Raw genomic sequence first — 279,418 nt, forward strand, 5'->3', positions numbered from 1 at the left:
ATCCGCAAATGACTCAAGTTTATCTTGATTTATCTGGTGGTTCTTTTATTTACCACTTCCACTTGTTGCTCTTTCCCACTTCTCTGTCAGTTTTTGTAATCTCACATGCTAATCCAAGCCAAAATGAAAAACAACTATCACCAGAGTACTTCTTTGCAGAGTACGGGACAGTAGAAGATTCTGGAAGTGCTAATAAAATGAAAGCTATATTTAAAACATTGATTCTGCTTAAATTATGGTTTCATTCTAACAAATGATTCACATTGTCAAATTTGGATTTGTATAATACGCAGCAACCAGCTATCCAGTGAAGCCATGAAAGCTTCAAAATTCTTTACCACATGGAGTCTAAGCATCCAGTGTTAAAAGGCAAGCATTTTAAAAGGCATAAAGGTGATTATAAAGAGAAGAAGAAACTATTGAAGGCCAGCAGTTTATTAGATGTTTCTGCACTGAGAGCATCTTTCTTGGAGGCCAGCTACATTGTTAAAGCTAAGATCTTTACTATTGGTGAAGAGTTGGTCTTGCCTGCTGCTCAGGACATTCGTTGCAAACTTTTCAGGGAGGCTGCAGTTCAATTCCCCTTTTGCTAGCACCTCAGCTAGATGAATTCATGAAATAGCAGAGGACATCAAGATACAGTTGTTACAGAGGATTAAGCGGTCACCCCGGGATACAATCTAGAGTCATGAGTCTACCGATGCTGACAGTAAGGCAATGGCGCTTGTGAGTAGTGTGAGTAGCATATTTTTCTTGAAGATGCACATGAGGAAATGTTATCTGCCCTTTTGTTACCATCCAATACGAGAGCTGTGGAACTATTCAAGTCTTTGAAATATCAGAAAAACTGAATTGGTCATTTTATGTCAGTATTTACACAGACAAAGTAGTTACCACAGGTCAAGAGTTTTCTAGTTTCAGGACTCAGGTAAAAAAGTTTGCATGTGCACAGGAATATACACCCTCTCTCATTCATGGATAAACTCTGGCTTGCCAAGAATATGTTCCCTGAACTTAACCATGGGTAATAGATGTGATTAAAACCATCAACCACATTAAATTTCATGCCCTTCATTCACATCGATTTGTGCAAATTATTGAGGAGAGTATGCAGAGCTCACACATCTTGTCCCGTATACAGAATGAGGTATCTTTCTAAACACAGACCTCTAACCAGAGTACTTCAGTTGTGAGAGTTGCTCCAGAGATTTCTTTTTTAAAAAGTCACCACTAGTAGCACATTTTAGTGACACAAAACTTGCTTACTTGTTTTTTTTTTTTTTTTGTTTTGTTTTTTGTCTTTTTCCTTTTTATCGGTACCAGGGATCGAACTCACAACTGCCTGCTTGCAAGGCAGGTACTTATGCCGCTGAGCTAAATCCCCAGCCCCAAAACTTGCTTACTTGTATAACATACTCAGCTTGCTCAACAAGCTCAATCTGTCACCTCAAAGGAGAATGACACCTGATTTCAAGTAAATGGATACAGTGGAAACATTCAAAGCAAACTCGAATTATGGGGTGACAAGTTAAGTATTAGGATTCTTGACTCAAATAATAGCAGGAATTTTGAAAGAGACAGAGCTAGAGCCTTCTTTTTCCAAGCTGGTATATGATTACCTATCTCAGTTTGCAAAAGAGTTATGAGCATTGCTCCCCAATTGCAAAAGATCCCCAAACTTGGAACAAATGGATTCATGGCCCATTTGTAAATAGGCCAGGTGAATAGAATTTGTCTATACCAGAATGAAATCAACAGCTTGAGAGTAAAATGACATCAGCTTTAAGGGTATGCTTGGGGACAATTTCAAATCTCCCTGTTCTGGATTAAGGTCAAGGCAGAATATCTTGAGATTTCCACAGAAGGACTGAAAGCCTGCTTTCCCCCCTCCTACCAATGTAAAGCTGGATTTTCTTCTGTGACCTGAACCAAAATTAGAGTGGACTGAGTAGAGATTACAGAATAGACTGGACATAAGCAACATACTTCATGTGTCCCTGTCTCCCATAAACCCTCAGAGGGGACCATCTAGCTGCATGAAAACAAGCTCAGGCCTCCCGTTGATTCTTCAATATGGTGACTTGTCAAATTTTTATATATTATAATGTAACAGTAAAAATAAAGTACACAATGAATTTATACAGTTGAATCATTCTCAAACTGCTCCATACCCCACCCATACTTCTTTTTCCACACCTGTAATAAAAACCTGTTTTCTGAAACCAGTAGTTGATGCCAAAATGGTCAGGGACCACTGTGGTATGTTTTTTCCTCCTTTTTGATGGAACATGTAATAATCTTACGTTATATTTCACATGGTAAATATTAAAGCTTTTATTGTATAATTGATTTTTGTATGCTTTATCCCCCAGATCAAAATCTTTGTATTTTAGAAGAAAATCAGGTAGTAGCATAATATTTTATATCCTGACTAAAGTTCCTTTAACAGAAATAAAACTGAATTAAAGAGGTAGTGCTAAGAAGGCATTTTTATTATTATACTTGTTGCTATCTGAAAAAATATAATGCTCTTTTAAGAGGAATTTAAATTTGTTGTTTCTGATTTTAAGAAGCTATATAATAAAATGATTTATGTGAATTATTTTGGGACCTCAAATATCTGTAAGTGTGAAAAGTTACTTTTTATTCTAGAAGTGAGTTGTATATACACGACAGTAAAATGCCATTTCTAAATAAAAAATGTTCTTGAGCCATATTTTTATAAACTACGTCAGCCAGATGTGATATATCACATCTGCCTGGTCAAAATCAAGACTACACTGGACTCTCAATGGATTCTAATTTGCATCCACAAAACAAGACCAATGTATGTGGCTGTTCGTTTATATGGCCACTGTGTCAGCATCTGAATACCAGGGAACCAACCACAAGCTGTATTCACTGACAACTTTAAATGTGCCAGGTCCTGTTCTCACAACTTTGTTAATTTACTTAACCATCAAAACACCCCCAGAGATCAGTCTTAGCATTCATCTCATCTTATGGGTGAGAAAACTGCGACCCAGACACTTAAGTGAGGATATGTGACACCTTCACTACTGCTTTTTACTGCTTTTAAACAACTTTCATGAGCAAAAATAAAGGATCCCCCCCCCGCTAGAGTCCCCTACATTTGACACTCTTAATACCTCACCTTCATCACACGGGTAGGGCTGCTGAGTCACTTTACAGGAGGACTGTACCGAGGGAAAAAAACATTGCCTCCTGCATGCATTTGGAGCGGATAGTTCATTGGTAAAAAGCCCCTTGGCCATAAAATGGGATAGGGATACAGAATCAGAGTATCAGATAGTTTGGCATGTGATAATGTGACCATATCTGTGACAATCTTAAATTCTCATTATTTTAACATCTTCTCTGATCTTCCCACCTGAGGCAGATGACTACTTTCTATAACGGCTACCTTTCTGATACAGCAGAACTTCCATAACTTTTCAGTCTCCTAGTAAACAATTCTTTATATTACATTCTTGCTCTAAATACACTGGTGTGCTATTGGTCCCCCCTCTTGGGTTGCCCCTCAGTTTTGAACTGTTTCATTCTCCACCTCCAAAGTTTATCATCATTGATGATCTAACTCAAGTCTCCAATGTCTCTGCCCATTGAAAAACTCAGCTCTCAGCTCTCCTGCATTCCTGCAGACTTTGTAGTCTCTTGCTCAAGCTTGAACTTGGTCATCCATTCCAGGGGATTGGGAAACCATGGCCTAATAATAAAGTCAGCCCTTGGATTGATTTTGCAAATTAAGTTTTATTGGAACATGACCACATCCCCTCAATATGGTTGCTTTCATGCTCCAGTAGAGTGGAGAAGTCATCAGGAGTACAACCTGACCCATAAGCCTACTTATCACCCAATCTTTCCCACGTCTTCTGATCCCCACCCTGCTGTCCTTCCTGGATCTTGCTACACTGGATTTAAGCTTGCAGAGTGCTCAGCTCATAAGCACTCTGTACAAATTCTGCACCAGGAAATATGTCACGTTCTGGAATGCTCACAGCAACATCAGACTGTCTCCAGAATGACCCCAACCTGCCCTTGAGTGCTGGCTGAGAAGCTCCACATGACCAGAAGAATGGCTGTTTGTTTAGCTACCATAGACCTGACACATGGCCCCAGAACTGCCTTTGTTGGAGCACTCAACTAACCAGGGATTCCAACTGTACACAGGTGTCTATCATAGTCAGGAGAATCTCTTAGGGATCAAAGAGTTATCACTTTAAAATAGAACCATAAGGAAGGATGGGGCTTCTGTCTCCCCATCTCCTTATAAGGACAAACATTGCGCTTAAATCACTGCCAATAGGCAATAGATTTAAGCGCCATTGTGTCCATGTTACCCACATCCTGGTATCATGTCACTTATCTGCCTTCTATTGAGTCCTGCTCTTTCCCATCGTACCTTTAAAATGCCTGCACACATCAGAATGAAGCCCAGTCCTCCCCTTTGTTTCCAGCAGTAACTGAGTAAAAATCTCTTCTCAGCACGTTAATATCCAGTTGAATTCATCTCTGACAGAACTCAGCAAATGATCAATGCTGATTTTATTAACTGTTCATGATGCTATATCTCTGTCAATGCACAAGGAAACAAATAAAGATCAAAACTGTGTTCTGATAAAGAATTCTGATACATAATAAATGCACCACTGCCTGGCATACTGCCTGTGGGCCATGTTGTTCCTTACTGGTCTCATTATGGTCAAAGTCCTGTCACTGCACAAAGTGTATTCTGCAGAGTCTCCCAAACCACAGGCACAATGTGGGAAAGATTCTCTTTGTCACTGATTCAGCAGCCCTCAGATGGAACAGTTTCCTCTCTGGGAAGAAAATGACATATCCTCCCCTTCTTTCCAGGTCGCCCCCTGGGACAAAGATGGTCATCTTTGTATTTCATAACTGCACAAAGTCTATGCTGCACACCCGTGGAGCTCACCTTCACATACAACAAGGGATGTTTATTGCTTTGTGATTTATGCTTCTCTCTCTCTCTCTCTCTCTCTCTCTCTCTCTCTCTCTCTCTGTCTCTCTCTCTCTGTCTCTCTCTCTGTCTCTCTGTCTCTGTCTCTCTCTCTCTCTCTCTCTCTCTCTCTCTCTTATATGTGATATCTTCTTGGACATTTACATATTTACTAAAACAAGCCTGAAGCTTTGGCTCAGCACTTCTACTTCTAGAAATCTCTCATTTTGTGAAATTTCACTTAGAATATATAACAAGTGATATACAAGGATACTCACTGAAGGATCATTCAAATTTTCAAACAAACCTAAGAGTGTATTGCTGGAACCAGATGCCTGGATTTGAATCCTGCTTCTGCTACTCCCTGGCTGAATAAGTTACTTAAGCTTCCTGTTCTTCAAATGTATTTATATAAAGTAGGATACAAACATAAATTCTACCTCATTTGAGAGTTTAAGTATTAATGAATCTAATATACCAGAAAAGTTAAGAACATTGCTGATACATGTAAATGCTGTTAATATGTACCTGCCATTTTTATTATCATAAATCATTTTAAATCATACACTTAAATGTTTGAAGCATTGACATTATGCTTCAATTTGAAGTATTCACATTATGAAAACAAAAAAGAGAAATGTCACATTCTTAACTGCTGAATTCAAAGCCACCAGTATGAAAGTAAATGGAATCAGGCATGGTGGTGGTACATGCCTGTAATTCCAACACTCTAGGAGGTTAGGGCAGGATGATATCAAATGCAAGTTCAGATTGGGCAATTTAGCAAGACTCTACCCAAAATTAAAAAAAAATAATGAGGATGGGATGTACCTCAGTGCAAAATTCCTGGGCTCAATTCCTGTGCAAGAAGAAAAGCTTAGCAGCGGGCAGACTCCAAGTAGAACATGACTGACAACGAGACATTACAAGATTGTCGCCTGTTTGGAAGACAATAAGCCTGGACCCCCCTATTCACAGTCTTACACATTACTACTACGTCAGAGCCTTTCCTGTGTCTCCTGAATCCTAGCATGGCCATGGGCTTGGTTCTCACCAATGAGCACATGTTTAGCGTGCTTCAAGCCCTGGGGTCTGTCTGCTGCACCAAAAATAAAAGTAAGATATTGTGTTAATCCTAATGTTGGATTTGCCTATCAACTTCTGGAATGTGAATCTATCTACCCAGAAAAATTACTACTACAGATACAGACAATATCCAGTGATACAGTAGTAGTAATACTGGTGATACAGATAATGTCCCTACTTCATATGGAAAGGTCATTATGTGATCATTCTGCTACCATAGACGGTTTGAAGAGAATACATGAAGATGATGATTTCTGAAAAGCATGTAAGTGATGGCATCATAGAATGTGTGATTCTAAAGGAATACTGCACAGGGTGTGAGTTTCTCATTGGAAAGGGAAAGATACCGAAACAGTACTGATTATAGTAACACAAAATGGTTAAAGCACATATAGCATCTTTTAACATATCTGTTGCTTCCAGATATGTTTCTCTGATTCATTTAGTAAACTTTTAGGGATATACTAGACTTATGCAATACATGCCATTGATGGGTTTTCTCTTTATAGTAACATTTTATATTTATTGTAAGCTAAGAATTTTGTCCTGAAAAATAATTTACAGCTATTAAATCTATTTTTTAGTATTTCCTCAGTCCATTTCTGATGCTATCAGGAATACCCAAAACTGAGTACTACAGTAGGAGGAAAAAAGGTTTACTTTGACTTCTGCTTCCGGGAGTCCCAGGTATAGTATTAGCATCTGTTCAGCTTCCATGAAGGTATAGTATTAGCATCTGTTCAGCTTCTCTGTTTTCATCAGAGTAGCGAAGTGGAAGAAAAGCAAACTGTAAAGAAACCACATGGTGAGAGTGAAAGCAGGGGAGGGCAGACGAGATTGAATTCTGTTTTTTTATTTTAATTTTTATGTTACTGGGTGTTGACCTCAGTCATTTTCTTTCTTTCTTTCTTTCTTTCTTTCTTTCTTTCTTTCTTTCTTTCTTTCTTTCTTTCTTTCTTTCGAGACAGCAACTTGTTAAGTTTTCCAGGCTGTATTTGAACTTGTGATTCTCCTGCCTCAGCTTCCACTATATGTGGCACCAATCTGTCCCACTGAACTCACTTTATAATCATTTCCTTGGTTTTTAATTGAGGTCCTCAAGTGTAAGAATCCTCTAATTCCAGAACCATTAATCTGTCTCTTCTGGTATCAGAATGTGATTATTTTCCAATTTTCCATCTCCCAACACTGCTCTATGGAGGCATTAAAACTAAATATGAGTTTGGGTGGGAAAGAATCATTTCCAAACCTTGACAAATGCACAGTTCCTTGGTTTTTAGCACATTCCCAAATTGTGAAGTGATCGCTCTTATTTGATTTTAGAACATTTTGATCACCTCAAAATGAAACTTCATACTCTTTGGTCCTTTACTTCTTTCTCCCAGCTCCTGAAAACCACCAACCTGCTTTATGTCTCTGTTGACTGACTTATTGTGGATCTTTCCTATGAAGGGAATCTTTTGTGACTGGCTTCTTCCTCTTAGTATAATGCTTTCAAGACTCCTCTGTGTTACAGTACTTTATTTTCAAATAATATTTAACTCATGATACATATTTCATCTTTCTTATCATTATTTCATGGGCATTTTGTACTGTTTTTCATTTTTTGGCTTTTATGAATAGGGTTATTATGAACATCTGTGTTCAAATTTTGGCATATGTATATATGCTTTTCATTTTTCTTGGTTACATACTTAAGAGTAAAATTTCTGGGTTTTGGAAAACTGTTTAAGGTTTTGAGGGACTAATACTTTTCCACAGCTGTATCATTTTACATTCCTATCATCAGTAAACAAGGGCTCAGTTTTTCCATATCCTCACCAACTCTGGTTATAGATGACTTTTATTTTAGCCATTGTATTTGGTGTGAAGCAGTATTTCATTATGGTTTTCATTTGCTGTCCTTAATTACTAATGAATGTTTATTAGCCATTGCTTTATCTTCTTTGAATAAATACCTATTTAAATACTTTGTCCATCTCTTCAACTAGATTTTTTGGGGGGAGGGACACTGGGTGACCTCACATTTGTGAGGCAGATGCTGTGCTGCTGAACTATATCCCTGAACCTATATTTTGGTTTTAAAAGCAGTTTTAGATTAGTTTAGCAGAAACACTGAGGAAATGGGCACAGAATTCTTGTATTGTCAGGCTGTCTTCTCAGCCACCCACATCCTCACCTCATTTCTGTGTTGTCACTATTGAGGGGACTGTATGGATATATCATCATTATCTAAATTCCACAGTTTACGGTAGGGTTCAGTGTCAGTGTTGCAGATTCTATGAGCCTGAAAAAGTGTATAATGACATACATTATATGAAATATGTATTCATGAGTTAAATATTATTTGAAAATAAAGTACTGTAATAAAGTACTGTGTATTCACATTATAGCGTCATACAGACTGCTTTACTGTTCTAAAAGTCCGCTGTGCTCTACATATTCATTCCTCACTTCCCCAAACTCCTGGCAACTGATTTTTTTTCCAGCTGTCTCCAAAGTTTTGCTTTTTCCAAAAAGCTGTGTAGTTGGAATTATATCATATACAGCCTTTTCAAATTGGCTCATTTCATTTAGTAATATGCAAGGAACTTTTCTCCATATCTTCTCATGGTTTGACAGCTTATTTCTTTTTAGTGTTGAGTAACACTGTATTGTGTAAAAGTAGCACAGTTAGTTCACTTATCCACTACATGTTGTACTTCATCTTGTTTGCTCTTAAATTATTGCAAGTATGAATAAAGGTATTATAAATATCCCATTCAGGTTTTATTGTCAGTATGATTTCTTAATCCCATTTGAGCAAATACCAAAAGCATGATTGCTACATTACAAGGTTAAGAATCTTTTTTGTTTTGGAAGAATTGTCAAACTGTCTGTCAAAATGGCTGTGTATTTTGCTTTCCATCAGCAATGAAGAAAAGTTCTTAGTTTGCACACCTTCCCTGATAAGGTCTCACTATGTAGTCCAAGCTGGTCTCAAACTTGAATTCCCTGTCTTGGCCTCTCTGGTGGTGGGATTAAAACTGTGTGCCACCAGAATTATCTAATTTTTGGGGGGGGGGGTACCAGGGATTGAACTCACGACCTTACATTTGCCAAACAGGCACTTATGCTGCTGAGCTAAATCCCTGGCCTGATTATCTAATTTTTAATTTTTGAATTTAAAAGTTTTGTATGCATTGTCTAGACACAAAGTCCTTTATACTTTTGACTGCTGTGTTCCTTCAATTACTTTTTATCTTGAGGTCTCATTGTATTACTCGTGGCCAAATGGGAAGAGAATTATGTTGTTCTAAATGCTAGGGGATGTTGGGGAGCTAGCAAATCAGTGTTATTCCTCCAGCTCCTATACACCTATAGATCTTTCTACTCTTTAGAAATATACCTATAGTTATTTCTAATCTATGGATCTATCTTTTTAGAAACAAAGGTGGGAAAGACTATCTTTCAGCATGCTTTTTATAATTTTTAGTTTTGACTAAGTTATTCTGGTTCTTGATGTTTAATATTTAGGAACTAGTCTTTCAAAAGTCAAACTCTTTTTTCTGCTGCTCAAAAGCAGCAGAAAAAAAACTTTTCAGTTTGACTGAAAAGTCAAAATGCTCTGAGATCAGTTTTAAAATCTACTTTACATTGGGAATGGTGGCATACACCTGTAATTCCAGAGCTTAATCAGGAGGAAAGCAAGTTGAAACCTAGACTGGCAACTCAGTGACTTAGTGACAGGCGAGGGGTGTAGCTCAGTGTAAAGGCTCAGGGTTCAATCCTTAGTACAAAAAAAGAAAAAAGTACTACCCTACTATATCACATAAGGTCTCCTGAGAGCATACTTAAGTCTGGAAAGGGACAGGTTGCAGGGACAGAGGCACCCAGTGACAGGCACATAACTCTGAAGAGTTAACAGCAACTCAGAATCTTTTCACAGTCATGGTTTCTCATTTGTCCAGGGATTGTGTCACAAATGCAAGTGGCAGTAGTTGAAGGAGAGAGGAGAATCCAGTTTAATGACATCAAGATATTAAATAAACCCCAGGACCAAAAGCAGGTAGACCTCAGGAACAAACCTAATCAGAATCTCTAATGTAGTCTCCTTCTTCACCTTTTAAGGTCTATAAAACTGCTGAAAACTTACAGTTTTTGCAGTACCCAGTGGCAAAAGACAGTCTGACCCAGTGGCACATGACTATGATTGTAGCACTCAGAAGGCTGAAGCAGGAGGGTCACAAGTTGAAGCCCAATGAGGTTACATAGTGAGACCCTGTCTCAGAATTACTGTGTGTGGTGATAGCTTGAACTTCCTTTCTAAATCACAGTTCCAAAATTCCCAGAAAATAATATGCAGCTTCCCAACATAAAATCAATGCAATATGGCCAGGGGAAGGGGGGGGGTTTCTACTGTAAAGGCATAAACCTTTCTGTTGTTACCAGGTAGATAATGTGATGGGTAAAGGTAAAATTTCCAAAAGTAAGCAGTATGCTGGGCAGATACACTTGTTAACACTCTTGTCATTCTCGATTAGATGTATAGTTGGTGCCAACACTTCTTACACCAGCGTACACATACGACTTCCTCCACAGTCACAAGTCAATCTCTGCTTCAAACTGTGTCACTCTGTGACTTCCCCTACACTCTGAATCTGGCAGAGCCAGCCTATTTTTTCTTCTAGAATGTTCTATATTTCTCATGTTTTATGAGGCTTTGTTCATACTTACTTTTTCTGAAAGATATTTTTCTTGATAGTTGACCTTGGGATGTCTATAATCTTTTAGGTACAGCTCAGTGTTATATGAGAAGCATTTTTCCTAAAGTGGAACTTTTCCATCACATTTGACTATAGCTATCTAATTTGTTTCCTTCCTCTACCAATTTGTATAGTTTAAAAGTGAACTACAATTTGATGTTTATTTCAATGATGGCTTATCTTTGGCTGGAACATCACAGAAGTTCAAAAATATTCTAAATCTTTTATTGTTTTTCTCCCAGACCTAAATCATCCCAACACCCACCTCCCTAGACTATCAGCAAACTGTGAAAAGTGATTTATTTATTCTCAATCTTCATCTTTTATTTTTAAATTAAAATTAGACTATCTAAATGTAATATCATGTTATTTCTCCCTTACATTAAAATAAAAGTACCTTCCATGCACATCCTAATGAAAGATACAACACACGTCTTCCCATATCCACTCATCTTTAAAACAGAAGTGAATACTAACAAAAGACAAGTTAAAAAAAACCCGCAAATATTGAAGGTTGGGGCCGAGCGTTGGTGTATCAGTAATGGAGATAATATTCTGGTTCTGCTTTTGTAGTTTTAAATTATGTGTTTCTCAATGCCAATCATAAAACAGGCAACTGGCAAATCTCTCTGCCTTTCTGCGCACCCCGTTTCATTTCTTCCCTCCCCCTTTCCTCCTTGCAAAACCAAAGAAGAGTTGAGAGGCTCCCGCGAAGAAGAAAAGCACGGCCAGTCCCCTTCTCGGTCCTCTCTCTCTCTCTGGCTCCTTCTTCACATTGGATTTTAGCCCCGCCCCCTTCCTCCTCACCTGCCCATCCTCATCTGAGGTTTGTCTGTCATACTTTAATTTTACTGCAATTTGTAAACTCGTGGATAGGGAACGTATACTTTTAAATACGCGGGTTTTTTAAAAAAAATTACGGTCATTACAAATATAAACTAGTATTTTAAATTTTCCAGGTTTCTAAGCTAGTTAGAGTAAGATCAGGTAATTTTGACTACATTTTTTGAGGAAAATATATTCATTCTTTTTCGGTGGATTTTTCTGTCAAAATCTGTTTACCTTTTATACGCTTATTGAAGTCCGGAAAAAAAAAAGTCAGTAAAAGTCTATATATGTTTATTAAGCATTCCCAGGCGAGACTGAATTAAGAGGGGATGCGATGACAAGTTTTCTAAAGCTAAAGAAACCAATAACCAGTGTTAATGACTCTTATCACCTGTCACAGGATCTTAGCGATGTAGAACAGGAAAAGATTTTAAAAAGGAGACATTTTAAAATGAAAAATTCAAGAGAAGTGGCATTGTAAATGACTTTGAAAGAGGACACATCCAGGCACACTGTGGAACACTGCAAACCCCTGACGGACCCGCTGGCGGCTACAGCGGATTTCGGGAAGGCTCCGCCTCCAGGAACAATTTCATTGGCGCTCAGTCCACCAGGTGGCCCGGCCCGGGTCCCTCTTCCGCTTGAGCACAGCAAACCTGCTCCGCCTGGTCTTCCCGTCGCCGCCCCGCCCCAGAATTCTCGCCTCTGATTGGTCAATTTTACGGGACCGCCCCGTCGCTCGAACCAATGTGGAGGCCGCTCGCGTGTTCCGCCCATTCTGCTGGCGGTGTAGGATTGATCTTGCTACCCAGGCGGCTCGCGGGGATGGCGGCCGCAGTGGCGAGTGCGGGCCGGCTGCTGAGGCTCCGTGCGGCCCAAGCAGAGAGGCACTGGCGTCGGCTACGCGGTGCGGGTCTGGCTCAGGGCTTTCTGCAGCCTGCCTCCGCTGGCAAGGATGCGGTTCAGACGCGGCACGTGGCTCACTTCACTTTCCAGCCGGACCCGGAGTCCCAGGATCACGGTGAGCCGTGTCTGGCTGTCCAGTCCCGCTGCATCGCGTCCTCCCAGCCCTGCACGCCTCTAGAACCTCCTCTCCCAAAGGGCTGTTAAAATGCTTTCCTCGCTTAAATTTCAATGACCGCTCACACTGTGGGTGCAGCCCTTAGGCAATCTGAGTTGGGTGAGAGAGCATACTGCTTTCTGGAAGGGCCTGAGGGCAGAGAGGTGCTGCTCGGGGACGCCTACGTTACCTTTCTCCGTCCTTCATCCCTACTTTGCCAGCCCAGGCTTTAGGTAGTGTTGTGACCTGCTCAGGCCTACGCCACTAACTTTAGGCAATGGCATATTTTTCCTTTGATAGGTAGGAAAAAACTGAGAGACTAAGTGACAGAATTGTTTGGCCAAGGGTACAGGATATGTTCTTCCTAGAAATGGGGAAAAAAAAAATCCAGGCTTCCTGTTGCAGCCTAGCACTGGGCTTGTGCTAGCCATGCAGCTACTTAGCCTAGGGGGAGAAAGCCTTAGGAAGGGCCTGTAGTGTAGCAAACTGTGTGATAGGACTGTTCCGTGACTTTCACCACTTATGCAAGTTTTATAGTCATCTAAAGATCTAGCATCTGTCTTCAGAATACCAGGAAAGGATGTGAAAACATTCCCATTTCCTTGTCCAATAACTTGTCACTTGCTATGACTGCAGTGTTTTAGAAGTATATCTTTTCTTGTGAAAAAAATAATAAACGTTTATTGAATATTTGCACCAGGAAGACACTGTACTGAGATATCTGCATTCATTATTTCATTGTATGATTAGAACAGCCTTAAAAGGGAGATTATGTTTTCATTCCCATTTTGCAGTTAGCATAACTGAGGTCTCGAGATAGTTTTTCCAAGGTTACAAGGTAAGTTAGCAATTGTTCCAGGTTTGGAATCTTGCCACATTCCAGGGTTTCCATTCTAAAGACAGTCCTGTTGTATAGTAACAATTTACTGAGAGGATGATCCAGTTTTGTGACATAGCAGATACCAAAAGATAAATAGCAGTTTTTTTTTTCACCAAGATAAACCCCGAATTCCATCTTTACAGCAAAGAATGTTTGACCCAGTGCTTGAGAAATAGAATGCAGGTCTTCTTAATCCCCCTTGTGCAATTGTGAAATTACTAAAATCTTAGTGATATCACATTTATATGTTGCTGTAAAAATAGCACAAACATTCCAGATAATTTGCTTCATAGAAAAGTAAAAAAAAATATGATTTCGTCACTCATTACAGTAAATACTGCTAACAATTTGGAGTGTATCTTTCCCATTTAATGTATTTCTGTAACTAGTTTTAATACAAATGTAATTTGCATTATTTAGTCCAGAACATTTTTCCTTTAGGCTGTCTTGTTTTAATAGCCTTCTGTAGGATTTAAAAATTATTCCATAAAGTAGAGAAACTACAGTTCAGTAGATAGATTGTAATTATTGTGAGTCCCACTGGTCTTGTCCCTGTCATCTGTAACTTTAGATTACTAATCACTCATCCACTAGAAACCTCAGTTTCTTTCTAAGTAAGGGATTCATCTTAATACCTACTTCAAAAAGTAGTTAGCAAGTCTACATAGATAATATTTGTAATATACTTCATATATAGTTTGGTAACAAACACTCAGTAAATGAAAATTTTTAATAATTATGTAATTATCAGTTTTATCAGTTTTGCAATGTTACAAATAATGTAGATATAAGTTTATCATATGTATGCCTTTTATGTCTCTGAGATATTTCTTCAGTCTAGAGCCCTAGATGTGAGATTTCTGACTTAAAATATAAATACTTCGGTAGATTGATAATGCATAGTTTTTACCCCATCTGTGTGAGTTTATAATTATGAAATATTACAGAGCTGGCAAACCTAAGGTACCTGTGCTGCAGTGGGCTTTTTGTGTCACTGAAAGCTCCAATAAAAAGATTTGCCATCAATGGATAGGAGTATCTAAGAATGTGGTAGGTGTTGGTGCTGAAATCCTGGATACACACACACACACACACACTCTCTCTCTCTCTCTCTCTCTCTCTCACTCTCTCGGATATTTTGTGCTTAGTTTTAATTTGTATTTGTTTCATTTCTACTGAGGAGTATTCTGCTATGTATTTGTTCTCTAGATTTATTTTTCCATGTGAATTGAGCATTCCATGCTTTTCGTATTTCAAAAATTGTAACCTTAGTATTTTTCTTAGTACTATGAGTCAGATAGTGCTAGTGCTATCTTTCAGTCCTGAGTAACTGTTCTGGTGGACATATGTCCTCATGGTAACCTTGTTACCTAGACAGTTTACTAAGACTTAAGGCATGAAGATGTTAGTGGCTTCTTCACGTCTGGGAATGGCAGGGCCAGAGTTTCAAATCTTAATGTATCTGACTCCAAAGCTGCCCATATGTCTTACATACCCAAATTTGATATAGTAAAGGCATTAATGAATATATAATTGTCTGCTTTTCACCTGTGCTCCAGATACTTTTCATTCTTCTACTTCGTTTTGACATATAAAATGACCTTCTTACATAGGGGTGGTCAGGGTTGGCTCTGAGAAGGTGACATTTAAGTCGCACGGTGAGCTTCAGCAAGAACTCTAAGGAGCACTGTTTCTCTAGAAGAAACAAAATTGAGATAAGAGCAAAGACCCTCAATGAGGTGGCTTGTGTTGTAGTTACTGAGACAATCATTGTGGTGGGGTGTCTTGAATAAAGAAAGGGAGACAGGTAGGACTCTGGGAGATCAGAAGTAGACTGAACCCTTTATTAGTATAGGTGAAAGTCTTCTTTCCAGCATTGGAGATTATAGGGAAGAGGATAACACAAATAAAGATAAGTTAGAAAGTCTGGTGCTTTTGTGAAGAATGGGAAGTAGTGGAGGAGACACAGAAGGAGAAGAACATAAGGGCAAGGATAAATGAAGGCCTTGAAATTCAGAATAAAGATTGGGAGAGATGACAGATGGCGTATCTCCAGTGTACCCTACTCTGTGAATGTAACTCTGTTACATTCAGATCCAAATTTTTTGTTGGGCTGTGTAAGGCCACTGATTATTTGTTGGCTAGAAAGTGACTGATGTGGATATGTGTTATACTAGCAAAGTTTATGGAGTGGATTAATAAATGTAAAGTAAGGAGCAGAAACATTGTCATTATCCAAATAAAAGGATGTAATTTAACCTGGATAGTACCAGTGGCTTGTGTGTTTTGGAGATATTAACCAGATTTGGCACAGGTTTACTTGTGGGAGCATATCAAAAATGACTTTTTAGTTTGGAAGGCTGGATGATGGTAAGATGACAGTATTGCTTGTACCTTGATAGAACCGATACAGGTGAGGTTTCCAGAAGAGAAGCATTTTCTGGAGAAAGAGAAAAATGGAGAGAGAGAGGAAGAGTTACTTACCTTCAGACATGATGATCTGAAAGATTGGAGTATAGCTCTCTCTCTCAGGCTTGCTAGTCTAAATTGTAGTCTGGCACCCAAACAACTTCATGATAAGGTTGTGAATTCCTGGGAGCAGATCATTTTGTCTCTTTTTCCTGTTGTATCTTGAATTGTCCATTTATGTGCCCTTCCTTACAGTGCTGTGACAGAAATCCTGTCCTTATCCATAGTTTACAAATAAAGAAACTGATATACACAGAGAATAACTTCTGTGTTTTAAGTGTTTAAACCTTCCAGATTGCTCTGCTTGTGAGAGCTATTGTTGTGTTTCGTTTTCAAGAAAACTGGTTCAGTCTGGTTCCAAAGTCTTTGCACCTAGCCCCTTTCCTGTGCTATCTGTTACTTCATAGATGTTTAGTTTTTTCACTTAGCACTTTGTCTTCTTAGGCCTGTCTCAAATCTAGCCTTCAGTCATAGCTTCTTTTCGAGCTCATTTGAGCAGAGACTACATCCTTCTCTTTCACTGTTATTTTTTTTTTTTTTATTTAAGGAGAAAAAGAAAAAAAAAATAGAAAAAGGGTACAAGTTATATAGAATTTCAGAAAACATAAACAGTAGGAAATCACTAGTTAATAGATTACATATTGTTATCTTAGAAATAGTTGTTCAAGTTACAAAATTAAAGCATATAAAGTGGACTTTCAAACAGTGAGACTGCAAACAGTTCTGTTCAATGATCCAACAGAACTCAGTAATATGATTATCTATCTTATGCACTTAAATATATATGCAGTTATATTCTTTAGAGCACTTTCTTTTCCTTTCTTTTGTCAATGACAATTACACATTTTGGGCTTTATTTCTCCCACAGTTCTTACTACTTTTTTTTGAAGAGAGTAAAACCAAATGTGCCGTAACAGAACAGAGTCAGTCAAATCAAAAGGATGGACATAATAGATAATGTAAAAACAAAATCCTAGGTGATCAACAATGGTTACCATACTGCCTCTTGCTATCTTAAAAAGAATTGCCTGTATTGCCAGTTATAATAAAATTGAACAAAACAGTAAAGAATAAAACCAAAACATTGGAGACATTACAGGACTTTCACTGTTATTTATGCACCTTCAAGTTTCTTCTGCTTATTTATTGATCATTAGGGAACTTGATCCATACCTTTCCTGTTCATCTCATTTTTTTTTGCTATTATTTTGAAAGATGTTGGCATTCAAGGGACAGATAGTAAGAGCTGTGCTTCTTGAGCTATAGTTTATGCCTGAATTTGATTCTCCTCTTGAGAGCTTACATTGTGACACTGACCAAGTTTATTCATCTACACTAGTTTTATTTTCCTCCTCTATACAGCTTCAGAGGGTTGCTGTGAAAATCCCATGAGATAATCCATGTAATTACTGGTGCCTGGTACCTGAGGTAGTAGAGTCAGTTTCACTAAGAAAGGGGAAGGAAATAAAGAAACAGAAAAAATCTTTGTAAATACTGGGCATTTGAGAATCATTTTGCTGAATTCTCATAGCAGGCTTACACAGTAGATATTATTGACTCTGTTTTTGTATAAGAGGACGCTGAATGTCAGTCATAAAGTAACTTGCTCAGAGTCACAGAGAAAAATGGTATAACACATTCCAGTCAGGGCTGGCTTATGGTGGTATGTTTGCTCCTGTCATTATATTGTGTTGCTCCCCCCCCAAAAGCACATGCTAGCCTCTCCATGTTCTGGGGTCCAAGCATTGGGTGTGTGCATGTGTGCGTGCATGTGTGCGTGCGTGCGTGTGTGTGTGTGTGTGTGTGTGTGAGTGTGTGAGTGTGTGTGTGTTTATTCATTCTGCACTTTTATTTTCTCCTGGATATCAGATTATGCTAGATATTACGAATATGGTTCTGGCCTTTTCTTACTTCAATTTGAAGTCGAATGGGGAGATGAGAAAAAATAGCAAGTGATAGCAGATAGGGGGCCCTCTGATCCATGAATAATGACATTTAAAAGCCAGGCTAAAAAGTAAATCAGAGCTTTAATTGGAAAGTTACAGGAGTTGGGAAAGGAACTTCCACTTCAAGGAAAGAGCTGAAGGCTCTAGGCACCAACAGGAAGGTCAGCCTTGCCTGTTACCCCAGAAAAAGGACCAGCGTTTACTGGTCAGTGAGAAATTAGATCCTTACCTGTCCTCTTCATATGATTTCTGCTTCACTGACTCAATTCTGGTTCTGTGAGGTGGTACCAGAAAGTCCTTACTGCTTGAGAATGCAGTTTCCCATTGGATTATTCTCTTGCGTGGGGCTGGGCTACCTTATCATGCAGTGGTCTGTAGAGGCTTTGTTGAATGCACTGTGATGGCTGCAGGTTTAGGACGGTGACTGGGCATGTTTAGCCACTGTTCCAAGACATCTGGAACAGAATATCTAAAAGTTGACAATGACTGCCCCTCCAAATCTTGAGATACTTACTTTTATCTTAGTGTCCTCAGTCTTTAAGGGGGATGAAATAATAAGGTAAATTTAGGGTTAGTAAATCTTGTATTACCAGTTTTTATATAACCTTTAAATGATGAACATGGCTATGTGAAAAACTGGGTAGGGATCTGACCCAAAGTATTTTTTCTTTTTTGAGACAGAGCCTTACTATGCAGTGCCTGCTAATCCTTGAGCTCAGTGTCCAGGCTTCAGATTCTCAGTAGTCTATCCTCTTGCCTGTCTCCTGAGTGTGGGGGATTGCAGGCATGTGCCATGACATGTGGCTTGTCTCAGAGTTTAAAGGTAATAAACGAGGCAGATATAAAGTGAAGTCAGAGGTGCCAAACTTTATCCTGTTTAGGAGTGAAAAGTCAGTGTCTTTTCACAAAAGCAGCTTTTAAGTCTCTGACCACCTCAGAAGAAATCACAAATCTAGATCTTAGTGAATATCAGGTTAAGAGCTCAGGGTGGTGGTCCTGTGTCCTTCTGTGGTGATCCCCAACTAATTTTATCCTCTCTTCCAGTTTATTTGTGGAGACACTGTGGCAGAGGCATCCTGGCTTTAATCATCTATTAGTTTTTATGGTTAATAAAAATGTTTGGCAAAGCCAGGACCTATAGAAGGAATTACTACTTTTAATGAGTGATAGACCCCGGGTCAAAGGCTCAAGGAGTTCATTGTCTTTGTGCTGGTGGTTTCTATGTCAGGAAATACATAATTAAATCAGTCTATGTTGCGGTAAATGATGTGAAGGAAACATTTTACTGCTAGAAAAGGGAATAATAGAGATCTGGAAAGCTTACTAAGAGGATATAGCTTTTATTCAAGGTCCTAAAATGGGGATCCAAAGGAGTATAAAGGGGGTGCCAAGTTAAGGGATTGATGCATGTGCAAGTTCTAAGGTGGCAAGGTACTTGGATGGTGCGACATGAAAGACTCAATGGTGACAGTGATGTAAGATGGGACTGTTGAGGTGGGGACCAAACAGTCTGTGGACACGGTGGGGACATGGAGAAGATGTCCAGAGATCTTTGTAGGGTTTTGACCAAGGGAGTGACATGGAGTGTTTGCCTTTGAGGACTCTCCTTACAGCAGATCTTTGGGGAATGATTTGAAGGGCTGGAAGGGTAAAAGTGAGAAGGCAGTTTCCTGGTGTAGGACAGATGTGAGGAGACATAGGACGTGGCAGTGCTAGCATTGATGCTGTACGTAGGAAGTGATTTATTTGGAAGTAGGATTGATGGTCTAGTATGAGCGATGAAGAAAAGCATGCTTCCTTTTTTGTGGCGTGGTCACCTAGGTGGAGAGAGTATTGTTTGCTAAGATAGAAAAGACTGAGTTAGGAAGCAGACATAAAGAGTTCCATATTGTTTGCTGAGTTAGAAAAGCCCAAGATACTGAAGAAGAGAATTGATAATTTTTAGATATAAAAGTTAGAAGCGTGGAAGGAGAGATGTTTAACATAACCACTTGGGAGTCATCGGAATGTAGACAGTATAAAAAACTGCTTAGTGATGGAAATGCCATGACCCCATGGCAGAAATAACCTGGTGCTGAGATGGGGTAACCCAGGGACTCCACAACAGTCTCTCCGACTTTAAAGCTTAGATTCTCTCAATTTTGGCATTTAGGTAACCTCTTTCCCCTCAGATACTATCTGCTTTCTTCCTTTTCATAGACCTGCAGTACAGTGGCATCTTAAGAAACAGTTGTGATTAGAGAGACTTCATTTCTGTTTTGTCGTTTATTTTGGTGCTGGGAATGCAACTCAGGGCCTCACCTATGGTAGGCAAGACTTTTACCGTTGAACTGTATCCCCAGCCCTCTTTGTTTATAGTGTTTATTTTGATCTGTTTGCATCTAGGCTATAAATATACCCACTATCAGACTGCCCGCTGTTGACATTGTTTATTTGCCTACAAAGTTCTCCTTGGGTGCTGTTTGCTCCCGTCTCAGATGCCATAACTCTGTGGAAGGCTTTTTTATTCCTGCAGCTCTTGCACTGGAATAGTAACTAAAGTCCTATGCCATCAGAAGTTTGCTGTCTTTACTGTGACATCTAGTAATGTCATTTTAAAACATTTATTGAAGGAGCTGTTTGAATTTTTTGTTTGGTCATTCATTCAACAAATATTTAATGATCATCATGAAAATGCTGAAGATACAGCTCTAATCAAAATATTTTAAGGGTCTTTACCTACTAACATTCTGACTACATGCTATTTTGTTTTTTAACAGCAGTGAGGATGAACTATTTATTCATGATCTTTTTCTTAAAACAATTTTGGGTAAGAAGCTTGAGCGCAACTGTAGATCCCAATTTTACCAGTGGACAATCATTAGCTTACATAGTTGGCTCAGGATAAATGGTACTGCTGTATTCTTTTTGTTTTAACTTTCGTCTTAAAAAGAACAATTGTCAGTCTGATTTTGAAATTTACTATGTATTTTTTTTTTTTCTTTTTTAAAAGGTTTGCTAGCCAACATACTGGGACACACCTGTAATTCCAGGACTCTGGGAGTCTATGGCAAAAGAATTGCAAATTTGAGCCCAACCTGGCCAGCTTAGTGACTTAACAAGACCTGTTTTAAAATAAAAAATAGAAATGGCTGGGATGCAGTTCAGTCCCCAGTACAACACACACACACACACACACACACACACACACACACACACACACACGAAGGTTATCAGTGGTACATCTTTACTTAGCACAACTAACACATGGGTTTATCTTACTTTGAGAGAACAAAGGCATATTTTATGGATCATCCTTGTGTAACCTACAGGTAATAATTCTCCGAAAAACATTTTAAAATATGTTACCTGTGATAGCATAACTTATTCTTAGGCTTTTTACAAGTTTTGTAACTCTGGAAAGAATTCAAAGTAGATGTTGCACTATTAGAAATTGTCATTTACAGTTTGTTAAAAAGCGTTAAGTAGAAGTACAGCTAGTCTAAAAATGTTAACTTTTCTATTTAGCAACAGTATTCAGCAATGAAAGTATAGTTTGTGTATTCACATGGAAAATAGTCCTTTGTACTATTGTGACTTAGATAGGATGAGAAAATTCCTCATTTTGTTTAGCAATACTTTCCAGACTTAGCCTGATTTTTTTTATTTTACGTGATTTTTTTTAAAATAAAAATCTTTGCTTTTTTCCTACTAAAATCTTGCCAAGCAGCAGTGTGATAAGATGTATTTGGATACCTGGGAATGTACCTCAGTGGTAGAGCATTTGTCCAGTGTGAGTGAGTTTCAGGTCTGAGCTCAGGATTTTAAGTCAGTATTAATTCAAATGGTCAGCAAACTTAAAATCAATACCAGCTGAGGCATTTACGCATTTTAATTGCTTCTCAGTTCTTAACTGTGAAAATTCTGTCTCTGCAGTCTTTTTGGTACCAGTTTTTCAGTGGACCAGAGGTGGGGAGTGATTTGGGATGATCAAAGCACATTACATTTATTGTATATATTATTCCTATTATTATTACATTGTAATATATAATGACATAATTAGACAATTCATCATAATGTAGAATCAGGGGGAGCCCTGAATTTTTTTCTTCTAAGCAGATGGTCCCATCTGGGAGTGATGGGAGAGAATGACACCTGAAGTGTGTTGCTTACATCCAGTCACTCAGTAGTTGTGTTTTGGGTGCCTTCAGTTGCAGGTTAGTTGTCACTTGCCACTCACTGGTACGTTTTGATATGAGTCTGCAAGCAGTTGATTTATTATGGTCTCTCTGCAGTCAAAACATCTCCGCTAATGTTAATCTGAATTTCAAGCCATCTCCTAGAACTTGCATCACCTCCTCAGCTTTGCCTCATCTAATGAGGCATTAGATTCTCATAAGAAGTGTGTATCCTACTGTCCTTGCATGTACAGTTCACAGTAGGAAACCGTACACTCACACTCCTATGAGAATTTTATAAAAGTGACCAGTGTCCCATTGTAAGAGGGTTGAAGGTAAGGACTGTGGCTGCCGTGACTGACACTGGAAATTAAACCTTGACTTTTGGGACACACTGAAGAGCATAGACATTAGATAGGAAAATGGCCAGAGTAAGCAGCAGGTTAAAGTGATCTGGGTAGATCAAGCACTAAGCTGAGAATGGGGCTCTGGATCAGAAGATTCAGGTGGGTGCCTGTGTGTGCTTTGCATAGTGATTTTAGAAAGGAGTTGATTTCAGGTCGTAGGATCAGTGTGGACACTGGGTGTTATACAGGCTTCAGTTAAAGCTCTAAAGTCCTGATGTTTCTGAATTGTAGCTCTTGGGATTTTACCAGACAAAATGTTGTGGTAGTATTAAGAATAGTGTTAAGGGGCTGGGGATTTAGCTCAGCGGCATAAGCACCTGCCTTGCAAGCAGGTAGTCGTGAGTTCGATTCCTGGTACCGATAAAAACGAAAAAGACAAAAAAAAAAATAGTGTTAAAATCAGGAGGGAGGATGTGGGCAAAGTTCAGATTCTAACAATGAGTAGATGACATTTATTTAGCACTAATTGTATCAGGCATTGTTCTAAGTGCTTTATGTGTATTGTTCCATTTATTTCTCCCAACATCTACATAGGGAGACAGGAACTGGCTCACAGAGATTCTTCTTCTTCTTTTTTTTCCTTTTATCGGTACCAGGGATTGAACTCATGACTGCCTGCTTGCAAGGCAGGTGCTTATGCTGCTGAGCTAAATCCTCAGCCCACAGAGATTCTTCTTAAGCAATGAGACAGTAGGAAGAAGGAATGAGTCTGACATATTTAGCCATGGGATTATACAACAGCCATTCTGGGTACTAAACTATGGTTTTATGAGACATGACAATTTGCTGTCAGTGGCGTGTTAAACACATGCCACTGGTCATGCATGTTCCTTATGTCTTCAGTTCGTAACATCTGTCTAGGATGTTTTCCCTTACTGTTCTGGCTCTTACTTGAACTTTTCTAACTTTCCGTAGCTCTTATTGTCTACACTCATTTAGTCACTTGCTTATATCTTTCTTCCCGTTTTTCACTTGTTTGTATATTGTTAAATATATGTAAATTTTGTCTCATTACCGTGCTTCTGGAGGTCAATATTGTCTTTATATCTTCTATAGACCCAGCATCTTTATAAATCCAGTAGACTCAGATGATGTATTCTTACTCTGACTTTGCCTTGATTGTTATTAATTTGTAATGAAGTATTAATAAAATGATTTTTTTGCATATTTTGCAAGGTATGAAATGGTACATCTTTTGTTTTCTATAGGGCAAACTCAGAAAATGAATCTTTTTCAGGCAATAACAAGTGCCTTGGACAACTCATTAGCCAGAGATCCTACTGCAGGTAAGTTTCATTCTGCTTAAGAACTGTATTAATTCCAGAATTGAACATTTTCTTGAAGTACAGTATTTGTCTGGAGTTTGATGTTATAGCTAACATTATGTCTATCAGAATTTTTAAAGGACCTAATCAGATAATGAAGGGTAAATGATCAAGCTCCACTATTTACCATTTTTCTTTTCTTTTTTTTTTTTGTCTTTTTCCTTTTTATCAGTACCAGGGATCGAACTCACGACTGCCTGCTTACAAGGCAGGCGCTTATGCCGCTGAACTAAATCTCCAGCCCCTATTTATCATTTTTCAATGTGCCTTGTTACTAGTTACTTCTCATGTGTATCTATAGAAAATTTTCATTTTGCGTGTAGTCCTAATATTAATACCTTCTGGATTGATAACTGATAACTTCTGTGTTCTCCTTTTCTTTGCTATTGTAAAGAAAAGAACTAGAAAATACTACTTGTATAGATACTTATTTATCAAATGAAGTTTAGATTTCCACACATTAATGATTGTTTAGCTATCATCATTCAACTTATAAGATTTATTTGGATGTGATACTTTTAGTATTTATAATAATTTTTATAGGTAATTATATTTTTATTTTATTCTATGATCCTATTGTGTTTTCTAAATTTGGTTGGCTTAATATACGTGTGTGTGTGTGTGTGTGTGTGTGTGTGTGTGTGTATCTCCTTTTAAAAAAATAATGCTGTGGATTTCCACTTCAAAAGCCTTGCTTTAAGTGAAAATCAAGTTGCCTTTTTGGGAGGAAGTGAGAGCTAGAGGATGATTAACCTTTACTTGTTTCAGATGCTATCTGAAAATGATAAACTAGATGAGTGAAGCATGGAGAAGGGACAGTTACCATCTTGAGAGCTACAAAACTGTTGGGTGCATTTGTGGGACTAGAGTTCAGCTCTGTGAATGCTCCCTATTTTATTTTCCTTGCTGTGCTATAAAACTTGTCTTAAACTTCTACTTAGCACGTCTTTCCTTCACTTACCGTATATCTGACTGTAGTTACTTCTTTTCTGTTTCACAGTCTACGATCCTTTGTTATTTGAAACCCTTCCCTTAGCTTGGAATGCTCTTCCGTCAGCTCCTACAGGGATGACACTTACTGTGTACTATGCATAAGGAATCATTAGTCTGGCATCCTTGGGTGTGAGTTGTAGTTCTGTTGCTAGCTTTCTGACCTTGAAAGTCAGTATTCTTTAAAAAGTTTTTTTTGTTGTTGTTTTTATTAGTACACATTTCATTACATTATGATACATTCCTCATGAGTTGGTGCATGGACATAACACATCTCAATTCTTTTTTTCATCCCCTTCTCCTCTCCTCCCTCTCCCTTCCCTTCATCTTTTGGTCCCCTTCCCTTTTGAAGAAGATCCATCTTCCATTTCTTATTATCTATCTTTTATTTTGCTCTTTATTTATATTTTAGGTTTCTCCTATAAGAGAGACCACACAATATCTAAGCTTGTGTGTCTGATTTATTTTACTTAGCAACTGTGCTACTTCTGTGGCCTCATTTTCTTTATAGAAAAACAAATAAGGTTGGATCCATGGTTCTGTCTCACCTGGAGTTATTTTGTTTTTTCTGCCTTCAGCAGTATCTGGAGACACTTGGGGTTGTCACAACTGTGTGTAGGCTGGGACAGTTGTCAGCCAGTAGATAGAGACCAAGTTTGATGCTGTATTTTACAGTGTATAGGACAGGTCCCACAGCAAAAGAATTAAGCAGTCCTTAACATCAACGATGCTGAAATTGGGAAACTTTAATCTAGACTTATGGCCCATTTCTGTTTTATGATTTGAAATGTACATATTTAAATTATTTATTTTTCATGGCTAGTATCATTTAGGGATTACCAAAAAAATGTCTTTAAATGTTGTTTTTCAGTAATATTTGGTGAAGATGTTGCCTTTGGTGGAGTCTTCAGATGCACTGTAGGCTTGCGAGACAAATACGGTAAGTTATTATTCTTATATCATTTCTACTTAAAGATCTTAAAAATGCAAAATGTACCGGTTCAGCTCCCATATATATTTTTTTATTTTAAAGAGAATAAAAAACCAACAAAAATGATACAGAATTTCAAAACAAGAGGAGAGGAAATTAACAATGGTTATTATATTGCATATTGTTGCCTTCAAAATAGTTGCTCAGATTACCAGATATAGGCATACAAAATTGATCAAACAATATAAGCACTGTCCTTTTTAGTGGACTAGTAGAATGAATAGTATAATTATCTTAGCTGTCGTGTGTGTGTGTGTGTGTGTGTGTGTGTGTGTGTATCCCCCCCTTTTTTTAAATTTTATTTTGAAAGTGATAAAATACAACAGAACAAGACAGAATAAAGCTAACTAAGATCATACAGTGAAATTGGTACAGAACTTCACAGCAAGTTACCGGGATAACAGTAATAAGTATCACAGTATATTTCATTATCTTTATGATAGTTGTTCTTTCAATCATGTATATCAAAATGAGATGAAATACAGAATATTATAGAACTTATCTAAACAGAATATTGAATAGAGCAATACCATTAATCAGAATAGAGCAAAACAGTAATAAAAATATTTGCCTTCAAAGAGATGGTAGAAGGAAGTCCCCCTTATTTGCTATGGTCAGCCTCCCAGGAGACATTCAGATTTCTGGTTCCCGTTTGCTAACGGTGGGGGGACAGCAGAAAGGGGGTAGGAGAAGTGGGATGTTTGACTCTAAGTTGTGCCTCAGTAGGTTCACTATTGCTTAGCAGGGAGGCAGGTTGGTTGTTTGGTTTCCCAGTATCCACACTGCCACCACTTACCAGGGAGGGGAGGTGCTTGCTTGGCTTCCCAGCATCCTAAGTTCCAACATGGCGCAGATCTCAGGAGCTGCTGCTGGTTCTCCCCCTGGAAGGGCCGCAGTCTGCCACACCGCCACCCCTTACCAGGGTCCCCCTTCTTATTGAACGGATTTCTTTTCATTTCTATAGCTGCATGCAGAGCTCTACAGCACACATTTCTCCAACTGTTTTAACTCCAGCATCCTCTGTTGAGCCACATATTATAGATTCCAAAATATTCTTCACTAAGTACATTATCATGTCACTTACCTACTCAAGAACAAGAGAGAGATTTATTTTTAAAGGAATTGACTCCCATGACTGGCAGCTGGCACATCTGTAGGGCACTTTGGCAGGCTGGAAACTCAGGTAGCTGCTCTCTGTTCCAGTCTTGAGGCCAAATTCTTTTTTGATTGGGAAACTAGTCTTGTTTCTTAAAACCTTAAATTAATAGCATGAGGCCATGTGAAAGATAATCTCCTTGCTCAATGCTGCTGATTTAAATGTTAGTGACATCTGAAAAATGCATGCCTTTACAGCAACATCTCGATCTGGGCTTCACCAAATCACTGGGCACCGTGGTCTGGCCAAGTTGACCTCAAATTCAGAATCCTTTCTGCTGCATCTCAGCTGTTCTTTCTGTCTTTGTCTGGCATGCTGGCATTCATTTTGTTTGCCTCAGTAAGACTTACAGCCTTCAGAATACATGTTAGGTGATCTTGTAATTCCTATTTCTCTGATTTGCAGTGTAAGGATTGTGTCTTTAGCCTTCACTGTTAAGGATACCTGTGAGGTGGTTTTGTCATTTGACTTTCTCTGTCTTATCAAGAAGTCAGCAAAGCAGGTAATTCTGGAGTTAGGAGCACCTAATGTCTCTTTATCTTGATCTTATTACATTTATCCCTACCCTGTTGTGCTCATGTGTGTGCAAAGGGTCGGGGTGGGGGGGACTTTAAGATGTTTTTTTAAAAACTGTTGTTCCTGTTCCTATTCATTATCTCTGAGGTTATGTTGCATTCCAGTCCAGGATGCCACAGTGTGTTCTATCTTATGTACTAGGAAGTTCCGGTTTGTTCTTTTTGCTACAGCAAGTTGGGTTTCTGGATTTAGTCTCTCTGCTTCTTCCTGTCCTCAGTTGTTTAGTTTGACATAGTTGAGCCAAAGCTTATTTATTCTGTTCATCGAGACCCCCTATCTTAAAAAAAATTAAAAACTTCCTATATTTTATTTCATCAAAAATAATTTATGTTCAGTGTAGACAATTTGGGGGAAAACAGAAAAGCATAAAGGAGAAAATAAAAATTGCTCATTTACTTCCAGAGATAACTTGGAGATACCCGGAACATGTAGAATGATATTTTTACAGCTTAGTCTTTCCTCTGTCTGGAGTAACTGTGCTGCTGAGTAATTTTTAGCCAGCACTTTTCCTCCTGCTGGAGTCATTGTGGTGGCCTGCCATGTGCTTACCTGAGCTGTTGCTGCCTGTCTGCCCAAGTTCCCGTCCAGGACTCCTGTGGTTCTAGCCATTCAGTCTGGGACGTTTCATCCAGGCCTCCTGCTGTTCATAAGCGGGTGACTTCTGAGTTTCCAGACCTCTGTCCTGCTCTAGGTCCGTATATTCACTACTCCAGCGCTCGTCTTCACCTCACCGTTCCACAGGCACTTGAAGTACATCATTTTGAGGGGTAAACTTATTACACCCATTCAGCAGATCCGTACCTCCTGCTGCATTTCCTATGTTGATGAATATGCCCCCATCAGCTTAATTACACAACCCTGAAACCAGGGAGATCCTTGTGTGTTCCTTATTTCTTATTCCTCATATCCAGTCCTATAATTTTATCTCAGATTTTGTTTGGGATCTGGCCTCTCATTTCCATTCTTACTGCCCCAGGAATTCCGATCTTTCATTTCCTCTGCCAGAGAAAGTTTGTTTGTTTTTCTGGTTATCACCATTCCTTTGGGCTTATACTTCTTCAGTCTATTCCCTCTCTAGTTATCAGGGTTAGCATTTTAAAATGCGTATTTCTTAGCATGTCATACCAAAGTCCATGATTTACCTGACTTCATCCACTCTATTTTTCACAAATTTTGGATTATGGATTCTCCTCCTAAGTTCTCAGTTGTTCTGGTCACATTACCTGGATCTCTCACCCATGCTTGCTCATGTGGAAAACTCCTGTTTCTCATTCAGAAGAATTCTCTCTGAAGCTTTTCCTGGCTCTCCAAAACTGACTCAGGCATTCTTTTTATCACTGGTTAGATTTTTACCTTTTACATTTGTAAGTTATATTGTAGCTATCTGTCATATTGCCTAACAGGCAGCTTCCCAAAGGCAGCACATCTGCAAGACATCTGTGCATCCTTAGCCCTTAAGACTGATTCTGGAAGCATTTATCAATATTGCTGAGTGAACTCATCCTTTGTCCTATAACCAGCAGTGACCTACTGGCTAGGAAAGGGATTTTCTTGACTCCCTGGAGTTATTTTGGTTGATCTGACTTTTTTTTTTTCTTTGTTAAAAAATAGGTTAAAATGGAAATTTTCTTGAGAAAAAGTTCAGTACTCTTGGAAGACACCTACAAATTTGTATCTACATGGCAGAAAACTGAACTAATTAATGGCTGATTACCTTTTAGGTTACTGTCAATAGCTGCTATGAAATTTTACAACTTTAGGACTGAAGAATGAAACTTTCGATAAGAACAAGTTAGTAAAGATGGACAAATCACTACTACTCTCTGACAGCAGCAAGCTTTTGTTTTCAAAAGTGAATGACAGTGATGCTTATATATATACATATATATTTTTTCTTACATATTTAGAAAAGAAAAACAAGAAAAAGAATCCTACTTATTTTTATAATCTCTGCTCTTTTGTGAATAGGCCAGGAATTTTGAGCTATGCAGGAGGATCTCTGCTTACCATTCTTTTTTTTTTATGTTAAAGTAATTTGTATTTAGAAGAACTAAAAAAGTATATTGATATAGTTGAATAAATTGCATGAAATGACTTAGCATCAAAACTCCTTATGAGAGATCCCCTCGCTTTCCCAGATGAGTGCTGAGCAGGAAGAGCACCACCATCAGTAGGTGGCAGTCTGCTCTCTGTGATGAGACCTTTGCTGTTCCTGCTGTCGAAACTCTGGGACTGTCACAAACCATTTTATACTCCATTGGAAGGTAGAATTTGAAGAATCTCAGGTTTACTGACATAATGTTCTGAAACTGATTACTATTTAACATAAATGTAGAAGTTGGATAATTAAAGTCGATGCTATAAAAAAGGATGCTATAAAGAGAAACCATTTTGCGTTTGAGATCATCGAGATGTGAGGGAAGTGTCACTGAAGCACTTCCTACCGTTTCCTCTGTCCTTTGATAGAACAAAACAATATGAATGCCTTGAAAATGAAAGGAAATAGAATAGTATACCCTCATTAACTCAGTGTATACCACATGGCAGCTGTAAACTATTCAGGTGATGAGCTCTCTTTATAAGGATCTAGGAGAATTCTAGGGAAGCAAGTGATGAGAGAGAGCATTTCAAGGCAGATGGTTTGTAGAGTATGTGTGACTTTCTGTTGACTGCCCCATGCCTGTACAGTCTGTCATTCCCCTTGTCTGTCTCTTTGTGAGTGTGTCCTATTTCAACAAGATCGATAAAGGGAGGTTCAGTGTGTGTTTTTAACCCTATTTTGTACTGACAGAAATATTGCCTGGCTGTGGCTCTTAGAGTGTATTTGACCCACATGTTGGAGGAAAATAGGTGAGAAAAGGAGCAGTATAGGACTTGCTGAGTGAGTCTGCAGGCCTGAACATCTGCTTTGTCCTGGGCTTGATATCTTTCCATTAATGAGTTCATCCCTTCACACCACAAGTGCAACTGTCAACATTTTGGGGAAACTAATATAACCACTAACTTGTTTTCTTGTGTGTATATCACAAAAGCTGTTTAATCATATACTTTAGTATACTGAGTGGGGAAGGCAAATTCTAAGACAAGCTGCTGAAGGAGGCTAGTTTTCATCTATAGGATGCCATTATTTTAGGAGCTGACTTTGAACCTCTCATGTCTTCATCAGTGAAGTGCAGGGAGAGAACAGCCTATTGTGGATAGTTTTACACAATTCCAGGTACTCTTTGCAGTCTTACCTCCTTTTGAAAAGCACACGCTTTCTTTATGTATAAATTCCTTTTTCATTTAGAAGTTTATGATTGTAGCCATTCTGATACCATCTTGTAAACATGGAGTGCTTTATGTACTTAGTTGTCTCTTAAGTCCCTTTTCCAGCGTTATAAGTTATACATTTGAGGATATAAGCAATTTTTGACCGTTCTCGTGTACTTTTACATGAATCCTGAAACTAACATCTTCAACAGAATAAGAGGCCTTCTAGTATATATTTTGGCTGCAAAAAAAGATTACTGGAATGATAATCATTGTTGAGAGTTGTTGAAGTTGGAAATTAACCACATATGCAAGAACAAAGAGTGCCTGGGGAAAGCCATGTCAAGAAGCTGCTTCAGCCCGGACAACACCTAGCCCCAAGATAATTTGGACAGTGGGTTGCTAGGACAACAGTGTCATTAAGTGGCTAAAATGTGTAAATAAATGCCCCTGAGGTGAGGGGCCAGTTCCTTTCCTCCCTTTAGGAGGGTAAGGGCTCCACCTGACTCAGCTTTTGTCTCTTCTTTATTTTTTCATCCTCCCACCATCTTTCCCCCCTGGAAAACATCTGGAGCTGTGCAGGTCCTGGCAAATCATATTTTGGGTTCAGTTTTTCTGTAAGGTGAGGGCTTGGTTTCTGGGTAACTGAAACTGATTTTACTGAAAAAACTCAATAAAGTTTATAAATATTTTACAAAGAAATGGAATGCATCATTTATTTCTTCTATTGAAGTATATTTCTGACTTAAAAAGCAAATTTAGTACAAGACGTAGACTGTACTATACCAGGAATTTAGTGAGAACGTGTATTAATTTGGTGTAATCTTTTTTTCCCCAATACGATTGGTAAAGTATTGTTAGCTTTAAGTGATTTTATTTCCTCAGTGTTAAGAAATTTAAATTGCTCCTGATATTGAAAAGTTCCTCTGTTTCTAAAAGTACACATGTTCTAGCACTAGATGAACATATTTAATAAGGCTTTTTTTTTTTTTGTGATTCGAACATTTATTTAAAAATTTGTGGTAAAAATTCATAATGCAAAATTACCATTTTTAAGGCTTTCGAAGATTACATATTAATGATCAATGACCACATGGAAAAATATTCAACACTAATTATTAGGGAAATGCAAATCAAAACCACAGTGGAATATGCATTTGTGCTTATTAAGATGTTGTTAACAAAAAGAAAATAACGAAATAAGTGTTGTTGAGGACTAGATCAAATTGACATTTGTGTAGACTGATGATGGAAAATGACACAGCTGCTGTGACAGATAGAATGTCACTTCCTTAAAAAATTGGAATTCTCGTTACCCAACAATATGCTTTTCCCTTTATACTATTTTTTTATTCTCTTGAAGGAGTTACCCTGGAAAATGAGATTCAAATATTACCAGCACATTCTTCATTTACATTAGTTTTCCTTATTTATTGCTTTGATGACCTTCTGTGAATTGTTATTCCAAATAAAATATTTTAGATCTACTAAAATTTAAATTGATGCAAATGATTACTGTATTTTAATTTCTCTAAAAATCAAAGTGAGTGTTCTCAGAGCTAACTTGTTAATCAGTGGCATAATAAATAACATCTAAGAAATAAGATATTTTACATATTTTGTTGTATATCAGACCTGAAGAGGAAGTGGAGATATAGTCTAGTTTAGCTGGTGGTGGTTTTGAAAATGTCTGGAGACATTTTTGATTTTTTTCTTTTTTTGTCACTGATGGATGGCACTAGCATCAGTGGGGACGGATCAGGGCTGCTGCTAACTATTCTGCCATGCACTGGACAGCAACCGGCATTTCCCCAACAGAACAATGGGCCAAAACTGTAACATTGAGGTTGAAAAGCCCTAATTTGTTCAGCCTCCACACAATGTGGAAACTGAACCTCTGAGGTTAATTACCAGCTTGCCTAGTGGCAAGTGGTCGAACAATTTACTTATAAAAATGTGAGAAATCTAAAAAATTTTAATTAAGCAAAGCTTGAGCATGTTGATTATACATGGAGTAATATGAAGCCAGCTGTCAGAAACCCATATTTAAAAGTTGGGGAAAATGTCCTTTGAACAAGATTTTCTGAGTGCCTTCAGTTGTTCTGGGTGACAGCTTCTGCTTTAACTATTTTTTTTTCCATAATTGATTAACCAATAAATGTTAGAGCTGCCAACAAGTGTTCTCTTTGACATTTTTGTCATCACACTAAAGCATTGCTTTTACGCCTTATTTGACAGTGGCATGCTTTTCAGATTTTCAGATGTGGGCACCAGTAAGGGAGGGAGTTGGGAGATAGATTAAAGTGGACCAGGAGAAATGAGATTAGGAGTAATTCTTATCAGACAGTACAAAATTGGTTCATGTCTTTTAAAACATTATACTTTGATTCAAACAATAAATGAAGAACAAAATAAAAGCTAAATAATAGGAAAAAGGGAAGTAGGTCTTTCTTCAAAGGGAAGGGGATCAAGAGAGGGAAGGAGGGAGAGGGAGAGGATGAGGAATAAAGATGTGTTATCTCCACACAAGGAATGCAAAGGTTATGTACTGTACATGTGTACTAACAAAATTTTAAAAAGAATCAGAAAAGTGATGCTGTTTATTTTATTGAAAACAAGTTACAGATTCATAGTGTTGCTTAGGTCAGACCAGTTTCAAAAAAATTCTTTTTTTTTTCCCTTTTAACAGCATTTTATATTCCTTAATTTTAGTTTCTCAGAGATAGTTGGGGATTATCTCTTTAACACTTCTACCAAGTTCCTCAAAATTAAAAAGAAATTAGCCAGTAAAGATTGAATAAATATATCCAGTGTAGACTTACCAATTTATTATTAGAGCTGAGAAAGGGTCAGTATAACAATTCTTATAGAGCCATTCAGATTAGTCAGTAGTATCTGCAAATGCTTGGATTCTTACCTCATATTTTGTTTAGTGTGAAACAAATCATGAAAGCCTGGTAAATTACACTTTCTAGTGTAATACTCTTTCTTCTAGAGCATTCTTTCTAGAGGTTGAAGGTCTGATGGCTGTGGCATTGGGGGACAATTTGACATCGTGTTCAAAGACACTGAGTTGATGTTACTTAACTCTCAGGAAGCTTGAATCTAAACGTGAAGGAAGGTTAACAGAGCTAAGTACTTCTATACTTGTAGCTCTAACTTGGAATCCACTGTGTGGTGCCTTTAATGCAGTTATTAAATCATGTAACAATGATAATGAAATTCACTGGAAAAAATCATTTTCTAATCACATTCAAGACAGCCAGGAAAAACAGCCTTTCATGGAAGATAGGACAAATGTCATTTTTCAGATATTTGTTGAGCAGCGCTGTCTGTGTAAAAGTTGGAGGGTTGGAGCACATCATTTTGTTTGCTGTTCTCATTTAACATACATGAGATTTTTCAGTTGCTTTGATTGGCAGAGTTGATGAAGGATAAGTTAGGTAAAAGTTGGCAAATGTCATGTGCTAAGAAATCACTTGGGAAGCTTTTGGACCAAAAGTTTTAAGTTTCCTAGTAAGCAGCTACACCCAAAGGCAGCATTAGCAATGAAGTGCTTGACCTTCTCTGTGGCATCCTGCCATCCCTCCCTACAGGTCCTCTGGCCACCATCCACAACTGGTGGCATCTAGCCAGTCGTAAATTAGCCAAAGAATTATTTTTCTGTAGTTTGGCTCCTTGAAACTCAAGCATTCTTAGTAATAAGGAATTTCTTCTCAATTTCTGGGCAGACTACTCATTTAACCTATTTTTTCCTATTTTTGTGTCCTTGCCAGTTATGGATTCCAGCAGAAACAAAGAAACTTATTCCTAAGCCAAAAGGGAACACACACAAACTGAATATTACATCATTAATTAAAGAAGATCGTATACATGCTAAATTTGAAATTTACATGTTACATTTTATAAAAAGTGGAAGTTCCTCAAAACTCAAAAGGAAACTTTAAATCACTCTAGGAGCATCTTAATTTTTTAATCAAAGAAAGAAATGGAGCCTATTAAATGGCATAAACCCATTATGTTTATTTAAATGCAACACTGATAGATTGGTCATTAAATGAAAAACTTCCACGGTATTCTCAACAGGTTCTAAGTTCACTTAGGCAGTTTAATCATTTGCCTAAAGGAACTAATCTTTCTTTTTCATACAAAAATTCTGTGGAGTTTCTGCCCAAAGACCATTTAGCTTTAATTATTTTGTCCATATACATCAAAGATTGTTACGACTCTGCTCACAGTGTGTAACTCCTTATATAAAGAGAGAAAGGTCTGAAATCTTGCATACAAGTATCAGAAGGTATGTGGTCTTAGTTGGCCTAATTTACCCCAAGTCTGCTGGAAGTGATTCAGGAGGGGAACCTGTATCTATTGGGAGCCTCCAGACTGTTCAGCCTTTCCTGATTTCTCTGTGATACTGGGAAGCAGACTTAGAGCCACCTATCTCACTGAAGCATTCCTCTCATTCAGTTCCGGCCAGATTACCTTTATTTGCCTCATACTTACACATGGATTTCTTTTCTTAGAACATGGGACAGAAAACTATGGACTACCTAGCTTTAGCTCCTATTGTAAGTGTTATGATTGGATGCATTGTGTCAACTTGAGAAGTTTAGAAGTTCAACTAAGAGACTCTGCAGGGAGCCAGGACCCTTACTTTGTTAATATCACATCCTGTGCCAGAGGAGGGCACCCGAGATTTTGAGTCCTGCACCTGCGCTGGGGGGAGGCATGGCCTGGGTACAATACTATGGAGAAGAGGCTTGTTTTCACCCTTCTGCTCTGGCTGCTGCCTTGAAGTGCTACCCCATTGCCATGTACTCTGCCTTGGAACCAGCTGATCATTGACTGAAACATTCAAAAAACTATGTGATAAATAAACCTTTCCTTCCTTCATTTCGAGTGTCAGGTATTTTTTCCGAGCAACAAGAGAGAGGTAAAAGTAACCAAGACAGTAAGTAAAAGTTTCAGTAAAGTAAAATTTCCATAAAATTTGTTCCCAATTCCTCTAAACTAAGAGATCTGTAGCTCTTCAGTATTCATTTTACTAAGGAACAGTTGTCCCATTACCCCCGCTGTCTTGGTGTTTAGATAGTCTTAAGGGGCTTGCTGCCACGACTTACTTGTGTTCCATTTCCTGTTTTTCCCAGAGAGTTTCCATGTTTCTAGAAGTCTAGGAACAAAAACAAAAACACAAAAGGTATTATTCCTTTTAAGAGTTCTATACATGTCTTTGCTAAGGGGAAAATCTAACAACAGAATTTCTCTGGTCAGCTTTATTTTTGCAGGTCCCTTTCTGATGTTATTTGCATCATTTTGGTCTTTGATTTCTAATCAGCTGCAAAGGGGGTTAGGTCCAATTAACCACCTTTGTTTGATTTTCTCTCTTCCAAACTACATGGGATCTGTTTTTTCCTAGTGAGTCCCTTTTTGGAGTCTTTAGTAACTAACTGGTCAGCGTCATGCCTTCCCTGCCCTCTTCTTGCCACTGCTGTGCACAGGCACAAGTGGATAATGTGTATCCTCTGGGGACCCCGCCATCACCAAAGTGAAGTGTTGTCTGGTGACAGCACAGTGAAATATGTATCTATGTCTTTTCTAATGTGGCCTCGGTAGGAGAGGTTTTCAGTCTTCATCAGTTCTCCCAAGCTACCTCATATACACACCAGATCTGAGTAAAAATAACAGATCCATGATGGACCTGTAAATTAAAGGCAAACGCTTTAGCCCTAGTTTCCAACTACACTGAATCTCCTGAGCTTCTCCTGCATGCATATACTGGAGCTTCTGGTGCTTAGCAATGCTGTCAGTTTTACTTATTTGCAGTTTCTGCAAAATTGAAAAATTGCCCCTCAAAATAGCCCTGATTCCCTTCTTGTATGTAAGATGATTGCCGGCCCAACTGCTCTCCCGGAGTGAAGAAGTAACCAGGCAGCAGGGGACTGAAGTGCTCTCTGTAGACCAAGCCTGGCAGTGACTGTTAGCATTGCCACATGGCCTCGTGAGTGTGAGGAGGTAGTTAATATCACAGTATTCCCCAACAAATTAAAAAAAAATGCCACTGACTTTGTCTAGGGAAATGTACTTTTTAATATGATCTGGGATTACTTGAGTGTTTTCCTAGTTTGAAAGACTGAATTATTATGACCAAGGGATCACTGGAGATACTGTCCTGGGAAAGTAGATACCTTACCACTGTGTGTGTGTATGTGTGGGATAAATGTTCAGAATGTGTCTCCAGGCAGCTATAGTATCACTCACCACTGCTTCCTGGCTTTTTCCATATGCAACAGTAGTGATGCATAGGACTCAACCTAGAAATTTAGAGTTATTGGTATGGGACATAGCTACAGCACTGGAGTTTTAAAAGGTCCCCTGTCTCCCCCAAAAAGATTATAATAAAAATAGTCCCCTGCGTGATTCAAGTATGCAGCCAAAGATTGAGAACTACTTTTCTAGAAGGTATAAAATTTTTAAGATGTTGTTTTTGCGTTTAAGAGACTCACAGTATGCTGGATAGGTCAAAGCACAATAACATAGGAAGTAAAATAGTATAAGAACGATATAACAACATAAAATTATATAAGAAATGTGAAGAGCTTTTTTATTGTTGGCTCATAATCTAAGTAACGATAGGTGAATTAAACGTTCGTTGAGAGTTTTCATAGAGAGCAGTGGCTGAGACTTCTGGAAAAAGATAGCACTGAATATAGTCTTCTGTTCTTGTTTCCATCCCCTGCACCTCCCATTCCACTAGAGATCTTTCTTCGCAAAGGCCTTAATCCATGTAGATGGGAACAGTGTGATCAATGCAATCTGAGCAAAATATTGGAAATTGAAAGGTAAAAGGTTTCATAGCCTTGGAAAAACAGAATCCAGAGTGGGCAGCCAAAACTTGCCTAATTTACATTTTAGAATTATCAAAGTCTTAAAACTTGGCAGTGTCTGGTATCTCTGGAATTAGAGGTAGGGGTGTAGGGCTGTAGAATAAGGAAAATTAAAAGTCTTTTGAGGAAGCTCTCAGATCTCTAGTTTCCTTCCCCTGCTTGGCAGAGTCCAAGGAATTTTCTAAGGGAGCAGTTAAAAAAATCTGTATGCAAGGAGACTGGAACGTGTAATCTTTGTCCTGTGTGGATATGTGCTTAAAGCCAAAACTTGGGTGCTGGTACTGTAGAAGAATGGGAGAATGAACGTTCGGGAAACACTTAGCAGTTGGTGCTATGCTTACATGCCTGGGTGCTTGTTACAATAGAATCTATAATGATGGTGATAGTAACAGTAGAAAATGCTTATAGTACTTTTTACTTTCCCAGTTGTTCTGAGAACTTTACATATATTAGCTCACCTAATTATTGCGATCCTCTGAAGTTATTTCTGTATTATCCACTTTTCAGGTATAGAAATGGGGCATAAGGAGGCTAACTGACTGCCTCGAAGTCTTTCATTGAAACTAAGCCTGAGATCTTACTTTCTGTGATTAAATGTGACACAGTGGTGAAGTATAAGAATAAACTGGTTTCTAATGAATGATTTGCATTGTATTGAGTTAGTATTTTCTTTGCAAATAATTATTTTACTTTATATATACCTGAAAAATAAATAAAGTTAGTTTATAACAAACATTTTTGTCTACAGAAATTCATGTATCATTAGAATATAAATAGTGCAGCATTTGAGGCCTATGATTTCTTTTTTACTATTTAAAAATTTGATATATTTTGAGAACTGTCATAAAAGGTGAGAAGTTAAATGATAAAGCTGACAGTTTAGTACATAACCAGTACAATGGGAGAACTGACTAAAGACGGGGAAACCAGGGCTGTGGTGAAGTTTTCTGAGCAGAGGCTGTGACTACTGTACTGTGTGAGAAACGCTGTGTATCTGCGAACTAATGAGAGTCCAATCTGTAGAGAAAATAAGACAGAATCAGGAAGCAGTGGTAGGACTTGTGATTCATTGTAAGTTGAAACAAATGGAAAAGAAAGGATCTAGAATAGTATGGAGTGAAATAAAATGAAAGATAGACTGAAACATTTCTGTTGAGTATAGCAGTTAAGAGGCATTGATAATTTGTTTATTTAAATAAAAGCAATTTTAATGAAAAAATGGTGTCAGGAATAAATTGGGAGAGTAATGTTTCAAGCAGATACGACTGTATCTTGTAATATACAGAATAAATATGGATTTCTTTAATTTTGTAATGTTGGGTTATATTTGTGCCCCAGTTTATTTTAGTAGGCCATCTGTTTGGACCAAATCAGCGGCCTTATAATACTTTCCTGCTTTCTCCTGACCTTTTGTTTAAAAATGGATCTGACATTTGTTAAAAAAAAAAGAAAGAAAGAAAATGTATATCCACTTTATTTCAAGTGAAACTCATCCTTCTGTATATGTTTTATTACTTGCAGATCAATATAGAAACCTTTCTGCTTGCTTGTTTTATGGATGGTGACTTTCAAGGCCTGCTTACCTCTTGGAGCCTGCGTATGAGTCCTCAGAACAACACAGATTTAATACTCAGTCAATTTCTGTGGGTTTTTCTTGGTGTTTCTCTTTCTGTTCTCCCCACTATCAGTATCATATTTCATACTCTCATTGCTTTTGACCTCAATGACCATAATGTGTGTAAGATCTTCATTTTATATGCTTTTTAGTTTAATTTCATATTAATGTATGTGACATGAGTTTTCCCCAATGGCAGCTACCCCATATTTGCATAGTAGAATCCAGTTTTCCTGGCTTAGTATAAGCTCAGAATGGCTTCAACTTGTGCGTCTAGCTTCAGACCTCTTCTCCCCTTATATCCTTGCCTGCATCTACACTGTCCACTGGGACACCTTGTATTGTTTCCTCTCTGCTTTCTTGCCCTGTGTCTCTCTCTGTTTGAAATCCAGTCTTTGTTTGCAGGCCTTGCATGTCTTCCTCACAGCATTGCTGCCTGGAATCCTCATTCCCAGATCTTTCTGTCTAGCACCTTGTACAGCACCCTTTCCTATGCAGTTGCATTGTCTCCAATGCAGTCTACACTCAAGCACTGTGCAGTTAAGTCATGAAAAACATTGCTAAAAGTCACATTATAGTGTTAAGAGTCTTACAATCCTGTGGGGTTCCATTACCAGCTGTCCAGAGCTGCTTGTGGCTCATGGGTTGTGGATTGGATTTACATGGTGTATTGGGTATCAGTGAGTGACTCCTAGTGGAATTTTCCAAAGCTTCAATGACCTTTAAGGATCTCTCTAAGTGTGTTTTGGTTGATTAGCTTTGTAATTTTTTTGTGGTTATGTAGAAATCTTTCAATTTAACTTAACTCAGTTTGTTTTGACTATGTCTTTGATGTTTCAGTAAGCAGAAATGTTTTTTGGCTTTGTGAGTTGTCACTGTTATGCTACTTTTGACAGGTTTGTTAAGCATTGTCTGTGTGCCATGTGTTATATATGTATTTACTGATGCATGAATTCAAGTTCATCTTATCCAAGATTAATGTGGGCCAATCCAAATGTGTTTTCTACCCAGTAGAACTGGTATCTAAATACATTAGTGGATTCACTAGCTTGATTAATCATCTCACATTTACTTTCTGCTGATAAACTTTGTTGATGCATTTCTGATTTTACTTTTATGTATTCATTGGCACGTATAGCAGAAAAGTGCTGTAAACAGGTAATTATGTGGTGGAAGTGATGTATAGGTTTTGTTAAATAATTTACAGGAAGAAATATGTAGAACTAGCATAGGATATTATAATGATGCATGTTATAAAAATTATAAAACATTTCAGATTTAGAATAGAATAATACAATTTATTTTTCAAAACCAATTTGTATTTCTTTTGTGCAAACATCAATTGTTTGGGGCTTTTATACTGGTCTTTTGGGAACTGTATAAAAGATCATAATCATACAGTGCTTAGCTTTGCCTGTATGTGGGCCTGGATTAGTTCTCATAGAAGTGAAACTGACAGATATTTTAAAAACAATAGACATTTTTAGCGAAATGCTGATTTTCTGTCTAAAACTGATCCTTCATTCTCTTGAGCTTTATTGTATTAATAGCTCTTCAGTTTGTACATAGAATTGGTTTACTGTGAGCCTTCTGTTTGTGAAGGGGAAAGCTCATTTATTTTTAATGTTTCTTTGTCATGTTGTTCCACTTGCTTTAGCAAAGGGCATCAGCCTATTTAGTATAGGGAAGTTGAGGCTATTTATAAGGCGAGGCAGGTTAATGGGCATTGACAGCTTGGTAATGTCCTCCTTGCTGATGACGCACATGGGTGTTAGATGATGTTGGCATACTGTTTTCACTTACAGTCAGGAATCAGCTGGAGGAATTTGTGTGCTTTGAGCTTTGCTATTGACGTAGGTACTGGTACAGATGTGTTTTAGGAAACATCTCATTTCCATATAAATGAAGGAAGATTAAAAAGAAAACTGTAGATGGCTTGCCCTTAAATTCCAGCTGGTATCACAAGGATGATGAAAATATTTCTTTCAACGTTATGGAAAGACAGCTTTGATTATGTTAAACCACCGTGAAGTTGTTATAGGCTTTTGCAGAAATATTTTCCGTATTCATCTTTTTTTGGAATCTGTTTGTTTAGCATCATCTATGTGTACATTTACTGCAAAAATTGTATTTTAGTGTATATTTTTCCAAACTTCAATTTCAGTCTCTTCATAAGCTCTTTTCTTTTTGGTGGGGCTAGATAGTGAACCTAGAACCTGGCACATGTGAGGCAAATGCTGTACTACTGAGACATACCCCCAACCTCTAAATAAGTTTTAGATACTTCTACTTAAGACATTTATAAGCTGGATGTGGTGGCACATTCCTGTAATCACAGCGTTTAGAACTTTGGAAGTTTGAGGGCAGCCTGAGCTATATAGTGAGTTTTAAGTCCAACCTGAACTACATAGTAAGAACTTAAACCAAAAAGAAAAGAAGAGAAATATCTAAAGTCACATCAATAATCTTGTCAGTTTGCTTTTAATAAAAGATAGAGCCAAGGCTGAGGTATTAGCACAAAGAGCGAGAACTCAGTGATTGGATGTTGATTTGCTCAGTAGTAATTTAGTGGTAGAGCACTTGGCCTATTGTGTATGAGGGCCTGATTCAATCCACAGCACCAGGAAAAAAAGCAGAACAGGCAGAAAGGCCAAATAGGTTGTTTCTTGCATGACAAAATCATAGTTCTTTCTCTTTCGCTTATTTTCAAAAATAAATGGTAAATACCTGTTTTTCAAGTTTTACTTAAAAGAGAGTACTTTAAGTTCAAATAGTTCTAATAGTACATATTCCCTAAAACCCTATAGATCATAATTATTTACATTCAGTTTCACTCACAATAAGATGAATTCAAATCATATCGCGCATGCTCTGAAATAAGCTTCAGCTTATATTTTGTGTCAAACTGCCAGCTGTTGATTTATTGCCAGTTACATTATGCTTTCTGTGGGCTCACTGACCCTATCACAGTCAGCTCGGGAATGCTGGGTTGGTTGTGTGCTGTCCCATGCATGCTGTTAACTTTTGTGGATTGTTCAGGTGTTAAGGTGAGCAGCACATAGCTCAAGGACCAGACATTGGTTTGCTCAGGTACCTTTAAGGGGAGCAGTGTAGAGCCAGGGCTTGGTTGCTTGCTTGACTGGACTGTTCGCAACCTGTTAGCATCCCCTGACCCTTATTTCTGTGCAATAGACATCTGGAAGCTCATGTAGATTTATTCCTTAGACTGTATTATCTCCAGGTCTCTGCAGATACACAGCTCAGCAGCAGGATTTGTCCAGGAGTTGGCTTTGCTCTTCATCTTGTTCTCACCAGCTGGGGTGTTTCCTTTGTAGCAGGTTAGCAGTAGCTAAGCCTCTTGCTTTTAGATCCATTCAGTTCAAGGGCTTTGGGACCTTTGGATGAAGGTGCATGAGTCTCCTCCAGGCCTGTTCTTGGTCTTGCCAATGAAACAGTGTGGTACTGAGATTTCTAACCCTGTGCCATGTTACCTGGGGCAATAACTTAAAAGGAGGACATACTTATTTTGACTAATAATTTCAGAAGTTTTAATTTATGGTCAGCAGATCTCTTGTCTTTAGAACTGTGATAGAGCAGTATATTGCGATGGTGGGAGAACATTGTAGTGGAAAGCTGTTCACCTCTGGGTGGCTGGGAAGCGAAGAGAAGGAGAGGAAAGGCCGGAGTCCTGATAGCTCTCTCATGACCTATTTTATTCCTTACTTCCTAGACCCCAACTCCTAACGGCACTGCTACCTTCAAGTAATATCACCAGCTGGTGACGAAGCTTCAGTATATGGACCTTTGAGGGACATGCAAGACTCAAACCAAAACAAACAGATACTGACTCATACTTTAGAACTGCCTGACTCAGCCCTGTCATCATGACTGAACTACATTCCCTGCCTGCCCTTCTCTCCAGGTGGAAGGGGAGTGCTTCTTACTGAGTGTTTCAGGGTGCTAAAGCTATCTGCTAGTTGGAATGGATTGTGTTTGAGGATAGACAGGGTGCAGTGGTATGTGAACTCCTCTAGCTGATGCTTTGGGGGTCTTGAAGGCCATGCAAAGTACCCAGGATCTCTCCCTGCCAGTCATCACGGGAGTTGTGCCACTTTAAACATAGGTGTGCATGTATCACAGTAATATAATGTCTTTAATTCTTTTGGGAAGATACCTAGGAGTGGAAGAGCTGAGTTTTAGAATTTCTGGTTTTAGTTTTTAGAGGAATCTGCATACTGATTTCAATAGTTGTACTAGTTTAAACTTCCACCAACAAGGAAGAAGTGTTTCTTTTTACCCATACCTTTACCTGCAGTTGTTATTATTTGATTTCTTGAAGATAGCCATTCTTTCAGGCATGAGACAGGATCTCATATTGTTTTAATTTGCATTTCTCTAATGAATAATGGTGTTTAATATTTTTTCATGTATTAGTTATTTGTACTTCTTCTGAGAAACGTCTGTTCATTGTACTTGGTAGGCTTGGTTAGGTTAATTCCTAATTATTTAATTTTTCTTGGTACTATTGTGAAAGCTACTGTTTCCCTAATTTGTTTTTTGGTGAGTTTATTACTGGTGTACAGCAAAGCTATTGATTTCCATGTGCTGACTTTTTTTCTAATTATTTAATTGGGTCTTTTAATTTTGGGAGTTTGCTTTTTTGGCATTATTTATGTATTCTAAATATTAGTCCATTGTGTAGGAGTAAATGTCAACAATTTTGTCCCACTCTGTAGGTTGTCTCTTCACACTGTTGATGGTTTCCTTTGCTATGCAGAAGCTTTTAAATTTGATTTGATCTCATTTGTTGATTCTTGGTATTCTTTCTTGTGCAACTGTGAGGGTCTGTATGGAAAGTCCTTGCCTATGCCTGTTATTAAAGAATTTTACCTATGTTGTCTTCTGGTAGATTAAACATTTCTGTTTCAATATGCAGATCTTTGATCTATTTTGATTTACTTTAGTGTATGGTGAGAGATACCGGTCTAGGTTGAACCTTCCACATGTGGATAAGCCTGTTTTCCCAGAACCATTTGTTAAAGAGGTTCTGTCTACTTCAGCAAAGATTTTTGACCCCTTGTCAAAAGTAGGTAGTTGAGTATACCTGGAGTTGTTTCTGCATCCTGTCTTCTGTTCCATTGATCCACAAGTCTCTTTTATTGCCAACACTATGTTATTTTTATCACTGTAGCATGGTAGATTTAAAGTCTTGGATCATGATGCCTTCTGCCTTGCTCTTGTTACTTAGGATTGTTTTTGCTAATTCTAGGTTTCTTCTGCTCCTGTGTGAATTTCAGAGTTGTTTTTTCTAGTTTTGTGATGAGTATCATTGGTATTGTGGTTTGGGTTGTGTTAAATCTGTTTATCAGCTTTGGAAATACAGTGCAGCCATTTTGGCTATGTTGGTTTTGCTTCTCTAGGAACAAAGAATGACTTTCCATTTTCTCTCCATCTCTCAGAGTACTGTAGTTTTCATTGTAGATGTATTTAATTTCCTTGGTTAGGTTAATTCCTAATTCTTCAGTTTTACTTGATACTATTGTGAAAGATACGGTTTCCTTAATTTCTTTCTTGGTGAGTTTATTATTAGTGTACAGCAAAGCTATAAGTATGGTACTGATTTCTAAAAGTCTTTGGTGGAATTTGGGGTCTTCTAGTAGAATATCAGATCATGCGCAAATAATGATAATTCTGCTTCTTCCTTTCCTATATGTGTTCATATCACCTTTATTTCCTTCTCTTGCCTGATTGCTCTGGCTAATGTTTTAAGAATTGTGTTGAATAGGAGTGGTGATACTGAACATCTTGTTTTGTTCTTAATTGATCCTCAACAGGCAGTTCCGGACAGTAAGGACTGTCTAGGTTCAAACATTCAGTCCTTTCCTGGAGAGTGCCTGCCTCTCCAGGACTGTGGTGCTGCCTGTTCTGGAACTCCTTTCTAGCTATTGCCTGTGGAAAGAATGCTACGTGAACAAAGCCCTGAATTCCCTGAAGATCACAGCAACCACTGGACCCTTTCTTTCTGGAGCCCTCTGAGCACCTAGCACTCACTTAAATCAGCAGAGTTGAGCTGGGATGAAGCCCAGACTGATTCTTCCCTTCTCTGCGTTGTGGACCACGTCTTGAATTTATCTGTAGCTTTTAATTTTTCTGCCAGTTCCTCCCCAATTCCTGGAAATCCACTTCTCTTTCTTTTTCTTCCCCAGTTTGTTATTTTCCATTGCCTGCATTGCAGATCTCAGGGAGGCTGAGTTGCTGCCACTCGCCACTCTGTCATCTGTACTAAATTTCTGTGTGCATCAAACTTGCTACCTTTAACTTTCATTACTATTTTTAATCTCCTCAATCTTCTGCCTTTTAAACTTACTTCCCAACTCTGAATTTGTCATTAGTTCCTGGATTGGGTCTCACTATTCCTTCTTGCACCCATGTTGGTCAAAATCTGTCCATTCACTGTGGCCAAATTCCAGAGACTTCTCTGTCGTGAAACTTTATATAATGTCTCAAGTTTAAAATAAGAATCCCTTCTTCATAGATTGCTTGAGTTTTGGACCAGCCTGGGGAACATAGTGAGATACCCAGTCTCTTAAAATTGGATGAATGAGAATTTCTCATTTCTTCTTTCTCTCCTCCAATAGTATTTTTTTTTTTTTTGGTATGACTTTCTTGTATCATTGTTTTTACATTTGACTTATCTATTACATTGCAAGTTGATTAAGGACAGGAACTGTGTTTCATTTATAGTGGTATCTTGGGTTGTGAACTTAATTTTTTTCCATAACTGTGGTCACAAACTGAATTGAATGAGAACCGAATCAAATTCAATAGTTAGGTTCAGTGTTGTGGGGCAGTTTGATTCAGTTTTCATTCAATTCAGATTGCAAATAGGATTGTAGAAAGAATTAAGTTTGTGAACAGAGGTATCACTGTATGCCTGTCTTTTTTGTAGCATCTAATTATAGTGTCTTGCACACACTGAAATATATATTGTGTAAATGTTTATTCTATTGGGAAAAACATTATATCAAGTTATATTTTCTACTGGATCAGAATCAGAGCCTTTGATGGTGGCAAGACGTAACTTGGGAGAGTTTGGTGTTATCCCTAGAAGATCTCTTTAACAAGATGATAAATGTTTGAGAGATCTTCCTGTCTTATCATAACCTCAGCTCGCTCTCTGTCTTGAACTAAAAGTCATGCATTAAAGATACTGTCTAACTTGTGACTGCCTTTTGTCCATCTTAAAATATAGTAATTTCATTCTGGTGTTTCATATTTTTAGCAGTCTTTAATCTGACAATTACTGATAGTAATTGAATTTTTTGGTAATCAAAGGCCCAACTTTTATGTATCCAAGTTACTTTTATTTTGCTCTTTTAAGATTTCTCTTACAATTTACTAAAAAAGAAAAAAAATCTTTTAAAAAATGCCTGCATAACTTTAAAAGCATAAAGTGGGAAATGTTAAATATAATTCAACCCCTTTTGATAGTTATAATGAGAATCACTTGTTGCTTATAAAATTGATTCTGTTAGTGGGAGATTTTAGTTGAATCTGAATGAATTTGAGGACTTTTTCCTTAAATTTCATATATACACACACACACACACACACACACACACACACACATACACACACACATACACACATATGTATGTATATTGGTTTATCATCCTTTTAGCTTTTTTTTGGTATAAAAGTGGATTGTATAAAAATTAGTTGACACTTTACTACTAGTAATATTTTAGCATTGAATACAGGTTTGGAGTTTTCATCCTACCTCGTCAAGGTAGAAATGTGTACGTTTGTAGTCACTGTTATCATTTTTACAGAGTAACAGTGCTGTCTGGCATGTGATTAATTGTTGAATCGAAGTTTGAAGCAAGCCTTTTTAAAAACCTTTTCAATTGAGAGTTTTCTTGACCACTAAAAAAATCACTTTGCTTTTAGAGAGACTATTTCATTGTTGATAACTAGATCACTTTCTGGGAAAATTTTAACTAGTTATCTTATTTGCTTTAGCTTTTTGGAGAAAGATCTGAGGGAATATTAGGACATTACCTAGAAGGACTTTACTTCGTTCAGATTAGATGTTTGAAACTGTTTTGTGTCTGTGGCTGTATTCTGTTTTCTACTGTTAGAGGCAGAAAGATCTTCTGAATTAGCTTTGTATTTTGACTGTAATCAACCCTGAAACAAATGCTTTTCATCTTTATCAAAGGTTATTTTTAGCAAAATTAATAGTATAAAATCACAATATATTACAAAATGTCTGACTGAAATAATTAGAACATATTAATTACTTTTCTGACTGTTAAATTTTATGTCATGGACTTTTATTTCCTTGATTTCTTTGTAGCTTAGTCATAAATATTTATGTCCTTATTTATCTTTCTGTTCAGAACATCCGGGACTTGAAATATTTCCCTATTAGAGTTCATCAGTTTTTGGAAGGATATTCTGATCTATTCACATCTGACTCCTAAGGAAATACAAGTTGATTAAAGATAGGCAGTTTGAAACCAACATTTTCAGAAATTTTTATGGGAAAAAGAAATTTAATCCTACCTCAAATAGATTTAAGAACTTGCTGGGACACCTTTTCACAAGTAAAGCTCTAAAATTAGTTATGGTTTCTGAAAAAATGTCTAGGGACAGAGTGATGAGAAACTCAGTGACCTCTTTAACCTGCTGAGAGGTCACTGGCCACTCCTCTTACCCCGTGGCCCCTTCTCTTCCCTACTTGTTCTTTCTTTTTTCTCTTTCTAGTTTCTGGTCTACCATTATGGCAAATTTTGAGAGGAGAACATGGTGTACTCACTGCTGTACTCAACTTTGCTCATCTCTACTTAAGCAAGAGGAGTTAACTCCTGGTTTAATCTTATGTTTAGTTTTATATAGTGGGCTATCTTTAGCATGACATACATTTCCAGTGCTACAGAATTTCTTAAACTTGTTTTTGTTATAAAAGAAGAGCACTATTAGAAAGCAGAGGTATGACTTTCATGTCTAAATTTTTACAAAAGAGAAATTGACAATTAAATGTCAAAATAGTCAACTGTCTACAATTCTGCAGACATTTTCATTGACTCAGGGACTCCTAGTGTTATAGATATAGCTTGAAATATAGGCAGTAGCAACAAAATATAACAAAAATAACAATTGTATGACCTAGTTTTCTGTTGTAGTAGCTTATACAAATTTTTTAGTCTTGGTGGGCATTGCTGGGGATGAAATCCAGGGCCTCACATGTACTATGAAGGTACTCTACCACTGAGCAGTACCTGCAATCCTGAAATGTTTATTTAAGGTTTGTTTAAAACTCGAAGTTATCTAACAAATTAAATATTTATTGAGATCAGTTTACAACATTTTGATATCCTTCCCTATAACTTTTCTTTAAGCCTCAGAAACTTCAAATGCCATTGAAAGAAATTTTATTTCAACTAATTTTACATTTAAAAAAAAAACTAAATATATATCTATATATAATTAATATAATTAGGTAATATATTATATAATATATAATTATACATGTTACATAATATATAATATGATATATGCTATATGATAGTATGTAGTATGTATAATATATTTATACTGTGTAATATGTAATTATATAATTTGAATGTCTATATATTTATATAATTCAATTTATATAATTATATATTAATATATATTGATATACTTACATATAAAATACATATATATTAAATACATATTATATATATAGGAATTGAACCCAAGACCTCCACACTGAGTTGCATCCCCAACTGTCTCTGCTGCATTTAAATCTTGAAAAATTTGAGACAGTCTCATTCTTACAGTCACGCTCTTACACCTGCAGACCTTCCATAATCTCAGTTTGGGTGTTCCCTAAGCTCATGACCACAGGCTTGAACCTCTCCACTTTTAATACTTTCACTCCAACAATGTGTTGACTCCACTGGTTCTTAAAGCCATGGATTTCATTACTGCTTGTGTTTCCTAATGATCTTTTTTCCTTTTCCTTCATGCTCAACTTAAATTAAACATCAGCATTTATTTATCAAAATACAGTTGAACTGCTGAAGTCCTTCTCTATGTAAGTCTGAATTCTTTTAGCTGACTGTTCCTGCAGCAAAACATGCATCGTGCTCATTGGCATTCTCCGAGTCCAAGACTGGTAACCTCCAGGGACTACTCATGTTCTCTGCCACTTAGGCATATTCCTGACCTTTTCAGTCATCCATTTCCTTCAATGAATGCTTCATACTTGTTTATTCACCTCAAGACTGCCTCCCCTGTCCTCACTAGTCACTAATAATCTAATTTTGAGAACTTGGGCAAGCTCTCACCACTGGCTATATCCATGTGCCTGTATGCTCCTTGTCCTCTTGCATTCTTAGTGAATATAAGGCTGTCCAGCAACCTCTCCACACTAGACCCTTTCTTCTCCCAATACCATCTTAAAGATGTAGTCAATATCCCTGCTCTCCATTTCATTAGCTTTCAGATAATCGATTTCGTTTTGTCTACTGATTAGTCTCAACAACTGCAAATATTATATGTCTTTTCTCCTCCTTAGAAAATTCCCCTTCGCCCTCATGTTCTTCTAGCTAGCAGGTGTTCCTTTTCTGTTTTCTACAGCAAAATTTCTCTATACACTTAAAACTACTCATTATCTTTAATTCCTTTTTTCCCTTTGTCTCTTGAGGTTACTGCAGTTAAAGCTTTTGTTTTCTCCCTCTGTATTACTTTCCTGGGGCTTTCCTGCTAAGTTCGTCATCAGTCGTAGAATTTTCAGACATTATAGAAGCATGTGAGACAAGCTGATCACTCTCATCTTAGCAAAATTCTTCTTTATTGGCTTATAGGACATCATCTCCTAATTTTCTTCCAAACTCATTTTTTTCAACTTTAGTGATTATCCTTCTTCATATTTTGAGTGACTAGGCCACACCTTAAGCTCTTCTAACTCATATACGCAACAGTGTAATCATAGCTCCACCTGAGTGTCTGAAGGTATCACCAAGTGACCATCTCCAAAACTGTCACTTCTGAATCTCATTCCAACGAGTTTTTAATTTTTCTCTGTTACTCTTTCCTTGGGTTATTCAGGTCAAAAGTCTTTTAATCATCTTTAGCATTTCTTTGATTATTTCTTCCCTCTTTTTAGAATAGATCTAGAGCTTCACACCTCTCCACTGACTCTACTATTGTACATCATCATCTTTTACCAGGAATCCTGTAACTAGTCTTGCCCTGTCCTCTCTTGCTATTTACAGGGAATGTACAAAATACCACCCTGAGGGATCCTGTTGAAGTGCAACTGAAAAGAGCGTGACTTCATGTTTCTCTCACTCACCTGTTTCTGACTCATTCTCATAGTGAAAAATCAGTGTGTAGGATGCTGACGCCGCCTGTCTCCATCCAGTCCTCATCCGCCACCCACCGTTTATTCTTCATTTTTCTCTCTTTGCATTTTTTTTTTATTCTTGCTTTTTCTCTGATGAGCTAAAGATGATTTTACCAAGGTTTGTGCTGGGTGGTCCCTCTGCCAAGAAATTTATTCTCTTGGGTATATGTGGTATGCGCATTTTTCTCAGTATCTTTTTCTTAAATGTCTCACTTAGTAGGGCTTTCCTGATCTGTGATCAGCCTACCTCCAATTCCCTGTCACTTGCTTTGCCCTTCTCCATGGCACTTATTGTCATAACTAAAGGATATATTTTCTTTGTTTTGTTTTTCTCGATAATTTCCCTTGACTAGAATGTAAACCTCACTAGGATACAAGTTTGTTTTGTTCTGTTTGTGATTCTGTTCCTTAGCATGCAGAAAAGTACTAATATAATATTAAGTATGTTATAAACCTTTATTAAATAAATGTATAAATTATTTTGTCTTTTCAGCATCATGATTTTTTTACTAAGAAATGGAGTTTTAGGGAATTTAGTATGTAGTGGAGATGACACTTAAGTTCTGGTCTGCCTTGCGTCATAGTACAATCATTCTATTTACCAGTTTGTCTCCCAGGATATATTGTCCGTGAACTTTACATTGAGTTAATTGCATGATGACATCAATATTGTCATCAGTATTGTGTGTTTTGTTAGTGTGCTTATCCTCAATCAATATTTGAGAAAATGAGGAACATATTTTTAATGCATAGTTCATGTTCAAGCACCTTCTGTTTTATCATTAAACATGTCAAAAGAATTTGTTGTCGTAAGATAGTTCTAAGAAAACCAACTTTTTTTGCCTATTAGTGGAAAAAAGAGTGTATTTTCTTTCCAAGATGAAAAAGAATCTGAATCTTGTAAACTTGAAGCATCAAGGAATAAATAATGCTGCATATTTGGTGAAAATAGCTCAGATATTCCAGGGATGTGGATTCCAGTAGAGGCAGCTGAAATTTATGTTTGACCACTGAATTGTTCTTAGTTCAATGGAATCAGATTTTCAAAATAACTATCAGGCTACTTGCAGTCAAGTACAGAACTGATGAGAAATAGAGGTCACACTTTGAGCAGGTGATTATAGATCATGATGAGTGGGAATCATACTTTCAAGTTGTTGCAGGTGTGTTTAAAATTGGAAGCTATAGGATGTGTCTAGTCTATATTTCCTAACACCTCCCTTATTTATAATTCATATTCAAAAGAAGTGATTGAGCTGATAGTGAATTGGATATGTCAAGAAGTACTGTATCCCTGGGTTATAGAAATAAAGCATGATTATCAGCACTGTTCCAAAACATTTGGTTACCTGGCCAACCAATTGGCCTGTTTTTGCATCAGCCCAATCCCTGAAATTAGATTGTGTCATAAAATGCAGATATTAGCTGAGAGGCAATAGACTTTAAAGTGAGAATCAGGTGGTAATGTAAGTAAAGTTATGGTTTGAGTGGAGAGCTTGAGGGCTAAAATCAGACGACTCTAATTAAAAAAAAAACAAACTCCAAACTCATTTCTGTTTCTTGTTTGGTAAGCACACTGATAGCTAACATTTCTCCTCAGCTTGTCCAGATTATTTTCCTGTTGGGTTTTTGGAGTGTCCTACTAGTAAGTTTAATGAGTGTTAGAGCAGTGTCTATATAAGAGTTTGGGGTGTCCCCACATATTGCCCTTCTAAAAAGGCTTTACTATCCAGTCACTGGGATTCTTGGGCAGCTCCCTAAAACTGAGACTGTTGGAGCAAATCATAGCCTTCTCTAACACACATACAGAGACCTCCCTTCAGACAAGCATTATAAATGCCCAGCTTATCCATCCACTGTCCTTTCTATCAAGGGTCAGATCTCCATTCATGCTTTATTTTACCTGATGTCTTTAAACAGTTGTTATAATTTTCCAAGAATTGATAATGTTTAAATGTGCAAGCATAGTCTTGAGAGAAGCAATTCTGCCATTATCTTTAAACTTCAATAAATTGGGATATAGAGGTTTTTCATTATTTGTTTATTTATTTACTTATTGGTACCAGAGATTGAACTCATGACCTCGCACTTGCCAGGTAGGTGCTTGTGGCGCTAAGCTAAATCCCTGACCTCTTATCATTCCATTTAAAAGTCCTTCTAATTCCCATTAATTAATTTTAATTTCTTTGAGTCATGTGTTATTTAGATATGTATTTTTAAAACTGTAGTACAAAGACTTTCTATTTTTTTGTAAATGATTTTTAGCTGCATTGTATCATGGTCAGAGAGTATACTTTGTAAGATATATCTACCAGCAGATGAATGGATAAAGAAAATGTAGTCTTTAAACATAGTGGAGTACTACTCTACCATAAAGAAAGATAAACTTCTTTTATTTGTTATTTGTAGAAAAATGGGTACACTTTGAGACTATACTGTTAAGGGAAATATACAAGTTAAAATATTGCATGGTTTCTCTTATATGAAAGATGCAAATTACAAATAAAAAGCAAAATAAAACATACTAGGAAGTAGAGTGAAAGATCTTGTTCAAATGGTAAAAGGAATCAAGTAATGGGAGGAGTCCGAAGGGAGAGGAAAGAAAGTAGAGAATAGAGAAAAAGCGAATCAAAATATATTGTGAACATGTACCAGTTCCCAGAAAGAATGTAAACGTATTGCTAACACATACTCATAAAAAAAATCTTTTAATTCTTTAAAAGTTGTTGATACTGGATTTATAAACAGTATATGATTTCTTAACGTCAGCGTGTCTACAGTAAAGAGAATTGACTTCTTAGCTAGTGTGCAGTGTCGTGTGTGCGTGAAGTAGGTCATGTTTATTATCGTGTTCTAATCTTTCATATTTTTGCCCTTTGCTTTTTCAGTTGAAGCTAGCGTGTTAGAAGGCTCTCAATATATTATAGATTTGTTCATTGGTCTTTTTGGTTGTGTTAATTTTTCTCATTTATTTGGAGTTCATTGTTAGATGAGTTTAAGTTTAGGATTTTTATGTCCTTGTGAATTAAATACTCTTAAAGTACAAGTTTTGCCTATTTATTGCCCGTAAGGCTTTTTCCCTTAAAGGTCTACTTTGTTTGCTGCTGGAAAAGTTACATGTTTTTGTTTGTTTTTCTTTTTTTCTGTCCTAGTGGTTGAATCCAGTATCTTAGGCATTATGTCTTCTAAGTAGTTAGATTTTGCTTTCTTTAATTCAAAGAAATGAAGACTGTCCAGTTGGATACTCTTTCTTTAACTGGAACATAGAGGTCATTACAGTGAATAGAATTACCAGTTACATTTACAGTCATCAATACAATTTTTTTATTTATTACCTTTGTATATTTCCCCTTTCAACCAATATTAATTTATTAAATTTTTGGATGTTTTGTGCATTACACTACTCTCATTTGCCTTTTTTAAAATTTTCTTTCCTTCTTTTTAAAGGAAAAGACAGAGTTTTTAATACCCCGTTGTGTGAACAAGGAATCGTTGGATTTGGAATTGGAATTGCAGTCACTGGTGCTACTGCCATTGCCGAAATTCAGTTTGCAGATTATATTTTCCCTGCTTTTGATCAAGTAAGTCTATTAAATTTTACTGTGAGTGATCCTTTGAATGGTTAAGTCCGTGGAATACTGAAATATTGCCCCATCCTCCCATCACCCGTCTTACACACATTTGTTATTCTTGAGGTAGTGTTTTACAGTTAACATTTTGTGGTAGGTAACATTTCTAAAGTGTTATTGTGGGAAATGGATTTGGAAGGATGGACTCATTGTGACATGCCCCTTATCTCCCTGCAGATTGTTAATGAAGCTGCCAAGTATCGTTACCGCTCTGGGGATCTTTTTAACTGCGGAAGCCTCACGATCAGAGCTCCTTGGGGCTGTGTTGGTCATGGGGCTCTCTATCATTCTCAGTGTCCTGAAGCTTTTTTTGCCCATTGCCCTGGAATCAAGGTATTCTCATTAACTTACTTTATTTGATCCTTATTTGATACTGTCATTTCGGTTGGTTCTGTTAATTGTAGCTGTGGTAATATGCTTATCTGGAGGAATACAAGCAGGATATTTTGAATTTATGCAAACTTAAAAATACTTAAGAAAGAAAAGTTAGCATTTCTTTTAGGTCAGTGATGACATGTCTGCTTTCATAGAATGGTCTTTGTGCCATAGCACTGACTTGACACTGACAGTAATTGGCTTCGTAACTTTGAAGTGTATGACTGAAAGCATAATTAGCTTATCTTCCACTTCTTTCAAAACTGTTTCTTTCTTATAGGGTTTTTCTCATTTAGCTGATTCTGACTGATACTAATAAGTCTACTGTTTAGACCATATTTACTTCAAAGTCAGAAGGCTAAAGTTTTGCTTTTAGTCCCTTTCTTACTTTTTAAATAGACTATATGAAGGCTGTTGCCTAGATATATTTTTTCCCAGTCTATAGTACGGTAGTACTTGCTCATTAACTGTGAAACCTCTCCTTCTGATATGTGGCCACCACAATAGCTTAGGTCTTTTTTTATTAGTAGTACATGTTAGCAGTATGTCATGTTTATGTTCTTTGTGTGGAATTGGTACCTAGGCATAACGCGTCTGTGGTGGATTAACTAATGATCAGTTTGAGTGGAAATGCCCATCTGAACTTTGTCAGTGAGATTCTGGAAAACCCACCTGAAGAATGTTGCCAAGATACAAAAGGAGGCCAGGAGGGGAAGGCTGCAAGCTGCCAGTTTCCCAGAAGCTTGGTTGGGGCTGGTTTTCCTGATGTGAACTCGCCTGTTCTCTTCACTGGAGGAGTTCACATCCTTCCTGTCGCCTGGGATGCCTGCTGTTCTCCTTAGTGGAGCTCTTTAGTTGAGTGCCTTAAGTGTTGCTTCCTGTCACCAGCGCAAATCCCTCAGCCTGCAGGCACAGATCTTTCACCCCACTGGCACAGACTCTGGATTCCACCACTGGCCATTGGCCATTTCCAGTGCGGATCCTTGATATGGACTTGCATGAAACATTGCTGAGGCTCTAAGTCTCCAGCTGGACTAGTGGAGGACACGGCCATGGGACCCAGGCCCTTGGCTGGATTCTGCATGTCCCTAGTACGAGGACAGATCTTTTGTAATCCTCTGCATTTGACTTTTTGGGTGAATATTAATAAATTGTCCCATAAATGATGTGTCCCATATTAAATCTATTCTCTTGCAAATCCTGATGACAATGACACTGTCATTTCCCTTCTTACCGCCTCTGTTTTGGATCCCCTTCCCATGTGATAAAGATGTCTCCCTATTTCCTATTTTCTATCTATTATTTTGTTCCATGTTTATAATTTGCATTTCTCATACAAGCTTGTGTGTCTGATTTACATCACTTAACATTATGGTTCCAAAGTGTATCTATCTTTCTATAAATGACTCAAGTTCATCTTACTTTGAGGCGCAGGAGCACTCCTTTGTGAGTAATTCCTCTTTATTAGAAAGTGTTCAAAGGAAGCATTATAGAAACTCACAGATATTTCAGTCTGGAGATGCATTTTCTTTTCTGACAATACTAGCAGGTTGTGAACATGTGTTTATCATTCCTACCCTCTTCTTTTCTGTGAGAAGAATGCTGTAGGCCTTTTCCTTAGTTGAGTTGAGGTTGGGACAGAAGCTATATTTGAAGTAATACTGTAATTTTGTGTTTGAGTGAATGCAGATGCAGATTTAATGTTATAAACACACTGTTTTAAAAGCAGATCTTTTCTTTCAGTCCCTTACCTTATCCTTTCCTTCCTTTGTTCCTTCTGTTTTCTCTTTCTTTTTCATCGCAGGTGAGAAAACTATGCATATAAAATAAAAAGGCTAAAAATTAAAAACAAGTAAAATTCATTCAATGAAAATAACATAAAATGACTTTGGGGGCCAAGTGTAATTTGTTTTAAGGAATCTTATTTGAGTATGTGTTATAAATTTGGACTATTTTTTTTTTTTTTTTTATCGGAACCAGGAATGGAACTCACAACCAGGCGCTTGCAAGGCAGGCACTTACGCTGCTGAGCTAAATCCCCAGCCCCAAATTTGGACTTATTTTAAAAATTCTTTTTATGTAATACTTGCCTTCATATAATTATTTTTATAGTCACTAATATAAGGCCCAAGTTTGTGACTTGAGGCAGTGTGATATAGAAGTTAAGTGCTTGGGCTTTAGCATCAGTCAGAAGTGGATGAAAATCTCTGGTCTAGCAAATAGTATGATAGCTTCTTGCTATCTCCTTAAGCTCTGGTCTTTTTTTTTTTTGGTACTGGTGATCAAACTCAAGAACTCACATTTGCCAAGAGGCACTTGCTGCTGAGCGATCCCAGCCTCTATTTCTAAAATGGAAAAAAATGATAGCTAGCTCTTGAGATTACTCTGAACATTAGATGAGTCTACATAGTGTTTGACCAAATAAACATGTGCATTTCCTGCTGTTATTGTCACCTACTTTATCTTTACCCTCATCCTCACAAAGGCTCCAAAGTGGTGGAAGATGCCTGTAATTTTTTTTTTTTTTTGTCTTTTTCATTTTTATTGGTACTGGGGATCGAACTCATGACTGCCTGCTTGCAAGGCAGGTGCTTATGCCGCTGACCTAAATCCCCAGCCCCTAGGTGCCTGTACTTTACAGCAGCCTTAGGCAGGAAGATTGCAAATTCAAGGTCAGTTTTGGCATTTTACAAAAATTTAAAAAAAAAGTGAGGTAGGTTAGAAGGCGTTTGGTTCAATCCTCAGTACAAAAAACAAAAGTGAAACAAAACATAAAAGGTCCTGGAATACTTTCTTGTCACCTAGCAGTGTGAAATACCCACACTTCTTTTTTGTTCTGCCAGATGTAGACTGTATAGTGCACGGGTCACAGAATTCAGTGGATCATAAAATTCAGTGGGAATTAAGTGAAGATTATATTTTTCCTTGGGAAGGAAGGAGATTTTACATGTACAATCAAAGATGAAAATTGTATGCATTTTGTTAGCGTAGTATTAGTAGAAAAATATTTCATTGATAAATTACAGGTATTGGTAATTCTTTTGGCTTAAATATATGCTCTTTGTAAATTTAAAGAAATTTTTATAGATAATTTAGCTCCTTAAGAGAAACATAATGTCTTAGTTATCAGAATATTGAAGGCATCTTCTAAATATTTGTTGAGCAAAAGGGATTTGCGGGGGAGTAATATATAAATTTTATAATAAAGATAATTAGGGTACAATAAGCATTACTATTTTTAGTCATAGTTAATTATTTAAATATCAGCAGTTATAAGAGATTGTAATGGGATGCATTCTTACTAAAATTGTCTTTTAAAAATCTGCTTTTGCAGGTGGTTATACCCAGAAGCCCTTTTCAGGCTAAGGGACTTCTTCTGTCATGCATAGAGGATAAAAATCCTTGTATATTTTTTGAACCTAAAATACTCTACAGGGCAGCAGGTAAACATTTTCTTCATTAAATATTTGTGCTTTATGTGCTTTGTTTTTCATAGTTAAGAACTTTTTAACTTTTTTATAAGTTAATACATACTGTTAGGAAAAATTTCTCATTGATTTCTTTTATATTTAGTTTGTCATCAGGTATGAATTTCATGTTTGGGGCGACCCAGTTAGCTATTTTATATATTGCTGTGAAGACAAACAATGTGAAATGGTAGAGAGTAGAAGGGAACCATGTTTAAATATATTGTAAATGCTTAGTAAATGTGGTTGAAACGAAGTAGCAAAGAGCTCATTATACTAAGTAATATCTAAATTTCTCTTTAGTTTAAGTGACTGTTAGGACTGCTTGTAAATCAGGATACTTAACAGTTGCAGTATCTGTGGTATCAATTCTACATTAGGGTGACTCAGCAAACTGGGATGCTTGGTCACCTTCGTTTTAGCTCAAAAAAATCATGTATCTATAAATACTTATGTGTAATTGGAAATCATGTATCTATAAATACTTATGTGTAACCGGACATTTTAAATATGAATGGACTTGTTTGGTTTAAGGTATATTTCCTTTTGAATTAAAAAACTTATGCTGCCAAATCACTTTTTTTTTTCTTTGAAGAGTTACATTCAAAACCACGTTTCCCCTGTGATGTAATTTATGTGGAACAAAATGAACAGTGTTCAGTTCAATGGGTTTTCGACAGTCTGCGTAATCACTGTCCAAAACAAGATATAGAATGTTTTAGTCACACTTGGAAGCCTGCAATCTCTTCCTGAAAATCTGTTCTCCCTACTCCATATTCAGCCACTTTCTAATTGCTGTTAATTAGTTTTACGTGTTCTTGGGCTTTGACTAAATGGGGTTACAGAGTATATATTCTATTGTGTTTGCCTTCTTTTGTTTAACCTGTTAGGCATTCATGTTGTGGTTTATGTCAGTAGTTTGTTCCCTTTTCAATGCCCAGTGCCAGTCCATTGTGTGAATATACATTATTGTTATTATCATCAACTATGTATGACATTAAAACATTATTAATAAGTAATGAACGTTGCCATTACGTTGCGTGAATGTTTACTGTTGTTGTTACTAGTAAGTAATAATAAATATTCTTTTTCTAAGCTTTATAATTGTTACTAAGCAGAGTAGCTTGCTTCTTCTGTCTTCCCTAAGCTAGTGTTCGCTATACTTCACTATATTGCAGCTATATTCCTGAGGCTGTCAATGAATTAAATGGGAAATGTTTCTTGAGTGTAGGAAAACGATCACCTGAAAATCTGAGGCACATATAGTGTTTTTGAAATTACATTCCATTGTATGAATATCCGTAATTTTTTCATGCCCATGAAAATAGGCTTGTGTTTCACTTTATTTTCAAGCTAATGTTCATCTTTGTTTTCAGTTTTTGAAAATTGTCCTCTGCAGTGTTAAGGTAAAGATTTTTTCCACATCTCAGTTAGCAGCATAATTTCTGAAATAAAGTTTTTTAAAGATTCTAGCCAAATATTTCCATAGGGAACTAACATATTAGGCATCCAAAGAAGTTAACTTGTTGACTCTACAAATTTACCCACAGTAGAATTGGAATCTATGGCTATATGATTTATATTGCAAAGTCTTGTTGTAGAATGTTTCAGTTAGAGGTAACTTTAAGGCTTCAACTTACAATTGCAGTGCATGGCTTTCTGTCATTCATCATCTTGTCTGTCTCTTGGTCTCTTGTTTTCTTTATGGAACATATTCCCATAGCTACCACTTTTAACTCCGTGTGGTCCTGAGGGGGCTGCCGGTCATCATCCCTGACTTCCATGATCTCAGAATGTGGGCCTGCAGTGCAATCCCAGTCACTCTGACTTCTGGGAATTTTTTGTGTGGACACAAAGCTGCACTGTCTGTGGGTGATTGGAGCCCTGAATTACCTTTTCCCTTTAATTTTTTGTTGATCAGTGAGCTTCTCCAAAATCCTTAATCTTACTTGAAATTTAACTTTCTTTGATTTTAAATTCCTGTAGACCTGACTTACACAGTAGACAGTTTTGACTAATGTAATATGTAGTATTGGTTAGAGAAACAATGCATCCCTTTTGAGCTGAAAATGTTGCTAGCTGGCTTACTACAGTAAACGTCAGACTTTCATAATTTAATATGGATGCTACTTTTGTCCAAATAGCTGAAGTAGCAAACTCTGATTTATTCATAATCATACCTGGCGAGGTTGCTGAGAGGATTAGGAGAAGTGATCCACATGTGTATTCATGTAGGTTTTAGTGCTGTATAAGTGTGCAGACATACAGACTGTTTAATTCTCACAACAACCTTATCAGGTAAATTCATTATCACCAAAAATGGATGAAGAAATTGAAAATTAAAGAAGTTAAGTAACTTTGTCCAAAGTCACATGCCAGGATTTGAACCTGGAGTCTGTCTCGAGAGCCCAGTGTCAGTGACACTAATGATTCCAAGTACTTTTGACAAAAGTGCATGAGGTGGTGCTGTCCCTTTGACAGACAAGAAAGCTGAAATTTAGTATGCTTAGGAAACTTACTGTAGCAGACAGAGGTAGTATGTGATGGAGCTGTGTTTTAAACCAACATGTTTTATCAGAGAAGCTCTCCTGTATTAAGTATTACACTATTGCACATAACTACTATTAAGTATTGCACTTTTGCACATAACTACTATTGAATAAAGGATGTAAATGAAATGTAAGTTCTTCCACTGTTGCAGTTTCATGTCAGAGAATAATGCTGTTCTTTGAAACTTTCCTGAAGAATTACAATGATGTGTTCTTTAACCGAATGGAGACGTGCACATACAAGCTATTGCCATCATTAAGACAGGACATCCCTGTATTGTGCAGTCTCAGCTTCAGTATGCACTACATTAGTTTCTCCATTGCATAGGATTAAATCGCTGCTTTGATACAAAAATTACATGTCACAGTCTAGTGTAGTGACAGCTGGGGAGATGGCAGAGGTTGAAGTTCTTCTTTTCACCATGAAGTCATTGAGTGTTCCCAAACAGAGGCAGAGGCACTTGGTAAATGTAAGTCTCCTTGTGCTTGGCTGGGACCTGGTGGGACTCCTTCATGAACAGATGTCATTGTCCCTGTCTCAGCTCTTTTTGACCTCTCTGAAACCTTCATTTTTGGACCTGGTGCCCATGTACTGTTCTTTACTAGAATGTCTGTTCTGAGGGCTCTCTTCTACCGTCCATGTAGAAATTACTTCTTTCAATTCTGCCATTAGCTAAATAAACTATTACAGATGAAACTAAAAATACAAAAGTAATACTATCATCATGCAGCAATTTTCTTGAATTTTTCTACTTATTTTAAATGCATAATGAATAGATATAAAACTTTGTTCTAAATGTAACAGGAAAAAGGAACCTAATAATATGTTCAGGTTTCCAGGTTATTTTAGTTAACATATTTAAATGCAGTTGATCTTTTTTGGAATGGCAGATAATGTTTAGAAATGATAAAAGAACAGCCCAGGAAATGTCAAAAATGTACAAAATGTTTATAATTCAGAAAGAGATGAGTCAAGTTACATTATCAGATAGAAGCACCTGGAGGAAAAGATACTCTCCTATGTCTTGTGAACTAGTGGTTTTATTTAATTGAATCATGATACCAAAGTAAATATGGCTTTTATCTGTGGTTCGCCTAGGGAGAAAGCATGACAGTCTAAAAGGCCAAAAGCTGGTACTCTCTGATTTCTAGGATTTTTGGAAAAATTCAAATATGTTTCATGAAAAAAATAGGTCATAATGATATTAATGATTTTTAAGGGAAATGCACTAATATATGAATTCACACATTGTGAGAACATTATTTTAAGTAGTTTTTGAATGGCAAAAGATATAAATAGTTTTCCTTTGTAGAAAAATTTTGTATTTTACATTAAGTAGATTGTTTTTGTTTTTGTGCAAACTAGGACATTTAACGTTAGGTATAGTTATTGATAGGAATATATTAAATCCATTAGTAAGAAGATTTAATGCATTTGTTCATTTTAACTAGGCTTTAAATTAAATTTTATATAATGTTTTTATATAATACCTTACAAGCAAAAATAACAGTTCCTTACTCAGCCCTTTCCAAATCCATGCTCTGTCCCCATAAGCAACTGCTTTCCATTGTTTTATTGGTTTCTTCTGATAGTCATCATATTAGTAAATAAGGTACTTACACTACTTTTAAAATGTGTAAAGTCTTGTTATTTTAGCATCTGCGTTAGTCAGCTTTCCTTTTGCTGGGGAAAATGCTTGACACTTAAACTGTTAAGGAAGGAGGTTTTTATTTGGCTCACAGTTCCTGAGGTTTCAGCCATGGTTAGCTGGCTACAATCCAGAAATACCAGAAGAGAAGGATTTTGCTGCTTAGCTCAGAGCAGCCTAGAAGAATAGCAGGTTGGAAAGTGCATAGAGAGCTATATCCTCCAAAGCTACTTCCCACAACCCAGTGACCCACCAGCTGTGAGCATTACTCGGTTAATCCACTGATGAATACAGCACCACCACCATCCAGTCACCTCTCCAGGAGCCTCTTAATCCAGTCAAGTTGACAATTAAGATTAACTGACACAAACTGGTGTATGCTTGTAATCTCAGCACTCTGAGACCTAAAATAGGAGTTCAAGCCCAGTCTGGGTGTCTCAGTTATTTAGTGAAGTTCTGTCTCCAAAAAAAAGATAAGGATGTAATTTAGTGTTAAGACCTTGGATTCAGTCCCCAATACCAAAAAGCAAGTGAAAACCTTTCTGCTAAAAGACAGGAGAATTTAAATTGTTTATACCTTCTTTTCCCCAGCACACAGTATATATCCTCCATGTTTGCAGACTTCTTCTGGAATCTTTATGAATTGTAGTTTTTGATCAGATCATAATTTAGTGGTTGTATTGCTGTGACCGTATTGGTGAGATTCATGATTGAATGAGAAATACATTTTATCATTCCTCTTTGGTGTACAATTCTTTTTCTTTTCATTTGCTTTATTCCTTGTATTCTTATTACTTAACTCCTCAATGCAAATTTTGTTGTTGTTGTTTACTTGGACATCTTCAGTGGTCAATCTGAATTTTCTTGCTTCCTCTTGGTGTCCATTGTGTCCTCTTAAGGTAATTGAATATAGTGAGTTTTGGAACCAGTCTGATTTGGGTTTGAAATACTGGTGTTTAGTATGTGAGGGTAGTAATTCTACTTTCTTCTTGAGCTGATTTTATTATTGGTTCCTGACCCGATTAAAAAGAGATACACATGAGATTCCATCTTACCCCAAAAGGTACAGGGAAGAAGGAACCCTTGTTCTACCTTGTTGTTAGGAATGTAAACTAGTGAAAATGCTATAAAAACCAGTATGAGATTTCTCAAAAACTAAAAGTAGAAATTCCATTGGACTTTACTAGTCCCCCTCTAGATATTTTCCAAAATAGTTAAAGACATCATATTGCAGTGATATGTGCATCCATATATGTGTAGCAGAATGATTCATAGTAGTTAGATTTTGGAAGCAACAGATAAATGAATAAATAAAATGAGATACCATATTTACATACAGTGAAGTACTATACTGTCATAAAGAAAGATAAACTCAAGTCACTTGTAGGAAAATAGATGTACCCTGAGACCATAATATTAAGTGAAATAAAGCAGGCACACAAGCTTAAATATCACATGGTTTCTCTTATATTAGAAACTAAATATAAATAGCAAAGTGAAAGACAATGGAAAGATAGGGGATAGATTTTTCTCTTATGGAAAAGAGAGTAAGATTGAGGGAGGGTGTGAGTGGGGAGGAAAACAGGGTGCAAAAGAGATTAAGATTTGTTTTGTAAATGTACCAATTTCACACAAAGAATGTAGACATTTTGTGCTGCAAACATACTAATAAAAATAAATTTTAAAATTACAGACGTAAATTAGGCACCAAATTCTAAAAATAAAATAATTAAAAAATGATACACTCAATCAAGTAATCAGATAATGTTATATTTTGGCATGAACAGTTACAGTTCAGTTAACAATGCTTTGCTTTCTTAAAAAGGCCTACTTTCTCATTATAGAGCTAATGTGTTCTCCATTTATGCTTAATAAGCTTCTCCTGAAGCTTAGTGGTTGTAGGCCGATGGTATGGCTGCACATAGCTGGACATCCAAGTCTTATCTGGCCTTTCTCATGAGTCTGTAGTGAGTCAGAATCAGATGTGGATGAGCTTTGCTGGTTGTAGGAGACCATTTCTGATGTTTCGTCAGTGACTGCAAGGATCTCGTCTCTCTGTCTCTTCTTCCTTGCACAGGTTAGCTCAGGTTTATTCTCATAGTAGAAGCTGAGGTCCCAAGATCCCAAGATAGCCATGACACTTGTCATGTAGTCTTGTAGTTATACACCATCCCTTTTGCTCTTGTGTATTAGCTAGAACAAGTCACAAAGCCAGCCAATTTCACGAGGAGGGCAAATATGTTCCATTTTGTCATGGGAGGATCCTGCAAAGCCACACTGGAGAGTACAGTGAGGGTTGAAGGGTTGTGCTGATTTTTCAGTCTTTCAGAGACAAGATGTAATCAAAAGTGGTAAGAATGATGGGTTAGGTGTTTGAATCAAGGGGGGAATATTTTGAGGGATATTAATGACAATGTGTCTTCTACCATAATTTTAATTCATTAATTTTAATTCATAATTTTAATCCATTTTTAAAATCATATTGCATGTGCTTTTACCGTGAAGTACAACAGAAGATAAAGGAGCTTATTAAATCCAACTTGTAACATCTGCAGACTTGTGTATACTGTTGGCATGTTTTAGGTATACTCTTAAATATATGTTACTGTTAATTATTTTATTTACTTGATTGGACCTTCTTATTTGATATTTATTCTTTTCTGATTGTTCATGCAGATTCCTATTTCTGTGTTAAACTTAAGAGATAGCCTTTGTTGTAAACCTAGAACTCCAGATTCTTAAAACAAGTAGGACATCAGCCATTATGCCATGATTTTATTTAGTGATGATAGGCCTTGACTTAATGTTGAGTAACAAGAAAGATCAAAGCTTTTCAATTGACTGGTTAAATGCAAGGTTACCTTTGATTTTACTGATTGTGGTTGAGCTGATAAACTGAATTGCTCATGAAATAGGATCAGGTGGAATTTTCTGATACCATGACCTTAGTCTTTATACTATCCACTCTGTAGGCTAAGTTTGAGCATTAAACATACATCCTTTTTTATCATTAACCTTAGGATACTTGATATTCTTAAAAAAAAAAACTGATACTGATATTCTTTTCTTTTCTTTCTTGTTTTTTTTTTTTTTTTTTTTTTTGGTGCCGGGGATCAAACTCACGACCTTGTGCTTGCCAGGCAGGCAGTTATGTCCTTGAGCTAAATCCCTGGCAAGATACGGATATTCTTAATGAGTAAGTTTCAACTGAGAGATAGTGACTTATTTTTGTTTTTGAATAAATTTATTATCAGGAGTCACATGTTGAAACATCACTGAGCTATGTAGAATAAAAATAATGAAAGTTTTTAAAGCCTAACTCCCTATTTCCAGCCCCCTTCTTTAGTCCTTTTTCTGTACGTTTATATGTGTATACATATATGAATACATAGAACATGTGCGCTTACATGTAAAGTTAAAAACAATTGTGTTATAATCATTGTTTGCTCTATAACTAGCTGTATAAATCTTTTTCTATGTATTTATAAAAATGTGTGAATATATGAATACCTATACATAAATAATAAAAATCAAAACCGATTATAAACATTCTAAAAGTTGCTTGTCTTACCAAATAATTTGGTTATTTTTTATCTCAATTCACATAACTCTAACTGATTTTTTTTAACTCATTGAGTTTCCTTTTCCCTATTATAGCAAACAGAATTATTTCTGAATTCTGACTATTTTTTAAAAAATGTTGAATCAAACATCCTTGTTTTTATTTATATAAACATGTATATAATATATATATATATATATATATATATATATTGTGTATATACAAGGTACATTGAAAAAGAAAATTGTGTCAGTGTTCTTTGTTATAAAAACTATAAAATTTATATTAATTCATTTCTTGTATTCTTTAAGTTCCATATATGCTTCACTTGAGCTCTAAGTAGTAAATGATTGTTGATACTATATGCTGTGAGTCTCTAAGTGGAAGTTAGTAAAAAACTTCTGTAAGAATAGGGGTTAATAACGAAAGAATTCTGGAAGAATAAGGAAGATTCTGGAAGGATAAACATTATGTACTGAGGGAGAGAGACCTAAATAAGGAATTTTTTGCAACTTGAATGATAAGGTTGAAAGTTGGAAAATTTTGACAGACATCTTGGCAACTTGGCATCCTGAGAGTGAAAATTTTGTGTTTTCTATTCTCTAGAACATTTAAAACATTTAAAAAGATTTTTAAAAATTAGCTTTAGATTCTCAATAAAATTGAGAGGAAGCTTCAAGTATTTCTTATATACTTCCTATCCCCAAACAAGCATTGTGTTCCCCATTATCAGCATACCCCAGTGAGGTGCTGCAGTTTTTAGAATTGATGAACCTATACTGACCATTCATTATTACTCAAAATTCATAATTTATAGTAGGGTTCAGTCGATCATACATATTCTACAGATTAGACAAATGTGTTGTGACATCCACCATTATGGTGTCATAGCAAATATGTTTGCTGTCTCTGTAGTATTTTCTTTTTCCGAATATCATAGAGTTATAATCATGCGTATGAAACTTTCAGAATGGTTTCTTTTATCTTACTAATATGTGTTGAAACTCTCTTCATGTCTTTTTATGACTTGATAGTTCATTTCTTTTTGAGTGCTGAATGATACTCCTTCGACCACCCATACCACAGTTCATCCATTTACTTGCTGAACAGCATCTTGGTTGCTTTCAAGTTTTAAAAATTATATGAAAATATCTATAATAATACTTCATTGTTTAAAGGCATCTACTCAATTTATGGTACTGTAGTTGATTGACTGTCAGATACCTATTTCCTCTTCCTATTTTAGTATCTCTAAAAATGGAATGTAACTTAAAATCCATGGCCTTATGCAGACATCTTATCCAGGAACCAGAAGTTGCTATTATCTGATCACATATAGATATCAAAGTCTATACCAATACCAATGGAATAGGAATCTGTAGCTGTGAATAAAATCTCAGATGCATGAGAACTACTCTTTTGGTAAGGAGGGTGTATCTGACTGTGGTGAGTTGTCAAGCTGGGAAAGTAGGAAACTGCAGTTCCTTAACAGCTGCTGGGAAACAGAAGTCAGAAGCGGGCTGTACATAATTACTGACGTAGCTTGAGAACCTAGTACCAATCTTTTAATTGTCTGTAGATTCATTTAAAAAGTGCTGCATCACTTGTGTGCTTAATGATATACCAAATGATATTCTGTGGAGAAGCATGTGCACTGATGATTATAAGTGCAAAACTAATCAAGAAGAACTAGATTTTAAAAGGGAGGGAGTTTTAGGAATAGCTTAAGCCAATTTGTTTTGCTTGTATTTTGTTTTCATGCATATATCATGATAGTTAATAAGAGATTCCTAACTGCATTTTTTCTTTCATTATGAATAAAATTAAGATTTTAAATGTCATTTTAATTGGTAGATTTTCTTTCTCAGCAGTTCATAGCAGTGCATTTTTTTTTATCATTGACAGTGAAAGTCAATATTCTTTCTCTGTCTCAACATAATTCTTCTTTGTTGAGTGTTTTTTTTTTTTCTTTGAAAACTCTTGTGTGCTAATGTGGAATGACTTTGAAATATTCTGTTAATTTGGTATTAAATTACAAATAATACTTTGGTTCCTGATCACTTTTGTTTGCAAACAATTTGGTTTGCAACCAAAAACATATGACAAACTTTTGCTTATATTTATGAACACCAGATTGGGCGACAAGCACAACCATGGATATCTTCCCCACATAAACACAAATGCAGTGATCTTCCTCAAAATTGTAAAGCAGAATTGTAAGCCAAGGTACTGGTGATTTTTTTTTTTTTTTTTTTCCCTGTCTGGCAGTTTGGGCTGGGTTTAACTTGACTGGCTTTGGGGTCTGCCTCAGGTAATTGTGGAATATACTTTTATATTTGGGTTGGATCATCGTGGCATACCTATGTGTGTATTTTGACCCCTCATTCTTTCTGTTTTGGCCCTCTTTCCCTGCTCTGTGTTCTGGCTGCCATGAACTAAGGAGTTTTGTTTTACCATGTGGTTCCACCACAATGTTTCTGCCACAGAACCAGTCACTCGCCAACTAAAACTGTGAGCAAATTAAACCTTTCCTCCTTTAAGTTGTGGATTTTGAGAATTTTTTCAGCAATAAGTATATTGGCTAATATAGAAAATTGGTACTAGGAGTGTGATCATTTCTGTGTCTATAGTTAACCATGTGATTTAGAAGACTTTGGGATAGGTTTGTTGAAGGAGTTTAGAGGTTTGGAGATTTGGGTAGAGAAGTTCTAGAATGCTGTATCGAAAGCCAGATGAGTAATTTTGGTTAGATCTGAGCAGATCAGCATATATTAGCACACAGGCCATGTGTGTTACGCCCTGGAAGAAAATCTGTCTACATTTGGCCCATGTCCTGTGATTTTTCAGGGGACTGAGATACATGCACTAAGTAATCTGGCAAAGGAAATTTTAAGATTGTCTTAACATGTAAGCTGTGGCATGAATACTACTAACTGCTTTTAATAAGATTGATAGTGAAAATTTGGGTCCAAGCGCAGCGCAGAACAATTTTATAAATTTTAGCCCAGTATGATCCATGTGTGCAGTTGGGGCCATAGGAGTAGACTACTAAAGAGATTAGCATCTTTAAAAAAGAAGCCAATCGCTTTGTAAAGTAGAAGGATACTTTGAAGGCAATTCAGGAATCAGCAAGACTATATCCATTGCTGATTGGAAGATACCAAAGTGTCAACGTTGTATGAATTTATCCTTTGTATGAAATTCCTATGTGGTTCTTTGTTATAGACAATTCATTGGAAAATATTTACTATAGGTTTTCAAATATATTAAACGTGAAAGATGAAGGTTGATATTTTTGCTAAACTATGAAATACAACCTACTAGAGAGTCCATGAAAAATACCTATGAGTATTTGAGATGACTGAACAAATTACATCATGAATGTGATTAAATTTTAGTACATAAATCAAATATGCTGCATGTATTATGGAATATCACTTTCATAAAATCTTGTTTTTGTTGTATGTTGTTAAATGAGACTGGAAACTGTAATAAGATTAATTTGGAAGTTTCATAATAAAGCATACCAAGGTGCTTTATTATATGATTATTTTGTGACATATGTTTTCCAACTGTTATGATCATATCTCATTATTGGATTATACAAAAAATTGGAAATGTGAGATTTTCCAAATATTAAAGGAAAAATATTTCAAATGCATTTTTGTTGAAATCAGATTAGGGGTTTATTATGTCAAGTTGATATTGCTGTTCAATTAAAAATAAGTGAATCTTTTTTACTTTTCAGTGTTACAAACACATGGTATTCTGGAAAGATAACTTGTGAATATATTTAGAATCTTAAATTGATCTTATTTGTTGAAGTAGTCTCCAGATTACATCCAACGTAGTGTTTGCAGTTTCCGACCTGATGTTTTATTTATATATAAATAGTTTAGTTGGTTACTAATTTTTGTTTAGTGGTCAGGAGTTTCTAGCAGAATGGTACGTGACATGCATAGATGTTATATTTACATTTCTGGTCAGGTAGGATATAGTTAAGATTGTCTCTGAAGAGGAGGAGAGTGCACATAATCATCCTGAATGTTGTTGTGCTGCTTTTACAGTTGTGAGACTTACCAGAAGCCTCATTTTCTATGTTTGCTCTAACATTTTCAAAACATGATTTCTTTCATGGAGAAATATGGTTTTACAGCAGCTGTGTCAGTGCTATGTAGGCAGTAATAACAAGGATAAGAATAACTCTTCTTAGTACAAAAAATTTCTTTATTGCCTTAATGACTCTATCATTCAATGATTTTAAATTGTAATGCTCTTTTTCCCTAAGAACACAAAAGATGCCCGTGATGATTAACTTATTATGTCCTTATTCTGTTCCTATGATGTCCTATGATTATAGGTGGGATAATGGGGTAAAAACTAACGTACTTTTTCAGAGATTACCAAATTAATTAGATAACTGGAAGGTCAGAGGTGAGTTTCTGACTGAGAGATTTGCCTCATTTAGCAGTCTCTTCCATTAGACTATAAATTTTAACGAATGAGAAAAACTGTTTTCAGGTATGGAGACTTTGAATATGCTGTGGTAATCAGGCAGCATGAACTAACATTTTGGAAACATACTTCCTTTTTCAGTGGAACATTTATGTGTTATTTTTTTCCCACTATCATGTATAATGCAACATGGAGGAAGTCCTCCCCAAGTTTCACATTTGTGGGGGAAGTGCCATTCCTGGAGATTAGTGCCCGGAAGGAGAAATGACCCTCTTATCTCTGAGGTAGTCATAGTGTGCTTCACGGGGAAACAGGCACCATGGAATGTCAGTGGTGATAATTTTGCGGATGCTTTCCATAGCAGTTGTTAATATATTGAATCAGAAAAAAATGGAAAGTGATTTCTACAGGTAGAAAAATACAATTTATAAGTTTCAGCGTGTATCTTTACCTGAAACATCATGTACATCTGTGTTTTCTTAGGTGTATCTCAAGCATGCACATACTTTCACATGTCTATTTCTTTGCATTATATTTCTTTTCTGGATGGAATCCCCTCTACATTTTCTTTTATCTCAAGTATCTGTTCATTTCTTCAGGCCTCCATTAGCTGTATTCTTTTTTTGGAGGAAATCTTGATCCCTTTAACAGCTTGCTGTCTTTTTGTATTTCTAGAGCACTTTGTTCTTGTCACTGATAGATGTTTTTATTTGTTGGTTAATATAATCTCTTTCCATCTTTATAACTCCCAGTCAAGTCTGTGCTGCACAGTGGCATGGACTGCCCTTTTCAATTTTGGATGATGGGTGAATATTTTGGGTACATACTCCCTATTAAATGAATAAACTGTATTATTATTATTATTATATATAATGATTATATTATTTGTGCACCCTCTTTTGTAAAAGTGTTTAACATTGTTTCTCAAAGGAAAATTGGAAGAGGAAAGGCAGAGAATGGTAAATAAAATGACCAACATAAGCAAATTCATACCCTGAATCTATAATTGAATTTGAAATATGCATATAAGTGCATTTGCATGTACAAGAAAGCAAACATATAGAAATTCTTCATTGTACATTTTAAAATCTATCCTGTCATTATTTTATCTTTTGTATTTTAACCTAGAAAGTATTTCTGATTTCTCCCAAGTTGTACATTTCATCAATATTCTATGTACTTTGTGCTTCAGGATTTTTCTGAAGTGTTCCTTAGTGCAAAGATTTGAGTGTAATCAGCATGTGATGAATAGAATGGACTCAATTCAACCGCTATGAACAGAGAAATGTATAAGCTCACATGGATAGTGCTCTTTAGCTCTTGAAAACTTGTGTTCTGACTCCTGTTTACTATGTCTTTCAAAAAGCACAGAGCTACGGGTTAGGGATTCTAGAATGCTAATGTGAAATAGTAATTTTTTCTTGAAATAATAACTTTTACATTGAAATTAATGTAACTACAAAATACTGTGAATTTTCACAAGCATTCCAGGTGACTTATTTACCAAGTTTAAATAAATGAAAATATTAGAGTTATTTTCTTGCTCTCAAGATTAAACTGATGCAAATCTATGTAAAGATTTTTTGGTTGTTATTAATATAAGACTCCCTCTGACTCCAGTTCTCTACATGGCATTTTTAAATTAGAGAATAAAGCATTGTTTGTTATTTGTTAAAATAATGAGAACTTGTTTTTCTGAGTAATTTATTTATGACAACAAAACAGCCACTTGTTGGCAACATTTCAAAGCAAGGAGGCCAAGAAGAGAACCTGTTTCTTTTGGTGTGGAAGCTCTTAGTCCTGTGTTCCAGGGATTTGCTAATTGTCAACTGCCATCAGATTTATAAGGCAGAAAAGCCTGGACTTGTGTGGTTGCCACTTACTTCATAAGCAAGACTAAATGTGTACTAGATTCAGGACTAAACTACTGACATGTCGATCTTTGCTTCTTTGATCATAGCAAAGAACCTGTGTGCTACGTTTGGTCACATATTAGCATTATTCTTCACCTTCATGCAGATTAACTGCTAAGTAGAGTATGTCTGGTTCCCTGTCTTTCTATTTATCCACCTGTCTGTCTATTTAGCCATTTATGCATCCATCCCATCCATCCATGCATCCATCTACCTAACACTAGGTTTAGATTGGGGTAGAATAATCTCTGAAAGAACATGTTACGTTTATGGCTGGCAGGCAGTAAATATTTTAGGTTTGTCAAGCATTCTTTCTCTGTTCCAACTGTTCAGCTCTGCTACACTGGGCAAAAACAGTGATAGTCAATATATAAATAAATGGCATGCTGTGATTCAAGGTCATGTCGTTTACAAAAGGTTGACTTGTAAATTGTGGTTCAGAAAGTGTAAGAATCTAACTCAACATAGATTGTATGCTACACAAAAACTTTAAAAAATATTTCAATGCTTATAAATATGTTACCACAGCTTATGTCTTAGGGTTGTTAGCTTAATTATCATCTGACTTGGAGTGTTATCTACAAAATATTTTACCATTTTTCTTTTATTTAAACATATTGATCATTTAAACTCATTTTTTTCTGGTACTGATTATGGATTTTATTGGTAGGGTCTATGGCCATGCCTCTGAACACACCTAATCTCATCTAATGTTATTGATTTGGACACACATACATGCACACATACACACACACACACACACACACACACGAATAAAGAATAAAAATGTAGCAACATTAGATTTTATAATTTTTACTTAGAGGTTAAAAAAACTGTATTTTGACATGAAAACATGGCCAAGACATGTTGCTAAGTGAAAAATTGAATTTATAAAGCTTCTAAGTAATGTGTACAATGTGGCTCTATTTGTAGCAAGATAAAGGACAGGCCTATGAATATATTTATCTCCATACATATTGTAAATATCTAAACATATACTGTCAGTCAGAGTTCTTAATTTCCGAACAAATGAAATCAGTTCAGTTCAATATGAGCAGAACATACTTACTGAAGGATAATAAACAACTCAGAGATCTCTGGAGTGCCTGAGAGGCAGGCTTAAAACAGTGCTCAAAGTCACTGTCCTGCAGAGACGCCCAGCAGCTGCCAGTGGGCCCTGCACTGCTGTCTTGGCCATTGTCACCGCTGGGTCTGGATGCTGGATTTCCCTCCTGTTTTTAGTACTCTGGAATGGATTGTGCAGCATTGCTGCTTTTTTCATGTCTTTAGCGTTCAATTCGAAGTCTACTGCAATGTATTTGATGGACAGTTTGTTCTTTTAACCAGGAGGTAAGGGAATCTTAGGAAGCAATATGTGGAACTCACTCTGTGGCAGACAAGGGCCTGCCTTGTGAGGTGGAAGTTTTGCCAAATGTAAGAAGAGGATTCAGAAGCTTGACTGCTTCCGAATGAAACGGTGAAAGGGGTGCACTGTAGACACTCAGGAAACCCTTAGAATTAAATTACTTCTGGACCGTGAAGTTGCAAGGACAAGGGAACAGGATGGGGCTTTTAGTCCATTTTACTCTTCTGTGCTGTTTGAATTAAAAAGAAAGGTGTATATAACAAAAAGTGTATGTAATAAAAATACTGTTGGAAAAATTTAAAAAAGGGAGAGAGCGTTTTACTCAGCTCTTGTGCTATTCTGTTTCTCTCAAGAAACTCAAAAGTTTCCCAAACCAGGCAGCTTCATCAGCTTTCTACTCAGTTTTGTTTCAAAATTCTCTTTATAGTTTCCTTTGATTCATGCAACCTTATATTGAATGTACTTGGGTGGAGAGCAAGACATAAAATGGTTTTCTTTGGGAGACCGCTGGCTTGTTTTTTCTGGCTTGGTAGAGCTGATTCAGTTCATCTTTTTGAGGTCTACTATAGGTGCTTTGCATGAAGGGTTTCAGCTGCTACAGTTAGTGAAATGTTCATAGACGAAGGTGCAAAAGTAAAAAACAACTAAAATGTGGTCCTAGTATGTTTTTTTCCCTTGTTTTTCAAACCACTGTGTAATTAGTGCTTCATGGAAATTCATCCCAAATTAAGTTTTAGCAGATATATTAATGTTTGGAACTTTTAAAAAAATGGTTCTAGGTTTACAAAATACCAAAGATATTTTAAGGAATTCCCATATATGACACATAATTTCCCCTATTATTAATATCTTACATTAGTGTGTACAATTAATAAGCCAATACTTCATTATTATTGACTAAAGTCCATACATTATTAATAAATGTCCTTAGTTTTAAATTAAAGGCTTTTTTTTTCTGTTGTAGGATAGCCAATATATTTTATACATATCTATCCTGTTTGTTTACCTGCATAGTAGTGTCCTACAGCCATAGAAGGCTATTGCTAATTTAAACAAATTACAGACTTTGGGAAAAGAAGAAGTAAAGATTAAGATTTGTCACAAGAAGGTTCTTATATTCTTTTAGGCACAATGTCACATACAAAATTAAATGTTTATTTTTCTCCTTTATTCTATATTTAGTGGAACAGGTTCCTGTAGAACCCTACAGTATTCCACTGTCACAAGCTGAAGTCCTACAGGAAGGAAGTGATATTACTCTAGTTGCCTGGGGCACTCAGGTTAGTATGGTGATCCCAACTCTTAAAGCCCACATTGTGCCTGGAAGCCTTATTTTAAATTCTCATGTGGGGAGAATTGAAAATGATGCTTGTGTTATATTTAGATTAAGAGTATTTGGTGCTATTGATGCTGATTGCTTCTTTTTTTTTTTTTTTAAATGTGACAGGGTCTTGCAGTGCAGTTCAGGTTGGCCTTGAGCTCACTTTGTAGCCCATGCTGGTCTTGAACTCGCAACGATTCTCCTGCCTCAGCCTCCTGAGTGCTGGCTAATTGCTTTTTTTTGTCTTATTCTATTGAGGTATAATTGCAGAAATATATATATATGTATATAGTGTGGAAGTATATATATGTTCAAGATACTCAAAGTGAAAATTTGATATATGTATACATTGTGAACTGATTGCAATAGTCGAGTCAATGACACATTCAGTACTGCAGAGTTACCATTTGTATGTGTATGTACGTGCATGTGTGTGATGAGGACACTTAAAATGTCAAATTGGGGCCAGGGATTTAGCTCAGCATCGTAAGTGCCTGTCTGGCAAGCATGAGGTCGCAAATTCAATCCCCAGTACCAAATAAATAAGTAAATAAACAAATAAAAGAATAAAAGATGTCAGATAGTAAATTTCAAGCACACAGTATATTAGCCGTAGTCATTATTCACAGAATTTACTTATAACCTAAAGTTTGTGGTGCTGATTTGACTGATGGGCCTATTCTGTTATACTAAAATATATAAGCATATGATAAATAAGCTGAAAGTTTGCAAAAATGCATTGATTTAAAACACTTTTGATGCATACTATCAATCCACATTCCTGTTTCTGCACTTGATTTAGGCTCTTTTTGCTCCCATTTCTTATCCTCTGTCTTCTAAGTACTTTGCTGGCCACATGGCCTCACCCAGTGCTTCAGCCTCAGCAGTCCATATTTTCCTCTTCTCTGGGGACCTTCTTCACTGACCCACCTCAGCTTTTCCTGTGTCTTCTTGTCACGTTTCTCTACCTCCAAACTTTAAGCTCAACTTTTTCTCTTGTCATAGACTCTGTATCTGAGTCTCTCTGTTCATCCCTCCCTCACCCACCTTTCCTCACTTCCCCTTTTAAATAAATGGTTGCTTTTTCTGTATTAAAAAAAAAAAAAATTTGTTTTAGTTAACCAAGGGCAGTGTCGTATGTGCTTATTTTATAAAAGTAAAGACAGCACTAAATATAAAGACATTCATAAAGCTTTTTACAGTGCCCCAAGCTCCTGCTGTCTGATCGTTGGAGAGCTGCAGTCCTTTGAGTTCTCACCTAGAGTAGGGTCACCCTGTGCTTGCTGAGTCACATCCCACTGAGGAACCATTTTGTCCTCCACACATCCTGTCACCTTGTCTCTCTTCTTTGCTGGAAAGTGAGTGCACATTAAGTCCTGACTCACATACCTTGCCCTTGTGTCACACCCTCCACTTCTGTGTTAATCTTTGCCTCTTTTAGTCTTTGAAGAAAATGTGTGTTAGCCTTTTGTAGCTGCGCTGCAAGTCTGTGTCAAATTGCATTCCATTCTCTAGGACCATGATAAACAGCTGATGCCTCACTCTTTTGGCTGTTGAGATTTCCTCTCTATGTTTCTTTTATTAAAAAGGTTTGTGTCTGTATATCTGAAGAATGCCTTTCCCTTTAAATAACTTTTATCACTAAACTGTTTAATTTGTGTGTGTGTGTGTGTGTGTGTGTGTGTGTGTTACTTGGAGTCAAGCTCAAAACTGTATTTCAGGCAAACACTGTGCCACTGAGCTGTAACCCAAGTTTCCCTTCCTCTTCCCATTTTTCATTTTATTACATTTTACTCTATTTTAGTACATTTTAAAAAGTGCCTATTTTTCAATGTGGTAACTTTGTACCTGCATCTAATATATTCAGATGATGTTCATTCACCTGTTACCCTCTTTTGCATACACTATTTCCTTCTTGTTGAATATTCATGTCCTTTCTAATTTTCATGCCATGTTTTTTTAAACTTTCTGCAGTCTTGGGAAAACATGTGATACTTGTCTTTCTGAGTATGGCTTATTTCAGTTATCCTAGTAATCCTAGTAATCTCCAATTCTATCTCCAATTCTATCTATCTATCTTTTCCTACAGATAACAGTTTGGATTTTTATGGCTATCTATCTATCTATCTATCTATCTATCTATCTATCTATTATCTATCTATCTATATCCACATACTCTTTATCCATTCTTTGTTTTTGGGCCTAGGCTGGTTCTGTAGCTTGGCTCTTACCAATTTTGTCACAATAAACAGTAGTATGCAAGTATCCCTGTAGTATGCTGATTTTAGTCTGCAAAAGCTGTATAACTGAGTCATATGGTATATTTGTTTATAGTTTTTTGAGGAACTTCTGTATTGATTTGCATATTCCAAGCACTTTTTAAAAATTTTTTGAAAGAGGGTCTAAGTTGCCACTAAATTGCACAGGCTGCTCAGTTTGTGAATTTTTTGCCTCAAACTTTAGAGTAGCTGAGATTATAGGCATATGCTACCATGCCTGGCTCTTATAATTAAACTTGGAGGTTATATTATAGTATCTGTATTTAATTGCTTAATTTCTTTGTATTCCTATGTCTTACAACCTTTGTATCCATTAATTTACTAAATCTACTTTCAGTAATCTATTATTGTAAATGCTAAATCTAAACCGTATCCTACACTTTTATTTTATGTGACATTGGCTGCTATCTTTCTGAAATAGATTTTTTCTTTAATTTCTGGGATATTGTGTCTCCTGTTTTTGATTTTTAAATTTTTTTCTTACCTTTAGCTATTTTTTTTTTTTTTGTGAGCTACTGTTACTGCTGTTTTTCTCTGATATGTTGGTGAGCTATGGATTCCATGATGTTTGCTCTATGTTTCTTCTTCTCTGTGCTTTCCTTACAAAAAAACTACTTATGACTTTACCTACTATGTGTTATTTTTGTAATTAGAATCTTTAGCACCTACTTCATTCCTTTTTTTTTTTTTAAGAATCTTTGTTTTTTAGACATTTATATTTGATTCCTTTGGCAGAATATACATTTAACATGTCTAAAAAATACGAATTCTTTATATAGATCTATTCCATTGACTATAAACAATATCTCTATAAATATTGATGTCAGCATTTAACTAGTGTTTTTCAGACATGAGTCTTTCTAGTCGATCTCTGAATATTTTTCTTTTCTTCTCAGGTTCATGTGATCAGGGAAGTAGCTTCTATGGCAAGAGAAAAGCTTGGAGTGTCTTGTGAAATAATTGATCTAAGGACTATTATACCTTGGGATGTGGATACAGTTTGCAAGGTATAAACAATATTAATACACTATCATTTCCTCAGGACCTTGGTCCAAATTTGTTGGATATTTGTGAAGAATTGTTTGAAAATTTGAGCTGCGTATTTCTGATTGATCTGAAATTTTGAAATTTGCATTGTGAAAGAAGTGGGTGTTGTATAATTATCTTAATACTTAAGGAGTCTAATCACTTTAGAGTTTCTTTTTCCTCCCATAGTTTTCTGTGTCTAAAACAGAACTCCTTTCATGCTGCCAGCACATTGGGCTCTGTGTAATGAGATAGTATAAATAAGGGAGCATATCAGGGATGTTGAAGACATGTTGTGTTTTTAACTTATTGGTTATGGTTAGGTGGGCTGGGCTTAATTTAGTTAGATGAATGCTTTGGCTGAATTTTCATTCATCTTCTTTCCATAAGTGAGAAAAGACTAGTCTTTAAATTAAAGCCCTGTTTTTATAGCCGTAATAGTATAGATCACAGTATTATGTTGTGGGATTCTGGCTGCTCTAATAAATAGTTTCTAAGTTGTCTCTTGATCTTTGGCCTAATTAGATAGATTTTGTTCTTAGTATTAATAGAATTCTTCTAATGCTTTCCCAAGAATATAGTTTGGTTCTTATATATTTATCTATAACATATATTTCATATTAATGAGTAGATAATTTAAAGAGCATCTGTTCTCTTGTTAGTTCATAAGACAGATTAAATTCTTTTTCTGTGATGGTCTTGTCTACTAAAACACAGGTAATGTTTGCATCTTCTGTATTTTTGTTATGGATTTACTATTGTAGCAAATCATTCCTGGAGTATTGTACATTTTTTATTTTGTAGAGCTTTAACATTCTCATAGCTTTTGTAGCTATTTATTAGGATGGCTATATGAAAATAATCTATAGATACTATTGCTGTAAAAGTGTAGCACAGGATATTTTTATGTGAAGATTGTTTTATGATTTAGTAGAAGATTGTTACAGTGAATTTTTTTGTATTCAGTTGACATTATCTGAACAATTGATATGGTTGCCAGTGTTTTCAACACTATCCTAAACCCTTATATTTGAAGTTACTGTAATTAAGAGCAGTAATCCATATTGAATTATTTAGAACTATGTGAGAAATAATTTAATGCCTGTGTAGGAATTTTAAAAACAAACTAGACATTTGAGTTTTTTCTTAACCAAATAATCCAGTATTGCAAATTACAATTCACCTGAAGCTGACATCTCGATTGCAGCCTGGATTTTCCATGTGGGTTTGTATTTTTAGTATGGTGCTTCTGCATGGGCATGTCTTGGTACTTCCTTCTTGTTGCTGAAACAAAATATCCAATGCCCGAAGTTAAGGAAGGAAATGTTTATTTAGCTCACAGTTTGTGCAAAGTTTTAGTGCATAATCTCTTGAGTCCAAGACAGGGTGATTTATGGCAGAGGACAACAGTTCGTGGTGGTGGAAAACAGCAAAAGCAATATGAGCTAAAGAGGGAGGAGTCTCCTTCCCTTACATTGTATGCAGGCTACACACCTTAGCATGAGTGTAGCATTCACATGCATAAACCCAACATCAGACCATGAATCAATCACTGACGCTAGAAGCCCACCCCTGTGACTGCATGAGGGAGACATCTAGACACAAACCATAATAGGTCTTATCATGTTTTTGCATGGCATTGTGGGTGGTCTGATATCTAGCTAGGCTAAGCACTTTTAGAACTTTATTAACACACTTGTGTACTTCTACATTCAAACAAGATTTCTAGCAGCTTGCCAAAAAAAAAAAAACCACAAATGTAAGCCGGGCATGATGGCTCATGCCTATAATACCAGCACTCGGAAGGCTGAGGCAGGAGGATCCTTGCGAGTTCTTGAGACCAGCCTGGGCTACAAAGTGAGTTCAAGGCCAGCCTGAACTGCGTAGAGACCCTGTCTCAAAAAGACAAAACAAAACAAAACAAAAAACCACAAATGTAGTAGCATGTCAAGTTGTTAACTCTGAAAGCAGAGAGGAGCAAGAAAGAGAGAGAGAGAGAGAGAGAGAGAGAGAGAGAGAGAGAGAGAGAGAGGAATTCTTTATATTAATTTCTATGTCAGTTTGTTTTGTCCTCCTTTATCAACTCTGCAGCTTCTTTGTATGGTCCTGAAATGTAGATCCCACATCCTCTGGGCTCTGTGCTATAAGGAAAGGCAAAAGAGGAGTATATAGCCTTCTGTTGAATGGGATTAGCTCACTGATGTGTTAGTATCCAATTTTTAGTTTTGTGTTGAGATGCTTTCATCATGTTGTTTTTCTAGTTTGATGACCTTTCAGTTGTGACAGTGTAAGCCAACCTTTCAGCCTGTTATTTCATGATTACTTTGGGTCTCTTTGTAACTTTCCTCATTGCTGATTGGGGACCATCTTCTGTTATGTTTCATGTATCAAAGGAGAAAAAATTTAGTACTTAGCTTTTTCCATAGAAATTAGAGGTGATTTGAGGGAAAAGGGCCTTGTAGCCAAATATTCACATTAAAAGTGAAAGCTTTTTTGGGGGATGGAGTAGGTAACTAGCTTTTCTTCTTTATGAATTTTATAGTCAAAATTTATATTTATAATCCCTTTCAGCTAGCTGTGTTTTATTAGTTGCTTTTGTTTTAGGACAAAATTAGTTGTCCTAAAAATTAGTTTTGCTTATTATGTGTCAGCTCACCACCAACATGCATCTTTTGGAATGCCTAATCAAAATAAAGAAACTATTACAGTTAAAAATGATTTATTAGATACATATATTAGTGAACTTTACACAGTAAAATTACTGGGGTTGAAGGGTTTATACGTTTTGCTTAGCTTTGGTGCATTTAGATACAGGGAAAATAATTATGTTTTGTTACACAGCTGTCAACTTCAAATGCAGATCTAAGTATGAAAAAGAAAACAAATCTCTTGGAAGAAGGCATAGGTGAATGTCTTTATGATCTTGCCCACTAACAAAACAGTAACATTAACAAAAGACTGATTGCATTTTATTTTAAAAATTAAGAAAATTCAAACAGGTACCAGTAACAGTAGATAACCTATGGATTTGGAAAAACTGAGGGAAACTTATGTCCAGAAATATCAAGTACTTTTATATCAAAAAGAAAAGACAGACATCTCTTGACAAGGTACTTCACAAAGGAAGATAGCCAGATGGCTAATGACCATATGAAAAGCTGCTTAATTTCTTTAGTCAGCCGGAAATGTAAAACCCTACAGTCACAACATTCTGATTAAAATTAAAAATACCCCAAATATTAAGTGTTGGCAAGGGAGTAAAACATCTCACCTCTCGTATGTTATGGTACAACCAATTTGGAAAGTTATCAGTATACATTTGAGCCCTGTAATCCATCTATATAAAGTTTATGCACATGTTCCAAAATCAAAAAACAATTCTGAAATCTGAAACACTTCTTGATCCAAGCATATTGGATGAGGAATGTTGTCTGCGTATTGTGCCATTTATTAACTCTGGAGAGCCTTGACGTGTTTTATCTGGGGAGAGTTCCTTTTGTCATGCAGTTCTGTTCACAACCCTTTGTTCCGATTCTCTTTGTAAGCGTCTCTGCTGTCTTACTGATAGGAAACAGGTGCTTAGAAGTAGAGCTGTTCTTTCCCAGATCTTCCCTGGAGTGAGAACAGCGGTTAAGGCCCTGGCTTTACTGAACTTTCCTGCTGAGATGCTGACCACAATCCATGTGAGCTGGAAAGTGAACTGCAGTCTCACAAAGCAGTGTCGTGAGCCTTTCAGGCGCTGTCAAGCTTGAAAGCAAGACGTAAGTGGGTAGAGATGCAAGGAAGCCTAGGAAAAGACAACTTGATTTTAGGAGGAGAATGGTATGCTTTGGAAAAAACTCCGTAGTTTACGAATCATATTGTTATATAATTTAGAATGAACTATTGAGGAAAAGAATAGGAAAAGACAGTATACAAAGCATAACTTTTATCAAGAAGGTAAAATCAATACATAGTTCGGATGTATTTAAATTTTCACTGAATGTTATATTATGCTAATTCTTAAAATAAGGATTTGCCCTCACATCTTGACTTTTTTTCTCTCTTTTTCTCATGTTCTGTCATTTCACATTTAATCCCGAAAAAGATCCTGCTGGTTTTAACAACATAATATGTGCACAATCTGGCCATCATTTCTCCTGCTGTTTATTTTCCTCGACCTTGGTCCAGCCACTAGCATGTCTCACCTGGGTTTTGGTCATGGCCCTTAACTATTGTTTCTCTCTTCTGACTTTCCCATGTCATAGGCAGAGTCTTATATGAGTCTTATTGTATCCCTCTAGTCTCAGAAGGCCTCAGTGGTTTCTCGTTAAACTTGATAAAAAGCTAACTCCCTTACCACAGCCTATGAAGATTTACTTGGTCTCAGCATATTCCACAACCCACTCCTCATTCACTCCTTTCCCAGATACCTCCTGGTTCACTCCCATGAGTTACTTGGGTGGAGTTTCTCATACAAGGCTTTGCAGACCAGATTATATAATATTGAATCTCCTTATGAAGATTCTCTTCTCATGTTTCTTTTTTTTTGCTGCAGTGATTAGCAAGATATTAACATAACATATTGAGTAAATTGACTAGCATAATTCAGATTATAACATTTATTTATGTGTCTTATGTTTTAGTTTGACCTACTTTTTTAAGGGTGACTCATTTTTCATAATGATACATAAAATTTTCCATCTGAATTTTGATTGTTATAGCACCAAAATTGGACACATTCTTTAGTGAAAGGCAAAGTTAAAGGTGAAACTGACTGGAATGAATGGCAACTATCTTCAGTTCCTAAGAAATGAGTTGCTTGCATAATTACATTTTCTGCACAGATGAGAATTACTGTTTTGTGCAGCAGTTTTTAAGAATTTTTAATCCTTGAATGTCTGTTTTTCTAAAATATTTTCACTTATGTTTTCTCAAGGGAAAGATAATGCATATAATTTCATTTAAAAAATACTTCAGTCCTAGTGAAAATGGATTGCTATACATTAAGATACTTTACATTTATTGAGGTATGTGGCTGCTTTATTGATAATGTCTGTGCCTAACTTTTGTGGTTTAAAATTTAAATTTAAATTTAAATCCTTTTAAAATTTAAATTATATTTTATCTCATTTTGTACTTTCCCACATTATCACCCAGCTGTACTTGGGCCAGGTGACTAAACTCTATAACTGTGACATTTACATTGGCCAGTTAAGCTCTATAACGTTTTCTTATGACTCTAGAACACAGTTTCACTGTTTAAACCTCATTATATCAATTTGTGTTTTTCAATCCCTTTCTCTTCCTATTTGCTTGTCTGGAATTCAGGTAGGTCACTGTCATGAAGTTTTAGCTGAAAGAAATCACCATGGGCAGGTCCCTTGGTGCGCCTGACTAGTAACCACTTCCACTACTGAATCTTTCCAATCAGGAAATTTTTCTATCCATACCATGTGAAACAAGACAGTATTTGTCAGCCTTCACTCCTAAATTCCTGAAGCAAGGGCTTACATTTTGATATTCTTGTCAAGTAGTTTTTTTTTTTTTAAATTTTTAAACAGAATTAGGAAATTATATAGGGGCTAGGGATTTAGCTCAGCAGCATAAGCGCCTGCCTTGCAAGTGTGCGGTTGTGAGTTCGATCCCTGGTACTGATAAAAAAAAATAAATCTATTCTGTTTATTCTCTCCTGCTCTTTCTCTTACCCATTTGTTTTCTTTCTCTTTTGAATTTAAAGTATGCAACAGAAGATGAAGGTATGCCCGGAGATGGGGATGGTTATTCTTTGGGTAGATAAGGAGGCATACCTCTTCTCAAGAGTGATTAGTGTTAGACTGACATAGGAGCAGGGCAGGGCCTCAGAGATACCACCTCGTGGAGCTTGGATTCATTCAGCTGAGGTGGGAGAAACTGGCCATAGTTGGGAGGGTGCCCTTAGTGTCCTTAGGTGTAAGATGATTTCTTCCTGTCCTTTTACCCCAGCTCCTTTCATTCTTGCTATAAAAGACTTCACTGGGGGCATTGGTAAGGCAGGTATTAAGGATGGTGAGCAGGATGAGGCCAGGGAGGTTCTGGGACCAGAGAGGTCTCAGCAGAAAGGAAACGGGCATGTGGAAGAACTGGGAAGTAGCTAAATCTTGGCACTTCCATACTGTCCTTCATGTATAGGAAGGTATTGCTAAACCTTTGCGTTTTTGCCTGGGTGTTAATCGGAATATTTTTTAATAGTAGTGGAAAATATCTTTAAAAGAATAATAAAGATATATCAATTATATTTCATTTCATAGGATTGATTTAAGTGCCATACATTTTGTCTTTAAATTTAAGATTTCTGACATTATATAAGTAATATTTGGGATCTGTACTTCGTACTATATTGTTTTAAGTAGGTTTCATGAGAAGGTGAAAAATTTGCCTGTAGAGAAACCCAAAATGGTTAAGCACTACCAGTAATATAAATTTTTAAAATTGGAGTTTTTTTTGGACTTGAGTAATGCAGTGATTGAGGACTAGCTGTTTTGCTAGAGGCTGTGGTGTGTGTGTGTGTGTGTGTGTGTGTGTGTGTGTGTGTGATAAGGAGGGAGGAAGAGAGAGAAACAGATAACAGAAAGAAAGAGAAAAAAAAGAAAGAAGGAAAGAAAGAAAGAAAGAAAGAAAGAAAGAAAGAAAGAAAGAAAGAAAAAAAGAAAGAGAGAAAGAGAGAAAGAAAGAGAGCTTGCAAGCCAGCCAGCCCGCCCGCCAGAGGATTGGGGTTGAGGTGGAAGGGGACTTAGTAACCACCAATAACCACTAGAGGCCTCTCTTACGCCAGGTTTTCAGAGTAGGGCCTAACTCTGTCATTGTAAATTAAACTTCGTTTGTGTTGTACTTTTCAATAAATAATGTGCCAGTATTTTGATTTTAGGGTGTGTACTATTATGTGATCTGAAAGTTTAATTTATAACAGCTGATAATCTATTGGACTCAAAACAAAATTTGTGCTTTCTTATCTAAGTAAACCTCTAGTGAAAACATGTAATTAAAGGCTATTTATTAGCAGATAAATTATGTGCTTCTTTGAAAGCGCAAGCATATTTGGGTTCCAATTATTATTGATTTAATGTAGTCTTTTAAACTTTTGAAAGTAGTTTATATTATGATAGTAGACTTTAAGTAAAGGCATTTTAAGTTACATGTTAAAATTCGTGTGGTAGTTCCTCCATGGTTAAAGTAAGATTCTAATATCAAACCCTTTTGAGAAATGATTGAGGCATCTCTTAAGCTTACTACATGGGGTAAAATTGTTTTTCTTTAGGACTAAGGAAAATAGGTATCATTTTAGTTTGGAATTGTTTTTGATGTAGTTTGACATTGTAAAGGAATCAGGTAGGATAATGTCCTCCTGACTGATCAGATTAATTTGCTATTCTTTTCCAGAGTGAGAATGCTGACAGTTTGATTATCCTACCTATATGATTTTCTTTGTCATGATTACAGTTAATTAATCGTTGTACCAATGGGAACCAGTTTTAGGTTCTTGGACCTATACATGTTGGGTTGTAACTGTGACATTTAGGCCCTGTCTGGTGGCCTTTGGCTAATTCCTCAAATTCCATGAGGACAAAGAGCTTTGTGTACAATATTTTGTTTATTGCCAGACCTCAGGCAGTTGTAAAGAATGCATAGAACATAGCAGACGCCTAATATGCATTTGTTGAATGAGCTTGCTTAATTTTAAAAATAACCAGTGGTATTTGCTTTTTAAATGAAAAAAAAAAGGAGGAATTGATAATTTTTGTAGGAAAAAGAACACTGAGAAAAATATCATCCTTGATATCTGATCTAATTTTGGTATAACTTGTGTTTTAAAGAAAATTAAAATAATAACTATAGGTTCTGAACTAGTTTTGTGTATTTTATAAATTGGATTTATCATTCCTGATAAATTGAAAAGTTATCTAATGTATATCGTCTTACGAACATTTTATGAGTATCTTCTTTCTGTTCTCAGCTGTTCTTTTAACTACATATTAGTGTAACCTACATTTTAGGCTAGAAAACTAAGTTTTAGAAAAGTGGAATAATGTATAGCTAGTGAAGGCCAGCACTGGCTTTAAACCCAGATTTTAGGACTATAATAGCTTATAATATTTTATTGCAGCAGGCAACTTTTCAAGCAAATATTGAGCGAAATTTATAAATACTTTTTGGATATGATGTGTAACTGATTTGTGATATGATTTGAATGTAACTTGAAAGCATAAAAGATATTGGCAATAGAAATATATTTATGGGGAGGGGTAGTATTTTTATTTCGTATCTATTTTGTGCCAGACTTTTTGTCAGAACCGTGTATGTTCTGATTTAATTTCTTTCAGTTATGCTGTATGCTAAGAATTATTATTCCTGTTTTAACAAAGAAAAGGAAATTAAATCTCAGAAAGATTAGAACCCTTAAATCATTCAACTGATCAATAGCAGCACTGAAGTACAGTCTCAGGTCATAAATTCTCACACCCTGATATTATCATAATTCAGAAGTGCCTCTTTGAGAATATTTGCTTTACAGTTAAATTATTTTATGCTTTAAAAATTATCACTTGAGGGTTTTTACTGATGAAATGATTCTAAAATTTCAGCTTGAAACAAATTTTCCAGTATATTCAGGGTTTTCTTTCATTTGTGTTATAAATTCAAAATATATATACATATGTGACATTTCTAAATACTCTGCAAATTATACTAACATATTTTCTTTCATTTGTCATTATTTTTTTCTACCTAGATCTGAATAAAGCAAAATTGAATTATAGAATTATATTTTTCTGTGGCTGATCCTGTTTGATGTTTTTGAAGTGCTTCTTAATATGCTGAAATTATTTGAGTTTGACTCAAGATTTTTATTTTGTTTGAACTATTTGCTTTTGATGTTCTAAATAGCAGTGAAATGAAACCCATTACCTCATTTCATAGTGAAAAATTGTCATATGCATTGTGTTCCTAGTTTAACATTTTAAGTATAATGTAAGAAATTGAAATTTGTTACTTTTTGTTCTTTTATTTGATGGCCATTTAGCTTACTCTGCCTCACTAGAGTTGTATTAACACACAATTTTAATATTTATGCCATAATCAGTAACATTTTTCTTATCTTTTCTTATTATAATAATAACTTGGTTTTACAGTATGATAGTTTAACAAATATTTATCAAAACTGTTCTACAGAGATTTTTCAAAACTGAAATTATTTCTTTCATTTGTTGTTATTGTGAGTACTCTTAACCATCACTTGTGATCAATCATTCCTAATATTCACTCCTTGACATATATTTTTATTGCTTTTTCTTCCTAGTATGTGATTGTCTCTTTAATTGTGTATACTTTCTTTTGTATCTTTGTCATACAGTTTTTTAACTGTCATACATCTTAAGTGTATTTTCTTTATTTTTGTTTTATTTTGTTTCTTTTTGTGACAAGGTCTTGCTGTGCAGTCCACATTGACGTCACCTTGTAAACCCAGGCTGGCCTTTATGTCACCATCCTAAATGCATTGTAAATTTTTTAGTATTGTCATATATTTTGATGATCTTGAGATAAGATTATTATTTCGGCTTTTCCTTTGACTTTTTTTTTCTTATTTGAATGTGACGACAGATAAAAAGTTATATGTTAACGCAGCAATAAAATATAGAGTGCAGTGAGCTTATAGTCCAAAGCTGTGTTTTCCCTCTGTGCCTCTACTTCCTACACAACCACTGGTGACTACTCCTATCGTTGTTCTTCTCACAACTGCCTCTCATAAGTTATACTTTGTAAAGTTCTGAACTCATCACAGAATGCTCACTGAAAATCACAGGGTTTTGGGTGGGTGGGTGGGGAATTGGATGGGAAAACTATTTAAAACCTATGCAACTTTGTAATGAGAGCAAGCAAGGGTTTGTAACCAGAGTCGGGAAGGAGGGAGCCTGTTGAGTTATGGAGTTCAGGGCAAAATGCATCAAAGTTGGGGGAAACCATGTAATAAACACTTCTAAAGCAGAGCAGATGGGCTAGCCTGAGCCAAGACACAGAGTGTATGGCATAATGTTTCACTGAGGCTTGAGTCAGCAGTGTGGTTATGCTTTGCCTCTGTGTCTCTTAGTGGCATAAAATGTAAATGTGCCGGGGCAAGTTGCGTGGATGCCAACATGACTAGGTTAGTTGCTGCCACCTCTGACTAAAAATGCATTTCGCATCCATGCCAGGGAAATGGACTCCCCTAGTCCAGTCTTCCTCCTAGGGTTCACTGCTAACTTAGGCGTCACTGGTCAAACCTGGGTTACATCTTTATCTTGGCTGCCATGGAGCCTGGAAAATGTAGGAGTTTTCATTCACATTGTACCTTGAGAAAGTAGAATTACTAATCAGTGGAAAATTTTAAAATGTAGAGAATATGTTTAAAGGTTGTAGATCACCCAAGAATAAGAGAGGTCCACCACACATGCGCTTGTGTGCGTGCATGTGTGTGTATCAGTGTCCATCTGTATCTTCCAGTTAACCAATTTTAGACATCATTTATTCACCACTCTAACAATATTTTTTCTTTTTGGCAGGACTGATGACCAAGCCTAGGGCTTTCTCACTAAGCTACATGTTCATCCCTTTATTCTTTATTATTTTGAGACAGGCTCTCTGTAAGTTGGTAAGTTGCCCTGATTGGGCTTGAACTTGTGATCCTCTTGCCTCACGCCTTCTGAGTGCTGGGCTTGCAGGGTGTGCCACCAGACACATGTCAACTTAATGTGTTTGTGTTACTTCGTCTTGACATCATCATTTCATCAGTGTATTTCTCCTTCTGATTGCCCTTTGATTTAAAATCATTTATTTTAAATTCTGTATCTTGTTCCATGAAATTTTGCCACTATCTCTTGACTTTTTGTATGTCAGAAGTTGATGTTAATATCCTCTTTTCTATGTATAATATCTTCCTCCCATTCCATTTCCTGTTTTCTATCAGCTGTTTATTTTTACATTGTCTAAACTGATAACGTTATGTTCTGTTCTGTAATCACAATTTAATAACTGCATTTGTGTGTGTGTGTGTGTGTGTGTATGTGTGTTACTGAGGATTATACCCTGGGCCTTCACACTGAGCTACTATATATATATATATATATATATATATATATATATATATATTTATTTATTTTTTGTGGAGAGAAGGTCTCATAAGATATAAGACTTCCTTGAACCTGAAATCCTCTTGCTTCAAGCCTCCTTTCCCTGAGTGATAGAGATGTAGGCATGCACCACTACACACAGCTCACATCTTCCAGTCTTTCTAGTGGTTTTAAAAATTGGAAACCAGAAAATACTGTTGTCATTATTATGCAAATGATCATCTTCACCACTGAAATGATGGTAAGAGGGTTAAGACTTTTTATTTGTTTGTGTATTTGTTTTCAGGTTCAGTGAGTCTGCCCTTGAGGCTATAAAAGCAGATAGATGATGTTCTTGGCGTCTTGATCGAATGGTTTGCCTTTTCTTACACAGCACTAATTGCTCAAAGTTGCACTATATTTTAGATGCTTCATACTTGGACCATGCTGTTTTAGATCTTTTTACATTTTCAGTGTTTCTAATAACCTTTTATTTCCTACTTGCAAAACATAACAAGTCTTTAAAATATCTTAAAGATGACTCACACCGTCTCTCTCAGGATCCGCTTTTATTTCTGCTTCCTTGGAGCTCTTTGGTTTGGTTTATTAGGCTTGAGCACCCTTCTCTAAATTTTAAGATTGCACAGACTGCCTCTGATTTCTTCAGCCAAAGGAGTGTTTATGTCCGGAGGATTTCTGCCACTTGCATTTGGATTCATGTCTTTATTTAGTACTCAGACTTCATCGATATCTGGCTGGATAGAGAATTCTTGGTTCAAGAAACTTTTCATTTTGTATTTTGAAGATAGTGTTTCACTATGTCATATTTGGGTAGAAAATTTTGATACCAGCTTGATTCTTACTCTTTTGTACGTGATCTGTGTGTTTGTTTTTCTGGCAACTGCGGTTCTATGGTTTTGTTTTGCTTTTTTGTGGGGTTTTATACTACAGTGCCACAGGTGTGACCCTGTGAGTCTGTAGCACTCATCTGGTTTTCATGCTCGAAAGTTTCTCATGTTTAAAAGTGGTGGATAATTCACGAATAAGAATGACTTTCCTGGGCCGGGGATTTAGCTCAGTGGTTCAGGCACTTGCCTAGTAAGCATGAGGTTGTGAGTTTGATCCCTGGTACCAAAAAAAAAAGAACGATGACTTTTCTCTGAGCCTCCACATTGATTTAAAATAATTACATTTTTTTCTCTTTTATATATTTTTCTTTTCAAAAACTCTTATTAGTTGTTTGATAGGCTTTCTAGATTGGATTCTCTATTGGTATTAGCCTCTTTATCTTAGCTTTGTGTCATTTTTCTGCAATATTTTTAGTGTTTTCTCTATTTTTTTAATTTTTATTTGAACATTTTAATTTTAGGTGTTTTTTCTCTTGTACTTAATTCTTTTTTTGCATTATGCTGGTTTTTTGTTGTTGTTGTTACATCTTTTTCAATTTCTGATGAAACAAGTTCAGGTTTTAAAATTGTGTTCTATATATTATTTTCTTTGAGTTGTAATTGGTGATTTTTCGGATGCCTGACTATACAGAAGCAAAGAAATATAGTAAAGAAATATTGATCTGTTCACATAGGTGAGATTTGTTCACATAGATGAGCTTTTGGGATGACTGAAAGGGAACTATCTCTGCAAGCAAGATGGATTCATCCTCTCCAGATGGACATACTCCTGTATCCTCTTAAATCTTGGATATGGACATTAACAACTTGTGAATATCTTTGCAGGCAATTTGAATACTTTTATGGAGGCTAGCTTTGCCTGGATTGTTTCTGAGGTGAAGCCTGAAAAGATACATTTTATTTAGAAGAAAGGGAAGAGTTTTGTGCAGTTGTTCTCTTTAATTTTGCAGTATTCATTCTCAATTTTTTAAAATTAAGTTTACCTTTAACAGTTACATAAAAACATAAAGATTGTACACAGTAAGGGGATGGCATTATCTTAGTGCCTAAATCCACTTAATTCACCTCTCTCTCTGGGCAGCTGAGCTTTCTCTCCCTCTATAGCCTTTGTTTAACTGGGCTTCAGCTTTCTGTGCTTTTTGTTTATATTTTCATCTCACAGTCATAAGAGAATTATTCCAATTCCGTCTCTGTCTGATAATCACAATCCTTCCTCAGTTTTGTTGTTTTTCCTGTTACAGGTTTTTCTGTTTTGCATTCATTTCCTGTCTTGGGAGAGAAGGGAGACAAAGCATGTATTTAGTCTGTCATCTTGAACTGGAAGACTTCTTTAGTGCTTTCTTATTTTTTAACGTAATTATTTGTGCATGTTGGTCAATGCAGTGCTTATTCTTCACAACCTTATTCATTCCAATAGCTTTTTCCTGATTTTCTTAGTCTGTAATCATAATGTACAAGTAAGACCAATTGTGTGCTTTCTAACCTATATATTTATTTGTTTTTCTTATTTGAAAAACAAATATCTGAAACCACTGTACGACAGTGAGTGACGGTGTGATGGTGTTGACAACAGACACGAACTTGGTATTAAGAAACCGAATCTTGGGCTGGGGATTTAGCTCAGTGGCATAAGCACCTGCCTTGCAAGCAGGCGGTCGTGAGTTCGATCCTTGGTACCGATAAAAATGAAAAAGACAAAAAAAAAAAAGAAACCGAATCTTGAGCTGATTGAATTATTAAATAGAAAATAGACAGTATTAACTTCCTTATATAAGTTTTTGGCTTGTTGAGAAATGTATCAAAAATTCCTTGCATACCCAGTGCTTGAGAGTAAGAGAATTTGACCAGTGCAACCAAATACTGACTGTCTTTTATTCTTTTACTAAAAGTAACAATTCAGAATTGAAGATGATAAAAAAGGAAAGTTAACTGTCTAAAAACTAAAAATTTTTGACAATGTTCATCAAATTTTAAATGTCAAAAGTGATTAATAATTATTGGGCAGCAACTTTAAAATTATTTCTTGACAGCAAGTCAGTTTTAAAAAAGTCATTCAACTCTAGGGTATAGAATTTGAAATATTTAATATAAATTTCAGGATAGCAATTTTATGTCAAGGTAAAAAAAATATCTTTGTAAAGGGACTTTAAAAGGATATAGATTGCCTTTTATGGTGTGCCTCCTCTGTCCCAATTAACAGCAAGCCTTGGTGATCCTCTGGCAGAATGTTAATAGAAAAATTAAAGAGGATGACCTTAACATTCTCTTCTAAAGCAGAGGAAAATTATCTCTTTGCTTTTTGGAATATAAAGAGGCTTGTATTTCATTATTATATAAAGTAATGAGAATACAGAAGCCATAGGAAGTTACCCATTTACTTTTCATGTTTTACACAGGGTCTCTCTTTCATATTTCTAGTCAGATATTTCACACCCTTAAATCTTTCTTTTGCTTACTTTAAATTCTAACCGTAGGCAAATGGTATGTAGTACCATTTTGTATGTAGAGCAAACATTCTATAGGTAAGTTTATGGTGACTTGTTGGTAATATTTCTGACATCTGCCCTTATAAGTTTTCACCTATCCTCTCTCCAGCCTTGGGAGCTCCCACCACAACTTAAATCTATTTTTTCTTCTTTTCTTTTTTTTTTTTTTTTTGCCTCTTTCAAGCTTTCCTGATTTTGCCTAAGGATGTAGTGTCCTCTTGCCTCTTTGAAGCCCTTCTTCCTTGCTTTGGGGGTAACGAATAAATAATTGCCTCAATAGTCATGTGTTGAGATTCTCACACACATGGGCTGGGACCAGGTGATGGAGCAGGTAATTAGTTCTCAAGGGTAGAGCTCTCATGGATGAGATTAGTGCCCTTATGAAAGAAGTGCCAGAGAGTTCTGTTGCCCTCTTTCTGCCAGTATATCTGTGATACATGAGGCAAAGTTGGCATTCCATAACCTGAACAGGGCATTTCCCTGACCCTGAAGATGCTGGCGCTTTGATCTTGGACTTTCTCTCTCCAGACTGAGAAATAAATTTCGATGGATGAGCCACTCAATCTATGATACTTCTCTATGGAACCTCACACTAACCAAGACACCAGGGTAATTTTTCTTAGCTGAGTAAGTGATTTTATTATTCCTGTAGTTCACGTCTATCAGTGGTTTCAAAATATAAAATCTAAAAACAAAATGCAAAATCTCATGAAAGAATTGTTCTTCCCTTATCTGATCTGATCTGTCTTATATTTTTTATCTTTTCATGCAACTGTGCCAAATTGTCTGCATTTCCTGAAAACATCCTGTTCTTTGCTACTGCAGTAGTTTTGCCTTTGCTGTTTCCTCAGCCCCTTCTTTTTTTGGATGGACCTGAGGTCTGATTAGTCTTTCAGCCTTCAGCTTACAGGTTTTTCCTGCCAGGGAGGTTTTCTTGCTTTCCCATTTTTTTTTTTTTTTTTTTTTTTAAGTCTGCATTGGAATTGTCTTCCTGCTGTCTGTTTTTATGCTAATTTTTAGTATCTTCATCTATTTCTCTCATTCTGCCTTTTATTTTCACTTGAATCCACTATTAGTAAGAGTAGAAGCATATAATAGGCATAAAATGAAAGTGTAATTCTTGCCCCACTATCTGAAACTACTTATCAGGCGATTAGATTTCCTAGAATATTGTTTTCCAAGATGTGGATAAAAATCTTGAAGTAGGTAGAAAAAGACTTCTGAGCAGCTGTGATTGTCACAAAATATGCGCATATATATATATATATATATATATATATATATATATATATATACTAATTTTATAGGAAAAGCTCTTAGGCCCTTGATATCCTATCAACTTTCGTTTTACATAGAATCTTCACGAACTGACTTACTTGGTGTCATAGCTGCCTTAGAAACAAAGCATCAGATGTCAGAGTAAAGTTGTTTTTGGCAAAGGTGGGGATATTGGAAAGACCTAAAGCTGATATACTAATAACTTGAAAGTAAGAGAATCTGTAAGAAAAAGAAGCAAAAATATTAAAACTGGGATGAGATTTTTTTTAAATTATGGCAGTTTGTATTCATTTAATGTAGAAGCAAGGTAGACATGTACTTTTATAGTGTGGCATTATTTACTGTATAACTGATTTTCTGAATTCTATCCATCATACCAAGGTATGTATTTCTGTTCCATATAGCATGTTTGAAATCCAGTATAATTGTTTAAAGGTATGACTAGGATGAACTCTTAAATATGTTGCATAACTCAGCCCCCTGCAGCATTAAATAAATGAAGTTTTGCTGTTTTTTTCCTAAAAGCTGCAGGATACTGGTGCTTTGTTTCTGATCATTAATTTTCCTATGGTTGTGTTCATGTTACTAATAATGTGATTAACTTACCTTCTGTTAGGGCATTTAAGTATTCATTTCTAATTTCTTATATCAGATTTTAGAAAATAATATAAAAAATCCCTTTCTCCTGCTCCTTATCATTTTTTAATTTAGTCGTTTGAAGTGTGGAACTGCTTCTGAGTTGTAGGTGGTTGAAGTCTTCGTATATTGCTAATTCTCATACTATTTTACTTCTGCGTCTTCTAACATTTTCCACATATTTCTTTAACTGGATTTGTGGGGAGGAAAAAATAGAGAGATTAATCTTCATTTTTGTAGATTGAGGTATTGAAGTATGACAGATCTCATGTGCAGTTGGCCTAGAAGTCCCTGTGCTGGGGATTGGAACTATGAACCTTGGTGTGAATCGCTGGAGACATGTTTCTTAGGTCTCTCGGTGCAGTTAAACTCTTCCAGGAGAGATGGGGCTCTCCGTGCCAAAGGTTGGAAGGTTGACTAATCTGTTCAACAGCCTTTTATCCGTAAGTCTAGTTTCTCATTAGTATTTCTGACCAAAAGTGTAGATGGCTGGAAATGTGAACTTTTGTTTTTAATTAATCTCTCTAGGGATGAGAGGCTTATGCTGAAGAACAGAATTTTAAGGAAGTTTGACAACCTCTGTTTTCATATGATTGAACAATTTTGGCAGCTGAAAAAAGATTTACAACTATGAGCTCAAGCCAGCCTTTCCAGTGGTTGTGCTGCTCTTTGGGAGTGATATACACGGGTAATGGTGCTTTTGTTCCCATGTCTTGGTGGTTTACTTTAGGGTGCTTTTCCTAGAACTGCTGTGTTGTTTTCTATCTAATGGCTCAAAGGACTGTCATGGGATTTGCCTTTCTATCCTGTGCATTGTAAGGATTGTCGCCATTCTATCCCACACTTAGTCATTTTAGTTAGGACAGTCGATGTCTACAACAGACACAGGACTGCGTAAGGCTTCAGTATCTATGTAACAAAATATGCTTTCTTCCACTTTTATACCAACAAAAAATTATAATGCTGCTGTACTACCACTGAGAGTCAGCGGTTGTTCTGCTCATGGTCCTATAGGAAAATAATGAAGCTGTTGAAAGTGAGCAGAAATTGGAAGCACTCAGCTCATCTGCCTGTGCCCTGCAGTATGTCATCCTGGCACGTGCTCAGTAAGCTCCTTCTGGACTCGTTTCATAAAGTGAAGTAACCACCAGTTCACTTGGTATACGATTCTGTTATTAGAAAGTTTTTCTTTGTTGAACTGAAATTTACTTTTCCCTAACTTTTTTACCTATTGAGCCTTATTCTCTCCTTTACAATCATATTTCTACCTATTTCTGCACGGTCTTTCTGTGCATACTTAAAGATAGCTTCCAGGCATCCTGATAGTCTTCTCATCTCTAGGCTATTTATGATAGGCCTGTCTTACTGTGGTTTTGTTTTCTTTCTCTGTTGTTTTAGGTACTCATGGTCAATTGTGATCCAGAAATATTAGGTGGAAATTTCCAGAAATAATTCATAAATTTGTAGTTGTGTACTGTTCTGAGTAATGCCATGGAATCTCACACCATTTCTCTCTGTCCTACAGTGGATGTGAATAATCATTTCTTCTGCATATTTATACTATATTTGCTACCTGCTCATTAGTCACTTAGTAGCCATCTTAATCATTGGTTTTGTTATAGTGCTTGTGCTTAAATAACCCTTATTGTGTCTATAACCATCCTGAACCCAAAGAAGATAATAATGGTGCAAATGGAACTCCAGGGCGTCAAGCATAGAAGGACAGATGAAATCAGGTACTGTATAATAATCTGCAAGATATACAGGGAAAGCGATTGTTTATCTACAAATATGATTCAGTCCTATCTACGATTTAAGGCACCCACAGAGGATCTTAGAATGAGTCCCCAATGCTTAAGGCAGGACTACTCTATTCTGTCACCCCTTTCAACAGTTATATAAATTTTCTGGTTACCAGATTCCTCATAACTATTTGTACCAATCTTCAATATAGTCACAGTTCACAGTGATCTTTTTAATTTAAAATGTCTTCCAATTATGCTTTAGGTGTGATCTTTCTAGCTGAATGTCTACTAAGACTATTTTTCTTGAGACTGATTTTTACCTTGAAACGGATCTGTGCTTTTTATATCACTGTTTTAGAATACTTGGAGAGGCAGTAAATTCCTTGTTATTGAATATATCACACAGGTGCACATACGTGTGATGAATGAAAAATATATTCAATATTTAAAGTAACAAAAGAATCATAATATGTCTTTAAAAGACATATTGCCAAGACAATGGGGTAAGTGTGTTCAAAGCAAAGGGTGACATTTTGAGGAGAGCTATTAGCAATGTGTCTTTAAATTAAATTTTTTAGTTAAAATGTGCTCACCTCTCACTGAGTAACTTTTTAAGGCAATTTCTGTCCAATGAAAACATTACAGTGTGTCCTTATCTCCCATATTCACCACATCTGGTTCTTCCATGAGCAAAAATTGCCATGAGAGGTAAATGTTTTGAATTGATTAAGGATTAAAAATTGGTCTTGAATTGATTGAGGATTGAGAGGTAAACATTTTGAGTTGATTGAATGAGGCAGCCATGCCAGCACAGATAAAGGTTCAAAACGTAGTTCTGGAATTGCTTTACAAAGTACCAAGAACGGTAGGTTAAGCGTGTTCAAAGTGAGGGACATATTTGAAGGTGATGAAGGCTACTATGTCTTTTATTGTAATAAATTTCTAAAATTTAAAACTTTATTGTATTTTTTGATCATACTGCACAAGTCAGGGACACTATAGATAAAAACAAGTATAAAATGAACTGAATTTATGCTTATAGAAAAAGTTAAAATGGCTATTAGTTTTTAATAGTTCTTTTACTCAGCATCAATTATAAAATGTAGGACACAGTGCAGTGTGTCATTCTGGAAATATACCTGAGTGAATAATTTGTACTTAAAAGAGCATTTTTGTGCTTTTAGTTTTATGACCAATCAGTGCGTCATCTAGGTATAGTATTTCACATCTACAAAAGACTTCTATTTCATGAAAGTTTCATCAATACTTCCTTTTTCTGTCAACATGATAAGTGCTTTTAATTTTTTCTATATTGGCCCTCTGTGGCCACTTAATATAGACAGCATTTGGGCAATACAACTAGATTGTTAACAAGCTTACAAGAACTCCTTACTCACTATTGCTGTTGACCTTGCTTTGTACATTACCATCTACTCATTCATTTCCTTTTCTAGTATAAGATAAATTGGTGGTCTGTTCAATAGTCAAGACATTTTTGTAAATGAAATATTTCTTATTCTTAATTTTAAAATGAAGGTTTGGGAAGTACATTGATCTTGCTTTAAGTCTGAGGCTGTATAGCTGAGTTTTCCAAATTATGGCAATGAGAGTTTCTATTTTGCTGTTGCTGTTTTTTGGGCTAAGCAGTTCTTTAGTGACTGTTCACAGCATTCCACTGTAGTATATAGTCTTACTCGTTTTTCCTATGAGGCAATTTTTTGGATGTCTGGGTGTAGTAATATATTTATTTCCACAGTATGTTGCATATAAAGATATTTGATTAAATGATTCTTGTGTTACAAGGAAAGGATGTTTCAAAAAATGAGACTCAAGTAAATCATAGATAGTGTAAAAGCTCCACTCATGGTGGGAAGGAGGCTCATTGAAACTTCCATGGTTATTAATCTTGACAGAGAACACACATAGTCTCCTTGGACTAAAGCCTCTGGCCACCTTGCCAAAGCAGGGCTATGTAGGTAGGATCAGTTGGTATTCCTTTTGAGCTCACTAATAAAAATGAAAATAGGAGAATTGAATCAATAGGAAATTCAGAATGTGAGTCGTGGATATTTCCCATTTCTTGATTTTACCAGTGATCGCCCTAAAGTTCCTCACCAGAAATCTACAGTAAAGAAGCTGAATTTACTTGGACCATGTAACTTGTTTTGGAGAATGGGCGAGGAAGGATCCCAGCGGGAGCTGTCACTCCTGTTTTCCGCAGCAGGCGCCTGCCAAGCCATTTCTGAGGACAACCCGATATCTGCCTTCCTTGTTCTGTTACCATTAAGCATATTATCCTGGTTTTGTCGGCTTCCAGGCTGTAAGGCAGAGTGTGTGCTCTGGTTAGTGCACAAAGCTCTAGGGCATAGAGATGGATCTCTGCCCTGGCTTTTCCACTGGTTGCTGGATGACCTTGGGCTGGTGACTCAACCTCTTCTCCATTTTTTTCCCCACTTTATGAAATTTAGGTTTTCATTTTTCTTCCTAGTATTTTAAAAATAACTTTACTATTTGAGAAAGGGTAAATAAGAGTTTCTTAGGTGAGTTAATACCCATCTGTATACCAAAAAAAAAAAAAAAAAAAAATGATAGACTGCTAATCCATGGAGATACACTCCAGGGCCCCCAGTAGATGTTGGATACCAACAGTAGTACTGAACTATGTAAATATACAACGTAGCAATAGTAAAGTTGAATTTAAAATCAGGTGTACAGATTAACTACATTAGCTAATAATAGAATAATTATAATTTATTAAAGTGAAAGTTCTGTGAATGTGTTTTTTCTCTTAAAATGTCTTATTGTATTGTACTCTGCCTCCTTAAGATTATGTAAGATGATCCAGTGCCGACCTGATGACATTAAATGAACTGAATGATGCAGACATTGTATCACAGCACTAGGCTGCTAGTGACATAGGATGTCAGGAGGATCATCATGTCGTAGGAATGCCATTAGACTGTGGGTAAATCAAACTACAGAAAGCAAAATCATAGAGAAAAAGAGGGAGTAGGTTGAGGGTTACCATGTAGAAAGAATGACTAAAGGATTACTGAAGTAAGTTAAACAAAATGCTCTGAATGCATTCAATGTCTATTCCAGATGGTCTATGTTAAATAAAATATGTAAGTCCTGTTGAATTTATATAAATCCTTTCAATCTCTTTTGTGGAACAGCAATATAGGTATTATGTTGTCCATGTAAATTGTATTACATAGCTTTGGGGAACTTTAGAGGACATTGAAGGATAGTTTAGCCACTTAAGCCCTTAAACTCCCTTTGGGAGGTCTAGTTGATTCATGTAGACTTCAAAATGGTCTATTTAACTATATTTCAAAATTACATCAGGATTATTTCATCTCCTTAGAACTCTTTTTCAATTAATTTTACTGTGTGTTTTTAAGAAGTAATATATAAAAGCTATGTTCACCCAGGAAACTGTTTCCTTTTCATCTTACGTAAATTTAATTTCATTTTTTGTGTCTCAGAAGTCTAAGATATAATTAGCTAAATAACTGTAATTCTCATATATGGACTGTATACACCTGAGGGTTTGGAAACTCTCTGAGGGAGTGTTCTTAGGTGTGTGGTTGTAAAACTCTTGAAAGAAAATCCTGTTTGTAGGTAGAAAAGGCTTTTGTGTTTGAGGTTATGGGGCTAAGTTTGATGTGAGAGTGTTTTTTTTTTTTTAATTTTATTTAAGGAGAAAAAAAAAAACCAGAAAGGGTACAAGTTATACAGATTTACAGAAAAAAATAAACAGTAGGAAATCACTAGTTAATGGATTACATATTGTCATCTTAGAAATGATTGTTCAAGTCACAAAATTAAAGCTTGTAAAGTGGACATTCCAACAATGATACTGCAAACAGTTCTGTTCAATGATCCAATAAAACTCAGTGATATCATTTTCTATCTTATACACTTAAATATACATGCAGTTATATCATTTAGAGCACTTTCTTTTCCTCTCTTTTGTACAATGACTATTACACATTTTGGGTTTTATTGCTCCCACGGTTCTTATTACTTTTTTGGAAGAGAGTAAAACCAAATGTGACATAACAGAACAGAGTCGGTCAAATCAAAAGGGTGGACATAATAGATAATGTAAAAACATAATACAAGGTGATCAACAATGGTTACCATAATGCCTCCCGCTATCTCTAATAGAATTGCCTATATCATCAGTTATAATAAAATTGAACAGGGTACTCTACCAATGGTAGAACTGTTAGGGTAAGTTCTGGGACTCACTGTAATTCTTTTACTTTTTATTCATGTGAGCCATTGGACATGGTGGTGGGGTGTTGGTGGTGGTAAAATACTCTTAGAACTGTGGAATAAAAGAGAGGTTTTTTCCAACGACCATATGTAGTGATTAGGCTCTTTGGAATGACATCGGAGTGCTCTCTGAGCAACCAGCAATAGCTTTTAAATATTTTATAATAAATAAAATATGTAAGATATTTCCTTTAACCAGATGTAATGTTCAATAGCAGAGGAGAAAATTTAAAGTAACCTCCCCCAGGAACACTGTAGATGGGCCAAGAAGGCAGTCAAGCATTCTCATTTCCTGCTTCCAGGTGAGAGTGTAATGGTGGATTGTTTAAAGTTTGTTGGGATTTCTTGGGAATTCATAGATTCATGAAATTCATAAATTCAAAATCTATCTGAGCTGTCCCTGAATTTTTATTTCCAATATTCAAAGACATTTAAGGAGATAGAGCACAAGTGGGTGTGGCCATTTTCTCTGTTTAGTAGCTGAACTGATTTTTCTCTAACTGATCTAATCTTTTTAAATTAAATTGTAGTTTACATCGGTAGAAATCCAAGTCTTATGGTGACTCCTAGCTCTCCTCCTGTAGGGAGGACAATAAAGTTCTAAAGCCTTCAGCGATCGGGGAGCTCAACACTAATAATGGAGACATCTCATATGAGGGTCTGTACCTCAAAGCTGCCACAGGGGGCTGGGACACTGAACACTCTTCAGAGAAACCTGATAACTTGGCAAAGTTCTGCACCAAAAATTGGTCACTAAAACACATAGATGACTTCCTGCTAGGGTAGCATCCTCTGAACACATATTTTCATTAAAATGGTTTGCTAACTGCCTAATTCTTTTAACAGATACTCAGTGAGTATACTGTGTAAGCAGGTATTATAGAAAAGGAGTACACCATAATAGAACAGAAAATAGTCTGGCCCCTTGGTACTTAGATTTTCTGTAGGGAGACAAACAAATAACAAATAAATGAACATACCCAGGTCAGGTCATGATAAATGTTATGAAGTAAAATGAAGCAACTTCAAAAGAAAACAGAGTGAGGGGCAGTGCTGTTTTACATGGCTGACCAGTGATTACTGTTCTCGGTGGTGTCTTGACAGGATCATTGTCTTAGCTAGATATCTGTGGAGAAGAGCTGATGACACTGATAGTATGTGTGGAGGATGTGAGTTAGGAATATGCTTGGCCTGTGGGAAGAACAACAGTAAAGTTAGTGTCTTCATAGTAGACCATGTTGTGGAAGTAACAAGTGGTCTGATGAGGAGCACACATGTGATCTTTGCTGTCACTATTAAGTGACATTAGTAGTGACAGAAGGTTTCTAGGCAGTTATGTAAAGCCAGAGACGTAAAGAATTGGAATAAATAGGGAAAATAAAAAAGAAAAGTATTTGTATTTTAGGAAACATGACTATACACTTGGGTTGTTTTGCTACCTGTAATCAGACTCGGGACCTTGCACTTGCCAGGGAGGTGCATGTGCCGCTGAGCTATACCCTGCTGCACACTTGTTTTTGTCCAGGAGACTCTGACCAAAGAGACATTTAAGCTGGGATGGTGTCATCAACCTATATCCTCTATTTGGGAGCCTAAGATGAGAAGATCAGTTGAATTCAAAGTTTGAGCAGTTTTGGGGCTACTTGGGGATCCCTTTACTTCAAACAACAACAAAGGAATTTGTTATATCACTAATATTTGTAGAATGTAAACGTTTTCGTATATTATTGATACATAGCCAGAAGTGGAAAATGACAAAGATTCAATTCATAGTAGAAAGAAGCTATAAAATACTTAAGAATAAATATGTAAGGAAGATAGTAGATAAATGAAGAAAATAATAAAATCGTATGGAAGCTTATAAAACCAAATTCAGATATAGTGTGTTCTTGGATGGCAAAGCAATATCACATAAACACTATTTAATACAACTCCAATTTGAATCCCAAAAGGGTGTTTAATTTTATAACTGCCTAAAAATATTTGAAACTACATATAAAAGAATAAATGCTCAAAAATAGCCAACAAAGAAGAGTTTCTATTAGATGAAATTAAAACAGTGGAGTGCTTTTTGTAAGTTAGTGGTTAAAAAATACAGATAGAGTTGAGCAAACTTTTTCTCTAAAGATAGTAAAAAGTTCAGCCTTCTGATCCATATGGTTCCTCTCTTAACTACTCAACTCTGCCTTCCTAGTACAAAAGCCATCACAGACAACATATAAATCAGTGGGTTTTGCTGGATTTATTCATCAACTGAGCTTTGCCAATTGGTGACGTAGATGTTAAAACAAAATAGTGTTCGGAAATAGTTAATGTAATACATAAGAAGTGTAATATTTGAAATCTCTTGGAGAAGACAGCTTAATAAATGGTGCTGACAAATTTATATTATTCTACAAACAAAACTGGTTAATGTCGTAGTTAATTATAATAAAAATATTTCCAATTTCTACAAAGATTACTAAACTAAGCTTATTGAAGAAAAGTTAAGAAACGTTGTGTATTGTATTGCTGAAGGAAAATATTTAAATAAGATTGAAAATATAAAAACTATGAAAAACTATATGACTATATGAAAATGTTTATGGGGATGTTACTGTAAAAATGGCAATGTGTAGAAAAAATGAGATGTAGAAAAAAATGAATAATATCCACAATATTCTGAATGCCTTTAGTTAACCTGGTAAAAAGCAAAGAACTCAGTTCAGAAAAGATCACCAAAAGGTCAATGACTGCAGGAAAAGATGTTCAGTATGGAACAGAGGATTGTAACCATACCCATCTGCTGGGGTAGTTGGAGGAATTAAATCAGATAATTCACATAAAGCAGAAGGAAGTTCTTGATACACCTTATGCACTCAACAAGTGTCAGTGTATTAGCCTGTCAAAATAAAAGCATGAAGATAAAGATTGCCTTGAAAGATTATTTATTGTAGTTTTGTTTATAGTTATGAATGACTGGAAACAAACCAAATGACCCATCAATGGAGGAGGTAGTTGACTAACTTACTCTATATTGTTAGTAGAAAAATTTTTGCTGTTATTAAAATAATGAGTTGAAGTCATTGTTTTTTTCTGATGCTGAAAATCAAACTGAGAGCCCCTTGGGCGGCTGAGGGCTGTGCCACTTAGCTACGTCTCCGGCCATAATGAGTAAGTTATGTCTGTAGGTTCAGACAGTGGCCTAAGGAAAAGTGAATGAAGGAGGTGAGCTTTATATAACGTGTCCCAAACCCTTGCATGCATTTGTGTATGATGCTGACATGTTTAATTTTTTGAAACAAAAACTCACATTGATGCAGACTAATAAAAAACCCTGCTGTATAGTTCACTGACTTCTTCTAATACCTCCTTCTGCCTCTCCTCCCTTTCTCCTCTCGCTTCCCCCCTCTCCCCTCTCTCCTCTCCCATCTGCCCGCTGTTCCCCTCATCTCATTTCTCCCCCGTCCCCATTTTAAACCCATTGTCATTGCAACATAAATTTTTGGCCTGGATTAAAATGGCAGAATTATTTCTGAGAATTGAAGCTTACAGATTTTTCCCCAGGCGCCCTGGCATTTGGATATTTACTACTACCTGCTTTTTATAGTGGCTCTGCTTATGCTATCAGGCTGTCATCCATCACTTCCCTGTGCTACGGGGATAAACTATATCTCTTTCAAAACATCCACCACACTTTTTAAATCTTTGCAACTATTTGGGAGACCAGAGAGCTGGAGCTGTTATTATATACCAGTTGAAATCCTATAAGTTTGAAGGGAGAGAAGTCTGTGAAATAAAAACATTACAGAGATTTCTGTATAGAAAATAGGCATTTTTTTTCTTTTAAAATTATTTGCGTCCTGTAAAACAGGATTCTGAAGAGGAAGGTGATAGTATATGTGAACAATTCTTGCTTTTTACCAACTGTATAATCTTTTAAGTTTGTCCAGTTAGCATATATTATATGACTGATTCACTCATTTACTCAACAAACACAGACTTCTTATGTCCAGCCAGTCACTGTATTAGCCAATAAGGGAATGTTACTAAAACATAGCTAATATAATTCCCCCCTTGTAGAGATAACAGACTCATAGGAGAAAGGTGTCAAAACAATCACAAAATCACAGAAAAGTAAATTTATGATGATGATAAAACTTTAGACCTATTTCAAGTTCACTTAAGGAATCCTTCAGACTAAAGTATGCATATTAGTTCAATTAAGATTTTTTTAAAGAGAAAAAATTTGAAAAATGATACGGAATTTCAAAACCAGGTTTTAGGGGATTAAAAATTATTAATATATTGTGTATTATTATCTTCAAGGTAGTTGCTCAGGTTATACAATAGAGGCATGAAAAACTGATCAAACAGTATAAGTGCATACCGTTCTTTTCAATGAGCTAATAGAAATTAGTAGTATAATTATTTTAGCTATTTTTGTGTGTGTGTATATATATATATATATATATATATATATATATATATATATTTCTTTTCCTTTTTCTCCTTACCCAGTTGTTCTTTCCTTTTCAACAGTTTCTTCCTCTTTCACAATGTCTATTGTACATTTTTGGATCTGATTTACTTTTTCCGTTTCTAACAGTAGGGAGACAATGTGATGTTTACACATGTGAGTCTGATTTATTTCACTTATGAGTATTGTCTCAAGTTGCATCCATTTACCTATAAAAGCCTCAAAGTTTATCCTCTTTTATAACTGAGTAGTACTCCATTGTACAAAAATGCCGCATCTTTTTTATCCATTCCTCGGTTCATGACCATTTGGCTTGTTTCCAAGATTTAGTTACTATAAATTATACTGCTATAAACTTGGGTGCACATATACTGCTGTGGTACGATGTTTTTAATTCTGGAAAAATACCCATAAGGGGAATAGCTGAGTCTGATGGAACCTCTAATCTTAATTTTTTGAGGAATCTCCACACTGATTTCCACAGTGGCTATACCAATGGAGTTCCCTTTTCCCTGAAGTTCCATCAGCATTTGTTATTGTCTGATTTCTCGATGACAGCCAGTCTTTCTGTGGTAAGATGGAATCTCAGTGAGTTTTAGTTTGTATTTCTCACATGACCAATGATGTTGAACATTTTTTCATATATTTACATTCCGTCTGTATTTCTTCATCTGAGAAATGTCTATTCATATCAGATGCCCATTTTTGGATGGTCTTTGAATTTGGGAAGCCTAATTTTTTTCAGTTCTTTATATGTTGTAGATGAAAGTCCTTTGTCTGAGGGACAGTTGACTAAAAATTTTCCTCATTCTGTAGGTTTTCTTTTCATTTTGTTGGTGATTGGTTTTGAAGTGAAAAAGCTTGTTAATAAGATGATTTCTTAGTTGTTGCTTATTTGAATTACCGTGAAGCTTGGGTTTTCTTCATGAACTCTCTGTCTACCTCTGTCTCTCTGTGTCAAGATTTGTATCTATGTTATCTGCCAGTAGATTCAGTGTTTCTGTTTTAATATTTAGATCTTTGATCCATTTTGACTTTAGTGTAGTGTGTGGTTATAGACATGGGTCTAGTTTTAGCTTTTGGCATTCAATTAAGATTTTGAGTTAATTGTAAATCAAGAATAATTTTGTGGGTTCTGGGTTTAAAGACAAAGATGTAATAATAAACTTTAGTACATGGGACACGGCTTATCCATAATATGCACTTAATATGGTGACACTTAACAAATTAATTAATTTAACTGGAATATCATAACTATTACTGCATTTCAAAAGCATATTTTCCCATGTATAGTCACTATTATACATAAAGGTGGTTTGTATCTTTGCATCAATTATCGCTCATATTATAATGGTGACTGAATTGTGTTATTGAATTTTCAACAGAGAGACAATCATTATTTACTACTAATAAACTGACTGATTCTGTAATAGATCTGTCTTACTGGTTCAAAGAGTTATCAGTAATTTCCTATAGACTTATTTGTTCATTGAAGAATTTACTAAAAACTTATTTAAATGATAGTAACAATGTCCACTTTTTACTGTATGAACATGTATTTGTATTCTCTTTGTAGTTTACTTGATATTTGTGTGTGTATGTATGTTAGTCACTGTGACAAATACTCGAGATGAACAGAGAAGGAAAGGTGTGTTTTGTTTCATGTTTCAGAGGTTTCAGTCTTAGTTGTTTGGCCCTGTTGCTCTGGGCATGTAGTGGTGACATAGTGCATCATGGCAAGAGTATGTGATGGTAGAGCTGCTTTACTTACACCAGCCAGAAAATGAGGAGAGAAAGGAAAGATCTGGGGTCCCATGGTCAACCTCAGGGACATGGCCCCAGGCACCTAGTTTTTATCTTATAGGCCCTTACTTTGTAAACATTCTACTACTTCCAAATAGCAAACAGACTGGGAACTAAACCTTCAACACACGGGCCTTTGGGGATACTCCAGATCCAAACTATGGACATATGAATAGATATATATATATATATATATATATATATATATGATATATTAATTTCTACCTATGATATAATTATTACTGTACAAGTTACACATAAATTATGCATTTTATAGTGTAAAGTAGTATATATATATATATATATATATATATATATATGTTTTTGCTTGCTTTATCACATTTAAAAACAAGGACAAAGAAGTGCCCACGAGTCCATCCCATAATAAATCATTGTCTTCACTTGTACATTTACCATGTAAATGTGTAATTTGAACAGTAATAGTGTATGTAGCAAAGTTATAGTTAGAATTTAGTATTTCATGTTTTTATTTAATGATTTTCTACTCATTTGTCTTAAAAGTTTTTTCTTTTACCTCATAACCATCTTCTCTCCTCATCTAACATATCCAATAATAATAGCTTATGATGTATATATTTGTAATTTCTAGTACCAAGGGGTTAATGAAATTAATCATTGTTTCCATTTGAGCACTGTTTTTGTATTTATCTCATTAGCATAGCAAGTCTAATATGTCCCAATTCAAGGAACATGGTAAAATTCCATTCCATTTTGTATTGAAAAATCACATTTCTACCGTAATCCATTTCTTAAGATGGCTTATAATTTTAATAACCTATTTTCTTCTGGTTAGTGGCCTTTCTGAAATCATTTTCACATTAAATTTTATAAAATGAAATTCTGTAATTATACAGTGAAACCTCCTACAGATCATTTCCCAACTAGGAATCAAAATTAGTGACCTTTTTCTAAACATTCAAATTCTTTTCTTTCTAGGGAAGGCCATCTTACTCATCTTTCTTGCCTCTGAATTTATTTCTCTTGGTCATTAGTTTTCTGCTGCTTTTCAGAATGAAGTTCTTATTATTGTGAATCCCATTCACCTTAATTATACCTCCCTGGGTCTGAGGATTCTTTAGAATAACTTAAGGTAAAAGCCATGACTGTTGGACATTCTTAATTTTCACTGCTTTTGTTCTTTGCTGAGAGATGTCAAGTGAAATGAAGTATTACTGTTGAGTCTCAGTTTGTTTGACCTCCTTCTCTTCTTCCATGATGCACTAAACATCCATCAAGTGATAACGAATCTGGACCAGCACTGTCCAGCACAACTTCCTGCAGTGATGAATGCTCTCAGCACTGTCTGGTACTATACCCCCAGCTGCATGTGTCTACTGAGTACCTCAGAAGAGGCTAGTATGACTGATAAACTGAATTTTAATTTATTTAAATTTAAAATTAATTAGCCATATCTACCTGATGTAATTTTTAAGAGTTGGCCCAGGTACTCAATGAGGTGAAGTAGTGAATACTTAACAATGGGAAGATTATATTTAAAAATCAACATGTTTCTTTTAGTATTTCCTTTTTCTCTCCTTTAAAAGTATGAAGTAAAATGTAAACATTCAAAAACATGGGTTACACTCTGAATACTACATCGCTAACACTTCATGAATGATAACAAATTGACTTGTTTACTTTATGTCTTCTTCTTTTTTTTTTTTTTTTTTTTTGTCTTTTTCATTTTCATTTTTATCGGTACCAGGGATCAAACTCACGACCGCCTGCTTGCAAGGCAGGTGCTTATGCCACTGAGCTAAATCCTCAGCCCCCACTTTATGTCTTCTTAAAGAAATGGATCATTACCTCTGAAACTCCACTACATATTGTTCAAATTTTTAGGATCCTTCAGTAAACAAAATAAAAATTCCTTGTTGACATTACTATTCTAGCAAAGGAAGATAGATAATATGTAATAAGTGTTTAAAAACTAAATTAGGTAAAGAGACAAGAGGGGAAAAAGAAAGTAAATAAGGTAAAAGAGTAGGTGGGTTGGAGATGGCTAAGGATTGGATTTCAAATAGACTGGTCAGAATAAGCCTCTGATTTGTTAGCAGGTTGGGGAATTAGCTGTGCAGTTTTCTCATTGGAAGAATGTTCCAGGCTAAGAGGACACTCAGTGCAGGGGCCCTTTAGGTAGAGGTGTGCCTCATGTTTTTAGGAAACACCAGTGAGCAGCTTGTGCCTGGAGCACTGCTAGTGATCTCCAGTACGTCAGAGAGAAGGGGAGAGAGGCTGGAGAGGACGTGTTAGTGCCTTGATTTCTCTGTGTGGAAATGAGCTGTTGTGGAATGAAGTAGAGATAAAGGAGAATCATAGCTGTGACTAATACAGAAGATACATATAATGGCATTTGATAGTGTGAGAAATGATATTTGTATGTTATGGCTTGTACCTAATGTCTTCCCAAAGCTTCCAGCAATTGTAGATGAGTTACCACAGTGGATGGATCAGAGTGCATAATGCTGGCACTAGGGGTGTGATGCTGGGATTAAGAGTGCCCCACCTGGGGGCTGGGGATTTAGCTCAGCAGCATAAGCGCCTGCCTTGCAAGCAGGCAGTTGTGAGTTCGATCCCTGGTACCGAAATAGACAAAAAAAAAAAAAAGTGCCCCACCCTGCATTTGTGTGGCATCACCCAAAAGACAGGTACTTTGGATAGAATCCGAAGGGACAGGAAGAAGCTGTTTTGCTACTTTGATGTTTTGCTGCCTCTGCCTGTTTTCCTTTGCCTGAACTGTTCCCCCTCTGCAGTGCCACCTTGCTGGAGAGACAGCTGCGTATGGACTGAAATCTGAAACAACATTTTCCTCCTTTAACTTTGGGTGTTGGGTATTTTGTCACAGCAATTAGAAGAGAACATAAGGTTCACTGTGATGTTGTGATCACTGAGTAGATACAGGGAGAATAGTTGGAAGGCAGTGACAGTCATTTTGAGGAGAAGGAACAGTGGCGCCCAGCTAGGTAACAATAGAGGCAGTGGGAGAAGTGGTCAGGTTCTGAGTGTTTTCTGAAGATGGAGCCACTTGATTTACTGGTAAGATGTGAAGACTGTAATACAAGATGACCCAGATTTTTTTAATCAGAGCTATTGGAATAATCAAGTTGCTACCCATGGAAATCAGAAGACTGCAAGGATATGCTTCAGGGAGAGAAGGTCAGGAGTTGAGTTTCATTTGTATTATGTTTCACATGTCTCATGACTGTGAAGCTTGGAAAACAAGTCTGAGGTACGAATATACTTTTGAGAGTGTGATGGTGTAATTCATGAATCTGCAAGAAACCCAAGAGAGTGAGTGTAGACGGAGAGTAGGTCCACAGAAGCAACCTGGCAACTCTCCAGGCTTGGAGATCCAGCAGGAGACGGGATAGCCATGAAGGCAGGACACGCAAGGCAGTATGATCTGGAAGTCATGGAGAGAGGGTCAGGGAGGAGGGTATGGTGAGCTCTGCCACCTGACGTTCATAGGATCTCTGCAGCAAGAACTGAGAACTAAGCAACATCAAAGTCATGGCAGAATTATGAGAAAATTTTCAGTGGATTGTTGAACATCAAAGCCTGAAGTATATATAAGAGAAAATAAAAAGACTGAAAATGCTAACATAAAACGTTATGTGGCAAAGGGATGTTAAGGAGTGGTGGAAGTACTGGCAAGAGAAATGTTCTTTTCTTTACATTAAATAGGTGAGATAGCGCTGGGGATTTAGCTCAGCAGTGTAAGTGCCTGCCTTGCAAGTGCAAGGTCGTGAGTTTGATCCCCGGTACCAAAAAAAAAAAAAAAAGTGAGATAAATTGTAGCATGATCAGAATGACCAAGTAAGAGCACAGTTAGATCAACTGATTCATATATTTTTCCTAATGTGTTATAATTGCTACTCAACTGATAGATGCTTGTTTTTCAGTTTGCTAAATTCCATCCCATGCTTCAAGGAATATTTTTGTCATGTTTCTTTTGTACATGTTTCTGAAAATTTCTTTGTCATGTTATCCATATTTTGAGCTTGGTTAGATATTCTCAGATTGCTGCACAGCACAATCATGATGTGTACATGAGCACCTGGAAGCATATGAGAGGTCCTGTTGTGTTCAATCTGATTGAGTGAAGTGCTATCAAAATAGCTTTGAATCTTGGTATAATTGCCAGTGAGGGTGACCATCTTTCCACAAGCATACCAATCACTTAAGATTCCTTTTCTGTAAATTTCCCATTTTTCTTTTGCAAGGAAATTGAAGTTCCTTACTAATTTGTGGGTTTTTATATTATCTGTATAACAAAGTTTTATGACATACATATTGAAACTATCCTTTCTCGGTCTGTGGCTTGTGTTTCATTCGTATTAGTGATGTCTTTTGATGTACAGTTTAAAATTGTATTGTGGTCAAATTTGTATATATGGCTTATGCTTCTTTTGATTCTCTATAATCCTTCCTTTAAACTTTTGCTTTTCAAATTTTGGTAAAGGTCACTTGTAATTCTTTTATTTTCTGTAGGAATTTGAGGACTAGCTTGTTAAGTCACACACAGACACATGCATACATACATATAAAAACTTACTGAGATTTTGAAGGATATTTCATTTCCTTTATATTTTGGGGAATATTGCATTGGTAGTATTGATTCTTCCTTTCAAAAATATTACACCTGTATATTTACTCAAGCTTTGTTGTGTTCTTTGATTTTTTTTTTTTAGTATATGTGCTGCCAAAGCGAGTTGATAATATTTTTTACTTCCTCACAAACTTCTTGTTCATGTTTAGCTATACTTATTTGTAAATACCTTAAAGAGTTAATATATACTATATATATATATTGATCATAACAATTATATAAACAGTTATATATAAAACTATATATAACTATATATGCATAAATATATATATATATGCATATATATATATATATATATATATCCAATTATACTTTGTCTTCCTATTACTGGTCTAGAATACATTACTTATCATTAAATACTGAGCTGTCTGGAGTGAGAATGGCAGAGTCCAGTTTAGCCAAGGAAGAGACTCTGTACTGCAGAAACCATAGTGAAGGACGGAACCAAGCATCTGCAGTTAGAATGAAAATGAGAGTCTGACTTCCTATTCATCTAGGACATCCTTCAAAACTTGGTGACTAAGTGATCTGAGAAGAAGAAAGAGGAAAATGGTAAGTGAAGTAAAGTCTTGTTGAGTAAGATTGATGTAAGAGGAAGTGTTGAAGGAGGAGTGATCGAAAGTTTTGTGGGGACCACTGGCTAGTCAGCGTGGTCTTAAAATCCATGTGAAGTAGCTCAGGAAAAATGCAGACAGCCTATTTAGACAAATGAATAAAATTAGAGGACTTGTACAGCAGAAACTATCAGCACAGACAGATCTCAGGGCTCTTCATCAGATTGATTTTGATATTTCATGGTGTTTGTTCCAGCTTTTTGATCATCCTGACTTCTTCAGCTCTACTCCACTCTTTAAGTTGTAGCACCTGCTACCACTTGGCAATTTTCCTTTATTGTGAATTTTAAGCTATAAAGACAGTTGGCTAATCTTTAGTTTTTAGTGGTACCAGGGAGTAAAAGCAGGGCCCCACGCATACTATATTTGTAACTCTGCCATTGAGCTATACCTTGTCCTTCATATCATCTTTTAAATCATTTTCATAGCACAGAAGTTGCTAACTAGTAAATAACTGGGTCTTTTTTGCTTTGTTTTATTTGCAGGTAGGTGCTCACCATTGGTTTAGTTGTAAGTAGGATTAGCGTACATCCCAAGTTGCCCCGCATAATTGTTATCTCAAAACAGTTATTGTTTTTTTTTGTTTGTTTCAAGACAGGGTTTGGTATGTATTTCTGGCTGGCCTCAAACTTACAGGGATTCTTCTGCCTCAGTTTCTTGAGTGCTGGGTTTACAGACATGTGGCACCATGCCTGGCTTTAAAAACGATTACTAATAATACCTTCTTTCCTCCCCACAGTGTCTCAGTTTGGACAATATATTGTTTGATCACACTACTGGTAGTTATCAATGACTAGAAAGCTTGATTATTTTTTCCATTAGCAAGCATTATGGGAGTGGAGCATTACCAGGCTTGGGGTTACCAAGTAATATCTCTGATATATCTAGATTATAGCAAAGGTAAACGTGAACTTGTATAGTGTATAAAGATAATTCACTGAGAGAGGAACATCAGACTAAATGGGTAAAGTATGTCATTTAAGCAATTTTCTAAAAGCCTAAATCAAGAGTAAAATAGATTTGTGGTAAATATTCAGATTGGAATCAGAATAGAGAATGGTTTGGCAGGAAGTGAAAGTTGTTATCTCCTGATCAGTCAAAGGATTCTATTAATTAGGGATTAAGGAAAGATTCAGATATGGAGCATCAGGACTATAGAGCCATATCCCAGCCACAACTCATCAGATAGAATTTAGTTTCCAAAAGTCTGGACAACTGGATAAAATACAAAGTAAGTTACAAATAGACAAAGCAAAAGGGAGTAAAACCCAGCACTGAGACTCAAGTAGAATTGCAGGGGTAGCAGGAGGATGGTACTGAGCCAACTCATTCCCCAGAAAAGCTTTTTATGTTTTCTTCTTCTGGACCACCATGGAGTCTGCACTGTCTGTAAATATAAGCCCAAAAGAAGTGATATTCCAGTCAGGGCAAAGGGTAAGTGGGGGCCCTGTGTTCCTAAGAAACTTTTCTCCTTCATGAAGTAATAGAAAATTAGATCAAAATAAAACTGATACAAGATTTGTGGTAGGTAGAACATTTTATTCTCATGTCTGGATAATACTAGGTTAAATTAAGTATTGTTTGACAAGAGTTTAGAATTAATTAGAGATGTTCTCAAGTATCTGTGTTTTTAAAAATCATTAAATATGTTTTGATATTAAGGATGAGGAATTAAAATTATGATAGCTATGCTTATGTTTGGCTGTTTCAAGTCATAATTTATGAAAATGTAAATGAACGGCTTATTTATCTTTTTGTTTCAATAAATTTTGACAGTAAGAATCTACAAACTCTAAATTAAAGCAGAGTATTCAAGAATAAGCCCTATTTCCTGATCTACAGTTCTGAGTCTGTGAAATTTTGACAGCATAAATAGCTGTTAGAAAACTGTGATCTGAGAAACCTATGTTTAGTATTAGTTTATGGGTGTTTAGGATTAATATGTGTTTGATGACACACTGAGATGAAGGGTTGGAGTGGTGAGGAAAGGAAGGGTGCAGATGAGATTGTGTGTGTGTGTGTGTGTGTGTGTGTGTGTGTGTGTGTGTATTACTCATCCATAAGGCAGCAGGACTGGAAGTGTGTGTCGTAGTAGAAATAATAACTAGGCAATGAATGGTTTCAAAAACATTCATTACAAAATGAAATTTCCTTTTGAGGTAATATCCCACAGAGAGTTTAAAAGGGGTTGCTCATAAATCAAATCTTGAAGGGTGCCAACATAATTTTATGAAAAAGCAGCTCAGTTAAAACCATTGCTGAAAGAATTAGGCATGTTTTTTAAATTTTCATTTTGTTGTTATTTAAATCAAGAACAGAATTGTCTTTTTCTGAGAGAAAAATGGCTATCAGGCATTTTGTTTTGTGTGGTTTGTGTTTTGTGTGTGTATGTGTGTGTCTCTTTATAACAGTAACAAACAATGTCTTTAACTGTTCATGGAAAAAATTAGTTTCTTCTCTACCAAAAAGCCTTATGGAAGCTGACAAAAGTCATTACATTATAATGATTTTTGGCTCAAGAAAATAGTGATATCTTGGAAAAAGTGAAGGAATATGGCAGCAGAAGAAAGATGCCCATAATACAACAGACAAACTATTTAAACAAAGGATATAGTGTTCCTTTAATTGGATTCTCATGGAATATTGGTTTGAATGTACTGATCAAAGGCAGTGTCTGTAAGAAAGAAATTTTTCATTTTTGAGTCATATGTTTTACAGCTTGGGTACAAGTCAGTTCTACAAATTTTTATTGAGTATTTATTTTGGAGCTGGATGTCCCAAGTTTAAGTCTCCATGCTACTATTCTAATATGCGTATCAAGTACTCCAGGCAGTGTTTGCCATGTGGAAACAGAAAAATTTGTATTAGAGAGTGGGAACTGAAAGCTGCTCATACTGCTTTAGTGCATAAAGTACATACGTTTTAGGGTATATAGAAATGTGAGTTTCTCAGTGTAAGGGAAGCATCAGAAGGAGGAGGTATCTGCCCAGTCCATGATCCTATGGTCCTGCCTAGTTGCTGTTTGTGTCTCATCCAGGTTGAGCTTTGACCTTTGTTATCCCTGTTGCTGTACAGCTGGGCATCTTATGAAATAACAAAACCATGGTGAGCCCTTGCTGTTCCGTTGGCCGGCCCCATAGCCCTCCATCTGCAGTATCCCCACCACCTGACTTCTAATGCTGCAACAGAAGCCTTGCAGGCCCCCTTTGAAATAGGAACAGCTATGGATGTGTCTCTGTCAACAGAGAAGACAGAGAAATGCAGAGTTCTGAGTTCCGTGCTGCAGTAATTTTTACCTTGCTGTTCGGTGCTCTCTACCTCATGCTAGTCTACAGGACACATCAAAATGGTCCTCGGGAGAATTCCTGAAGCAAGGCAAAGTCTCTAACGTTTGCGGATACCTCTACTAGAGAGTGAATTTTCTGCCACCTTATTACCTACCTTCTATCCATCTCCTCTACTGACATGCACTGTGCATGTATGTATATCCCTCTGCTCACATGCTCTCCTATACGGGCAGCTTCAGTGATCTGTACAAGATCTGAAATGTGGACACTTTTATTCTTACCTGTTTATACCAGCCAACCAAACTGTATCTCTTTTCTTTGAGTCAAGGAAATTTCTCTAATATACTGTGCAATTTCTGTATTCTGTAACTATCATAGAAGCTCTCAGGTCTCTGTACTCTCAGCCAAGTGCTTTTGTACCATCAAAGCAGAAGCATTTCTTTCTCAGACTCATGCAATATAGATAATAGGTTCTTAAGACAATTGCTTCTGCTGATCTCATTTTTAAAATTCTACTTGGAAAGTTAGAATTGCACAATAATATCTCCACCCTAGGGTAGTGTATCTTCCTGTGCCCCAAAGCTAAAGCTGCTTCAGCTTTGCTAGTTAGAACAAGATTCTTAAGAATGAAAAACAAGTCAGGTAAATATTTCTCAGTACTAGCTTGTTCAATCTTATAGTCTAGATTTGATTTGTTATATTGTGCAAGAGAAGTATTTGTGTTAGTTACATTCCTAACAGTGTGATAAGGCATAAGGGTGATTTCCATAATTGTCAGCTTTTTTAAAGATGTGCAACAGGTGAGTTAATGATATAGAAGGGAAACTGTTGGTCAGAATTTGAAATTTTGAATCATCTGAAACACTTAGATCTTTTTCCAATTGATTTAAACCTTCTGGAATTTTATCTCTAAAATGGGCATAATGACTCACTATGGCAATGAAGTCTATACTATTTGCACTGTTGTAGACTCTGTAGAATATCAGCATTGGCCAAATTGTATTATCAGACACCTAAAATGAATAGAAATGACTCTTGAAGTGACCCTCCATTTAGTTCCCAAATAGAACATTCTGTGGTAATCACCACCGTGAATTACTACTGACACCTGCATTAGTGAAAATCTTTGAGGTGATGAGAACCACTTTAAAACACAGGGTGGTTTTGATGCTTTCAGCTATTTAGCATTCAGAATAATGTGTCAGGACTGTTTTGATGCTTCATCTACTTTACATTCAGAATGATCCATAGCTATTGTTAAATTGCTATGAAAATGCCCTTCAATGTCTTGTTAATGAGAGCTTCAAGTTGTACCTGCTTTCCTGAGCTTTTCAAAAAATGAAACAATACATGAGTCCTGCAAATGTTAACTCTATGCAAATATCAAGTAATTGTGATTAATAATTTTTACTAATTCTTCTTCTATACTCTTTCCCCTTCATGTTTTCTTTTCAATGCTTTGGGCTACTTATGTATATAAAGCTTGATTTTTAAATGAAATAATTTTTTCTCAGAGTCAGAATTCCAACTCTTCAGTGATATCTCTTATCTGTGTGCCCTTGTCATGGTGTAAGCTATATTCTGGGGCATCTAAGTTCTTTTTTATCTATAACTGTTTCTGCATGATTTTATTTTCTCTAGTCATTTTAGGGCTTAGAATTTGTTCTTAGTATTTATGAATTGGCTTGAAAAAATATTAATTTATTCAGTGTTCAGCATGTAATTTAAATGTCAGTTATTCACAGAATACAGCAGTACTTCTGGGGAGGGCACCCGATACAGGATGCATAGACTGCAGCTACAATGTGGAATCAGGAGTGATTCCTGTCCAGACCAAAAGCGATGGGAGGAGACAGTGGGCGCAACCAGGGGTCCTGTGGTCGGGGCCATGAGGTTGCTGTTAGCTGTGAATATGCTGAGGCTTTCTTTCCAAGTGGCAGATCTGAGTGTCCTTAGCATAAAGACAGTGATTGGAGCCAAGCGAGTAAATGAGAGGGCAGACGAATTCCCTGATGAATAATCATCAGACTTGCCATAATTTTTCTCCTGTAAACAGATACATTGGTGGGTGGCAGGGCTGTGTGTCTCAGAATAGCTATAGTGATGTTGAGGTGCTTCTGTGTTCAGTGTCATTGTATTCTGGGTGGAAATTACAGTTTTGAAAATTAATTACAATAATAGGCTAAGCTTCCTCACCTGGACGTTATTTGTATTTTGAACCCAGTAATTCTTTACCGTGGGGCAGGCACAGTGTACAAGGGGATAATTGGCAGTATCCCAAGCCTCCATCCACTCATGTTAATAGGACCTCTGTCCCTGCACAAATATTATTCTCAATTGTGGCAAGCAAAATGTCTGAGAACATCACTAAATATCCTCTGGACTAGACAATGACACCTGAATATGTTTTTCTCTGGGTTTGTATAAAGCACCGAAAAGTTGCATTAGTTTATCTGTTCCAGAAAAATGCCTTCAGGTTTGTAATTATCTTAACTACCATTTAGGAAACAGCTTGCTCATTCTGGAAGATCAATTGAGTACTTTTGTAATAGTTCAAGAAAGTCATACGCTGCTCAGAAAAGCACTGATAGCTGTGAATTTTAAATGAAATCATGTTTTTCTGTGTGTATCATACATAAATGTCAGGGGGTGATTGGCAGATGTTGTAGTCCAAACCGTGGAATAGTTTGTGGTTATGACTCAGTCATTTCAGAGGAATTGATGTCAGTTCTTTACATGTGAAGCATTTTAAGGCAGACCATTCAAAAGTTACTTGATAGTACTCCTGGGGTAAAGGGAAGAAAGTGGCTTTCAAATGAGACCAGCATGGGCTTTGTAATAGTAATTTGAATGAAAAATGTTTCAAGAGTGAGGGTTAGTACTTACTATTTTTTAAACTCGCACTTTTGTTTATAATTCGTAAAGGAAGAAAAGAATGTATCACCTGCATGAAAGCCAAATTTTACTGTAGCTTTAAATACTCTACTTAGGATTACTCTAGCTTTGAAGAATTATATGTAAAATGTTGAAGCACCTTGTAAATGTATTGTTCTGAAATGAGAGCATTTTTCTGTGTTGAGTGATGCAGCGTGTGCTGGGTAACAGTTTCCAAGACTCTGGAATCTGCCTTTCGTCTGACTGAGGTGCCCTCTGCCTCTTCCCTGCTCCCCACTAGTATTCTTGACACTCTCCTTAAGAACTGAAGCCTGGGAGTTTAGGCCGTGATAGAATCACTCTGACTGATGAATTTTTACATTTGGCATTTACTCTCAGCTCTCATAAAACTGTGGTATTAGGCATTTTGTGCATGTCATAGAATTGTGGCACTGTTCCAGCCCTAATCTCAACTTTAATCTATCAATTGGAAGAAAGAAAAGAAATGAATTGTACCTTTTATAAGAGTTCAGTCCACACCAAGAGGCCCATGACTGCCTTCTTAAATCCTGATCATAGTCCCTGATTAACACAAGTGGGATGGAAGAAGGAGAAGGGAGAGAATACCAGACATGTTTTTCCTTTTGCTTTTGCATTTTTAATCCTAAAGACAAGAAAAGTGGTATCCAGACAACCTGGGAAGGTAGGGAACTTTTCTAAATACTATTTTAGTTGTCCCGTGAGTGGACACTTGAAAACCTGCTATGGAACGAGAGTCAGCATTTTCTCATTTAAGGCAGAACCGGGCTTGGGGTCATCTGAGCTTAACTAAAGAGTCAGAGGTTGAATCCATGCTGTCCAATTCCAAAGCCTTTGCTGAAGCTGCATTTTGAAATAATCAAAAATTTCTTCATATTACACTGAAGTTTATTTTTGCCCATGACAAATGATGCGGCACTAACGAGGAGTTGGAGCAGAGATGATGTGGTACACATGATTCCCACTTCACAGGAATTGGCTTGGTGCAGTTGTTAGAGCATGCATAGCTCGACTAACTGGCCTGCCCTTTTTGATCCATCATTGAATGAGTGAGATGATAGATAATTTTTGGCCCTGACTCTTTATTGTAAGGCCCGCTCTGGGTCGTGAGGATTCAGTGTGATAACCAACTGTAGTGGCTGTATGCAGATCATTTTGCTCTGAAATTATTTGATAGTAATTTAAGAATACTTCGTCTGATTTCTGGGAGATTAGGATTTTTGTTTGCTTTTCTTAGTAAGTAGGCACTGTTTGGTTAAATCATTTAACTTTGAAGATCTTGAATTTCTCAGATTCAAAATTTTTGAATTCTGTTTCATTTTGTAAGCTTGGATGTTGTTTTTGTTTATTTTACAATATAGGTAGCTTTTTGTTTGAAAATATTAGGAAATTTGAGTTCTGACTTATTTTTTAGGAATAATCTTGTTTTTCTGAAATGAACTTGCAGGTATAAAAGCTTTTTTTTTTTTTTTTTTTCATTTTTGAGATAGGATCTCTCACTGTATAAAATGAGCTTGCCTTGAATTTGCTTATGCAGTACAGGCTGCCCTCTACCTCAAGGCAATCCTCCTGCCTTTGCCTCCCAAGTGCTGGGATTAAAGACATGCACCACTGCACCTGGCTTGATTTAATTTCTTAAGAAATCTGGTAAAGTTTGGAAGATACAATAAAATTATTTACATGACTCCCAAACACAGTCTGTCACAGGGATATGTGAAAAGGTAAAATTCCATTAAGATGATATTTTTAACTAATGACCTTCATTGCTAAGCAATCTGTTTGTAGAGAGGGTGTGAATCATGTGTTCCTTCTGTGCTTAGAATTTTCTCCTTCTGTTGTAAGTTTGTCATCTAAATCCAAGGAGATTATATATAGTTAAAAGACAATAATTATTAGTCTGTGTCAACATTTTCAAATATCATTCATGGTTTCTAGTTTCTTGGAAAGCTCGGGTGTCTGAAAGACTATATTTTCCTTTACATATTTGTTTGTAGTGTTTTCAGTAACTCATGTCATCTGGTGGGTGGTTTTTCATATTTTTTAAGGTAATTATGATAAGGAAGGAACAAGTCTCTAACACACAGATGGTACTTTAACGTAAGCTGTTTACAGAAATTTGAGTCACTAACATACTGACTCTGCTGCTGCAAAGTAAAAGTCAGTGGAGATTTTGTCATGTAAATATTTTAAAAGTACCGTAAACAAATAGAGAACATGTAATAACAGAACAAAATCTCAATTTTATACCAAAATAGCAGCTAACATTATGTAGAATGCTTAGTATTGACATTATTTTAAGAGCTTTATGTACAGTACCTCCTTTCAACATCCCCCCCATCCTTTGACGAAGAAATTGGGATTCAATCAGGTTAGGTTCTGAGCTCTGTGCACATTACTGGTAAGTGTAAGAGTCAGAGGTTGAATCCATGCTGTCCAATTCCAAAGCCTGTGCTGAAGCTGCATTTTGAAATAATCAAAAATTTCTTCATTATTACACTGGGGTTTATTTTTCCCCATGACAAGTGATGTGGCAAACTGAGTGGTTTCTGAGAAATTCAAACCCATGCAGTGCTGTTGCTGGAGGTCTTTAGCATTTGATGTTGAACTGTCATGAGCCAAAGATGATTAGAGGAAAGTACCTTATGTTTTCACTGTTAGACATCTCATTTGTAAAACTGTGTTTTAACAAGATTATTGTTGGCAACTTATTTTAACAAAATTTCTGAACCACATTTTCTGAAGTTAGTCAAAACCTGGAAAAACTTTGAATTAATTTAAAAACATTGAATGATCTAAAACTGACAAGAAACTAGTACTTTGCAATATAAAGCCAGCATCTAAGAACTATTATTGACAAGATAATGTTTAAACAATAGTTAAAATAATCTATATGTTGTTTCTTGGCATGGAATCTTATAAAGTATTATGTATAGATCTAAGAGATACAAAGGGAATAATAGATAAATATTGGTGACCATATTTCAAGTGAAATAAATTGGACACACTTGTGTAAATATCACATTGTCTCCTTAATATAAGAAACTGAAAGAGTAAATAAGGACCAAAATGTACATTAAGTTTAAAAGGAAAGAGGAACTAGAGAGGTAGGAGGGGAAAAGAAAAATGATAAAAGGATAAAATGAAAACAAAGCTTGGTTAATGAGGAGAAGATGGATTGAAGGAGAAGGGGACTGGCAGAAAAGGGACAAATTCCTTATGATGAATAAGATCATGTATGTGTAAATTATACCAATAAACTTCATAAAAAATACACTTGACAAAAAAAATACACTCGACTATTAAATCCTCTCACATGTTCTAAGGAAATCTGTTAAGTAGAACAATTTGTGGAGTTCGTTATAGTTCAATTTTGCTTTTCTTCTGTTTCCTTCTTTTGTTATTATTTCTTCCTATTAACATCAAAATAGTCACAAGCACCATCAGCATTGTTTATTTTTGTGGCAGAATTTATTTTTCTTTATAATTTTATCTCAGTCCATTCTTTTAATGTACCTATTCTTTTCTTACACGTCATGGCTTTTAAATCAGATGCTTTTTGTGAAGTTAAATATTTTCCTTTCAAATTGCAAAGTGTGATTATGAGTGATTTAAAAAAAATTGTTCATTAACTAATTTGTAAAAATAATTCCAAAAGAAAAGTTCCAAAAATACGTTAAACCAAAGTTTCATTGTTAGGATAATTATTGCATTGGGAATTTTGAAAAGGAATGCTCCCTGTTTGTTATAAAGTTAGCCTCAATATGCTATTATTATACATTATATCCTTTAAAAATACTTTCAGTAGTCTGGATTGAATGCATTTTGAAGTCAGAACCCAACTCTTACTTGTACTGATTCTGTACCATATTGACTTTTGCTGCATTTTAATTCTGTAAACTGCAGTATGAATCATTTGTGAGGACTATCACATAGTGCTTCCATTTGTTTTTCTCAAAATTAATTAAAAATAACTCCTTCTGTAGGAGTTTCAAAATGAATCTCCTATGAAAGACTTTTCATTTTATTCATTTGTCTCTGAGTAGTGGGTTATCTTTTTCTGTTATTATAAAACTTTTTGGGTATTCTCAAATAGTTTTATGTGTAAAAAAAGGACAAAACTTCTGATTCACATTTCATTACTAAGCATCTGCCATTATCACACAGTGTGTAGTGGGAAAAAACTAGCCATGAGAATACAATTAGTTTTCTAAGGTATCATGTACAAAAATAGAAGAATTTTATCACTTTTTTACAGCATACAAGCATGTAAACCATGAGTTTGTCTCTATGTGACTAGATAATATGGAAATTTGATTTCTCCATTGGACTGTTCTGTGATTTTCTACAGAATAGATTTTAGCCTTCTAAAGGATATGCTCAATACACTGTTCTTAATTATTTCTTAATCTTTTTGTAGAAAATATGAAGGGTATAAAAATGTCAAATATATTTTCCGGGTCACTACAGTTGTTGATAGACATCTGATAAGACAATAAATCCGTGGCAGAAATTTGTCTCCCAGTTTCTGATAACATGACCCTGGCATCAGGGAAGTGATTTGTACTACGATGCTGTTTGCCTTCATTTTACCCTAAAGACTGGAAATCCTACTATGTGCATATCTTCGAATTGGGAAACTGTTCTTTTCCCTTTGGATCATCATAGTCACAGCAAATAAGAAACAGAAGTGAATAAAATTCAAAGTTAATAAAAATGTTTCATATTATTTAACTATTTCCTTTAATGTCTCTATGTGTACTACTAAAGTTATATGGAAACCTTGGTTTAAATTTACAAAGTCACTGATTTTGTCAAGCTTTTTATATATTAACCTTATTTGGAAGGAAAATATTTCCTTGATAACTTGTTGGTTCAATCGATTAGCACTTCTCTCAGTGTTAATGAAATTTGGTGACTGCTTATTCAATGCTGCAGTCTTGTTTCCTAAGTAGATAGACTATGAAACGGTTTGTTGGCCTAACTTTTCAGAAAGGAGGTGTGATTGCCAATAATGTTTAGCCATAATGAATGTAATTTTCTCATAGCACATAATATAAAAAAAAATAGCAAATTGGTTTAAAACAGAGGTTTCCTATTAGAGAATTAGTGAATAACAGGAAAGAATGCTTTCAGATTTGCATATTAATGGTGGATAACTTTAAGATCCAGTAGTTTTCTGATGTGATTTTATAGTTTCTATAATTGTTTGCAAATGTGAAGGCACATATGCTACTAAGAAGACGTCTTCCTATTGGAGTTATAGTTTCTTTAGCGTTATTTATATAAGAATGCTACTTTAAAAAGGGGGCAAAGGGGTTCATGATGTGGCTCAGTGATAAAGCTCATATACCTAGCCTGTACCAAGTCCTAGGTTCAAGTCCCAGTAAGGAAATAACAAACAAACAGGTTCCTAGTGGGTAGTATTTGGTGGCAGATCTTAGTCAAGTGGCTGTTTATGTTCCATGAAAAACACGAAGGAGTGGGAACTGGTAAGGAAAATAGTTTTTTCTGGTTTTTGTATTAGGATCCACAAGTGTTTGTATTTTTTTTATTGTAAATACTGTCTTTTGTGGTCTTTGGCAGTTGGTTGCACTTTCTGTATTACCTTTTGAAGAACCTGAGTTTTACAAGAGTTTTAAGCAAATTTAAAATAAATTCTTTTGACACTGCCTCCTGCCCCCCCCCCAAAAAAAAACACTTTATTAAAATATTTGGGAAGGGGAGGGGAAATTTTAGTGCCTATTTAGTTATATGCATTAATGCATTTTATTATATGCATATTTAGTTATACAAATACAACATTGTACAGTTTAACCCTTGAGTGGTTGCTGTGTACTGAGGCTCTCATGCACAGCTGGAGAAACAGCAGCCCCTCCTGTTACAGGGCTTTTACTCTTGCATTAGGCTGATGTACTACTTTTGGTTTAAAAATGTCAGTTTCTCTTGTCTTTACTGTCTCTTTCTCTCTCTACACTTACACAAAGAAACACACATATATACAAACATATGTACAAATACACAATACTACATATATATGTATAGAACTCTGTGTGTATATATAGAGTCTGATTATTATATGTATATCTATATTACTGTGCATATGTGTGTATATGTATACATATATATCCATGTAATATATATCTCTATCTATTTATATGGATGGATATGTGTGGGGCAACATATGGTGCTTTTTTTTGTTACGGTTTTTATGGTTAATCCTGTGAATCAGGAGTTAGTTCATTATTTATAAAAGTACTGCATACGTTAAGAATTTCATGCTGCCTTTATATATTCTCTATTCTGTATCCTGTTTTTCACATATGATTCTGTGTGTCTGTCTTCCATATTAATTTTTTTCATATATTTGTTTTTCCTTTTTTGTGTGTGTTGGAAATGAAACAAAATAAAATGCTTAACCGGTGAGGCCTGAAACATCCAGAGGCTAATGACAGTTTTATTTTCACCAGCCTGCAGCTTTTCATAGAGCAGAGGCCTCAGGAGAATGGCCATAAAACTAAACTACAGACTTACATTTTATAGAGATGAAGGGACCTTAGCTCTTATTCAGTCCAAACCACAGGAAGCCATAGAACATTGATTACAAATACTATATAAGATATGGCAGTGGGTTAAGATACTTCTTTCCTGTGCAGAAGATGCCAGAGAAATCTTCAACAGAATTTTATCTTCCCCTTGAAAAGGGTTAATTTGTAAGCATCTGCTCATCACTTGCCTTTAGTTCTGCCAAACAAAATATTTTGAAGCAGCACATAGTGAGTTTAATGCATTGAGGTTAAAGCTAAGGGTCCGAGGAGTAGGGCCAGGGGCCGGCTGCCTTGGTAGGTCTGAGCCTCACCAGCTACAGTGACAATGATGGTCAGTCTTCTTCCAGTCTTTACTTATGGTTTGGCATTTATCACCTAAGTAGTGATTCTAATGAGGGTAGTAGACAGAGAGAGAGGTAGTGTGAACATGTATCCTATTATATATTATTTGATCAAAGTTAATGTAAAAAGCTGCACATTAGTAACAGCCATACATTCCTGTGGCTGAGTTCAAGCTAACACATGAATGCCTAAATCTTGTTTTTCACTGTACCTCTCTTTGTCATAATTCTCTCCTAATTGCCTTCTCAGTTCTTTCTCCACGAAGTAGTCGGGGAACTGCATCTGCCTGCAGTTTGCTTTCTGTGTTTTTTCTCAATATAAGACGATTGCTTTAATGACATGGGATGGGGCTGTGCACTCATGTTGCCAGGGCAACTGAAAATGAAGAATCTCTAGTGCTGTATGGTTGAGATCTCTCTCTCTCTCTCTCTCTCTCTCTCTCTCTCTCTCTCTCTCTCTCTCTCTCTCTCTCTCTCTCTGTCTCTCTCTCTCTCTCTTTCTGGGATACCTGGGATTGGATGGGATTGGATACAGTTGAAATCTTTAAGATCTGAATGGTCATTTACTTTCCATAGTATTATCGATTTTTTCTTTTTTAGCACTGAACACAGAGAATGTGCTTAATACACGAGCATATGAAAACCCAATAATTAACAGAGTAAACATGATTCTGTCTCATTCTTCTTTAAAGAGGAGAATTAGGGAGTGTCACAAATTAGAATTGTCATGGATTTTATTGATTTTGTTCTTTCTTTGGTACGTGATCGTTCATGAGCTTTATGCATAAGGTGTTTATACTTTGTATACATTTAAATATTACAGGCATAATTTAAATTTGTTAATAAGTTTTGAGAATTTTTCCTCTACAAGGAGTGTGGACACTTAATGGCTATAGCTCATTGAGACCTTGAAGATATTTGCCTTAATTGTCTTTCTCTTGCTACCTGTTGTTCCCTGCTGCCTCATTCAGTGAGCAGGATAACTCACTGCTTCTCCAGGCCAGCTACAGTATTAGGGTTTCAGTGTCAGTCTTGCAGAGCTGGGCAGATTCTGATTTAGAATTGTGGTTGTTTGTCCTGGTGTAAAGTGATACACTCCAGTGTCGTGAAGCTACAGGACCCAGAAGCAGTGACCATGAAAGTTACATTAATATTCCATCCTTATGGAGGTTTCTTGGATACATTTGAAGGTATGGGTTAAAACATAGGAACTTCAAGTGTGGTAGATTTTTTTAAGTGTTAAAAAAGGTATAAAACATACAGCCATATGTTTTACAGGACATGTCATTTTAATAGTAAATAGATGTGAAATGATCGTTTTTTTCAGGATAGAATTATTTATTACAAGTTATTTAGGAATCTGTTTAGTCAAAGAATAAAACTTTGGTATATTTCTTTTAATTTATTGGAAGTAATCATGATACTGATCACCATCAGAACTAAAGGCGTTGTATAAAGTTAAGAATATCAATTTATAGGTTTATTAAAAGCAAATTGATGATAAGCAAAGTCCAAAGCCCAAATCTGAGCTTTATTTTTGAATATAATTAAGGTATAACCAGTTAGCAATTGTGGACCTCTGGGGAGAGGCCACTGTCATGGAAAAACAGTAGATGTCCACCACCCAACCGATACCAGAATTCTAGGAGGAGACCTTATTAGTGGTATCTTATTATTTGGATCTTTGTGGTTTCCAGCCTCTTTTCCAGGTAGGTCTTGAAATAAAATCTGAGCATTTTCATGATACCAGTTCACCCTCACTGACAGTGACCTGGCCTCACTGTCAGTACCGATGTCCAAAATCACCAATTTGTTAACAACTGGTGGTAGAAGTGTTAGTAATAAATGTGATAATAAATATTTATATTGCTCCCCTTTTATATATTTTTAGAAAATTATGTTTTTAAAATTTATTTTACTTTATTTAGTTTACTTTGTGGTATTGAACTAAAGGTCTAATGCATGCTAAGCAAGAACTGTACTGCTGATTCAAAACCTTCATTCTTCATTCACGAATTCATTTCAATGAATTCTTCATTCAAAAACCTAAAAATAATAAATTTAGCAGGGTAACTAAGTCTATTTTTAGTCAGTAAAAATGCATGACATCTATTGTAGGTATTCTTGGCATACTGTTTTCTCTGTGAGGGCCCCACATAATTGGGTGGGCATCTTCAAACTGGGAATACTTTTTGATTTTTCATTAGGGTATAACATGCACTGGAGATTTCCTGGTAAGAATAGGACAGTATATTAAAATGAATTTTTTGTTTGTTTCTGTTGACATAAGTGGTTTGTAGCTTTAGAATACTTCTCTTGCTTATTTAAAATCCAAACTGTCCTAATTGTACTCTTCTGATGTCACTTTGTAGAATACAGCAGTGCTGCTGAACACTTAAAGTTGTACATTGTTTTTCTGAATTTTAGAAATAAGCTGAAGTAATAACTCAGATGTCTCTCTTTGGAAACACTGATTCTTTTCTTCTAACTTAGATCTGCAACAAAACAATATTTTTACTGGTAAATATGGCAGAATGTTGAGTAAGACCAGAATGGGCCAGAGTGGAAGTCTGCCTAATTTAGTGTATAATTTTGTGGGTAAAGATAACATGGTAGAAAGTCATCATTACATTTGGAAAAGAAAATTCATTTTTCTTGAAGATGTTTCCTTAAAGTTTATGTTGCAAACCTTTGGATGGGGTTCAGCCTAGAGACATGTTTTGCTTGGCTTTCACAGTATTTTTAAGAAAGAAAATGAGTTTGACTCCTTAAGTCAGAGACTGTTTTCTGGTTGTCCAAACTGCCGGTCATTTGTCATTGCTTCACTTCTGCACACTGCATGGCCGTGTGCATGCATGGTGCTCTGTTTTGTGACCCTTGCTAAGTGAAAGTTTTCTGCTAGTAGTGTCACATTTGCACACTGCATCCCTTAAATTGCTGCCAGACTGGGAAGCACACCCTCCTTTTTTCTTCTTCCTCCTTTTCTTCCTAGGTGCTCCACTTGGCTCTGGTCCCAGTTTGGGTAATTCAGACCCCAGGTAAACTTCAAAAAAGGGAATTTAAAAAGAGGAGGAAAGATCCTGGCAGTTCTCCTCCAGCAATGTTTCTGGTCTCTCAGAAGGGATGGAGCAAACCAGAGAAAACCTCCAGTACCAAACTATGTCCAAAGAAGGAGAAAACAAGGACACCAATAACAACAAAACTTTTTCTTACTCACCTTGCTGTTCTCTGGGTTTGCTTCATGCCCTTGAAGGTTTTGTTTTGTTTTTAACATTTATGGTGGAGGCCAGTTTTCCACTGCTCATTCATTCAGCAAGCATGTTAGAAGTCCACGGACTGCAGAGCACCGTAGCAGTAGGAGAATTTGCTGCAATAACGAGACACTAATCTGACACCACTGTGGCTTTTAGTTTTACTAGCGTGGTTTTAGCTCCCATGTGAGACTTTTAAGTCTATATCCTTTCTCCTCTGGTCTTCCTGTTTCCTTAGAGTTTCTAATCTTTCTTAGGGATTAGATCTTGTACTCTATCGAGAGTATACAATGCTCGTGTTATTGGAGTTCTGAATCATGCTATTTTCAAGGATCTTTTCTTGGCTCTTATAGTCCTGAACAAAGAATAAAACAGAAAACATAAAAGATATGTTTTACATTTATTAAAGAAATTAGAGGTAGGAAAAGGAGTATGCCATACAGAGTTGAGCAGAAGGCAATTAAAGGTAAAAGGGTACCGAGATGGCAAATGAAAAGGCTCACAGTGCCCATAAAATTAGTGGCTACTGTCTTTTATATTTGTCATTCTGACATAGCTTGACCATTCTAGCAACAGCCTTACTTGATCTTGCACCAGAAGACCTGGAGACAGCATTTCTAATTGGTCTTCGGTGTGGGGCTTGAGTGCATGTGTCCTGAACCTCTGTGACTGACAGATAGGGTCACTTGTTTAACCAGCTGGCCTTGTTCTAATCTCCTGCCTCAGTTGCTTAACCCTTTCTCCTGGATCTTGAGTAGATTTTCTTACAATCTTGCTTTTTCTTTGGATGAACAGAATCATATTCAGCATTGCCTTTTAAACAGACAGTATGTGCTTAACTCTGTGTTTTACTTCCTTTATTCATCTTTGAGCAGGATCAGGTTATTTTGTCCAGATTGCTTTGTCAGTGAGCAGGTGTACAAGCTCAATTTTGATTCACTCTGATTTCTAGCAGAAAGGTAGACTGTGTAGCTCCTAACCTGGTTCTCAGCATAAGAGCTCTGCTATACATGTAAGATTGTCATAGCCAGTTTTCTCCTTGTGTCTTGCTGCTCTGAACTAGTGGCCTGCAAAGATTAGGTAGCTCAAACAAAATTACTGAAGCAGTGTGCAACCTGTTGTAGCTGCAGAAGATATTTAAACTAATGTTTTTAAAATGCTTTACCCTTTTAAATGGAATTATTCATGGTTAAATAATAGGATGCAGATTTATTTATTTATTTATTTTATTTCTGTAGTTAGAGATTGAAATCTGGGCTCTTACCCTGAACTACATCTCCAGCCCTTTTTATTTCTTATGTTTTATTTTGAGACAAGGATTGCTTTGTTGCCTAGGCTGGGCTCAAAGTTGTGAGCTTCCTCTTAAGCCTTCCAGAGTGCTAGGATTACAGGTGTGCACCATCACACCTGCCTGAATTTGGTCTTTAGTATATGGCCCTGGATCTAAATCTATAAATCAGAGTGTCTTGAAATTTTTGGAACTTTTTTTTTTAAGACCCAGATGACACACAGAAACACAAACACATGACTCTTTTAAGCCAAGAATCTGGTATTTTATATCTTTTGGATTCTGTGTCAGAACTGGGATTACTTTTTCCATGGATCTAAATATTTCATAGCTTTTTATAAATATGTTCCCATAAAATTTCTTAGAGGACTTTTGCCAATTTATTTTGCCTGTAACAATTTAAGATTTTACCATATCCTTGCTAGAATCTATATTCAAGTTAGTTTGTGACATTGATGGGTAAAGTGCCACTTTATTGTCACCTACATAATTATTGTAATAATGATAAAGTATAAATAATTAAATAATATAAAATTATTAGAGTCAGAACATTTTTATTAGTGGTGTCATATAGCAAGATGACAAAATAGTGATAATGATAAAGTAAATCAATAAGTACAAAATCATTTTGGCCACTTCGCAAAATAAATGACCTTATCACTCATGGTATTAGTTGTTATAGGCATGTCTTTTTTGTGTGTGTGGTATAACAGTCCAAGTCATTTACTTTATGAATATTAGTCCATAAAAATATTGTATAATGGAAATTACAAATCAAATAGCAATGGATTGTTGATATTTTTGTGGTTTATAAGGAATTAAACCCGAGAATTTTTCTTTAAAAATCAAATACAGATATAAATTAATTTTTAAATTTTGAATCATTTTGTGACAACTGTTATTATTATATTTTCTTACTGATATTCCAGCAGCAGTGATTTTTGATAATGTAATTCTTGAGATTTCTGTGCCTCTGTGATCTTCACTTTCGTTATCAAATAATCAGTGAATGTTTTGTGGACAATTATTATTTTTCCACTACAGAGATTCTTTCTGAACTCAGTTGCCATCTGAATAATTTCCTTCCATGATCTTGGTTTTAATAAATGTATGAAATTTATATACTTTCTTTCTGAGCCATCTTAGTTATATATACTCAAGGTGTAATTTTTGCTGAAACATTCTTTGAGTTTTACTACAGCACTTTTTTGAGTCACATCCAAAAAAGACCCAAAAGATTTTTAACTTTGCCCATGTATTATGAACTACACATGATTTTTGTTTCGTAATGGAGTAAAAATCCATTTATTTCAATAGAATTGGACCAGTTTTAGGAAATAAAATCATTTATCCATGGTGATACAGAAGTGTAGCAGTGTTTATACTTTTGATCATTCCTTAGAGAAGTATTACCTTGGTAGACAACCAGCTGGCTTCAGGGAAAATTGCACCCTTGATACCTGCTTAAAACAGCAGTGTAAAATGTAACTGGCTGACAAGCTTGGTTTTGGTTAGGGTCACTTTCTTGTTACTCATGTTAAGCTGGGAGTTCAAGTGGATGATGTCAGTTTCTACTCGGTAACACTCTTACAATGGCCAGACATAGTATTTCCCCTTGTTGTCAACACTTCAGAAAAAGTTGCCAAATGGGGACTTGTGAATTAAAAAGAAGGTATTACCAACTATTGTTTGAAAGGAGAAAAATTAAATGTAAATTTTAAATTCTAAAACAACTGCTTTTAACAAAGAGAGTTTCATTTTTTATTACCAACAGTTGCCTTCCTTTGTTTATTATGTTAAAATAATTTTGAAGTGATTTCTCTGGGTTTTGGATCTATTTTGCCCTACGGCATTGTGGCAACTAAAATTATAACCCATTAGGGACCTGAATTAACTCATCTCTTTTTCCCCATTATTAGCTCATATAAGTGACTCAAAATACTACTTTTGATATGAACTGATGACCTTTGAAATTTATGCAGTGTTCAAAATTTATTGAAAAGTGTGCATATGTATTTAAATAAGATGATGAAAGTGATTTGTTTGCTTTATACAAAGATTTCGAACTTTCTTTGTTGGGGTTCTTCACCTCCTGGTTACTGGCGCAGTGTGGAATGAAGGTCCCAGGCAGGGTAGGCTCAGAAGGCCGGCTGCTGTGTAAGTAGACAGCACGGTTTCTATGAGCCCAGGCCTGCAGATGCCTTTACTGTTCAGATTTTATTTACAGAATAGCCAGTGGTCTAGCATACAGAGCAATTAGGAAATGAGCTATAAAGGTAAAATTTACCTGAAATATTTTTAAAGTAGCTTTTAGAAGGAATGTTCACCTTTAATTTTATAAAGGCAGAGTTCTTAGTTTCTTCACTATTTCAGCTATGATTTTGACAAAGAAACAAGTGACTTTGGGAAAATACTGGAAATTCCCCGAAGCGTTTCCTTGGCGGGGTCTGAACTATCTGCCTGCTCTTCTGCCTCCATCCGTTTGATCATCAGTTCACGGTGTGCTCTGCTGCTCCTTTATCTACTTTTTCCACATGGGTGATAAAGCCTTGAGGATTTAGTTTTTCTCAGTTTACACCGCTTCCTTACAATATTAAAATACTTGTAACACCCTCACCATCATCCTTGCCAAAATGGACTTTTCAAACTTTCGCTGGAACTCATGACTGTTTTTGTTTTTCAGCCCTGGTATTTCTCCAGTGGAGTGTCAGCCCGTGGGCCAGCCGTAGGTGCATGGCTCTTGATTAATATTGATTAACAGCCATCCATTAATATGTTTGTAGCCTCTGATTAGCTGTGAGAGTTTTCTGGCTACCTATCAGTTGAATTTGGCCACTAAACATTAAAACACTTTTTTCTTTTTTGGTACTGGGAATCAAATTCAGAATCTTGCACTTGCTAGGTAAGTGCTGTGCCAGTAAGCTACGTCCCCACCAAACATTTAAAGATTCATCTACTTCATTTGCATTGATACTTTAAGCTCATTATTTTGTGTCCGTAATGATGTGAGTTTGTATAGTTATTAATATGTTCTTGATTAGTGAAACCTATATGCTTGCCATTAGTTTGTCATTAGTTTTGCTTAATTGTGTGTTTTACATATATGAGAAACTATTAAAAGGTCAATTTTAATGCTTCATTTGCTTTTCATTAGCTTCGTATTCATATAAAAAAATTTAAATGAGCCATGGACTGCCGACCAAAAGTGTTATTTTCTTACTTATCATTATGTTGTCAGAATAGGCTGCTGAACTTGGAGTTGGTGAGACAAAAAAACTTGCTGGTGAATTTGAGCAACACATAATAAGTGTATTGCTTTTTAGATGACAGTCTTGCACATTTAGGCATATGCAAGTTTCATAGTCTGCCTGTCTATATCATTTTCTCCTGGATTGACAACTTAATAGTTTTCCTGGTTGGATTGTATTAAAATCTTTAAAGGCTGCATTCACTAAAACATATGTCCAATGTTTGGGCAGCCAATATCTGGGTAATCGTTTTAGTGGAGTATAACTTAGCCCTTCTGAATTACCATAGGTACTGTATTGTTAAAAGTACATTGTATATGTGTTTTGATTCTATTGTTTTCTTGACAAAATCCATTTTCAAGGTAGTATAATAGTATACTTTCACATTTCCAAAAGTATATTTAACTATGAAATAAGATTATAAATTGAGCACAGCACAAACTTGAAAACACAGTATATAAAATATACATATAAAATAGTTAAACAACTTGTAATAGGGTTTTTTCCCCAATTAATCATTTTGGAATACTTACCATATTCAGAGCATTGTGCTAGATTCCCTACGTAGACAACTTTAATTTGTCACCATTCATCAATGTGTATAAAGGATAGATGAGGGGAAGCATTAACAAATGGCAAACAAAAAATAAATGATCTTCAAGGCTCCCCCAGAAAGAATGCTGGGATATGTGTTGTCGGCATTGCCTGGAGCTCAGGGTTGGGATTTTGTTTGCTTTATTATGATGGGATGCTTCTTTTGCTCTGGGAGAAAAAAGACTATGTGAGAGGTGAAAACACTCCTAGACTTCAGGAGTGTTTGTAAACTGTTCTTGAAAGATTTTCAAAAGGCCTTGTAGAGGAGAAAGTCTTTCTGTTTTGAAGTACAAGAGAAAGAGAAGTTATTCCCCATCCGAATCTTTAATTGGCTTGGCTTTTTGCTGCCATGTTTCACCTCTAACTTATTGGTAATCCGTGTGTGATAGGCCAGGGTTGAGGGGCAGTTCTCGCGGGTGAGAAACAGACAGAGAAAATCTTGTCTTATGTGATTTTACCTTTCTTTTATTGGTGCAGTTTTCACACTGAAAAGTTATTTACATAGTTAAAAAAATTTTTCAGGTAGACAAATAAAGGTATTTCAGAGGGAAACTAAAATATTAAAAAAAAATCCTTCCAAAGAAAAGGAACTTCCAAGCATTATTAGTTTTTATATCTGTCATTTTTTTAATTAATGGCAGTTCACATTGAAAAATACCATTTTGTTACTGTCTAAACACATTAAATGCTAAATTATGTTAGATCTTTTGGCAGTTGTGTATTATTTTGCCTAGATGTGCAAATATTAAAAGGCTGCTGAGAAAAAAATCTCATTTGATAAGAATAGCAGAATATCTAGTCACACAGAACTGCAAGTGTAACATTCTCTTGAGTAAATTTGTAATAGTCTCATTATGACAATGTTAATAAAGTGTTAATTTTACAGATGTCAGGAATTTTAGTGAATTAAAATTATGAATGATAAAATCATGTATCAAGTAGGATTCCTGTTATACTTGAAAAAAAGGCTGAACTGTATTGACACCTCAATGTGTTAATTATTTGAGAGTATGACGGAAATGTATCAGTGTTACTTCTGCAATTGGGCTTTTCGGAATTTTGACTCTTGTTTTGTTTTGTCTTTTGAGACAGGGTCTGGCCACGTAGCCCACGCTGGCCTCACAGTCACTGTGATCCTCCTGCCTCAGCCGTGCCACCATGCCCAGCTGACCTAATTTTATGTTACGCAGTTAAAAGCTTTTCAGATACCAGAGATTATTTTTTAAGAAAAAAAAAAATGAAATTTAAGTTCCTTCCAAATTAAATGAAGCCTTGAATATAAAATAGGCAGCACAGAGCAAGCTACACGACAATCCCTGTGATAGTCAGTTGTGATTAGGATTGTTACTTCTGACTTTCCGAGTCACATCCTTTCATTACTTATTTGTAAACATGGACAATTTCCATAGTTTCAAACTGTGATCATTTGTCTTTGGTCTATCTTCTTGTTCCTGTTGTGTGAGAGGTGTTTAGAATTACTCTATTCAACAGAGAGAACAAATGCTTTGTTTGTTTTGCAGTACTAGGGACTTCTGATCTTTATCCCCAGCCATTTGTATTTGTTTTTCAGACAGGCTCACAAAGTTACATGTACTTTGTGTGTGTGTGTGTGTGTGTGTGTGTGTGTGTGTGTGTGTGTGTGTCTAGTATACATAGGAAGATGCCGAACAACTTGGCTGTCTCTGATTCCAAAATTTTTTTTTTTTTTGTCTTTTTCATTTTTATCGGTACCGGGGATCGAACTCACGACCGCCTGCTTGCAAGGCAGGTGCTTATGCCGCTGAGCTAAACCCCCAGCCCCCAAAATTTTATTTTTTATTTCATTTAGCTACTGTTTGCTTGAGGTTTAAATGAGGAGCTGGATGTGACCCTGAATAACATGGTGCAGGTCACACAGGCAGTGGAAGGCAAAGACTGACTCTCTAGGCTTTCAGTGTACCTGTTTTATTATTGCCATCCTGTTCTTTTTGAAGTTAGTTCTGTGGTATCGCTTTTAAAAAGTCAGTCTGATTCTTGAGGAGATTAAAATGATAACATAACCTTCACTACCTAATTGAAGAGTCTTCTTTTTTTCATTTATTGTAGCCTTAATGAGAATACTTTCAATAATCTAGAAGTACATAAGTTAAAAAATAAAAGTTCCTCTGTGTACTTCCTTCAGTATCATTCCCTATGAGAAAAGAGTTTTGGTATTGAAATGAATCTTTGTGAATATTTACACATTGGCTCAATATATGTACATGTTGAAAACACATGTTTTTTTTTTTTAGTATTCCCATTTTATGATTTTTTTTTTCACAAAAATGAGACTATATTTTCTGGCAGCTGACTTGTTTTGTTAGTTGACATCAAAAATACCGTTCCATGGCCATAGCCTTTTTCATGGCTGCGTAACACTCTATAATGTATTAATGTGCTTTGGTCTTTTTAACCATTTCTCGATTGAAGTACACTTAGAAGGTCTGTACATTCCATCCACTTTTATATCATGTTGCACAAAGGTCCTAAATTAGAAGCTCACTTTGATTCTGTGCTAAGTCTCCCTACAGACTGCAGTAAGCATTATCCTTTCTGCTTGATTACTTGCTAATTGTTGGGGATTATTTTAAAAAGTTATTATTTCATCATGGATAGGCCTGAGCTTGGATTTTAAAGGACCAATTTCTTGAGTAGGATTTTAGGGTAACAGCAGCATTTGGGTTATAAAGGACTAATTTCTTGGCTAGGGTTTTAGGGTAAAAGCAGCATTTTTATAGAAGTACTTTCTACTTGCTGGATGTTTAAAACGTGCCATCTAGCTTGGAGGTATGTTGGCTGTGTCATTGTTGAACGTTGGCAGAGTTCTGAGTTTCTGAGGTTTAAGGTTAAGAACAGCATTTTTATAGCATTTTCCCCCATTCTACCTGTTAGAAATTTAAGATGTACCATCTAGCTTGGATGGATGTTGGCTGCTTCACCTTTCAAAATTGGCAGAGTTCTGAGTTTCAGAGCTTTACAGAAGTCTTGATTATCAAAGTTGCTTTTTAATAGATTAACTTCAAAAAGAATCAACTTTTAGAGAATATTTTGAAAACATTTTTCTTTATCGTGGAGTATTTTTGTTGTTTTATAATTTATTTAGGTAACTGAAATGTGATTTGTGACTTTTACAAAGGCCTCAATTAATCATAGTCACAAAAAGCTAAATACCAATATTCTAAAGTTAACATGTCATTGGAAGTGGGTGGTATTCATTAAGGTGTTCATAAAATTTTATGTTCTTTGGTACTATTTACATAGTAGATACAATAATTCATTTTTGTCATGGCTATTAGCGATATCTTGGGGTTTAACATCTGACAGTGACTGTGGAATGCTTTTTAATTTCTAAACCATAATTGCATAGGAGAGTAAAATATTTTATTGTAGATACATATTTTTGCATGAGAGATTTCATTTTATTTTCATAAAATACTAACATTTAAGAAAGGTAATAAATTGTTAGAGAACTGGGAAAGAAACTGCCACCTCTCTGTCATAATATGATAATTTTTCAATGTATTTTAAGAAGTAACTTTCGGTTGATTTTAATACTTTCCCTCTCAGCACAGCTGGTATCCTGCTATGATACCACGGCTATACTTTTTGATTTATTGTTGTACACAGTGTATCGTGCACAGTGTGCATAACCACCTTAAATAACAGTGAAAGACTTTGCTATTATGATGCTTTCTGTGTTACAGGGTACCTATGCTCATTAATCATTTTAGTGCCTATTTACTAAGTTGATCATAATCCTACTTTTCTAATAGTTTATTATTGTAAGGTTTCCTCAAATAACTAATAACCTAACTTTATCTGTTACAAGTTTTTCATGGTATTTTTGTTTTCCTTTTCCACATAACTTATATTTCCTAAGACTACTGTTTTTTATATGGCAAATACCCCAAAATGCAAAAGTACTTTCACTCTTACATATGAAGAAAAAAATTGATACTGAAGTATGAGCATATGAAATCACTTTATGACACAGAAATATCTAAATAATGCAAAAATTAGATTGTCCAATTGGGAAGGAATTGTAACTTCTGAGGTATAAAACTGACTTGCTGATTTTGTATTATTTATTCAGTTTAAACATTTTTGTTTATTGCAACTATCATCATGTACTGGAATATATATTCTTTTCAACATCAGATTTTCTTTTGCTCTCTCAGTCTGTGATCAAAACGGGTCGACTTTTAATCAGTCACGAGGCTCCCTTGACAGGTGGTTTTGCATCCGAGATCAGCTCCACAGTTCAGGTAAGATGACTTGTTGACTCTAGGTTAACATTTGTGCAGTTGTACATGTGCATTCTGGGAAGAAAAGAATTATGATTAGAGCATTTAAAAGTAAGCACTTTTTTGGAATTATACATTTTCTATTCTATATTACCTTTTAAGTAATGGTACAATTGAGTCTAATAAAGAATATTTGAATGAATAAAAGTAAAAAAAAAAAAAAAAAAAAAAAAAAAAACTTTTGTGGGATGTCCTAAGTTGGAAATGAGTAATAAACTTTACTTTGCCTGTGTTTGTTAGATGACCAGGAATACTCTTAACTTTCAGTCTATTGGTTTTCTTAATAAATTCTAAAGGTAATATGAAATGAATTCATTATGCAATTGATTTTAGATTTTCAAAGCTTTACTCTTCCAAATCTGGAACTAGCAAAGTCCATAGTGTATATTCAATAAATACTTTTAAAAATAATTTATTAATTTAATCAATAATCAAATCTTGTTATTGGTAATGGTTTAGAAATAGTTTGAAAACATTTTTTTTTAAGGTTGTTTGCTTCAGATTCTACATACTAGGAAAAATCTATACACTTCTTTCTGCAGGATTTTTACTTAAAACTTTTTCACATTTATATCATAGGTATGCGTAATTTAAAGGACTTCTGTTTTCCTAAATTTTAAAATTAAACATGAATTATTTTAAGTATAAATTACATGCCTTTTAAAACCAGAGTATCTTTGCAGTTTGCATTTTACTTAAGATGCTTAAAGTATTAGACATGTCAGTAGAGAATTTCTTTAAGAATGGCTTGATAATTTGATATAAAATTTGAAATGATGAGCAGTGCGAAGTTATTTTTAACGTTTAACCAGTAAAAAATAACTTTTAGTAATAACATACTTCAATTGTTAAGAAAGTTTAAAATATTATAAATTAGGTGAAGTAAAATGTAAGCATAACTCAAAAACTAGCTCAAAATAGTGTTATTTTTTATATTATCTATATTCACTGGCAAAATTAAGAAAAGCAAGCATGTTCTTATTTAATTGGTATCATTTAACTACCAAGAATTCCAGATATTCAGTGTGTATTTTATTGAGTAGCATAATGTACTAATTTTTTTTTAAAATGAGAATTACAAGAATGAATCATTATTATACCAAAATGTTAATTTCAAGCCAGAGGCAAAACTGGAAAAAGAAACTAGATTTTCTGACGCCTAGTTAATGTGATGTACTGAACCATTTAAAATTATAATGACTGTTGCTAATAGAAACTTTGACAGCCTGCTTCATTTTGGCCACTGACTGCGTATTGTCACACCAAAAGTTCATTTGCATATTATTATAAAAGGAAAAACAGTAGAATATAGTTATAAATCCTTTTGTGAACTTTGCTTCTAAGTATGCTTTTAAAATTTGATCTCTAAAAATTGTTGGTAGGCTGCAACTGTTTTTAGATGAAAACAATATAGAAAGATGATCTAGTCTATGGTAGTGTCTCTTGATTTTGAATAATACTATATGAACTCATATTTATAGAAAAATGTCTCTGAGGTCCCAGGAATACATTAGTGAATCTTTGTTTGAGAAACACTTTAGTAAGACTTAAATGCAGACACTAAAAATAGATGACTTGAAAATCGTAAATATAATATCAAAAATTAGATTCTAAATAACATGGTAATAATGAGCGGTAAAAGCTGTCAGTGGAGTTACACAGAGTATAGTCATATTTAAATCGTAATTTGAAGACACCAAAGCAAGGCATTTAGTAATACTGTCACACTCCCAAGAATATGTTCACAGATCCTCAAATGTACACAGTGTGTGATTTGAGAAATACTGATCTATGCCACCGGTGTTCCGCTTACTGTGTGTTTGTCATCCAAAATGCCTGTTTCTTACCCACTTTATAAAGATACGGATTTGGAATTTGCACAGGTGGCTTGAGTAAACGTTAAGTGTGTACATCTGAATTCCCTATTCAAAGTTCACTGTCCCCCCAAAGGGAAAATAAAAATTTGTATTCTTTATGAAGTTCTGTTTTCCATGATAAAATCATTAAACCAATGAACTACAAAGCAATTAAGTAATTTTGTTATAGAGGTCTGCATTTAACATTTTGGGTAGTTAGAATTTTGATTTATTAGTGTGAAGGTGAACTTGCAAATGTGCACAGTTGTTTTTACTTAATTCAGATTTTATTTGCACAAATGGTATAGAAAATGAGAGTTAATAAAATTTAATGAACTTGATATTCCCAAAATTTGTCTTTTGTGCCTTTTATTTACTGATAAGGGATATTTTGAAAATCTTTTGCATAGTATGGTTTGCATATACTTTTTTGAGTGATCTGAATAAGATCTACGGTTCAGTAACTGTTTTATGCACATATTCAATGTGATGCAGTGCACTGTATGTGGCATTGTCTCCATTGCCGGCCTGTCCCATATTGTAAGTAAAATCTGTATCAGATTACTAGTGTGTTACGTTATATAAGCCCAAGTCTTTTAGTGTGAGGTGCAGTTACTTTCACCCCTTGTAGGGTTAAAAAAAGATAGAATTAACATGTTAAATATCAACTTTCTGGGAGAACAGGAAAAATGTACACAGAGAGATTTTATTGTCATTTTGGAAAAGGAGAATGAATAACCTGAAAATCTGAATTGTGTTAATTAAAATATATAGTTATTCTCTTTGTATCAGCAACTCTAGACTTCACATAAAGGTAAAATACTTTGCTTTACAGGCATTATTTTGTAAAAGATATCTGGTAGTTTTTTAAAAAGCTTATATTTAAATTCTATGAAATTGTTTTTAGAATAATCTTGTAAGAAAATGGTTAGTCATTTGTTTTATTAACTTCAAATCTAAGAACACTAAAAACTGAAATATTCTATTTTATTCAAATTTAAAATCATTACACATATTAAAAAATATTGAAGAGCACTGTAGAGGATGTCCTTTTGACTTTATATTTGTTATTTTTAGAAAGCAATGTTATAACGCTACCTAAAATTAAATATCAAATTAAGGAACATTTTTACTTTGTTATATTATTGTTAGCATTACTACCACAAGATTCCTTTTAGTTATACAGATAAAATAGGAGAAGAAAACATAGTCATAATTTATTTATATAACTCTAATTTACAGCAGATGGCTCTTGTATAAGACAAAGAGTTCAGCATCCAAATCTTAAGTTTTATCATGTCTGTTGGTTCTTCTCCATGTACCCACTTAAAAAATGTATTGCTAATAGTCTTGGTCTCAGGTAATACTGAAACCAAATAATTAGACTACTTTATCGTGATTAGACTTTATACATGTATTATATATATGCTAACAAATTTTAAAAACAGAACGTTTAATCTAACAACTGCTTTGTATTTCTATTGAATTTAATTTGGAAGTTAACTAAGAATCAGGACAAGCTAAGGTCTGGTATATTTGTCCCGCTCTGGGAAAGATTTCTTGGTTGGTCATCCAAAACTTCACTGTCTCTTCCCATTTAATTTTACATTACCATCTGTTCTCACTTTGGGATAAGGAAACTTTCCTTTTTTTTTTTTTTTTTTTTTCTTTTTTTCCTTTCATTTGACACTTCAAATGGTGCTTGAAACCATGTATTATGCGCACTGATTTGTAGAACGTGCAAAGACAACAGAGTTTAAGTAATTCAAGGACTTTTCTATTGTATAGGAATTTCATTCATTTAGAAAATGTCATAAATTTATTTTATGGTATGCTTGTGTTCCTCACCTTTATATAACCACTGTTTTTTAAAAGTTTTTCTTGTATGGAAAAGTGTAATCTTCATCTATTTAAGAATTCACTCAAATTCATTTGTGTATTTTAGCATGCAGTGTTTAATACAAGTATTACGTGTTTATTAAATGTTACAACCAAATAATTTGGGGTGTTTTAACAACTTTAACATATTTTTTAATTGCTTTAGCGATCAATTTTTATTATTGTAACTTTAATATATATGGTAAAATAAACTTGTTTGTGATATAATTGTGTGATTAAACAAAGTTTATTTATTTATTTTTTCTGGATCTAGTGCTTAATAAGAGTGCCAAAGATTTTAGGGATTGTGGTTGGCTTAAAGGTTTGAGGTTTTTCTTTTCTTTTTTTTTTTTTTTTTTAACACATGGAAGCAATAAGTTTGCAATAGAATCCAATTGGAGAGAATGGTAAGTTTCCATACCATTGTTTTATCCCTTCTGTGCGGTCCCTTTTCTGACAATAAGAACTCAGAACAGTGTGCATTCCTACATATATTTTTAAGGTAATCGGGTTCTGATAGTTTAAAAGGATTTTTATAGGGCCCATGCGAATCGTTGTGTGGAAAGTTTCACAACTTTCATTGAAAAAATTTGACTCTTCTTATTGTTTCATGTTAGAAAGGTTTATTCAGAGGAATTCTTTTCTTTCGCACTTATTACTACCAAATATATAAACACTGTGTTTAAATATATCAATCTGAAAAAGAGAAGAAAGCATCCTAAATGGTCTTGATTTTTACTACTCAGTAAAGCTTTTAACTAAGATGAGCAAGTTGATCTATAAGAGAAATCCAGAAAAACTGTCAGAGTAGTCATATGAATACTTCATCACAATTTTGTAATCTCAATTTAAAAAAAATCACTTATGATGGAAAACATTTGCCAACAACCACAGTAAATTAATCAGGAGAAGTATGCTTTAGTGCTAGAAGATGGAGCCAGAGCATCAAAAAAGCAGTTCAGCTTAGAGTGTTCAGATACAGGATGAGCTCTTTAAAATGCAGTTCTGTCCAGAAGCCTGTTAAGTATTCTGTAAACAACTTCTGTGGCAGCTGGGAGGTACCAGAGTCTGAGTCTGCTCAGGGATGAATGGTGCATGAGTTTGCTTCAGGATTGTACCTGGTGAAACCTGCAGGAAACGCTCTTGGTTCTTTCTCCTGCCCTGCTCTCCTTCAGGTCTTCTGCTTGTTTGTTAGTGTGAGTATGACTAGCTTTTCACCATCAGCCCTCTCTTTCTGTTTTCCTTTCTTTTCTGGAGAGTCTCAAACATTTTACATGGCTTCTGTGGAAAAAACTTCAGATTCAAGACCTTCAGACTTGACACACTGTGCAACTTTTCATTCAAAACTTCAGCTTCTGACTTAGCTAGGTGGTGATAAAAGTTCAGATTTTAAGTCATTTTTATGGAAGGGTTGAAACAAATACCAAGAATAGGTACAAATGAGCATGTCGGTAGTTTTCAGTTCATAGAAATCATCTTATCTCAAAATAATTTTAGTTTTCTTTAGCTTTTTCTGGCTCTTTCTAATTGTGTCTTTATGTCTTTTCTCTCCAGTCTCTTGCTTGTCATCACATTATCATCCATTATTAAAAGAAACAAACAAACAAAAAAACCCCTCAAAACTAATATTGTTCATCCTCTGTTTGAAAAACCAATGGATCTTCTTTCCCCATAGCAGTAAGATCTTTGTTTCAAGATTCAAGATCCTGATCTATCCAAACTAGCGTTTCCAATGTTCTCTGTCACATTCTTTGTTGACTCTAATATGCTGTTGTGTTGACTGCCAGGCCATTTCCCGAATATAATGCATTCTTATAACTTAATTGAGTAGATTGAGCACAGCCTTAATATGAATATTTGATCTAAAGAATGGAGTTGTTTAGACTGTTCGAATTTAGTAGAAACAATATATGATAAAAAGATAATTGTACTCTGGAACATGCCAGAATACAATACTCAAAGGGCCATAACATTTAAAACATTTGATCAGGTAATCCAAGTGTGGCAGTTAAGCTTCACTCTTGGATGACTGATCCTGGAAGTGAAAGCAGGTGAGCATTCTAAGTAGAATAAACAATATGAGTAAGAGGACTTGTAAAGTATTTGCTCTTTTAGGGATTAAAGTGGTTTTGGTGTTGGTACAAAATAACTTGCAAAGTTGTAGCATGAAATATGAGAATTGACAGATAGGAATTAGAGACTGAAGAATCTCAGATGTAATTTTTATTTATTTTTTTGTACTAGAGATTGAATTCACAACCTTGCCCTTGCCAGGCAGGCTCTTGTCTCAGATGTAAATTTAAGGAATTTGATTTTATGTGAATGACATAGATATGACAGAGTAAAGCCTGCTCACATGGACATAAATGCCTATTTCCATGTATATTTAAAATATATCTTACAGAGATCTTGACAAATAGGAAATTGTAGGAGCTCAAAAAACAATGGCCATGGATATTATCATTACTTAAAGAAAGAGGATTTTAAACAGAATATTAGTAAAGACAGACTTGCAAGTCAGAAAAGCCCTTTGGCAATTGTGTTGAGCATACATTGGGAAACAGACAGCAAGTAACAGAGATGCATTTTTAAAATCTGTGTAATCTAGGCAAGAGATTTGTAAGTCTTCTAAACCAAGGAACGAGCGAAAGGGCTGATGAGAAAGGTGAATTTTAGCAAGTAGAAGAGGGAATCTGAAAGCCTGTCCTGTTGACTGGTTAGATGGATGTGTGGCCCTGACTAGCAGATGAGGGGCAGACAGGTGAATAAGGGATGACGGGTTTTGGATAGTTTTTTAACAAACATGTGGTTTCCTTGAGATAGGCAATAGCAAGGGATGTTTAAGTCCATCATTTTGTGGATGATGGTGATTTTTAGATAAGGATGAAAATGTGTTTTGAGTACTCGGAGTAACTAAGGCATAGGAAAAGATTAAGGATTGAATGTTTTCTGGTGATGGTAACTGTCATGAATACAGATATGATCTCACAGGAAAAGGATTTAAAGGTTTTTTTGTTTTTTTTTAAGATGCCACCTGGTATTCCAGCATTTAGAGTGGATAAAGATAAGGAAAAGAGTAAGCTATCTGTGGAAAATAGTAGGGTATTTACAGTGGCCAGAGATATTAAAGGCTTCTAGAATTTGTCACCAGAAGATTATACCTTGAATATAGCAACTCAAAAACATTGGTGACTTTGATGAGAGCAGAGGAGTAGCTAAATTGGGAGAGAGATTATATTTAAGGTGTGAATAAAGATTTAAAAAGATAAATATAGATGCTATTTCAAGAAACTTAACTCTTAAGCAATGGAGAAGAATATAGGACAGTAGCTCCCTTTTACTTACTTAGATTTTCACTTTCCACAGTATCAGTCAACCAGGGTTAACTGTGGTCTGAAGTGTGAAAGAGAAAATTCCAGAAATAAACCATTGATCCCTTTTGAATCACAGATCACTCTTAGTAGCTTGGAAAAACGTCTCCTGGGATAGACCTCATTCTTCGGTGTGTGTCTATGCTATGGGCACTACTCCCCGTTTATTCCATTGTCATGGTGTCCCAGTGCTTGTGTTTTAAACAGCCAATGGTCAAGACTAGGGATGCTGGCAATTTTATTACAGAATGTTATTATAACTGTTTTCTATCAGTTGTTGCCAGTCTCTTCCTGTGCATAATTTATAAATTAAGCTTTATCATGGATGTGTACGTGTAGGAAGAAACATAGTGTATTTTGGTTTGGTATACTTAGAATGTATGGGCGAATGACTGTCTTTAGAAATGGTCTCAATCTCTTAACGCTATTAACGGACCAAATAATGCTTTTTTTTTCCTCAATTTTAAGTACTCTGTGGCAGTCTCTTTAACTTCCTGTCCTCTCTGCCTCCTCCTCTTCCCCTCTCGCACATCTTGTCAGATTTGTAATGTTTCTCAAATGTGCCCTCTTCCTTCCATGCCCTGAACAAACTTTAAGGGAATTTTTGAAAAGAAAAGTAAACCATAAACCGAAAGGAAAAAAAAAAAAATAGAAAAGAACAGATTAGAATTTTTTTTAACAAAAAGTGAAAAGCGGAACAGGTCCAATCATACCACCACAAACTGACAAGCTAATATATTTATACAAAATAAAAAAATGTGACAAAGGCATTAATAATTCAAAAAAAGTGACAGTTGGGAACATGTTAGAACACATGATAAAACAGTAACATATGTATTGTATTAAACATCCTTAAATGCCTATGAGGAAATTATTGACCTTTTATTTTTAAATTTATGGGTAAAATGTTGTTTATTAAAAATGGTATATATTTAGTGTGCTATACTATATTCGGAGCTGAGAGGTACAGGGTAAATGTAGAAATTGATTTATTTTCCCCAGTAATCAGTTTGGAAGTATATTTTAGGACTTTTCAATGTTTATATTTTCTGACTTAGGAATTCTAGAAATGCTCTCTTACATGCCACACACATAAATATGTTTTCTTCTTGTGCTGTTTATTTTCTAGGGAAATATTAGGAATAATATGTAAGAATAATACAGGAATATGTATGGAAATTGTGGTTTATTTATATTATGAGTGCTGTGGGTTTATTAAATCATTAAAAGAATAATTAACATGATAACATTTATATAATGCTCAGTGAAAACATACACAATCTTTCACTATTTTACTTGTTCAGTTTTATGAAAAGAAAAAAACCCCATATATATGTATACCTAGACATACAGAAACTTATAAATTAAAATTTTCAGAGATTGGTATTTTGATTCTGGTCATTTCTTCATATATATAGTGATTTTATAAAAATTAAAAGCTTTATTATAATTAAATGTAGAATAAGGTTTAGCCTTGTAATTCCTCCTAGTTTTCAATAAAAATGCCATTTTGCTCATAAAGTTGATCTTTAAAAAATTTGTATTATTGGTACACAGTTAATCAAGTTCATTTAAGTTTTTGGGATTACCATTCATAGTGATGATAGTTACTTACTCAGAATTATGATGTGAGACAGTTTTAACACCAGTGAAGCCCCAGTGCGTAGATTCAGTTATTCTGCACATTAGTATCTTTCATGGCAGGTACTTGATTCATTGCTCTCATTATAAAAGTGAACATCGCATTACATTGGAGTATTCATATTATTTAATTTTCCCATGTTACTACATCTGTGGTATTGAGACTAGCATTTTAGAGTGTAACTGATACCAACATTGGATTTACTGCGTATTTTCTTCCGTCTTTTGGTTTTTCTGCTTTATGATGAATTGCCATGATTCTTTCTGTAACCTTGCTGGATATAAGCCAGTCAGAAAGAACTATCATCCACATTTCATCCTGCTGGGTAACGGTAAGAGTCCCAGTCTCTCTCATGTAACCCCTCACGTTTTTCCAGTCAGAATCAGGCCTCCTTGAGCACGCAGGTGCATTCACACCACAGTCCCCTTCCCTGTTTTGTGCCTCTTGGTAGCGTTTTGTTATGTCCTTTTGGTCATCTCCCAACACCACTCCTGTCTGTCCCATTTAAGACTGACGGATCTGCCAATTGGACGGGGAAAATGAGCACTGCTGGAACACTTTTGTGGAAATGTGATTAACGGAAAGACAATAAAAGTGTAGCACTCGATCAGGGAATGAAAACATGAGGTAGAATTATGTAAAAGACTGTGAGCCCCAAAGTAACCTCAGTTTTGAAATACCACCTCCTTAGAAAGGCTCACCGAGATGATCTGTGTGAAAGTATCTCCTTAGGGCCGGTCTTCTCCATCACGTTACTCGGTCTTACTCTCCTCGATCCTTGAAATGTCTTTTAGCAGGTGTCTTTTTATTACTTAGTATCCTTCTTCCCACAGTAGAAGGCAAACTTCCTGGGTTAGAGGTCTGGGTCTGGATTGCCCACTCCTCCAAGCCTTATGCCTGGAACCATTCTTAACGTTAGCAATCAATCAATAAATGAATAGTTTGCCTGCCAGCATCACTGTTGACAATTCAAGGCAAGCTATATTTTTCCTGATTTGTGTTGTACATAAATTCCTAGTGGCAAATAGTGCTAGATTTGAATGTTTTCTTTATGTTGCATCCCTCTAAAAGTTATTTCAGTTTTGGTTTGGTAAGTGCACTGCAGGGTGTGCACCAATGACATATGCTGGGGCCCCTCACATGTCTATGTTGGGTTCCACAAAGTACGGTTTCTTTTGAATAAACTGGAGGAGCTTTTTTTCTTCTTGATTCTCTAGTGAGCCTAACAGAGACGTTTGTATTTACATATTTACCAATGAAGAAGCATCAGACTTTTAAGTACTACAATAGATTCTCTGAAGAAAAACATTCTTCTTCTTTATTTAAAAATTGCGGGGATCTTTTTAATTTGGTACCTTTAAATAGTTTTTAATACCTGAAATGCTATGGTTTCCATTAATTGCACTTCTCCTTGAAAATCTAATTGTATTCTCAAAAGATTACCATTGACTTAAAATATTTCAGTGCCTTATTTATATTAAATAATTTCATATGTATTTTATGTGCAGTGTGTAAAACCTTGTTTTTCAATTTGCAATAAGGTTATTTAAAATTTGATTAGTAATGAATAGCAAAGAATGAATCTAGGATCTGTTCAATGCTCTTGCCTCCTTGTACATTTTAGGACAAAATGAAGAATATTAAATTAGCCAGGAAAGGTTAGGCATATTTTGTATCAGTGTTGTACTCATAGTAAATAAAGGGCTAGTTGTGACCTTTGAAGACAGAACTGAGTATGCTTGTTATACTTGTAGTAGGCAGTAATGTTTATGATGTTGAAAGCTCATTTTATTTTGATAAGTTATTATAATTTTTATAAGTCAAATTAGTTTCTGTTTTGTTGTAATGACCATCATTTCTTTTTCGTGAATAAATTCTCACCAAAACATGGTTAAATTTAAAATAGACATTAAAATAAAGATTAACTGCTAATGAATTTTCTGCTCAATTTGAATTTAAACATTCATGAAAATTAAGAGAAGTTATAATCAGTACTTACTGCAAAAATAAGCATTGAAAAAGAATGGTAAACCATCTACTATATAATTATTTTGTTTTTTCAGATCTATCAGTATTAATGTGAGGACTCAAGATGTCATTTTAATTTGTAGAAATGTCTGAAAATTTGCATATAATTGGGGAATGTTGAATGGTTGTTTTAGTTTCAGTTAAATTAAAGAAGGGATTTATTTTTACTTCCTGATCCATTTGCATTCATACTTTTTCTGATTTTATCCTTAGAGGATTAGATAATGATATTTCCTCTTTAAGATAATTGTGTATGCCAGGTGACCCAAAGAATCTGTTTTTATTCATCAAAATTAGTAACTAAAAGTCATAATAACTACATTTTAAGGGGGTTAATTATTATTTATCTTTTAAAGAGTTCTTTTGAGTGATTAACACTTCACAGTCTACATTTATTATTGTCTGGATTGTTTCTTTTGATAGTAGTATCAACCTGTCTTCTTAATAGGTATATTTCTGTGTATCTTTTCTGAATGTTTTAAATTCCTAGCTTCCAATATTGATTTATGTGCTGCATGTCTATATTACTGAATTTTTAAAACCCAGTTACATGATAATCTTTTCCCTGAGATGGCTTGTACTTTAGATTTCTTAATACAATTTTTCTATTTTGTTCTGCAAGTCCTTTTATTTATTTATTTATTTATTGGTACTGGGGATTGAACTTATGGCCTCGTGCACTTGGCAGGCAGGTGTATATGTTGCTGAGCTAAATCCCCAGCCCATATCCTTATTTTTTACTTGCTTTTTTTTTTTATCGGTACCAGGAATCGAACTCATGACTCCCTTCTTGCTTGCAAGGCAGGCACTTATGCTGCTGAGCTAAATCCCTAGCCCAGTATGTCCTTATTTTTAATACCAGTCGCTAAGTCCACATTAGCAGTTAGAGAAATTAACAATTAGTCTTACCTTTTTAGATCACTACGACAGGTTCTCTTGCCTCAGTTGTGGTCACTTGTGACACTCAGTTTATGGTCTAATTTCTAACTGCATACTTATCAGGGTATAGGTTTCTGCCTACGTGTCCATAGTGGACCATCTTGAGTGTATTTTATGAACAATATGCTAACATTACATGATTCTATACATTTTATTAAAACCAGCTTTCACATGGCAGTTCCAAAAACAGCTCAAGTACATTAAAATAATGAAGTCCAGTACAAATGTTGATATAGTAGTCTTCTAATATGATGAAATGTTGAATTATATAGGCAGCTAATAACTTACTTAATAAATTAGTGCACTATTCATTTAATAGGACCCACATATTTTAAAAACATAGAACTTACATTTATATTGAATCTTGGAAGCATGAGTAAAGAAAAGTGAACACACCACTTGGATACCTTTTCAGCCATTTGAAGATCCACAGCCTTTTCTCACTCCTTGCTTTCTACCTACCTCATTTTTTTTTTTTTTGAATTTTAAGGAGAAAAAGAACTCCAGAAAACTTATTAAGAAGCAAACAAAAACAACAACAAAAGCAAAGTGACGACAACAACAATTAAAAAAAAAAAAAACTATGGCAGACCAGGGACATAGTAGCACAATGCCTGCCTGTGAGGCATAAGGTCATTAGTTTGATCTGCAAGACACACACACACACACACACACACACACACGCACACACACACGCACACACAGTGGCAATGTAGGATTTCAAAAGATAATAGGAATTTAACAATGGTTGTTGCATTGAATATTGTCATCCTCAAAGTCATTGCAGAGACTACCAGATGCAGGCACACAAGGCTGATCAAACAGGGTAATTTCCCTTTAAGCAGTTTCTTTCCCTTTTATGACATTTATTGTAACTTTTAGGTCTTACTTAGTCTTTCAGTTTTTTTTATACTAAGATAACACAGTGTTTATGCGTATAAGTCTGATTTATTTCACTTATGAGTATGGTTTCTAGTTGCATCCATTTACATATAAAAGCCTCGAGTTTGTCATTCTTTATGGCTAAGTAGTATTCCGTTCTATAAAAATACCACAACTTTTTATCCATTTATCAGTTGATGGGCATTTGGATTGTTTCCAAGATTTAGCTATTACATATTGTGCTGCTGTGCACATGGGTGTACACATATTGCTGTGGAATGATGTTTTCAGTTATTTTGTGAAAATAGCCAGAAGCGAAATAGCTGGGTCAAATAGAGTCTCACATCCTTCACAATAACATTTTAAAAAAAAAACTTAAGAATCAGTCTAACAAAGGAAGTAAAAGATTAGACACTGAAAATTACGGTTGTCTGAAAAAAAAATTGAAGAGGAATTCAGAAAATGGAAAGATATCCCTTGTTTATGGATAGGAAAAACCAACATTGTGAAAATGGTCATACTTCCAAAACTGTCCTACAGATTCAGTGCAATCCCTAGCAAAATACCATTAGCATACCTCACAGTTCTAGAGAGAACATTCCTAAAATTCATGTGGAAGCATAAGAGACCTAGAATCACAGACAGTCCTGGGCAACAAAGGGAGGAGGCAACATGATCCCAGACTTAAAATTTTACTACAAAGCTGCTATAATAAAATCAGCATGGTACTGGCAAGCCACAACAAAAAAATCAGACCCGAGGATCAGTGGCACAGAACAGAAGATACAGATATCCCTACAGACACATTCAGCCACCTTATCGTTGACGAAAGGGCCAAACATGTTAACCTCAATATTAAGTGGTGTTGGAAAAGTGGTTCTCTACATGCCAAAGACTACAACTATAAGCCCATGTCTATCACCATACACTAAACTAAAGTCAAAATGGATCAAAGATCAAATACTAAAATAGAAACACTAAATCTACCAGAAGACATTGTAGGTAGAAATCTTGTAGACATAAGGTTAGGCTGAAAGTTCATGAACAAAACTAAATTACATGGAAAGGACCTCAAAGATCCAACAAGGGATTTATAAGGAATCTCCTCTTACTCAAAAGTTTTTGCACATTGAAAGAAATCACCAACAGCACAAAAAGAAAATGTACAGATTGGGAAAAGATTTTAGCCAAAGGGTTTTATCTAGAACATACAAAGAATCAAAAAAAATCAGGCCCCCAAATTTAAAGACTCAATTCAAAAATGGGCATCTGAGATGAATACACACTTCTCAGATGATGAAATGATGATGAAATACAAACAGCAAATAAATATATGAGAAAATGTTGTACGTCATTGGTCATTTGAGAAATGCAAATTAAAAAAAGCACTAAGATATCAAGCTCACCCCAGACAGAATGGCTGCCTTCAAGAAATTAACCAATAATGAATGCTGGAGGGACTGTGGGAAAAGCAAATGCTTCTCCATCGTTGGTGGGAGTGCAGATGGGTAAAATCACTCTGGGAATCAGTATGGGGATTCCCTAGAGCTTCCGCCTACCTTGTTATCTCTGTGTTTCTCTTTGACTGTCTTAATGGGTTCTCCATCCTATCCACAGCAAACATATGAATCATTGTGCACGCGCACACACACAATTTTTATCTCATTTTGGATAGACAAGCGTTATTTTGAATAGTTTGGAGCTTGTGAGAGCTTTCTCCATCTTAGTAGGCAAGAAACGAAGTATTCTGGTACTGAGAATCATATTGGCCCTAAGGAAACACTCACCTATATAGTTGATTGAAGAGGATACTCCTTTGCCACACATTATAGAGTGTTAAATATATAATTCCATTTTTAAAAGTTTTAAAGTCAGTCAGCTATCAGTGGTGTGTACATGTACAAATCTGTGTGTGTGTGTGTATATAGTAAGGGAGGTTGATTCTTCCTGCATTGCCTTTCACCCTGAGTAATGTGTGAATTAAAATTTGTCCTGACCATTCGTAAATAGTATGTTTGAATATGAATGAGATGTACAATTAACTTACGACAAGGATGTCAGAATTAAAACTAAGTGAATTAGTATGAAAAAAATTAAGAAAGACATTCTACTCTAAATCTGACAGGAAAAGAAAAGCTGATGGACACCAGTAGATTAATCAAATAATGAATGTAGCTCTCCCGTGATCAGGCACCCTCTCTAACAGTGTCTTCATCCAGTCAGGTTCAGACAAAGTTTAACTGGCACAATGTGCAGTTTGTTTTGTACAACTTTTGCCTTTTTATTCAAAGTATAAGCAGAACATTTGTTTTCGTTGGTGAAGAAATACTTAGTTAATAATCTGAACCAATAGTATTTCTAAGCTCATCTTTTGTGTTAATATTAAAATTTTTTAAACAAAACTTGACACACTACTATCAGCTAAAGCATTTATTTTTTCCTCACAGACAAACTCTTATCTGTAATATTTTTGACAAGATAGAATCCCATATTATATTCATGGACGCTTCCCTTAGTTGAGTTTGTTGGGTGAATAGTAGTTTGTTGAAAGATTTTTGCGTACAATTGTGAAACCATCAATCTGTCTCTCAATCTGTGGCATTTCAAAACTTGCTAAGCATTTCACAGATAAATTCCAAAATTCCTTGGTGTAATTTTTCATTAGTTAAAGTAAATTTTTGCTGCCATAGAAGTAGAGTATGATAAGCTGATACATTTATTTTTTCATAATGTATGAACATGATGTATTTTTTAAGTGTGATTTTATAATATTTGCTTTAGTTTTCCTGAGCCTTTGGCCATCTGTATGTCAGAGTTGAAATTATCTGAAATAGAAATGTTCTGAAATATTTAACGTTTCAGCTTCAGGGTCAGACTAAGGAGAGAGGAACTGGTCACTGCAGAACAGGGAAATTGGACCCACTTCTGTGGTTTATTAAAAATATTATTCTCATTTTCACAACCCTGAAGTTTTTATTCAGTTACCTGAATAGGAAGCTGGTTATGCAGACAAGCAAGACCAGAACTGTTAGTGAAATAAAGGTGACTGTTTACCTTCCACATAAAATTGTGGTTATTCCGGTACACCAACATGTATAGTTACCAGTTATAGTACTTTATGGATTTGTGTTAACCACCATATTAATGAATTACATGAGCTGGATGTGGTGGTCCATCCCTGTGATCCCAGCACTTGGGATGCTCAGGCAGGAGGATGGCAGCTAGTTTGAGACCACCCTGGGCTACAAAGGAGTTCAAGGCCAGCCTGAATCACATAGTGAAATCTTGCCTCAAAAAAGAAAAAAAAGAGGAATTATATGTCAAAGGACAATACAGTTGAGACTACATAACAATTTTTGTAAGTTAAATTTAAGTCTCTTAATGTCCATGAACTTAAATAAAGATCATAAATACTATTCCTTTCTCAGTGATTATGTCTTTTAAATATAATGTCAAAGAATTTTAGATGAATTATCCTTGCCAATGGCTGCTGTTTCTTATTTATATACATTTGTAGTTTATTTTCACTGACAAACTGCTTTGGATTCATTAAATGACTTTTGTTGTGCTGAAAATTACATAATCTTTAATAGTTTCAGAAGAAGTTCTATATATACCTAAAATATATTTTTTCTTTCAAATTGGGTATTCAGTGGTTTGTATTATGCACAAAGATAAAATTATGATAGTATAACTTACTATGTTTTTTACCTTTTAGCTGCTTTATAAATCAGTGAATGTAAAAAACAACTCTATTAGTAGCAACTTCCATGTTTTACAAGTTTGGTTTTTTCAAATAATTTCTAAGGGGCAAACTATATTGTTCTCCAGTGGAAAATAAGAAACCGGGGAGAATTGTTAATCATTTCAATGTGTTTATTCTGTCAGTAAACTGTATTTTAGTTACATTAAATCATATTACTAAGAAACTGAGGTTATTCTATAAAAGTTTATTTTGTGCCATACTAAGCCTGGAGTTTGTGTATTTGAAACATGCCTTGATAAGGAAAAGCTCAGTTGGCAAGATCAAGATCTCTTGGGAAATAGTGATTTAGGAGCAAATAAATGTGACATTAAGGGTACTTTATATATATGTATTTTTAAGAAGGTAAAGACATTACTACAACCAAGTAGAGTAATGGATGTTTGCATTCCGCTAGGCAGCTCTCCCTAGGTGCTCTTGATTTCATAAAATATTGTTGCAGCTCCACAGTTGCCCAGGGCACCATCTCCTACAAATACCGAACTGTGCGGTACAGACTCTGCTTTATCTTAAGGTTTTGTAAACCAACTTTTATTGTATCACAAGGTATTTCTATGTTTCTCTTTACATACTTGTGAAACTGCCCAAACTTTTTACAAAATGTCCTGGGACTTAAGGATATGAGTTTCATTTCCTGATTCTTTATTTGTGGAATGACTGGAGTACCACATAGGATTGCTATGCTTAGGGACAGGACTAGACATCAAGGGAGCATTAGTAGTCAAGTGTCCTCCCTTCTTAGCGGTCAGAACAGATCTGTGTCTGTATAAATAGATCTTACATTTTAAAATTCTAATGAATAACATAAAGCTATTCTTATTCTCCCAATGAGTGAAATTGCATCTTCTGTTATTATTGTTTGGTTTTATGTTGTGTAGTTCTGAGGATTCAAGTCTAGGGCTTTGTACATGGTAGGGAAGTCTTACACCAATGAGCTCCCCCCCCCCCCAGCCCATGACTGGTATAAACACAGTTAAATATGAGGCTGAAAGAAGCCCATAGCTTTTAGCATACCTTACTGAGCAGGTAAAATGTAGAAAAATCGATCCAGCTAGGACAAAAGTGTTCTAGATGGCTGGTTTAAGTTTTTATTGTGTGCTGTTATGTTTTGTTTTTTGTAATACCATATTTTGAAAAGCTCTATATCTTTTGATATAAATATAACTAATGCTGATTTAAAAACTTATGAACGTTAGCTATGAAAAATTAAGTTTTGGTTTTATAAATAAATGTTATATTCTTTTTGTATTTTCTTCACTTTTTCCTGTATTTTTAAGCATTAGCTCAGCATACTTTTAACCAAAGTCTGAGGTAGAATTCACTTGCTATAAAGGTGTAAGTGTCCCCCCTCTAGGTTGGCATGAACTGTGCCTCTGTAATTAAATGCTTAATCTTAGCAGGGAAAACTTATACTCTGAAAAACAGATTTTACTTTCCGTTCTTATGGGGCACAGAAATTTTTATTCTTCATTAAAAATGACACTTATATGTAACTTTTTTTTTTCCTGATGTGTTATAGAAGACCACCCCACCACCACCAAGGCCAGTTCTTATTTTCATGTAGTAGAATACAAGAAAATATATTTCACTTTTTAGAAGACAAAGAATCTTCAAGCATACGTAAACATAATACAAAGTAAAATGAGATACATTTTGTAGGTGTTCTTTTGCTGCTTATTACGTAAATATTTACATTAATTAGCAGATCATAAGTGCTTCAGTGACGTGACTCAGGAACATATTTGTAAAAGTTATGTTGACAACTCAAGATGAGAAGTATCTCTGCATGTATTTAAAAATATTTTACATTAATTGCCTTGTTAAAACGATAATACCAAATTCTTTTTTAAAAAAAAATGTAATTTTTCTTATAAAGGTTTTGTAAATGATCTCATTACATACCTTTTCTCATTTTACAAAATGTTTAGTTCTATAATCAACTTGGGACAGGTTGGAGGACCGGATGTTTAAAATGCCGATTTTCTTGGCTAAATCAATGTTGTGAAATAGATAATAGAAATGTTTTCTAATAAAACTACTGCATCCATTTGTTACACATTAGTACAACACAAAGGATCTTGAGTTTTCTGGCTGGTCTACCTTGAAAACAACCACAGTTCTCTCTCATTAACTGTGCTTTTACATGCTTTTAACTTTAAATTATGTATTTGATTTGTTGTTTTATTTAGTTGCATTGTTAAAGGAAAAAAGGGAAAATATTACATGGTGTTTTGCTGAAACAAAATCCTGGAACATAAGTATGAGCTATGCTATGAAACAGTCAGTGCAGTCTGATCATAGGGAACAATGCAGCATTTGTTGGGAAATTTGGGTCTGCGGGGTGGCAGCCTTACTTGTGTTTGCGATTCACAAATGTGATCATTAGTCTGAATGGGATAATGGTGCTTTAAAGAAGAAATAGCAGAGTTTCTGGTTTGCACATGGAGAAACGTAAATAGATTTGTTTTTTTAATTAAAACCAAGTTGTAGAATAGACAAAGGTTTTCACATGATATTACCTGAATCCCAGGGGTAATTTTACTATATCAAATGGCTTTAGGTAGTTGAATTTGTATAATCTTACAGAAACATTCACTAGAGTTGAGGTAATGCCACTGTAATAAGAAATGTATACTGAGAGTATTTTCTAAACTGGTTCAATCTATTTTTACTTTGTAGTCTGAGAAAAATACAAAAGTAACTAAAATTAAGGCAGAACATTGTAATTAAAAAATACAAGAAAAGAACATTAGTCAGCGTCCAACTCTACCACCCGTTCCTCTGAGGGCCCTCATCTCTCCTGGTCCCCTCTGCAGTTCTTCTGGCATCTGTGAGCCTGGCCGAGCAGCAGCTTCCATGCTGGTGAGGGTGGGGACAGGGCTCTGCATCCTTTCTTGGGAAAGTTACTCTTTTGTTCTGTCAATTTGTCTATATTGCATACAATTTTCCCTTAACAGTTGATATTAGTTGGCTTTCATTTTAATAGCTTTTTCAATTCAGGCACCCCAATGTCTAAACCAGTTTGGTTTTGTTTAAGAAATTGTACCAATTCAAAAGATAGACTGGTTTTTCATTACTATGTGGAAATTTTAGCTCTTTAGAGCTTTGTGTCTATTTTTTATTGCTTTTTATGACATGATCAAAAGGTCCACTTAGATGCATCTTCAAGAAAGTATTATGTAGGAACAATCTGCCCAAGAAAGCACAATAGTGTTTATGTTTTTCAGAATTTTTTTTTGTCTTTTACACTTTAAATATTCTAAGAGTAAATTATCAAGTCACACAATTACAGATGAAATTGTAGCACTGGGGCATTGAAGCTCAAATCACATGGCAAATTTGAAAAAGGTGCTCCTTTTTTTTCCTAAATATTTTTGTTTTGTGTGTTTTTGTTTTAACCATTTGCTATTAACTTCTGTTTAAAGAAAATGGAGACCATAAAAATTTAAAATGCAACACAGGATATATAGCCAAAATTTATTAAGTCTTTATCCTGATACAATTCTAAGCCTTTTACCTGTATTATTTTATTTGTATATTGTTAACTCTATAAATAATTATGATAATGCAAATAGGGACTAGTATCATCTATTTATAGATGAAGCAGCGAGCACAAATTGGGTAAGAACTTGACCGAAATCAAACAGGTAGTAAGTAGGTAGTTGATTTGAACATCTGTGATTCCATATTGTTTAATTTTTCTAAAAACCTGTCTCTGTTAGGAAAAAATGATATGGCATTTCTAGTAAAAGTTAAACAGTTCTTTTTTTTTTTTTTTTTTTTTTTTTTAAAACGGTACCAGGGATTGAACTCACAACTGCCTGCAAGGCAGGCACTTATGCTGCTGAGCTAAATCCCCAGCCCCCCAAAAATATTTCTATTAAATATTTGTGAGCATTTTTGTGATTAGGACACTGGAATTATTATTTCAGTGCCTCATCAGTCTTTTAGTATAAGACCATACAAATTTTAGTTATAGAAAAGCAAATATTTTATAGAATCTTTTTCTGACTAAGCCTTTTATTGTTTAGGCAGTAAATTTGTAAACATCAAATGAGGCTGATTGTTGTAAGTTTTGGCCATTTTTTTAAATGCAGGTGTGCTTACATATGACATATTTTGATGTTTTGGAAAATACACATTTTCAAATGCCAGTGAGCTTGTGTTTACTGATAGAAGTTTGGAAGCAAACTCTGATTTAGTGCAGGTCTCTTCATAGGCATGTGGCTAACTGATTGTTGGGTGTGTTTTGTATACGTTGTGAGTCAAGTATGAAGGCTTTGATCTTGAATTTACTATTCACTTTATATTTTCAAACATTAAAATGATTAAGTTCTTGGCTAAAATATGTACATAAATCAAGAATTCTTTTCAATGTTTCAATATCATTTCAAGCTTTTATTTTGCTATGTTCTGAAAGTATGGAAAAATAATTTAAAAAAACTAACATTAAATATAAAAGTGGGATATATGTGATAAGTAATTTTATACTGCCCCTTAAAATTTGTTTTCTCATTTTTGAGAAATATGAATGAAAGTCTTCTAGACAAAATTCATTGTGATATGGACACTTTGGGAGTGAATCTGTGCTTTTTGTTTTCTTCACTGAATTGTGTGACTTGAACATACTCAGTTAAAAATAGTACCATCACAGCAGTATAACTGACAGTTTGTGCCAAGTCATTCCTTTTCACTAGCTGATCTCTCTGGACTCTGCCTGGCTTTTCATCTTACTGGTGATTGTTGTATTTGAATTCATCATGAATACACCTGAAATATCCTTTAGGGAATTTGTATTTACTTTATTGGGGTCACTGAGGTGTTTTGGGTGGTTGACTTGCAGGCCTACAGACTTGCTGTTGACTGGTTGACAGCTTGTTATTGTTTAAAGCTTGAGCCACTCAGAGAAGAGGACATTATTATTCTAAGCGGTGTGTGTCACAGGAGACCTGGAAAGAGGCAGGGGGTCTCTGCTAGCCTTCCTCTCAGCTGTACTTTAACTTTCTGCTGTTCCGACTTTCTTCTTCTTGTATTATCTTTCTATTCTTTTATAAATTGTGCTTATTTTAGTGAGAATAAAATATAGAAATAATGGTTTAGAGGTTTGGTTGTTTGTCTGGGTTGGTATCAAGGAAATCTCCTCATGTTAGTTTGCACGTAACCCACGAGGATGAAGGTTGCAGGTGCCTCTAAAATGGCACCGAGAAAACTGGGCATTTCTTTAATAGCTCAGGAAAAGTTGAAAGCTGTTTAGCAGCACCTGTGAATGCCTTTGAGGCTCAGAGTCTTTCTTTACTATTCTTCATTCCTCCCAATTAAAGAGTGATGTCTCCTCCCTCTACCCATCTTTTAAAATCTTATTTCTCTTCCTTAAGGGCTTCTAAAGTGTTACTCATTGTCCTCCGTGCTTTTAAAAATAATTATATTATAGATCATTTAACCATGATCCTGGAAACTTAGTAGTTGCCTTTAAAATCCCCTGTCGTTCTAGGGTTGCTCGTTAAATTGCTTGGTTGAACTTTGGCAGTACATTGTGATCACTGCGTGAATTTATTATGGTCTTAAAGATGAACAGATGTCATTGCTCTGAAAGATAGCTCCCCCCCCCCCAAATGTTAGCTATTTGTTAGGAGTCTTTTACAGAATTCAGTTTTTATATTGCACATTCCTGTGGTGTTTTAGAAAATGTACCAAGTAGCAATTTTATTTTCCAGTATTCTAAATGACTCCTTAAGGTGACAGAACACTTTTCTAGTGAGAAACTTGAATGGAGAGGAAGTTAATTAGGGGCATAGTGAAGTGATCAGATACAAATCTGTAACTCAAGTTTCTTAGGTCTACTCTATCTCTATGTCACCTCTATTTTCAGAAATTCAAAGGAAAAAATGATGAGTTACCAAAGCAGATCTGTCTCTCTCTCTGCCTCTGCCTCTGCCTCTGTCTCTGTCTCTGTTTCTCTCTTTCTGTCTCTGTCTCTGTCTCTGTTTCTCTCTTTCTGTCTCTGTCTCTGTCTCTGCCTCTCTCTCTCTCTCTCTCTCTCTCTCTCTCTCTCTCACACACACACACACACACACACACACACACACACACACACACAGGTTTATACAATCTGATTCATGCAAATACTGCCTTCTGAGTTTTAGTTAAGAATGAGACATGAACTTAGTTCACTAGCTTTAGTCAATTTGACATACGCTTTCAAATTGGAGTAATAATGAAAGAAGAAATAGAACTAAAATTTATTTTATATGAATACAAAAGAGTATTAAAAAGAAATTTGAAATTATTTAAGAAATAGTCTCTAACTTGCCAAAAATAAGGAAGACAATAGTATTAATAAAGGGACTAATTCAAAAATAATTGCCATAAAAATTAAACTGCTGTATGATTCAACTATGCAGCCTCTCAGTATGTATAATACTTGAAAGCATCAAAGTAAGCATACTGTAGTTATCTACATAATCAAGTTGATTATAGCACTATTTCCAATGGCCAACTTTTAAAATCGGCCTCAGTACCCATCAACCAATGAATAGATAAAGCAAAACACATAGAGGAGATTTATCCAACCATGAAAAAAAGAGCAAAGTCATGGCATTGGCAGGTAAATGGGCGGAACTGGAGGGAATCATGTTAAGTAGCATAAGCCAGACATAGAAAGGCAAGTATCACATGTTTTCTGTCAAGTAGAATGTAAAGGTGGGGAGAACTGCGTGAAAGCAGAAAGCAGACTGTGGAAAAGAGAAAGGGGTCAGCAATAGTGAGGGAGAGTGAGCTAAGGGAAGAGGGAGAAGAGTTGACCAGAGTACGCTGTATGCATATATGAAAATTAGTCCTGGTTATTAATATATGTTCATAAAAAACAAAAATAGTTTCCACACTAATAAGAGGGAAATGCTTTATATGTTTGAAATGTTGACAGAGTATAACAATACTTTGGTATTTTCATAGATTCTTCAATAATAAAATTATTTACTTATAGGAGGCTTTTAAGAGATACAGGTTGTTGTTACCCTGAGCAGAATTGTGGTGAAATTGGCTCTTGTCTTTTACTATTGCTGCATTTTTTATTTTGAATTTCTAAGCCTGGTTTTTTATTGATGTTGTTTTATAATGTCCCTAAACTTTTGAATTTCATTTCATAAATGTTAATTAATTATGTAGTTTGACATTTTTAGAAAAGTAAGTTACCAAAGTTGACTCAAAAAGAAAAATATTTCAGTTCTTCTAAGAACGTGAAAGATACTGACCCAAGAGCTAGTAGTTGGTCCAACTGAAATTTTTGAAGCTTTCTACCAGACCTCAAAGTTTTATACATAAGGGCTTCTAGAAAACTGAAGAGAGAACCGGGCCCATTTCATTTAATGAAGTTAGTTTAACTTCAAAACCAAACAAGGATCGGAAAGTGTAGGTGAATCTTGCTCATCAGCGTAAGTTTATGGTTATTACAACAAGTTGAATATCGGGTTGTTCAAGACCAAATTGATTTTATTCCAGGAATAACAGATTGATTTAATATTAGATAAGCCTGTAAATATAATTTATGACCTTAGCTAACTAGAAGAAAAAAGCCACATAATCATCTCAGTGCATGAAGAAAGACATTTCAAAATTTTACGTATCTATTATTCAAAGAAAAAAATTATTAGCAGCTTCTTTTACCTAATAAAAGTTATTGTCCTAGTTACTTTCTTATCTCTGGGACACAACACTGGATACTCAGAATTTAAAGGAAAAAATTCATTTCTGGCTCACATATTTAGTCCATAATTGACAGGCCCAAAGGCAGGAAGGTGTCATAGAAGGGACTGGTGAGGGAAGATGGCTCACATCATGGTGACCGGGAAGCAGAGAGAGAGGAAAAGAGCCAGATAGGGAGATACACTCCCCACCAGGCAGTGTAGCCGGTGCTCCACTTCTTCTGACCGGGCCCCACCTTCTAGCACCACATTCAGTTATAGCAACCCCGTATTCAGTCACTTTTCAAAAGTTTGCCCATGTGTGCATGGAGCTTTGTGGGAGTGGTGGTGGTGGTGGTATCTAGACATAAACTATAACATTTATTTACTGAACCATAGAACAAAAATTATATTTAATGCTAAAATATTGGAAGAATTAGCTTTAAAATCAGAAGCCAGAAAACCCATTGTGACCTAGATAGCACAGTAGCACAAGGAGAAGAATTGAAAATTTACAAGGATACAAGAAAATGATGAAAAAACATTACTTGTTAATAGAAACTTATTTTCTACATGGAAAATTCAATTTCATCCATACACTGCTTGTTAGTATTAACTGGAGGGGGCAATAATATTGCTGTAAACAGCAGATATAAACTGAAAATACAATTTTTAAAACATCAACAGCTACTATAGGTATCTGAGAATAGTAGTTTTAAAGTGACTTTTTAAACAGGCTTTATAGACAGGGAGATTTGTTACAATCATAAGTTACCCAAATAATCTTTTGATTCAGTCCCATTGCAGACAGCAGGTCTTTCTGAAATTTAACAGTGAGAAACCCAAATTAGAAATAGTGAGCAGAGGAGAGGCTGTGGGGAAAAAGGAACTCTCCTATACTGTTGGTGGGAGTGTAGACTGGTACAGACTTTGTGGAGGTCAGTCTGGAGATTTCTCAAAAAGCTGGGATTGGAAGTCCCATTTGTTCCAGCTATTCCACTTCTAGGCATATTCCCAGAAGAATTGAAAGCATCATACCACAGTGATATATGTGCACCTATGTTTATAGCAGCACAATTTGTAATAGCCAGATCTTGGAAACAACCCAAGTGTCCATCAACTGAGGAATGGATAAAAAAGCTGTGGTATTTCTATACAATGGAGTATTACTCAGCTATAAAGAAGGATCACATTGAGATATTTATCAATAAATGGGCGCAGCTCGAGACCATACTCATAAGTGAAATAAATCAATCTCACATGTGTGAATACCTAATAGTTTCCCTAATGTAAGTAATGCTTCAAATATATAAAAATATGTGGTAATCATGATTTCCCATTATGTAGCCTTGAAGCCTTATAAAGTTTTCACTTATTAATTGGAAAGGCTTTATTCTGGGCTTCTTGATATGGAAATATTTGAAGCTATAGTATATGAAGTTTTATTCAAATATTTCAAGGAAAAAGACAGACACTATTGTAACTACTATTAAGTCGGGTTATTTGGTGGTGAAGCACTAGGTTGCTGAAACAGTCATGCTTTGACCTGTATTGTTATATTGTTATGTCCTCTTTTATCTCAGTCTCTCCCTTATTCATTAAAAAATTATTTAGTTATTTTTTATGGTTTTTTTTTAATTAAGGAGAAAATTTTAAAAATTAGCAGGATATATAATAGTAACTTTTGTTGATTTCCTATTAACTTGTTTAGAAGTCCTGTAATACTCCCACGATCTTGTTTTGACTGATTAGACTCTGTTCTATTCTGTATGATAGTATCAAGTCTGAGGGTATAGGCAACTACTTTGAAGGCAATAAGATTCACTAAGATGCCCATTCTGGTTTGACTATTGTCTCCTTTGGAAGTCCTGTAATGTTTACAATGCTTAAGTTTTATTGGTCTTGTTCTCTACTGTTTTGTTCAACTTTATAATACCTAATGAGATAGACAATTCTTTTTAAGGAAACAAGAGACATTACGGTAACCATTGTTGATGACCTTGTATTCTGTTTTTACATCATGTGCTATGTCTATCCTTGATTTTGACTGACAGCTTTGTTTTGCCATATTTGACTTTATTCTCTCTCTCAAAAAAAGTAATAAGAACTAAGGAGTAATAAAACCCAAAATGTGTAAATTTTGTTGTAAAAATGAGAGGGGAAAAAAGTGCTTCTAAAGGATACAACAGCAAGTGTGTTTAGGGATGTTAAATAGCTGACCATATTAATGTTTTTGGTTGGATCATTGAACACAACTGTTTGCAGTCTCACTGTTTGAGTGTCCATTTTGCATGCTTTGATACTGTGACTTGAGCAACTATCTCTAAGATGATAATGTGTAATCTATTAACCAGTGATTTCTTACTGGTTTTTTTTTTTTTTTTTTGTAATTCTGTATTACTTGTACCCTTACACTGCTTTGTTTTGTTTTGTTTTTTCTCTTTTTCCTTTTAAATAAAATTAAAAAAAAATAGTGTGCAGAATAAAAGGTAATAGGAAGTAGGGAGACAGATGGAAGAAAAGGGGATAAAAGAAATAATCAAGACATGTGAGGTACAAGTACCAACTCCACACAGGAGTGTCAGTAAACACTGAATACTGCAACCATGTACAAGAAGGAAGGAAGGAAGAAAAGAGAAAGGAGAACAAAAAGAAAGGAGAGAACAAAAGAGGAAAAGGAAGAAGTTGATACTAGCCCCGTATGGCACTATAGATACCTATAGTAGCTAACTGTTGATGTTTTAAAAATTGTATTTTCAGTTTATATCTGCTGTTTACAGCAATATTATTGCCCCCTCCAGTTAATACTAATAAGCAGAGTATGGATGAAATTGAACTTTCCATGTAGAAAATAAATTTCTATTAACACATTGCTGATGGTACCGTCCATGGTATGGTACCCAGTCAAGGCAGTTCGTGTGACTTATCATCACTGTCTTCCTGAACTGCTTTTAAGTCTTAAGTGAAAATATATAATCACATATATAGAGAGGACTTGGATGGACTGTCATTGCCTAGATTTAACGTTTATCTGCTATGTAACATTCCTTTTCTTTCGGTTCCCTCATCTGGAAAATAGTAAAAATAATAGTACTTCATACATAACGTTATTGTGAAGATTAAGTGAATTAATGTATGTAAAATTCATAAAGGTTTAGCTGGCTTACAGCACTTAGTATTACTTTAGATTCTTTGTGCTATTTTAACAAAATCGTTCCGTCTTTTTTTTTTAAATTTTTTACTTTTATAAGTACATGTTTGCAATATATGATTACATTCACTATAAGAAATTGCTGTAGTTTGGGGTTTGCAACAATTACATACAGGACATATAATTTATAGTATTATTTATAATGGTCACCCAAGCAGTGAAATACAAAAAAAGTACAGGAAATCTGTCCTCACTAAAGACCTAGAGAATCAAGCTGAGAGCCTGAAGTCCAGGGCAATTACCTGCATAAGTTCAGCTCCAGAGTTAGAGTCTATAACAATGCCCCGTCTTCACAAGTCCAACCAGAGGACTAAAGCTCATAACAATGACTCACCATGCAAGTCTGTTTCATGGACTTGTGTTGGAAGGCCCCAAGGTCAGTGACGGAGACTAGAAAGTCTGTGCCAGCAGAATGACGGATCTCTACCAGTAGGCTGAGGAATCTGCACTGGACCCAGGAAATGATGCTCAAAGTAAGAATCAGCGCTCCACTGAAAAGGACCACAGCCATCCTTAGCAACAGTCCTCTGAAGATGAGAACAGCCTAGTTAATATCAGAAAGCCAGCATGAGAAGCTTCTTCTAGATACTGAACAGCATACATCTTTCCCTCTGAAACCAGGAAGTGGTAAAGACCAGAGCTCCCCCAAAATGTACCATAACCATTCTCAGTGACAAGGTCTTGAGCTCCTCTGATGTTAAGAATAGCTAAGTTAATATCAAGACAGAAGCTCAACAGGCTCCTGCAGGAGAACTAACAGCAATAGGAGACCCAGCAACACTATGAAGAACCAACAGCACTGAACTCTTCCTCTCCAGTTCTCCTTTTTATCTTTGCAACAATTCTCAGCCACCTATGCTTGGCACCATGCTCATTCAGTGCAGTTGGTATTACAAATTGACCACTAGTTATCAATCCACAGGAGTCGCACATGTACATAAGACAATTCAATTCTTTTTCCTTCCTTCCTTCCATTCTCATTTTACTTTACCATCGTTGAATTCCTTTATTTATAAGACATTATAAAGTTAATTATCATATGTAGAGATATATAGATTAAAACCAGATTAACAGGCAAATACACACACACAATACACTTACATGCAATATGATAAGTCAAGATAAACTTTTAGATACATTGAGTTACTTTTTGAGGCTGCTTTGCCTTAGGTCTAATTCCATGTTAAACTGCATGTATTCAAACCATGTGTGCCTTAAGTTTTATTTGAAAAATGAATACAAGTTTATTTAACCAGTAAAGACTGAAACCTGATATAGGCTGAGTTTAAAGAAATATAAGGTCAAAGAAGTATTAGTTTAATGGGGAGAGACCTTTGTCAAAGAGCAAGATGATTACTGAGATATCAGTACGATGGAGACAGGTGAAGTACAGTGAAATAGAGACACAGTGCCAAAATAAACCCAAGAGGTCAGCCCGGAAGAGTTCATTAAAAATATAGAATTTTCTCTGAGATTTGTTGGCTGAACAAAAGTGTCCTAGGCATGTTAGCATATGAATCACCATGTAAGTAAAAATTCCAGCCATTCATAGGAAACAAGTATTTAAAAATGTTTGTAACATTGTAAAAACAAGATGAGTGTTGACAGAAGACACTGTCAAACCCAGGTAAAGAATTTAGTTTTGTTAGTGCCAAATAACACAGAAATATGTGAAAGCAAATGGATCAGGCAATACACAGCATGCTCTCACATGGAGATATAGCTTCATACTTTCTCATGGAATCTTGCAGTGGTAGATTTGTGTCAGCCAGGGTGTTCCCTGTTTCCCTTCATCCTGACCTCAACTTCTGACCCTGGGAATTTGCTTGATGCTCACTTGATTGCCCTAGCACCATCCATGAACTCACTGGTAATCAAGAGGCAGTGACTGGCGCCCCTCCTGAGTGAGAATAAGACTAATTTTGTCATCAGAGACCCACATTTATTACTTAGAATATTTCTATTGATGAAGAGTTTCATTATATTAAACAATGAGTACCTAAGAGAAAAAATTACAAAAATGAAATATAGAGATTTTAAATATTTATTGTTTATTTTTAAAGGCATCAAATTTTTCAGCATCAACTGGTTTTTGTTGCACAAAGTCTACAGAACAACATCAGAAATAAATTATATATGAACTGCAATGAAAATACCAGTATCACTCTAGAGAAAAAACCTTTATTTCAGTTATTACATGTAAAGCAGGCTGTACACTTGCAAATAGCCTGTTGCTTATAAACGCATCACTTACACTGACAGCATGTCTTTTGCATTCCTAGACTTCTTGCAGGACATACTTGATATGTCACTGGTCTTGTTGTTTTGTCAGGAGGTTCTTATTATACAAATAACAGAAACATAAAATACTAATAAAGTAAATTATTAAATTTTTAATATATAGTGTGTTTAGAATAGACATCAGCATTTTTGCATCAGCTGCATACTTGCTTACAAACCTTAAAGACAGCATCAGAAATAAATTCCTATATGAAGTACAATGAAAACAGCAAAAGAACTCCACCACAGAAATAATTTTGCTTCAGCTGTCATACCTAACACAGTCTTCACACATGAGTTGACATCATTTTTGGTTTTCTGTTGTCCTAGTAGGTCTCTGTGATTTTGTACCTGCCTATTCATCTGTCAGCTCACCAGTATGCTCCACAATTTTTTTGGCATAGTTACCTGAGCAGAAACATTTTGTTTTTCTCCTTTGTAAATGATCTCTCATGAGCTCCAGTCCCAATCGTCTAAGCAAATTTCTTTGTGATATTTTGCACTTGTTATCTTCTTTGTAAACTATGAAACTACTTATGTCATACATTTAGGATAGAGTTAAACATTCCTTCAATCACCATGAAAAACCTATGCTAAGGACAGCAGACCCATGAATTGTTCAGCTAATGAGTTGTCATAATAAACACATTTTTTTGGTACCAGAAATCAAACTCAGAACATTGTGCTTATTGAATATGGCTATTGGTCCATGCAAAACATTTTACTTGGCATTTCGGTCTTGTGCATTTCATAGCATCTTATAGCATTTTTTCTGTTACATTTTTCAACACTGAGTTGCAGTGCTGCCATTCTAATACATTTCACCCCTGGCAAGACCCTCACTATATTTTCAGACCTAGTTCTAACATTGGATTGTTTCATTTGGTTGCATGGCCATTTTGCAACTGTTTGGCCATATGTACTCACACTGCTCTTTCCTTTGTCATCTGAATCAAGAAGATCTGCATTTCCTCTGTATCTACTGATTCTTGCCCCATTTCACTGTCACAGGAACTTTCACTGACATAACCAACGTCAAACTCATCATCCACATCCACCCATACCACGGTTCTGTTGTGAATGCATGTGTGGTACCCTAATGGATCACCTTCATCATCCATGCATTAGTAATCTGATGATTTACTTTTGATCTTCTCCAAAACATATAAATCTCATTTTTCATGTGCCACTGTACTGAATTGGGCTACTTCTACAAGAAAAATCAAAATTTCTTTTTAACAAATCCTGGAGAAATGTAGATCTGTTGGACCCTCTGTGATGCTTGGATAAACATATACAAAACCAATTAGAGGAAATCTAAAGGTGGATCCAAATCCCATTTTGACACTTCTACGTATGTGTATGCCCCTTGCCTCAGGGGAAGATAAGAAGATGCATGGTCAGCTACTTGCAAAGTATAAATTTACAGTAGAAAAGTAAGGAATGGATCCGCCAAACCCCATGTTACGTTCTAAGGGCTAAAGGTCAGTTTCCAGAGAATCATCTGGCTGTGCAAGCTCCACTCTATCCGGATCTGCTCCCGAGACCTCTTTGTAATGCTAGATGGAAAATTGTGTCTTGACTATCTCTAGTCACTTGAATTACATAACTGCAGCCTAGTCTGAGACTTGCTCCATTGTCTTTCAGTGAGTCCTATCTACAGTTTTTCTTTCCCAAGAGACATAATGGCATTGGAGAAAACAGCTTTGTTGGAAGATACAGTAGCTGTGACTTCTGGTGAATTATTTTTATTTATAGATTTCCCTATCTCTTAAGTGGAGGTGACCATATCTAACATAAAACAATTCTGTAACATAATATATGCAAAGTGTCCAGCTCATTGCCCGATAGTAAGAATGTAATGTTGTTTATATTATTTTCTTTTTTATTCTAAAGTTGGAATTATCCAATATTAAATCTCTGCTTGCTCTCTGTAAGTGTTGTTCTCTGATGCTTTTCTACTTAATTTTTTCTACTCCTATCATCTATGAAAAAGTCTGCCTTATATTTTCAGGAAAATGAAGTCTTTCAAAATTTTAGGGTTTGTCTGTTAGTAGCTATCAATTTTTCCAGTGAAAATATTAACATTTTTATGAAGATATGGAATCTAAAATATATATCTAGACATCTTAGAAAATATATAAATCATTTGTATTCACATCAGACATTTTTCTTTTATACAATGTAATGTAAATGTCCAGACTGATTTATTAGACATCTCATTATCTCATTCTTTTTAAACAGAATATGAAATGGAGTAGAATTTTTGTTAGGATGTAAAATACTTAAAGAGAAATTATTGGTGCTTTAGAAAATTCATTAAGGTGAATTTGCATCTGAATGTGTTTGGACTACTTAGCATGATGAATGTGATTTCAAAAATATGGAGGCACAATTAAAAAACAAAAACACTATTCCCAAAGTGGAATTACACACTGCGCTAGTAACTTTATTCATTATCACACGTTACGCACTTTAATCCCACAAAAATTGTAAATGCCAAATACTGAAAAAGACCCTGCGGTTGTGACGGAGTGGTTACTGACCTGAAAGAACTGATATTCTAGTAACAAATAAAGACAAATGTATGAATTAATTATAAAGTAGGATGAGAAAAATTAAAAAAACAGAAGTGCCTGCACTAAACTGTAAGTTTCACAAAGCAGTGCCATTTTTGTTTTTCCCTATGTATTTGTGTAATTTGTCCACTCCATCCGGGCTGTGTTCCTCAGACCTCTTCGTAATGCTAGATGCAGAATTGTGTTTTGAAATATCTCTTGTCTCTTGTCCCCACTACATAATTTTTGTAATTTTGAAATTATGCATTTTATGCATATGTATGTTTTGTTTCCTGCTGTTTAAAATTTGCCATTATTTCAGGACATTGTCCCGTACCATTTAATTTAGTTCAAAAATTTCAGTTTAATGGCTATAAAATATCCTATTGTATGAGATTAGCTTAAACGTTCTTCCCATTAGATTGCTTACTTACTTCTTCAAACCTCAGCAGAATGGGAGTGTAAAATATCACTAACCATCAATTTTAACACAAAGCACATTCAAACATGTTTTCTAATATGTACATCAGACAGAAATAGGACCAGATCATTATATTGGACTGTTTCATCTTTTACATATAATTGTTAACAATACTATTCAAATTAAATGGAAAAAATATCTATAATTGCATTTTCCTGTTTGTTAATTTTGCATAATTTTCAAGTTATCCAAAATTAATTATCCAAATTAATATATTGTAGACTTCTCATTATTTATTTAAAACATTTATAGGACAGTAGTTTCTTTCTGCTCTTAAAAGTATAGATTACTGCCAGTAAATTTGAGTATGGCAGGCCACTCAGTGTGTTTTATCTACTGTTTTTACCTCATTTCTTTCAGCATTATCTTTAAAATATTTCTATCTGAAATATTTACCTGTGTAATGGTAACTTTTAGTAGCTTACTATGTAAGTAGTGGTATTCTGTATTTTAACCGTTTATTTCACCTATAGAATGAAACTCATAGTTCATTGGAATACTATAGAGACAGCATTATCCAGCCAGATGTGGTGGTGCATGCCCATAATCCTAGCACTCACAAGTTTTATGCAGAGCCTTAGCAAGTTAGTGACTTCGTGAGACCTTGTCTCATAAAAACAGGGATGATGGTTGGGGATGTAGTTCTGTGAACGTGTAAGAGTTGCGTTCAGTTCCTTGTAGCAGGAAAGAAAAAAAAATTAAAAAGGAAACTGCTATAATATTTTGTCTACTGTTGAAGCACAGAATAAATACCACATATTTTATCTTCCTGTTTTCAATGTTATAGTGTGTAGAAAATTATATGGAGTAATGTGACTGAGCTGCTCATATAGAGGAAATAGAAGACAGATACTGAGCAGTCCCCTCAGGTGTACATGTTCCGGGGAGGTCTCCAGCCATGCTTCCATGCTGCTTGCAAGCCTCCTCTCATCTGTCCATGCTCTCCCTAAGGGGCCAGGGCTGTGGCTTGCGTAGACAAGCAGGTCAGAAAAGGCAATGGCACAGCATCCCCGTGATTCTTCTCCTCAAATTCCAAAGGCTGGGCAGGAGCCCTTGAGCTCAGCTGGAATCGCCTTACTACTGCCAGCAACATTTCATGGCAGAAACTCCATGGCATCTGAGAGAAGAGACAAAGCCTTGACCTCGCCTGGCTTTCACATCCATGCCAACTGCAGAGTTCTCAGCATAGGCACTTAAACCTCAAGCAGGAGAAGTTTTCAATGGACAGGTTGATTTGGGGCATTCACAGCCGAAGTGTGGGTTGTGTATACTGTTATTGTTAATACATTGTATCAACTTGGAAAGTTTAGAAGTTTAAATGAAAGACTCAGCAGGGAGCCAGGATCCTTACTTTGTAAATGTTCTCATCCTCTGCAAGAGGAGGATGCAGAGATGTTGTGAGTGCTACATCCACCATGGGGGTGGGGGGCTGTGTATAATATAAGGGAGGATAAGAGGCTTGCGCTTCCCTCTTTTTGCTCTGGCTGCTGTCTTGAAGTGTTGCCCCAGTGCTATGCCACCCCACCTTGGAGCAATTATGACTGAAACCTCCAAAAACTGTAAGCTAAATAAACCTTTCCTTCTTTAAAAAAAAAAAAGAAAGAAAAAAAAAGAAAAGAAAAGAAAAGAAAATTCTATTTAAAAATGTTCTTGTATTAATTAGTACCATTTAAAAATATCTATCAGGGATGTTGCTCCTAATAGGCAAGTGTTGCATTAGGGTGGTGTCCAGGGATTCGGTTATGTGCTGTGATTTTAAGATTCTGAAATAAAAAAAAAAAAACTAACGTGGGCTTCTGTAGGTAGCCCTTTCTCAAATTAGGATAATTTTGTTTGACAGTTAAATCATAAAACAGATGTTAAAACATTTACAAATTTCAATGAGTTATTTTTTAGTTTGCAGTCAAATTAGCTTAAGAAGTAAACCATACCTACAATTACAAATTATCTTATATTTTCCTTAAGTTATACTAACTTAATTTTTATATAAAAATAATTCTAAGTCTACATTTTTATGACCCAAATTTTACAATTTTGCATTTCTCCCACTTTTTCATAGATTTAACTCCAATTCTTTACAAGAATTAAAAAAAAAAAAAAAAAACTTGTGTTTTTCACTAGACATTTTCTTCCTAGAAACAAAGTTTTTAGCATGTGACTAGTTGATGAGGAACAGTATAGGCTAATGTGTTTATGATGTTCACTCTTTATTTAACTTTATATTCATTAATGGAGAAAATTATGAAGTCAAGGTAGTTGCCACAAAGAATTCTTAGAGTACTTCGTACCACTCTATGTTTTGTCTTGTGCTTTTCTACTTTACATAAAAATCCTAGATGAAATGAGAAGACACTGTTTTCCATTTGATTCCTCTGTCAGTGGCTGGCTGGGGTTTTCTTGCTGCCTGGCTTGAGTTTGATTGCAGGGTTTGTAGAAGGCCTCCTCATCTCACAAGCAGATGCTACCATCTTTGTTTATAGAGGAGGAGAGGAATCATGGAGGACAATGTGACTTTTACCTAATTGACTTTAGACATTAAAGTTGGCTGTGTTAGGTTTCTAAGAAAGAATCTTGGAGTGGGATTCAGAATTAGAAAAGCACTTTTCCAAAAATGAAAAACTGACTGTATCACCTTGTCTGTTAGAGTTGGTTTTTACTAGTACATCTTATAGTACATGTTTGCAGTACATGATTACATTCCATGTGTAGAGTTGGTACATGGCCATAACACATCTGAATTCCCTACGTCCTTCCTCTGTCTGTGGATCCCCTTGATGTTTGAGAAAAATCAATCTCTCTGGTTTCTATTATCTTTAATTTTGCTCTTTAATTTGAGTTACTCATTGTCTTAGTTACTTTTGTCTCATTGCTGAGACAAAATACCCAACACTCAAAGTTAAGGAAAGAAAGGTTTATTTAGCTCACAGTTTGTGGAGGTTCCAGTTCATAAGCAGCTGGCTCACAGCACGATAGGACGTGGCAGAGGGGCAGTGGTTCAAGGTCAAGAAGACAGCAAAAGCATCAAGAGCGAAACAGGGAGACCTAGCCTCTTGTCCTCCCTTACATTGTAAGCAGGTTACCTGCCCTCGGGTGGGTGCAGCACTGACACCCTCCTTGTTCCCTCCTCTTGCGCAGGCTCAGGATATTTACAAAGCGAAGACCCTACCCCCCTACGGAGTCACTTAAACTTCTAAACTTCTCAAGTTGACACGATGAACAACATCTTGAAACAGTAAGGACATGTCCTCTACACCTTAGGTTGTAGAACTACTCAGTTATTTAGTTAAGCTTCTAGACTTCTCATATTGATGCAATGTGTCAACCATTACAGGCTTATAAAGGAAATCAAAAGATGTTTAAACATGTGATTTATTTCACTTATCATTAATCCAGGTATATCAATTTTCTACCAATAACTCAAGTTTATCTTTCTTTATAGCAGAGTAGTATTCCATTGTGTAAACATCCTATTTTCTTTATTCATCTATTGATGGATATATGTTACTTGAAAGATTTAGCTAATTGTGAATTATCCTGCTGTAAATAAAAGTATGCCTACATTCACAGTTTCAAAGGAATACGCGATGGACATTTTCAGAGCAGTTATTCTGCCTATTTTAATCCCTTTCTCTTTTTCCTAGTGGGCCACTCTTGTCTAGGGATTTGAAGGAGGTGACCCTTTCCTCTCCTTCCCATGGTAGACCCAAGATATAGTCATGTAAAGCATAAAATCTCACATATTCACGTCCAGACCAGGGCTTCCCAGCTAAGTCCCTCCTTTCATACAATAGGCTGGATTTTGACTGACTCCCCCAGCACCCCTCGGTCTTTTTGTGAGACGATGTCCCACTGGGTTCCTCCATCTGGTAGGGTTCTTCCTATAACCTTCCTTACTCTTTGAAGCAAGCTGCACACTGTCCACAGGCTGTGAAAATGGCAGTGGAAGCCCAACATTTGTGAGTGCTGGGGCAGTAATTCACAACCTCATTATTTACAACTTACTTCCCATTGCAGCATTTCTCTGTGGAAATCAATTTGGAGCTGATAAAATCAGATTAAAATTTTATTCATTCAGTTAATCATTCAAATGTTAAGATGTAAGGAAAATAATATGGCCTCTGTCTTCAGCAAGCTAAAAGACTAACTGGGAGACATCCATACAGTATAAATAGATGTGTGTGTATGTCTGTATGCATATAAATGTGTTAATTGTGTATTGTGTAGTAATGTGTACATCTGTAGTATGATAGAAGCACACAGAAAGATGAGCTTCCAGGAGCCGCTGGGTGGCTTTTGGGAAAGATGTCCAGAAGCATCTGCACTCAGAAACGGCATAGACTTTCACACAGCTCATGGAAATAAGTGTGCTTGTGAATTTTCTGATGGAAAAAGAATACATGCAACAACTTGCATTTTTCTTCTTCTTGGTTTTAGAGCAAACCAATAAGAATCAGGATATAGGTGGACCTTTATGTGTATCACCTGTAGTAAGGTCTCACACAGCTTTCTTAGCTTTGTAATCCTTGGCTTTGTCAGTGGCAACACCTGAATCATTGGAGTGTAGTGAATCTTGAATGAGTTAACAATGCTGTTTTAGAATAGCAATATCACATAGAAAACATTCAGCAAAATTGCTGTACCATGTCATCATCACCATTCATCATCAGGGTCTTTCTTGATTTTCTCCTTTTTTCTGATCTCAGTATATGAAACAAATTTCTTGATAGAGACCAACTTTTTTCTATTGTTTATATTTAAGGAGTTACGTCTAAAGAACTTTATAGCACACTGGTGGTATGTGAATGTGTATTGAAGCATGTGGATAGAGCTTCCACATGTGGGAATGTGTGTACTAAGTGTTAGAGATTACCAGTTTCCTATCGAGACAAGTTATAATCTTTAATTTTCATTTGGAAGATCTCACATTATTATCTTACTGAAATTATATATTTATTGTTTGTAATTTTAATGAGATAATTTGAAGGAGGATAATTTAAGAAAAACTTAACTTCCCCTCAGATTAAAAGTGATTAAAGGTAATTTAGAATATTAATAGAGAAATATAAAATCAGTTTTTACATCTGCTTATACTTCTTCAATAAAATATTAAATGCTTAAACATTACTAGTTGTAAGTACTGCTAAATTTAAAATGTATGTATGTTTTCAATTCATTCTCAAATGAGCAAGAGGAAGTTTGGGTTATGTAAAAGTTAACACTTTAAATAGAAAAAAATTTGAATTCAAATGAATTCAAAATCATTATGAATAACAGTCCTTTTTTCTCCCAAGTTTGGTAGGATACTTATATTCTAAATTTTTTGTTTCATTAGTGAGTAGCAAAGTTGTCCTCAGATAGTTTTCTTCCAGCTTTATAATGTACATAAAATATTTCTGTAACATTTATTCGCATGCAGCTACACTTGTGAAATGTAACATCTTTTCAAAAAGATTTCACATTGGGAATCCATGTAGGAGACAAATAGAGCAAATAGAGGAGACTGCAGTAGAGCATGATGAGAGTAGAATTAATGTTGGAATGAATGAGAGGAAGAAACTGAAGCAGGAAATGTAAACTATCATTTTGGTCAGTTTGAGTGGCAAAAAAGGTACAAGAAAAACGATCGTCCCAGGATTGTAGCATATTCATATCTGTGAAAGCATGCGAGCATGAACTGTTATGGTATGTAGCAACTGGCCTCTGTCACTCATTTGAGCCAGGGTATCAATAATTTATGGATTAGGGATGGAGATTTTGCAGAAGCTTCTAGGTGAATTTTGATATACCTTTTATCTTTCCACTTGCCCTCCCTTCTCTCCTCTTTCCACACTTTTTCTTTTCTTTTCTGCCAATCTCCCCCTTCCCATGGTAACCTTGTCCTTTTCTTTCTTAAACCAACAAGGAGAGAGATTAGTGTCAGATACCTGATGGTGGAGCTGATGTATCCTCCTGGTGGCCATCTGGCTCCAGCAGTTCTAAGCAAGAGCTCTGGATTCCTCCTGCTGAAACATGTCGTGTCTCCTCCTCTAGTGAGTGAGGCCAGAGTTTGGAGTATGCTGGCTTATTAAGTCAGCACAAGCCCACGCAAGCTGCGGGAAGGCTTAGCACTCCTCGGCCTATACAGGAAGATAGGAAAGAATGCTAGGTGGCAGCCAGGACTGGTCACTACGTACACAGAAATCAGTGATTTAACATAATGAATAATTTTACATATGCAAATTTGTGAGGGTAGTATTGAAAAGCATACAAGAGGTACTGTGTAGTGCTGTTTTTCTCTGAGTAACAAATGTTTCAGACAAAAATCATCTTTCTCTGATATTTTAGAATATAACATATATCAGATTATAGTTTAGCATTAGTATTTTATATGTGATTTATTCACTTAATCACTGTAATATATAACAACCTGTAGCATGTCGTATTGATCTTTAATGTAAACACACATTGCTTCATGAAGTTGCAGTTGTGGCAGAATTTGGCACTTCTGTTACTGCATTTGTGAGGCTCTTAGGCAGATAATGTTACTTTTTTCTGATTACGATTTTATGGGAAAAACTATTGTTTATCCTTTTTGGAATGTATGGTAGAGTGGATCTACTTGATTATGGTCATGTTCTTTAAAATTTGTTTGATATCCTGCAGTAATTTTCTCCAAATGATGGAAAACCACTTGTTATTTTCTGGAAATTTACGTTGTCAGATTTCAGTTACTTCTGTTCAATTTAAAATCAGAGTTTCAGGTTGAAAATACTTCAGCAAAAGCTCCAAAACCCCAGTCCAGTCACAAGAAGCACGGGACATGTAGAAACATCCCAGAATACATGAGCGATTCTCCTCAAAATTGTCTAGGTCATCAAAAACAAGGAAAGTCTCGAGAAATTGTGATTGCTCAGGAGGTCTCAGTATAGAAGTAGACTGCATTGTCTGATGTAGATTCTGAATAGAATTCTGGAGTCTAAACAAGACATTAAGGGTGGAAAAAAAAAAAACCCTGAGGAAAACTGAGTAATGATTGGACTTTAGTCAATAATAAAGCAGTGTTGATTCATTAATTGTGACAAGTATACTGTACTAATGTAAAATATTAAAAATAATGGAAACTTGCTATGGAGTTTATGAGAACTCTGCAGATGATTATGACAATTTTCCTGTAAACTTAAAGCTATCATAAAATAAAAGACTGTTTTTGAGAAGGAGTTTCTGCTGTAATGCTGCTGCAGTAGGAACTTAATGTTACTGCTTGACTAATGCAAAAAGTCCCTCATTCTTTGGGATTACTTCCGTGGGCCTTAGGACTAACGCATCCCTGAGATCTGCTGTTTTGAAACTTAGGATTGTGATCTGTCTACATGTCTATCTGTCTGTGTTTTGTCTGTGTTACTGTAGTTTAAGATAAGTTAAAAAAACAAGTAAACTAATATTTTTCAGCACCCACTGCATAGCAAACATGTCACTAAAATAAAAACATCCAGTTTTAGGAGGTGTGGTAAGCCTCCTATTCCTACACATGAGAGAAACAGAGACTTACAAGACTGAGTAACCAGGCACCCAGATGTTTACTGACAGAATTCATGAGAGCCGTGCATAGTTTTTCATCCTATTTCTCACTGTTCTACCTGCATTTATATAAACTACCTTTGTTATGGAAAGGTACAGAGCAACAAGACATTCAACTTGCATCTGTTCTTCAAAAAAATCTTTAAAACATTTTTGAAATAATTGTAGATCCTGGAAATTGCAAGCATGGCATTTATCAACCTGTCTTCCTTCTCCCAACTTCCCTGCAAGGTGACACCTCACATTGGACAGTATCACAATTGGAAAATGCCACCTAATATTGGTACAGTTTACTCAGTTTTCACTGTGTGTATGTGTCCCTGTTGTAGTCAGGGGTTGTACACAGAGAACAATTCAGATCAGGACATGGAGTTATAATATTTTTATAATGGTCACCGCGAGTTAACACAGGAAAATGCAGGAAATCTATCCGCAATGCCAAAGACATAGATTATTTAGTCAAGAGCCTAAACCCCACCGCAATGTCCCACATGAGTCCAGATAAAAATCCAGAGCTCAGGACAATGCCTCCCACGAGTCCAGCTGGAGGTCCAGAGCCCACAAGAAAGACTCATGCCAGTCTCTTTTACGGATCCGTGCCCGGAAGACCCAAGGGTCAGTGGTGGAAGCCAGAAAGTCTATGCCAGTGGGGTGAAGGAGCTGTGCTAGTGGGATGAGGGTTCCATGCTGGAGCCGAGAAGTCACACTCACAACAAAGACCAGGGCTGTCCTGAAAGGCACCACAGCCATCCTCAACAACATGGAGGCCCCGAGCTCCGACAATGACAAGCACAATCGGGTACATGCCAGGAAGCAGCGTGATGAGCTCATCCTGGAGACCAGGCAGCACATGTCTTCCCCTCTGGAGCTAGGAAGTGGTGCTTGATGCGAGGACCAGAGCTTCTCCAGGAGAACCAACAGCTCAGAGAGCAACTCGTAGGAGAACCCACAATGCCTCCTTAACGCCTCAGCCCTCTACAGCTCCCTTCTCCACCTATTTATCCTGGCAACTTTCCTCAGGTGGAGCATCTTCGCTCAATGCATGGTGATGTAATCCAGCTGGCGTTAAGTTGACCACCAATTCTTAACCCATTACAGTCCCTGTGCCGTTTATCCCACATATAGCTAAGAGTAGCTGCCACCATGAGGAAGAGCTGCGCCGTCTCAGGAACCCTCTCACTCTGCACTTCTACGTTTGTACCCCACTCACGCAATCACTCATCTGCTGGGCAACCAGTTATCTTTTCCGCAGATGTTTAGTTTTGTGCGTTCAAGAATATTTATGTACATGAAATCATAGAGTGTGCTACTTTTTTGAGAGTTTTTTTTGCTAAGCATAGTCTTTGAACTTCACTCAGGTTGTATAATCAGTAGTCCATTTCTTATTGTTCCCACAGTACCATTATTTTTTAATGGTATAAATGCACCGTAGTTTTTTAACCATTCACCCACTGAAGGTCATTTGAATTGTTTTCACTTTTTTCTTTTACAAAAACAAACAGCAACAACAACAAAAACTCTTGTGAATATTTGAGTATATTAATGATGTTGAATATCTTATGTGTTTATTTGCCATCTGTGTCTGTCTTTTGGTGAAATGTCTGTTCTGTCTTTCTCCCTTTTTATAATTAGATCGTTTTGTTTCTCACAGTTGAAGTTTGAGAGTTGTTGACCTGTTTTATTATGTAGGACGTTTTTAGATTTGCAGTTTGCCCATGCTGTATTTTTTGCTTGTAGTCTTGTCTGTCCTACTTGTTTTGTTTATTTTTTTTTTTTTTTGTTTTTAGACTAAACCTGCAACATTTTACCATCTCCTAGAGATTTAAATCTCCCTTTGAAGAGATGGAACCTGCTTTTTATTTTTAATCCTACATTTTAACCTCTGGAGATTATATTTTCTTTGTGGAAGATTTTGTCAAACTTACTGGGTTTTTCTTAGAAATAGTATTTTCTGTATGGTTTTTGCACTTACAAACTTCTGACATTTTCCTTTGGGGACACGGTTTTCCTGCTCACTTTGTTTATGGTGGTAAGGTTATTTTCACCAGTATGACCAGGTTTTATGTGTTCTGTGATCTTATTTGTAGATGTTTTAGCTCTCTGGCCATCCATATTTTATTTTCATTTCTTGCCATCTTAGTTTTAAGATGGATATCTGACAGTCTTTTAAATTTAAGCTTTGTTAAGAATTCCAGACTAAAGTTTTTTTTGTGAAAAGTATGTTGACTTCTTTTATCAGTTTGGAAAGACCAAAAATTCTTTTGTTTTTTTATCGCTACCAGGGATCGAACTCACGACCAAGTGCCTGCAAGGCAAGCACTTATGCCGCTGAGCTAAATCCCCAGCCCCAAGACCAGAGATTCTTAAGCACTTGTGATTCCCCCAGCCTGAGAGCTGTGACGGTATGAGAAAGCTGGACTTTTTCAGGTGAACATTGTTTGTATAATGCCTGTTGTGTGCCAGATTGTATGCTCTCCTGACTTCTGTTAAAGGAAGTTTGACTTTCTTATCATCAGGCTGATCAGTGTTTGCTGGGAGTGTGGATGACATGGTTGAAAGAGGAGAGCTGTGGTTCTGGTCACCTTTCTACCTCATAACAGATTTGGCACAAGGATTCAGTCATCTTCTTCCTAGTGCAGGTCCAAAGAAGTTGAGATATTTTGTCATTCTTTTTTTCACAACATAAAAATAGCTAATTATAATTTATTTAAATTTTCTAAGAAATTAATGTATACCTAGAGAAAATTAGAATTCTCAAACAATGCAAAATTCAATTAATACAAATAAAACTAAATGTTAAGGAAAAGCAAATATTTTGAACTTTGTACAGTTGGGAACATAAAAATCTTTCTAATTACATTTTGCCTTTATGTGTAGACCATCTCAGAATTCTCTTGAGTTTCTAGAGACCACAGCTGTTACGGTCCTAGCTCAGAATTTGCTATACTGTAATCATTCTTGCTGAAATCACAGAAAGAATGAGGATCTTACAATGCCCCTAAAGCATATGAAAATCTGCTTCTATCCATAGAAGATCCCTCCTCCTCACCAAAGGGACAAGAGATAGCATTTATGAAATGTGATCTTTGTACATGTTTCTAGGTTACTCAATTTTGAGTCTTTTCTTGGCAATATATAATAGTTACTTAAAAAAAAAAAAAAAACAGTACTGAGAAGATGAGAAAGAGGAGGAACAGACCAGTAGTAAGGGAAATTGATATTGTCATTAATACACTGAGTATGGCAATAAATACATTAGATTACTAGAAGGAAAAGATAATTGAATTCTAGCCAGAAAAGGATTCTGGTTATTAGCCCAAAACTGTATTGTAGCAAGGTGTTTTCAATTTTAAAATCCTCTGAGATGGGGCTATAGCTCAGTGGCACTGTGCCTGCTTGGCAAGTGAGAGATTGTGAGTTTGATTTTTGGAATCCCTTCCCAAATTCCTCTATTTGTAGTTTCATAATTTTCTCAAAATTCATTACTTTAGTGTCAATCTTTAAATTATTCTTTCTTTTTTTTAATTTTTTTTTACCTTTCCTTTGTGTAATTTGACTTACTTTCTTATTGCTGTATTGTGACTTATTCAAACTATAGCACCTCCGTTATTCATCTCTAATGGTATTTCTGGATTTCCTATAAAGACCCTGAGAATTCTGTAAAGCTCCATAGCCACTCGTATATATTCTGTAATATGTTGATACATAAAATATCAAAACCACCTGTCACTGTGGTATTGCCAGGCCCGGCTGTTTGCTGTGGGGCTGTGAGACCGTCCCTGTCCCCCCTTCCTCACTCTCCCACTTCTGTGGCACTCGCCCTCCTCCCCACACCACAGTCCCAAAGGCCTGCTCACTCCTTCCCTGGATCTCACTAGTGACTCTTCTGCCTCTGTGCCTTCGTACTTGTGTGACCTGGCAGGCATACTTCTCCAGGGGTCTTTGCGTGGGGGCTCCTCTCCTTCCTCATAGGACTCCTCGTTAGTGTCCTGAGCACACTGTGCAGCTCAGCGTTCCCTGTGCCTGCATGCTTTCCAAGATGTGTTTCTCCAAGGATAACATAAACCTGCAAGGACAGAGACATAGTGGACATTCATAAATGATTAACCGTGACTGGTTAATCACATGCATCTAAAAACAACGACAAATAACCCAACAACACAGGTTCCTGAAAATTTCCTAGAAAAGGCCATTTGAGCCTAATTTGAAGGTAAACCATGTGAACACAGCAGCGTATAGGAAAAAGAGAATTGGAGAAGAGAAGCAGGCTGTGTTTAAAAGAAAAAAAAAAAAAACTGTTGGAATGTCTATAATGGATTTTGGGGGAAAAAGGGAGATGTAAAGAATAAGCTTTGAAGGGCCAGGAAAATCTCATAACTCAAGGAGAGACAGAATTCTAGCAGCAACACTGTGGCATCTGGTGAATGAGTAAGACGGTGTTTAGGAATTGCTAAGGAGTAAAAAAAAAAACCTCTGTTCCTCATTTCTTGTCTTTCTGAGTTGTTTTGTTTTGTTGGATTTTTGGCCTCATTCGTGACCTATACTCATGAATGTCCCACGGTGGAACAGACTGAAATTTTTTAACCTGTAGAGTCATTCATGCATTCAGCAGATTTACTGGTGACTCTTCTAGGTTATGCATTGCACTTTTATGCAGTGGGCTTTGTAAATCCATGTATTTGATAATGGTGATGTTGGTTTCACCTAAAAGAACACACTGCTTAGAGTTTTAGCTGTTGATACTTGAGCCGAGAAAGACAGAAAACAAAAAAAGAAGTGAATGTTTAATTTGGAAGTAGTCATCAATTTAGAATGTTTCAACTTATTTATTACCCTGCAAAGAATCTGGAAATAAGTATAAATAAGAATTATAACTATTGAAATATGTGTTTCTTTTAAGAAACTCCAAGAACTGTAGAAGCATGTGTTGTTTTTCTATTGCCAGTTGTGTTTCTGATAAGTCATTTGTTCTCTAAAGACTCGTATTTCTTCCATTGGATCCACATACATAACCCACTCCAGCTGTGATATCTATGGATTACTTATGTCACAAATTCTGCCTTGTATTGAAACTGAAGTACAATGGCTGGTTTCACTATTTCGGCATTTATTTACAAAGCTGAATTGTACAATAATTTAGACAGCAGATATATTATTTGTTTTGCACAAAAGGAGGTATATTTCAGTTTTGTAACTAGGACATATTGTTATCATTGCAGAAAAGAAAATGATTTTTCAGAATACTAGTGTTTGTAGCTCTTGTGTATTGATAAGGGAGAGGTAGTTGCCATAGTAATCTGACAGCCTCTGGAGGAAATGTGGTCATGACCTTAAGCTCCAGCAACCCATCCAGTTTAGAGAGCCCCTCTGTCAAGGACTTCTTTCCATGGAAATTGAGTTACTGAAAATTTCAAAAAAAGTTAATTTCTTCAACTCTGCCATAGATTTGTTTTGTACTTACATTCTATAATTAAAAGAAAACATTCTTAATAATGGCCATATGTGATTTTCTTCAGAAATGATGTTAAATATATTGCAGCTCAATTATTTCATAAATATTCTCAAACACCTGTGATTCATGTGAATGAGAATAAAGACAAAATAGCCTTTATTTTCTTTCATATGAACCATATAGCTTGAAAACAAATCAATCCAACAAGATCTTGATCCAATCTATTTATCACTGTTTGAGGTTTTTAGTTTCTGTGTATGTTCTTAGTTGAAGGAAATTTTCATGGCATATAGAAATCTGCTCAAACTGTGCTGGGTGAAAGAAATGACTTAATACTCATATATTTAATACTCACGTAACAGTAATGTAAACTTGCAATCGGTAGTTCTGAATCTGAAATTGCTCAGAGCACAGATTGATGTATGAACACTATATTTACCAAACCAAGACCGCACATTTGCTCTGCAGCTGTGTTTAATGGTTATCAGTTTGGCGTGCAGCATGATTGTTTTGGAGGAAGAATAGACACTTCAGATCCCTTTTGGCAGTTCTGAAGTAACTGAAGTACCTACTCCTGAAGAGAATCATATGAACTTAATTAGATTTGCTACATAATTAGCATTTGAGGAAACCTAAGGAAAATCCTTGTGGGTTGGTGATTTGTTATGTCAAATGTAAGCATGCTTATTTTGGGGGACTGGGAATTAAAAATGATGAAATTCCAATGCATCTTAAATCCTAACTTATAATTTTTAAAGAACCTTCAAAAGTGATACTTTCTCAGAGATGAGTAAAATGTCTGTCCTAGGCGACTGGGACCTATTTGTTTCCATTCACAGGAATCGATCCATTTACATATGGCATGTCCACTTGATGGTACTTATACATGTGCAACTAGCTTTCCACCTCTAATGAGATCCAACAGCTCGTTAGTAAATACCCCAGTGCCAGTGGTGAGGACTATGCCAAGACCCAGTAAAGAAGGGAACCAGTGAGGTCTGAGGCAGAGAGACTCCCTTGCTGCATTTATATTTACATTTTAATTTAAGATATTTAATTGCAATGACTGATTTTATTTTATTTGAAAAGGACACATTTACATACTTCAGAAATTTTGTTCTGTAGTATCAGAGTTCTATAAAATGAGTAGGTCATGAAGAATAGCTATAAAATACTTATGAGAAGAGGATTAAATTTCATGTTCCAGTTTGTTAAGGCTAGGAAAAAGACGTGTGAAGTATGTTTATGTAAAATATTTTTCAGCTTATCAAAAAGCCAGCCCCTTTTAATTAAAATGCTTAGTTATATAAACTCCTTTAGATTGTATTATTGATAAAAAAAACTTAAGGATGCAGACTTAAATAATAAAGCTCTTCAGTGAATTTTTAAAAACTTACACAAGTAAAATTCAAACACATCCTACCTTCACTGAATATCCCAATTTCCTCGAGAATTCAAGATCAACTTTAAAACTCAACTTACTCAAATTGCCAGGCACGTACTAGAAACACGTTCCCCTAATGCATGTCCCTTCTCAGATGCGTGCACATCTTCCCAGCGCATATCTGAAAACCCCAAACCTGTAAATCCAAGCTTAATCTGCTGTCACTCTGATTAAAGAGAACCATCTGTTCCCCTCACCTTCCCTTCTTCCCCTCAAAAGGCAATGGACTGCTATGTTTCTGATAAAAATCTTGATTGGATTTGACATAACTAAATTCATAATTCTACCAGTTTCTCTTTCACAGGTGTAGAGGTAGTATTAAGTAGAGATTTTACCTTGAATTCAGCAAGATTTTTGGAATACTTTTAAGTTTTAAGTTTGCTGCAGTGCACCTGAAATTAACCAGAAGTGCTGGTGCAGATACCAAGGATTTTGTCACTTCACCTCTCCCCGGTTCATTTTCTTGTCACCACCACATAGAGTTGTTGAAATGATTAAATGAAACTGTATAAATAGTTCTATGGTTAATTATTAAACAGCATCTGTTTAGTTACTCTTTAGCTTGGGTTCCTAAAAGTTTCAATTTTTCATTCTCTGAAAACATGTCTGAATTCCTTTTTGTTTAAACCCATAGGCTCATAGCCAGTACATTTCTTTTTTTGTGGTCACTGTTTAGCTTCTCTGGACATGTTCCAGAATGTGTTGATTATACTCAGGCTTGTTTATGTGTGTCCAGGTGTACTTTACATACATCATTATCTTTGGTATGTGACAAATTCTGGAGAAATCAGCTATGTATCTTAACCTCTGATTCTTCACTGAGGGACCTGATTGAATTTATGTGGTTCAACCTCAAGTAAGTAGTTAAAAAAACATTAAATAAACTCAGTGGTTCATTTAAGTAAAATATGGAAAAATAATATGAACTACAAAGTTAACTAATCTAAATTTATAATTAATGGTGCCTTTGGACATTTCTTATTTTATTTATTTCTATTTTATTTGTTCTAATTGATTTGATTTTGTTTTATTTAGTATTTAGTATTTTCATACTTAACTATAAAAGTACCTGAACCCAGACTCTACTTACTAACTACTCCATTTATTAGTAGGTCTAAGGTTTTATATTTATTAGAAATTTTTCTGCGCTGAGCAAGCAATACAAACTTCTTGAGAGCATGTGCAAAGACTGGACTCATCAGTGTATCAAATGCTAAGTTTATGGAAGTAAATACTGAGGCATGTGTATTCTGTTCCTAAGTCTGAAATAGGTCTTTATTTTTGAAATTCTGATGTGAGAATACTCATATGCAAATTCAGAGACAATCAAGCTGAAAAACTTCTTTGTAAGAAACAGCAATCAGTTTTAGAGGCAAAAATACAGTTATACAAATATAGTAGAAAGGAAAATATATTTTGGATCTGCCTTTTATTTTAATTAGATACAATAATAATTACTATGGCTACATCTGTTTTAATGAGTATGTTAAACTTCTCGTGGTAACAGAAGTCATCTGTACACAAATAATGAAAGCCTTTACTAAGGTCAGACGTTCCTGCCATTTGCTTTGTGTTCAATTATTAAACTTTAAGCATGCAAAGATAAATTTATTGGTGGTTCAATAAAAAACAGGAGCTGACTTTTGACAAAGCTTCCTAATTATTGATAACATTTAACATTTATTTCTGCTATGCTTTAGTGACAGTAAATTAGTTATATTTAGTAATGCTATTTTTGTAATATAGTGGCAGAATTAAACTGCTGAAAAATAACTAGGTCTTGTTTAGTCATTCAATAAAATCAAGCTTTAAAGGCCGTATGTACTGCTGCAGCAAGGATTTTTAGTAACATCTTTAATTTTAGTAAAAACATTGGCGTATCTCTGCTGGCACCGGGTAAAGAAAGTGAACCTTTTTCAGTGTTCCCTTATTCTTTTTTTTAGGCTTACTAAGTTGTTTTGATGTTCTATTAAACATAAATGTCAATATAGAAATTCAGCACATTTAAAGAGAAAAGTTTCAAAACAACTTTAATGTTTTATCAAAATAGTATATTTTGTAAAATAGCAACCATTTTATCAATCTTTGTAAAAAATCTGGTTTCTAACGTTTTACAAAGATGTGGCCAGTTAGAGAGGCATCCCCTTTTTTCTGGTAGTTTCGGTTTATAATGAATCTTGAAACCTAAAAACAGGTCGCAAAATTGGGACAGGGAGAGATCAAGGTAGAAGCCTTACCCGTGTCATTTCAATCCTCCAGATTCTAAAACACTATGTTTTCTCTGTCATGAGACAAAGCAATTGTCAGATTTCTTTAAGCAGGATTAATTTCTGCCTTCTGAACACCATTTAGTGGTCTAGAATGCTGCACAAAGAATTTTGTGGAAAAACAAGCAAAACACTGAATGCTTTGTAGGATCATCAAAAGTTGCTTTTCAGGATTATTTTAAATGCACTGGTGCCATGCACACCAGAAAGCCTACCTTACCGGGAGCGGTTTGTTCATGAGGTGAGCAGGGCTGAGAGTCGCTTATGGTTAGCATTATGATCCACGTGCAAGTATCGCTGCCGTTGTTGCTGTGGATGCTTTCGTCTCTAGGAAGAATTTGAACTATAAAATTTGAGAAGCGCCAGCGTCTGTGGAAACTTGAGAGCATTGCCTTCTCTCCCCTTTCGTGAATATATGAAGTATTTTAACAAAACATTGTAACCCCGTATATCTTAAATATCAAACTGGCACATAGTGTGTTTCAGAAGAATTAAAACTCTAGATTTTGAAATTCTAAAGTTTCAGTTGCTTCAGAGCAGCAAATAAACAAATGCATTGCGGGAAGATTTAATAGAGAAACTAATTTGTGGCCATTATTGTGAAGATGGATGAGGTGACTTGGGTTGCAGTTCACAGCTGTGTCCGGAGAGAATTAGAAAACAGAACCAGTTTTACAGGTTTTACAGGAGGTGCCACTTTGTGATTGCTAATTTACATTTCATGAAAATTGCATTAAAATAATATTTTCAATTATTTTAGTCCCTAGACTATAATAAACAATGTTTTTAAAAAAGTGACGAGGTAAGATAAATGATAGAAATAAATGATAGAAATAATCATTTTCTTGATTTCATTTATTTCTTACATTAAACTAGGGAAATTTACAAACTATAAACAGTACTAGAAACAGTAGCAGTTTCTATTATGTAACTGTTATATAATCTCTAATATGCAAAGTATTGCTTTAAAGTTAATTTTCATTTTAAAATTTGTACTACTACAGCATCAACAGGTAATGTATCAGAATTCTTAGGCAGTCTTATATTAATATATGTTTACAGTCTGACATGAGTATTTGAATCATGAAGCATTTTCATGCATACTTTAATAGCATTCTGCAACTTTAAGTAGCTAGACTGTATCCAGGGAAACCCATTTTCAATCAGAAGTACATTTCTTTCTTACTTCGGAAAATAAGCTTCCATTTTAAAAATGGAATCTAAATTTAAATAAAAATCCTACTTTAGCATTCAGTGTCCTTGTTTAACTAGCTGAATGAATCTTAGGGGGGAAAAATCATACCAAATCACCACTAATTTGTTTTAAAGGGGAAAAAGTAGACAAGTCAGCAGACACTGAAGATATTTCTGTAAAGTGAGTAATAAAGATCTCAGATTTAACTTAGTCAAGATTATGATTTTATACATAGAAGATTGGCTATAATGGTGTCTTGACAATGATTTAGGTTTCATACAAATATTGATAATATATTAGTCATATTCTGTCTTATATTGGTTCAACTGTGTTTTAAAAGAGAGAGACTTTGTCAACAAGTATTTGTTGTATGCTTCTCAAGTGCACAGTGTTAGAAAAATGAAATACACATACCTTGAACATTTAAGGATACATCTTTAGTTTTTGGGGTAGGTTGGAGACTAAAGAGTTGATTTTACAGATCCATGCATATGAAAAAAATGGTATAGATATGTATATATACCAATTTATCTTTTAAACGCATGATATATATTGTTTAAAGCATTATATGTAAAATAAAAATAACATCTTACATTGGTAAGGTTGCATTTATTTAATTCAGCAGTGAAATCAGTTTGGAGTTGCTGGCACACTGCCTTAGCAGGTTTCTGTGACTCATTTGCTGAGAAAGTGTGATTCAAGACACTGGAATTTTTTTCTCATTTGCTAAAACTCATGTTTTGACTAAGAGCAAATTTTCATGGTGCATTTAAAACAAATATTCTGTGATAATATTTGGAAGCTAGGTGATGTCTAACATAAGTAGTATTAATGTATATCTATAAATTCATGGACTTTAAAGCTATTAAACTTACATCATTTTGAATACTTGTTTAATTTTTCTCCCCCCCCCCTTCTTGTTTTTTCTTTTTGAGACAGGGGCTCACTGTGTAATTCAGGCTGGCTGTGAACTCATTAGGGAGCCCAGGCTGGTCTTGAACATGCAGTGGTCCTCCTGCCTCAGCCTCCCCAGTGCTGGAATTGCAGGCCTGTGCCACCACACTCATCCAGTTTTTATTATATTTTTTGAGTTGGACTGTCACACTGATAATTCTGACCTCAAATATTTAATTGCATTTAGAAGAAAAAATTCCTGCTTTATTAATTTAATAATTAACAAAACCTAAACGATACCAAGATTTATACTAAAAACTAAGCACAAATCAGTTAAAACTATATCTTAATATTTAAAACTATATCTTAATATTTTGTCCTATATTAATTCTGTGATTTGTGTATCTTATTCTGTGTCCCTTATAGCTTAACCGTATTCATTACATGTAGAGATTAACCAGTTTATTCCCCTGAAATAAAATATTTTCTCATAGTTTAAATAGTTACAGTGATGTTTACTCCATAAAAGCTGGGCCTTTTTCTTGGCAAAGTAATTTAAAAATCAATTTTCTGGGTCTTTACTTTCAAATTAAAATATGAAGTTTTTCCAGGGAAAAATGCACAATTATAACCCTTCAAATAATTCTGCAGGGAACACATGTGCATTTTGACTTGTGATGGATGTGTTTCTCATTAGTGTGCTGCCTTTTAGACTTCGTATTAAATCTTAAAAGGTAAGTAGTTCTTTTTAGGAAGAGAAAAAGAGTGCTTATCAGTTTATACCATCTATAACAAAGTAGAAATACGTAGAAAAAACGTAATTTTCTAATACCACTTTGAACTTTTCCTTGTAGTTTTCCAGCTCAAAATGGTATACAGCCTTGTACAAAGAACTGTGTCCAACTTTCTGTCATTAGAAGAAATGAGTAAAAATTATCCCAAAATTGTTCGTAGAAAGAAATACGAGTCTAGAAATATGAGCCTGGAACTAAAAAGCAAACAAAAAAGCAAATCATAGATTTGAAAACATACCTTGTGATTTGTGTGGCCTTTAGTCTTGACTTTTTGATTCAAAATGTGCATGCCTTGATTATATCCTCTTATCTCATTGATCATTTTACTTTTTAATCTTTTGTAAGCTGACTGACATCACTTTTCTGTAGTTACCACTGCATGGAAAATATATTGGGTGTATTTTAACGGTTTCCGTGACTCTTGACGTCTCTAGCCATATTCCAGGCCCCCACACGGGGGCAGCACTGGACCCTGCTTTGCTGTGTGGTCTCCTGCAGGCAGGCTGTCCTCTCACTGGGTAGTCTGAGCCTCCACCTTCCCTCCTCGTGGCTCGGTCAGATTTTCTTGTTGTGTTTGTAATATCTTACACATGTAAGGCTTGGGATACGTTCAGTAATTTATGGCAGTTCAGACATCCTGTGACTACCTCTGCTTCTCAGTGCACTTGGAGCTTATCTTCAGGAAAGATTTGGTCTTCCATTCCTAATACTTTGCATTTATGATAAAGGAGGGATGCCTTTAACTTGGAAACTCTTAAAAGTGAAAAGAATAACGTAGCCATCATTGAGCACTGTGATATGTCAAGCATACAATTATGCGTTTTTCATGTGCTGCCACACAATCTAACGAGACAAATAGACAAGATAATAGCTTTACCAAATAAAAAAAGTATTCTAAGTCATGCAGAAATGTTAAATACTTCTTTTTTACTGTTCTAAACAAGCTTGGAGACGTTAAATCACAGTACAACAAACATTCCCTTCAAACAGAATTCCAGATTTCATGCTGTGTCAGCTACATTATGCAGCCTTTCTATAAAAACAACCAAAAGATTTGGCAGTGACTGAAGCCTCAGTGTGGAATGCCTCAGACAGTGAGTTCAGTGAAGTAACCACTCTGACATTGTAACAGGCGGATTAGTGTTGCTGTACTTGACAGTGTAATGGGGGAAATGCTGTTAAATATTGAGAGATATTGAAGGATCCCAGGTAAACTAGTATGTGTGTGTGTGAGTGAGTGTGTGTGTGTGTGTGTGTGTGTGTGTGTACACTGTGTTAGTCCACTTTCTGTTGCTGTAACAAAATACCTGAGACTAGTTAATAAAGAATAGAGTTAATTTGCCTCTTGCTTCTGGTCTCTGGGAAGTCCAACATCTTTCTTTTGGCATCTGGTGAAGGAGCCTTGCTACATCCTGACATAGTGGGAAGCGTCACATGGTGACACTGAGCAAGTGTGCTAGCTCAGGTCCCCATTCCTCTTATAAAGCCATGGTTGCTTCCATCTTCATGGACTCATCGAATCCTAATTACCTCCTAAATTACCTCCCTAATTACCTTGTGAACTTGGACTACATCTCTAACATACGAATTTCAGGGGCATGCTCATAGCAATTACATTTAGCAAAACAGAAATAAATGCCATTTTCTTAATTTGTAAACACTTTACTAATATTTTATTTATCAGATGATTATTTATCCATTTCTAATTATTTGAACTTCCCCTCTGACCTACTGAAAGATTTAATCTCTGACCTCCTTGATTTCAGCAAGATGTTTTGTTTTCCAAAAGCAAAACTAATACAAAAAGATAAATTTTTATAAAAATGGGCAAATGAAGATAATTTATTTTGCCAGTGTGTATAATTTTAATGATTTGGTGTTATCTTAGATTGCTTCCTTTTCTGATTATAATATGCATAGCAAAAAAAAATATGCATAGCGATCCAGATGGCTAGCACACAAATAATTTGACGTGTTTACTTGAGTCATTTAGTATCCCTTGGAGGTTGCCAGTACCCCTGACCATCTGTTTATTGCGTTTTGTGCTACCTTCATGCATAATTTAATCCTTTCAGTTTCTTTACATGTTGTTGCCGCTATCTTTGTTATAGATATAGAAGAAGCTTTTTTTCTTAACTCCCCACCATTATTGTTAGTTCCAAAAGTAATTCCTCAAAATTTACTAAAAACCAGATTGGGCACATTCAGGGTGGTGTGGCCATAGATGAGGCTTACAAAAAAAAAAACAAAAAAAAAAAAAAACAGTAAGAACATAGATCTTGTGATTGGCTTTATATGTATATAGCTATTCAACTTTGGACAGTTTCCTCCATTTGGATTTCCTTACCTGTGAAACTAATTATAAATGAAAAAAAAAATGTAACTCATTTAAGTACCATGCTTAATACACCCTAAATACTGGTCACTATTCTTATTAGCATATTTTAGAAAAAAATCTTATATTGCAAAGAAAAAGGATATTAAGAAACAAATACAAATATTGTCTGTAGAACTTTATAGGAGTCTTTTGGAAGGAATATGTATTTTACTTTGAGCACCAGATTAGTTACTTGAAAGCACAATACCACAGCAGAAGATACATGGTTGTTACTGTATGATGGTTTTGGGGTTCACCTTCATTCTTTTCACTGGATCCTGGGTAAAATTTTGAACCACAAATAACTAAAGAAAAGTCTCTCTTGATACCTACCTGAGTTGTTTCCTGTGAACCCCTTTGTGTGTTGTTCAGGCCTTCACAGCCACATCTGTCATCGTTCCGCACAGATTTAACCTATCCACACACAGTTCTTCTGTGTTCTAGACACTACATAAAATCCTCCCAACAGCTCTGTGGTTTAGGCCGTTACTTAAGTCCTAATTGTATGCAGCTTACTGTTTCTGAATCAAAAATTATCATAGTTTTAAAAATATGAGTGTACTTAGGCAGCCAATGGAACAGACGAATATGATTAATCTGAATTGCCTTGAAAATTCAGAGCACATGGTTGCTATAGTTACAATGTCAGGTGGTTATAATGGGGAGACAGTTACTTTGTGAAGCATTAATCTGATATGTTAATCTACATATCCGCCAATGGAATTCAGATATTTTTCTCACTATGTGCTTGTGCACTTGCATGCTTTTATGTATGTGTTCATATGTATGTGTGGCTTCTGTATGAAAAAACTAAAGCTGAACAAGGTGCCTTGTTTTGATGTAGCTCAAAGAAGCATCTATTCACAAATAAATCATTTATATATGAATAAATTCAGTGAGGAGTAATAATAAAAACTGCTTGATTGATGCAAACGTTTTATTTCCATTGCTTTGAAAGAAGTCAGAACTCCATAGAAGAAATAATTTGAGACTCTTCACTATACTTTGGTTAGTGGAGTTACAATTTCTATTTCAATTGGTCAGGATATAATGTTTTATAAACGTGAAATTTTAAGGTCATGTTTCTTTTCATTACCTGGTGTGTAGAATTACAAATTTATGGAACATTAAGATAGAAACTTTTATTCACACTAGAAAGAGAATTTTCACTTTATTTTTCTTTATTTCAGTGTCATTAGGTTACAGAATTTGTATTGTCTCATAAAACTTCAAGTAGTACATACAAACCAGTCTTTTCTTCCTTCCTCAAAGGATAACTACCATTTACAGTTCAAGTGTCACCTGGCAACAGTTGTTTTCTGTGCCTGTGCAAACATACAGATGTCTTTCTGGAAAGACTGATACTCACATTCTTGAAGAGTTGGGACCATTGCTGTGTGGGGAAAAAAAAATGTGTTTTAATTTGATGATGTGAGCCATTATGCTAAAGGAGGTGATTTTACAAACACTGATCACGCAGTTTATGATAGGCCAGCATTCCGGGTGACTAGTTTGAATCAATAGTATTTTATAATGGGTATAAAGTGAAAGGCATTTAGTGAAATATTTTTCCCTTGATACTCTTGTTTTGCAGTGTCTGTTTATAATTCATTTACAAAAAGTGCAGTAGTCAGGAAAGATGAAAGACACAGCCTGTGTCAGCTCAAGAAACAAAACTGAGCTATTTCTAAATTGACAACTTAAAGGCTTTTAAAATTACTTGTTGCAATCAAGAAATAATCCAGACAGTTCTCAGCTTGTTTCAGCTTATGAGTAGTAGAATTTCTTAGGTGATTCTTTATATGTATTAAAAATCCTAAAGTTGTTCATGGCACATCCTGTTGCTAGGAGGTGTGGCACCTATTTGGTGTTTGATTCTGTCACAGTAGTTGCCACCACCACGGGGATGTCTGTAAATGACAGTGCATTCTTCGTAGCGCTGGTTTGTCCTGTTTGCATGTCTTTTCTGCCCCAGCACACTTGTCAGGGGGAAAAAAATTGCACAGTGCATACAGATTGAGCATAAAGTGTTGAGATTTCTTCATGTAAAACAGTCTGCTCAAGTTAAAATTTAAAAATAGTGTAACATGTAAAAACATTTAGATCTTCTCAAGTCCTTGGTAAAACAAGACAGTATATATATAGGTAAATTAAAACCAAATATTTTATTTCAGGTAATGCCTCTGAATGGTAAAATTAATATTATCTCATTGCAGTAGTTTAGTTTAATCACGTATCTTTTCTAGTTCAGATCGTTAAAATTTTTATTTTTAAAAAGTTGACTTTTTAGTGGTATAATATTATTTTCTCCTTAAAAATAAATGTCCTATATAACTGCATATATATTTAAGTGTGTAGGATACAAAACCATATTACTGAGTTTTTGTTGGGTCATTGAACAGAACTATCTGCAATCTCACTGTATGAATGTCCACTTTGCATGCTTTAATTTTGTAATTTGGACAACTGTTTCTAAGATGACAATATGTAATCTATTAACTAGTGATTTCTTACTGTATATTTTTTCTTGAAATTCTGTATGACTTGTACCCTTTTACTGCTTTGTGGTTTTTTTTCTCTTTAAATAAATAAATGTCCTATATTGTTTGATTTTACATATTTGAAGTGTGTCTCTAGTCTCACAAAGTATGTCTCAGGGTCTCACCAGAGGAGCTACATGGTATGTCCACTACCTTGAATGCTGTCAAGGTCTAATCTGGGGGAGCTCAGGGCAGAAGCCTCTGATTCATGTATTCATCTGGGGAGTTTCTGTCTGAGAAAGCTTCCCCAGTGGAGGTGATGCCCGAGCAGTAGATAACTCTTCAGTCAGGTAGAGAGCAGTCAGCTTAGGGAAGCTGCAAAATCCTGGCCATGCAAGGGATGAGGCAACAGTCAAATGTCTGTTGGAAGTTTATTCTGGATGGACTATGGAAGAATTAGACATTTATTATGAGAGCAATGCAATTCATGTAATAAAACTCGAAAAATACAGGAAATGAGAAAACATAGTCGTGATCTTTGAGCTGCAGATTCTATGAATGTGGACATTTTGCTAATGTTTTTGTCATACTTACATTTTTATTCATAAGAAGTATGGTTAGTGTAATTTTCATGTGCCTTAGGTAATAGACATGTATACAGACATAAAATGAATTCATATATATTAAATCATATTGTAGGTAAAGTTTGGATAATTTTAACATGCTATTACCTTTATTCACATAAAAATATATTTAAATACTTTTAGTATCCTTACATATAACTGTTTTAAGTGAGTAAGTTATCTTAAATGGAAATGTCTTATTTTTTATATATATGGAAAAGTGCTTTTAAAGTTGACGATCTTGATTTCGTCTTGCAGGAAGAATGTTTCTTGAACCTAGAAGCTCCTATATCCAGAGTATGTGGCTATGACACACCATTTCCTCACATTTTTGAACCCTTTTATATCCCAGATAAATGGAAATGCTATGATGCCCTTCGAAAAATGATCAACTATTGACTGAGTAGGTAGGTGTGCCCTACATTTCAAGAAATCTAACATGTACCCCTGATGTCATGTGCTATTACCCAAGGATCAGTAGTTTTCAGTGTGTTTTATTTGGTAAACAACAGGTTTCAGAATAAAATATGTACTTAAGAAAAAACTTCAAATCATTACTAGTATAGTTGCCATTAGTCAAATGTGTTGAGCATTTGTATTACATGATTTATAGAAAATATCATTCAATGCATTAACATTGAATGTGCAAATATATCTTACACTTGATTGTTCCACATTTTATCTTCATTTTTGCATCTTCTTTGAACTATTTACTTTTCATGAAGAGGTAATTTCTGTACTTGAAAATTATCCCTCAAGCGCCATTAACTTAAACTATAGTTATTTCTGTGATGATTCTTCATATTCACAAACTTACCTTTCCATTATCTGAAAAGCAGATATTTGTTGAATAAAAAACCCTCTTTATTATGTGAAAGGAAAATTTTAACTGACAATCAAATACTAAAACAAAAACCCAAGCACTATTACCTTTTCTGGTTGGCTAAGTGAGTGTTTCTAAAATATCATGAAATAAATGGCATTTTTTATAGTGATTTTGTAACTCATTTTTATGGACTCTTCAACAATGTTATTCTCACCAAACTAAATACCCTTATGGGCTATTAAGTTAGTTTTTGAGAGTTTCAATGTAGAACTTGCTCTCACTGACAACGTGATTTTGAAATATTTTAAAATGAGTAGATAGGGTTAAGATGCTTCATATTTCAATATCTAAATTGTCCAAAAATAATAATGCAGTTTGAAAAAAACATGATTTTTAAGAGAAAAGGGAAAGTGCACTTTGCATAATAACACACTGTATACTTTTTAAAGATAAAAATATGCTATACTACTTGTATTCTGAATATGGGCTACAAAGTTAGCTCACCCAAAATCAGACAGAGATGCATTTATATTTGTACAGATAAAAAACAATACACACACCCATCCGCCACTTTCCATAATCGTTTCATTTTCTGTATTTATATTTGAGAACGTTGCTGCGGGTATAAGTTACCATCAACCACATGCACCTAGTATTGTTTTAGACACATAGGAACGGGAGCTTAATTTTAGTGTCTACTTAATGCCTGTGGAAGCAACTGTTTTCTACAATAAGTTATACTTAAGACGGGTTAGACAGCTTCCTCTATTTGCTGTCCATGATGCTGCCTTAATGTGCCACACTCTGGAAAGTCTAAGTCACAGTGGTGGCCACGACTTATTATTAAAGTAGTATTTAGATGCTGGCTTTAAATTTGGATCATGCATTTGTTTTTAAATGTAAGAAAAGTATTTAAATCTGTCCTGAAAATTATAGAACAATGTTTCTGTCCTAAAATTAAATACATTAAAGAAAGTAGACCTGCATGCAACTGAGAATGTTTCTAATTTTTATTGATTTCTCTTACAGAAAAATAGGAAGATTATGAATAGATATGCGAATATTTTTTTTCTGAATTTTTTATATTTTCTCAGACTTAGTTCTTCTCAAGAAATAGAATTTTTATGAAATGGACTATCATGGATATTGGCTGAAAAGTTATAAATTAATTGTCATATTAAGAGAAATGAGTTAATTCTCATTAAGAGTGTTTCAGATTACTGTTTAAAAATATTCTACATGGTAATCCTATAAATTCTGTTTAATCATGTCTGTTAATATTGATTGTGTGTTTTATATTCAATAAAGCAAAGTCCGATTGTCTTCAGGTTGTGTATATTCTGTTTTTACTCTAGTTAAAAGGATTGTCATTGTAGAGTAGCAGATTGGTAACTCATTGATTGGATCTGAAGTGAAATATTTATGCTACAAATCCTGCTTTTCAACTTTATTGTATCTGGTTTAGTTCTTTATACTAAAACAGTGGTATGTTGGTAAAACTTCAGGAATATTTGTCTTTCTTTATCCGTCTTGCCTCCGGAAGGATCCTGATGAGCAGCCTTACTCTCCAGAGTAATGTAGGATCGGATTAGCCTGCTGTCTCCCTGTTTATCTCAGGAGCTGTTTATGCTCTGGACCCCACGGAGCATGATCCTGTCTGCTGTAAAATTGCTCAGCTGCAATCATGGGTTGTTGTTTTTTCTTGCCAAGATGATATAAAGAAAATACTTCTCCTATTATAATAGAAGCATTTTCTATTGTAATATAATAGAAAAGAAAAAGTAGTGTTTTACATTAACAGCATTTATATTATTATGTACATAAGAAAAACGGTGCTAATAAAGGGCTCTGGCGGGAACCTGCTCCTCTGAGACACTGCCAAGCCTCACCTTGTATCCTCCACCTCGCACTGTCGTTCTGGAAGGCAGAGACAACCTAAGTAGTTGCTTTGCAGAGCCCCTCATCTTTGCCCCTGCCTTGCAGATGAAGTTGATACACACATCTTTCCCCACTTAACCTTGGAAGTGTTTACTTCCATGATGTCCTCTCATGTCCCCAGCAGAAATGTCTACCCTAAAAGCGGAGCCACAGACCTGTCATGTAGAGAACGAACATCACAGATCTGTTTTGTCCGTGAACACTGAATAAAGTGGCCATCTTTTTAAGCTTACAGGTTGTTTTAAAACTGTAATCTAAAAAGCTTTATCCTGTTTGTTCTAACCCATAATTGGAGGAGGCGACAGAAAGTAACATTGATAGGCTGCCAGAAATTTGGAGACAAAGATATTTTATCACAGATTCTCAAGTGGAATGGACTGAAATAATAAGCAAAATGGTTTGTTAGGGGTGAAAACGAAGCCCTATCTTTGGATTAAAAATAGAAAAACCTGTAAAGTATAGGATAGGAAAAGGTGTAGTCTGCCAGCCAAAAGTTTGGAAAAGATTTAGGGAATCCAGTTGGCTTACTGCGTAGGACATTCTGAGTTTAGGATGCCAAAATTCAGTAAGGACCTTGGCTTTGGTCTTTGTTCTCCCCAAAGAGACTCCAGGCCTCATGCAGGGAACTGGGCCCTCATGTGCTCAGACTAGCAGAACAGGGAATACGTGGCAGGCAACCAGAGTTTGGCCTGTGATGGGTCCTAGTTTAATGTAATGGTTTGATTTGAACAAATATTTTCGGTCAATGCCTATTATTTTAGTTGATTTTTTTTTAGTATATTGCCATTGTGTCATTTTTAATATAATTTTTCTATTTGTTTGGCATTTAAAAATTTTTTTCTTAGCTATTTGAATTTTCTTTTTTTTTTTAACTCTGTTTTTCAAATATCGGGTCCTCTAGGGGTGATCTATATACTAAGCATTGGAGTGTGAGAGCATTATGCTGCCTTCATTTAGCCCTGTAGTTCCCACTTTCCATTCCAAAGTAAACAACTCACAGTTAATACTAAACTTAATCTGCAACTCAACATACACAACATACACCATCTTCACAGTGGAGAACTATAAATTTTTTACATGAAACAAATGTCCCATATTGTACGGGGGAAGGAAAAAAAAAAAAAAACAGTGGCAAGAGATGTTATGTGAATGCCACGTCCAAATTCCCCCAGTGTTTCCTGCTGGTGAATAAATCTGCTCCTTGACAAAGGTAAGCTACTTTCATTTTCTACAGTTCAACTTGTTTAATTGCTTTAGAAAAATGTAACGTGTGTGTTGTATACAACTGATGGACTTTATCCCAGCTAAGTAAACAGGCCTGTGTACATTAGAAAAGTAAATGAAGAATGAGATCCAGGAGGTAACCTCAATTCGGTCTACTAGGCTTAAATCATATCCTCTAGAAACACTTGGTGAGACTCTTTAGCAGAAGGCACACAGAAGATAAATATTTAGCTTAAAGGAATCCCGTCCTCTGTAGCTTGCCTGTAGTGGACACATGTGGACATGTGGTTTCAGGCTGCCCAGCATCCAGCCCCAACCATCTGGCATCAGCACTGCAGTTTGTTTCAAGAGCTCCATCCTCCCACACAAGTGCTTCTAGAGGGCTTGGCAATCCCCGCGCTGTTCACTATGGGCTACAGAGATGGCCCTGACCCCGACCCAGCCAGGTACTGCAAACAGAAATCAGGTTATCCTTGAAGAAACAAAACTTGTTAGCCTCAGCCTTGTCAGTGACACCACCTTCTAAAAAACTGGTTCTCAGACTTTTACCTGCTCCAGACACACTTGGAGTTACAACTTACTGATGTTAACCAGCCAGACATGCAGACTGTGTTACCCTGAATAAAGAAGTCCTTGGCTGGGGCTGGGGATTTAGCTCAGTGACATAAGCACCTGCCTTGCAAGTGTGTGGTCGTGAGTTTGATCCCCAGTACCGATAAAAAAGAAAAAGACAAAAATAAATAAATAAACAAATAAACCAAGTCCTTGGCTGAAAAGTGAGGAGCATGGCTCCTAAGGACTCATTGTAGGAATTTGCAAGTATGTGTCAGGTTTGGCTCTCCAGGTATAGTTCCCTGGGCCATGAAGTTTGGAAGGCAGTGAAAGATGTCCACATATGGGCAAAGATTTAGAAACCTTGGTATGTACCTGAATGACACCTCCCTAAATATACTTAAGATACTTACTAGAAAAATGAGATATAAAACAAGGTAAGTGTGAAAGTGAAAATGGAAACTATATATAGCTCTGTCTCTATGTATATATATATATATATAGATAGATAGATACACACATATATACACAAACAGTTACACACACACACACACACATATATATATATAACTCATATACATATATATATATATAACTCATATACATATATATATATATATATATATATATATATAGTTTCCATTTTCGGTTCCATATATATAGAGAGAGAGGGAGAGAAAGAGAGACAGCACTAAAACAATGGAAAAGAAAAAAAAGTATTACTGAGTTTTTTTCAACATATGGTGTTACCCTTGTATGAGGGCCCTAGAAGATGTCGAATATCACAGAAAACCCACTACACTGCCAACCCATTGGAAAGAAGTTGAAAATGCGTGTGTGACAATCTCAGTGATCAAGATTACCCAAGCATCAGGTCTCTGTACTAATAAGTGTCTTCAAGCTAATGGCCACCACTTTGAGCCCCTCTTGTAATTGTGGAGGCCAAAGGTAACTTGTATTAATCTCATGATGTCTCAACAAATTTAATTTTAAAATGTCTGTGCAAGTTTTTTTTTTCCTGAAGTATGTATATATGTTCTGCTTCTCTTTGTGTGTGTGTATGTGTGTGTGTGTGTGTGTGTGTGTGTGTGTGTGTGTGTGTAATACTCCATATTATAAAAAGAAAATGATGGGGATCATAAATATGACATACATTAATAAAGACTGGAGTATTATATACAAATAAAGTAAAAAACTCTATCTTCAGTAATATGAATTATTCTATTGTTAACCTTGAAAAATGTTTTCTAAAGGCTTTGAAAAATTAACTACAAAAGGAATTAAAAGAAGTGTGTGTATTTTGCATGTCATTTTACCATTTATATTTAGTTTATTCATTTCACACACATTTAGTACCCTTTCAGGGCCAGGCACTAGATTATATTCTTAGATTGAAAGTTAGCTGAGAGATAGTCCTTGCAACCAAATAAAGTAAAACAAAATAACCAGAAAACCAAAACCAATCAATTCAATGCAAACCAAAAACCGTAAAAAACAAACCAAAAGCCAAAATAGCAAGTGAAGAAAAATAGGATTAAGCATGGATAAAACAATTATGATAATAAATGTAGTAAGAGAAACTCCTGAATTAATAGGAAATAATTTAGATGGAATAAAGTTCAATTAAATGGAAAAAAAAAGTCTTTAAGTTGATCTAGAAAGATTAAGATTTGAAAATGGAAAAAAGGCAAAAATTAAGAAAACAAATGTGGCAGGATTCTTATAAAATAGTAGACCAGGGGAAATATGCATTTGATATTAACAAAGGAACGCACTGCAGTAAAGTTCTGACAGTTCAATCCTTTATGTTCAATCATAATATTAAAATACGTATAAGCAAAAATGTATACAGAAGAGATAGCTTGAAGAGTTGTATAGTTGACTTTGTGCCTTGCTTTGAATTCAACAGACAAGTAAATCATAATAAAATACTATAGACTATTTTACTATGTAACTAATGTCAAGTCAATAGAAATATGGATTTTAATTTTTTTTCTCTCTCTCTAAAGAAAATAGCTAGACTTTTAAACTAGAAACATGAAGTTAAAGCTATTGATCATGTCCCATGGCATTTTTTTCTTTCCCAAAGAAAAAAATAGTAAAAAAAACCATGTTTTCTGACAGCATTCCAAATTTAGTAACAAATATTTTGGAAATAAAAAGCACTCAGCTTAGTAACTATAAAAGCAAAAAAGGAATTGTAAAAGCAATCACAAAATATTTAGCATATGAATCATTAATGTGCTTCAGCCAAGATTCTATTCAGAGGTAAATTCATAGACTGAGTTTTCTAAAGAACAAAATTGAAAATACTAAGAATATAAGAATAAAGAAGGAAAACAAAAACATGAACAATGAAAACCAAATAGCATCAAGTGAGAAACAAATTAAAAAGTTTTTTTCATAACTGTTTCATTTTACTTTATATTGTTGCATCCTGTGACATAGACTGTTTTTATGTAATCAGCTATATTTAAAGAAAATAGAGCTGTGTCTGTCTTGGCCAATTCTATGAAAGTTCTTTCTTTAAAAGAAAGGAAATAATTTTGCAAAACCTACTACTTTGCCTGAGTGTTGATAAGCAATTTTTGTTGTTGTTGCTGTTGAAATTTAGGATACTTTATTTCACCATTTTAGTAAAATAATTACTTGGTTTGCTAAAAAAATTTTTTTTTTCAGTTTCTTGATAACATCTTGTTGGCTACCGTATTTTATTTACTGTGAACTCTTACAAGATTCCGGGGCTATAAAGAAACTAATTACTGGGGCTGGGGATTTAGCTATGTGACATAAGCACCTGCCTTGCAAGCAGGCAGTCATGAGTTCGGTCCCTGGTACCGATAAAAAGGAAAAAGAAAAAAAGAAAAGAGACTAATTACTTTTGAAATTGTTTTGATCATTTGGAACATCTACCTACACTGAAGATACGATCAAAATATACAGTGAATGTTTAAATTAAATGTTTAAATTAGGGTAAAACATCCATTGCCTTTAATTTTCTTAAAAATGTACACCCTTTCTTGGAACATATGTATGCCCTCATTCTTGGCATTTTCTGTGGCAGTTTTAAAAGCCCTGTTGTCTGTGTTTGTATGTGTGTGTGTATCTGTGTGTGTGAGTTTGTATGTGTCTGTGTGTCTGTCTTAATGAGATGCAATATAAATGTGGTGAGTGATGTAGCCTAGTGCTGATCAAGTATAATGCCATGTCATCATCTGCCTAATCTGACACTGTGTGACTTCTGGCTCATCCCAAAGTCAAAATAACTATGAGAGAGAAATATTTTTAATCAATTAAGGATATTGAGGCAACCATGAGTACAAACTAGCATAAAAGACTTGCAGAACTGCTTCAGAAAGTGACCAGAATGATGGGATAAATGTGTTCAAAGGTAAGGCAAATATTTTGATGGAGATTAATGACTGTTAATGTGTATTTTACTCTCATACCATTTTTTAAAAACTTAAACATCTGTCTTTTTAGTAGCACCTCACCTTCCTGAGTATCTTATTGGTCCAGAGGACAGGGATTATCCTTGATTAAAAATTATTATACAGTATTTTACTTATTTATTTATTTTTGGGTGATTGGAAATGTCAGAAGCAGTTAAGGGACCGGCACATGGGCCCTTTAGGGACGGGAAGGCATTCTGCTAGATGGTTTTTTAAAATGTTTCCTTTAGAGTCAACTCCCTCCTTAACCACAGCTTTTGACTGAAAAGTCTCTCTTTAGGGTATAGAAACTAACATGATAATTTTATTTCATTATGAATGCATACTGCTCTAATCCTTCACTAAATTGATGACACATTTACACAACATCCTGTAAGGGCATTTTTTCTGCAGTGTGAACATCATAACTTTTATTCTTTGACTTACAATCATTTTGGCTATTTCACTATTGCTCAATAAATGAAACTTGGAGCCTCATTACTGAGGTTACAAATTTTAGTAGCTAACTGTTGGAGCCTAAAAGTATATTTTATGCATGTGCAAGAATGTCAGACATCCTTTTTTTTTTTTTTTTTTCATTTAACATATGAAATCCTTTCAAGTCATGATGTGATCATCATTATAACTGAACATAGCCTTTGGTCAGAGGTCATCTAGGAATGTACAAAGGTGTCTTCAACCCCTGAGCTACAAGCACTGGCAATGGTATAACAGCACAGAGGCACTGTCATGCTAAATCTTCATGCTAAAACTTTCCGTCCCCTTGCATATGTTCACTGCTGCTGGCATGCTCTTCCAAAAGGTAACTTACATTTTCTCCTCATTGGTCAGAACCACCCTGGTCACATGACTAATGAATTTACAAATGGGGGGAACACATGACATAATCTTTAAATTTGGTGAGAATTTCAATGGGGCAGGAGCAGAACAATTGTTCAGGAGTAGCAAAATCCTGCAGTCGCCATCCAGGAAAGTTTCCCTGCAGTGAACACAAGCCACTGGTTCAAAATGGTTATGAAATGAGAGAGAAGGTGGCCCTCATGATCCATAAATTTTTTGTATAATAATGGACCAGTAAGACATTCACTCATTTAAAACAAAGTAAATGCTTTCTCCTTCTGTAGCAAGTTTACATTTATGTGTGCCTGGTACATTAGCACATCCCAGCATTAATTATTCCGTCCATGGCATACTTCTTTTGTAGAGGTTATCTCCTTACTGGTAGTGTAATTACTATGTTTCATCTTCATAGATTTATTCTGCTGTTTGATTTTCATCAGCAGTGACCCTGGCAAAGTTGCCAGTGAATTTCTTCACTGATTTGTGATCAGCTGATGCTTTGTTTCTATAATTCTTTTAAAATTCAATGCTGTATCTTTTCTTAAATTTATAGCCCATTCATAGTTCTTTTCAGTGTTCAGATCATTGCAGTGATGAATCTTGGCCGGTTTCATGATCAGCATACCACTCAGCTTTATGTGTTCACTGTGAAACTCAGATCCATTCTTTCAACACATGATTGACATAATTTTTAGCTTTATTCAATGTTGTTCTATTTCTCATTAGCTTCCATTCATCACTTTCAGAGTAGACATAGGATGGTCACTCCCACACCAGACTCCTATAGAGTCTTTCGCACTTCCATTGCTCCCACAGTTTGCTTGACTTCCTATGCTATAGATAAGCATAAATATTCACATAACTAGTATCTGCAGGCCTTTTTTGGTATTTTCAATAATATCTTTACAACACCAAGCAAAAAATAAGCAACAACCATAAAACATACACACAGTGAGAAATGCATGTTAATTTTGGCCCCAGGTACAACACTATGGAGAACCTGCTGTTAAGTGTTCAGCTTGCACACGTCGTCACCTTGTTAAGGGGGAATCAGGATGTATCCAGAAAAGATTCAGCATCGCTGTCAGGATCTGGGGTGGTGGATTTTTATTTTTTCCTTTGAGGATGTTAAATGAATTGTGTGCTGTGCACCTGCGTTTTGAGTGGGACCCATCACATGAGATCAGACATGCAATGTTTACTGCTATCATGTCATTGCTTGGAAAGTTTCTGGTGCTCAAGCATTTCAGATTTCAATTTTCATATTAGGAATGCTCAGCCTGCACTTTATTTCTCAAAAACTTTCAAGAAGAGAAACAGTCTTACATGGAGGGATAAACCCCAGGGGGTCCCAGGAGAAGGGCATTGTTTCTGCATTTTTAAACTCTGTCTTCAAATTGATTTGTAAAACATTTGTCTAGCCATTTTATGACAACTCTGTATGATAAAATTTAGATTATATATGGACAAACTAGAAAACAATGTTCATTCAAAACTATTAATTTAGCAGTGATGAGGGGCTGAGGATTTAATTCAGTGGCGTAAGCACCTTCTACAAGTACAAGGTCATAAGTTTGATCCCCGGTACCAAAAAAAAAAAAAAATTAGCAGTGATGATATTTCAGGGAATTTTTTGTTTCCATAATCTTTTTGTACTCATGGTCACTGACGAAGGATTGGTTCAGGGAGTTACCCTGCCAGTGGTCCTGCTATCCTCCTCCTGACAGTAGAATCTGCAGACTGGAGACTGGGGCTTGCTGGTTACAAAGACAGTGATCAGTGAATAGAAGGTGACCAAACTGGACCCAAGTCATTTTTCAGAAATGTTTTGAATGAGTATATGTGAGTAAATTCTCTGAAGGGAAGCCGTCTTTATCTAAGACACTGGAACTGCTGTGAACGGAGACTGCAGTATAAGGAAGCTGACCCTGGCCAGGCTCCCCCCTGGAGTCACTGGCCTGCCAGATCAGCTCCTTCTGCCAGGTACACCCGCAAGTGTTTCACTCTTTTTTCTACAAGGAATTACCCTAAGGCCTAATAAATCGCTATTTTTTGTGCACATTGGGTTTCTGTTGCTTGCAACTAAATGCATCCTAATTCAACCACTTTAATGCTTTCGAATATGATAAATTTACTTTCAGTGAAGTACACTTGGAAAACCCCTGCATCTTTGGAATTACTTTATGTATTATGTCTCATTTCTTTTTCTTATCTATAACTCCTAAATTAGCTGCACATATTATGTTCATGCGCAGTAAAATAAGTGAATTCAGAACTTTACCTTGAAATTAAATGCTGGCAGCCTTTCCATAGGAAAATGAATGTTTCTACAGCATCTGTCTTTCAAAAGCCTTGCTTTTTCTTATGAAGTATTTTACTACAGTCATGAGACCTGAGAACCACCGCTAACCCTAACTATATAGCTTAAAAGCAACCTTTAAAAGTTTTTACAAAGAAGTTTAATATGCACGTGTCTGTCTCAGGAAATTTTTCTTTGAAAAATACTTAAATTTCTTGTATTTACTCTCTATTTGGAACACACATTTACTCTCACCATTATATCATCGTTTTTTAGATAAAGATTGCACAGAAATTAATGAGGAGTACAGTGAGTATACTATTCACAAAAGTATGAAGTACAATTCATCTTTCCTAGCCTTCCTTAACCCAGAGTGAAAGTAATGCTTTACTAGTAATAACACAATAATTTAAAATATTCTGTCCTAACAGAATATTTTAGCAGCCTCATAAGGGCTTACAAACTATTTTTAGAAATTACTCTGGGTTGCTTTCAAATACAGTCACTTCGCACGTAGTTCACATTTCTCTCTGGCTCTGACTCCAGCTCCCTGAGGAAGAGTCTGCAGCCAGCATCTTTGGGGGGCTCTCAGGGTCACTAATGCCATCAGTGGCTGATACTCATTGCTCAAAAACTCCCTTTAAAGCAGCTTCCAGATGTGGGTGCTACCAATATTACTGTTCTTCGAGCTCCTGAATCAGTGGCATCATTCTGTGTCCTGGGAGAAGAACCCTTCCTTTTCCATTGGGATTCAAGTGCCCCCAAATTGTGTAGAGGTTCCGCTAACCCTCACTGGTGTGTGTCATACAGTTGTTTGTCTGAACAGTTAATACGATACTTAGAACCTCTCTGCCTCTATGGGGCTCAAGCATTGTTGCTAGACTAGCCGGGCTCCTCTGTCTGAGAAAGGGCTTCATCATAAGTGTGTACCTTTTCTCAGTAGACTTAAATATTGGTCAACTTGCCTCTCTGTCCCACAGGTCGTCTACATCCTAGAACTAGCTCAGTTCCAAAAGAACCCTTGTAAGAGAGGCTGATAATTCAGTTTCTAGAAATCAACCTTTCTGGACACAGTATGAGACAGGAAAGGCTAGAAATGGATTTGGAGGCACAAATGAAGACTAACCAGCTCATGGCTCACATGTCTTCCCGAAGTCATGGTACACAATGAACAGTATCAGTTTAAACACACAACGAGTGTTTTAAAGCTGCTGAAAATGCTTTTCAATTTTGTCACCAATTCCTGGGTATCTGTCCCTGGAATATTGATGCTTATGTCCTGCTGTAGAAACCTCTAGAATTTGTACCATTTTTGTAATGACCTTCTGAGAACTGAGTCTTCCTGCAAAGACTTGAATTGGTTGTCCTCTTGAGGTAGGAAAGCAGAAATAAATAGTAGGTTGAAAAAGAGAAGGAAATTGAGATTTTATAATTGTACTTCACTGTAGCTTCAAGACACAAAAGATATTTAAGCCTTTTTCCCTTCCAGGAAACTCACTAATAATTAGATAAAATAAATAAAATTGTAATAAATTTTAAATATTGATAATATTTATGTAAATTCTAAATATTTTAATAAATAAAATTCTAATGTTCTTTTTTTTTTTCCTTTGGTCTTTTTCCTTTTTTATCAGTACCGGGGATCAAACTCACGACTGCCTGCTTGCAAGGCAGGCGCTTATGCCACTGAGCTAAATCCCCAGCCCCAATTCTAATGTTCTTAAGAGAACACCCCTGCAAACCTAGGTGCTGGACCTGACCTTTTCACATGTGCTCTATGCAACTCCAAGGAAGCAGCAATATTGGCAGGCAGCATATCTCAACTTCAAATACTTATGGACGGCTTCCATTATAACCTGACAGACAGCAAGAATACATATTCTAGATGACCACCTTGAAGACAGCCCCTGCAATATTCTCAACTCTGGGTCATACTGCATCTCATTTCTCTGAACTTATACCTTCCATTCCTCTGTGCCTCTTAAAATCTCTGTCTAATAAGCCCTTCTCTTGCTTCTTACTGATGCATCCTGAAAGTAGTCAGTGAACCTGACACAAAAAGAGTAGGTAGGTCATTATTCTGAGCTTCAGGGACCCTCAGACCCAGCCCAGTGACATCTTTAGCCCATAGCACAGCACCCCTTATGGAGCCCTGCTGTGTCGTTCACTAGCTTACTCTACTGTTTACTGTGCCAATGCTTTTCCTTCCTCTCATTTTGCTGGAGCACATAACTAGGTTACTTAGAAACTATTTGAGGGAAGCTAATTTTCTATGATATATCAGACAAAGTCCTTTACCCCTTGACAAACAGTTTGACTGAGTTCAGAATTTTAGGCTAAGAAACATTTTTATCTCAATAGTTGAAGCATTATCTAATTTTCTTCTCACACATTTCTAAACCTCTTATTCTTAGTGTTTTTGTCTTGTCACACTTCCTGGTATATTTCTTTGCCTTTTAACTACATTATTGTTATTATTATTTCCAACTATTTAAAACTTATCTTTCTCACTGAATTCTGTTTTATGGAGATACATAGCTATGTATATAGACATATATTTACCCACATATAGCTGTGTGCATGTATGTTTTAGTTACTCAGTGTACATACTAGAATTGTGATATTTTAAAAAGTTTTATTGTGTTCTCTAGATTATATTGCTTTGTGTAGTTTCCTTTTTTCTCTCTTGTGTCTTATGTATGGTGATTTTCGATTGTTTTTATTCAAAACTAGATAATGCAAAGATGACCTGAATTGTGATATACAATATAATGGAGCAGTATTCAATTAAAAAATGAATGACATACTGATGCATGTTATTTTAGTTACTTTTTTCTCATCGCAGAGGCAAAATGTCTGACATCCAAAGTTAAACAGGGCTAGGTTTATTTAGCTCACAGTTTTTAGGATTTAGCTTGCTCCAAGGCAGATTAGCAGAGGAGAACAGATCATTACAAATAGAAGGTAACAAAACAAGCAAAGCCTTTAACAGCATCTTTCTGCAGCTTGAGTTTGCCAACCTCTTAGAGTGGGTAGTACTCACACCCTTAATCCCGGTGGCCTTGATCCTAGCACTGCACTGTGAATTAATCCCAGATTACACACTCTAGACCCAGCCAGCTCTGAAGAAATCACACTTGTGACTGCATGAGGATTTGGGGGGACATCTAGACAAGGGCCATAATACATACTGTAACACAATACACCGCTAAAACATTCTAGGGGAGAGAAGTCTGACTCAAAAGATCACACAGTATATGATTCCATTATTATGCAACATCTAGAATAAAAATGAAATATAATGAAGATGGATGGTTTTCAGTAAGGGGGAGAAAAGAGAATAAGGGAAACTGCTTACGGAGAACAGAGTTTTACTTCTTAACTGGGTAGAGGTCAAAGTAGCATTATAAAAGTACCGAATGCCACTAACTAGTTTAAAATGTAAATTTCATGTTATATAATTTTTCACTTGAATAAGTTATTTTTTTCAAAAAGCAACCTAGAAGGTTTGTAGATGTATGTGGCATAGCAAGCATCGGGGTTTGATTCTGGGTGATTAAACAGTACGCTCATCACTCTGAGAGCACTCCAGCATGAAAGAATTTCCTCTGGTTCTTTTCACAAAAAATGGCCTATTCTCCTACCTAGAGCAGTGGCCCCTTCATTAAGTTCTGGTTAGGTCTGGCATCTGGATGTTCCTTGGAATCCACATGTTCCAGGTGTGCAGTTATGGCTTGTGTCTTGATGTCCCCTCAAAGACTCAGGCAGTTATTGGTGGGATTTCTTCAGAGTTGGCTGGGTCTAGAGTGTGCAAAGCTAGAACTGAATCATGATGCAATGCTAGACTCAAGGGCACTAATGTTGCAGGCAGCTGAGTTAGTTAGAAATGCTGCAGGCAGTGAGACAGAACTAGGTCCTCAATGGAGCCAGTGCAGAGACTTGCAACTGCAGTGGGGTGCGGGGTGGGGAAGAGACTTATGCCTCCTGCTGTGGGCTAGGCCTCAAGACAAAAGACCAAACAAACGGGGCTGGGGATTTAGCTCAGCAGCATAAGCACCTGCTTGGCAAGCAGGCAGTCATGAGTTCGATCGCTGGTACTGATAAAAAGGAAAAAGACAAAAAAAAAAAAAAAAAAAAAGACCAAACAAACGCACCCATATCCTGAGGATGGATACCCTAAATAGCTCCCATCCCCCTAGGGAAGAGTCACTGCTCCTTAGGAATGCCTGCTTTCTAGTGACTGGCTTCCCTGTTTGTCCCTAATGTAACCAATTTTACCTGAACCATTGATCTTATTGGCTAACCCTAGTTATGTCCCATCTTAGGCCCTTCTGCATTGTGAGTTCCCAGTCTTTCCCCACTTTGAACCCATGGTTTTACTCTATAAAAGTCCCTGGAAAAGACAGAGTCCTTGGCAATCCCGCTCAGCTCAGAATCCCTTCTGTCTCTCTTCAGACAGAGCTTTCTTTCTCTCAATAGATATTTTCTACTTTTTTTTACCTCCATTGTTCCTAAAATTCATTCTTCGGTTTTAGAGAACACGAACTTGTACCGGACATAGTAGGTGGAGAGTTTCATTCCGCTGTATCACTAGGATTAAGGGTGTGAGTGCTACCTGCCCTACATAGCATAGTAAGATAAAAACTACAAAAAGACATTGTTAAAGTCCCTTGCTTATTTTGCAACCTTCTGCCTGCGATGAGCTATTTCTCCTCTGTAACAAACGTCTGCTGTGCCCCTGTGCCTTGGAGCCAGCCAGCTGTGCACTGAAATCTCTACAAACCATAAGCCAAAGTCAAGTTTCCTCTCTTTTACCTGGAGGATCGGGTATTTTGTCACAGAAATGAGAAAAGTAACCAGGACACACATCTGATAGAACTGTGGAGGACCAGCGGCGGCTGAAAAGATAAGAAGTATGAAATATATATAAATGACCTTTATTTTGGGAATGCGGGGAGAGACACCCCTGACCCCCTGGGGGGTGGCATCTCCACCCCAGGGCCTGCAATCTCTCCGTGGAACACGTGGAATGGAGTGAGGCACATAAGTAGCCTCGGCTTGGGGTGGAACCTAAGGGAGCATTAGCGATGCACAGGTAGCCCATTGGTCTTTGGCACCAGAGGTAGATTCCTAAGGGAGGGGGAGATAGGAGCTCCTTGGCTTTACCAGCTACAGTGTCCGGCCTGGGCCAAAACCCTTTCATATGTATTCCATTTTTTATCTGGATTTGGCTTCCCTGGCCCCAAAGTCTCCCACTCTTGACTTCAGAGATTCAACCTGTGACCTCCAATAGGGCAAGTTAAAACAGCTTGTCCCCTCTCAGTTTTCCTCCTTTTTGAACTGCTCTGTATTTCACCAAAACCCTAAAAGCTTTGACACTGCCAATCAACTCTTCCTGTTGGACTAACAAGGTTTTCTTCATTATCTTTGTGCTATCTCAGGAGGGGAAGAAAAAACCCTACATGTAGTTCAACAGGTTTTCTAAACTAGAAAAGTTGTTTATCTGTTTTTAGAATCTTGTCAGGAGAAACTTCACATTAAGATTAAAAACAGGGGTGCCCAATTCTCAGCTATGAATGAAGCTGTGTTCTGAAGCAAGTCAGCAGATTGCATGACCTTTTCTTGTCCCTGATTTTTGGTGATGTAAAGTATTAAAGGATCAGGGGACACTGTGAGTAGGACTCACATTTATGTGTATTGTACAGATTATGTGCCAGTCTCCTCAGGCATGTCACTGGTCATTTTTGCAGCACTAGGACAGAATACCTGGCACTGCAATTTAAAGGAAAAGTTATTTCTTTGTGATGGTCAACTCAGTCTTGTTTTTGTGTTCTCTTTGGTTAGTTCTTTTTATGCCTTCCATGGGTACAATGGTACAAATATAAATCACATTTTGGTTCAGTGACACACAAACCACACTCTCTGGTTCAATGTCCTGTTTCCAGGAGAGTAGTATTTGTTTTTTAGAAAGTTTGTTGTTTATAGAAAGCATAGTGAAGCCTCAGGAGCTAGGGAAGGTGATGCATATTGAGTCACTCAGCATAATCAGAAGTTGGTATCTTTGAGTTTTTTAATTTCCTAACCAGCTTGGCAGCAAGTCATTTGCCCTCTTCTGGTTAGAACCAGTGTGGGTTACTGCTGTCACTTCTCTGGGACAACCCAGAGATATGGGCCCCTAAGGAGTGGCATAGAACCTTCCAAACCATGTACAGAGAACACTTTCTGTTAGAATGCTTCCTAGAAAAGCATGCTTTGAATAGGTACTAGAACCTAAGATGGGTATTTATTCTGTGGGAGAGGGCATAAAAACTTCATAGGTGAGGGCATATACAAGATTTAATGCTAGAAAATGAGACCAATTTAGTCTCACAGTTTTATAAATGATGATTTCCTCAAAAAAACTGAACCCAAAACTTTCAAAAATTGCAAATACTGAAACCACTTGGGTTGTAAGCTTAACAAATCTTCTGTGAACATTCTTGAAATGTAAGTTGCATTAACCAAAGACTTGCCTTTAAATGTAAGTTTAAATAAAGCTCCTCTAAAGAAGACTAAAATTCTATGTAATTTTACATAATGAAATGTAGCTATTTTGTCATACTACAATTTTCCACTTTGTTTCTTATGTCTACAATTTTGATGTTCTCCATGGATTTGCATGGTTTATTTCAGTGCAAGCTTATTCACATATGCAAGGTGATCATTGTAGTTACTCTCTACTGAAAACAAGACAAGATACCCCAAGTTCTCAATCTGATGAATGTTTAGAAAAAAATATAGTTAATATTCTCAAAGCTGAACAAAAACAACAATGGCAAAATAGTTTTCAAAATATTACTTCTATTTCTTCTGCACATTAGCCTTTTCAAGTCTGCCTTTTCATTGGTAAGAATTTGACTGAGCATATTGACATAAGCTCTTCTAAAAAGACTGTGGTTACCACATAATTCCAAGTGCTAATATGGTTTTGATGAAAAGAAACACTTTTTTCAAGACCCTATCTTTAGTAAACACTTATTTTCTTGACTCTTCAAAACAGAAGATCTTACAGAATGTCAATATCTGAAATCTTATGACTCTTGTATGTAATGTTTTCACTGCCTTTCCATCATACGTAAAAATTATGAATTTTCTAGGTTTTTGTGAGGAAAAATTACTCGTGTAAACTTCTCACAGCTAGGAAAGCTGACCTCATTCTATGAGCATTGTCATATGTATTTTATTTTAAGCATAGAATAGAGAAGTCTGCCAAATTGATTAAACCAGAAATATAGGCTCAGAATCATGTTCCCCAGAACATAAAGCACACTGAAGTGGGAGGAGTACAACAATATTTTAAATTTTTCTTTTAAAGCAGACCTGATTCTCTGAGAGTATAAAGGGATCCACAATAACATTAAGAGATTATGAATGCCAGATACATTAATATGGAAAAAATGTATAAGTAAGGGACTGGCATTTGTGCATCCCTATGCTTAGGCTTACAGCTTTGCAGTGACCACTGAGCTAACTCTAAAGATAATTTAATTGTTCTTCCATAGGCCATTCATATGTAGATATTTGAGGATGTTACAAATACTTGGAAAAAAGTTAAAAATACTTGGAACAAGTTTATAACAATTACTTTCTTTTTATAAATTTTGGGAAGACTAAAGCCCTACAGTGATGCTCTAGATCTAAACCTTAACATGGGGTATAAGTCAATTCTGACTTTTTAATTTTTCTTCATTTTTTTTTTCTCCCTCTTCCCTTCCTTCCTTCCTTTCCCTTCCTTTTCCTCCCTCCCTTCTTTGCAGTGAATCTTTTTATATAAATCATATGCAGTAAGATGTAGGGAATGTTTATCACTTGTATATTTATGTACTTACTATGAACTCAAACATACAATTACCCCAAGTTTGAGTTGAATGGACCAACTGAGCAATGGAATAGCAACTAGCTAGCATCTTGAGACACACCACAATGACTGGAACTCGGATGCAGACTGTTGGCAGCAAAAGGGCCTGCACAGATACTCAGATAACTGAATCAGGCATTGCTATGGACTTGAAGAGGTGACTGATGAGTAGGGAGGAGGAGATCTAGTTTATTTCTGTCTTATTGTACAGTGGAGAGATCATAAGCCAGGAAGTTCTGGTGAGAAGGTTGCCCTGGTCTCTGATTTTTCAAAGTAACTTTGAGGCAAATATTATTCTATAAATAAAATGTGGTTATTGACCTGTTTGAAAGGCAAGTGAGTCTTATAGTTAATCATTTAATACCAAAGCGAATGAGCCTCATTATTTAGGAGCCTCAAACTCTGTGGCTCTCAACTGAGATAAAATCCCTGACTTGTTCACTCTGTAAAAACCAATGCATGATAAAAAGAAAAACTGTTGACAATTCATAAACGTAGATTTGCTCTCACTTTGGTCTGCCAGTAAAGTAGTAGTCAGTAATTAACTCTGAGCAGGAGGATACATGATGACATTTTTGGAAATATTTAAAAAGGTAATGATCTCAGTGAAGCTAGTATTATTCTTTCAGCTATAATTACTCAAAGATGTATTATGATATATAGAGTTTGTGTTTTTTCAACATAAGATGTATTTCAATTTTCTACCCCCCAATTTTACTTTCTAAACCAGTGATGGAATTCCTTTGAGAGCTTTAAATAACACAAACAGCTCACTGTGGCACAGACGCAAGTGCCCTGGATTCTAAATCACTGCCTTCACCTTTAACCTAGAATAATAAAACTGCGAATTTCCTTGTTATTTGGCACTGAGCTCTCCTCATTAGCTGCTAATGAAGTGTCAGTTGTGGAGCAGAGTACCATGTGAGCCAGTTGGCTTCATCTTGATAGAAACATCTTTCAGAGACACAGATTGAATTCCCATCTCTAGGCAACATCAGGTAGATGCCTACCATGGGACACAGTTTAATCTTAAGAAAAGCATATGGATATTGAGTATAGTGTAGCCCATAAGGGAAATGGAAAAAAAATCCCCAAAGGTGAACTATTGTCTAGAACAACCATCACCGTCATTCTCATAAACATAGTCATCAATATTTCCCTTCAAGAGTGAGAGAAAAATCTAAAAGGAAAAAGAAAGCATGAAATGACAAAATTAAAAAGTCAGAATTGACTTATACCCCATGTTAAGGTTTAGATCTAGATGTCCTCAAAGACTCATTTGCTCCTAAGTGGGATTTTGGAAGGTGACTGGATAGCGGGGCTTATAGTTGACTTGCTGTTAGGAGGTAGGATCTACTTGGCAGAAGTGAGTCACTGGGGATGTGGCCTAAAAGTGTTTGACTCTTCCCAGCTCCTTCCTTCATTCGTACTGTGCTTCTCCACCTCTGTTCCATAAACTGCTCCTCCTCAACCTCGTCTCTTTGCATGCTGACCTGCCTTGGAGCTGAACAACTAGAACACTCTTACAAACCATGAGCCAAAATAAATCTCTCCTCCACTAAGTTAATGGGTGTTGGGCATTGTGTCTCCGTGATAAGAAAGTGTCTAAGACATCCCAAGTATAGTTTTGAGTCTAATAGTGATATTTAATTTTTTATACCACATTTTCAGTGTTGTAATTGGTTTGAAAATGTCTAATAAGTCTCTTATTTCATAATATAGTGCCTAGTGTACAGTCTATAAAAAAAAGTAGAAGGCAAGGTACATGTCAATTTCTCCACCCATCCACCTGCTCATCATAACAACACACTTTCTGAAGGTGTAATTTTCCTTGCTGCTTCATGTTCTGTTTGGTCACTTCTTAGTCCTTTGAAATTTGACTTCCATTCTAGTGACTCTCGACACATTGTTTTCCTGAAAGTTATTAAGGACCACTTAACCTCAGTGTTCTCTATCTATTCTTAATCCTCAGTTTTTGGACAGAGGAAAAGAAAGAAAGATTTGAGAGATGAGATATGTTCCTGAGGCCCGAAAGTCTTGTTCTCCAACCCTCAGCCTAGCAACAGGACTCTATTTGAACGCATAACCAAAAACTAAAGGTATTCTCAGAGCACACACCATAATTTGTGCATATAAAGCAATTTAAACCCCAGCGCCTTGGTTAAACACAAAAAAATCCCGTTAAAGGCACTCAAATATAAAGTTTTTTCCTTTTCCTTTGTAGTTTTTCTTGATATCTTTTAATTTGCTATTTAATGTAATTCTAAGCAAAGAAGATTAAAAATTGTAAGTTATTATGAATTTTACTATATTTTTTGCATCATACCAAGCTAATTTTTTGAACACATTTAGACCATATCTAGAATTAGCAAAATCATTATTCTGTTGTTCATACTTGCATCTGTAGTTTGACCAAAACAGTGGAATTACTGTACAAAATAAACTGCTGATTTTTTATTCAACATCTGTACACATTCTGTGGTCAGCACACTGATGAGTAAGAACAGAGTAGAAGAAAAACAAATTGGAGATTGCCTTTGCCTTTTTTCTATGTCATAATCATCAGTATTAATGACTGGCTAGTCTAGGTAAGAAACATAGAAAACAGGGTAAGTTTTCTTTCTTACTCATATTTCATTGATTTATTTCAAACCAACAGGTTCTAATCTGGAGAAGGGGTGTTGTTGTTCGGATTGGACCCCTTGCGTGAGGGCGCTGGAACTGTGCTCATGAACCACGGCGAATGTGCCACGTGAATACAGTGGCAGGAATGACAGGGATTCATACCGAACAAGATCCTTTCCTTATATACATGCTTCATTGTTCTCACAAGTTTCAGAGATGAATTATTAAGAATTCCAAGGCAGACAACAAAGCCATTACAGTAAGTTTGGCACCTTTATTCGTTAGTATTCCATAACTGCCATCAAATATTTGAGATAATGAACTTATAAAGAGAAAAGGTTTGTTTTGGCTCATGGTTCTAAAAGTTCCAGAGCATGATCCAGAAACTTCATTGTTTTTGGCCTCTTGCAAGCCATCACATCATGGAGGAAGTATGTGGTAAGAAAAAACTGCTCACCTCACCAAGCAAGAATCAAAAAGCAAAACATGATGTTAAGATGCCACAGTCTTTTTGAGGGCACACCCCTAATGATGTAAGGATTTCCTACAAAGTCCTACCTCCTACAAGGTCCGAACTTCCCTGGGAAGGTCCTTCTTCCCAGGAGAAGCATGCTGGGGACTAAGCCTTGGTGTGTGTGTGTGTGGTAGAGGGGCACTCAATAATGCTTCGTTCCTGGTCCTAAAAGATTCATGTCTCCCTCACATTGTGAAACACATTCCATTCATCTCCCAGAGTCCCTGAAGTCTGTCTTCTATTATTGCTCCAAGGTCTAAATCCAAAATCTCCTCTGAGACTCAAGGCAAGCTCAACTGTGAGCTCCTATAAAAATCAAAAAGAAAAGTATGTATTTCTAAGATACAATGGCAAGACAAACAGAGCAAACATTCTTAAAGTCAGGAACAGGAATATAATAATGAGAGATCTGCCCAAAACTAGACTAAAACACAACAGGACAAATTGAATTCAGAAGCTCCGTGCCCAGCATCTGGATACACTGAAAGATATGGGTTCCCAGAGCTTGACAGCTCTGCCCTGTGGCTTTATTGTTTGTAGCCCACAGAGACTCTGTCTCAGACTGGTTTTGCCTGCTTTCTGTAGTTTTCCTTAATGAGTGTTACATATTTCTGGCACCTTTACCTTCTGAAGGTCTCCACTGCAGCTTTAAATTCACCCTCACAACATTATCACACATTGTCCCATTTGTAGCTACTTGCAGAGACTCCAATATCACAGCACACTGCTCAGCCTCCCAGACTTTCATTTGAGATTACAGTCAAATATGTCAAGACTCTGCATTCTGTATGCCTGCAAAATCAGCATGACATAGATATTACCAGGATCTATCATCAGTGTTAACTCTACCAGGGCCAGTTTAACTAAGGCTGCCCTGAATCTCAATGCCTTGCCTGTTCAACTTGGGAAAGGCATCTTGGAAAATCAAGCCCTTTCACAGTCTTGTCTTGACCGATGCAGGGAACCCTGGGGCTCTTTGCTGAAGCAATTCTGCCCTGGAATGTCTTTGCAACAAATTTGCACTTCCACACCTGTGATGCATAGTGTAGCTTTGCAGATTTTTGGATGGCCTCGGAGTATGTTTCCTCTTCCTCTGATTAAAGAGCTTGTCTTCTATTTATTGGAATCAGCAAGTGCATCCCTCTTGGCTACATGTATAAGGATACTCCTTGCTGGCCAACTTACAAAGTTGCGAAATCTTTTTCCTTTCCTCTTTTGCTGTGATTCTTTCAGAAAATTTGGCAAGAGTGGCTAGTAATACTCATTTCACAACTTGAATACTTTGATACCTTCAAATTTCTCACAAGATAATTTAGTCCATGAGCTTTAAACTTAGCATACGTAGCTTAGCCTCTTAGGGCATGGACAATAGGCAGGCAAAACTTTTCATGGTATAACTAGAGAGCACTTTTCTAATTCCCCACAGAATACTCACTTCCATCTGAAACTGCAATAGCATAGCCTTTATCTACATTCCAATGAGTATTTTTTTTTTTTTTTTTTTTTTTTTTTTGGTATAGGATCTTGCTTTGTAGTACAGGTTGACCTTGAACTCAGTTTATATCCCAGGCTGTCCTTGAATTCCCTCTGGTCCTCCTGCCTCAGCCTCCTGAGTGAGAGCCTGGATTACAGGCATGCTTATCATGCCCAGCAGCATTCTGATTTTGTGATAACCTACCAGAAGCATCTTATAGGCTCTTCTATAGCAGTCTAGGCTTCTCTAGCTCACTTCTCCAAATTCTTTTTAACCATTTTCCAAGGCTCTGCACAGCATCCGATATAATTACAGCAGTGATGCCACTATTCAGTATCAACTTTCTGTGTCAGTCAGCTTCCTCTTAAAAATAACTGAGATAATTAATTTATAAAGAGGAAAGCTTATTTGGGTCATGATTCTGAAAGCTCCAGTCTGTCATTGTGTGCCCTCACTGCTTTTGGTCACGGGGGAGGCAGCACACCATGACAGGGAGGGTATGGTGGAGAAGAACTGCTCACATTACTAACCTGGAGGTAAGAAGTGAGAAAGAAAGGAGCCAGATTCACGCAATCCCCTTTACATGCACGCCCTTGGTGACTGACGGCCCTCTCAGAAGTCCTCACCTCTCAAAGGTTCTGCCATGTAAAGATGTAAAACTCGACCACAAGGACTGTGTCTTTGACATACGGATCTCGGAGGGACATGGAACATCCGTCCACACTGTAGCAGAAACACTGCTGAGTGGAGTTCTGTGATGGTCCATAGCTTACATGCCTGGGAAGCTGGCCTAGACTTGCCCTGGTTTCTCAGTCTACCTGACAATAAATGTCTGTGGGCCTTCTTTTTTCTAGATTGCACTCACCATTATAGGATCAATTAGGATAACCTTTACCATCTTGCTCCCAGCATCTGCCCTGGCTTTGAAAACCAACTGCCTGATGAACATACACCATGTCTGGAATAAAATTTACCATTTTCTCCTAACTTTTTCTTCCTTGTTCAATGTCTGTAATGTAGTCGTGGTTTATAAAGGAATAGATTTAATATAGGACATAGAATTTATAAGATCATTTCATAATATTCACTCAAAAAGTTAAATGCACAAGAGTAAAGATCTGTCCATGAAGTGAAGACCCAAAGAATTCATCTGAGGTCGTGGATCTCACTGCAATATCCTGCATAAGTTGAGGTAAGACCTAGAGTTCAAGGCAGTGTCCTCCACAAATCCATCTGGAGGCCTAGAACCCACACTATGTCTCACACAGGTTCATATGAAGGATCTGCACTGAGAAGGCCTGAATGTTAGTGGCAGAAGCTAGAAAATCTGTGCCAGCAGAATAAAGGACCTGTTCCAGCCTGCTGATGGATCTGCACTGGAGCCAGTAAGCAATATTTAAGGTAAGGGCCAGAGCTCCCCCAAATAGTAACACAGCCATCCTCAACAACAGCGAGCACCCAAGCTCCTCCAATGATGAGAACAGCTGAGTTCATATCAGCAAAATCAGTGTGACAAGCTTCTCAAAGAGTATCAATAGCGTATCATTTTTTCCTCCAATTCTCTTTTTATGCTGTTAGCAACAATCCTCAGGTGGGCCTTCCACACCCAGAATCATGCTAACTCAACTCATCTTGGTGCTACAAGATGAACATTAATTAATTTACCATTGTGCAGAACCAGAATTATCATTCACTTGGTCAACAGTAAGTATAATTATTGTAACATGATAGTTGTTCAATATACACTGATTTGTTGGCCATATTGAAAATCTACTTAGTTATAATTTTGAAGATTTAACATCAGTCAAAAATTGATTGCTCTAGTTATACATTTTCCAGATTCTTATTTCTTTTCACTTAACTTTAAACTATTATTTTTATAATATATCTTCAACACACTTGACAGAGATAGGTAATCAAGATACATTTAACTATTTATACTAACCAAATACTTTTATGCATTTTTTTTGTCTTTTTCATTTTTATCGGTACCAGGGATCAAACTCACGACTGCCTGCTTGCAAGGCAGGCGCTTATGCCGCTGAGCTAAATCCCCAGCCCCTTTTATGCATTTTTTTATTTTAAAGAGACTAAAACAAAACAAAGCAGAACAAAGCAGATCAGAACAAATGCAAGCAACACAGGATTTCAAAACAAGATAACAGAAAATCAACAGTGACTACCACAATGTCTCCTGTTTTCCCTGAAATAGTTTCCATTTCTTCACACACAATGAATTCCAACAAAACAAAACAGTATAAAACCTATCAAACCAAAAGAATGAAAGCAATATCAGCCACTAAAACCAGACAATAAAATAATCAACAATGGCTACCATAATGTCTTGTTATCTTCAAAATAGTTGTCCATATCGTCACAATACTGAAATCAAATAATAGAAAACAGGCTAAAACCAATCAAAACAAAGAATAAAAGCATTACTGGACTTCTAAACAAGATGACAGACTGTCAACAATGGCTACCATAATGTCTCATTTTCTTAAAAGTAGCTGTTCAGAGCATGGAGTGAAGTATTTCAGATTCTAAAGGAAAACAACTTCCAACCCACACTGATGTACCTTGCAAAACTGTCCTTTAAAGTGGATGGAGAAATAAGATACTTCCATGAAAAAGAACATCTGAAGAATTTCATGATCATCAAACCAACCCTGCAAAGAATACTGAAACATATTCTAGATAGACATAGGGAAAAACCACTAAGCAAGACAGATAATTAAATAGAATGGAAAGGTAAAGATGCAATAGCAGAAAGATAACATGTTTAAAAAAACCAATACATAACAGTTATAACCATTAATGTAAATGGCCACAATTCACCAATTAAAAGAAACAGACTGGCAGAATGGATCAAGAAACAACATCCAACCATATGCTGTCTACAAGAAACCCACCTAACCCAAAAGGAAACTCATAGACTGAAAGTCAAAGGATGGAAAACAATTATTCATGCAACAGAACACCACCAAAAAAACAGGGGTAGCTATTCTGTTTGTAGACAATGTGAACTTCAAACCAAGAATGATCCAAAGATATAAAGAAGGTCACTACATTCTAGTCAGGGGAAAATTTCAGGAGGAAGAGATAACAATCTTAAACATATATGCACCAAATTCTAGAGCACCAAACTATACAAAACAAATATTAACAGAAATCAAAAATCAAATAAGCAATAACCCACTTATAACAGGTGACCTTAACACACCATGGACCCAAAGGGACAGATCAAAGAGACAGAAAATCAGCAATGAAATAACAGAACTGAATCACACCTGTGAACAAATGGACTTGATAGACATATACAGAGTGTTCCATGTCACAATATCAGAATATACATGCTTCTCAGCAGTACATGGAACGGTCTCTAACATAGACCATATACTAGCCCATGGAACATAGTTAAGTAAAGGCCAAATAACTGAAATTATCCCATGCATGTTATTGGATCATAGCGCCATGCAACTAGAAACTAGTGATAAAAGACACGGCCAAAAACCCACAAACACATGACAATTGAGTAACAAACTTGAGCAATCAGTGGGTCACAGAGGAAATTAAAGAAGAAATTAAACAATATCTACAAGCAAATAAAAGTACAAATGCAAATTAGCAGAATCTGTGGGATGCAATGAAAGCAGTCTTCAGAGGAAAATTTATCGTACTTAATTCCCACATCAGGAAAACAGAATGAACACAAATAAAGAACCTGATGCTACACCTCAAACATTAAGAAAAAGAAGAGCAAGTCAAGCCCAAAGCCAAAAGAAGGTTGGAAATTATAAATATCAGAGCAGAAATCAATGCATTAGAGACTAAGAATGCAATACAAAAAATGAATGAATCAAAGAGTTAGTTCTTTGAAAGAACAATAAACTTTGTAAGCCCCTAGGCAACTTTACTTAAAAAAGGGAAGAAAAAACTCAAATTCATGCAATAAAGAATGAAAAGGGTGAAATCACTGCACACCCTCTGGGAATACAGAAGATCATCAATACCTATTTAAAAAACCTCTCCTCTCGTAGGTTCGATAACACAGAAGAAATGGACAGATTCCTGGAAATACATGAGCTATCAAAGCTGGGTCAAGAAGATGTAAAGTGGCTAAATAATCCAATTTCAATCAATGAAACTGAAAATGTAATTAAGTCCTTACCAACAAAGAAGAGCCCAGGCCAAGATGGAATCACTGCGGAATTCTACAAGAAATACCAAGAAAACTTAATGCTGACACTCCTCAAACTCTTCAATGAAATCAAAAGGGAAGCAATTCTTCCTAAGTCATTCCTGGAAGCAAATATTACTCTAATACCAAAACCTGAGAAAGACTCAACTAAAAAAGAGAACTACCGGCCAATCTTTCTAATGAACATAGATGCATAAATTCTCAATAAAACATTGGCAAACAGGATGCAGCAAATCATCAAGAAGATTATACTCCATGACCAAGTGGGATTCATCCCAGTCATGCAAGGATGGTTCAACATACATAAATCAAGTAACTAACCATATCAATAGAGCCAAAAATAAGAATCACATGATCATTTCTATAGATGCAGAAAAAGCTTTTGATAAGGTCCAACACTCAATCATGATAAGAACCTTACAGATAATTGGAATAGATGGTCTTTACCTCCATATGATAAAGGCTATTTATGGCAAACTAACAGCAAGCCTCATATTAAATGGCCAAAAACTGAAAGCCCCTCCCTTAAAATCAGGCCCAAGACAAGGATGTCCTTTATCACTGCTTCTATTCAACATAGTACTGGAAATACTAGCCAGAGCAATTAGACAAGAGAGAGAAATAAAAGAAGTAAGGATGGAAAAAGAGAAAGTTAAATTATCATTATTTGCAGATGACACGATACTCTACATAGAAGACCCCCAAAACTCCATTGAAAGACTCCTATATATACTAAATAAAATCAGTAAATGTAGCTGGATGCAAAGTTAATGCTCAAAAATCAATAGCATTCCTAGACACTAACAACAAAATCACTCAGAGAAAAGTAAGAGAAGCCACATCCTTCACAATAGCATCCAAAAAATGAAATACTCAGGAATTAATCTAAGGAAAGAAGTAAAAGATCTATTCAGGGAAAATTATAACACCTTGCAAAATGAAATAGAAGAAGACCTCAGAAAATAGAGATACATACCTTGTTCAAGGATAGGAAGAATAAATACCATGAAAATGGCCATTCTCCCAAAATTGTTATATAGATTTAATACAATCCCAATCAAAATACCACTAGCATACCTCATAGATCTAGAGAAGTCACTCCTAAAATTTATCTGGAGCCAGAAGAGACCTAGAATAGCAAAAGAAATTCTAAGTAGCAAAGGCAAGGCAGGAGGCATCACAATCACTGACTTGAAATTATACTACAAAGCTACTGTAATAAAATCAACATGGTACTGGAATAAAAACAGACATGGAGATCAATGGAATGGATTAGAAGATATAATTACAACCACAAACACACCACTCATGCACCTTATCTTTGATAAAGGAGCCAAACACATTCACTGGAAAAAACAGTAGTCTCTTTAATAAATGATGCTGGAAAAATTGGCTCTCCATATGCCAAAAATTAAAACTAGACCCATGCCTATCACCATGTACTAAACTAAAGTCTAAATGGATCAAAGATCCTAATGTTAAAACAGAAACACTATATCTATTGGAAGACAAAGTAGGTAAAAATCTTGATGACATAGGGGTAGCTAGAGAATTCATGAGCAAGAATCAAAGCACACATGAAATACTTCCTAGAATCAATAACTGGGATCACGTCTTATTAAAAAGTTTCTGCACATCAAAAGAAATCTCCAGAATAATGAAAAGAAAACCCACAAACTGGGAAAAAATATTAGTGAACTCTCCCTCAGACAAAAGACTTCTGTCTAAAACATATAAAGAATTAAAAAAATCAGACCCCCAAAATTCAAAGATCCAATCCAAAAATGGGCATCTGAGATGAATACACAGTTCTCAGATGAAGAAATACAAATGGCAAATAGATACATGAAAAAATGTTCATCATCATTACGCAAATTAAAATCACATTGAGACTCCGTCTCACTCCTGAAAGAATGGCCAAGATCAAGAAAACTACCAATAACAAATGCTGGAGAGGCTGTGGGAAAAAGGAACTCTCCTGCACTGTTGGTGGGAATGTAGACTAGTGCAACCACTGTGGAGGTCAGTCCGGAGATTTCTCAGAAAGCTGGGACTGGAAGCCCCATTTGACCCAGGTATACCACTTCTAGGCATATTCCCAGAAGAACTGAAAGCATCATACCACAGTGATATATGTGCACCCATGTTTATAGCAGCACAATTTGTAATAGCCAGATCTTGGAAACAGCATCAACTTAGGAATGGATAAAAAAGTTGTGGTATTTTTATACAATGGAGTACTACTCAGCTATAAAGAATGATTGCATTGAGATATTTATAAATAAATGGATGCAACATGAGACCATACTCATAAGCTAAGTAAACCAAACTCACATGTATAAATACTGTATCATCTCCCTAGTGTAAGAAATGGTAAGAGTACATAAGATTTTAAGGTAATCATGGTTCCCTATTATATTGCTTTGAAGCCTTATAATGTTTTCATTCATTTGTTGGAATGGTTTTATTCTGTTTTGTTTGATTTTATTATGTTTGATAGTATGAACAGCTACTTTGAAGAAAACAAGACATTTTGATAGCCATTGCTGATTTAATATCATCTTGCTTTGAAGTCCTACCACGTGTTTGTTCTTCTTTTTCCACTGGTTCTATTATGTGGTGTCTTGTTGGATTTTAATATGTGTGATAGTACAAATTTTTTATGGAAAATGAAATGTTATAGAAGCCATTGTTCATTTTCTGTTATTTGGTTTTGAATGTCTGTAATACTTTCATTCCCATGAATGGTGCTATACTATTCTATTTTGTTTGATATTATTGGGTGTGAAGATATGCTCAACTACTTCAAAGAGACATTATGGTAGTTACTGTTCATATCTGGTTGTCTCGTGAAGTGCTGTGTTGTTTACATTGTTCAATTCTGATTTGTTTTGTTCTGTCCTCTTTTGTGTTATTCTCTTTAAAATAAATAAATAAAGAAAATACAACTTATTTTTTATTCATTCCTCAGTTGATAGGCATTTAGATTGTTTCCAAGATTTGGTTATTACAAATTGTGCTACTATAAACATGGGTGCACATGTATCACTCTGGTATGATGTTTTCAGTTCTTCTGGGAATACACCCAGAAGTGCAATAGCTGGTTCAAATAAGACTTCCAATCCCAGTTTTTTGAGGAATCTCCAGACAGATTGCCACAGTGGTTGCACCAGTCTGCACTGCCACCAACAATGCAGAATTCCTTTTTTCCCTGCAGCCTCTCCAGCATTTTTATTGGTAGCTTTCTTGATCTTGTTATTGGTGGTTTTCTTTTCTTTTGGAGTGAAATGGAATCTCAACATTGTTTTAATTTGCATTTCTCTAGTGATGAATGATGCTGAACATTTTTTCATGTATTTACTTGCCATCTGTATTTCTTCATATGAGAACTGTGTATTCATCTCAGATGCCTATTTTGGATTGAAGGATTTTATTTTTCAAAACTCTTTATATGTTGCAGATAAAAGTCCTTTATCTGAGTATTGTTGACTAAGTTTTGTTTCCAATTCATTGGTTTTCTTTTCACTCTGTTGGAGATTTTTTTGACATGCAAAAACTTTTCAATAACATGAGATCTCAGTTGTTGATTCTGAGAAGAATTTCCCATGCAGTTTAATTTTTGTTCATGAATTTTCTGCCTACCCCTACTTTGTCTTCCACCAGATGTAGTGTTTCTTTTTTTTTTTTTCTTTTATTTTAAAGGGGTAAAATTGAACACAACAAAACAGAACAAACTAGGACATAAGAAAGTAGTGTAAGAGATATAAATTTCAAAGCTAGATGACCTGAGATCTTCACTATCTATCATATTGTCTCTTTTTTCTTCCAAATACTTGTCCATGTCTTCGCATACAGAGAATTCATACAAAATGACATAGTATAAAAACTGATCCAAACAGAATGAGGAAGGCATTTTAGGTCTTCAAAACCAGACAACAAGGAAGTCACTAATGGCTGTCGTAGAGTCTCTTGTTGCCTTCAAAATAGCTGTCTATACTTTCACGTATATTGAAGTTTAGCAAAACAAAACAGGCAGGGGGGAGGAGTTGCTTGGTTTTCTGGTGCTCCACGTCCCAGCATGGTGCAGGTCCCAATAAATGCAAGTGGCTCCCATCCTGGGCTGCTGGATCCTGCCACAGTCACAGCTGCTCACTGAGGGGCAGGGGTTGCTTGGTTTCCAAGCGCCGGGTCCTAGAATGGTGCGGGTCCCAGTAATTGCTGGTGGTTCCTATCCTTGGCTGCCGCAGCCTGCCATGCTCACAGCTGCTCATAGGGTGGGGGTGGCTTCAAGCTGTTTCTTTCTAATGAATTCACCACTTCACTGCCCAAATTCTGAAATGGCCAAAAGACCATACAAAGACATCTTCCTTAGGCTCCCGCTTGAAACCAACAGCGTCAGAAAGCTGCGGGCCTTGATTCAGGGCCAGAGATTTAGTGTTTTTATTTACAATTTAGATTTTTTCCCCATTTTGACTTTAGTTTAGTGCATGGAGATAGACATGGTTGTAGTCCTGTTTTTCAGTAAATGGATGATCATTTTTTCCAGCACTAATTACTAAACATGTTCACTGGAAGAGGCTTTCTTTCAGTGAACATGTTTGGCCCCTTTGTCAAAGATAATGCGGCTGAGTATCTTTGTAGTTGTGGTTGTATCTTCTAATCTATTCCATTGTTTTTATTCTAGTAGTATGATGATTTTCTCACAGTAGTTTTGTAGTATAACTTCAAGTTAGGAATTGTGATGCCTCCTGCCCTGCCTTTGTTACCTAGAATTGGTTTTGCTATTCTAGGTCTCTTCTTGTTCCAGATGAATTTTAGGAACCATTTCTCTAAATCTCTAAATCTTAATGATATTTTAATTGGAATTGCATTAAATGTTATAATAATTTTGGGAGAATGGCCAATTTCTTTCTTTTTTTGATTTTTTTTTAATTTAAAAAATTAAAAGAAAGAAGGAGATTAAGATAAAAGAGGACATAACAACATAATAACACAGGTCAGAACAGAACAATTTAAGCAACATAGTGTTTTACCACAAAATAACCTGACATAACAGTAGCTACCATAGTGTCTCTTTCCTTGAAATATTTGAGTATAACTTCATATATTATAACATCAAACACAACATGACAGTGTAAAACCATTCAAGAGAATGAAAGTATTACAGGGTATTTAGAACCAACTAACAGAAAATGAACAATGGTTTCTATATTATACCTTGTCTATACAAAATTTTGTTTATACTATCACATATAATAAAATCCAGTAAGATACAACATGATAAACCAATGGAGATAGAAGAACAAAAGCTTCATGGGACTTCAAAACAAGATGATATTAAATCAGCACTAGCTTTTCTTCAAAATAACTGTTCATACCATCACAGACAATAAAATCAAACAACCCAGAATAAAACCATTCCAATTAATGGATGAAAACATTATAAAGTTTCAAAGCAATATAATGGGGAATCATGATTACCACATACTTTTATGTATTCTTACCATTTCTTACACTAGGGAAACTATTCGGTATTTATACATGTGAGTTTGATCTGAGAATGGCCATTTTCATAATGTTTGTTTTTACCTATCCATGAACAAGGAATGTCTTTCCATATTCTGAGATCCTCTCCAGTTTTTTTTCAGAGTGTTGTAGTTTTTCCTGAATAGATCTTTTATTTCCTTTATTAGATTAATTGCTAAGTATTTCATTCTTTTTGCATGCTATTGTGAAGGGTGCAGGTTCACGTATTTATCTCTCAGTGTGTTTGTTGTTTGTGTATAGGAATGCTACTGATTTTTGAATGCTGATTTTGTATCCAGCTACATTACTGAATTTGGTTATTACATGTAGAAGTCTTTCAATGGAATTTTGGGGATCTTCTATGTGGAATATATCATGTCATCTGCAAATATTAATAATTTAACTTCTTCCTTTCCTATACTTATTTTTTTGATTTATCTTTTTTGTCTAATTGCTCAGGCTAATGTTTCCAGCACTGTATTGAATAAGAGGTGATAATGCACATTTTTGTCTTGTTCCTGATTTTAGAATGGTTTTCAGTTTTTGAGCATTTAAAATGATGCTGCCTGTTGGTTTGTCATAGATGACTTTTATTAGATTTAGTTAAAGACTATCTATTCTAATTTTCCATAGAAATCTTATCATGAATGAGTGTTGGACTTTATCAAAAGCTTTTTCTACATCTGTTGAAAAGATCACATGAGTTTTAACTTTGGCTCTATTGATACTCTTATATTACATTTATTGATTTGCATATGTTGAACCAACACAGCATTCCTAGGATGAATCCCACTTGATCATGGTGTATAATCTTTTTGATTTGCTGCATTCTGTTTGCTAGTATTTTATTGAGGATTTGTGCATTAGGGAGATTGGTCTGTTGTTCTCTTTTTGTTTGGGTCTTTCTCTGTTTTTTTTTTTAATTAGGGTAATATTTGCTTCCAGGAATGAGTTAGAGAGAATTGCTTTCCTTTAAATTTCATTGAAGATTTTGAGAGGTATTCGAATTAAGTCTTCCTTGAGTTTGTAGAATTCCACAGTCAGTCTATCAGGATCTGGGATTTTCTTTATTGGTAAAGGTCTAATTATATTTTCAATTTCATTAATTGAAATTGGTTTATTAAGCAGTTTCACATCTTCTTGACCCAGCTTTGGTAATTCATATGTGTTTAGAAATCTTTCCATTTCTTCCATGTTATCAAACATATGAGAGTAAAATTTTTTGAAGTAGGCACTGATAATCTATATTTCCATGTCATGATTTTGCTCTTTCCATTCCTTACTGCATGAATTTGAGTTTTTTCTTTCCTGTTTTTAGTAAGGCTGGCTAGTGGCTTATCAATTTTATTTATTTTTTCAAAGAGCCAACTCTTTGATTCATTAATTCTTTGTATTGCTTTCTTAGTCTCTATTGCATTGATTTCAGTTCTGATCTTTATAATTTCCTCCCTTCTGTGGACTTTGGGTTAACTTGTCCTTTTTCTAGATGTTTGAAGTATAGCACTCATTGTTTATTTGTGTTCATTCTCTTTTTCCTGATGTGGGAATTCACCGCAATTAATTTCCCTCTGAAAATTGCTTTCAGTGCGTCCCACAGGTTCTGGGAAGTTGTATTTGTATTTTTGTTTGCTTGTTGATATTGTTTAATTTCTTCTCTAATTTCCTCAGTGATCCAGTGATTATTCAGGAGCATATTATTTAATTTCTATGTTTTTATGGAGTTTTTGCAGTTTGTCATTAATTTCTACTTTCATATCTCCATGATCAGATAATATGTTTGGGATAATTTTGATTCTTTTGAATTTATTTAAGTATGTTCTATGGACTGGTATATGGTCTATTTTAGAAAATGTCCCATGTGCACCTGAGAAGAATGTATATTCTGATGTTGGGTGGAACACTCTGTACACGTCTAAGTCTGTTTGTTCACATGTTTGAATCAGTTCAGTTACTTATTTGCTGATTTTTTTGTCTAGTTGACCTGTTTCTTTGTGGCAATGGGTGTTAAGGTCTCCTGTTACTGTGCTATTGTTTATTTGAGTTTTTGTTTCTATTAATATTTGTTTTATTTTTTTTTTTTTTGTCTTTTTCCTTTTTATTGGTACTGGGGATTGAACTCACGACTGCCTGCTTGCAAGGCAGGCACTTATGCCTGCTGAGCTAAATCCCCAGCCCCTTTAATATTTGTTTTATATAGTTTGGTGCTCCCATATTTGGTGCATGCATATTTAGGATTGTTAATTCTTCCTTTTGAAGTTTTCCTCTAACTAGTGTCTCTTTTGATCAATTGTGGCTTGAATTTCACATTTTCTGTAAACAGAATAGTTAAACTTGCTTTTTTGGGGATTCCACCTTTATGAAGCATTGTTTTCCATTCTGTGACTTTCAGTCTATGAGTTTCCTTTTGGGTAGGTGGGTTTCTTGTAGACAGCGTATGGCTGAACGTTGTTTCTTGATTCATATTGCCAATCTGTTTCTTTTAATTGGTGAATTAAGGCCATTTACATTAATAGATATAACCAATATATATTGACTTATTTTTGTCATGTTATCTTTCTGATGTTGGTTCTTTACCTTCCTCTTTGTTTAATTGTTTGCCTTATTTAGTTTTTTTTTTTTTTTTTTTTTTTTCTGTTGGTGGTCTTGAAGTCATAGTTACTTTTATGTCTATCTAGAATATATTCCAGCATTCTTTGCAGGTTTGGTTTGGTAGTCATGAAGGTTTTTTTAGCTGTTCTTTGTTGTGGAAATATTTGTCCATCAATTTTGAAAGGCAGTTTTTCAGGATACATCAGTCTGGGTTGGAAGTTGTTTTCCTTTAGGGCTTGAAATACTTCTTTTCACACTCCTCTTTACTACATTGTTTGTGCTGAGAAGTCTGCTGTGATTCTGATGGGTTTTCCTTTATAAATATTTTGTCTCTTTTCTCTAACAGCTTTTAATATATTCTTCTTACGCTGAATTTCTGGGATGTTGATTATTATATGTCTGGGTATAGGTTTGTTTTGGTTATGGTTAATTGGAGTTCTATACATTTCATTTATCTGTATGTCGGTTTCCTTTCCCATGTTTGGGAAATTTTTGGCTATTACTTCTATAAACAGTCTTTTGATATCATTTGTGTTATCACATTCTTTTTCATTTACACATATCAATATTATATTTTCTTTGCATCCTCTTGCAGTTGTTATTTCCTGATTCCTTGTTATTTTTAAATAGATCTTTCCTTGCTTGTTCCGTAGCTGCAATGTTCTTTTCTAGGTCTGAAAATCTATTGTCATATTCATTCAGGTAGTTTTGCCAGCTTTTGATGGAATTTTTGATTTTCTGGATATTTCTTTGAATCTGTTTCATGCCTTTTATTTTATTTTCTTGTATTGTTCATTTGAACTTTCTTTTTTCAGTGCTTCTCAATTTTTTTAACTACATCTTCTTTAGATGCCTTTAGCATTTCTTTTTTACATTTATCATTTCTTCTATTACCTGGAAGATTATTTCTGATCTGAGTCCCTTTACAGCTTCAGGGATTCAGTAGCTAACATTTCAGAAGTTTTAGGTGTATTATGGCTTACCCTTTTTTCCTTGTCCATGTCTCCTAGGCTTGTTTGGAATGGGCTGGCGGTTTGAGATTGCATTTTGTTCTTTTATCTTGTCATTTTGCTATATTCCACTGGGGAAGCTGAATGTGAGGTCTCAGAAGATTCCTGGGTTCAGGATGTCTGTCTGTACTGCAGGGAGTTCTCCCAGTTGAGTAGGGTCACTAGGCTGGCCTTACCAGGTCCTTAGTGGCACTTGCACACTCCTCAAATGTGGGTAGCATGCTGGGTGGGCCTTCAGGACAGCCATGTGCTCTCCAAAGCTCACTTGCTGCTTGAGGTCACTGTGTAGGACCCTAACAGGTTCCAAACAAGATACTGAGGTTGCATGGCTAGGTGGAGTTCATTGTGCAGGTTTTCTGCTCATGCCACTCAGTGTAGGAGTTTCTGCTGCCACTCAGGTTTACTGGGCAGGGCCCAACCTGACCTACTGATGTTCCCCAGCTGTTTGAGGATGCTCTAACCAAATACTTTTAAAAGGAAAGGGATTTATGTTAATAGTTACTACAGACACGAGGCTTTGGAGTAGTTTTCATTTATATATGTTTACAACTTTGCTTTTCAATCACTACCAACTAAATATTTCATTTCTCCTTTAAACCACACACACACACTCCTACACACACACATGTGCTCCCATTCCCACACTCACTTTTTTAAAAAACTAACAATGAGCCTCAAATGTCAAAATCCACACTAACTATTACCTTGCTTACTTGTATGCTTTTTTTCCTAAAGGAATTGTAATTTGTTGGATTTTAATTATGGTATCTTGAAATATGTACTGCTTCTGGTTAGGCCATCAATATAATAACAATATTCGTGTTGTTTTTCTGACATTTCTTATTAGACTAGAACCCAGAAAAAGCTACAAGGTGTTAAAAACAACAACAAAAGATAAGCAGAACTAATAAAAAAGGAATGCATGTTTAGGTAATTTCAAGCTCTGTGATGATCTTTGGTTTATATGTGAGTTCTTGTTTTTGTGGAGACCTCCAGATCCATTTCTACTGCATTTGTTTTAGGCTTGGCATTGTAGAAAGACTGAAATTACCTTTTTGACTGACTGGAGTTCATGAAGGCAAAATTGCCTACAATACTGAAGGAAAATTTATTTACTTCAGATGGCCCAGTCACTGGAAAAAATGTGCTGCTTGCATTATAACCCCAAAGTGTGCCAATATAGCATGTGGCTCCCAGAGTGGTCCAAAGAGCTAATATGTCCAAGAAATGGAAAGCCAACTTACAACCCAACACCAAACTCTCCATCGAAACATGTATTCTGATAGAAATAAAACAACTACTTATTGTGAAACTTGAAAATAGTATTTTAAAGAATACTAAGTTTAAAATGTTTTAAAATATATTTTCTATATGGTACAGTGTAAGAATTCTCTAACCCACAGGTACTTTCTTTTATACTGCTATGTTAAACAGCATTAACAGTGTTATGACTTTGAACTAGGCAACATCAAAGCCAATAAAATAGATACTGATTGATAAAAATTAATTTAATTTAAAAAAATCATTGAATTGATGATCATCCAGCAGTTCATGGTATAAAACAGAAGTAAAATGAACAACTCCTACAGTAATGTGACTAATTAGAAGCCAATGTGACTAATTAGAAGCCAATATATTTGCAGTATAATATAAAGTCCTGTTTAAAAGAGGTTAAAACAAGAAAAAATCAAATCCCTGTGAGGAGGAGGGAATGAAACTTAAATGTCTCTCTCTTTGAGAAGTTGAGTAAAATCAGGCAGAAATTATTTTTTGCAAAAATTTGTGGAAAATAAAATACCTAAAAAAGTTTTAGACATTAGTAAATGCTACATGCTATTTTATATTTCTTTAGCTATAAAATGTATATGCTATTTCCAAAGAGTGATCTGTGTGGGATAATGAAGAGTTGGAATATGAACCAATTATGGAGAAAGTTATGAGCTTGAACGTGTAAGTAATTATTTCTTTAAGGGGACCTGGTGCTAGAGGAACATGAGAAATATTTGTTTAGGTTTTTTGAAAAATTTTAAAGAATTTTTTGTCTACACTGGAGATGGAACACCAGGGGCTTATGCATCCTAAGCAAGCACTATACAATTGAGTTACATCCTCAGCCCAGATTCATTATGTATTTTTAATAATGCTATTTTTCAACATTTAGCTACAGTGCTTCTACACATGTTCTAAACACAAACTTTTTTAGTGGCTATACAATTTCAAAATATATTCTTTCATTCTGTGCATTGTTTTTTTATTTTTATAGTGTTCTCTAAGGCATAACCATTTTGAATTTATTTAAATATATTAACTCATATTTCTAAGAATTCTTTGCCAAACCAAGGTTATAAAGGTTTACTGCTGTGTCATCTCCTAACAGATTTAGTTTGAGCCTGTACACCTAAGCCTTCAATTTATTTTTGTATATAGTGTGAGGTTGTAAAGCTTAATTTATTCTTTTGTATATGCTTTCCAGTTGATCCACCACCATTTCTGTTTTCATTGTATATTTTTGGAACCTTTGTCAAAAGCCAGTTCATTACAGATGTATGTGTTTATTTTTGGATTCCCAATTATGTTCTGTTGGTATATATAGCTAATCCTTATTCTAGTATCACACATTTTGATTGCTGCTGATTTATACTCAGTTTCGAAGTCAACAAGGGTGTTTCCTTCTTCTTTGTTCTCTATCTGAATTGTTTTAGTTATTTCGAGCCTCTTGCACATTTTATAATTGTTTTGTAAATTTATACAAAGCAATTGCTTATGATTCTGATTCATTGATTGTGGACTAGTTGGGGCAGTATTGTAATCATACCAATGTTAAGTCATTAGATTTGTGACCATTAGTCATGAAATGAATAATTCCATTCTTCTTTATGATTGCATACATTTTTCCATTTGTGTGAGTCTTTTTCATGGTTTTTATTTTTCACAGAATATTTTGCTCTTTTTTGGTAAATTTATTCCTCAGGATTTTATTATTTTAATGTATTGTGAGTGAAAATGCTTATGTATTTCATTTTATGTTTAAAATTTAAATTGAATTTTAAACAATAGTACGTAAAACTGTACATATTAATGGTGCCATATGGTATTTTATTTTATTTAATTTTATTTTATTTTATTTATCTTCTTATCGGTACTGGGGATCGAACTCACGACCGTCTGCTTACAAGGCAGGTGCTTATGCTGCTGAGCTAAATCCCCAGCCCCCCATGTGGTATTTTAAAACATGTTTTCTTCTTTTAAATATATATAATTCATCATTATTATATAAAATACTGAATTCAAGGTAAAATTTTAATACATGCCTGTAACATATTTTTGTTATGCCCTTTCTTGCACTACATTATATGCTCTTATATACCCTTTGTTCTATTCTTGTTTAATAATAACTCTTCTAATTTTCTGTCAGGTTTTTTTTCTTTTTGAATTCCATATATTTGGAGAAGCAAGTAAATTATCTTCCTGAGCCTGGCTTATTTTGCTTAACATAATGATCTCCAGTTGCATCCATTTTTGTTCATCTGTTGATAGGTACTTTGACTAGCTCCACATCTTAGCTACTTTGAATTGGGCTGCAATAAATATGGTTATGCAGATATTTCTACAGTATGCATACATATCTATATATCCATATCTATCTATCTGTCTATCTATATGTATATATATGACATAGCTGGTTTTAATTTTTTGAGGAACCACCATAATAATTTTCATAATGACTATACTAATTTACATCCCCACCAGAATGGCAGTAGAATGTCTTTTTATCACATGTATTTATTATATTTTTATATACTTGATGATAGCCATCCTGACTGAATTGAGATGAAATTTCAACGTAAGTTTAGCTTGCATTTCTTTAATAGCTAAAAGTATTGAACATTTTTTTTCATTTAATTATCAACTATGTTCTTGTTTTAAAAATATCTGTAAAAAAGGAGGGGAGTAGGGATTTAGCTCAGTGGCATAAGTGCCTGCCTGGCAAGTGCTAGGTCATGAGTTCAATCCCTGGTAGCAAAAAAGAAAAGTTCAATTTATTTCTGACTTCCTCATTTGGCTATTTGATTTTTTGATGCTAACTTTTTTTTTTTTTTAGTTCTTTATATATTTTAGATAGTAATTCTGTATTGGGAGCTAGCCGTCATTTTTTCCCTATTTTGTTGATTGTTCCTTCACTCTTTATTTTTGCCTTAGCTGTGCAAAAGCTTTTTAATTTGATTTAGTACTGTTTTTTGATTCTTGTATCCCCTTCGGTTCTTTGTATTTGATCTTATTCAGAAAGTCTGTGCCTAGCATTTCAAGTGTTGTTCTTATCATTTTTTTCTAGTAGTTTCAAAACTTTAGGATTGATCCATTTTGAATTGATTCTTGCAGAGAGGGAGAGCTGTGATTTATTTCCAATACTCAGTTTTTCCCTGTGTAATTTATTAAAGAGTCTATCTTTTCTCCAATGTACGTTTTTAGTTCCTTTGCAGTTGTGCTGAGTTTGGTTTTGTGTCTTCTATTCTGTTCCTTTAGTCTAGGTGTCTATTTTTGTATGAGAACTGTGTTGTTTTTACTACTTTGGCTTTTTAGTATAAATTTGAAGTCAGGTATTATTATACCTTTTCTCCTCTTTTTACTAAAGATTCCTTTGGCTATTTTGAGTTGTATTTCTATATGAATTTTAGAAGTTTATTTTCTAAGTTTTTGAAAAATATCTTTGGAATTGTGATGTGGCTTGCAATTAGCCAGTAGATTATTTTTGGTAATATGGCCATTTTAAAAATGCTGTCAATCCATAAATATGAGAGTTTTTTCATCTTCTAATATCTTATTCAATTTCTGTCTCATGCTATGTAATTTTCATTGTTCAGTTCTGTAACCACCTTTGATAGCCTATAGTAGGCATTTTATTTGTTTTTGGAGGCATTTGAATAGAATTATTTTCCTTTCTTCACTCTCAGCTAGTTTTTTGTTAGCATAAAGCCATCAATTTTTTTTTTTTTTTTTTTTTTTTTTTAGTACTCAGGACTGAACCCAGGGCCTTTACACAAAACTTAAACTTTTATTTAGAGACTGGATCTTGCTAAATCACAAGAGTTGCCCAGATTAGATTAGAACTTGAGATCTTTGGCTCTTAGACTTGAAGAACAGTGCGGGGATTATAAATGTGTCTCCTCATTCATTTCCTTTCCTTCTTACCTCCCTTCCTCCTTTCCTTCATTCCATACTTCTTTCCTTCCTTTTTTCATTCTTGTTCTTTCATTTTCTCCTTTCTTCCTATATCTCTCTTCCTCTTCTCTCTCTCTCTTCCTTTCCTCACTCACTTCCTCCCTCTCTGCTACCCTCTTTATCTCTCTCTCTCTCTCTCTCTCTCTCTCTCTCTCTCTCTCTCTCTCAAAAATAGCTTCTAGTTATACCACTCTGAGCTATGTTGTGAGCCCTGGATTTCTTCTCTACAGCTAGCCTGCCATGCAAAAGGAATCATTTTCAGAGTAAAAATTCACACTGGATTTACAGCTTTGTGTTATTTTTCTCTCATTTCTGAGACAAAATACTGTAGTCCAAAACTAAGGAAGGAAAGGGTTTAATTAGCTCATAGTTTGTGGAGGTTTCAACCCAAATCTGCTGGGTCCAAGGCAGAGTGCCCTGGCAAGGGTGTTTACAAAGTGAAGACACTGTCCTCCTGCTGAGTCACTTAGTTAAACTTGTAAGCTTCTCAAATTCATACAATATATCAATGATTAAAACACACCCCTTGTCAACTTGCCAACCAGACACACGTATTTAAACTGGTTTCCAGATATAAAGACATGCTTATTCTTACTATTTCACAATTTAGAAATTCTAATATAGATTTAACAAACCATCTTGTGAATTGGTGACATGTGTGGGCCAATAGGAGGAGATCCAGATGACAGCCTTTTCCCATGAGTTCGCACCATTTATGGACAGCAGGGGAGGAGAACAAGAAGCCAAGCTGACTCTGCAAGTTGGCATCATGCACAGGTCACTGTAAGGAGAACCAGACAACATCCCCTCCCGGCATGTGGGTTGAGAGGCCAAAAGAGCCAAGCCCCAACCCCCTCTTCCTCATAAGCAACTGACTTATCCCAAGAAACACAAGCTGCAGTAATAGCTATTCAGGTAAATTACAACTTAATGCTTATAATGTTTAGCACTGACTTTGCAGGCCTAAAGCTGGTAGTCTGATCATCTGTTCCGAGCATAACCATATGCAGGTGTAGCATTTATGGGGGATTTCCTTCTGAGGGTGGTGGCCATTGTTGTTTTTAAATCCTGTATCATTTTTATTGTTTTGTTTGTCTGGATTTTATCCTGTTTTATCTAGTTTGATTTTATCATATCTAATGGCATCGGCAGATATTTCAAAGATAACAAGATATATTATGGTAGCCATTTTAGATTTACTATTATTTTGTTTTGAAGTCCTTTATTACATTCATTGTTTTGTTTTTATTAGCTCTATTTTGTTCTGTTTTGTTTGACTTTTATGATGTCTGAAGTTATGGATAGTTATTTTGAAGACAACAAGAGGCATTATGGTAACCATTGTTGATTTCCTACTGTCTTGCTTTGAAGTGCTGTGTTGCTTAAACTGTTTTGTTTTGATTGGTTTTATTGTTTTATTTTACTCTGTTTTATTCTCTTTAAAGTAAAACTTACAAAAAAAAATCCTTGAAAATCAATATTAAGCCTATCACCATTATATTGTGTTAGAGCCATAACATTTCACCCCAAAGACTCATGACAACCCTTGATGCAAAAGACATTTAGTGTATCCCTAAGAGTTTCCAAAGTCCTATCAGTTTCAAGCATTGTTAAAATGTCTAACTAATGATATAGGCAATTCTATTAGAGATAGTGGGAGGCATTATGGTAACCATTGTTGATCACCTTGTATTATGTTTTTACATTATCTATTATGTCCACCCTTTTGACTTGACCGATTCTGTTCTGTTATGTCACATTTGGTTTTACTGTCTTCCAAAAAAGTAATAAGAACCGTGGGAGCAATGAAACCCAAAATGTGTAATATTCATTGTACAAAAGAGAGGAAAAGAAAGTGCTCTAAACTATATAACTGCATGTATATTTAAGTGTATAAGATAGAAAATGATATCACAGAGTTTTATTGGATCATTGAACAGAACTGTTTGCAGTATCATTGTTGGAATGTCCACTTTACAAGCTTTAATTTTGTGACTTGAACAATTATTTCTAAGATGACAATATGTAATCCATTAACTAGTGATTTACTACTGTTTATTTTTTTTCTGTAAATCTGTATAACTTGTACCCTTTCTCTGCTTTTTTTTTCCTTTTCTCCTTAAATAAAATTTAAAAAAAATGTCTAAGTCCTAAGTCTCTTCTGAGATTTAAGGCAAACTTTCAGCTGCAAGCCCCCGTACAAATAAAAAGAAAGTTAAGCCCTTCCAACATCCAATGGCAAAGGCAAACATTTTCATTCCCAAAGTTCTAAATGGTAATACAAAGGAATGGGACCAAAGCAAGTCCATGTCCAGCAGGGCAAACATATAAGGCATTCTGTGGCAAGTTATGTGCTTTAAAATGCTTGACTGGCTCCATCTCTACAGCCCTTCCAGTGATTGTAGCTCCCGTGATTTTTCTCTTACTCTGGTTTTGCTCCCTCCTTGCAGCTTTCCACAGACAATCCATGTTCCTGACTTCTCCAAAACTCTAGGATCTCCACTGTGCCTTTGGTTTCACTATACACTGTCCTCTCAGGGACACACAGTGCTCAGCCTCCCAGGCCTTCTCAAATCTGGGTGGGAGTCTTCTTAACCCCACAGTTCTTCAACTTTGCATGAACCTAAACCAGCACCACGTGGATGATGCCAAGGACTTCTGCCAGATGGAGCACTAGCCAGATTTTCTTCCTGTTTAACTGTAGGGTTACGTGCCTGGCCCTGGGCACTCTGAATCCAATCTGAGGAACAAATTCTCTATGCTGTCATCTCTTGGTTACTTTTCTCTCATTGCTGAGACAAAATACCTGATGCTGAAATTAGTGAAGGAAAGGTTTATTTAACTTACAGTTTGTGAAGGTTTCAATGTGTACTCAGCTGACTCCAAGGCAGGGTGGTGTGGTTAAGGGACAATTGCTCATGATAGCCAAAGTGACAAGAGTGAAAAGGGAAAAAGGGCAAAAAGAGAAGCACAAGTCCTTCCTTCCCTTATATCGTATTCCAGCTATGCCCTGCTGTGCAGGTGCAGCACTCACACTGCCAATCCCAGGACTAGACAGTGACTCCATTACTAATGCCCAATTCAGCCATCTTTGAAAGGCCTTCCCCCATGACCACATGATGCTTTGGGGGACATTTAAACACAAGCCATAACATTTCACCACTGGCCCCCAAAGACTCATCCTTTATGCAAAAGACATTTGGCCCATCTTCAAGAGTTGCCAAAGTCCTAACAGTTTCAGCATTGCTGAAAAGTCCAATCCAAGTCTACAAAAGACAGTTCATCTCCAGGAACTGCCTAACAGTTTCAGCATTGTTGAAAAGTGCAATCCCAGTCTACTTTGAGATTTATTGCAAATTCTTAGCTGGAAGGTCCCATATAAATGAAAACAAAGTTAAACACTTCCAGGATACCATGGCACAACATAATATTACCACTCTCAATGGTACAAATATGGGGATAGAAAGGAATGGGACCAAAGAAAATCCAAAACCCAGCAGGGTAAGCATTTAGTACCATAGCTCCATGTCCATGATCTGGAGCAATCAGTGGCAAGATGTAAACTCTAAAGGACTTGGGTGGCTCCAACCCTGTGATACTTCTGGTAGTTGTGTCTCCCATGGCTTTACCCTAAACCTGTAATTATTATCTTTTTTGATGGCAAAGGAAAGTAAATTCAGTGCCTTCACACTTAGCTACATCATCAGCTCATTTTTTATTTGTAGACAAGCCTCTGTCTTGAGATCCTCCTGGCTTAGTCTCCCAGAGTGTTAGATTATAAACTTGTGCAACTAGGCCTAGCTAAATTATTACTGTATATGGAAAAATACATGATTCAAGCCAAGGAGGTTGAAAGAACAAAATAATCCTAGATTTTTCCAGTGAATTTCTAGTGCAGTCATGTATAAGAGAGAGGCAAAGAAAAGTTTTATACAGATTAGAAAAGGGGAAAGCAGTGGAAAGAGCCATACAGGGGACTGATGCAGCTATAAAACACACAAAAAAAACCACAGGATTGTTGGATGTTACCAGAAACCAGAAAAGGCAGGGAGTAGAATTTTCCTTATATGCTCTAAGCAGTTTAACTGACACCTTGATTTTGAACTTCTGCCATCCATTTCTATGAGAAAATCAATTTTTATGTCATCAATGTTATGCTATTACCAGATTTTTGGGTGCTAGAGTCCTCTTCTGGAAGTGATGAACAAAAATAAAAATAAAAGAAATAGTAAAACATCAAAGTATACCCCTAGAGAGAATATGGCGCATAATAATGTGGAGTGGCATATTCGTGAGTTCTGCATGGCATCTTGTTTATTTATTCATTCTGTACATCACGAGTTCTCGTGAGAAGTTCACATAAGGGCTCCTAAGAATTATTTTTTCCTTGTATCACACATCCCTTCCCAGTCAACCTAAGCCACATCCCATCTTCCTATCTCAGTGCTAATTTGTTTCAACCACAATAGGAAATTATATAGGTGATGTTTTATGAACTTAGGAGAAAAAAATAAGAATATTTTCTCTGATTTAACATATAAACTTTAGTTTGGCAAGGGATAATTGTTGGATTTAAATTTCCTTATTTTTTATGTTTTCTGGATATTGTTTCATTGATTGTCATTCTCAACCATCCTCTTTTAAAGGGAACACAAGTTTTATTTCTATCATAAAATCCTGTTGTTTAAACTTTTTAAAGGATATGCTCCTTTCTACGTATTGCTTTCTGTAATGAGGTGAGTCTTATATGTGCATACAGAACTTTTTTTTCAATTCAGAATATTTTATTTTACCAGGACTTTGAATATTACTTTTATTTATTTTGAAATTTTCTTTAGTAACACTTATATGAAGATCTCCTCTCTGACCATAAACTTTTGAAACTTTAACTTTCCATTTTCATCCATTGTTCCTTTGTTTATTTTTTTTTAATTTTATTTAAGGAGAAAAGAAAAAAAAAGCAGAGAAAGGGTACAAGTTATACAGATTTGCAGAAAAAAAATGAACAGTAGGAAATCACTAGTTAATGGATTACATATTGTCATCTTGGAAATAATTGTTCAAGTCACAAAATTAAAGCTTGTAAAGTGGACATTCCATCAATGATACTGCAAACAGTTCTGTTCAATGATCCAATAAAACTCTGTGATATCATTTTCTATCTTATACACTTAAATATACATGCAGTTATATAGTTTAGAGCACTTTCTTTTCCTCTCTTTTGTACAATGACTATTACACATTTTGGGTTTCATTGCTCCCACGGTTCTTATTACTTTTTTGGAAGAGAGTAAAACCAAATGTGACATAACAGAACAGAAGCGGTCAAGTCAAAAGGGTGGACATAATAGATAATGTGAAAACATTATACAAGGTGATCAACAATGGTTACCATAATGCTTCCCGCTATCTCTAATAGAATTGCCTATATCGTTAGTTATAATACAATTGAACAAAACAGTAAAGAATAAAACCGACAAAACCAAAACATTGGAGACATTGTAGGTCTTCAAAAGTAGATAAAAGTCAACGAGAATGGGCATTATAATGAATCTCATTATCTTCACAGCTGATGCCTAAATTTTCGAACCTGATACTATCCAGCAAAACAGAATAGGGGAACATCAGTTAAAAACCAGATGGTGAGAGTAATACAGGGCTTTAAATCGAGGTAATGGAAAGTCAAAGTGGGTTACTATAATATATCCTGCTATTTTTTTTCCTTTAATTAAAAGGATAAAAATTAAAAAGTAAATAATGGAGTGGAGATTGAGATAAAAGAGGGCATAACAACGAAACAGCACAGATCAAAACATAACCATTTAAGCAGAATAGTGTTTCACCACCAGATAATCCTGACCTAAAAGTAGTTACCATATTCTCTTTCCTTGAAATCCTTGAGTACAACTTCGTATACTGTAGCATTAAGTATATCAAAACAATGTAAAACCATTCAAGAGAATGACAGCATTACAGAGTATTTAGAATCGACTAACAGAAAATGAACAATGGTTTCTGTATAATCTCCTTGTCTTTAAAAGGTTTTTGCTTATACTATCGTATATAATAAAATCCAGTAAGATACAACCTATTTAGACCATTGGAGACAGAAGAACAAAAGCTAGATGAGACTTCAAAACAAGATGATACTAAATCAGTATTACCTATTAAGATGTCATTTTCTCCAAAATAGCTGTTCCTATCATCCAATCTTCTCTGCCTCATTTCTGTTGAGCTCTTATTCTGTCAGTAGCTGTCAGTTTGTCTTCTTCATTTTGTTCTCTGCTCCATTCCTTGTGGCCTCCACTATTTCTGGATTCTTTGTATTTTTCTTTTTTTAGAATATCCTGCAATACTCTCTGTAGAGTTGAATTGGTGGTTGCAAGTTCCCCCAGTTCCTCTTTATCCTGGAAGCACCTTGTTTTTCCATCAATTTCCAGGGACAGTTGTGCAGGATATCTCAATCTTGGCTGGAGATTATCATCTTTCAAAGCTTGAATTATTTCCCCCCATGCTCTTCGTGATTTGATGGTTTGTGCAGAGAAATCTGCTGTAATTCTGATGGGTGCTCCCTTGTAAGTAATCTGTTTCTTGTCTCTGACAGCTTTTAATATTCTGTTCTTGTATTGAATTTCTGGAATTTTTATTATTATATGCCTGGGTGTTGCTCTGTTTGGGTTGTAGGTAGCTGGGGTCCTGTATGCCTCATACATCTGAGTATCTTTGCCTTTTGCTAAATTAGGAAAATTCTCCTGGATTATTTCTGTGAGTAGCTTTTGTAGTTCATTTGTTTGTGTCCCTACTTCTTCTTTTATGTTCTTAATTCTTAAGTTATGTATGCTCTTATCACCTTCTTGTCTTTGTATTATTGCTGTTTGTTTCTTTGTTATTTTTAAGAAGTTTTTCATTTCATTCTCCCATATTACAATTCTGCCCTCCAGTTCAGATAGTCTGTCCTTAGTTTCTTTCAAGCTGTTATGCCAGTCTTCGATAGACTTCTTAGTTTCTTGGTAGTCCCTTTGAACCTGCTTCACGTATTCTATGCTTTCCCTGTTTTCTCCATCAAACAATTCTCCCCTCTTTTTCTGTTCTTCCATTCCACCATCTGTTTTTTCTTGGGTGGTGGTTAGCATTTCTCTAACTATTTTGCATACTTCTAGCTTCAGGTCATTGATAACTTCATTCCTGAATTGGTCTATGAGGCTCTCTATATGGCGCTTTATGTCTATTGGTGCGGTGTCCGCCATTGCCTGTTTCTCAGAATTGGGGGCCGAGAAGCCTTTCTTGTTGCTGCCTCTTCCCATAATCTCTGTTCCTTATATATGCAAGCTTATATGAGAGGCCCAGCTTCTCTCCCTGTCAGCCACAGCCTGATCGAATTGCGCCGGTTAGGTGTTCCCACTCACCGCTGCGCACCAGGCAGCCTACTCGGGGCCCCCCCTCCTGGCCTCCGTCAGGCTCTGGGATCTGGGTTGGGCCAGCCAAGGGGTCCGCCAGCAGCGTCACGCAGGCCAGGCACTTTTCACCAATCCCGCCCGAGAGGGGAATGTGTGGCTGGAGTTGCCACCGCGCCCTGCTTCCGCAGGACTGCTCGGGCCCAGAAAGTCCACCAGAGTCAAACTGTGGTGGAGTGTCAGTTTCTCTCACTCACCTCACCACAAGTCAGTACATGCCTCCCTGCCCGTCCTGTTTTCGACTCCGTTCGCAGACTCCCGTTCTCAGAGTTTCCGCGCGTCTCTCCTTGCCGAGCCGTTGTAGAGGCAGCCAGCCACCGCGCGGCGGGTAACCCCAATTGCGGCTTCCAATGGCGCGGGGTCCAGCCTCAGCAGCGAGGCTTTTCTGTTCCTATTTTAGTGCCAGGACTGCATTCCAAGTTGGTTTCTCTCAGCCGAGTTCGTTCCTGAGTCAGCAGAGCATAACTCCACCTGCTTATGTCTCTTTAGTCCGCACCATACCTGGCTTCTGAGCCTAGTTTTTCAGAGAGCCTCCGGTAGTTGCTGTTATCTGTCCGCCATGTTCTCCCAGAAGTCCATATTCCTAATAAGAATGCCTTGAGGGGCTTTTTTTCCAGAAGCAAAATAAGTTGATTATCATAAAAAAGTATGCGAAGTCAAGAAAAGCACACTAAATCCAGATCCATTTTGAAGAAATCCCTCCAGGGCTCAAAGGTATGCATTATGCAACAGTCTCCATTCCAGATGTTAATCCCTGCCTGTGATGCAGTGATAAAATCTCCTGTTCCTTTGTTTCTTGTATAGCTGTTTAAAGTTTGTCTTCAATAATATTGCTTCCATTTTTTCAATAGTTCATAGATTTATTACCATTTGAAGTGTCGACATTTATTTAACTATGGTATTATATCTATTTTTACTTATTGTAATTTTATGATTTCTTTTCTAACATGTCTCTTAATTCTATTCATTTATTTTTTAAAAATATTTTAATTGACATAATAGTTCTACGTACTTATGTGATACAGTAAAATTTGATACAAGTTGTGGGTATTAATCCTGATATATCAACTGCATTCATCAAACATAGTTCAGGAGAACAAGCTCCTGTATGTGTCTGGGTAGTCATAAATTTGTGGCCTTGGAGACTGTATGAGCCCTCCTTATTACTTTCTGGGGATGTTTTGGTGCTCTGCTTTCAACTTGCAACAAACCAAGTAGCCCTGATCTTCTACATTCCTTGGTCATGTTGTCTCTACCTTCAAGCCATTTGAATTCCCTTAAATATGAGTCAAATTGAACCTTTCTTTCTTTAAATCATGGGTGTTAGGTATTGTCTCAGCAGTGGGAAAATGGATTAATCTACATGCATACAATGTTTAATGATCAAGCCATAGTCAATTAGCATTTTCATGTTAAACATTCATCATTTATAAACACTGAAAAACTTCGGAATTTTATAGCTATTTTGAGATATATCAAAAAATTTTTTTAAGAATATTCTATTCTGAAATTTTTTAATAATAGCTATTCTACTCTGCTATGTTGTCCTACAAAACAATAGAGCTAATTCTTCCTAACTATATTTGGCTAATTATTATTTTTGTTATATTTTCACATTTTTGATAATTTTTAGGATATAGAAGAGAACAGTATTATTCTAGAAATTTAATTTGATATTTTTATCCATTGAATTTCTCTCTTTTTAGAATTTTTATAAGGTACATGTTTTCAGTACATAATGATTACATTAATCATAGGGAACATGTACATATTCATAAAGTATCATAATTATTTTTCATCCCTTTTCTCCTCCCTTCCCTTCTCATTCTATCTCTTGTTCGCCTTGCCAAATGCAAAAGTCCTAAATCCCTGTTCCCTATTGTCTATATTTTATTTTGCTTTTTATTTATACTTTGGGTTTTGCATATAAGAGAAACCATATAATGTTAAATCTCGTATATCAATTTATTTCATTTGGCAATGTAGTCTCACGATGGACCTAATTTCCTACAAACAACTCAAATTTATCCTTCTCGATAACAGAACTCCACTACCTACAAATATTATATTTTCTTTATCTTTCATCTGTTGATTGATATATAGGCTCCTTTCAAGATTTATCTTTTATGGTTTTGTACTATAAACTTGAGTATGCTTGTATCACAGAAATATGATGTCTTTAACTAGTGTGGAAAAATACCTAGAGGAAATAGCCAGTTTGAATAAAATTTCTAGGTTTAATATTTTGAGAAATCTCTACTCTGATATTCATAGTGATTGTATTAATTGTTTTCCCCCCAACAATATAGAAGGGTTCTTCATCATCATTTGTTAATGTGTTGATGATAGCCATTCTTTCTGGAATAAGATGGAATCCCAAGGTTGTTTTAATTTGCATTTCTGTAATGCCCAGCTATTTTGAACAACTTTTGATGTTTTATTGGTCATTTGCTCTTCTTTTGAAAAGTGTCTATTCCTTTTAGCAGCCCAATTATTGAGTCTTTTATTTTAAGGGGGCCTAATTTTTTAATGGCTTATACTATAAATTTCAGATATTAATCTTCTGGGTAGTTGGAAAATTTTTTTCCCATTCTGTGGGTTGGGTCTTCACTATGTTAGTGTTTTCTTTTGCTATGCAGAAACTTTTTAACTTAATATACTCCAATTTGTTATTTATTGTTTAGTTGGATTCTGATAAAAAAGATCTTGCCTTTGCTTACATTTTCAAGAGTTTTGCCTATTTTGTCTTCCAGCAAATTAAACGTTCCCGTTTTACTATTTAGATCCTTAATCTATTTTAGCATTAATTTAGTACACAGCAAAATACACAGGCTTAGATTAAATCTTAGCCAATTTTTCTGGCACCAGTTGTTAAAGAGTTATCTTTTCTCTAGTGAATATTTTTAGACCCTCTATCAAAGATCAGATAACTGACTATGTCTGGGATTCCTTTGCTGTCCTCTACTCTGTTCCACCGATTCACGTATCTGTTTTTATGCCAGTACAAGGCTGCTCTTATTACTATTACTATGAACTCACCATATAATTTGGAGGTCAGAATTATGTTGTTTCCTGCTTTACTCTTTTTGCCCAAGACTGCTTTGCTATTCTGGGTTTTTAGGATTATTTTCTCTAGTTCTGTGAGGAATGCTGTTGGTATTTTGATGGGGAGGAATTAAGTCTGTGTATCAGTTTTGGAATGATGGCCATTTTGATAACACTGGCTCTGCCTAGCAAGAAATGGGGAGTCTCTTTCTGATGGATTTTAAACCTCTTTTTCAGAGTGGTGCACTTTATAGAGGTCTTTCAGCATTTAAGGTATTTTCTATGTTTTTAATTTTCTTGATTACACATTATTTTTTCTCCTTTCTTTCTTGGTGTGCTCATTATTACTATACAAAAAGATAGCTTTTTGTATCCTGCTACATTGCTACATTTGTTTACTAGTTATTAGAGTCTTTTGATGAAAATTTTGAATCTCCTATGTAAAGGTATAATTAGCTTGATTTCTTTTTTTTCTGTATGTATCCTGTTAATTCTTTTTCTTGCCTGGCTGAATGTTCCGGTTAAATTTCAGATACTATATTGATGAAGACTGATGATAGTGGGCATCCGTATATTTTTCCTGAATTTGTAGGAAAACCTTTCCTTTCTTTCCCATATAACCTGGTGTTGGCAGTAGTTTTATTATAAATTACTTTTAACAAATTGAGATAAGTTCCTTCTTTATCTGTTTTCTTTAGATTTTGTTTTTAACTTTAAATCAGGTATGGATGTTGTATTTTGTCAAAGGCTTTTTCTGTGTGTGTTGAGATGATTGTATGATTTTCTACTTGCATTTATTTATGTGATTATCAGATTTGTTGATTTACATATGTTATATTATCATTGCATATGGAATGAAGTCTACTGGGTCACAATATATGATCTTTTTAATAATTTGTTGTATTCTACTTACCAGTGTCTGGAGGATCTTATCTTAGAGTCTATTACACAGATTGGCTTGCATATTTTCTTCACTGAGTCATTGTGTAGTTTTGGAATAAAGGTAAAGCTAACTTCCACTAATGACATTGGTAGTGTTCTTTTCCTTTCAATTTAATTAAAGTTGCATAAAATCTTCCATGGAGTTCTTATAGAATTTAGTGGTAAATCCATCTGCTCCTGGGCTTTCACTAGTTGGTAGGTTTTATTTTTTTTTTTAATACTACCTAATTGTCAACCCTTTATTGAGTTGTTCAGCATTTTCCCACCTTCTTTGTTTAATTTTGTTAATTCATATGTATCTATAAATCTGTCATTTCTTCTGAAAATTTCAGTATATTAAAATATAATCTTTCAAGATAGTTACTAAGGGCTTTCTGAATTTTTGTGGTATCCATAGTGATTTCACCTTTTCATTTACAATTGCATTGATATGGGTCTTTTCTTTCCTTTTGCTAAGGGCTAGTCTATTTTATTCATTCTATCAATGAACCAGCTTTCAATTCGTTGATTTCTTGTATTCATACTTTTTGATTAGTAAATGTTTGCAGTACATAGTGTTTACAGTCCTTGTGTGAATGGTGCTTTGGGAGAGTTTTGACTTTTGGAGGTAATTTATTGCCTTGTTTTCTCACATTTTTGTTTTATTTTTTTTTTGTGCTGAGAGTTGTGGGTCAATTAGAGTGGAAAGGCTTTGTTGTTAGCCTGGCACTCTCTTTAGTTAGCGTGATGTGCTCTGGGTGTGGCTCATTATGGGCCTTTTTTTCTGTCCCAAGAGCTCACTCCCTCCATTAATTTAGGGAGAAGTATAACATGTAACTGATCCAGCATCTAATTTTCCAGAAATTAACTGCAGTATTACCCAAGGACAGTATTACCGTTGGAGGCCAAGGATAAATCTGATACTGGACACAGTAAAAAGCAATTAATAGCAAAACTTAATGCTACCCTAGCAAGAGCAACAAAATTTGCAAAAGCAATGGAATCAAAAACTAATGATATAGACCCAAATTAAAACTGATAAAAGCTACCACTGTATGTCCATTAACAATAGAAAAGAGCTTTTATTATAATACATGTAAAAAATCAGATACTGATATGCAGTGAATATATACTAAATAAAACAACAATATCAACTTTAGCAATAAAAAAGAACTCAACAATATTGAGAGCTTTCAGTTAGATAGGGGCTCCATCAAAATATTATACTCTCTGATGTGGCCAAAATTGGGGTTTTTATTGGGGATGAAATTTGGAGCTTCTTACCTCACCTACTTGCTGGCATCTCATGTGGCTTTCTTTTTAGTTTTTCCCATCCCCCATTGTGTGACTTGGGGAACAGGCTGCGTTACAATATCATCATTTTTATTTCCATCACTGTAAAAATTTATACTTTTAGGGCAAATGAATCTCTTAAAACTCCTAAACTAGTCACTAGTTTTAATATAGGTTGCTTTTATAGAGTATTGCTTTGCTTTATTCCAAGCACAACTTATTTTCTTTCTCACATTAAAATAGTTCATCTGAACTATCGCAGTGTGAAAAATTATATTATAGTGATATATGGCACCTCCTGTTTTACCTTTACATGCATCTTATGGATTCCTTTTGCCTCAGAATATGTGCTGTACCTAGGTTACTTTGTGCTTGGTTGTCTGCCAGGAGTTTGAAATATCTGGAGGTGGAGAGGAATATTCTGCAGTAGAAAGCATCTCATGGTTAAAAATATTTGCAGTGCTGTGGAGGACATCAGTCCTGGGATTTTGAGGTATACATGAATAGTGACGGGGGTATAAATTTTATTTCTATTCTTGCTTAGGAATTTTGTTGCATGACGGAATTTTCGTGTGTCAAAAACTCCAGTTCTATGAACTGCTTTTCACCAAGTGCTAATTCTTCCCAGATCATGAATGTCTTTTGGATTTTATTTTTTATGTTGAGAATTTTCTTCTTTTATTTTCTTTCTTTCTTTTTTCATTGCAGTAGGTATTTATGAAGAATTCATTAGCAGATGATTAGGAACTCCTATCTGGATTTATTCTTGAGCCCAGATTCTTATCTCAGCTGTGGTTTGCTCTAAACTTTAATCAAAGTTCATGGAGAGTAGAAGACAAAGGAGAAAAAAAGGTATTGGTCTTTGGGAACACTGTTATAGTTAAGAAGAATGAGATCTGGTGTCCTGTGTCACAGAAGGTGAACATAGTTAATAATAATGTATTGTATATTTCAAAATAATTAGAAAAAATTTTGTATATATGTACAAGATACCAGATATAGTAATTTCCCTAGTTTTCTTATCATGTAATATATACATGTGTCAAAGCAGGACCTCGTAACATTTTACAAACAGTGCCAATTGAAAATATAATTAATTTTAAAAGCATAGTCTTAAGCTGTAGCTGTCTATGTTGTTTCTTATGTTAAAACTGAAAGTGTTTATTTTGTCCCCAGTACAAGTGTTATTTTTACAATCATTTCCTAATTTCTGGTACAATAACTTAATTAATGTAACTACAATATTTTATATAATAGGTTTTGCATTAATTTTTTTTGTTGTTGTTGCTGGGGATTGAACTCATGACCTTGTGTTTGCCAGGCAGGCAGTTATGCCAGTGAGCTAAATCCTAGGCCTCCCATTAATAATTACTTCAAACATTTGCAATCCAGTTTTATACACATTCAATATCCTGTCTTTTTAACATTGCTCATTCTGTCTGGGTCTGTTATCATTATTTTCCACTTGATTATTCCTCATTTTATCTAATTATTTATTCTGTTATTTCATATGTTTTTGATTTTCATAGGTATGCTTGTTATTTCAGTATGCTGTAGACTGACTAGCTATTATCTAAAATCTATTTTATCTTTCTTCTGAAGACACAGACGTTTCTCATCTCCTTTTGAATTTGGATATATTTATGTAATCAAATAATACCAATGCAATATATGAAGAACTGAACCAAAACTGTTCTGGGCCTGACCCATGAGAATTTCTCACATGAGGTTTTCCCTGGCACTTTCCATTCTGTGTTAAAATTAAGAGCTATGTTCTGAAGATGGTGGAACCATAGAGTAGGATTATGATGCTCTGAACCACTGATTGAAAAACTGTCCGGTAATCAAGAATATGTTTTGGATTTTATAGAAATAAACATTTTCTTAATCCACTGAAATGTGTGTGCTATTTTCATCATAAAATTAATTTAATTAATAATAACATTACCACATTTGTTCACTATGATTTTTTTGTCTCTGTTTTGTAAAAGCATTCTTGCATTCTTTTGAGGAGGTGTTGACTCACTTAGGGTCCAAGGGAGATTTTACAGGTGAGATTCCAAGGTTAAAGAACACATGCATGGGAGACATCAGCAGCAACAGCAGGCAGCATGGAGCAGAGCAGAGCAGAGGGCCAGACAGAGAAAGTGCAAGCGAGCTGCCAAATCTTTGTTGTATAATTCTTACACAGGTTGTATCTCATGTTTACATTCTTACATAGTGCTGTGACCAGTACATGGGTGTTTACCTGTGCTAAATCATGGTTACATGACTGTATCTCACTGTGCACCTGGATTAGATAAGCAGGATCACATCCTCGGGTTCCTTAGAGGTCCCTGAACTTTGAAGCAGTCTGAGTGGTTCCCCGCAGGAGGTAAGACCTTTCTTTCTTTGCTTTTGTTGGCACAGGTTCTTGGTATGTAGCTCAGGTTGGCACTGAACTTGTAGTTACCCTCCTGTCTTAGCCTCCCAAGTGCCTGGATTGTATGCATGCACCATCATGCCCAGATCTATTTTTTTTGAATATTATCTGAGTCTTTATGATGATGCTTTCTTTTCTTTGTGTTGTTATATTAAGTTGTATATTAATTTTTGTTTCTTTACTCATCCTTTAAATATAACAATTTTAAAATTTTATTAATACATGTTTCTGGTACATATTGATTATATTCATTGTGAAGAATTGGTAGATGCACACAACACTTTTTATTTCAAAATATAACAATTTCAGAACATAAGAACTGTGGATGCATAGGCTTCATGATATTTACTTAGCTTTATTAACTCTATACTTATCTCTTTCAATATCTCTTCGACATGTTGAAACAACAGCAACAACATCAACCACAAAATTTGCAACAAAATTCACAATGTTCCAACACGCACTGATGCGAAGGTTTTCTCATTTTTACTCTCGCTCCAATACCTCAGAAGGCGTCACCCCCATTCCCTTTATGAATAGACTTTCTTCATAACTTTTCATTATTAACATAATAATTCCAAGTGGCCAAGTGTATACTGATGTGGCGTGGAGACTGGTAATTAGATCATAGCACAGACTGTGTCTTTTAAAGATAAGGACAGCTACACGATTGCTTATTAGTAAGAACTTGTGCCATTGGTTTTCTTAACATGCAGATTCCTGACTCAACTATGTGAGTTCTGACTTAGTAATTCTAAGGTTGAGCCAAGGGCTCTATATTTTTTAAAACTTCTAAGAAATTTCATCACGTAGCTAAGAATTTAAATTGTAAGTAAATTAACATTGTAGTACCAGATACCTAAACAAATAAATTTTCTTATAACCCAAGTTTCCATGAGGGGTCAAGTAATAGACTGTGGTATATAAATAAAATGCATATTTAAAGAAAAGGAATTGTGGACACATACTACAGCATAGACAATACTTTAAGCCAGCCAAAAAAAGACAAATTCTGTATTATATCATCTATATTATATACTTACAGCAGTGAAATTATTTATAGAAAAAAGAAGGAGAAAGATGATTTTCTGGTTTTAGGGGTTATTGTTTAATGAATGCATTATTTCAGGACTGGAAGATGAAAGAAATTCTGGAGATTGTAAAAGTACTTAATGAAAGAAATTCTGCCTGAGATTGTAAAAGTACTTATTGACACTGAAAGGTATATTTAAAACTGGTTAGTGGTAAGTTTTATGTTGTATAATTACTGCAATAAAAAAAAAAAAACCAAACTTTATCCTAATTATACTACTTGAATTTTTATGTCACTTGAGTGATGGACTTTGAGAAAGATCTTAGAGTTGTGAGGCCCTAAGAGACAGACTAACATTGGACCAAGAAGTGAGTTAACAGAGACAGAAAACAATCAGTCATATGTCTTGGTTCACACACATTTAATGGAGCACGTATTTAAAATACCAAATATCTCTTTTTATCTGATTGCTAGCATGAAAGGTTTTCTTTGGGAACTACCCTGTGACTTTTACCAGCTTGATTCTCAGAACGGAGAAGTACAGTTATATTTGCTGAAAAGCAGTATAGCTAACACCGTCTCTAGTAAGTTCAGTAAAAAATTCTGGGCTTTGGGAGTAATTAGGATTCTCACCAAATAAAACATTTCTTAGCCAAACAGAAGGACTTTTCAGTTTGGGATTTAGCGATGTCATGGATGGGTATGTCAAATGGAGAGTCGTGGGATCTGGAGTGGCGATTGGAAAGGTTGTCAGTCTTCCTGGCTTTGAAACTGCTGAAGGAGTATAAATGTACCCCACTTAGGCTTTATGACTAATTAAACTTTATTCATGCAACGTGAATGGCCAATATTACAGATGACTATCTGGGAAAGACTTTTTCCCATATTGGAAAAATGGGACAACTCACTGATAGAGAATTTAATGAAGTACAGCTTGGAAGAAACAAAGAAAAAAAAAAAGATGAGTTTACACTAATTTGCCACACATGAGACATTCTCCAAATATATGGGAGATAATAACTAAGGCCTGAGCAAGGAATTCAAGTGGGTTGTATGTATGCCACATAGTTGGAAAAAATGCAGCTAACATTCTTTAAGGCCACACTGGAATTCAAGATCAAAATATTTAACTCATTGAATGGTTAAGTATAAATTGTGAAACCACTAAGCCGTGAAAGTTTCCTCTGGTTATGACTTGTTACAGATGCAACTGCCACATGTCACTGAGATAGCATAGCAACTTGGTCCTGTCAACTGCAGAAATATAACGCAAAGAATTTGCTCTTCCTAGCATTTTTCAGAGTAAACCGCTATGTGGTCAATGGAGGGATTACATCTGGAGTATCTAAAAATACAAATCAGATCGCAAGCAGTATTAAATGAAGGGTCTTAAAATAGCATGTATGAGGGTAGGTTATTTTGTTCTCAAGGAATCGCCAACAACTTGAGCCACTTAGTCACTGCAGCAGCTGTTGATAATGAAACTTAAGAAGACCGATCATTTAAACATGAGCTTTTGTAAGGCTCTTAGCGCTCCACCTCACTGTTCTCAACGGAGCATGTATTTTCCTTTTCTTAAACGTCTGCAACACAATATATTGTCGGTAGATACAGGGTAGTTTTCAAAGCAAGAGATTTTCTCTGTGCAATTAGGAGCTGAAAGGAAATCTTTCCTGTAACTCTGTGTCTAAGAAGAACAAATCCACTTCCCTGTTCCATTTCAGATTTTACTGATGAAGATGTTGCTTGTGTGAGTCTTGTACAAGGTGATATGATTCTCCCAAGTCACGCTCGGTATGTGGCGCTCTAAACACAACACCTGTTTGCTCCACGTTGCAGTCAGACTCAGTGGATATACGTTACTCACATTTGTGATAGATTTTCAGACATAAAAAAACATTACTAACATTGCTTGCCTAAGACTGAAGATTTTGTAATGAATAATAATATTGTATGAAAATGATTTGATATTACACATATACACTGTTGAATTTATTTCGCCTTCATAGGCTGAGCACAAATCATTTCCAAACCTAAGCTTACCTCCATGTACTTCTCTATTTCTTTTTGCTTTTGTCTTTACTATTTTCTTCATTCTATTTAATTTGGCGTTACTTTGCTTTTTTCTGTCAATCTTTTTAAGATGAAAGCTTAAATCACTGATTCAAGAACTTCTTTTAAAATATAATCATATAATTCTAGACACTCTCCTCATCAGCATTGCTGGTTCCACCCCACAAATGTTAATATATTTTATTTTAATTAATTTAAAAATATTATAAATTTCTAATATAATTTCATCCTTATTCCATAAGTTATTTAGAAGTATGATTTTTAAATTTCCAAAAATTTCAAGAACTTTTCAAAATATTTTAAATTAATATTCAGTTTAATCGTCTTGTGGTCATTGGATGTACTTTATGTAAATTCAATGTTTTATAATTTTATTGGTACTTTGTTTTGGCCCCAGACATAGTCTATTTTGTAAAGTGCTTTATGTGCACCTGAAAAAAAGGATTATTCTGCTGTTGTGTGAAATATATGCTACAAATGTCAATTATGTCATATTCGTTGGTAGTATTATCCATGTTTTTAATGTATCCTATGATTTTCTAATTGTGTTATCTATCAATTACTGAAAGGTTGACATATTCCAATTATACTTTCCAGTCAATATTTGCTCTTTTTATTTTAAAGTTGAAGTGAATTTTTTATATATTAGAAGCATACACATTTAGGATTGTGTTTTCTAGGTTAATTGATTCCTTTGTATTTATAAAATGACCTTCTTTATTCAGGACAACATTTCTTGATCTAAAACTTGCTTTATCTAAAGTTGATACAGTCTTTCCATCTTTCTTATGCTTATATTTTCTGGCATATTTTGTCTATTCTTTTATTTTTATTATTTATGTCTTCATACTTGAAATGGTTTTCTTGTAGTCAGCACAAATTTGTTTTTTTTTTCAAATTCACTGTGATTTTAAGTGGTATCATTAGTCACTTACATAGAGTTTACAATACCATTTTATTTGTTTTTTTCTTTGTCTACTCTGTTCTCTTTTTTTTTTTTTTTTTTAAAACGGTACCGGGGATCAAACTCATGACCACCTGTTTGCAAGGCAGGTGCTTATGCCGCTGAGCTAAATCCCCAGCCCTCTACTCTGTTCTTTTATACTGTCTTACTTTTTCTATCTTCATTTAAATGAAGTACTTCTGTCATTCCACCTTATTTTCTTCGTCTGTTATTGTTACTAGCTTTATCTTTTCATTTTATTTTTCTTGGTGATTTTTCAGGATATACATCTTTAACTTTTTTTAAACAGAAAGAAAAACCAAATGCTACAGAATTTCAAAACAAGACAATGGGAAGTTAACAACGGTTAATATAGTGTGCACTGTTATCGTCAAAGTAGTTGCTTAGATTACATAACACAGGCATACACAATTGATCCTACAATATAAGCACAAACTTTTTTAATGAAATAAGACAAATCAAGAGAATATTATCTATCTTTTATATTAATATATGTATCTTTTATAAGTATATGTGTCTTTTCTTTTCTCCTTGCACCCATCCTAATTTCCAATAATATTACATTACTTCCGAAGACTATTACATTACTGCACTTTCTTCTTCTCCTTTGCAGCATTCTGGTATTATTTTCCTATATGTTATACACTCCAAATACAATGTTATTATTTTTCTTAAGTAATTATCATTTAATACTATTAATACTGGAAAAATAACTTAAACCATCTTACAAGGTATTTACCAGTATACTATTTCCAGTATTTTTTAATCTTTTCAGTAAAATTTAATTTCATGTGTTACAATTTCTTCTACTTGTGCATTCCCTTCAAAATTTCTCTTTGTGTATGTCTGATGATAATGGATCACCTCACCCTTTTCTGTATTTCTTTTCTTTTGGTTTGAAAAATTACTACTAGAGCTTGATTTTTCATACTATACTATTAATTACTGCAGATTCGGTGTTTGTAATTATTTCCCAATTCTGCAAAGATGCTGTGTCATGCTTTGTCCAACTTACCTGCTGTTGACAAGATTGCTATCACTTGTAACTTTGTTCCTTTTTACATAAAATATTTCCCTTTCTTTTGGCTGACACAGATTTTCAATATTTGACTGACACAGAATTTCAATATTTGACTGATTTTAAGTTTTTCAAAATTTGTCACTGGTTTTCAGTTATTTGAGTATGACATATATGTAGTTTTCTTTTTTCTTTTAATGTTGGATTCATTAAGCTTCTGGAATAGTTGCATTTACAGATTTATTAAATTTGGAAAAGTTCCCTGTTATTTTAAAAGTTATGCTCTTCCTCTTTCCTCTTTTCTCCTCTGGGGCTTCAAATGCTGGATTACTTCATATTGTTCAATCGTGCTTTGTTCTTCTCGAGGAGTCTTTTTAGTTTTTAACCTGTCTGAATTTCACTTTGAATAGTTTTGTATACTAATGTTTTAGATTCATAGATTTTTCACTGTGATTATAATCTGCTGTTAACCACATTCAATTATTTTTATATTTTTAAATAATAGTTTTCATTTCATTACATTTTATATCTTGTTCCTCTATTCATCACTTTAGTGTGCTCTACAGTTAAATATATGCAACAAATTTATAATGCTCCTGATAGCTGTTTCATTGTTCTCACTCTCAAATTTCATAATCTCTATCAAAAGCTTTGTTTCTTTCGATTGATTTTTTGTTGCTTATCAAGTAAATATTTTCTTGACTTGCATGCTAATAATTGTTCATAAGATGTTTGATATTGTGAATCTTTTACTTGTTGAATGTTAGTTTTAAAAATTTTCCTCAATGAATGTTGAGTTTTGTTCTGATGTGTAGTCAGTGTTTTCTTTTTCAGCTTCCTTAGGGCTTTACTAGATGTAGAGAAGTCTCTTGAACTAATTTTTTCTCATTGTTAAGATGATGCGTATCTTCCTAAGGACTTAATTCAGTTTTGGAAAACAAAAAAGTCTCTCTACTCTGGCTGGTAGGAATATGGAATCTTCTCAGCTTTATTTAAAGTTTATTTTAATTCACCCTACTACTTATTCAGTGATTTTTCACCCCCAGACTTGGGTAATTTCTTCTTATGCATTCACAGATCTTCACTTAGCCAGAGATACAAATGTGTTTTCCTATAAATCCGCAGTTTTCTCTTTCTATAACATTTTCACTTCAGAATTCTCCCCTGCAGATTCTATCTTGGCTTTCTTGAAGTGTAATCTCAAGCATAGAAAGATTGCCAGCCCCTTTTGGATTCCCCCACTTAGCACTGACTGGAAACTATTCGCAGGCAGTAAGCTGGAGCAATTGTGTAATTCATTTTCCTCTCCTTTGGGGATCCCAGTCTGCACTGTCTATTATCCATTGTCTTAAAATCATTGCTTCATGTGTAATTCTGTCATGGCCAGCATCAGGAATTTTCAGCTAGGCATAATAGGATTCTATTAAAGTGTCAAATGCTAGTCCTCAAAGTTTTATTTGTTGTTTTAATTTACACTTGAGATCCAATATAAAAAATGAGAATCAATCCAGAGAGACAGACAATTCAAGCCCAAAGCATACTTCCACTTATGTATACATTATTAATATATATACATACATAAAACTAATTGATTTATATTTATATTATTTATTGAATGCCTACATTGCAAAGGGTACTGTGCATAGTCCAGTCTTAATTTGACATTTATGAAACAGGAAGAAATGACAATTACCTCATTGTGGCAGTTTTTGAAAATGAGCACAATTCTTTCATTTTCTTCATTATCTTGAAATGTGACCTTGAAAGGTCTCCCACTGAAATGCAGAGTCCTCTCCCTTCCCCAGGTTAGCTGTGGCTTGGTCTATATAGTGTTGTGGAAATGATGTATTTGAATTTTTATCCTGGGTTTTAAGAGGCTTTTCAAGTCTCTCTTCTCTTGAAACTCTTTCTGTCTGTCACACAAAAAAGGCCTAAAGCTTGCACCACAGAGATTGACACCCTGGGGTGCATGTTAAAGAGTTTAACTTTTAAATTAGGCACAGGAAGCAATTAAAAATGATAATTATAAAATTGTATTGAAATAAATACTACTTACAACTTACTAATTATTTATTTCTGGAATTTTCTATTAATATTTCCACAGTTGATGGTAGATAAAGAATTTCAAGAGAATAGAAACTTAAAACATGTCTTAAGACCCAGGATAAAAATTCGATCACATCATTTCCACAACACTATATAGACCAAAGTAAAATTGCAGGTAAGGAAAAGACTACTGTATAATATAGTCACATGTGAAGAAAAATTTTTCACAAGTTTTGAGAATTAAAATACACTATGCATTAAGACTATATTAGACAAGTATTATTTCACTTCTATGATCCAAGACTCTCTAGATCGTATAAGTGAAAGCACTTTTCTTATCCAGGATTATTATGGTAAATACTGTGTGTCACTGGATAGTATAACTGTGAATATATTGTCCAGTTGATGTTTTTGATTGGCTGAATGAAAGATAAATTAGCTACATAGTTATGCATACATAACTTTATTCTGAGTAAATAAAGTTTTAATACTCAGCTCACAGTAATTTTGTCAGAGAAACTTCCTGGTATCTTCAACTAAATTATGTTTTCCACTAATGCATTCTATTTATTCTTTGTATTATTAGTTATAATGGCAATCAAATAATTTTTCTTAACATTTAACATTAAAATCCTGTACTTACTGTAAACTCCAAGGGTGTGTATCTTTTTGCAGTTATTCTTGGAAATTAAATTTTTGTCTGACTCTTAGAAGATATTTGCTAAGTATTGTTTGGCTCAGTAAGTAAGAGTTCAAGTATGTTAAAGGCAGAGAAATGTCACTTGAATTTAATAACAAAGAAGCTACTGATAAGCATGATGAGGACAATTTCCACGACTTGGGGGAAAAAGACACAAGACCACCCTTGAGTAGATACCACAGAGAGCACTGAGAAAACAGAAAAGAAACCCAGGATGAAGTTATTAATTTTATTTCAAAATGACGATTCCTTTTATTTTCTTATTTTTTTTTTTAATTTAAAAAAGTTTAAATCTAAAACGCCAGGTAAGAAATTGGAAAATTACCATTACGAATTCTACCACTGCCATGTTTTTGACAGTATATGGAGCACTTTTGTAAGTGACAGGTTCTCTTGTGATGTTGACTTGTATCAGTTTTGCTTGCATGCTTGTTTTGCATTCTCCAGAGTATGAAAGCAAAGAGGACCTACACATGATAGAATAAGGCAATATTTCCCTTTTTGCTTTTGTGGATAAATTGACGATCCGTAGAAACTTTCACTTAGATATTAGAAAAAAGACCCACAGCCATTTAAAATTGAATAAATATTTATCTTTTAGATCCTATCTGCACATTTTTCTTTGCTTCTCTTATGATAGAAAGGACAGGTATACTTGTATGTTTATCTTGTGCCTTAAAATATGATTTCATTATTTTAAGTGTCTGTTTTAATCATCATGTGATGTTCAAAACAAGAACATCATGAATTTTACTTTAAGTTTCATAAATATTTCAAAGGACATAGACCTTTGAATTGGGGATAGGCTGTGTCAGATGAGCAGGCGTCACTGTAGGCTAATGACTTGCCTTTCACCACCATCCACCTGCTCTGTAATTTGAATTGCGTCACATGTGTGGATGAAGGCTGCCGTCTCAATCCTGACGCTCTTGGAACTGTCTTTCTATTAGAAGCCATCAAGCAACAGACTACTCTGGACCCACCATCAGTCTCCTACAAAAAGACTGGAGTTGAAATTGCAAGAAAATTAAAGCCAGGCCCTTTGGCAGGCGGTTGGCCTGGGGAGAGTTTTCTTTCTATATTTTGCTTCTCATTAAGCATCTAATGAGTCCTTGGTGAAGAGTGAATGACATTCAATTGAAAGGAGAACAATTACCTGAGTGAACGAAGTCCTAAAGACACGCGTTCAGAAAGGAAAACCTACCAAACTAAAAACAGAAGTTTCTGTAACAGATATGGGTGTGTGGCATGTTATGAGCATAGAAGAGACCAATCAGTGTAATCCAACAAAGGCACAAGGACTGACTGTGATCTTCTCCAGAAAAATGAGGAAAATTTCTTTAAAACATCAAAACTCTTGTAAAAGTACACAGTAAAGAAGCTGTCCATTCATTCTCTTCTTTTGATTTTCTTTCCATATGATATTCACGTATTATTCATGACTGTGCCTAAAAGAGCCATCTGGTAAAGTTAATGGTAAACTACCTGAACCTTTCTTTTCTATGTTGAATTTTAACCATTGTATCACCTTTTATACAGTTCTTGGCTTATGCATACATTCCACAGACTACCTTGTTTTTTATGAGTTTCAAATTAGGTAGGCTGTAGACCGGAGCCCTGGAGCTACCTTTATTAATTAACTGTGAGCTCCTTTCTTAGCTAACAGTATGCTGCCAGGTTTGGTAGAGAGTGACAGCACATCAGAAGCCATAGTAACATCTCCAGCAGTAAATTTATGCATCTTATATTTCTGTCATTACTATATTTCCAAACTGCCCTTTTCACATGGCCATTTATTGCTCTCTTTGAACTGCCAAAGTTCTCTGGCTCCCTCTCTCAGTGCCAAAAAAGGCATTAAACTATTCAGCTGTTCTTATCATCTTCCAGAAAACAATAAAGACCCTTTTGTATGCCTTTCACAAAATGTGTTCAGTGTGCCAGCAAGACAAGAGTTAGGCATGTCTTAGTATAGTCCAAGTAGAAAGGATTACAGTTTCTTCTGTTCTCTATCCCAGACTCAGCTTTGGGACTGAGTTTCCTCTGTTGCAAAGCATACTTTTGGTGCATTTTATTAATAATACCGGATATTTGGCTTATTTATGTTTGCTTTCAAACTGTTAAGTAATTATATTTTCCTTTGAGACACAGCCTCTCCAGCTAGTCCAGGGCAGTTTCATACTCACTATGCAGTCCAGGCTGGCCTCACGCTCAAGAGTGATTTCTTCCTGACTCAGCTTCCCAAATGCCGGGATTACAAGTTTTATCACCTGTCTTACTCAGCAATTACAAATTTGTTTTTGTTTAATCTCAAAAAGTGGGACTAGAGTTGAATAGTCTTCAGATAAAACTGCCACAAATTGAAGAAAGAAGTGTAACCCTTTAGGATGTCTTTGGCAAATTTGTTTCAAATCATTGCAATATTTAAAAGATGTCACACTTTAAGATAACTGACTGTGTGGTTTAGGATGAATAAAATATACATATTTTTCAAAAATAATATTGAAAGAAAATTCTAGGTAATTTAGATCATATATGTGTGTGTGTGTGTGTGTGTGTGTGTGTGTGTGTATCCCTTTAAAGGTAGCAATTCAATCTTCTGGGTTTTACTTTAGAATATGTTACTTCTTTAATTTTGTCTATCTGAATGACTACAGTGGTTGTGGTGGTTGTGAGGTTTAGTAAGTAACCCTGATAGTTCCACCCAAATCTCCTTTTCCCTTTTATCCTGGAAATAGAGTTGTGGTTGAGTCCATAAATCTGAAGTGAAATATACATGCCAGAATTCTTTGCAGCTGGATGCTGAGTTCTTGTTAATATAAGCAGAAGTGATGTGTCTGGCTCTGAGAATTAACATTAGGTAAAAGTTGTCAAGATTTTTTCTGGTTGTGGCAGCAATCTGAATCACTCATGCTTCAGATAAAGGAAGAGCAGTGAATCTGTAGGATATCAATGTCTGAATTACTGTAGATAGCAGATCTATACCATCCATCTGGGCTGTACATTTTAATCCTGTTACATGAGAAAAAATTTTCAAGATTTATGAAGCTGCTATATTTTGGATTCCCTTTGCTAGAAGGCCTTATCTTTCTATGAAACAAACATGCTGTATAATACAAAGATTTCTCTTTTATTTTACAGTGTTGCTTAAGGTGTAAAGAATCCTGGGTTTTTTTATGTGAAACATGAAGTCTTTTTGGAAAACATTTGTGACATTTATTAAAAAATAAAGGCATGCATATATTTTGGGTTCCACTTTTTGAAATCTGCTTTGCAAAAATATTTGCACACACATATGTTTGAAAACCATTACCCTGCTAGGAAAAATTTAAATATATAATCTTATCAGTATGTGTATTTTATATGCATGTTAAAACATGAGGTCATTTGTTTGTGTTCAGAGAAAAGATAGACTACAAATTGAAATGATAGAAGTCAGGATTCCTAAGATTTTCGTTATGAGTTGAGACAGTCAATTATCTATACTTTCAAAATTATAATGAAGGTCATAAGGAAATGTTAATTTGACATTAAAGCTGGATGTTTTGCTATTTTAAGCCAGTAAGTATTTATTGACTAAAAAAAATTGAGAGAAACCCCCTCCCAAAATTTCAGACTTATTTTGTAAAGGTAAATCGATAGACTATAAGTATCTATAAGTACAGGAATGGTACTCAACTTATAGAAAATTTCCCACTATGAGATTCTTCTTAAGAAAGCCAAGCACTGTTCTGACATGAGAAGATAAAGAGTGTATAATAAAAATAGAAAATATGTTTCAGAAAAATGTGCATATTATCACACTATTGAAGTGCGCGTATAACTGTATTTCTGAGTATGGATCAGAGGAAGAAACCAAAAGCTGAGATAAGAGTGCATTTTGTCTTTAACCTCCCTCATGTTTTTCAATTTCCAACATATAATAGAAGCCAGATGTTGACCCATATAATGCTTTACTCTTTCTATCATTCAGAGCATACTAAGCAGCATCTGTGTGAATAGAGGCATTTGTAAGGTATGCAGAACAAGCAGAGACAGTTCAACCCGTTTACTTCAGGCAGGGCAAGTGTGCTATGTGGCCAGGGATTAGAAAGTGAAGGGAGACTCACTTCTTAATTCTGTGCGCTTCTTCCTTCTTCTTCTTCTTCTTCTTTTTTTTTTTTTTTTGGCTCCTTAAATATGTTCCAGGACTCATCAAATCAATGTAATATAACATGAGGAACCACAAAATATTTAAAGTGTTTGATGAAAATCTAGGCACCATCGGAGCTATTTAAGAGAGTCAGATACTAATATTGCTGTGGGATTTATCGACTCAAAACCACGGGCTTCAAAGAAATTAGCCTTGATCGAAAAGGAAAGCTCTGGGTCAAAAAGTAATTCAAATAAAAATGGAAAATATGACTTACACTGGAGCTCTGCAACCAGTTTTGGACTTTTCTGTGAGAACACTGATGCTTTCTTCTTGGTAAATTTGGGTATTATGGAGAAAGGCTTGCAGGAGTGAGGATCCAGGCGCAGTGTAGTAACTGCAGCCGAGAGGCTGTTGCTCCAGAGTTGGAGACTAAAGAGTTTAATAAGCCGGCGAGTTCTCTAAAGGTTGCTTTTGAAAAGTTAAGGCTTTTTGATCATAGTTGGATTTCTTTTTGTAATAAGGAAAATTAGATAACCTAATAGCCAACTTTTAGGGTTACACAGAATAGATAAATGATAGGTAATCGATAATGAACACTTTTTAGGATGAGTGACAATGCTTTGAAACTTCTGTTCCAGAAATAAAAATCACAATATTGTAATAACTTGAACTATGATTTTAAACTTGTAAAGATTTTTTTTTTTTTTTACTGTACCTGGTGATGGTTTTAAAAACTTAATCCATGGCTGGTTATAATGTGGACACTTCTGAGATAGAATCCTCATGTTTAGAGTTCAAACTAAGTTGTGTCATACTATAAATACTACTTTAAACTTCTTAATCACAAAGTTAAATTCAATAATAGCTAAATATTCTTTTTCTCATCAAATAATATTAGGGATAGGTGTTTTTAAACAATTTAAATAACCTAAAATAAAGCTGAATCCCAAAGTTTATCCCACAGACTATTTTGGAAAATTTCAGCACTTGCTTATGAATACTTGTGGGCTGTTGTGCTTAAGTTTTCAGTCAGACAGTGACAATAGGGCTGTAGTTTGGGTTGTCATAACACTTAAAAGTAAAAATTTATGCTTAGAAAAGGTAATCATGCCAACAGGCATATATTCAACATATATTTATAGACCCTGCATGGACTTAGGAAAAGTAAGATAAACTATAGATCTTGTTCAATGGGAAAAGAGTGTTAATCAATGACTTGTAACAGGAAAAGTACAATAAATAAACATAATATGAAAATCACTGTAAATCACTATTCCAGTATCTTGGGGTCACAAAATAAAGGCAGAAAGTCTTTTCTATATAGACAGTAGTTTCATGGAAGAGAGAGCATTTAAATAGGTTCATTAAAGATGCCTAAGGTAATCTGCAAAGAACAAAAGGGGCAAATGAAGTTAAAGCTGCCATAGATACATATGGAAGGTCTAAAATACACAATTGTGGGTAAGGACAGAAAATTATAGCAAGATAATATTTTGAAAAATAAAATCATCACAGAAAGAAAGCAAATCAAGTTAATATTTATCTTTGTGCATTCAAATTAGGACTTTGCCAATAGACCATATGTTTGAGAGAATAAGGATTCTAACTTCTTTTAATTTTCACCTTAATGCTTGGAACTAATGGATATTACGGTTTTTTTCTAGATGTCTAGAAAAGATAACTGAATATTATGCAAATTCAGTTACAACTATGGAGTTTAGAGATGAATGAGAGCAGAGGAATTATCTCAGCTTTGATTACAGAGGCATGTATATATTTGTGCGTGGGAGTGGGGGTCAGTTATTGTAAGAAGATAAAGAGAAACAGAGGATGAGGAAGCAAATTGCCAGGTAACCCACCAGACTTCCCAGTGCATACACTGGGAAGAGCTGGTCGGTGGGGTGAGAAGGACTTTGAGATTCTGGAGAAGGTCCGGAACTCCAAAAGATAGGAAGCCTTTGCTCTGTCCTAGAAAATATCCTTCACGCTGCCTCCAGATCAACTGAGAGGAATTTACACACTACAAATAAATGTGAGAGAATATGTCTAGCCAAAAGGACATTCTGATATTCAACCTCCTAGAACGTTGTGGTGTAATGTGGCTACATGCAGCTGTTGTATTGGGAATGAGAAACACCACAGCAAAATCGCTGCGATATGCCTTCTAGGCAGAGACCAAGTAAATGCTGATCAAATCTCTGTGTGTGATTGGAGTGCAAAGACAGCTCAGTGTACAATAAGCTTGGAGCTAAGAAGGGTTATGAAGTCAGCGGGGATCATTCAGACAAAGGACATTGTGTAGGCCCGAAAATAGATCTAAGGGTGCCTTCTCCTAGCTCTCAAGGAACTTTGACAAAGATGCCAATAATCATAGGCTACTCCCTCGCTCCTGGTCATTATCTTCCTTAGGGATTAATGTGAATATTTGGCTAAGATTGGTCAATGAGAAGAACTGGGATTTTCTAGTGGAGCTTTTGTTTGATGATAAAGCGAGGACTGTCTCAGCCCTGTCTTCTTTCTTTGATTGTAAACATGTATCTGAAGCACCCTTCCTTTGTTCATGAAGTAAGAAATATGAAGAGGAAAAGCCAATGTGTTGATGATGTAGAGTGAAAACAAGTTTTTCTAATTTATATGATCACTGAAAAGGTAAATTAATAATGACATCTGGCTTTATTTGGATCATTTTGCTGTGAAAAAAAATACTCTTATTTGTTCAAGTCAGAAAAAAATATTTTTGTAATTTTCACATTTTTACTTACCCACTAACATTTCATTCTCAATCTGAGATTTATTTAAGTTTGTTGAAAATGCATATAAAAGATAGTTGTATAAATATCCCAATACTTTTAAATATTTGAAAGTTGGATGAGTCTACTAGGGTCATTAAACCAAATCTTAATTACCAATGAGTGAATAAGCCAAACTTAGGATGTAAAAGTTATTTCTTCCCTCCAACTAGTATTAAAAGCCAAAAGCAATTATATTTTAAATAACTTTCAAGAATATGAGAGAGTAAGTTGGTGATCTCATTTAAAAGGTTTAAGTATTAGAAATTTTAGTGATTTGGAAACATGCTTTCTTGGAGGCAGGGGTTGTAAGAGGAAAAAGTCAGGATGTCTAAGTGGCTACAGATTGTGATGGAACATGAACAGTGGAATTAAAAATGGATTTTGATTTGTTGTTCGGAACCATGGAAGAATTTAAATTAGATAATTATCAAACTAGTATCTTAGGAAAATTGTTTTGGTAAATTCAGTGTACAGAAGAACAGAAAAAAATTGAACCTTTCAGACATTAATGCAGTCAGCTTGTTATTCTCTGTGAAGCATATGAGTACTGGACTGATATTAATTAAATGAATACAACCTGTAGTTCTGAAATTGTATAAAACTATCAACATCATAAAAGTAGATACAGGTGACAAAAAGTGAAAACTCGTGTCTGTTTAAAATGATGTGAGCATAGTTGAATTATTTGAAAATAATGCTTCTCTTCAGTGATTAGTCAAAAACATGCAACTGTTAAATTTAAAAATTCAAATTTATAACAGTTGCATTTATTATCTTAATTTAAGCATATGCACACTAACTGGCTTAATGACTGATGAGCTGACCTGAATTCTACTTTATGCTAAATGCTTACCACTATATTGCACTTATATTTTCTTTTTCATATTTTACCTATACATATAGCGCCATAATGCCCAGCTTTTCTGAGGCAAATGTTAGTTTCTAAATTTGTGTTCTATTATCTTCTTAAATGTACTCATACTTGTCAAGTAACATATCTCAAATCTCATTTCAGAAATGTTCTTACATGGAACATATAAAAATCTAGAACATAATATTATGTATTATATATAATTATTATGAAATAATTAAGAACAAAATATAAACTAAGAAATATGGCAGATTATAACATTGGCTATATTTTCCTTCTCTTTTTCTATAGAAGTTCTAATATAAGATGACCTCAAATTTTCATTGTTGTAGTAGTATATAGAAATCAATTTTCTAATATAATCTTTTGAATCTTAAGTTGTGTATTTTTAAACTATTATTTTGTAAGCACTAGCCATTTTTACAGTGACACAAGCACCCCCTTGCTTCTTTTTTGGTCTTCTTTGCCACCAGAAATGACTCTCAATTTGCCTGACTCTGTGCTCATGACCAAGATATGCTGTGCATTCCTTTGCCTGGCCCATCTTGCTGACCTCAGAGGTTATAAGCCAAGGAATTCATTTGATTGCATTTGACAGGGCTGAAAAAAACCACTTATATTCTCTTTTTAGAGTCTTAACAGTCAAACATTTAATTACTTATAGCTCACAAAATATCTATTGAATAAATCCTTAAAATAGATTCTTGTTAGGTGTTGCTACTTTCCTTTTTTTCTAATGATCCATGAAGATTCATTTACAAAGTTGGAGTTAAGAGTTGGTGAGTGCTGATTCCTACTGTAGATTGGGACCCATTTAATCAAAGCAGAGAGAATGGTTTATAATGCAGGGCACAGAAAGAACTGATACAACTGTAAATGTATCTTAATCTTTAGACATTTTAAATAGTTAATGTTTTAACATCCATCACATGCATGGCCTAGTGTGGATAATTTTAAGGAGATCATACCTGAAGTATTCTAAAACCATAAGCTCTTGTTGAAGACACATCTTGATAATAGAGACCATGCAGTCACCTCTGTTTTACTCCCCAGCTCACCACCCTCCTGCAGTTTTCTTAGAAATGATATCCACAAAATGAAACACTCCAACATTTCAGTTTTTTTCAGGATTCTACACACATTGACCTCATTTGCACTTCTGTAAAGAAGCCAGGGCAAACCTGAAGGACTGCATAGAGGCATGTATGAGAGAATACGTAACACTCTGGGTTATCTCTGTGCTGCATTACTCAAGGGAGCCAGGGTTCAGAAAAGTGAATGCTCAAGAAAATATTCAGGAAACAATGAGTGGTGCAGCTCAGCTGAAATACAAGTTATACTGGCAAATGAGATTCATATAGAACTCTAGATACTCAGCCTTCCAGAGGCTTCAGGCCCTCTTGACTTTACAGCAAAGAGGTAAAGGTGTTGTAGGGGTGAAAATAATGTCTAATATTAGATGCATGGCGAGTGACTTGGTCAGAAAGAATAAACACTTCCCTAAAATTCAATGTAAATTGAAGTGTTATGACCCACCGAGATTAAGGCAGATAAGCTGGATTGTTGGCTGGACCCTCACTGCTCAGCCTTGAAACTCAGTACCAGAGTGATCAGCCCCCGATCTAGCTCCCAGTCTTTCTTGATGTAATAGGGCAAATGGGCTGCTTCACCAGATGACTTCGTGAAGGTTGGGGAACGTATTTTACATGGCTTCTGGTGTTTGTAAAGCAGCGTGCCGGTACAAGCACAACAGACCTGCTTCACTTAGGATGACGGTGTGGTCTTGAAGTCAAGACTTACTTGAACCCTAGGAACATGCAGCATCAACTCGCTACTGAGAGGCTGCCCCATTTCCCACCCGAGGAAGGATCAAGCAACAGATGGGAGGGAGGCTAAGAGTGATGAAGTTTGGCTGGGACCTTGTCTGAGGACCACTGCGGATGTTAAAGAAATAAAGTGATGTTATTCTGGGTGTGATTAGCTGTGTTTCCAAGTGAAAGTTCGTTTAGGAATCAACTCCCTTTGTCTTTTTGTGCCTTAACTTTTTCATTTGCCAAATGTGAGTAATAATTCCCATCATATTCCATATTGTTATTATGAGGAGCTGATGCATAATGTATGTGAAACACATGCCTTTGATTAAACATCACAATCCACCAAAGCTGATTGCTAATTCTCTGTTTTTAATCCTTGTAGTGATCCTTTAAGTCTCATCTCCATTTTACTGATGTGGAAATGAATTTGGCTAGTGAAACAAGTTATTTGTTCATTTTAACACATTTTTATTGTATGAAACATGTGAACTGAGCCCAGGAAGAGAGCAGTAAATCATCTGCACAGGTTCCTGTGATATTAGAGCTTATATTCCACACAGATAGATAGGAAAAATAAATAAAAATGCAATTAATTAGTGCAAACAAAATAAGGTGTTCCAAGTAGGATTTACTTGTTTCTTTAATTTTCATATTTTTAAAAACCTAAATTTAGATCTAAAGGCTTAAATTAGGTTAAAGCACATTTTTGGTTGACAAAAATCTTTGAGTTTTTCAAGCCTCATGTTATATCTAGGAGTCAGCTTGCCTGGGTTTCTCATCTTTGTAGATGATGATGTGAATAGTCTAACACTCCAGTATAAATTTTTTTTATAACTAAACATCAGTCTATATGGTAAGAAGAGCATTGTTTAAATATCCAGTTCCCTATAAACCTTTCATCAGTTTTAGTACCCATTGATAATCATTTTTTAAAAATGATTGATCTGTTTGAGATTTCTTATAAAATTTTCATTCTATAATGTTATCATTATTTATGCAGTATTTACTATTTGAAAGGTTCCCTCATCAACCCACTTTTTTTTAAACTGAAAATAGTCCATATTGAAATATTTAAGCATTTAATATTTTCCCTGTAGTTTCCAATAAAGAATTAGTGCCAGAACAATCTCAGTGGTGACTGATGAGTTTATTTTGGGTTTTCTTGTTTTGGACTATTATAATGAACTCATGGACTTTCCTATAATAATATATTTCAAACTTTTGGAATCAATATTCTTTTTTGACTCCAAGTGAGCAGGGTGTGTGGGAAAACCACCTTTGCTAGAAAGAGCATCAGAGGCTGGATATGAAATTTCATACTCAATATGGGACACTAAGGCAGGAGGATAACAAGTTTGAGCCCTGCCTGGGCAAATTAACAGCATTTTAGCAAATAAAAAATAAAAAAGGGTTAAGGATATAGTCCACTGCAAACCCCTGGGGTAGAATCCTCAGTAAGGGAAAAAAATTAGCTTCAGAGAAAAAAGTGCTACTGTGAGAGTATTGCACATTTGCCAACGTGAAGCAGTTCATCTTCAGGTCCACTCGACACTGAGACTCATGCATATTCCTTTAATCCCAATTCATACTAGAATGAAACGTAAAAGTCCTTTTTTAAAATAGAAAAACACATTTCCTTTTGGTAGTGTCATTATTAGAATGTGTATTAATCATTTGCTCTGATAAACAATCCCAACATTTCAATGGGCTGAAATACCAAGCATATGTTCTTACTCATAGAGAAATGTTTGGCATTAGAATGTTTCTGGCTACTGGACACCTGCTCAGATTTACTCTATGTGTCTTTTAAACTGATAGTTTTGCACTGTGTAACAGGGAACCAGAAAAAAGCAGGGGCAGCTTACCCACCAACAGCAGAAGGAAGATATGGAATTTTTTTTTTTTTTTTGTCTTTTTCATTTTTTTTTATCGGTACCGGGGATTGAACTCACAGCCGCCTGCTTGCAAGGCAGGTACTTATGCCCCTGAGCTAAATCCCCAGCCCCAAGATATGGCATTTTTATGCAATGGAAAGCTACTCAGAAGGATAGGATAACTTTGAGGCTCTGAGGTAAATCAATGCAACTTGAGATCATACTCACAGTTGAAATGGTTTGAACTCATAGGGGTGAATATCATGTTTCTTCCCTAGTACACAAACCTGAAGGAATTAGTGTGATCCAAAATGTACAACAGATATTGTGAAAGTGAAATGGGAGGAAGTGACTAAAACTTGAAGGTGGTAGCCATTGTTAATTTCCTATTATCTTGTTTTGAAGTCCTGTATCATTTTTCTTGCTTTGATTTGTTAGATTTTATTGTTTCATTTTATTGAGTCTGATGGCATGGGCAGCTATCTTGAACATAAGAGACATTGTGGTAACCATTGTTGATTTCCTATCATCTTGTATTAAAGTCCTGTGTAGCTTTCACTGTGTTGTTTTGATTGGTTTTATTCTGTTTTGGTTTGTTTGATTTTACTATGTCTGATGGTATGGACAGCTATTATGAAGATGACAAGAGGTATGTAGCCATTGTTGATTTCCTATTATCCTGTTTTGAAGTCCTGTATCACTTCCATTGTTTTGTTTTCATTGGCCTTCTTCTGTTTTATTTTGATTGGTTTTATTCTCTTTAAAAAGAACCCAATAAAATAAACTCCAGGCTGTAGATTTGCTAACATTCCTTTGGCTAAGGCATATCCCAGGAGCAATTTCAATGGAGTAGGAGTATGCATACCTCCCGTGGGAGGTACTGTGCACTATATGACAAAGGGAAGAAAAGAGTTTTCTCATCAGGAAGAGAAAACCAGTGCAGTGGAGAAAACAATGCAATCTATCCAGGCTGTTACAATCTGATAACCCTCATAATAGGAAAAGAACTATGAGACTGATATTGTGAAAACAATTTCTAACAGATGTAGGGATATAAGGATCAAAAGTGATCACTAATGCAAAAATAATCAATAAGCCATTACACATTATAAAATGTTAGCATTACCATTATTTCGAGACTCTAAGTGTAACGTGTTAACTTCTTTACTTGCAGAGATATACTTTAGTCTCTCACTCAGAACCTAATTGCTCTTAATTTATTCACAATCCTGACAGGCAGATTAGAAGCAGAAAGTATTAGGTTGTGGTAGGCATAGAACACTTTGGAGACAAAGAAAGTCAATAAGGAGAGACAGGTGGCAGCCAAGGAAATCATAAGAAAAGCTGAATGAAACTCAGGAGTGAGAATTATTTGGGAGAAATTAGGGGCAAACCATTTTGTATACGCTAATAATGCTTAGCATATAATAAACTATATCTTGCACTGTGGTGTCAGTGCTCTGTCTTGTTAGCTGCTTCTGAGTTTACATACACTTCTGTATATCTCAAAGTCCTTGGCACGTATGCATAACATATGCATTGTCTTCAGTTAGCTACTGTGATAATGCATTCCTATACTAGTTTGCACAGCTCAAGTTACATGCAATAACAAACATCTCCCAAAATTTTGGTGGATAAAAACACCAAAATGTTTTTTCATATTTCATTTCTTCCAGTGTTAAGCAGGGATGCGGAGGGTGTGGTATTCGTTAGTTACCCAGGGTATTTGGTGATGAAGTCTCCATGTGAACGCAGGCTTTACTGTGACCAAAGCAACAAAGGAAAAATGGGCAATCATACACCAACTCTGAAACACCTGCCTAGAAGTGCTACATGTTGTTTTAAAATATTTTATGAACAGAGACAGTCACAAAACTACCTGAAGGGTTCGGGGAAAAGCAAGGGAGAAAACACAGAATCCTTTGAGGAAATGCTACTGAGTAGAAAATGGGAGATATTTAGTGAATAACATTAATGACCAGCCCAATATGCTTCCATACTCCTAGGCCTAATGAAAATGTAGAAACTTAGTTGGGAAACTTGCCTGCCTCGAAAGAAAGTGGCCATGCGCTGGTGGTGTCTGGTGGAGCCTAGAAGAAAAACAACCAGCAGTTGGATGGCATGGAGCATGCCTATAATCCCAGTGCGTTGGGAGGCTGAGACAGGCAAATTACAAGTTCCATCCCATACTGGGCAATTTAAGGACTTATTAGACTGTGCTGAAAACCATAAAAAATAAAAATTAAAAGGGACTGGAGATGTAGGTCAGTGCAAGGTTCTGGGTTCAATCCCTCGTGGTGCGAGAAGTGCCGTGGAGGGACCTGAGGACACGCACAACCCCGCGTAGATAGTGAGTCCCCAAAGTACCAAAGAGTTTAACGTATTATTATATTTTCCATATTTCTGTTTTTGTTATTGTTCTATGTACAGAGTTTGATACTCTGCAATTCTCTCATATTCTCCTCCCTTCTGTTTCTTTTTCCTTTTGCGATGTTTGGAGTTGAAGTTGTCCATACTGCTGCTTTATTCTCCTACAAGTTGAAGCCTGAGTATTATGAGGATTTGGGATTCTGATGGATGAATGTAAATATATATGGTATGAAATTCTAAAAGAATCAACTTTGTATCTTTTACCTGACCTCCTTTCACTATTACAAAAATTCTCAATATACCATTAAGCATCATAGAATGTTAATGTTGTTATTTCAGAGTCTAAGAGTTTCTTTATTCACTATGGTATACTTCACTTTCTGTGCGAAAGGAAGCTTTTAAATAAAAAAAAAAATGGTTGCAAGAAGTGGACTAGAGCCTAGCTTTGTGAATATAGGATGGGCAAGAACAGCTGTTCAAGCAGAGGTGAGCATTACAAACCCAAGCTGCTGCTAAGACACTCATGGCTCCTCAAAAGCAGCAGTGGAAATGTGTTGTTTCTTGAGAATGAAACCTTAACATCAGCTCTACTCCTCCTCAAGGGTATTTCTGGGTCATCTTCTTTCCAGTGGCAATGAGTCACACTTGTTTATTCATTGGTGGCCAGAGAGAAGTATTGGCCACACAGTCCCGAGACTGTGAATTCTCTGAGCTGGAAGGTACTGCCACTCATATCCACAATTTACTTCACTCTTGAGTATTTACGGTTTCTGTTTGGTGAAACTGTGGGAATCTCAGACACAAAGCATTTTTGGAAAAACGGGCTGTGTCTTGGTAAGACTCATAATTAATAGAAGTCAGGACTGCAGATCTCATGGCCTCGGCTTTCCTGGATGGAGCTCAGTGCTGTTTGCAAGGCATTAGGTGGTGTAGCAATCTTTCCAGATGAGTTCTCAGGAGATGAAGACCCAGAAGAACCCTGGAGTGTGTATACAGATTTGTCTGCAAGACCACACAGAATTACCAGCCCCACCCTGCAATGTTAGGAAAGGTCCTCCAAAGTTGACTCAGACCATCCCATGCTTCTCAGAGGTATTTGTAGTCCATCTGCTATGTAGCCCTGGCTTGTCCTTCTTCATTTGTGCCCAACTAGTCCTCTTTACTCTTGACCGTCCATGGTGATTTGAGCTTTCCTGCCTCATTCATAAAGCAATCCATCAACTTTAACAGGCTGTTCTGGTTCTAATCCTTTAGGATTGCCCTCAGACCTCACTTTGTCTAGTAATCCTCTATAATACCTTTTGCTGGCAGGCGTCTGGCCTCATATTTCTTATTTTACATATGTGTTATTCTCTCCTCTAATTTATTTAATGTGCTTAGAACCAACTTGGATTTAACATTCTAAATAAACCTCTTTCCCATATTCCTAGGAGTGATGTGCTTAAAGACATGAGTGGTCTGTGTGGGAAGTGGAAAAGAATAGATATGTAAAGACTTCCTTATGTACTTAGCTGAGAGCTGAGGTTATCCCACCTACTAAAACAATAAGAACAATTAGTTTTCATCCTCTGAGAATTTCATGACCTTTCTCAAGATTTCTACAAATTCTGGGTTTATAGCCTTATTCATGTAGTTTCTCTCATTATTCTTTCTCAGTTTGGTGAATCTCACATGTCTCATTTCCTAAAGACTTTACCTTATCTGTTTGCCACCAACTTGGCTTAGAAAGTTCCCCTTATCTTTGATCACCTTAGTAAAATGATTCATGCAATTGTAGTGGTAGTTTTAATAGAGCTTAGACTCCTTTTTTGTGCCATATAGTAAAAATAGGAGATTTTCTTTTCTTCAATGTCATCTCTGTATTCTTCAATTGAGGAATTTCTCACTAGTTAAAATTTCTTCTCAGGAAATGCCCCAATGCAGTGGGATATGTTCTACATGAGTAGATCTCTCTCCACATACCTCCAATTACACTGCTAGAGGCAGCCTCTTTCATTCCCAAAAACTAATTTGTTAAGGTTATAAACAAAAGAGACAAATACAAAGTAAGGATACTACTTCCTTCCTTGAGGCAGGAACAGCTCAAAAGTTGTTTTTCTTAAAAAATAACAAACTTTCAGCTTATTATGATGTATTTTTATATGTAACTTATAAAGACATTGTATTTTCAATGAACACCAAGCATACATATATATCCTGAGTGAAAGGCAAATAGCAATCACCACAAAACTAAGGTATTTCTCCTGCTCAAATAATGGATTGCAGCTCTAACAAGGTTTGTGGTTTCTCCCGTTTGCACAGTTACCCTCACGTCCTTTCCCAGTATCCAGATATCTGTCTGAAGTCTATTGTTATTGTTTGTCATTTAATACTCAGGGAGAAGTCCTGCCTGTTGTTGCCAAATTCTATTTGGTAAGTTAACGCACGTACGGTAAGTCAGTGTCACTTTAGGTACTTGTTAAAAACACAGAATCTTATTGAATGACAATTTATGAGCTTTTAAAACAATTCTTGGTAAGTCTTTGAGAAATTTGTCTGAGAAAAAGCATGAAAGCTGTAGTGTAAATGTGTTCTTTTCTCATCTGTGTGTTAGATAGAAAAGGATTCTTTCCTTCTTGGACAAGCGCATTCTGTATCATGAGCTACCTGTTTCTAATGAAGAATGAGTTCATTTTGCTGTGTAGACATATATTTTGCTATTTTGTTTCTATGTTGGCCACAATAAACTTTTATTTTTTCTTGAGAATTATTTCAGTAGAGTTGTGCGTCATATACAGATTACCAAACAAATCACTTATACTGTAAAATTATCAATAGAGTTCCTTTTCAAATAAATACCCCGAGAGTACATATGAAGTATGTAGTTTAATTTGATGGCATTTTAAACCACAGGAGGAAATGAGACAGGAAGAAGTAACCTCTGCTGAAATATGGCTTGCAACCAGAAATACTGCTCAAAGCATTCCAAGCTAACGTTGGGTATAGCCTGGTGCATGGAATGGGGGCCTTCACTGTCTTCCATCTGTGCTGGAACCTCTGCCTCAGGGAGGCAAGCCTGTGGATCTTCAGAAGCATGGGAATTTAGTGCTGACATTGGTGAGAAAATCCCACTTACCCAGCCTGACAGCTACTGCCTGACTCTTCCACTGTGACAAGACTCACTTCCTATGCAAATCCTGACCCTGCTGAGAGTGTGAGCTCTGGCACACAGTCCAGGCTAAATTGGCACACCCTTTCTCCTGTCTGTTTGGGTGATTCACTGAGCATTCAAAGCACATTTTCCTTTTATTGGCTGCCAGCTATGGCTTTTTGCTCACTCATTCTCTTTTTAGAACAACTTGGCACTTCGATGCTAATGTAGTCGCTTAAACTAATGTTTACTTGTATACAGTCCTGCAGAAGAGTATCTACTAGATACCAATGAGCTGAGGTTAGGACCTGTCACATTTACTTAGACATCAAAGAGCATTATTTATTTCTACATGTTTCTACTAGCTCATTCCATTTGTGTCATGTTATGGTTTCCTGGGATATAGAAACCTCACAAACTGCAAATTCATGAAAATGCCAATGGTTAGCACAACTGTTTCCCCTTTCATCTGTGTGGTAAGATAAGAAACAAAAAATTTTTATATTTGGAAAAAGTCAATTTCCTCCGTTTTGAGTTATGCTCAGCACTTACAAGTAATTTGAAAATTGCAGTATATGGAGCTTGTATATGGAAATTGATTTCATGTAAGGTAATTAAGTTAGCAAGAAAGAAATCATGTTCATTAAGAGCAAGGCTATAGTTTTGAGCATCTTTCTTGTTTTCCTAGTGCAGGTTCAGTCTGATGCAGACTTAGAAAATTTGCTGAGTGAATGGGCAAACTCCCATGGAAAAGGTAAGGATGTTGAAGAAAAGATCTTATTGCAGGCCATATTAATTTTTGCATAGCCTTTGCACAACATCAAAAGAAGGCTTTACTTACCTTTGGCTAGGGAAAAATATGCAGTTAATCAGTCTGCAGTAACCAAATTTCATCTCATAGGTGAAATAGAATGAAGCGTTTGCGGGCATTGAGACACAGAAGAGAGTTTAGTCATTTTATGTGAATTTGAACATGAATGAATATCTTAATTTTTCAGTTATTATTAAGTATATGGAAAGGGCAGTAGTAGTTCACATACTGGCAGAGTTATTGAAGATAATTGAAATCAGAATGTTGAGGTGTTATTACTACCCTGATTTTCATTGCAACACTATTTAGAGTCACTAAGACATAAAAAACCCAAAAATCTATTAATTGCTTAATAAAAAATGTGGCTTATGCATATATAAAGTATTTTAAAAATGGAAGAATTGTGAAGATAATATGCAAAATGAAATTAGCCAGTCACTGAACAGCAAGTGCTGCATGATCTCTATTAAATGAAATATTTCAAATAGTCAAATTCATGGAATCAAAGAGTGAATAGCAATTATCAAGGCTTAGGGGTAGAGGAAAAATAGAAATTTTTAATCCATGATATACAGTTTTAGTAAACAAGACAAACCCAGAGACATGTTGTATAAGGTTTTGTCATTAGCAAAAGTATCAAAAGTACTGCATACTTTAAAAACACCAGTAAGATAGTAGATCTCATAAAAAAAGTATTCTTGCTGCAATAATATTTTCAAAAGTCTAATCTAAATAAATTAATGTCTTAC

The 279,418-nt window shown here is 35.6% G+C and overlaps 1 protein-coding gene, 1 long non-coding RNA gene and 1 other non-coding gene across 10 annotated transcripts; 1 reads left to right on the top strand and 2 right to left on the bottom strand.

The window, feature by feature from the left end:
• The first annotated feature begins 12,409 nt into the window (after positions 1–12,409).
• On the top strand, positions 12,410–197,872 carry Bckdhb (branched chain keto acid dehydrogenase E1 subunit beta). Of its 8 annotated transcripts, XR_010041985.1 has the most exons (12): positions 12,410–12,661; positions 23,768–23,845; positions 25,746–25,814; positions 54,194–54,327; positions 54,553–54,708; positions 58,085–58,193; positions 74,894–74,991; positions 78,208–78,318; positions 137,943–138,029; positions 180,476–180,620; positions 195,978–196,126; positions 197,575–197,872. XR_010041985.1 is itself a non-coding variant. In XM_063233122.1 (11 exons), exons 1-10 carry the CDS (start codon positions 12,466–12,468, stop codon positions 180,599–180,601), a joined length of 1,164 nt encoding a protein of 387 aa, XP_063089192.1. In that variant the 5' UTR covers positions 12,410–12,465; the 3' UTR covers positions 180,602–180,620; positions 195,978–197,872. The 8 variants fall into 8 exon arrangements, 7 of the variants coding, with proteins under 7 accessions (XP_063089192.1, XP_013013499.2, XP_063089194.1 ...); XM_063233122.1 differs by having other exon boundaries at positions 195,978–197,872; XM_013158045.3 differs by lacking the exons at positions 180,476–180,620; positions 197,575–197,872 and adding an exon at positions 142,174–142,209.
• Positions 178,556–187,989, bottom strand: LOC134472122 (uncharacterized). Its single transcript, XR_010041986.1, has 2 exons — positions 187,577–187,989; positions 178,556–182,259 (listed from the first exon to the last, which is right to left on the bottom strand). It is a non-coding gene; the product is annotated as an uncharacterized LOC134472122 (long non-coding RNA).
• Positions 197,873–227,850: 29,978 nt separating the features above from the next.
• LOC111758304 (small nucleolar RNA SNORA2/SNORA34 family) lies at positions 227,851–227,988 on the bottom strand. Its single transcript, XR_002792500.2, has one exon. It is a non-coding gene; the product is annotated as a small nucleolar RNA SNORA2/SNORA34 family (small nucleolar RNA).
• Between the last annotated feature and the right edge of the window lie 51,430 nt (positions 227,989–279,418).

This window comes from Cavia porcellus, unplaced genomic scaffold, assembly GCF_034190915.1.
Source record: "Cavia porcellus strain 051 isolate PalLab524CR breed Dunkin Hartley unplaced genomic scaffold, mCavPor4.1 scaffold_22, whole genome shotgun sequence".
NCBI classification, from domain to species: Eukaryota; Metazoa; Chordata; class Mammalia; order Rodentia; family Caviidae; genus Cavia; species Cavia porcellus.

Excerpts from the sequence above, each read along its gene's own strand:
- Bckdhb (XM_003474753.5), top strand. The coding sequence starts at position 12,466 with ATGGCGGCCGCAGTGGCGAGTGCGGGCCGGCTGCTGAGGCTCCGTGCG. Across the intron at positions 58,194-74,893 it reads AATACTCTACAGGGCAGCAG|TGGAACAGGTTCCTGTAGAA; the intron begins GTAAACATTTTC and ends TTCTATATTTAG. Across the intron at positions 78,319-137,942 it reads ATGTGGATACAGTTTGCAAG|TCTGTGATCAAAACGGGTCG; the intron begins GTATAAACAATA and ends TTGCTCTCTCAG.